This window comes from Peromyscus leucopus, chromosome 6, assembly GCF_004664715.2.
Source record: "Peromyscus leucopus breed LL Stock chromosome 6, UCI_PerLeu_2.1, whole genome shotgun sequence".
Classification (NCBI taxonomy): domain Eukaryota; kingdom Metazoa; phylum Chordata; class Mammalia; order Rodentia; family Cricetidae; genus Peromyscus; species Peromyscus leucopus.
The window spans coordinates 76,301,863-76,590,220 of NC_051068.1; the positions used below are offsets into that span (position 1 = coordinate 76,301,863).

At 46.6% G+C, this 288,358-nt stretch overlaps 2 protein-coding genes across 5 annotated transcripts; one reads left to right on the plus strand and one right to left on the minus strand.

The window, feature by feature from the left end:
- Window positions 1-32,181: 32,181 nt before the first annotated feature.
- Window positions 32,182-98,968, plus strand: Casq2 (calsequestrin 2). The gene is made up of 11 exons (XM_028877305.1): window positions 32,182-32,643; window positions 56,258-56,342; window positions 59,020-59,120; window positions 63,184-63,295; window positions 69,056-69,129; window positions 75,638-75,768; window positions 77,067-77,112; window positions 84,146-84,200; window positions 94,464-94,564; window positions 96,475-96,549; window positions 97,628-98,968. Exons 1-11 carry the CDS (start codon window positions 32,368-32,370, stop codon window positions 97,862-97,864), a joined length of 1,293 nt encoding a protein of 430 aa, XP_028733138.1. The 5' UTR covers window positions 32,182-32,367; the 3' UTR covers window positions 97,865-98,968.
- A 9,513-nt stretch (window positions 98,969-108,481) lies between these two features.
- Window positions 108,482-157,476, minus strand: Vangl1 (VANGL planar cell polarity protein 1). Of its 4 annotated transcripts, none has more exons than XM_028877307.2 (9): window positions 157,301-157,437; window positions 148,961-149,152; window positions 141,440-141,578; window positions 135,827-136,434; window positions 118,212-118,345; window positions 117,085-117,123; window positions 116,659-116,791; window positions 115,152-115,386; window positions 108,482-111,458 (listed from the first exon to the last, which is right to left on the minus strand). In XM_028877307.2, exons 2-9 carry the CDS (start codon window positions 149,029-149,031, stop codon window positions 111,198-111,200), a joined length of 1,620 nt encoding a protein of 539 aa, XP_028733140.1. In that variant the 5' UTR covers window positions 149,032-149,152; window positions 157,301-157,437; the 3' UTR covers window positions 108,482-111,197. The 4 variants fall into 4 exon arrangements, with proteins under 4 accessions (XP_028733140.1, XP_037062839.1, XP_028733141.1 ...); XM_037206944.1 differs by lacking the exon at window positions 157,301-157,437 and adding an exon at window positions 156,493-156,712; XM_028877308.2 differs by lacking the exon at window positions 157,301-157,437 and adding an exon at window positions 156,471-156,712.
- Between the last annotated feature and the right edge of the window lie 130,882 nt (window positions 157,477-288,358).

Here is a 288,358-nt window from a genome sequence, read left to right on the forward strand (position 1 = left end):
TTTGTGGATGGTTTTATAAACATGCCCCCGCCCTCCACAAAACCACCCCACCCATGTATCTACCCAACACCCGACACAGGCAATCGCTATTCAAATAAAATACATCAGTCTGTAACACATACCTTACTTAAATATATTCTTTTTAGACATTCTTTCATCATGTATAATATCTTAAGAGTACAAACAATAGGTTTGTGGAGAAAGATAAAGTTATTCTGTGAACTATTTCGTTCTTATACTTTATGTAATAGAGTTAAAATCTCAAGGATGAAGAGCTAGAGTAATTCAAGCTCTTTGTTTCACTGTGATACAGAAATTGTGATTTAAGTTCTCTGTGTGAGTGCTCTTGCTTGTTATAATATTCCTGATCAAGAAAAAAAATCACAGAAGATTAAAAATATAGTCTAAATGTGGAAATCTCTCCCTTTACTATCCTTCTGGAAGCCTGAGAATCCCAGGAAATTTGGAAGGAGAGAGTGTGGTTTCACAGAAGGCAGTGAGGTACCCCTCCTGGTGGATTGACTCAGGGGCAGGCAGGCTCCCTTCTCTTAGAGAGCTGTCGGTCCTCTTGATTTTCAGTCTGTCTGTCCTCACCGCTGGGATGAGGGCCCTGGGGGAAAAGCTGCCTCTCAGGGGTTGACGGGCATGAGCTTCCAATGTCAAGTGCCTGAACTCCTCAGGAAGGCACAGAAAAAGAGCCCACCCACCCCAGGAAAGGTGCGGTTATGCTTCTAGCACCTTCCAGCATCAGGGCACAGGCTTAGAAATGAGGTGTTTCCCAGGGTTTCAGAACAATGAAAGATCCAGGCCCCCAACATACACACTGGCCTCTTTCATTTTTAGTTTTAATATTGTATTTATTATTACTATTGTTATTGTTATTTTGTGTAGTGTGTGTGTGTGTGTGTGTAGAAATCTAAGCACAGCTTTTTTTTTTTTTTTTTTTTTTTTGGTTTTTTTGAGACAGGGTTTCTCTGTGTAGCTTTGCGCCTTTCCTGGGACTCACTTGGTAGACCAGGCTGGCCTCAAACTCACAGAGATCCGCCTGGCTCTGCCTCCCGAGTGTTGGGATTAAAGGCGTGCGCCACCAACGCCCGGCTCTAAGCACAGCTTTTAGGAGCTGCATCTTTCCTTCCACTAAGGGTCCCAGGGATTGAGCTCAGGCTTGTACAGCAGGTGTGTTTTTACCTGCTGAGCCATATCTCTGGCCTTGCCTGGCCTCTTTATGGTCGGGGTCCCCAAAGAGGGTTGGGATATTTGTCTCAAAGGACAAAGCTTTCCCAGAGGATAACCAGCCCTTTGGCGTTGCAGCAAACATCTCTTGGAGTTTGTTGTTCTATCCAGGTCAGCTTGCTTTACTCACGTCATAAAGCCCCAGTTTGAGTTTGTTATCAAAAGGAGACCGAGGACAATTTTCATCCTTGGTGAGCAATTGTTAAACCACGAACTCGACATTCCAAGTGACCTGTTAGAAACGAAACGGTCCACCACGTCCCGGATGACCTCAAGTGGGGTTGATGCTCAATGTGAGCCGCTCAGGCTCTGCCTGGATCGCTTCCTGCTGACTGGGAAAGGATTCGGACTTTTGCTGGGGAAGCTGTGAGTAGCTCACGACATTTTCATTTCCAGCAGCAGTTCAGATTAGCCAGCTGAGAGCAGACTATAAATTGGACAAACAACGGCAAGGAAGAAAGGCCAGTGATAAGAGGCAGCTCATCTCAAGGGGAGGCGCCTGGCCGGGTGCAGCAGGGGCAGAGTCAGACTTAGTCCTGTTTAATATTTTTATTACTTATCTGAAGGGGAAAAGGAAGCCACATAAAAATAACTCTGCAGATGGCTGCTCACCACACAGGATTTGTGGACCCCAGGAAGGGCAGAAAGAGGATTACAAGATTCGGCAGCTAGGTAGTGGGGGTTAGAAAGACCTGAAAGCCCAGGAATGGAGGCCCCCAGGGTGGTGCCTTCAGCGTGGTAGGGTATAGCATCGCTCTTCACAGAGATTTGATAGTGACCTGGTCAGGGTCTTTACCACAGGCCAGCTTTGGGGTCTGCTTGCTGGGAGACATGTGTTGTCTTAGGTGTTTGGACAAGCCAGGTAAAGATCTCATTGTACCCACGGTTGGGAGACTGTCTGTGTTGGTTGGGTTTTGTCAACTTGACTGGACCCGGGAAGAAGGAATCTTAATTTAGAAAATGCCTCCATGAGATTGGCCTGTAGGCAAATCTGTGGAGGCATTTTCTTGATTTGGTGGCTGTGGGAGGGCACAGTCCATTGTGGGATGTGCCACCATCGGTAGGTGGCCCTGGATGGTGTAAGAAAGCAGGCTGAGCCGGGCGGTGGTGGCGCACGCCTTTAATCCCAACACTCGGGAGGCAGAGCCAGGCGGATCTCTGTGAGTTCGAGGCAGCCTGGCTACCAAGTGAGTCCAGAAAGGCGCAAAGCTACACAAGAAAACCCTGTCTCGAAAAACCAAAAAAAAAAAAAGAAAGCAGGCTGAGCAAGCCATGGTGAGCAAGCCAGTGAGCAGCACCCTCCATGGCCTCTGCTTCACTTCCTGCCTCCAGGTTCCTGTCCTTTGAGTTCCTTTCCTGACTCCCCTCAGGGATGGAGCGTGACCTGAGAGTTTTAAGCTGAAATCAACCCTTCCCCCTCCATGTTGCTTTTGGCTGGGGGCTTTGCCACAGTAGCAGAAGCCCTAACTAAGACACTGTCGTTAGACGACCGAATGTCGTGCAAAAAGACCCAAAGGGAGGGGCCTAAAAAGATGGCTCAGCAGTTAAGAGCACTCCTTGCTTTTGTGGAGGACCCTACAGCGCCCATGTGGTGGTTCACAACCATCTGTAACTTTAGTTCCAGAGCATCTGATGCCCTCTTCGGACCTCCTTGTGTACCAGACATGAATGTGGTACACATACACTCATGCAGGCAAAACACTCACACACAAAAAAAAATTAATTAAAAAATTTTTTTAAAGAAAGGGAATTAAAGTTATAGTCTCTGAGTTCATGGAGGTGTTTTGTGAATGGTGGTCGGGATATTAGTGAATGTTAGGGTTCAGTGGGCCCCCCTGGGGGAATTCCATGCTCTTATGTCCCCAAACAAGGAATTGGATAAGGACACATGGACATTAGTAGGAGCAGAGGCTGCTTATTAATAATAGACGGTACCCTTTTTTCCAAGGAGGAAGACGTGGGCCAGGACAGAGAAACAGTTTAGTAGCTCAGACACAGTGCTGTCCTAACTGTGGGCACTTTGTGTCACACGGTGAAGGCTTCCAGGTAGGCCATTTGTCAAGTACGGGACTTGTCCTCTATCTGCAGTTCTACACACAATATCATGCATCACACATCTCATGAGCATCTGAAATCTTCACCCATGGGAATGTGCTTTGCTTATGAGTCACAGGTCACCTTCAGACACTGGAGTGCCTCTGCCCTTCACCAGTCAGTTCTGCTTAGCCCTGGCAAAGAGATGGAGAGGAAGAGGAAGGTGGAGGGGAAGGTGATGGAGGGGAGGGAGGTGGAGGGGTGGAGGGGAGGGGTGGAGGAAGGTTCCAGCCTTTCTCTTCGCCAATTGGTTCTCCTGTGTCAATTATGCAGCCATGTGTAAAGCCTTGTGAACCTCACTTCTGAACCTTTAGCCCTAGTCTCCTGCCTCCGCTGAAAGCACAAGGAAGACTGGGGACAGCCTTGACTCTGGGCCACAGGGACCTGCCAAAGGCCATCTGTAGACGAGCACAGGTAGCCCTTTGTCTCCAGAGCCCACCACTCAGTGTGGCTTGGTTTGCTCAAAGCCTCTCCTCAGGAATTGTGACTTGCCAGCCTGGCCTTTCCAGGACTCCAGTGCCCCAGTGTCCCATATATGACTGGTGCTACCCTGTCCTGACAGTGTTTCTTCTGTGTCTGTTCACCGAAGAGAGGGTTTCAGCAACACATTAGACGTCCCTGTGCTCATTGCCCTGTGGGTCCCCACTCTGTAATTCAGGAAGGATCCTGTCTCCCAAGTAACAGACAGTTCTTTACATGGGGTCGATCCGCTTCAAAGTAGACTGCTCACCGAAGGCCCGGGCATTCACTGTAGGCATTCTCGTTAGTTACCGTACAAGAATGATACAAATAACGCCTGCCACCTAGAGTTGCTTTAGGGGTTAGATGAAGGGGCACAGGCAAGTGGCCACACCAGCACAGTGGGCGACAGCGCAGCAGTGCCTGCCACCAGAGTTCCCGTACTCTCTTAGGGACCCCTACTTAAGTAAAGCCAGATCATTGACTTTGCCAGAGAAAGGAATTTTGAGAGGGCCGGCATGAAGCGGAGCTGGACTTTATTAAAGGACATTTTTAACATAGCTCTTAAACACAGGGGTTAGAAGTGTTGGGGAGGAGAGTAAGGTGAGAGCTGGCCGTAGGCTTCTCAAAGGACAGTCCTGCTTATGTGTCCCAGTGGTGACCGTATGTAGGATTCTGGTAGCTTTGGGGGGGCTTCACTGTTCAGTGGGCTTCTAAAGGACCCTCTCCTCCTCTACTGAGATTGTAGGGTGGCTCCAAAGGTGTCTCAGATGGCATTACAACCAGGTAAGATAAAACCACCAACCACTAGGGGCTTGGACATGTCCTGGTACTGTAAATCAGGTTTCTGGTGAGTTTTAGAGAATTAAGGTGTGTTGTAGTTCTTGATTCTTAGCTAGACGGAGACTTCAAGCAGATGGTGGGGTCCCCATGCCTTTCTACTCGAATTATAAGTCGTTCCCCAGTGTCCCAACACACAGCAAGAGCTTAGGGGATGTCTGCCCAGCTTTCCCTTCAATAATGGTTCAAGGTCACACCCTATCTCATTTTCTGATAAAGGGTTTTAGAAAGCAATCTCCTTTGGCTTAATCATAATGTGACTTAGGTTTCAGGAAAAATATTTGTCATATAGAAAGAAGTGATATTTCCCACAGAGGCTCCATGACCCGCTTCACCTTCACACCAGTGTTGGTGCTTGAAACTCCAGTTACCTCACCATGGACTCCCTTTCCGTACCATTCTTGGCCCTCTGATCTCAATCCGGCCTGCTCTTCCACTCCACACCCCCCCAGACCTTCCCAGGGAGCCTTCCAGGCACCTATGATCTCCTGCCTTTCTCCCAGCCTCCAGAACAGGGTGACTGTTCTTCCCACCTCAGAGCTCTGGTTTTTACCTCTCTTTGGGTTATCCCGTTATGAACAATGAGAAGCTTTCCCAAAACTAGTCTCCCTGAGACCTCACTGTGAGCATGCCTGTTTCTCTGTCCCTGTCTCTATGATGAGAGCTTCTGGTACAGTATTGTTTTTTTGTAGGTTTTTTTTTTTTTTTTTTTTTTTTTTTTTTTTTTTTTTAGACAGGGTTTCTCTGTGTAGTTTTGGTGCCTGTCCTGGATCTCGCTCTGTAGCCCAGGCTGGCCTCGAACTCACAGAGATCTGCCTGGCTCTGCCTCCTGAGTGTTGGGTTTAAAGGTGTGTGCCACCGCCGCCCAGCTCTGATGGGGTATTGTTATCAGAGTTTGTTTGAAGACTTTTTTTTTAATGTGTATACATGTATGCCTATGTGTGAGTGTGCACATGAGCATGTGTGATACCCTCAGAGGCAGAGGAGTGTCAGATGCCCTGGAGCTAGAGTTACAGGCAGTGAGCTGCCCAACATGGGTGCCTGCTGGGAATCAAACTCAAAAGCATTAAGAGTTCCTGCCGGGCGGTGGTGGCACATGCCTTTAATCCCAGCACTCAGGGGGGCAGAGGCAGGCGGATCTCTGTGAGTTCGAGGCCAGCCTGGGCTACAGAGTGAGATCCAGGAAAAGACACAAAGCTACACAGAGAAACCCTATCTCCAAAAAAAAAAAAAAAAAAAAAAAAAAGTTCTTAACTACTGAGTCATCTCTCCAACACCTTTCGAGTTGTTGGTTTTTCTTGTTGTTGTTTGTTTGCTTTTAGACAACGTTTCCTGTTTCCCAGGTTGGCTTCAAATTCACTATTTAGCTCAGATGACCTTGAACTTCTGACCTTCCTGCTTCTCCCGTCTGAATGCTATGGTTACAGGCATCCTCCACTATGCCCAGGTTGTGACCGAAAATTTTAAGCCAAGAGCTTGGGTTCCAGCAATCCCAACAGGCTACACTTGCCTGCCTATCCCAAGCATGCCAATGAAAGAGAAGGTAACAGTAAAAATTAGAGGGGGGTTGTTCAGTATGGCCACATTGGAAAGATAAAGAAACAAGAAGATTCGGTGTGCCCAAGTCTGCCTTCAGGGCTCCTGACAGGGGTTTAGCTTTAAATAGAGGACGAGAGCGATGCATAACTAAGCAGCCCTGATAAAGGTGACTTTCGTCACTCAGCTCTAGTCTCGCAAGGTGGTCTGAAGTTATTCGACAGCTAAGCTATTAATTACTGAGGCAGCAGGCTTGCCTTCATGGATACTCAGCCTCATTTGGTGGAGTGGGGTGTGGGGTGGGGTCCTGAGACCGTTCACTCTTCCTGGAGTTCAAGGTGACTCAAGGGGAAAGGTGAAGGAGCTTGGGGATTCAGCTCCGTGGTACAGAGTTAGCCTACGAGCACAAGGTCTCAGGTCTGAAAGTAACCAAGAAAGCTGGAGGCCAACAGGAAAGGCTCAAGACAGCAGTTTATCTCTGGGACTTCAGCCTAAGTGCAGGCACGAAACGAAGGCAGAGATGCCAGGCTTCGGTCCCACTTTTAGGTGCCTTGTGGGTCCGAAGGGAGTCAGTGTTTTTTGTTTTGTTTTGTTTTGTTGCAAAAACAGCAACCCCAAGTGTCTGTTTCAAGACGTCTGGCTCACCCCAATCTAAAGTTCCTCTCACGGAAGCCCCTCAGAAGTGTTGGCCTAGAGCTCTAGCTGGATTATTAAACTCCTGAACCGAGGAGGACGCAGCCTGAGAAAGACAAGGATCCCCTTAGGGATGGGTAGATGGATCTGCAGGCACGATGCCGTCTGTGCACTCCGCCCCCTGTTGGAGACAGAAGGAGTTGCAAGCGGCTTTGACTAACCCGGGCATCTGGAGCTGGGGGCCGAGGTGAATTGAATGGCAGCTAGCCTAGCCAGGAAAGGTGCTGGAAGGAGGCTCGGAGTTCGCACTGGACGTCGCCTCTGCCTCCTGCGCAGCAGTACACATGCGTCCTGGGACAGGCACACAGACTGTGTAATCAGGCTCAGCTGGTAATCAGGGAACTGCCAAACAGACGGGAGACTAAATTATCTCCCTGTCCCAGACAAAGTGGCCTTGCAGATGAGGGTTAAAACCAGACATGGTAGAAAACAACAAAGGAAGTAGAGTGGCAGCTGCTACGGAACACCTGGCCAGTGGCCGGGACCCAACTGTCCGCATTCACCCACAGGGTCCCTGAGGCCGGGGTGGGTTAACAAGGAATGGGGGGCTTCAGACCAATGGCATTTGATGCCAAAAGTGCTGTTACAGGAGGAATAATCTAGACACACAATTGCAACAGAAGAGAGCAGAATCAATTTCTTGCAAATGACCAGCTGCATAAATGTGCATGACAATGTGCCTTCGTTTCCTGTTATTCACTGAGGGAGATGTGCTCCCACTTTCAGTATATGGATGGTAATTTTTTTTCTCCCCTTTCCTAGGATAAGAACCCATTTCTGTTCCTGTGTTTGTAACTCTGGGGCCTCCAGAATGGACTTTGCCGTTGTGGCTGGAAGCTTCTGGGTTCACAAGCTGTGTGAAAAAGAACACTTGGAAGAAGAAAGAAAATTTAGGACATCTAGAGATTATGTAGAAGAGGGATAGCTCTGGTGCTCGGAGGGAGACGCACCGGTCTGTTCTGTTGGTGACCATTAAGGGTTCTGTGTTAGGTGCAGTGCTGGACACCGGGCACATAGAGTCGAGCCAAAGGGACCTGAGTGTGTTGTCCTCATGAAGCTTCCAGTCCTGGGGGGCGAATGAACATTGAACGGATGCTCAACAAGACAACGTAAAACTGTACCCTTGAGTGCTATAGAAGGGATGAGAGTGTCTCTGGCCGTGAACTTGATCCAGCCAGAGAAGGTGAGTGAAAGGCAGCCACTGCGCTGAGTGAGAAGAGAAGTGAACTAGCCAATCCTGCAAAGAGAAAGCATAAGTGTCCCAGCAGCTGGAACTCCAGCTGCATGGCAGCTGCAGGTGGCCGGGGCTTGTTCTTCACTGTGTGTGTTAGTGTGGTTCAGCCCTAGGTACACTATCTACCCTAGTTTATCACACTGGAGCTTGAGGCAACTGAATATAGGATTTAAAAAACAAAATGGTTTCTGAACACACAGTGACCAAAATCAGACCCAGCAGCAAGCACTTAGTGAAGCTGAGGTATGTCTGGCTGCACTTGTCCTTGTTGCACTGCATGTTGCGATGTGTTGCATTGCTGCAGCCTTGGTTCTGGACACTCGGCACTGTGCATGCCATCAAGCCTCGTGAGGCCAGCTCAGTCTGGAACACCTCGGCAGTGCGGATTCCAGGCGGCTGCATGCTACCGACTGCGATCTTGTTGCTATCATGGACAAAGTTTTCTGCCGCTCACAAGACAACGTGGTTTAATTATGGAATCAGAGTTTGAGTATTTGTTTACCATGGTTCCTCAGCTTGCAAGTATCAAATGAGGTTGTCTTTGGATTGTATTGTGTTAGAGTGTTTAATTGAAGAAAACTGTTTCAGCTGCTGACTTGAGTTTCATTAAAAAATAAAACCATTGAGTTTTGGCTTTGGATTCAGACAGAATTTCCAACAACTTTGGAAATGACCCTAAATATACTTCTGCCTTTTGTACTATGCATTTGTGCAAAGCACCAGCCACATCACTGAAGATTATAAAACCACAGCACAGGTCAGCTCTGACAAGTGTTTAAGATGCTCTGCTCCTGCAGTGTCCAATATTCATCTACGATTTAATTCTTCACAAAAGGCGTATCTCATCAGTATGCAAATATGCATTTGTGACAAAATTATATGTGTGTAGATTGTTTAAAACATATTTCTTTATGATTTATTATCAGTAAACGCTTGATTTGTATTTCTATTTTATACACCTGTGTCTGGAGCCATGAGAACATGGCTCAGGCAAAGGGGATTGAAAGTGGAAAAGCTTAAGGAGCTGGATCCCACGATACTATAGTGTCTACAGCAAGGAGCTGGATCCCATGCTACTGAAGTGTCTACAGCAAGCTGGATCCCACAATACTATATAGTGTCTACAGCAAGGAGCTGGATCCCACAATACTAATAGTGTCTACAGCAAGGAGCTGGATCCCATGATACTATAGTGTCTACAGAAAGGAGGTGGTGGAACTACAGGGTACCTCCCCAGCCTGCAGCAAGGCTAGTGAGAGTGGATACTAGATGCTGGGTGTTTATATAATTGTGAATATTATATAATTATGATAGCAGTTGCTGACAGACACAGTTGGCACAGCACACAGCACAAGTCCTGTCCTTGCTGCACAGGTGCTGGTCCAGGCCACCCCTATCTGGTTCTTACTGGCCAGACAGCTCAGAGAAACCCTCTGCTGAAGGAGACGTTTGCTGCCCTTCTCCGGAATAAAAACCCCGGACTCCTCTCCATAAGTAGCAGCAGGATAGTATGGTATACTCAGGGCTTTTAAGCTTTTCCCACTTGTGGTCCATTTTGCCAACATTTACCGATAATAGATTATAAAGACATTAATTTTAAACAATTGGTTGCTGTACATGCAATTTTACCGTTTATTAAAAACAAGCAAATTTGCATAGTGATGAGATGGGTGTGCTTATTTTTGCAGAAAGAATTGTATCTTGCTCAACATACTGGAGGACTTTGCAGGGGGTGGGTCAGCTGCTGGTGATGCTGGCTCAGACGGGCTCAGGTCTTTCCCATGTGCCATGCTGCGGGGTAGTGTTAGCTGAGGCTAGCTCTTCTCAGGACAGGTCACTGGACACAAAGCCAAGCCTGACAAATAGAAACTTCCATTCACATTACGTCCACTAGCATTCTGTGGGGCAAATAAAGTCACCGATGGGGCAGGAGTGTGTATATTCCACTCTCGGGGGAAGCAGCAGGGGCGAGTATTTGCTGTGTGATAGTCCAAATGATCACACTGTCCGAACCCAATCAGGAACAGGTATCCGAACTACCCACTGTTTCCTCCCTGTTCCTTTGGCATTCAACTCTTCCTGGAAATGTCAAGTCACCTCAGCTGTGCTATGGAGAATGAAGGGAAACAATTTTGTCCCCTGTGAGCCTGAGCATCAAGTGGAAATGAATGTGCCCAAATCCCAAGTGGGAGATGAAACTCAGGGGATCATTTTCTAAGAATTCCTGTTCAAGAGCCCTCGTCCTCTGGGCTTTTCCTTCCAACACTCCTCGCAGCTGGCTCTGGGAATGAGTACAGGGTTCAATGTCAGAGGAAAATAGTTTCCTTGAAGTGTGCACGATGTGTGAGATGACAGTGTGTGTCAATATAATGTGTAATCTGCCAGGATAATTCTGGGTGCCCAACAGCAGCTGTGTGGGCATCACCAAAGCAGAGAGCATGCGACTTCCCTGCACACTCCTTACCAGTCCTCAGGGACATGTCTGCCAAAGCCAGCAGCTCTAAAACTCAACTTGCAAAATCCTAAGGAACCATTGGCCCCGATGACCTCCCAGGTCCCTCTTGCTGTGAGGAGCAGCTACCACCTCACCCGAAACCATGCTGCCCCCACTAGAAGGAAGATTGAGCTGTCCTTCCCCAGACAGGACACCTACTGCGGAAGGCTTGGGTCCAGGCCCCTCTGCTTTCTCTTTCACACTCGAATCCAGGTTTACAGGGGAGGGGAGGCAATATTTAAATATATCTTAAATTCCTAAACATTGAGTTGTGATCCTAAATCTTTGGTGGCATGGGACAAGAAAAAAAATGAGCTTGCTTAAGAAGGTAGAAGGAAGGAGGGAGGGAGAGAGGGAAGGAGGCAGGGAGGGAGGGAGGCAGGGAGAGAGGGAGGGAGGGAGGGAGGGAATGTAAAAACTCACTGGCTCACATATTCAATCCCAGAAAGGAAGGACAGAGGTTGCTGATCTAAAGATGGTTGGAACAAAACTCCATATTTCTGTCTTCCTCTCTGTTTCTATTGAATGTGGGTCCTGTGAAGTTCCCTGAGGTGGCTAGTGTCTGCTCTGAAGAATCAGAAAATAGGAGTTTCCTCTAACCTACCACATCTAGTTAAACCTCAAAACGTTACAGAGTGAGAAAACCTTCTTTTACTCTATAAACCATCTTAGCAACATTGTTAACAGCCATCAACCTTTCTTTCATATCGTTCGTTCATTCATTCATTCATTCATTCATTCATTCATTTTGCAGTTCTGAGCGTCAAACCCAAGGCTTCATTCATGCTAGGCAAGCAACCTGGCCCTGAATTCTGTCTCCAGCGGTCAACTGTTGGAATATTTGTGTGACTCATCTTCTCAGCCCTCCAGTCTGTTACATTCTTGGAAGTTTCTGGGTGAATGTGACTATAAATTCTGTCTTCATTAATGTAACTTTATAGGGTCTTGAGATTAAGGAGGATAACTTCTTAAGCAAAGAAAGAACTTGTCTTTCTTTGAAACTTTTTAACTCTTCTTAGCCCTTTATGTTTCCATATAAAATTTTAAATCAACATGACAGTTTGTATCAAAATGACTCCTGAAACTTCCGTTCTCATTAAATTGAATCTACAGCTCAATAGTTACTTATTCATTTATTTATCTTGTGTGTGTGTGGTGGGGTGGGGGGTGTGGGGGTGTGGATGAATGGGATCCAGTGGAGGTCAGAGGACAACTTGTAGAAGTCAGTTCTCTCCTTCTACCATATGGATCCTGGGGATTGAACTCAGGCCTTCAGGCTCAGCATTGTCAAGTGTTGTTACCTGCTGAATCATCGTGCTGACCCCTAGAGATCAACTGGGAAAGAATTTAAATCTTAATATTAGTTTCCAGTGCATGACCATAGTGCGGTTCTTCCTTGGTTTAGCTAGTCTTGCACTGCAGTACTTTGTTGCTTTTAGTAAATGGTACACATAGTAACAATATTAGTGTTTCTGGCCAATAGCTTCAAAGGCCATGATCCCCCTAGGAAGGGTCAAATGACCCTTAGAAAACACAGAAATTTACATTTCAGTGCATAACAGTATCAAAGTTACAGTTATAAAGTAGCAATGAAAATAATTGTATGGTTGGGGGCCACCACAGCATGAGGAACTGTATTAAAGTGTCACAGCATTAGGAAAGTTGAGAACCACTGATACAGACAATCATGTCATCTACAAATGGGGACCATTTTATTGTACCTTTTAAATCCACATATGTTGAATTTACTTTTCTTGCCATATTACACTGGATAGACCTCCAGTATGATGTTCAGTAAAAGTAGCAAATGCAGCTGATCCCCTTACACTGACTGCCTAAGAGATGTGCCATAAGAGGCAGCAGCTTCTCACCTCTCACCTCTGCCACCTGTTCCATAGTCACAGAGCAGCAACCTGTGTGGGTGCATCCGGGAACTTACTGCCTGGAACACGGCACCTAGCCTGGTGGCAAGATACCAAGTGCCAAGACCATTGGGGGAAAAGATGACTCCTTCACCTTTTTCAGTGAGACAGGCACTGGCAATATGTGCCCAGGGCAGGGTTCATAGAGGTGGAGCCCACAGTCATTGGTGAAGTTCACACTGGTACCTACTGCCAGCTCTTCCAACCCAAACATCTCATCACAGGCAAGAAAGATGCTGCCAGTAACTACCTGCTGGCCACTACATCACTGGCGTGCATAGCTTCTAGCTAGATTTGTTCCTTTACACATTTATAAGTGGGCTCTGGGACTGGCGGGACTTGGTGGCGGGAGCTGGACAGAAATTCTCCAGCAACAACCTTCTCTGGCTTTCTTCACTATTTCCTATTATTACCTCTTTCCAGAGGTTTATTGTTGGCCTTACTGTAGTTGTCTTTTTCTTTTTTTACTCTTTGAGGGCCCAACACCCAGCTCCCAACTAAATACTTGGAGACTTATTTTTACCTATGAATGCTCGGCCTTAGCTTGGCTTATTTCTAGCCAGCTTTTCTAACTTAAATTATCCTGTTTCTCTTTAGCTACATTTTGCCTCTGGGCTTTTTACCTTTCTTTATTCTATATATCTTTCTTTCCTTCTTACTCTGTGGCTGGCTCTGTGGCTGGGTGGCTGGCCCCTGGCATCCTCCTCTCCTTCTCCTTTTCTTCCTCCTCCTCTTCTCTCTCCTCGAGCCTAGATTTCTCCTCCTACTTATTCTCTCTGCACGGCAGCCCCACCTATCCCTCTCTAGCCTAGCCATTGGTTGTTCAGCTCTTTATTAGATGAATCAGGTGTTTCAGACAGGCAAAGTAGCACAGCTTTACAGAGTTAAACAAATGCAACATGAAAGAATGCAACACATCTTTGCATCATTACACAAATGTTCCACAGCATAAACAAATGTAACACATCTTAAGCTGATATTCCACAGCACCTTACCTACTTCCTCTTCCCCCTTTTCCTGGGGAGGTTTGTTAAACTGCATGGATCTGTGGACTCATGGTTTCAGTCACACTTGGAAATTGTTTAGCCAGTTAGTTCTTAAACATTGTGTCTAACCCTCCTTTTCTCTGCTCCTCAAAGACTCCAATTACATGTGTTCCAGGTAGCTTGACTGTGTCTCACCGAGTAACAGAGTTTGGTCTGTCCGTCTGTCCTTCTTTCCTATCTTGTCTTCCTTTCTTCCTTTCTTAATTCCCTCCTTTCTTCTGCCTTCCTCTCTTCTCCTTCCATTTTCCTTCTTTCCCCTTTCCCACCCTTTCCTTCCTTTCTCCGTACCTCCCCCTTTCTCTTTTATCTTAGACCTGCTTTTTGCTGTTCATTCTTGTGCCTCGTTGTCCCCCACCAATGTCCAATCTGCTTTCTATTTCCAGTTATTTTACTCGTCCTGTCTAGAAGTTCCATTTAGTTTTGCTAGTGAGGACCTGTTACTTGTTACTTCAACACTCAATACGACCTAGTCCAGTAGCACCTCCATCGGCCTCCCTTCTTAGTTAAGACAATCCATAGTGCATACAGACGTTGCCATGCTTAACAAGGTCAGTGCACTTCTTGGAAAGAACTCAGCAAAGGCCGGGCCTTTGCAATGTGTACCTGGGTCACCTAGCCCGTGAGTTGTGTCATTTTAGGAAAATCGCTGAACTTCTGAGTTTCAGGATTCTCATCCAGAAACTGGTGGGTGGAAGTAAGATTAGCTCCTGGATCCGCAAACAGGTGGAGTAGGCATGTGCAACTCAAGGCCCCTTCTCCAAGCTCTCCTTTCTCAGCACTTTGGAAGCTGGCTTTCCCGTGAGTCAGAGGGAAGATTAGCAGTCCCTTTGCCCTCAGAAGGAGGGGCTGGGAAGTGTTTCTGGATATGGTGAACCCGGCCACACATCGTAAGCTCACAGTGGCTATTCTTAGAGCCTTGCTGAGATCATGAAGTGGGGGATGTTAAGAGGCCATAGGTGTCAGAGGCCATGGCCTATGTCCGGAACACCAGAAAGCCTTGCCTCTCGCCTCACTTGCTTATGTGTGCACATGTCCACTTGGAAACCAGATCACAGAACAGACTCAAAAAAGCCTGAGCACTTTGGCTCCATCAGCCTGCCTGTCTACTGAGGATAATAATCAGGGAATTTTGAGACAGGGTTAGGAATCTGCTACCACAGGAAAGCAGAAATCAAGGACCACACTAGAGTATAACCAAGGAAAGACCAAAGAAGTAAGCGTAGCCTGGATACTTCTCTGGGAACAGCTAAGGATAACGTTGTTCCCAGTCTATACTTAGCCCACAGCCTGTCAGACAAGGAGGCGGAGTTCTAAAGAGCAACTGGCTAACCACTGGGAGAGAGATGCAGGCTCGTTTCAAGAGTGAAGTGGGCTACCTCTCCAGGCTCTGTGAGTGGGAATGAGGTTCCTGCTACTTGAGTATTTACCAAGGCTCTGGGTAGTGTCCACAGAGAGTGAACCTCAAGCCGCAGATTGCGAGCTCTGTTTTAGTCTTGCCTAGAACTTCTCCAGTGACATTTTGGGACTGGATTATTCCTTCCCGTGCTTTGTAAAACATCCCTACATTGACCCAGGCCAGTAGCACTTCTGCCGACTCTCCTGTGGAGTCAAGACAATCAACAGTGTTTACAGACGTTGCCGAAGGTATCCAGGGGAAGAGAAGGGCAAAACTGTTCCTGAGTGAGAGGTGCTGATGGAGCCTCTTGGCTTTAACTCCAGAAGTGGTAGCATTTGTAGTAATTCCCAGGACTGGAGCTTGGTGTGAAATGCAGAGAGATCTACAGTAAAAATTACACCGGTTTATTTACGTCTGTAAAGCCACAAGGCATTATTTATCTGTTTTTCCCCTCAAGCACTTAGCAGAGGCGTACTGTGGTTCATTACACATGCTCGAGACAGAGTCCCAGCTGCTCAGATCCCAGCTCCATTCTTTATTATGCATGACGTTGGACAAAGGAATCCTGTCTCTGCAACTCAGGTTCTTTGTCCATAATGTAGATGATGGCAGTAGCCATCTCACTGTGCACCTGTCAGGTATCACGGTCAGCCAGGGAAGTGGAGGGCACAGCACCACCCTAGATGGATATGTGATGAGTTCTACAAATTGCCAGTTCCAGCATGTTTCAGCTGAAGGGAGAAGTGATAGCGTTCTAAGTGGCCATGTTAGTAGCACTAAAGTTTCTTCTTCTGTTTATTTTTTTTTAATAAGTACCCTGTATAATAACTGAAATGTCCTGCCACTTAAAATAAAACTGCTGAGAGCTTTCAGTCTCCCAGGAGCCCATGTGGGCCTTAGGGGATCAGCTGGGCCAGCTCCTGACTCAGGCATTCAGACTGTCACTCAGCGGCCACTGTGGTTTTGACAACTGCAGAACTTTCAGTTATCATTATTCTTAGCCATCTCCGGGTTGTCTAATCTGTGCCTGTAACACACCATCGTAAAAGACAAGAACTGCAGAGAATGTCGAGGCTGAAATACGAGTTAAGAAAAAGCATACGAGAATGTTAATTCTGGGCAAGGAAAGGTGATCTCTAGAGCCCCGCTAGTTTGACTTATTGGACTCAAATCCCAATATACATATCTGGATGTCTCCAAAATATCTCATCAGAATTGGGAAATACTGTTGTCATTATAATAGAGCTGGCTTCTTGTGGAGAAGACCATTCATATCTGTATTTGGTTATTTATCCAGAGTGTTTACAAATAGCATACCCCCTACCGAGACCAGCATGGAGATTGCTTCCTGTGATGGTAATTTTGATGGATGAACTTGATGAGCTTTAGAATCAGCCAGAAGACACACCTGTAGGTGTGTCTATGAAGGACTTTTCAGGGAAGTTTGGTGAGGGGGGAAGATCCACCCTGAATTTGGGTGTAACTATCATATGAGTTAGGATCCCAGACTGAATAAAGAGGTGAACGTGAATGGAACACCAGCATCCTTCTCTCTCCGCTTCCTGACTGAAGAGGAAATGTCATCAGCTGCCTCAAGCTCCTGCCATCCATCATGTGTGGCCACATGTGTGTCCAGCCACAATGTGCCCTCAAACTGTGAGCCTGAAATACACCTTCCTCCTCACCCCCAGCTGCTTCTCGTTAAGCATGTGGATATAGATATAGCAACGAGGAAAGTAACTAATATACTGCCCCATATTCCTCTCACTTTTGGCAATGATGAGGGTCATCATTGGGTGTCCCTCTCTTCCTTGGTAAAGCAAGGTTTTGGAGGGATTCACAACAGCAGTATCTGAATGACTCAGGATGAACATGCTGCCTGGGCTGGAGCTTTTAGAGGCATACGAGTAAGATTTAGTTTACAAGATTGGAGAAAATGTTGCTGTGGTCTCCAGGAAGAAAATGGCCGCAGCCTAGACGATGGAATTGAAGGCAAAGCCCTGAAGTTGTGCACTTACTATTCAACAACCAGACACAGCCAATAGTCGACAGTATGATGAAGGTTTAAGACAAGAGAAAGTAGATCAGAGAGATGAAAATGGAAAAAAAAAATCTGGTGTCGTTGTTGAGATGAATCATAGTGTACGCCCCCATCGGCTTGGATATTTGAGCACTGGTCCCCAGCTGGTGGTGCTGTGTGGGGAGACCTAGGAGGAGCCCTGCTGTAGGAAGTACAGCACTGTCAGCGAGCTTTACGTGGTTATAGTCTTGTTCCTCTTTCTGTTCATTCTATCTGCTTCAGGCTCACGACTGTGGTGGAAATGTGAGCCCTCGGCTTCCTGTTCTTGCCGTTATGCCTGCAGCTTGTTGCCATGCCTCCCTGCCACGGAGGACTCTCATCCCTCAAGAACACAAGCCAAATAAGCCCTTCCTTCTGCAAGTTGCCTTGGTCGTGGTGTCTTATCACAGCAACAGAAAAGGACGTAAGACACCACAAGCCACCGCCCCCTTCTCCAGTTATCCAAAGCTATGTTACACTAGGGTTTTGCTACCTGAATCTTAACACAATCTCATTTAAATGTCTCTAGTTTTTCTAATTGCTTAGACATAAACAAAAAAAAAAAACAAAGAAACAAAAACAAACAAACGCAACATAAAATAACAACCACAACAAAAAAAATCTAAACTACTTGAAATAAGTGCATCCAGCCTTAATGATAGTATGCTGGACTCTTAATCCTCAGTGCTGTGGGACTAGGGGAGGGGGTTGGAGGAATCAATTGAGTCTTGAAAGTATAGCCTTCATGAGCGAGATTGTTGCCTTATAAAAAGGGGCTGCAGGGAGGTCCCTCAGCCTTTCTAACATGCGTTTGCAGTAAGAAGGCATCTTCCATGAAACATGAGATAGGACCGCACCAGCCACTAAGTCTGTGGGCACCTTGTTCTAAGAACTCTAAGTCTTTTACAACCATGAAAAATAAATTTCTATGACTGAATCCCTATATTCTAACACTTCTGCTTTTAGCCCAAATAGAGCAACAGGGACAAATATGTCTTCCCATCTGAAAGACATTCCCCCAAAAGAAACAAACAAAATAAAACACCGCTACAACAGTGATTTAAAGCTCTGTCCATCCAGGGTGGGGGCAATGACTCAGAGGATAAGGGTACTTGCTGCCAACCCAGAGGGCGTAAGTCCCCAGGACCCACATGGTGGAAGGACAGAACCCACTCCAATAAGTTGGCTTCTGATCTCCACATTTTCCTGAAGAGAGCTCTGGAGAGTGGATGACAGAGGTAGAGCCCGTAAGTGGAGATGAAGCGGAGGGTCCAAGAAGACGAGGAGGCTGCAGTTCACAAGTACACAGAGCATCCAAAAGATGCTACCATGGCTGGAGAGACAGCTCAGCAGTTCAGATCACTTGCTGCTCTTGCAGAAGACCCGGGTTCAGTTCCCAGCATTCATATGGCTCACAACCATCTGTAACTCCAGTTCCAGGGACCTAAGGCCTTCTTCTGTCTCTTGCCGGGCACCAGGCATGCACATGGTGGCACAGACATACATGTAGGCAAAACTCTCACACAAATAAAAGTAAGTCTAAAAAGGTAAATTAAGGAAGAAGATTGCCACTCGAGACATCCTTGAAGATAAGCTGAGGAGCACCCTCAAACACTGAGCCAAGAGTGGGGCCCCATGTGCTTATTTTAAAGGAAACTATTTGAAATGAGGAAGGATGACCTAAAGGGCTAGACGGGAGGGGTCATCAAGCAGAGCTCACACAGAGCCAGTGGGGGGGGGCGGGGTTAGACTTTCAGAGATGAAAACCATAATGCCCAAGGTAAGAAATGCACTCACTGGCAATAACAGATTCATTGAAGGGAAAAGATTAGCGAACAACTCTGAGACATAGAAGGAACACAGCAACACAGCAAAACCCGTCAGCTCCAGCATTTGCCGGCTTACCCAGGAAAAAATGTTTTTCAGAGACAAAGGCAAATTTAAAAAGCTTTAAAAAATCGTCATGGACAGCAGAGAGGACTCAGTGGTTAAGAATACGTACTGCTCCTGCAGTGGGCTAGAGTCCTGTTCCCAGCACCCACGTGCAGGTGGCTCACAGACACCACCTCTAACTCTAGCTCTCAGGGATCTGATGCCTCTGGAATTCCCAGGCACCTGCACTGCCATGCACACAGCCCACCACCTAGTTAAACTAACAAGAACAGTAACTAAAAAGCAAAAGGACTGTCACCAATAGGGTCATACCACAGCAAGTTTTCCTGGGAGGGGATGTTGATGTCAATGGCTACTGAAAATATTACAGAGTGGTCTTCTCCAGAAGCAAATGTGTAAAACTATAGTGAATGGAATAAAAAAAATAGAGATGTGGAGAAACCCAAGGGCTATCTACCTTCTGTCTACAAATCAATCAGTTTGGTAACTAAACAAATCAACAAAGTCAAGAAAAACCATTTGAATCATCTCAGTAGATACAGAAAAGTTACCGGACAAAATTCAATACCTATTCCTGATTAAATACTCTAGCCAACTGGGAAAAGAACGAACTCAAGCCAATAAAGAGCATCTTTTATTAAAACAACATCTGTAGCTACTATGACACTTAACAGAATCGACTGGACTTCTAAGGTGAGGACAAGGCTAGGCTGCCTACGTTCTCTCATCCGAGTCTCCTCAGCATTGACCTGGGGGCTCCAGTCCATGCAGTAAGTAAGTAAAATAAAACAAAGGGTACCATAAATCTCCCGGGAAGAGACAAGAGGCTCCCTGTATACAAGTGTTATGACTATTTATGGAGTCAATCTAGTGGAGTCCATAGAGAATTTCTAGAACAAGTGAGTTTTGCAAGTTTGGAGAATATAAAAGTGATAAACACCCATTGTATTTATCTATACTCTCAACAAAAAGATGGAAACTGGATTTTTACAGATGCATCACTTTAATAGGATTAAAAAGTATGAAATATGTCTGGATACATGTAGCAAAAGAGGCAAGCCTGTAGAGTAGAGACTACAGAACACTGGACTTAAAGAAGACGTCCGTGGAGAGTCGCACCTCTTTTTCATCCTTCTGAAGACTCATTGTGCACAGGTTATTTTTCCTCAAATGTCTTACTAATTCAGCACAATACCAAACAAAAATCTTAGCAGAAATTGACTTATATATCACCTGACTCCATGAAACAAACAAGGTGTGTAGGAGAAGGGCCTGGACATACAAGCTTGGGAGAGCTGGTCCCACACACACCCTGTAAAAGCCCCGAGACTCTGGACAGCCACGTGCTTTTCCCTGCTTACTTCTTTCCCCATCTTAATAAACTCTCTCTGTTTCTATTTCCTTTTGTAAAAATGACCATGAATGATTTTTTTTAAATAACCACTGTTTGGTATTAACTGATCCAGTTGTTTATCTAGTATCCAAAGATCTTCTAATATATATTTTTAAAGACTTGGTTATTTTACATGTATGGGTGTTTTGCCTGCATGTATGTCTGTGTACCACATGTGTGCTTTCTTCTGGAGGCCAGAAGAGAGTGCTGGGGCCCCTGGAACTGTTGTTAGCCACCATGTTGATGCTGAGAACCCAACCCAGCTCCTCTGGAAGAACAACACTCTTAACCACTGAGCACCTAGCCATCCCTGCTAGTTTGTTTGTTTGTTTGTTTGTTTGTTTGTTTTTGACATAGTTTCTCTGTGTATGTGTAGCCCTGGCTATCCCAAGACTCACTATGTAGACCAGGCTGGCCTCAAATGAAGAGATCTGCTTGCCTCTGCCTCCTGAGCACTGGGATTAAAGGCATGTGCCACATCCAGCCTCCTATTTCTAGTTCTTAAAACAAAGAAATAAAATATATACTTTTTAAAAAAGTTCATAAGTTAATTTAGAAGTTCACATGGAAATAAAAAGAAAACAAAACAAAACAGCTGCAAAAAAATAAAAACAGAAAACAAAACCTTAAAACAAATCAGAAAAGAAAGAAGTTGAGGGCAAGTGTGCGTGCCTTGAAGACTTTGAGAGCTACAGAACTTGAGACTGGGTTATTAACATTTAAAGAGCTCTATTGATCCAGGGAACAGATAGAGAGCCGGGCTTGCACATAAAAACTGACTTTTGACAAAGGAGCAAAGCAATGCAGTGGGGATAAACTGTCATGCCCAGAGACGGCACCGAAACCGATGGACTAGCATCCCCAAGCAAATAATGATGTGACTATTTCCTCGTTCCACAGCCACCTAATAGGAATCACAGATCTGGTGGAATGCTCTTAGTAGTGCTATGTAAGAAAAATAAAACAAAACAAATTTCTACCATGGGGGACAGATAAATAAACTGATTATGTTGACATTATGCAATTTTAGTTAGCAATGAAAATGATGAATGATTATCGTAGGCAACTGCCTGACTGAATCTCAAAATAAACACAGTGGGAAAAAAATGCCAACCAGAAAATAAAAAAGACCCAAGTGTGACCTCCTTTATAGAAAATTGTACCGACTGTAAACTAACCTATAGTCATAGCAACAAAAAGACAAGGAGAAGGACGTGGGGGAGGGGCAGCATAGAGAAGACTCACCAGTCTGTGGGTGGACACACAGAGTCACCGTCTTGACTATGATGATGGCTTTGTGGATGCACACAGGTCAAAATGCCTCAAATTCCATACTTCATTACACGTATTTATTTATGTGTGTGTGTTGATGGGTGTGGGTACATGGTGCCACAGCACAAATGTGGAGGTCAGAGGTTAACTTGTGGAAGTCAGTTCTCTCCTTGCACCTTGTAGGTTCCAGGGATTGAACTCAGGTCGTCAGGCTTGCTGGCGGCTGCCTCTATTGGCTCAGCCCTCTTGCCTGCCTGGCAAATTTTATACTTTAGGTATTCACAATTTACTGTGGTGTCATAGTTACGTTTCGATTGCTGTGAGGAGACATCGTGAGCAGGGCAACTGATAAAAAGAGGAATTAAATTGGGGGCTTGTTTACAGGTTCAGAGGGTGAGTCCATGACCGTCACGGTGGGAGAATGGCAGCCGGCGAGCAGACATGGCTTGAGCAGTAGCTGAGAGCTCACATGGGATCTACACGCACCAGGCAGGAGACTGAGGCTGGGATGGCCATGGGCTTTTGAAACCTGAACCCCAGTGACTCTCCTCCTCCAACAAGGACCCCCACCCCACCCCACCCTGCAATCCTTCCTAAAAGAGTTCCACCAACAGGGCCAAATTCAAATACATGAGCCTATGGGGGCCGTTCTCATTCAAGTACCACATATAGGATATAATTTTAAAGAGGAAAAAAAATCTCAGCTTTATATCTGATGTGTGTGTGTGGTGTTTGTGTGTGTGTGTGTGTGTGTGCGTGTTTGCTTAAGCCAATGTGCTATCTACACATTTGTTGACAGAGTCACTTCCTCTTGCATAATTATTTTAATAAATATAAACAGAATTAATCATTGGTAAACCAGCAAATTGAAATTTACCTCTAATCTGTTTGCAGTGATTATGAATGATATGAACATAAACACAACAGGACTGGTGAGAACTCAGTGGGAAAGGCTCTTGCTGCCAAGCCTGATGACCTGGGTTCATTCCAGGACCCTCTTGGTAGAGGGAGGACACCTGACTCCCACAAGTTTTCCTCTGACACATGCACCCATTCACACACACACACGTATAGAATAATATACGTATAGAATAATATATAGAATAAAAAAAAGACTAAAACATAATAGAGTTTGGAATAATGAATCCAGCTAAAACAATTTGAGACTCTTTTCTTTTTAAACATGTTATGCAAGAATAGCAACCTTGTCAGTTGTGGTGGTACACACCTTTAATCGCAGCACTCAGGAGGCCGAGGCTGGACGATCTCTGTGAGTTCCGGGCTAGGACAGCTGGGACTGTATAGAGAGACCTAGTTTTAAAAAACAAAAGTAGGGGTGGAGGGTGAGGGTGGAGTAACCTTTCTCTTACGTTACTGGGGGGGGGAAAGTTGAGAGACTGTGTGTTACTGTACATAAGGAAAATCGAGAGGTCAAGGTGATGCAGTGGTGTAGCTGTCCATCTCCTTTAGAAAGCTTGAGAAGAGGGACGTGTCTAGCCCAGAAAAACATCCATCTTACCTCCGTAGGAATGAGGACCGTCGAATGTACAAGAGCCTGTCCAACTGGCCTCTTGTGCCTGGTGTGGACAGTGGGGCTGGATAAAGACGCCCTTATTCTTACAAACAGCTGAGACTTAGACGTGCAGCTCTTCCTCACTGGAGGAGCTGGGCTTTACTGTCCTGCCCTCTGCACACGTTCCCCATGACTGTAACAACACATCACCACAGACATAGTGACTAAGACAACGCACATACATTGTCTTACAGTTACGGTTATTACAACTCCAAAATGGCTCCCTAGGGTGCCGTTCTTCCTGGAGGCTTTGGAAGAGCCTTCCTATTTTCTCTGCCTCTTAGAGAGGCCTGAGTCCTGGGTTACCACATCGTTCCAACTCTGCTCCTGTCCTCATACCTCCTCTGCACTGGCCCATCAGGGCTCTTTTCATAAAAGTCTTAACTTTACATCAGGCTGGGTCTTATCTCCCTACCTCAGGATTATCTCAAGAGTATCTGCAAAGTCTCTTTGGCCCTTATCAGAAACCATGGGGGTCCAACCTCTTGATAGTTTCCTCCCAGGGTCCGGGAAGAATCTACAACCAGCTGATAATTAATTTTTGATGAAAAAAATAAATTTATTTATGTACACGAAACTCCTTAGTCCATACACTTTCTTATTCTGAGTCAGTTCTTTCTCTACACAGCTTCTATTCTGCTCTTATGCCTGGCTCCTTTCTTGCCAGATTTCTCTCTACATTTATCTGCTGCCCTCTAAGTACTATCTTTTTTTTTTTTTTTTTTTTGTTTTTCAAGACAGGGTTTCTCTTGTACTTTCGCTTTCTGAACTCACTTGTAGCCAGGCTGCTCGAACTCACAGAGATCCGCCTGTCTCTGCCTCCCGAGTGCTGGGATTAAAGGCGTGCGCCACCACCGCCCGGCTCTAAGTACTATCTTAATTCTCTCATCTTAGTTCTGTCCCATCTAGGATCTCATCCATCTAGTTCTTTCCCATATCAGCTCTCTCCCATCTCCTTCTTTCTCATCTTGTTCTTCCCCATCTGGCTCTTCCTCATCTTCCATCTTCTTCCTCTAGCCCTTCAATCTAGTTCTTACCCATCTAGTTCTTCCATTCTCTTTTCTCTTCTCCATCTCATCCTCAAGTTCTCACCCTCAAAACCTGCAAGTATCCTTATACCTCTCCTTATCCTCTTTGTTCTCCCTAAGTCTCTGAGGTATTTAGCTATAAACCCAAGCAATAGCAATCCTCTGCCTCTAGCCAGATCACCAGGCTTGAATTCCTTCAGGGTCATAAAGGCAGACAAAAGTTTTCCTCAGGGAGTGACCATCAGGTTTTTTTTTTGTTTTGTTTTGTTTTTTTTTTTTTACAACCCAAAAAGGGAGTGGTAAAGGAGGAGGTTAACTGAGAGCTGATGATGATTAGTATATCAAAAAAGGAATTTATGTGCTCAATCTATATTCCTAGAAGCAGTTAGGTAAGAAGTTAGGAGTCTATAATGTTAGTAAAGCTGTAAGAAAGGAGGGTCTCAGCTAAAATTGCACAAGAAATAAAGCTATCTGCCTGACAGGCGTCATTTCCATAAGGGTGTTCATTAGTTCAGGAGATCATTTGGCCTTGGATGCATGATAGGTATTTTTATATAAATAGATAAATACACTGTTAGGAGTTCTTGGAAGCACACAAGAAAATCATTGTAGGAACCAGCTAATATATATATACAAAAGCTAAAATATCACCAAGACTTCTTAAGCCATGGCTTGACCTTCAGGAAAGTCCTTGACTTTTCCAAGTAGTAGCTTTTGTGATAATAGCTGGATTCCATTACATTTTCCTGTGGCTTGCAGCAGGCTCTGAGAGGGAACAGTCCAGGGGTCTGAGTACTGGAGTCGTGGTCTCATGGGAGGGAGCCTCACCCAGCCGCCTCCATCTGGACACTTCAGTATTACCTGTGTGATATCTTTTTTTTCCCTCTGCTATCCCTAAGAAGTAACTTGCCTCTGACACCAGGACAAACTAACTCTAATCTTTCCACTTGTTCTTGTTGACCTCTTCTTATAAACTAACTTCCTCCCTCCCTCCCTCTTTTCCTTGTTTGCTTTGGCTCTTGTTTCTCCTATTAAAACACCCGTTTCCCCCTATTCTCTCCCGCCTTGTAAATTCTATGTAGTTTGAACTTCTCCCTCTCTAGGAGATGGGGCAGGTCGCCCTCCTGCAGAACAACTTGAAGTCGTACAAGCCAGATGGAGTCTGCTCCTCACAGCTGTGTGACAACAAGCTGATTGATTACCTGACCTTGTTCAACCTCAGTTTCTTCCCCTGTGAAATGGAAGACTTGACACTCAGTTCAATGCATTTGAAATAAAACAGTACAGCCGTGTAACGAGTCCAGTGGCGGCCCCACAGCAAGCACAGGAAGCATCAGCTTCTGCACTGGCTAGTTTTATGTCAACTTGACACAAGCTAGAGTCACCTGAGAGGAAGGAACCTCAGTTGGGAAAATGCCTCCATAAGATCAGCTGTAGGCAAACATTTAGGGCATTTTCTTAATTAGTGATTGATAGGGGAGGGCCCAGCCCATGGTGGGTAGTGTTATTCCTGGGCTGTTGGTCCTGTGTTCTATAAGAAGGAAGGCAGAGTAAGCCAGTAAGCAACACCCCTCCATGGCCTCTGCATCAGCTCCTGCCTCCAAGTTCCTGCCCTGTTTGAGTTCCTGCCTTGCCTGCCATCGTTGATAACTTGTACTAAGCAAGAGTAAATGAAATAAATAAGCCCTGTCCTCCCAAACTGCCTTTGGTCATGGTGTTTCATCCCAGCAATAATTCTAAGTATGATAGCCTCTTCCTCCTCCCCACACTCTCAACGACCAGAGAGTTTATTTGTGTGAAAAGGCAGTCTCTCCCATGGAGCAGTCTCCATGTGGGCGGCCAGCTACAGCTCTGTAGCAATTCTTGGCTCTTGTAAGCGATGCAGGACCGCAAAGAAAACTGATGGTTACATGTGCTTGGAGACAGGCATGGGAATTCCCAGCTGGGTTCAAATCCCAGCTCTGCCAGTACTAGACAGGTAGCCGTAAATAGTGTACTTAACCTCTCTGTTCCTCAGTTTGTCTATCTGTTAAATGGGAGGAGTAAAGTTATCAGCTTCATAGAGTTGCTAAAAGGAATACATCTGCAGTACTTTTGAAAAGGCCTGGCACAAAGTAACTCCACGATGCTATTTAATATATCATGACTGAGCTCCGCTCTGGGCCCAGGCTAGTTATGAGAATGTTGGTAACAGATGTTTCCCTGATCCAATAACCTTCAGGCCCATCTAAGAAGATAGGAACTCCAGTGGGAGGGGTGTTTCCAAGGAGAAGTGCCATGTGTCAGGAAGTGAATGGCAGCTCCAGTCTAGACTGACACCCTCCCCAAGGAAGTGACATTTGTCAGAAGCTGGAATCAGATCACGCTGGTGGAGCCTTGGGGCTTGCTGTCAGACTAATGCTGCTCTCTCTGAACTTGATTCTGTTCGGAAGTTTCCGGTCGAAAGGCTCCTAAGGGGCGCCTGACATTCACAGCTCTGGGGAAAGGAAGGCCTCGGGCAGCTACCAACCCTGAACCTGAAAATCATACATCGCAGGGATCTGGACACCTAGGGCAGTAGCGAGCTGCTCCAACTCTGCCGCCACAGAAGGCCCCGAAGGCAAACACGAAGAAAGATGCCATGATTGGCTTTGTCCACTGGGTGGAGTATTTTAGTCAAAGAAGAGCGTTGTGGAGGCCGTGGGACTTCACTGTGGAGCGAGGCAAGCTTGGGCTTGTCCTGGGTCCTGCCCCTCAACACCCTCCTCCACGGGAATGCAGGCGGCACCTCCTCAAGCCCAGCCTAGCCCAGCCTAGCCCAGCCCAGGAGAGGCCCGAGGCCTGTTCTACTCTAAGGAACCCTCAGAACCAAGATGAAAACTTTAGAACCAGAAGAAGGCCAAGGGAGAGCTAGGTCTAACTCTTCATTTTCACAGTTTGGAAATCCAAGAGCCAAGGAGGGGAAGGAGAGCTGACTTATGCCTTCGCATATTGGTGTGACTTTTAAATGTAGATGGCAACATATGTGTTTGAAAGGAAAAAACAGTCTGAAGAAGAAAAGTAATGTTGACTTGCAACAGGGAAGAGAGGCCGGTGAAGCCCTCTGGCCTTGAGCTGGAGAGAGTTTGCAGGTGGAGAGTGAGGCTGGCCCCTGCGTTCTTCTTACCAGCCTTCAGCCTCATCCCTCTGCTTCAGCTTTCTGCTCTGAAAGTGTCTATTCACGTTATAACTGTTCTTGAAGGAATGAAGAAAGTCCAGAGAGACACTGATGTTCCTTCCTTCCTTTGGCTAGCAGACTACTGAGACAATTGTCCCCAAGCAATTGGAATTTCATGTCAATCTCATGCTGGGGGGCGGAGAGGAAAAGGTTAAAGTCCTGATGTTACCTGAGGGGTAGCTTGTCTCCCAAGAAGATTTCACACCGTTCTGACAGTTCATCAGACCACTTTTCAGGAGAGACTGCAGACAGACAATGGTGGATCCATGGTGAACTGGACCACACTTTGACCAGGACTGCTTAATTATACACAGCTCTTGACCTCCCTTTAAACCTACACCTCAGGTCAGAACCCCAGTGATGCACGGGGGAGTTCCCAGACCCACTTACTTGCTTCTCTTCTGGTGTGGCCACACTGAATAAAGCTCCTTTCTCTGCTTTTCACTATTGTCTCTTTAATTGGCCTATTGAGGACAAGGGGCCAGCCATAGGCCTCGGGAGCTGCAGGCACAGGCTCTTGGCCCTCACTCTGATGACAAAAGGTACTTTCTTGTTTTGAGAAAGGGTGTCTCTCTAGTCCTCCTTGGCCTAGAACTCCTTATGTAGACCAAGATGGTCTCGAAACTGCAGCAATCCTCCTGCCTCTGCCTCTCCCAATTGCTTTCTTCCAACAACCGGCCTGTTGTCATGATCTCTTTCTTCTTCTGCCTTTCTCAACTGTTCTTCAGAGCATATTTCCCTACGTGACATATTGTATGATGCAAGTGCACATGCATGCTCCCCCCTTCTCTCCTCTCTCTCTCTCTCTCTCTCTCTCTCTCTCTCTCTCTCTCTCTCCCACTTCTCTCCTAAGATGTAAATTCGTGAATCCAGGTTTACAGTATGTCTATCCTCTGTACCCCCAAAAAAGTGGCACATAGGAGATGCTCTGGAAAAATCTGTTTAATTGACCAGTGAAGAAAATACCCTGGCTTCGAGTCCCAGCTCACCTGTGAATCAGATTACTGTGAAGATCCACCTGAATCACGTTCTTGAAATCATCTGCCACCTTTCAAGGAAGAACAAGTGGAAAGGGGTGAGGCTGGGGGCTCCTCCTAAATGTGCCCATTCATAGAGACAACAAGTAGAAATTGTTAGAAAGCTAAGGGCTGTAGAATATTTCTTTACACGGTGTGAATATGTGTCACTGTGGTTGGGTTAATAAAGAAGCTGACTGGCCAACAGCTGGACAGGTAAAGGTTAGGTGGGACTTGGAGACAAAAAGAGAGCATGAAGAAAGGGAGACATGGAGAGGAGATGAACTTGCTGTCCTGAGAAAAGGTACCAAGTCATGTGGCAGAGCATAGATAAAAATATGGGTTAATTTTTTTTTTGGTTTACCTTTAATCAGCACTCGAGCAGAGACGATCTTGATGAGAGCCTGGTAAAGTGATAGAAAGCGCAAAGCTACAAGAAATGTCTGAAAAACTAAAAAAAAAAAAAAAAAAAAAAAAAAAAAAGAATTAGCTAGTAACAAGCCTGAGCTATTGGGCGGATATTTATAATTAATAATAAGTCTCTGTGGGTTATTTGGGAACTTGCTGGTGGGACAGAAAAGTCTACCTACAAAGGACTTGTATCACAATGTAACAATGAACATTTATCTGTATTTGTTTGTTTGTTTACTCCCTCTTGTTCAAAAGCAAATGCAGGAAAACTGAAAAGTGCCCATTAATTGCATGTAAAACCCCACAGGCTACAGCAGACACACACAGACCTGGAAGTGTGCTCCACGCTGGTTTGATCAGGACTGAAACAGCTGGTTTGGGAACACAGCTTGATGTAGACGCGGATGCAGCATTCATGTTTATAAAATCCATAAGCCTGGTGAGGAATAGAGCAAGAAGAGACTCCAGGAAAACCAAAGTGGGAGAGAGAAGGCAGCTTCAGTGGGCTGTCGTCCAGGAAAACGTGCTTCTCTGTAAAGGGTGGCCATGAGTTCGCCTTCCCCTCTTCTACCCTCTAGTAGATACACATGCACCCTCAGCACCATGGGTGTGTCAGAGACTGTGTCCTTGGGTAGGCCTGCAGACCCCACACAGAGTTGTCTCCCACCCCCACCCCGTTGACAGGAACTTCTCACTGGAGCCAGCCATCAGGAGCCAGACTTGAAGTCTAAAGTCAGTTTACAAAACCAAACAATTCTCGCTCGACCCTTTTACTTCTGTCAGCTGTAAGTCTGGAGTGGGCTTGGCAGAAATGAGAACATTCTAGAGAGACTGTGGCTCCCAGTCTGTGAAACAGTGGGTCCCGAAGAAATGGAGTTCCCCCAGGAATTGGAAGCTAGGAGGAGGGAAGGACAACAGCCGGAGAGGCAACTTGTCTCCCACAAAGTTTTCACACAGTTCTAACAACTTGTTAGACCACCTTACAGGAGGAGGCTGGAGCCAGACAATGATGTGCCAGTGATGGGTGGGACCACACCAGAAGGGCTTCACACACACACACACACACACACACACACACACACACACACCCTGCAACATTACTTTTCTTGTTCAGATTGTCTCATCTTTTAAACACGTACATTCTCACCTACATTTAAAGATCACACCTTCATGGCAAAGGGTACCCTGGGACCGCACAGGTGGTGTACCTTTGGCCCCCCATTGAAGGTTCAGTCTCACTTCAGAACCCTAAAGATGGACTGGAAGGGGTCGCCGCACCTCATTGTCCCTTTTCCCGCGCGTACACGGTGAATAAATACATCTGTTTTCTGCTCTATTAATCTGACTGTCTTAATTGTTGTATTGAGAACGGATGCTGGGTCTGACTTGGGGTGCAAGTTTGATAACAAGTCAATACAAAATGCAAAGACTCTGACCTTAAAGGTTGCAAAGCAGGAGGGGTAGAAGAAAGGAAGAAGAAAAGCAAGAGGGAGCAGTTACTTACGAGAAAAGTAGAGCGGCTTCTAAATAAAGGTAACCCAGCGAGATTTAGACAACTGGGAACAGTTTGCAAAGCTGACCTCAAAAAGACAAGACACCCCCACCCCACCCCTACATTTTCTAAAGAAGGAGGAAACATGCAGGCCTAGCAAGGACTATTGCTGAGGACTCTCCCTTTAGACAGCGCAGAGACAGCACCCATAGGAAGGACTGCGCCCCTGGGAAAGGCTGCGCCCCTGGGAAGGGCTGCGCCCCTGGGAAGGGCTGTGCCCTGGGAAAGGCGGCGCCCCTGGGAAGGGCGGCGCCCCTGGGAAGGGTTATCAGTGCTGGGCTCCCCCAGGCCGGCTCTCCTGGACATGAAAGTGAGGAGTCATCATCGGAGCAGAGGGCCTCACCACAGCCAGGCAGCGCTGGGATTAGCTTTTTCTTCCAGCGGCTGGGAAAGGTGCCGGTGACTGGCTTTCTAGCACGAAGAAGATAAACATTGGCCAGACTCCTCAGCGCCACTAACCCCTCTGAAGAGCATAACAGAACCATTATCTGTCTGGCCAGAAAAAAGTACCAGAGTCACCTGAAGGCTACGGGCAGGGGAGGGAGCTGCTGCCTGGGAAGCCACACAGCCCAGAGCCCTGACTTCAGTAGCGTGGAGCCTTTAGAACTCAGAACCCAGACCCATCCACGGTGCAGCGTTCAACCCCAGGCAGCCCAAGCGCAGCAATCGGGCCTCCAGTGACTGGTGAGCTCATGGTGAGGTTGGACCGGACCAGCTTCACCCACGATATTAGAAATGGAGAAATTATTGTAACAACCCACGTTCCTCACACTCCAGTGAGAAGGAGTCACATACAGTGGCCACTGTTTTCCGGGACTTGCTTTGTGCCAGGCTCTTCCATGTTACGTTCTAAACACTAAGGTTGCAGGCTTCCCCGTTTTAAATAATGGGGCTCGGACAAACAGGGAGGATGCGCAATGCTCCAGAATCCACCAGCCACTAAGAAGGCAGAGGGGAGATTGCGACTCTTGTCTGTCCCAGCTTGGATAAATTCCATGTCAGTCTGTTGCTAATGAAGAAAGGGGCAAAAGGATGCCTTAAGAGTTGATGAAGGTGGGGATGGGGACGGATGCGGGGTGGAGGGTCAGTGGGGGAGGGGAGAGGGGAAGGGAGAGAAAATTGACAGGACGTCGGCAGAAACCCCAAGAAAACTTAAAAATGACTTTAACATGTCCACAAGTTCTCCAGCCTCTGGCCACCCCTCACCATGGGACCTGGAGAGGAAAAAGAGCCGGGACTGCTATGGTCCTTTGTGTCCTGGGTTAGTGGGAAAGCATGTCTATGTCCCTGGTAGGCAAGGACATGTGGACATGGTGTTGCCAGGACAGGGCTTTTAAGAGGACCTAGAAAGGCACGTGGAGAGTGTGCTGCCCGCAGGGGAACAGTGCAACCAGGAAAAGCGGCTGCATGGGAAAGCGGCTGCATGGGAAAGCGGCTGCATGGGGAAGCGGCTGCATGGTTGCCCTGGGACTGAGCAGTGCAGTGTCTCAAAGCGGCATTTTTGATGTCCTAACCTCTCCATGTTCTTATTGGTACCATCATCCCCTCTTGCTTTCTGGTCTCCCCCCCCCCCCACTCCCGCCCCTCTCATGAGTTTCTTTCTCTTCTTTGACCTTTGGCCCCTCCTTATTTCACTGGCACACGGGAGCTTCGTTCTCCTCCTGCCTGCCGCCCTCCACCACGGACACACTGTAACACTGTGTGGACAAATCCCTCAGCAGTGTCATATCTGACTTTTTTTTTTTTTATTATTATTCATTGCATGATTTATTTTTAGCCTGAAACAACTGCATCCTAAAAATGGAGTTCTTAATGAGACAGAGGCTGGGAGAGCTATGCAAGGTATCTAGGGCTTGGCCTCCCAGCCTTCTGCCTGGCTCTTGCTCTGTGCGCATGTGTGGGTTAAGCCTCCACAGTTTGTCCTGCGCCCAAGACTACACAGCTGCGGGACCCAGGGAGGCGAGGTCAGCCTCTTTGCTCCCTGCCCGGTTCAGCAAAGCCTCCAAGAGCCTCCCGCCTTGTCTCCCATGATCTCTATTCGAGGGAGCGAGAAACAAGACTTTTCCCAAATGAAGAGGACTCACCTGCTCCTGGTGGGGGTTTATCTGCTGTCCTTCAGCAGGGCAGAAGAGGGGCTGAACTTCCCCACGTACGATGGGAAGGACCGAGTGGTCAGCCTTTCCGAGAAGAGCTTCAAGCAGATGTTGAAGAGATATGAAGTGTTGTGTCTCTATTACCACGAACCGGTGTCTTCAGACAAGGTCGCTCAGAAACAGTTCCAACTGAAGGAGATAGTGCTGGAGGTGAGTGGGGGGGGGGCAGCCACCTGTTGGAGTGAGCATGAGCGCCTGCCCGTGTGGTATTTAACTGGCATGTGGGAACAAGGGCATGGAGAAGACATCCAGAGGTCTCCTGTGGTGTAGTCTCACATAAATGAATTTGTTTGGTTTGGTTTTGCTTTTTACTGCAGAAGTGGACAAACTCTTAAGGCGGGAGGGAGTGAAGGGGTCGCATATTGACCCTTCTTCATCCGGGGAGTTGTGTGATCGGTGCTCAGGACAAATAGCAGAGGCTGGCCCACACAGGTGTGCAGAATCAGAGCAGAGCAGGAGGATAGGAGGCCCCGGAGGCCAAGTTCCAGGCAATGATCTAAAGTTCTTCCTTCTCATGGCCTGATTCATTGGGGTTCCCATCCCACCTGTCCATTTTCAGAACGTTCCAGCTATTGTCAACCATGGGCTTAAAGGAAATGGAGGGGTTCATTGTGAGTTCATTCAGTGCTAATTCCCCACGCTTTTCTCCATACTCTCCCCTAGATCCTGGAGAAGCCAGGGTCTTTTGACCTTGCCCAGAGAGGGGGTGACTGTCGTTTCCCACTCCTCTTCCCAGATAACTTTAGAGTTGTGGTTGTGTGCTCTTCTGGGCTGCATATTCATTGACAGGCAGTTTTTTCTTTTCTCAGAAAGTTCTTGATGGGAGTTTGGGGCCCGCAGTGAAGTCATTTCTTATTTTATCTGTATTACATGACCTGTTGGTCACCTGGCACGGGGCAGTGGCATTTCTAATCCTTTGCAAGTGCCACAGAAAGACTCTCTGCATCTCCTCCTGGACAGCTACAGGGCACTGATCCTTCAAGAATACCCATGGTGCCAAGAGTCCTTTTTAGTTCCCATGGCCAGCTCTGCACACAGCTACAGGAAGGGCTGCTTGAGAATTAACCAGGCAGTACTTCCAGGACACTCAGGCTAATCAAATCATACGATAAACAAATTCACCACATAAAAACCAGGGAGATTTAACGTCTCGAGAAAAACATGACTATAATAAAATCCAGCAAAGCCTCCTGAATATATCAAAATAACATTAAAAGATGGATAAAGCATTTCAGAATTGAAAGTGCCTCCTAATCAGCTGAGAGTGCTGGTGTTTAAAAATATCTCCTCAGCCATTATGTTCTTCCCAGGCACCATCCACCCTGGAGTGACGGTGGTGGTTTTGTCCCTTCCGTGGGCAGCAGGTGGAGGGGAAGCAGGGGTCCTGAAGCTATAGAAATGAGAAAAGCCACAGGCTGGAAAAAGAGCAGGGCCACAGCATACCTGCTGCTCAGCCAGTCAAGTGGACACATGATCATCTCCATTGCCAAATGCCGTGCTCAGTTACTAAGAGATTGTCTTATGAGATACATCACTGAAATCATAAAGATTCTATTCGGTAAGCTCATCACTGACTAGGTCAAACCAGACTCAAAAGAACCCCTACGTGGCCAGGGCGTAGTGACAACCATTTTATATACCTGTTGTATTAAATAGCACATTTGAACACACTCCTGGAAGAGTGTCCCTTGCGTATACTTGATTTTGGGGCCCCAAGCAAAATTATAGGAAGAAACTGCCTTGGGGTCCCATGCTTCCAGACACCTTTCCTGTGAGGGTGCTGAGCTAGCAGAGATTGGTAAAGGGAAGTTGAGCGCAGGGTCTAGCCTGATGTTTCTCAGAGAAAATTAAAGGAAAGGGAATATAGGAATGGTTGCCAGGAACTCTTGGTGTAAGTCCCAGCTTTGCCCCTCCTGGCCACGTGAGCCAGGCCGATAACTATCTCTTGCAGCTTCAGTTTCTTATCCATACAAATGTGAAGATAAATAAAACCCTGCAGGTTCCGGGGGAGTCAGTAAGGACAATGGCTTACGGAACACTTGCTGGGGAGAGACTGTTGAAAGCACTTTGTACATGTTAGCTGACTTAATCCTCAGTCACTTAGTCCTCGGTGTGAAGTCAGTGTGGGTACTCTCTCCAGTCTACAGACGGGAGATGGAGACCCCGAGAGGCCAAGTTGCCTAATGGCACTTCACTCATTGGAGTGAGGCAGTCTGAGCTCCTACAGCCTTTCCGTGGCATTTCTCCTGGCATCAGATGGGCGTGAGGGCTGCTGCTGGCTGCCCTGTGCAGGATCTTTTCAGGTACCTTCCTTAAACAGAGCCACTCAGTCCCAGGCCAGGCCTGGGGGTCCCAGCTGAGTGACACCAAGGCTGAGAAGTGCTGAGCCCAGGAGGCAGGTCTCAGGAGTAGCAAGAGGCCTGAACCCTCTGGGGAGGGGTGAGGGAAAGGTGGGGGAGGGGTGCACTTCTGTTGAGACACCTGTCAGATTTTCAAAATACAGGACGAAAATAAGGCCCCAGAAATCCCATGGGTGCCAGGAGGAGTAGATGTGAGCCCCCTAAGTTTTCTTAGTCCAACCCACTAGTTTGTTCTTGCTTTTCTCCTATACTTGTCAAACTTAACTTAGAAAGAGGTCCTTCCAGCCCCAGGGCTGTGACTATTTGGTGCAGATGGGACAGTATGGGCTCAGCCATGACACACAGCAATGAGGAGCCCAGATTCCCACCCATCTAGTGGTTTAGGGAAGAAGCTTCCCATGTGTCTTGTTGTAACCCTGGGTGATCTAGATCCCACAGACGCTCATAGCAGCAAAGCACACATTTTACAGGCAGTACTACTCCTTGGAGGACACGAAATTGGTTTCCATTTTCAGACTGTTGTCATAGTTTTAAAAGCCAATCCCAACTTATCAAACTGATCTCACCTTCCCATTCCCAGGTGGAAACAGCTGAGGGATTCAAGGACTGAAGGACAGGAGTGAGGAGTTCATAGTTTACCACACAAGGGCCATCTCATTCGGTTAAAAATCCACACGCACAGTGGGCACACATGTGTATTTTATTTGTTGTTCTTAGGGAAGCCACAAAGGGCCAAGCAAAAGCCCCACTCAGGGCGTTATCTGAAGAGGGCCCTGGAGTACAAGACATGGTGGATACAGAGAAAATGAGACACTCAGGTGGCCCATAGATTACTCAAAAGGTATAATGGGTCACTGTGACAACAGAGGAGCAAGTAGTCACCTGCCTCCATCTCTGAAGATACATTTCAAGGTCCCCAGTGGAAGCCTGAAACCATGGACACAGGTCCTGAGTCCGACTATTATAATGCGTGTGTTGAGACAGGCCCAGGCTCTCCGTACCCTCGGCCATTCACTGGCCTTGCCTCCTGAGTGCTGGGGTCATAGATACATGCCATCTCCATAGTATGTGTTTCCCCATAGGTATCAGCTTGCCTATGGTAAAGTTTAACTTGGAAGTTAGGCACACTGAACAATTACTACAATAAAAATAAAATATTACACTTACAACAGTGCTGTAAGTGTTACAATACCATCTGGTTCTGTCCGTGTCCTCTTTCCCTTTCCTTGGTTGTTAGGAACTTGCAGCTTCTCTCTGGCATGCCCTGATCGCCAACATCATCACTCTTGCACTTCCAGGCCTCTGGCATGGAAAAGGAGTTACCTGAACTTGAGCACTGTATAGACCAGCGATTACACCCACTTTGCCGAGAGGGCTTTGAAGTAACTAACGGGCAGGCAGTGTATATAACACAGAAACACTAAATAAAAGAAAGATTCTTGCCCCATGGGCAGGATGGAGCGGCATAATATTTCATCTTAGTACTCAGAATGGTATACCGTTTTTAGACTGTCAATTATTTATTTCTGGTATTTGCTGTGCAAGGTTTTCTGGGCATGCCCAGAAAGAGAAAAAAAAAAAGCCCCACTGCCTTTGTGTGGGTACATGGAAACTATGACAGGGCAGAACTGGCCCATGAAGTGACTAGGAATTTCCTAGGTGAAACAATGGGGGCGGGGGGGGGGGCCTGGCGGGCAGAGAGAGGAAGAGTCCGAGGGCTCTTAAATATCTTCTGTCAGCTTTTCCCTAAAGTTTGTCCATGGGGCCTGACTGCTTCAGAATAAGGTTTTTATTCCTCCTTGGTGAAGTGCCTCTGGAGAAGACAGTTCTTCAAAGTCATTACTGACATGCACCCCGCCCCCCTCCCCATAACAGAGTCTGAACTTGGTGGAGAGAATGAGGTTTTGATAGGAGGAGGGACAATGTGGTCACTAAGGGGTTAATAGGAAAAGAATGAGTAAAATGGCGCCAGGGGCAGGAAGCTTACGTTTGGCCTTCCTGTCTGAGTCTGACTCCTCAGGCCTCAGGTCAGTGTACACATGGTGCACAGTGCTCCACGGGTATCCCATAACCTCATTCATGCTTGTTGGGTCAGAACCTTGGCCCTGAAAGCCGTAACAGCCCAGGCTCAACTACCTAGTCTCATTAGTCCAATTAAAGAGACAAGCAATAATGAAAAATGGAAAAGGGAGATTTTTTTTTTCATTTTGTCCACGTTGGGAAGAGGAACAAAGTGATTCAATGACCCCAAAGTCCATCTGTGGGGTCCTGACATGAGGTTTAGGTTTACATAGGAGGCAAGAGGTAGGAGGTGTCCGTAGCTGAGCAGTCCCGGGTCAGGGTACAGTCCCACCCGCCATCACCGACTGAGACCCAGCCAGGCCTGCCTGCAGTTGCCAGAACTGTGTGAAGTCTCTTCCTGGGACAGAAGCTCCTCCTCGGTCTGGCACCAGATTCAGGGTTTCCCCCTTTCCAGCCTGAGGCCCCTGGGAAAATTCCAGTCTCTCGGGGCCTATTGCTTCAGTTGTCTGACAGTCAAGGGGAAGAGCAGCAGGTTCTCTTCGGAGCATCTTCTCTCCATGAGGATGCTTCCAGGTCCTTCATCAAGTAGATGGTAAGCTCACTTCCTGGCTGGGTCCCCTCATTAACCATGTAGCACGAGCTTCTTTAGAAATTCAAAATATATATATAATAAGTGGATGAAGGATGCCATAAAAACCATCACAGCCAAGTGAGCCTGGTTAGTATTCTCACATTTTCAGTATTTTTCCTACACCTCAACATGCATTTTCAGTCAGGGTTACAGCATTTACAGTTTCCTGTCTTATTCTACGTCACTAAATAGTTTCATGTTTGTAAACATAATGTCAACATCAGCACAGTATTTCATTATACAGCTATACACATTTCAAAAAATCATTTTCCTATTTTTTAGAGCCTGGCACAATTTTTAAAGTGTTTTTAAAAATTAGTCTGTTTACATTTTCAAAGTTTTAATGAACATTTTTTTTTGGTTTCTTTTTTGTTGTTGTTGTTTGTTTGTTTTGGATTTTTGGGACAGGCTTTCTCTCTGTAGCCCTGGCTATCCTGGGACAAGCTCTGTAGACCAGACTGGTCTTGAACTCATAAAGATCCATTTGACTCAGACTCTTAAGTGCCGGGATCAAAGGCATGTGCCACCACCCAGCTGGTTCATTTATTTATTCATTTATTTATTTAGAGACAGAATCTCACTTTATAGCTCTAGCTGTCCTGAAACTCACTATGTAGACCAGGCTGGCCCCAAACTAACAGAGATATGTCTGTCTCTACCTTCTGAGTGCTGGCATTAAAGGCGTGTGCCACCACACCCAGTTTGAAAATTCATAACTGCATTGATCTTTTAAATAAAATTATTTGCCATCCACATATTTTTTTTCTTCCATAATGATTCATCTACGCCCTTCCCCCATTTTTCTGTTGTGGTGTCAGCATAAATTGAGAGAATTGCAGCTCTCTGTGCTGTGTCCTGTGGGGTAGGGGTGGAAGGTGGAGAGCATCAATAGACCAACCCACAGTTCAGTTGTTAAATGGTGGGATGTCTCAAGGATTTCACAGGCAAATGGATGTTTTAGAATGTGAAGATGAGCATTGCGGGTCCCTGGATAGACATATCCATTCATTTGGCCAATATTTATTGCTCTTAGCAGACACAGTTATCTCAGTGTGACAAAATGTATGTAGGGGTGCGTAGGCGGGTGATGAAAGACCAGTGTTTTCCTCATCGTGAGCAGTCAGGACAGTTCCATTTGTTTTGGGTGAACTGGGTCCCTTGGACTGGAAAGCAATCTAAGGTTTTGGCACAAAGACCTCATCATTAAGTAGTGGAGCATTGGGTTGACCAGTTGCTTGGTGGATTGCCTAGCAGGCTGTCTCTGGGGTCTAAGGTTTGGGCTGCTCTTCAGTGTCCTCTGAGAACACATATGTTTGCTGCTTAAGAAGTCACTTTTTGAGTCTGTGTGTTTGCTACCACACTGTATGTGCATGGCGTCTCTCATGACAGTAAATGGACATTTAATGGTGTACTACCTGTAATCTTTGGAAATAGCCTATTTCAGAGTAAGGAAAACTATAGTAATGGCTGATTTCCCAAGACTGCAACACAGGCTATTGTCTACTGTTGTTTTTATATGGCAATTCTAGCACAATTTCTCATGAGACCCTGTGGAAAAAGGGGAGGCTAGTTCCATGATCCGTGGGGGAAAATCAGAATGTTTATTATACAGTGTGGATCTCAGGGTTCTGCAGCTTTTTTTCTTTTTATTTATTACTCTCTCATATAGTACATCCAGAGCACAGTTCCCCCCCCTCCACTCTGCCCAGTTCCCACCACTACCTCCCCTCTCCCTGAGACCCACAGCTCCTCCATTTCCCTTCAGAAAAGAGCAAGCCTCCCAGGGATATCAACTGAACATGGCATAACCAGATGCAATAAGACTAGGCACAAATCCTCATATCAAGGCTGAATGAGGCAATCCAGCAGGAGGAAAAGGGTCCCAAGAGCAGGCAAAGGAGTCAGAGATGTCCTCACTCTCACTGTTAGGAGTCCCACAAAAACTCCAAGCTAAAGAACCATAACATACATGTAGAAGACCTAGCGGGCTTCTGCAGCTCTTAGGTGAGTCTCCCCGGCCATTTCTCTCAGTCTTCAGTTCCTGTCACAGTTGAGCTCCCCCATAGGTATGAATCTCAGTCCCCATCTGTATGCCAGTGCAAAATCTTTAGCTTGGTATCGCTGTAACTTCCCCAGGCACTGCAACGCACCTAGCATCGTTGATGGGTCTCAGATGTTGTGGTGGTTTGAGTGAAAATGCCCCCTGACACCATCCCCCCAACCCTGCTTATGCCTCATATATTTGAATGTTTGGTTTCCAGTTAGTGGAACTGTTTGGGAAGGATTTGGAAGTGTGGCCTTTTTGGAGGAGATGTGTCACTGGGCGTGGGCTTTGAGGTTTCAAAAGTCTACGTCTTTCCAGTTGTCTCTTTCTCTGCTTCGTGGTTGTTGTTGCAGTATATAAGCTCTCAGCTATTGCTCCAGCACCATGCCTGCCTGCTGCCATGCTTCCCAGCATGATGGTCATGGACTTTAATCATCTGGAGCCATGAGCCTCAAATTAAATGCTATTTTGTCACAACAATAGAAAAGTAACCAAGACACATGTATGTGCTCTAAAAACATGATCATCTTTATATGCCCATCTTTGCATGCAAAGAAGGAAGCTTGGGAAAAGCAGACAATTGGAAGCCAGAATGCTTGAACTCTCTGAACTCATTACTTGACCTGGAGCAAGCCACAAAGATTCACCTTCTCATACCACATCTGTAAGATCAATCATTTAGCTTTGAACTCACTGAACCAAAAGAACTAGGTGAAAGCAAATGAGTTATAATCCTGTGTACTATATAATTCTGTGTATTAAGAAGTCGGTGTCTATTTTGTTCTGTCAGTTGGAGGGGCGGGGGATTCACCTCTGTGGAATACAGCTGTTCTCGTTCAAAGTGGAGTCCTTCAGCTGTCTCTGGAATTATCCAGCGCCTTCTTAGCCTATTTCAGCCGTTCTCAGCGAACACCTAAGGAACTTAAAAAATACAAATGCCCACATTTCTGCTTTAGTGGGGATCAGTAAAGGAGGATGTCTAGACACTAAAAGTTTTTACATGTGTTTATTCACTTGTGTGTGCACACACCATGGTCAGAAGACAAGTTCTGGGAGTCAGCTCCCTCCTCGGTGGCCAATGCCTTCACCTGTTGGGCCGGCTTGGCAGCTTCCGGAATTTACTTTTTTGTATTACATTTTTCTCACTCTGACAAAGTACCTTCTTTGTTTCAAACATTGTTTGCAAATTTAAAGGTTTATTATCTTTACTCGTGTGTGTGTGTGTGTGTGTGTGTGTGTGTGTGTGTGTGTGTGTGTGTCTGAAGAAACCAAAAGACAGTTTCTGTTCTCTAAGAACTGGAGTTACAGTTGGTTTTGAGCCACACAACATGGGTGCTGGGAACTGAACCTTTTTTCTCTGGAAGAGTAGCAAGTGCCCTTAAATGCTCAGCTACCTCCCGATTCCCTAGCATTTATATACTTATTTATTAATTTTCTTATTTACTAGTAAGGCAGGGGTTGCATGTGACAGTGAACACATAGAGGTCATAGGACAACTTGTAGGAGATAGTTCTCTAGTTCCGTCTTCTCCTCCTGGCCACCCCCCACTGGGATGGGACTCAGGTTCTCAGGCTCAGTAGCAGGTGCTTTAGTCCTGTGCTATCTCCCCAGGCAAACACCACAATTTTGACCATGGTCATCCTTATACATCCAACTGCAAGTGAGGTAGAGAGTTCTCTGGGTGATGCTAATATGAAGCCAAGTTTGAGGACCACCCAAGCCTTGATACTAAACACATTGACGGAATGGCATAGCATTGCCCAAGAGTATGTTGGAAATGGAGGCTTTCAGGGCCCATCCTAGAATCAGAGTATGTGTTTAAATGGGATCCACAGGTGATTTGTAGGCATGCTGAGGTTTGCAAAGCACTGGGTGGGTCTGCTGGTTTGAAGACATTATCCATATGGCCAACCATCATCTTGCATCCGTTTGACCTTTGCTTCCTGGACTCCTTTGAGTGATGTTGGCCTGCTGGTATACCTCTGATTTTGTAGGTTAAGCTGGGTCTTGTGGTACAGTGATTCAAGACTGCTGTGAGACTCAACCAGGCCTCCCAGGTAGCTCCCATTGACCCCTACCTCATGGTTGGAAAGGTTTTCCCAAAAGAGAATAAAATGGGCATCTAAGGAGTCTCCCCTCTTTGAGAAGTTTTCCATTGAATTTCCTAGATTTCTGAGACCAAATCAGAGGGTTACCTTCAAAGTAGACTTAGGGAGGACTCAGGAGTCAGCTGAGAAGAGAAGACACACATCTGTTTGGCTATTGTGCCTTATTATTCTTTTCCCAAGAGAGATGCACCATCTGAGGACACTATATTGATGCAGGGTATGAAGATGCCATGATAACTAATGGGAATCATGGAAAAGTAGCTCATAGCAGATTGAAGAATGTTCTGTACTGTGAACCACATTGTTCTTTCATCTATGCATTAAATAGTCATCTTACTTGCAGAAGCAGATGACATGGCCTCTGATGTTTGTGATGTTCCTCTTTTGTAAATGATAAAAAGCAATTTCCTTCAGATCTATGTTTAAGTGTTACTGTCTTAGTCAATGTTCGGTTGCTATGAAGAGACACCATGACCATAGCAACTGTTATAAAGAGAAAGTATTTAATTGAGGCTTGCTTACAGTTTCAGAGGTTTAGTCTATTATCATCATGGTAGGGAGCATGGCGGCATGCAAACAGATATGGTGATGGAGAAGGAGCTGACAGTTTTATATCCGGATCTTCAGGCAGCAGGAGAAGAGAACCACTGGGTCTGGCTTGAGTATTTGAAACCCCAAAGCCCACTCCCAGCAACACACTTCCTCCAACAAGGCCACACCTCCTGATCCCTCTCAAGGAGTGCCACTCCCCGATGACCAAGCACTCAGATATGTGAGTCTCAGGGGGCCATTCTTCTTCAAACCACCACAGTCACCTTACCAAAGACGTCACCTCCCTGACCATGTATATAACCATACTCTCTAAGACCCTTCCTCTTCCTCTACCCTTCTTATTTTTTCCATAGCCCTTGGGTGACATCTTGCACATTGTGTGATACTTTCTCTCTATAGAAAGAGAAATCTACAAAGTTCAGGACTTTGTCCTCGTCACAGGTCCCAGCATCTGGATCAGGGTCTGACAGCTGGGTATTCTGCAATACTTTTTGAACAAATATTGAAAGAAAGGAGGGGAAGGGAAATAGTAGACATTACTGAATGTGTTTTAGACAGGCCCACTGCAGAGGCCTTGAATATGCTAGTTTATATAATTCTGATATTCCCACATTGCAGAGAAGTAAGTTAGAGAGTTAAGGAAAAACTGCCCAAATCACAAAGCTCTGAAATACAGCACGAAGCAGGATTTGAGCCCTTACCTATTTGGTTCAGATGGCATGTTCCTTCATCTGAACATCTGGATGGGACAGTTTCGCGTTTGTAAGCAGTACTGAGTTATGAAAGTGTGTGTCTTGATACTCTGGATTTTCACCCACACTTCGCAATGCTAAACTGTACAAGTGGACTCTGTGTGGCTCCTAAGCGGTTACTGTGTTTATATGGGCAGCAGATTAACACCTTGCGAGACCTTAATGAATAAATGATGATGGATGAATGGATGGCTAGGTGGAAGGAGAGAGAAATGGGAAAGGAAAGGACTTGTACACCCATTGTCTACATCGGAAATACTTTTTTTTCTTGATTTCTTTTTAAAATGATGTAATTTGTTTGGTGAGTGGAGGGCATGTATGCCATTTGAGCACAGGCCAGAGAGCAACTTTTTGAGGACGGTTTTTACTTCTACCATGTGTATCATGGGGATCAAACTCAGGTCATGAATCAGGTTCAGTGGCAAGAATCTTTACAACCTGAGCTGTCTCTCGAGCTCTTTTTTATATATACTGATAGAAAGGAGGTGGGATTTGTAAGGTCCAGGGATCTGTGTGTTCTCCTTTGCTTCCCCCCACTGACATACGGGTAAAACATGCTTTGATTTGTTTGTTTTCCCAAACCGTGGGACTCTCAGTCCAGCACGGATCCGTGCACAGACAGAAAGCCCCAAGCTTTTTAAGGCTGAGCCTGCATCCCGAGCCTGTTTAGCACTGGCAAAGGTCCCAGCAGATGCTCTTCCAAACCCCAAGGCAGAAGGAAGCAGTTGGAGTCAGGTAAATCTACAGATGGGATGATGTGGGGACACTGGGCAGAGAATAGCAACACACGCAGGATTCAGGGATTTTCTCCAACTGTCCCCCGCCCAAAGACAGCCCTCTTCAGTCTCACACCTGCTCCATTCTGAAAAAAGCCAGATGAGGTCAGGCTTATTTTGGTTTGGCTTTGAGAAAGAGCTCTCACACAGAATCTGTGCTGTTCCAGGAGAAGCATCTCCCCACCCCCAAACTGCACCCCCAGCTCCTGTGAAGCCCAGCTCGGGTAAGTGTAGAAGGGGCCTTTGCTGGGCACTTCATGCAGTGCAGGTGATCTTGGATGAGTGAGGAAACAAGAAATGCTACCAGGGAATATGGATTCAGTTGACTGTAGTCAGGCCTTCCCTGTACAGAATGAATGAAAAGGAGAAGATTTTCCAGATAGAGGGCTGGCTCAATGGCTCAGTGAGTAAGAGCGTTTATCACATAAGCCTAATAATCCAAGTTTGACCCCTGGTACCCTCTGACCTCCACGCCCATGCTGTGACACATGAACCACACGGCACATGTGCCCACACACACGCATCGTGCACATACAACAAAGAAAATAGTCCTCCCCTGTACATCAGAACCACAGTTCGTTTTGAAGCTTCTCCATTTAGGAACACCATCTTGTATTATTGGGGTAGGCATCCTCCCACAACTACACATTTTTAAATGGGGCCCTGAGCTGCCATGAAAGCCAGCACCATGGAACTATGGTAAGGACTCTTACACTACAAAGCAGTAAAAGAAAAAAGACATGGGATCTGCTGGAGACATTGAGAGGCTTTCCTTTTCTTTTTTTGTTTTTTTTTTTTGTTAATTTCTTTCTTTATTAAGAAATTTTTAAATTCATTTTACATACTAATCACAGATCCCTCTCTTCCCTCCTCCTGCCCCTCCAGCCTCCCCCCCAACCCACCCTCCACTCCCTCCTACAAGAAGGTTAGGCCTCCCATGGGGAGTCAGCAGAGCCTGGTACATCGGCAGCCCTGCGCTCCTGCAGCCTGAGCTTTGCTGGTTGGTGTGGGGCATGCCACGTGAGCCCCAGCCTCAGTGCGCCCCTAATATGACTTGTTCTCCCGAGAAAGCCAGCTCAGCCCAAAGTGTAGGCATTTGAAGATGCCTCAGAAGGTTCTGTGGAGTCTAATCTATATACAGCGGGCCAGAATTATCCACACGAGCTGTTGCTGTTTGGACAGCCTCTCAGGAAGGGATCCAGCATGCCATCTTGCAATGCAATGGGCTGGCAAGACATCGGAGTATCCAAGGTGCCTGGTTCCAGGAGCTCCCTCCTGCTGCTGGGTACCCAAGCCAGGCACCCTCTCCTCCCCATCATCTGCTGTGTGCTGGGCTGTCCCTCACCTGCCTGCCTCACCCCTTCCCCACAGCCAACCTCACTCAGGATATCAAGCTGTTAACTGACCACACACCCCCAGTTTACCTGTGCAGCAAATGAGTTTGCGTCCGTGTGCTAGCAGTGTGGCTGCGGGCAGGATGGGGTTCTCCAAGGCTGAGTGCTTGTGTTGTAAAATATCCCAATGGACATACCATGTACTTTCTTTCCAGGCCATCTTATAATGGTAAAACAGACACAAGGCACAGGGAAGGTGACCCACACATATTTGATGCACAGTTAAAGACTGCTTTTGAACTCACCCATATGTGACATCCCATAAAACCTCCCACTCTCCACACAAGCTAGTTTTCCACGGCATCTGCTATCATTAGGAGATGCTATCAAAAATATTCCTAGTCAGAATTTATTGTTGTTTGGGGGAACCGGGTCTCACTATGTCACCCAGATTGACCTTGAGCTTATGATCAGAATCCATCTGTCCCAGCCTCCTGAGTTACAGGATCCAGTCAGGCTTGAGTATTTCATAAAGTTCAGTCAAGCAGGAACAGACTTCTGCTTTTCAATGTGTACCATAGGGCAGAGAAGTCCAAGTCCTTCATTCACACCTGGGAGGTCTCTCCATGGGCAGGGCACCCGCTCCCCACCTTTCTAATGAAGGATGATACCAACCAAGAGAAAGTGAATTTAGAAAGGAGCCTTCTCTTTCTGCCCCCCCCCAAAAGGTCTGGGCACTGTGTGTGGGGTCCTTCTCAGTGTGTGTGTGGGGTGTAGGGGTGCTGTAGGGGGCCCTCCTGCCAGACTGCATCTCCACAAGCCCTTGAGAACAGAAGTCTGCTAAGAACATTAGGAGAGGGCACAGCCTAGTCCCATGTTATTAAATAACTAATTAATCAACTTATTTATTTATATGGTGCTGACAATTGAACCAGAGCCCTGCTCACACTAAGCAAATGTTTTATTAACTTAGGATTGATTTTTTTGTTAGCTGTGTGTGTGTGTCTATGTGTCTGTGTGTGTGTGTATGTATGTGTATATGAGTGTGTGTGTGTGTATGAATGTGTGTGTGTGTGCATGTGTGTTACTGAGAATTAAATCCATTTGTTTTTTATTCCATGAAATGCTCTTGTTGGTGTGAAATGGACAAACAAAAGCCCTGACCTCCAGGGACAGCCTCCCTCATTCTGTCATATTGGATATCACCCAAAGCTTGCGTGATGAGAGACTGTGCTCACATGTTAGAAGCTATGTGGAGCAGAGGTCTCACTGTATGTGGGCCCAGGGCTTGCTGCATGGGATCTGATCAGAAATGTCCACTCTGAGGTTCCATTCCAGACCTGCTGCGTGAGAAGCTCTGGGTGGGCTTCCTGGGCTGTGTTAGCATCAATTTTCCCTGCAAGAGAGGCTGATGTGTGCTTGTGGTCAGAGCAAGGTTTAGCGTAGGGTTTGCCCTGCGCTGGCTTTTACAGGGACAAGCCTTCACTGAGTGCTTGCCTACGGGTTGTGCCAGCAACAACTGGCTCTCGCTTCTTTTTTGAATAGAAACTGACGCTCAAGGAAGCGCTCTCCCTTGCTCAGCTCACAGTGGGTCATCCGCAGAGCCAGGGCGTGGGCTCAGGTCCCTCTGGTTCCCTCTGCAGACGTAGGCTGCAGTGGAGCAGAGCTTAGGTTCTGGAGCAGTGTCAGGCTTGGGCTCACAGTGGGGTTGCTTAAAAACTGTGTGGTTGTGGACAAGGGGGTCAGCCTCTTTGTTCCTCCATTTCCTCATCTGCAAAGCTCTTCCTTGGGAGACCTTCATAGAGACTCCCAAAGATAATTCACATGAGAGAGTTAGTGCTGTAGTTGGCCTAGTGAATACCCACTCTGTACTATCATTTTTAACATTTTCATTTAAGTAAGTGTGTGTATGTGTGTGTGCACACGGCGTGTGTGTTCATGCCATGGCATGTACGGCAGTCAGAAGGACACCTCTATCGAGTCAGTTGTCCCCTTCCACTATGTGGGTACTGGTGACCAAATTCAGGCGACAAGTGTATTTGCCACTGAAGCCAGCACACCAGTCCCTTGATTGGTGTTTTACTGCAGCTGTTACATAGACTTTCAGCCTGGAGGGGTGCAGTGAACACACAGCATCAGCCTTTGGAACCCTGCCTTGGCACGGAGTGGGGTGATAGTCCCCAAAGTGCCAATAAAACCAATCAGTAGCCTCTCTCCCTCCCCCTCCGCACTTTCAAGGGTTACCCAATAGCAGTCCCCAAAGGCTTAGTAAATGCTGAATCCTCGTAAATAGCTGTCCTCTTCCCCAGCCAGCCTCCTGGGTGGATATAATGGGTGCCAACTGCCAGGCTATACATAGCCCAGGCCTTGCTTGAGAGTGGCCCAAAGTGACAGGAGATACCAGAGATAAACGTGGGCTCTCGGGTTTCAGGGACACGGTTTTGAATAGTTTGACCTGTTGCCAGATGGTTTCAGGGAGGGACGTGGAGAGCAGCCCTCTCTGGCTCCTGGCTTGCTTGGAAAGAACAGCAGTACAGCCAGAGTACTTTAGTGGCGGGCCTGAGGGACATTGTCTTAGAGCAGAGATCTGCAGCGTTCTCCTCAGGCTCCTTGTGTGCGATGTTTGCGGGTTCTTGAGTGTGCAGAAAAGCACAGCCACCTCCCTTCAAGTGTCCGTACTCCTCACATCTCTCCCATCTTGCCTCCAACCAGGAAGGAAATCCCAGTCTATCCCCCACAAAGTGTCTTCACCTCTCCCGCTGTGTTAGAGCTGATAAATTCTATACAGGGACTTACTTGGGAGGCACACACAGACCCATCGGATGCCCTGTCCTCTGAGGCCCAGGAAAACAGTGGGGGGGCAGGGAGGACGGGACTTGACCCTCTCACAGCCTTCTGCACTGACTTCCTTTCATGGACAAACTTCTGGAACAAGCAAGCCACACCTGCTCCAGCCTGTCCTTGCCACCCACTCGACTGTCCAGTTCCCTGCCTTGGCTTCTGTCCCGGCTTTTCTTTACAAGGTCATCCATGACTTACCGGTCCAGAAAGGAGGCCTGACGGGGGTCCTGCCCCCCCCCGGCTCCCTGTGACACCAGGCCTTAGTGACTTGGGCGTCAGGGCACCACAGTGATCCTGTCATGCCCTGCAGCTTCTGAGCACCCTCTCCTTCCACAGGCTAGGTACTTCTTCAGACACCTATCTTCACGCACCTTCTGCATGCGCCTCTAACATGGCCAGTCTGGCCTGGGGCTTTCTCATGCACCAGCTCCCCCCCCCCCCAATGCCTCAACCTCTCACCTCCTCAGCTCCTGTGAGCAGCTTGAGCACTTTCTGTGATCATGAATTCACTGCAGTTCTATCCGTTCTGAGAAGCTGACGGCAGTTCTGGAGCATCCTCCGATGTGACCATCTGTCCTTTGTTCTGTTTTCTGAATCACCTTGTGGCCCCTCTCTTTTGTTCGCTCTCAAAGGCCAAGCAAGAGCAGCTGGGTCGCACTGGGTCCCAACTACACTGTCCACCATATAAGGCTGTTGCTTCTTCATGGCCCCAACCTTTGTCTGAGACCAGAGCCACCCCCCAATCAGACCACACACCTGCCTGTCACTTGGATGTCTTTCTTTCTGGTATTCCTTTCTCTGTCTGGTCTGGGTCCTTGGATCTACCCTCCCTGAGCTCAGATCAATCTCTTTGCTCTACTCAACTCCAAATCATAACTTCCAACCACAGTGTCCAAAACTTTATTATTTTTCTTACATCTTAAACACAGGACTCTTTAAGCTCGCCCAAATATAATTTACTCCACTAAGCTAGCTTGTTCTGGTCCAACCCTTGACATGTCCACCTTCAAACCTCCGCTGACACTGTTTCTTCCCCATGGATGCACTCATTCCTTCTGCCTGTCCCGGTCCATTGTCTCACTGGCCTCTGCCCTCAAAAGTAATCTCCCTTGTAATTGGTTCATTTACTTGAGACACTAATTTGAGGTCAGTCCAGCTACTCTCCTGGGTGCTAGAGATAGCATGGGGAGAAAGGCAGACACAGACATGGGCCTGTTGGCTTTAACACCAACAGAAGAGAGGCAATAATCACAATAACCAATCACATACAAACCAAGGGAAAGTTGCCGAGGAAAATCTCAGGGTCCTTGAGCAAGCATTGAATTGGGGTCAGGGCTTACCTTCTGGGGCACTAATGTATCCAGGTACAATACAAAGATGGCGGAGTTGATGAAGAATGGTGAAGGGGGTGGGTCTTCTAGACAGAGTGAAGGTCTTCTAGATGCAGACTCTAGTTAAGCTGAAGATGCAGGCCACATCATCCAGGGCTGGGTGGCTGTGAAGGGATGTTTAGACACACCCAAAGTGCATGGAAACCAAACCCATAGCACTCAACATGGCCTGCCAGGCTCTGTACGGTTTGCCCTCCCCTGCCCTTGCCCACAAGCGCTCTCGTAGGAGACTCCACAGCCTTTGAATTTGCCCTGCTGTTTTGGCTGCCTCCTTCATCAGCTCATCCTTAGCTAATGATTGCTACTTCTCTTTCCTTTCTGATAATCTAGGCCTTGGCATTTGGGGATCAGTACCTGATCCAGAACCCTATCAGTTCCATACTATTAAGGAGGAAATCTACCATTTATAAAGCACCTACTGTATGTGAAGATGCATGCCAAGCACTTCGTATTCATTATTTCTGTTATTCTTCCAAAGAGTCCTGTGCAGGCTGGTGACAAAGTCAGCAATCCAGGAATTGACACTAGTCCCATGCTCTTCATCACTGGGGTCTGGCAAGCCTAGGTCACTCACTCATTTAAAGATGACATGCACATGGACCTGATCACTCCAGCAGCAATGGTGGTATAATATCTATGTAATACCAGAAAGAGAAAGACGTATCAGAAACACATTGTCAGCTATTGAATTATTGTATTATTTTTTCATCATGTTATCTTTGATACTATTTATATGGAACTTCGCTAGAAGTTCTTTGGGATAAAAAGAATCAGCGATGGTCAAACCAAATCCCAGCATTTCTGAGAGAGTGAGCAATGTTTCCTGTAGCTAGAGCTTTCTTTCCTGCCTTGCCACAGTCAGACAAATCTCTCTCACCCGCCAGTCCCACGCCGCTCAACCCACCAATAAACAAGAATTATATTGCATACAAACTGTATGGCGTGCAGGCTTCTTGCTAACTGTTCTTATAGTCAATTAACCCATTTCTATAAATCTATACCTTGCCACGTGGCTGGTTGCTTACCGGCGTCTTCACATGCTGCTTGTCATGGCAGCAGCTGGCAGTGTCTCTCTGCCTCAGCCTTCTGCTTCCGAGAATTCTCCTCTCTCCTTGTCCCACCTACTTCCTGCCTGGCCACTGGCCAATCAGTGTTTTATTTATTGACCAATCAGAGCAATTTGACATACAGACCATCCCACAGCAGTTTCCATTCCAGGAGCCGCGTGTAACCAGCTAACAGATGGGGCTGGTTTCTAGGATGGACTCTCAGGTAAGACTGTGAAATAACCCATCAATCGGCCACCTTGCTCAAGCCAGTTGGGAATGACTGCAAGCTAGCAGGACAAAATGGCAGTCACGTATGAAGAGTATTCTGGGTTTTTTTGTTTTGGTTTCTTGGACATTTAAGAAATGTGGAGGCAATCTTTTTTTCTCACATAAGACTCACAGTATTTGGTGATAATTGCTTCTTGCCTCTCTGGCTCACAAGCTCCTTGAACTTGTGATGTACTTGGACCGATCCATGCGTACACCCACTGTCTCCAAGGAACTTCACAGAACACAGAAGGCGCTCAAAACGGCCGTACTGAGGAAAGAGTCACAACACGGGAGAGATGTCAACCCCACTGGCAATCACAGGATAGGTGCCTGCGCTCACTCCAGGGGCTGGGCCACTGGCTCTCTAGAAAGGAGATTGGAGTGAAAGACGAGCCTGGGCCTGCTCTGGGTATCCAAGGTCTGCTAAGGTTTGGGACCCGCAGGAGAGAGGGCAAGCGAGGTGGGGTGTAGGGTGTAGTGGGATGATGGAGGAAAGCAAGCCACACACAAGAGGCAGCAGTGACCTGCTTGCCTACTCCAGCCTCCCCAGAGACTACTGGTCCTCAGGGACCCAGTCACATCAAGAGTTAGCCCAGAGGTCCCGGGTCTTCACCATGGCCACCCTCCACATTCAGCCCTACAGGACTCATAGGTGCCCGATAGCCCAGGCTGCTGTTGGTTTAAGCCTGTGAAGGCTGCATGCCAGAGCTGCTGATGGTGATGATGAAGCCCAGAGGGGCAGGCTCTGGGCTGAGAGAGTGTGGAAGTGGACAGTGATTCAGGAGCTGCAGGAATTTGGAGTCAGGCTGTTGAGGGGGAAGAGGAACAGGAGGAGGAAGAAGAAGGCACATCTCAGGGGATGGGTTTTCTGGCCCATCTGTGACCATCTGCTTTGTCTCTCCATCTGTGGCATAGGACATCAATAGGTACTTACCACTCAAGGGTAGTCAAAAGTCCCAGGTAGATTCAAGACGGGGAAGGTTATGCTTCTCGTGCCCAAGAGAGGAACACGTTTGTGCTTACCTAAAATACATAAATACATAAATAATAAACGTGATGGTGTATGCTGGGGAGAAGTCTGAATCAAACACTCTTGTTTAATACTTCAAGTTAATTTTTCAGTCTTTCCTGATATTTGTGGCAGATGTGGGAATGAGGTCTGTGCATTGTCATGGTGCACACGGCATGGCCTGCCTGTGGAGGCCAGAGGACAACCTTGTGGAGTGAGTTCTCTTCTTTCACCTTTACGTGGGTTCCAGGGACAGAATGCAAGATGTGAGACTTTGGTGACAAGTGCCTTCAGTGGTCAATGAACTAATTTGACGGCCTCCCTTTTTATTATTATTATTATTAATACTCACCTCCTACACTAAATGGAGAGAGTTCAAAAACGCCAGTGTGAGCTCACATTTGGGACCTTGCTGTGTAGCCTTCAGAAGCAGCAACAGCCGTTAGTAGCTTTGCTCTCCAGAGAGTGACTGACTTGAGAGCTGAGGCAGCAGAGCCACAGGGCAGGGCTGCGCTGTGTACGAGAATGTGGATTCCTGAGCCCCACCCAGCTTTATTTTTTGTTTTCTGTAGAGGAAGACCAAGAAGCCCCATTTTAACAGAGCCCCCGGTCAGTCTTGTGCGTACTGGAGTTTAAGAACTGCTGTCAGAGGCTCACGGGGGAGAAGACTCAGGAATTTACTGTACTACAAAGCTGGGTGTGGTGACTTTGAATGATTGACAGGGGAACATTCACTTAAGATTTTGACTTCTGTAAATAGGACAGGGTGGCTTGCAATGAAAAAAAATTGTTAGGGAAAGAAAACACAACATGGTCTGATGAATTGTATGCAGTAGCCTACACCCAAGCGATTTTGAAGAAAGACTGGCATGGGGGAACCTCAGGAAAGCTCATGGTGAGTCACAGCCTTGTGCTGGTGGTGGCGATGATGCATTCCCAGGCTTCCCAGTCCCAGACAAAATCCAAGAAAAGAAAAAAGCTCTGTTTGCCTGCTCCTGGGGTCCTTCCCCCACTGCACACACCGGGGCATCCCTCAGATCGACATTCTGTTAAGAATCCTTAGTCTTAGAGGAAAGAGACTGGTTTGGAGCCAGAGAAAAAGAGAAAGGCTAAGAACAGACAAGAAGGAAGCGTGGCTGAGCCAGGAACAACCTAGAAAATCTAACTGGAAAGGGAGTAGACAGAAGAAGACAGCTGGATACACCCAGGACAGACATAGGATGAGGGTGGGAGGACAAAAGAAGTAGCCATAGGACAGAGTTGAGACTTAGGGTGCTAACCACAGAGCCAAATAGTCCTTGAGATACTGGAGGAAACAAGAAATCCCCAAAGGATTGTAGAATACACGGATCAACCTGTAAAATAGTAGCAGAATTGAAGGGACAGACAGGAAAAATAGACACATCCAGAGGACTGAGATACAACAACAAAATAAACAAAAACCCTAGGTTAGAAAGCAAAGCACTGTCTTCAGTACAGGACTAGAGTTCTCAGGGGCAGAACAAGGAGACAGAAGGAACGGAAAAGTCAGACAAAGGGGGTGGGGACACCATTTATGCAGGTGGCATGATTATCTATACTGGAAATTCCCATGAATTCCAAAGAAAGACAAAGTTCTTAGAAATAATAAATGAGTTCAAGGTGACAAGCTACAAGAAAAACATTTTTAAAAGTATATATTCTGTACTAGCAAGAATACAGATGCAAAATTGAAATACGCCACTCTAGTTCAAAACAATTCAAACATTTAGTTGTAAATGTAACAAAACTTGCCTGCTAACCTGAGTGTTGCAGTACTGAGTGTCAGTAGTCCCAGCACTTGGGAGGTGGAGGCAGGAGGATCAGATGTTCAAGGCCAGCCTGGGCTACACGACACCCTGCTTCAACAAACAAACAAACAAACAAACAAACAAACAAAAGGTTTACGTGCTCAGAGCTGCAAGGCTGATGGAAAAATCATGAAATAAATGGAGAGGTACAGCATCTTCCCACATTGACAGACCTAACATTCTGACTATATCACTCTCCCCACCTTGATAGAAGAGCTAATATCAATTAACTCTCTCTCCCTTCCCCCCCACACTACTACAACACACATACACACACATATATATTACACTATAATAATAGTATAATTGTCCAACCCTGATAGGAGTCTTTTTTGTATATAAAAAAGATTATTCTGAAGCGTGTGTACAAGAGAAAAATACCTAGTTAAAATAACTCACAAAGAGTGAATAGAAACCCGACACTTGCCTGTTTTGGGGACTCACCTCATAGAGGCTACAGCCCAGGCTGTGGGTACAGACAGAGGGACAGACACATAGATCAGTGGGACAGAATGCAAACAGCAGAGCTAGATCCCCGCAGATGCGTCAACTGAGTCTTGATAAAGGTGTGGGTAAAGTTCAGGGGACAGAAAGCCATCTACAAATGGCACTGGGGCCAGCTGGCCCCAAAGGAAAAATGGATGTCACTGTATCACAGCTTCCACGGAATGTCATCAAAATACTCTGTGTCTCGTAAAACAAAAAGTAAATCTGTAAAACTTTTAGAGAACAGATGGAAATCTTCAGAATTTAGCCCTTGGATTTAACATTAAAATCCTATTTATAATCAGGCCTAGTAGCACACGCCTTTAATCCTAGCACTCAGAGGCAGAGGCAGGTGGATCTCTGTGAGTTCAAAGATAGCCTGATCCATATGTTGAGTTCGACCAGAGCTACATAATGAGACCCTGTCTGAAAAACAACAACAAAATCTCGTTTATAAATAAAAAAAAATTGATGAATTAGACTTCATTGCAATTATTGTGTTGGATGTGTTGTGCATGTTTTCATTGTGCATCATTGCACGTGCATGCTGGGTGAACTTCTCCCCACTTTATTTTTTGAGACAAGGGGTCTCTTGCTGAACCTGGGGTCCCCTGACTCACAGACTAGCTGGCCAGGACAACTATGGATCCACCTGTATTTATCCCCAAAGCTGGGGTTGCAGGTGCACATTACTATGCTCAACTTTTATGTGGATACTGGGGACCCAAAAAGCAAGCAAGAAAAAGCTAATGTTCACCATAAAAATGGGAAAACACCTGAAGAGACATTTCACAGAAGAAAACATGTAAACATGGACTGATGTTCAAATAAACAAAGCACAAGTTAGAACCATAAGGAAACCCTGCTACATACCTATAAGAATGACTAAAATTTAAAATCGTGGTAACACCAAATGCTGCCAAGGCTGTAGAGGAACTCATACATTTTTCATGAGGATGTAAAGCAGTTCAGTCCTTCTGGAAAACAGTTTGGTGGTTCCACTGAAAACTAAACCCGAAACTCCCATATGACTCAGAAATGACTGTCCTAGTCATTTTCCCCCAGAGATTAAGGCTAATGTTTAACTAAAAATCCCACCCAGGAATTCTAGTCACAATAGTCAACAGCTGGAAACAACTCATATACCCTTCAGCAGGTGAATGATTAAGCAAACTGTGGTCTATCCACAAGACGGCATTCTACTAACAGTGAAAAAGAAAGCACCTGGTGATCCATGCAGCAACCTGACAGACTCTCTGGGTAACTACGCAAACAAAGTAAAAGAGTTCTCTCAAAAACTTACCTGCTGCATGGTTCCATGTTTAGATGATGACAAATGGGGGAATTCCTGGTTTCCAGGAGCTGAAGTGGGGGTTGGGCAGCATACGGTGGCTAAGATAATAAAGAACCACGGAGGGCCCTTTGTGGTGATGGACATGTTCCGTATCTTAACTATTGTTGGCACTATCCAGTTCATGACTTGTGCCTCAGTTTCCCAAAGACTTTGCTTTTGTAGGAAACCAGGAACATGTTTAAGAGATCTCACTTTTGTATTTCTTAACCACTGCATAGGAATATATGTGTTTTTAAAGTAGTATTAGCATTTAAGGTGTAGCACAATGGTTCTGTGTGTCCAGCATTTGTAAGGCCCCAGGATCAATCCCCAGACGTTTCATATTTCATGATCTCCTCATTTCTGTCAAGCCCCTTTTTGGTGAGATGGGGCTCTGCCATGTGAGAGTTTCAGGAAGCTTAGCCGGATGCCAGCCTTACACATGGCTTCATCTCCTATGCTGCTGTCTGCTAGAGTGGTTTTTAGCCATCTCTCCATCCTAGGCACTGATGCGCCTCCTGAACTTTCAGGCCAATGGTACCTCCACCCTCAGATACTTCCTATAGTTCTTCCTCACTATGGACAGTAGGAAGCCTCCAGATGCCAATGGGCACCTGCGTCACACCAGCCCGGGGCAGGAGGCCTCCAGGCCTCAAGACTCCTTTACTCACAGGTGTGTCCCTCACAGGTTATTTGATGACTACAGAAGACCTCAAGGCCTAATGCCAGGTGCCCACTGGGTGTTTTGGATTCTCTGCGTCCCAATTTTGTCTCCTCAAGGGCAGAGAGAGGCTTGTGGTCTTGGATGTGTTTTTCCAGGTCTTTCCTCTTAGCCTATTCCTCAGATTCTCAGCATTCTAGTGACCCCTCAGAGGTCAGAGTGGCAGGATGTACGAAGGGTGCTGCCCTGGCACTTGGGATGGCTTCTCCCATCGCTCATCCTTTAACTCACTTCCTGTACCTATCTGTCTCTTCAGCTTGTGGCCCAGGTCCTCGAACATAAAAACATAGGCTTTGTGATGGTGGATTCCAAGAAAGAAGCCAAGCTTGCCAAGAGACTGGGTAAGTTTAACATTTGAAATCTGTGAGGAAAAAACAAATGTGTCTTGTTAAAAAAAAAAAAAAAAAAAAGAGAGAGGCAATTATATTTATCTTGCATGGTAACTGGATTATTTTCAAATACATATAATGATAATGCATATACCATTCTGGGTCAGAAAAAAGCTTGATAAAAGCAAATCTAGACCTCAATCTAATGGTTTGGCAGGAATTATTTTGTTTATCCTTGTACCAGTATCAGGCAGAGAGGAACTGATGCAAGGCACTGGAGCCTTGATTGACAGCTCTCACATCTAGAAGCCCAGCTTCTGCATCTTCGTGCCTCAGTGGCTTCTCTGGGCCTCTCTGGGAACATTCCAGCAGCAGCCAGCACATGATGCATTTACAGCAGGGGCTCCAGAAGTCCCAAAGTTAAGACTGAACCCCAGCTGGAAAATTTTCAGCCTGGCTGGATTTCGGGGAGGCATGGCTAAGTGACAATTCGATGGAAGCTGTAATCTCTCCTGTCAATATGTCATGATCAAGTGCCCTTTAAGATTCCTCCCCCGTAATCCCAAGGAGAAAGGGCACACAGAACCCCTCCGGTTTCCAAATGCCACCCCCAACACTGTCCATTTAGCTTTTTCTGCATGACCAGTGAAGAATGGCTATTAAAAATAGCAGGAGGTTATGAAACAGGACCTTTGAAGAAAGGTTAATTGCGTTTGGAGTAGAAAGCACAGAAGAAGAGAAAAGGCTTAGTGGTGGTTCAATAGACATCTTCAGGTACATGCAGGTGCATTGTCTCAGGTACTGCAGGTGCATTGTCCCAGTACATGCAGGTGCATTATCCCAGGTACATGCAGGTGCATTATCCCAGGTACATGCAGGTGCATTTTCCCAGGTACCTGCAGGTGCATTATCCCAGGTACATGCAGGTGCATTATTCCAGGTACCTGCAGGTGCATTATCCCAGGTACATGCAGGTGCATTGTCCCAGGTACCTGCAGGTGCATTATCCCAGGTACATGCAGGTGCATTATCCTAGCAAAAATTACAAAAAAAAAAACTCTTTCCTATTTTATTTCTTAGAAGACCAGACATTTTTAAAGATAAGATTTATTTTATAGAAGTCTACTTAAGTTAGACACAAGGAAGAACTCATGCCTACAGCATGATGACTTATTGAGAATGACTGTATTAAGAATACTTTTTCTGTCCTGAGAATAGAAGTAAAATACATTCAACTCTTCCTAGAGTCAAAAACATTGAATGAATTCTGCCTCTTTTTCCAGCAACTAATTGATTACTAGCCTTGCCCCCAACCTGCCACTGTTTTAATGAGTAGGTGGTATTTGGGAGACCTTTAAAAAATGCTAGTGTTCTAGAAATGTTCAAATCTAGGCAGCACAGGCTGAAGGAGAATTCACAAGAACAGACTGGTCAGGGGCAGGGTGAGGCTTGGTATACCTAAATGTGTTTTTCTCTAAGGTCACCAGGAGGGAGGAAAACAGCTGTACTCTAGATGTTGGATGTTTGGGGTTTTCGGGATATGGTGTTCTGCGGACCTGCCCCTTTATCCTCAGCCTCCTCTCCTGATTGCCTCGCTTCAGCCATGACTACAGCAGTGTGTGAAGTCCTACCTGGTCCCACTCAAGACAAAGTCTCAAGCAAGATGCTGACTGATGCTTCCTAGGGCACATTTTAAGATCAGATGTCACCAGAGTCAAGAATACTCTATCTGTCCAATGCTGGGGTGTGTCAGGAGCTTTTCAGATGGGGTGACCTCCTGCTCCTGAGGGTCCTTTGGGATTCATTAGGGGAAAGCATTTCCTGGACAATAGAGTTGAAAACAACTAATCTGAAAAATTAAAGATGTTGTGGAGCCACAATAATGTCAATCTTAGCTATTTAATATTCTGGGGAAAAGGATACTGTGTCCCAGCAAGGATTTGTTCAAGTGCACCGCACTGTCTCAAGGGTACTGGGGCAAAGGTGAAGCTGCTCTCTGCCCTCCCAGCATCAACCAGGGGCCTGAGTGAAGAGGCCTGTGACTCAGAGCTGTCTGTACACACATCCAGGCTCTGCGCAAGAGGCTGAGCTCTGGAGAAGACCATGCCCCTATTGTTAGAGACGATCCTATCAGAGTGAGCACCTACAGGCAGTGAGAGCTGGAGGGACACCCAGACTGTCACAGAGACCTTAGGTGAGATTGGGCCCTAAGCCAGAACCCGAAGGAGTAACCAAGATGGAGTCAGAGATGGAGGTCGTTCTAGGTTTAGACAAAAGGAAAAGAGAAGCAACGCCCTGCTCTGTGCGTCATGCTGGCACACCCTTTCACAACATCGTACAGCGTAGACATAACAAGAGCGGCATGAGGATGAGGAACCCGGGTCTGGCCAAGGTGGGTGGAGTGGTAGGGCTGGCATTAGGTGACTGAGAGACTTGGAGCCAGGCTAAGGTGACAGGTAGCCGTGGCTGTTACAGGCTCTGATGAGGAGAACGGCAGAGTTGAGCAGCATTCGTGGGAACTAAAGCAGTGGCAGAGCGGAGAGGGGATTTCAAATGCAAGGCCGACCCTGCCAAGCTGACCTGTCTGTGTTAATGTTAGTTCCACTGATCCTGGCCCCACTGCCACTCAGGACCTCGAAGGCTTTTCTGCACCTGAATGACCTCGGCCTTGGGCCTCTGTTCCTTCCAGGTTTCAATGAAGAAGGAAGCCTGTATGTTCTGAAGGGCGACCGCACCATAGAATTTGATGGGGAGTTTGCAGCGGACGTCTTGGTGGAATTTCTCCTGGATGTAAGTATTCAGGAGGTGGCCTTGTGTGCAGCTGTCCCATAGTGGGCAGGCTACACTCTGACGCAGGAACGAAGAAGTTGGAGATGCTGGCATGGCATAAGGCACTACTCAGGCTTCAGAAACCAGCAAGGGGTACCTGCATTATAGCGGAATCTACTTTTACCGGGAAGCAGGCCCTTAAGTCACTGCAGAAATTGTTGTAAGTGACCTAACCATGGTGTATGTGTATGTGTGCGTGTAACAGAAGTGAACTGGTAGTCTCTTACCAGTTACACACTCATACCCACTGGCATTTATTGACATTGGCACAGTGACACACACACACACAGAGAGAGAGAGAGAGAGAGAGAGAGAGAGAGAGAGAGAGAGAGAGAGAGAGAGAGAGAGAGAGCGCCAGGGAAAGAGGGGGTGAACCTGTCACCTGAGATGGAAGTGGGGACCCACAGGCTGTCTCCCCGAGTCTTCTGAGCGTGTAAAGGAGGGACAGCGGATTGTGAGGGGCTCAGAAGGTAAAGGCACCTCCTGCCATGCCTGGCGACCTGTATTCAGTTCCCCAGCCCCACAGGGTGAAAAGAGAACTAACTCTCACAAGTTGTCTTCTAACATCCCCCTAGACACACACACACACACACACACACACACACACACACACACACACAATGGTGTGTACACACTCTCCCGCACACAAAATAAGTAAATGTAAAAAACAAGTTGTTGGTTGTTTTTTTTTTTAAGACAGAGCTTTCCCTCAAACACACACACACACACACACACACACACACACAAAACACACTACACCACCAATACCAACAAAACCAGCCACATTGACTTTCAGCCATGGAGGTATCACACCCTCAAATCCATAAGTTCCAACAGAGGGGAAACGCTACAGAATATTTTGGCTGTGTATAAAATCACACTGCTGCTCATCGCTGTGAGGCTAAAGGACTTGGAACCTACGCTCTGCACAGATAAAGAACCTAATTCTGCTGTGAGTGGTGATTTACCTGTAACCCTGGCAGTGGGGAGGCTGAGCCACGAGGACTGTGCATGAAAGGCCAGCCTGGACTCTGTGGGGGCAGCCTGGGCTCTGTGGGACAGCTCCGTCCTTAGAACAAACAGCAACAATAGCACAAAGAGCTCACAGCTGGCCATCTACACTAGCAGTTTTCCTGCAGACACCCTGCAGTCTGTTGCTTTCTCTATATTTGCAAAAGCCAGAGAAGGGCAGAAGAGGCTGCCAAATACAGTAGTGTCCACAGTCTCTGCTCAGCTCTCTCATTAATGTAGGAGTCCTGGGGAATTTCAGGAAAAGCAACATTGTAAGTCTGGGCCAGCATGGCACTGCTCCACACTCACCAGCTAAAAGGAAGCTTCTGGAAGGAAGACTACACGCTTTAAAGGATGAACAGTGTGATTGGCCCACAAAAGCAACAAACCAGAATTAGGGCAGTGTTTAGACTTCACCAAATGGGCTTTATCTCTGTAAACCACAGATAATTCTGTTCTCAGAATGTGGTCTGTCTTGGTTATGGTTATTATTGCTGTGACAAAACAATGACCAAAAGCAGCCTGGGGAGGAAAGGGTTTATATGGCTTCCATATCCCGAACCACAGTCCATTGAGGGAGGCCAAGGCAGGAACCAGGCAGGACAGGAACCTGGAGGCAGGAGCTGATGCAGAGGCCATGGAGGGGTGCTGCTTACTGGCTTGTTCCTCGTGGCTTGCTCAGCCTGCTTTCTTATAGCACTCAGGTCATAGCCTGTGTGGTACTACCCTCCCACATCAATCATGAATTAAGAAAATGCTCTATAGGCTGTTCTTACGGAGGCATTTTCTCGGCTGAGGTTCCCTCCTCTCAGATGATTACAGCTTGGTCAAGCTGACATAGAGCTAGCCAGTCCATGGTCTTGGTCTTCAAGGTGGGTGCTCTGATGCTAATGATGAGATGGGCGGTATCAGCACTCCATTTATCACACATCCTTATTCAGATCCAGGAAGAGAAGGAAACCTGCCCCATCATTTTCTTAAAAGTAAAGAATCACTTTCTCAAAACCTTTAGCAAACTTGCACCCACAGAGCCAGAACCGGACCACTTCCCCATGGCTGACTCAAGTGTCAGGAGATGTTATAGAATAAACACAACTCAACTGCGGAAAAGGAAAAAAGAAGCCCTGTTTCTAAGACAATAGGGATGAAATTAGAGCACACCACACTCATGAGCTTGGGCACAGAAAAGCGTATACTCCACACTGTGTCTGTTTTTGATCACCGTGGCAAGCCCCAAGAGAAACAACTCAAAAAAAGAGGGTTTGCTTTGGCTCTTGATTTTGGAGGTTTCAGCCCAGAGTCTGCTGAATTCTTTGTGTGGGGCCTGAGACAAAGCAGAAATCCTGTGGGCAGGAGCAAGGGGCTGAGGCTGCTTACCTCCTGCCGGCCAGAAAGCAGAGAGAAAGAGGAAGGCTCTGAGGACCAGATTCAGCCTACAAAGGCACATCCTCCGTGACCTACTTTCTCCCCTGCTAATTCTCATCAGGACCAATAGCACCATCAGATTTTAATGCCGTCAGTGGATTCATCCATCTGTGGAGGCAGAGGCTTACTTATCTAAGCACATCTCAGTGAGTGAAACCTCAGGGTGTGGGCCAAGCCTTCAACACTTGAGCCTTGGGAGAGACCCTTCGTATTCAAATCACAGTGAATGTTTTTGCTTACATGTATAATTTAAGATAATTGAATGTTTTTTTACACAGAGGAATGTCTTTACACAGAGGAAGAAAGTCTGTATAAGCCCGGTTACAAGTCAGGAATGGGGTTGAACATGAGGAGACTGTGATCTGAGGGGTACAGTGTCAGCAGGCAGGAAGAATAAGTGGGGTTTCTTTCCTTTGAGACAGTGCACAGTATGGTCAGCATAGCAAATATAAACATACATTTCAGAATTGCTAAGAGGGTACACAAATGTTCTCATCACACAAAGGTAAGTATTTGAGGTAATGGGTGTTAGCTAAGTGTTTCACAATTTATTCATACATTCTAGCACTTTATGTTGCAGGAATACAAACTGTTGGGGCTGGGAGATGGCTCAGAGGGGACAAATGCTTGCTGTGCAAGAACAACCATTCTGAAGGCCTGGCTTTGAGACCCCAGCACCCATGTACAAAGCCTGGCATGTCTTCCTGTGTCTGCAAACCCAGCAGAAGGAGACAGGCAGGCCTGAGAGATGGCCGGCCGGCCAGCCTAGCCAGAAAGGCAAGCTCCCAGTTCAATGAGATAGCCTGTCTCTACGCAAGAGAAAGCCACAGGAAGACATTGGTATCTTGCTCTGATCTTCTCTACATTTGAGCATGCAGGTCTCACACATTCACATGTGCATACTACAGTCTCTATATCTCTCTGATTCTTTCTCTATGTACACACACATTCCCCTCTGTGTGTGTGTGTGTGTGTGTGTGTGTAGTTATAATTGTCAATTTATAACTTAAGATACAATTTTAAAATAATAACTGACAAGAGGAATAGAATGGTCCCCAGGACAACCATCCCCAAGTTAAGACCAAGTCTTCCTGGGGGACTTCTGCCATGCGCAATGGGGCAGGATGGGATGTGAACTGGAGACTTTAGCCTTTGTGTCCACATACAGAATCACACACAGAATCACACATACACATACAATAACATACACAATCACACACAGAATCACACATACACATACAATAACATACACAATCACACACAGAATCACACATACACATACAATGACATACACAATCACACAGAGAATCACACATACACATACAATGACATACATAATCTCTCTCTCTCTCTCTCTCACACACACACACACACACACACACACACACACACACACACACACACTTTCAAGGCTAGAGAACATGGCCTTGCATCTCACTGACTGTTTTGCACAATTTCTGCACATGTGTCTCTTCTCTCTAAAGTGGTCTACCTTCCACTGGGGAGAGATGATCTCTCTTATTTGAATATCTTTATGTCTGTGTGGGTGTCTGTGACCACATCTGTGCCTCTGTGTGTGTGATTTCAGCTCATTGAAGACCCTGTGGAGATCGTGAATAACAAGCTGGAAGTCCAGGCCTTTGAACGCATCGAGGACCAGATCAAGCTCCTTGGCTTTTTCAAGAATGAGGACTCTGAATGTGAGTTTCCTATCATCACAGGCCTGAAGACTAGCCCCTTACAAGGTGTTCAAGGCTATCCCAACAGAAGGTGTGGCTTTAACATCTCTTCTGCTGGGGGCAGTAGAAGCTGAATTTCTTCTAGTTGCCTGTGCAAAGGGACACGTGCAGGAATTGTGCAAAATCGGCAGTGAGATGGAAAGAATATTAAGGACAGGCCATGTTCTCTAGCCTTGAAGGTGTGTGTGTGTGTGTGTGTGTGTGTGTGTGTGTGTGTGTGTGTGTGTGTGTATGTGACTGTATGTGAGATTGTGCATGTGAATGTATTATTGTGTGTGTTACTATGTGTAGATTTTCCTGCCTGCACAGTCAGACAATCCTGTCCCCCAGTCCACAGCCTCGACCAAGTACACAGGCTTTATTGTTAACTGTATGCGTGAGCTTCTTATACTGTTCTTATGCTTAAATTAATCCATTTATAATCTATATTGCAATGCTCTGTTACTATTTTCATTTTGTCATGGCGGCTGCACGACTTTTTGCTTCTTTTCTCATTTCTCTCTGTTAGTCCGCCTATACTTCCTGCCTAGCCACTGGCCAATCAGTGTTTTATTTATTGACCAATCAGAGCAATTTGACATACAGACCATCCCACAGCAACTATGTGTGTGTTAATGTATGTGTTATTACATGTGTGTGTTATTGTGTGTGTAAGAGTGCATGTGTTATTATGTGTGTGTTCTACAGAATAAACAAATGCCTTCTTCCTTCACTCTCCCATCAGGTTCTTCTCTGTAAAATGGGACACACAGTGGCCATCCCCCTGATGTGGTTCCTGTGGTCACTAGCTGGAGAGCTTCCCTGTCAGCTGGAGAGGAATAATTGAATTTTGGGTGGAGATGGGCTGCAGTAGTTGCTAGAAAATATGGAAAATGGCTGGCCCAGCCCACACCTGGCCATCAGTCTGTCCTGTGATGCCACCACACCCTTGGGCAGCCTCCTGTGAAGGCTTTGTGGCCAGGTTGTAGGTGAGCAAAGGGACCTTTCCCAGCATCACAGCAGTGGGGTGTACAGACAAAAGGGTGGAGAGTGGGCGGCCAGAGGAGCAGGGAGAAGAGAACAGGAAGGGTAAGGTCTTGAGTAGCTAAAAAATGGAACAAGACGGAAGCCAGATCTGGACCACAGCACACGCGTATGGACAGAAGCCACGCTTTTTCTTTCAGCCATCCCTCTCAGTCTGTCCCTGCCCTCTGTTCCCTCCTCTTCACTAACCACGGTGTGACGGAGCAGGAGGGGCCAAGGCCAAGATCAGCACAGAAAGTGCTTTCCAGGACCTTCCTTCCTCCCTCCCCACCGCACTGACAAAAACCAGAATGGTGCCATTTTATCCCCATCTGTGATCACCAGGGCCTGGGCCTAGGAGTGCCAGTGACAGGCACATGAGGTTGTTCTGTCCAGGTGGATATCTGCATTTTAACGGTGGTGAAGGGGTGGGACACAAAGGTCTGATTAACTATCTTCTGTCTCTCGTGGGTACAGAAGCCAGGATGTAAATTCCAGGAGCCTAAGTTTAACATTCATACCCTGACTAGCGGGCTATGCTTGCAAGGCCACGGGAGTCTTGTCAGGGGACGGCAAATGTAATCATGAGCGTAGGCATAAAATGAGAGCAAGCTGCAAGGGATTGGGGCTTCCTGACTTTATTTATTTGTTTGTTTATTACTTTTCTTATATAATGGTAGCAATAAGACCTGAGATGGGGACGAGATCATAGAGTACATTTTCTGATTTTGAAAGAGAAGCTGAGTCACTTCCAAGAATGCAACTTTGTGACTTTAGGTATCAGGCTTAAAATAGCAGCAAACGATTCTCACGACGGCTGGAAGCGCCAGGCTCTTCAATTCCCTGAAAGACACCATTGATAAGAGACTTGTTCGCACTTTGATGGTGGCGAAGGAATGGACCACACTTACTGCCTTTTCCGTCACTGCTAAAATTCTTTTCTCATCACTGGATGCGATTTAGCCAGTTTGGTCCTCGCTCTTCATGGACCCAAGCATCCCTGCATCCAGATAACTCACTCTTCTTTTTCGTCACAGTTATAATCTTCTTATTTCTTGTGACCTTTACTGGGATTGAAACCCAACTGTATCTTTCCATAGCATGTTATGTTTGGAAAAATAGCAATGATGCTTTTACTTAGGAATACATGCATAGATGTTGCCCAACTTGTTTTCTAATTATTATTAAACTCTAAATACTAGTTGATGGTGGTAGCTTATGTCTATAAGGCCAGCGCTCGGGATGTAGAGGCTGGAGGATCACAAGTTGAAGGCTAGCCTGTGCTACAGGAAACCCTGCAATTTGAAGTTAAATTTAGTAAGATGCTTAGCTAAGTTCACCATTTTTTGTGAAGTCAACAAATAACATCCCAAATTCTTCAACGTTTATAATTGACGGTTTTAATTTACTTCTCAGTTGATACACTGCTTTCTGCTAGTGTGAACCATTGGAGAGGTGATTTCTAACCAAAGGTTAAAGGAGACAGGATTATGTGAGCAGGTTTAGATGTTATCAAGGTCACCTTTATGGCATCCTCTTGTTTTTTTTTTTAAGATTTATTTACTTATTGTATATACAGTGTTCTGCCTGCATGTATGTCTGCAGGCCAGAAGAGGCACCAGATCTCATTACAGATGGTTGTGAGCCACCATGTGGTTGCTGGGAACTGAATCAGCACCTCTGGGAGAGCAGCCAGTGCTTTTAACGGCTGAGCCGTCTCTCTAGCCCTATGACATCCTTCTATGAGAAATTCAGAATCACGAGCGAACCTTCATGACAGCCTTTCTGTGGATGTTGCAGCTCAGGACTTTCAGGGAAAACACATGACAGGAAGTCCTTTGTGAGCTGTGGTCATTGCAGCCACATACTAGCACACCGACTGGGCAGTGTTCCCCAACTCTACTGTTCCAGGGTTATCCCTTGAATGCTCCACTCACAACAGCATGCTTTGGGTCTTTGTAAGGCAGATGCTGGCCTTTCGGACATTTCTCTTCAGGGATTCCAAGGTGTGCCGTTAATCGGTCACTAAAATCTGAGGCACTAAAATGGATGTAGACTCCTGATAGACAGAGAAAGGGGATGACGAAACTCTAAGATGAGTCTTTACTGGTGTGTGTGTGGGGGGGGGGGGGCTGGATGCTTGGATTTCACAAAACCAGACAGACAAATGACAGATCCAGGCATCCTAAATGAAGGTCCCGTGAATTTTGAGTCACCCATCTGGGAGTCCCTTGCTCCATCTTTAATCATTTGGTTTGCTTGCTTTGAGAAAGGATCTCACCATGTGACTCTGGCTGGCCTGGAACTTGCTCTGTAGCCCAGGCTAGCTTCAAACCATGCCCATCTCTCCAGTTGTCATCTTGACAATGACATGGATCAGACTTCTCAGAAAAGCAGAGGCTTCTCACTTGGATTAGATCATCTTTGGGCTAGGAGCTCACAGCTCTCGGAGGTGGCAAGAGATTGGACAGGGATGTTGGGGGATGGGCAGGACTTGTGAGGGGCAGCTGCCGCTCTGGTGTTGCTCTCTTTATGGCTCTTCCTCCGCCTAGTCCTTCTCTCTGCTCTTTCAAATGCTTCCATCTGCCTTCTCTACCTCAACCCTGTCCTCCATCCAAAGCACCCAGCCACCCCAGTGACGTCTTTCTGACTGCCATGACTTCAAGGACGTCTGTGTCAGTGTACAGCGTCAGTAGGTACCAGATCAGCATTCCTGTACCCTTCAAACCTGGCTCAAATGTGTGCTGGTGTTATCTCTTTTAGAACAACTAACATGGATTGTGGTTCTGCAGGTGTGTGCCTGTGTGTGTGCACATGTGTGTGCGTGAGTGCACGTGTGCATGTGTGTATGGGTGTGAGGAAGAGTGTGTTCATGTAGGTGTGAGTACAGCAAAGAACAGACTTTATTATTAGTTTTAATTTTTTTTTTTTTTTTTTTTTGGTTTTTCGAGACAAGGTTTCTTGTGTAGCTTTGGTGCCTTTCCTGGAACTCACTTGGTAGCCCAGGCTGGCCTCGAACTCACAGAGATCCGCCTGCCTCTGCCTCCCGAGTGCTGGGATTAAAGGCGTGCGCCACCACCGCCTGGCTAATTTTTTTTTTTTTTTTTTTTTTTTTTTAAGAAGCAGAGTCTCTCACTGGCCTGGGATTTGCCAACCACCTCAGGGATCCACTTGTCTCTGCCTCCTCAGCACTGAGATGACATGCATCTGTTGCCTGCCTGGTTTTATTATGTGGGTTCTGGGCACTGAACCCCAGACTGGAATCCTTGAGTTTGTCAGGCAGCTCCTTAACTGAGATGTTTCCCTAGTCTAGTGGCTCCTAAAAGCCAGTGCCCTTCTCAAGCCAAGAGTCGCTTGACATTAGTGTGTTTGTCTATCTTACCTGGGCATTGTTGAGCCAACATTATTGTAAAATCATCTATGACCAAATCTTATACAAGGCTGCCTAATTCCAGAGCATGAAATCCAACAAAATAGAAAAGCGCCAATCTTCTGAAGAGTAAATCCTAGGCTCGGGATTACAGGGTTATAAAACTTACTTATAACAAGTGCCACCATTGCCATCCCTGACTGAAGGCCTGACTCCAGATACCCCATGCATTCCTGCCCAGGTGTGGTAAAGGCAGTGTTCTCACATGGGTGTGGCTCCTTCCTTCTGTGACAAATTTGGATAGACGTTTGAACTAGAATCAAGTATAGGCTTGGTTTAAAATAATTTAGAGGGTCAGGGTTTAAAGGTCTTTAACCTCTTTTTAGTCTTTGAAATTTTCATACATACACACAATGTATTTGATCATATTCACCACTCACTGCCCCCCTGCATTCCTCCCAGGGCCCCCTTATTATATCTCATGTTATCAAACTGCCTTCTAAATATTTATATTCAACCAAGTGTGTTGGCACAGGCTTTTAATCCCAGCAACTGGGAGGCAGAGGGAAGTGGATCTCTGTGAGTTCGAGGCCAGCCTGGTCTACAGAGTGAGTTACAGGACAGCCAGGGCTTCATAGTGAGACCCTGTCTCAAAACACAAAACAATAAATAAAAACCTACATTTCTAGCCATATATTTATGCAGCACCCAGGACTGGTCAGAAGCTTGTCACTGCAGTGGGTAAATGCAAATAGTGAGGGACGGTGGGCGTTCAGTGTAGGAGGGCATCTCTACCAACCCCGGTCCCCCAAGGTCAGGGAACGTGGTGGAAAGAGGGGCAGAAAGCATGTAAGAGCTGGAGGAGGAAGAGGAGGGATGTGAAACTGCTTCTGAGAATGTAAGGTGCACCTGGGAGCCCTCTTTTGGAGAAGCTTGAAGCACTTCCCAGGGTCCTGTCTTTCTGTTAGCTGTAAACACTGTGTGGCAAGTCTCCTGTCTACTGTGAGCTCATTTATGTAGAAACTGCCTCCTCAGTGGATACAGTTAGAACTCCATGCATTTGGGTGAAAGGAGGTGTCTGTTTTTTCTTTTATTGGGGGTTTTTCCGTGTATTTTTTTAATTTGGGCTTTTTCCGTATTTTTTTCTTCCTCTTCCTCAGTTTCCCGTATTTCTTGCTTTTTGTTCACAAACCTGTGGGGGAAGAAGGCTTTTCTTGAGCGACTGGATGCCAGTCAATTTCAACATCAATGATCATTTTACATGGTATTCAATACTTACCTAACAGTTCTCTCCAAGTGTGCAGTTGGCCTCTTGCAAATGTTTCTTTCTCTCGGGTCTTTCGTCCTAGATTACAAAGCCTTCCAAGAGGCAGCGGAACACTTCCAGCCTTACATCAAGTTCTTTGCCACCTTTGACAAGGGGGTAAGTACCTGAGAAAACCTGATTTAAACACGTTCAGCGGCATTGACAATTAAGGTCTGAACTCTCCACCATCCTTCTTTGCCTCTTTGTCCAGAAGTGTTAGAAGAGTCTGGAAAACCACTTCTGAGGACATGGTCTCTGTATCCAAACCTGTAATCCAAAAAGAAGGGCTAACTAATGACTCCAGTGTTGTCTAAATTCAAAGGAAGTTTGCCCTCACTGATTGAGGCTCACAATTGGGACAACTTTTGAGCAAAATGGGCAAGATGGTGATAATGACCAATGCTTAAGTGCTTATGATGTGCAGGGATGGGTATTCCCATCTTCTCAAAGGCCAGTATTCTCACTGTACAGAGGGAATAACCAAGACAGGGAGCAAGAGATGGATTCGATCACAGTCAGTGATGGGTAAACCTGGATGGAGTCTGAGCCTCGGCTGATGTCCAAGATGCTGTTCTGGACAGTTGTACTCAGAGAAGGAAGCCATGGCTGGAGTCTCACCATTGCGAGCATGCGGTAGATGCTAGCTAGCTGTAAGAACTGCTGTTAATAAAAAGCCATCTGGACTCAGGAGAAGGGGATGTCACAGCTATATGTTGGGCAAGGATGAATGCAGAAGTCCAAGTTGAATCTATCACTGGCCTCTGGTGTTGCTGAGCCAGAGGTGACTAAGAAATTGTAGATTAAGAGCTCTGATGCTGGGCATGTAGCTCGGTTAATATAGCACTTGTCTAACACTCAGCAAGCCCTAGGTTTGATGTCCAACACCGAATCCATAAGCAAGATATTCAAGGTCATCCTCAGCTACCCAGGGAGTTCAAAGTCAACCTGGTTACATGAGACCCCATTGGAAAGAAAAGAACTAATCTAATAGAATCAGCTCAGGTGCTCATGAACAGAGGAGTCGTTAAAGGAAATGTGGGGCTGGAGAGATGGCCCAGCAGTTAAGAGCAGCGGCTGCTCTTCCAAAGGACCCAGGTTTGAGTTCCTGCATCCATAAAGTGGGTCACAATTGTCTGTAACTCTGTTCCGGGGATTCTGATGTCCTCACTGGCCTCTCTGGGAACCAGGCACACAAGTAGTGTACAAAACATTCATACACATAAAATAAAAATAAAATCGATAAAATGATATACACACGTAATGATTTTTTTAGCCACAAAGAGTGAAGTTAGGTTGTTTGCAGGGAAATGTAGGCAGTGGAGATCATCTTATGGAGTGAACTCAGTCAGTCTAGGAACATGGTTATCGCATTTTCTCTCATGCACAGGTTCTATATTTTATATAGATATACAAGACCCTGAAATATACATGGCATGAAATTAAAGGTAAAACTTTCTTAGGAAAAGGATAAAGAGAGGCAAGGGCAGTGAAGTGTGGAGAGATTATACAGTTGCACAGAAATGGCCTGATGTAACCCAGTGTAAATTTTTTTTTTAATTAAATAGGGTTCTTGTGAAGGGAAGAAAGGAGAGAACCCTGGGCAGATGGGCTTGGCTGATCACCAAAGCCCTCGTTTTCTGAGTGACAGTCTATTCTGAGTTCAGGGCAGAGTTTGTTCTAAGAAGTGCCTCCCAGTCCACCCCGAGTGTGATTCTGTGCCTGTTCCTATGAAGAAAGGGAGGCCAGTGAACCCCCAAAGCTGCTTTACTACCAACTAAGACAGAGTCCCAAGTGCCGCCGCTCGCGTGGCCTTGTGAGGTTCGCACTCTTAAAAAAGAAAAGGCCAGTCTCTGCACCTCCCTATGGAACACAGAATGGGGACCAGGAGGTGGTGGGATCCAGAAGGCGCGGCTGCAGTCTCAACAGTGTCCAGCAGGGGGCGAAAGAGCTGAAGAGCAGGAAAAGTAATAAAACCCGGGAGGGGGAAGACAGTCCTGTTTGCAAAAGGGCATCTGACCATGACAACAGAGAGAAACCCTCAAACAATTGGAGACTGCAAATCTGAGCTTAAACAAAACAACAAAACAGACTTGAAGCTACTGAGGACATTACAAAGGCCAGGAAGAAGTGGCTGTTAGCACACAGGGTCAGTTTGGGGCCAGTTTTTCACACATTGAAAAAACATTCAACACAGTGGTCTTTCTTTCCCCCACCCCCCCCAAGGATTCATGCATTAATTTAGCAAGAATTTACTGAGTGACTTCTGGGCTTCCAGGACTCAACAGCATCGAGCAAGACATGTGATTAGCCTTGTAGAATTCAGAGTTCAGGGTGAGAGGTGAAAGACCCGAAAGTTAGTAAAAACCCAGTAATACATCAGCGGGGGGATTGTAAACAGGGTGAGAGGATATGGCTGCCGCTGTCGATGTGAAGATCAGTAGTTCTCAACCGCAGGCAATAGATCTCGTTTCCTCTAACGAGCTTTTAAAAGTCTTTGTGTTGGCCAACGGGAAGCTCAGCAGTAAAGGTGCTTGCTGTCCAGCCTGATGACCTGGGTTCAATCCCGGGACCCACATGGTGGAAGGAAGGACTAACTCCCATAAGTTGTCCTCTGACCTCCATATACACCTGCTGTGGGATGTTCTGTATGTCCTGTGGGAGCCCGTTCTCGGGTTCCTCGTGGCTTTACCCAGCAGGTCCACATAGAGGATGGTTAGGACCACAGGCCTGAGTGCAGGTGTCTGAGACGGTCAGCACTTGGCTGTGCTGTAGGATGGTCTGTATGTCAAGTTGCTCTGATTGGTCAATAAATAAAACACTGATTGGCCCATGGCATGGCAGGAAGTATAGGCGGGACTAACAGAGAGGAGAAATAAAAGAACAGGAAGGCAGGAGGAGTCATTGCCAGCTGCCACTCTGACAAGCAGCATGAAAAGATGCTGGTAAGCCACAAGCCACGTGGCAGGGTATAGATTTGTGGAAATGGATTAATTTAAGCTATAAGAACAGTTAGCAAGAAGCCTGCCATGGCCATACAGTTTGAAGCAATATAAGTCTCTGTGTTTACTTGGTTGGGTCTGAGCGGCTATGGGACTGGAGGGTGACAAAGATTTGTCCTGACTGTGGGCAAGGGAGGAAAATTCTAGCTACATACACCCACTTGGCACATGCATGTGTATGTACACACATAGATATATATGATATATATATATATACATATATATATGTATATATATAGTAAAGAAATGAAAAGAACCTTAATCTATGGAATTATTCCAAGAAATTTGTTTTTTTAGGGTTGTGACAGGACACAGGAATCTGAATTAGTTTTTGAAATATTTATTTTAACTATGCGTATGTGTGTTTGTGTGGCATGTGTGTATATCAGAGAGAGAGCAAGAAACACAGGGAGACACAGAGAGAGACAGAGAGAGAGTGCAGGAGCCCACAGACGACAGAGGCATCAGATCCCCGTGGAGCTGGAGTTACAGGTGTCTGGGAGCCTCCTAACGCGGATGCTGGGAACAGATCCGGTCCTCTGCGGAAGCACTGTATACTCATAACTGTTGAGCCATCTTTCTAGCTCCAGGAATCTGAAGCTTAAAACAGAAACGAACTCTTCCCAGGGAACTTTACAGGACTCATAGGTTTGAGACCCACACGGATCCCTGTGGTGTAGCTCAGGCTATCCTAAAGCTCAAGCCCTGTGAGGAAGTGGTGGGAGAGACAGGCTGGAGTCCACCTTTGCACCTGGTGTCAGCTCTATGGTCCCACACCACTCTGGCCTGCTCTCTCCTTCTGCCGGGGACCAGTGAAATGAAGCCTTAGTCTGTTCTGAGTCACACTGGGGCCTGAAGGAGCTGGTGGAGAAGAGAGAAGGCCCAAGTTCCTGCTCAGCTGATTCTTCACCGCTGACCACGGCACCAGCCTGTTGAACTGCAGCAAAGGCATGAGTCAAAATCCCCAGGCATGCAAATGCCAGGGAAGCGTTCCCTGTCCTTTGTAGTTTGCTTGAAAGTGCCAAAACATATTCCAACTAAAGGAAAAAAGGAAAGTCGTGGGCAATTTCATTTTTATGGAACTCTGATATCGGAGAGCACATTGCATCATTCTGTAATTGTGGCACCCGGGAGCCAGGTTTTGCTAGAGTCTTGCCCTAGACACAGAAGGCCCTGCTAAATCCTTACAAACTGAACTAATAAACTCATTGGCCAGTCAACCCTCCTTCAGTCCTTGCTACCCAAGATGCAATTATGCAAGGCTGGAAGAAAGAGAAGTACAGGAGAACCGAGGAGGTAGTGAGGGAGGAAAGGGCCAAGAGACTGTAGGAAATCTTAGGTTCTTCCAGACCAAACCATAAGACCTCCTCAACAATCCAATGTTACAGTCATAGACTTAACATTGCAGACCCAAGCAGTGGCATCCGGGGACCAGAGACCCTGTGCACAGGCACATGTACACACACAGGCATGTGCATGCTGCTGGACATGTGCTTCTGACCAGCTCTCACCTTCAGGAGGTCATAACTACTTCCGCTGATGTAGTTTGAATTAATGAGAACTAATGACAGAAAGACAAAACAGCTCGTTAGCATGGAGGCTGCCAATGTAGTGTCTACAGAATAGCTACAGGTTCCTTTCTTTACACGGTCAAGGAGAAGGGAATCCTCAGAAGGAACGGAGGTTGGAACACAGGAAACTAGACAGAGTGCTTTCTTTAGCCTCTGGGTGTCGATCATGGCCCTGCGCTTCTGTCCTGACAAATTGCTCACCCAAATTGTTCGTACATAAGACAGAGCAGAGTGCCGGCTCTGTCCACGTTCAAAGCCAGCACTGCATAACGCCACCACCCTAAGGCCCTTTGCAGCTGTGGCCAGCATGTAGGAAGCAGGCTTTGTGCTCGATAGTACTACGGTTTTGTTCATATTAATCACTTCTCATCCCCCGGAAGGAAGCCTGGTTCTTAGAACCTAGAGTGCGTGAGTGAGTGAGTGCGTGAGTGAGTGAGTGAGCGACTGAACCCAGAGAGCAGGGTCTGCCATTTACAAGCTTGTTGGACCATAGGCAGGCTTGCAAAGGACTGTGTCAATACAGGCCCTGGTCTGTTTGTCCTCCACCTCCACAGACCCCTGCCTCATCACTGCTCATTCACATATTCACTTTGCACCTGCCCGAGAGGAGGCTGTCAAGTGGAAAGAAGACTCCACCTCTCTCTCTCTCTCTCTCTCTCTCTCTCTCTCTCTCCTGGGAATTAAACCTCACGGGTGCTAGATGAAGTTCCACAGCACTGCACTTCATCAGCCGCCTTTTTAACTTTTTACCTTGAGCCAAGATCTTTGTAAGTGAGACTAGCCTTGAACTCACCCGAGTTTACTCTGAAGGTGAATTTGTTATTCTCCTGCCTCAGCCTCCCCAGTGCTGGGGTCATGGGCTTACACCAAGGCCCAGCCTGACTGTAGCTCTTTCTGTGGCCTCTTGGCTTCCACCCTGCATAGGATGTTGGAATTAAAGCTTGTCTTTTGAATCTAGTGACCTGGAATTAGTAGCAAGTGATGATGCTTGTGGACGTAAGTGTTTCCACAGAATAGGCCTCCTTGTGTAAGGGTTTATGTAACACCCGCCCTTCCCCCCATTAGTCCCAATCCCTGGGTTACTGGGTCATTGTGTTGGGGTTACTACCACAAGGTGCCAGCTCCTAGGCAATGCTGTGCCGTTTCAAGGGAGCCACTGTTCTGTCCTGTGCTTTCTTGGACCACAGCTCTGCGCTAGACAATGGCATTTGGCTTCCAATGGAGCCTTTCACATTCCAGGCCTCTCAAAGCATGTCACAAGGACAGGCCCTGAGCTCAGCAACTCTGCAGGCAAACACAGCAACCATTCTGCCCTGACAACACACTGGCATGTGGCCCCCTCAACAAGAGAGAACAATCTGTCAGGCTAGGGGCGCTTTCTTCGAGCTCAGTTATAGGGTGAACCACTCATCCTGGCTCCCTAGGAGCAATCGACACTTTAGCGCTGGAAGTCCTTTGCCCAGGAAGCCTGTCCTTCCTAGGCAAAGCAGGATGACTAGTTGTCTTCGAGATGGACAGTTCTCAGGACCCGCCAAAACACCTAGCAAGCCTGGTACAGAGACAGAGCCCCAGTGTGCTTCAGCTTAACTAGCATTCGAGTTTATGAGCAGATCAAGGACAGGTGAATGGATTGGCTTTTGATTCCGGAAACCTGTGTACTCTAATGGTTTCCACCAGTTGCCCTTTCCATCCAAATTAGTTCAGTTAAAGCCACCCTGTGAGCGTGTTCTCTCACCATCTGCTCGCTCCTCCAGCCCTGGCAAACACAGCCGAGGGAAGATAACCATGCACTTACATTCTCCACTTGTTATTCCAACTGCTCATCATGCTTATTCTCTAGATGAGTCTTTTTTTCTACTGAACCTGCTTTGATCGCAGATCAAGTCCAGCCCAGACTAGAAGCGATAGAGTCCCTGCTACTTCAACCTTTAAGTTGAAATTGCCTATCAGCTCTCACGTTGTTACCAGGGAGCGCAAGCACCCCCTCTGGGGGAGGCAGCCCACTGCAACTCCAGGCTCGTGTTCAAATGAATGGCTGATTTCTGCCTCTTACAGGTGGCAAAGAAGTTGTCCTTGAAGATGAACGAAGTTGGCTTCTATGAGCCGTTTATGGATGAGCCCAATGTCATCCCTAACAAACCGTACACAGAAGAGGAGCTTGTGGAGTTTGTGAAGGAGCATCAAAGGTACCTGAGATGACGTGTAGGGGATGGGGAGGAGTCTGGGTGATGGGCAAGAGCCTCTCCGTGTTGACAGTCCAGAGTCACCCAGAGCAACAACCTAGAATACGACATCCGGCAGAACAGAACTGGCCAGGTGGTGCTGTCAGTCATTGACAATCTCAAGGCTGTCACCACTTCTGAATCAGGCTCTACATTTGCAGTAGGGTTAGACCACCACCTTCTAGTTGGTACCCCCCCCCATCCACCCCAAGCCAGAGTAAGATATCAATGAAATTATACTTAAAATGACAACTTCCTGTATGGGGAGCAACATTCCTGGTGCTTTATGGGAAGAATGTCGGCTACTCTCCACCCTTATGGAGTTGTTATTCTCCCAATGTCTCCCGGACAGCACGGTAAGACTGAATAATAAAATAATATAACCTGGGACAATTCTGCACATTCCACAGACAACTTCCGGGATAGGGATATTTGCTAGGACTCAGAGTATCTCCAGCAGGGATCCACAGAATTTTTCACTGCAGAACCACATAGTAAATATTTACGCAGTTCTGGGGTCAAATGGCCTTTGTTGCAGCTGTTCAGCTCTGGGCTTGGAGCATGTAAACAGCCCACGCTCGTGTGTAAACAAATGGGTGTGGCAGTGTCCCAGGCAGGGTCTAGTTACACAAACAAGAGGCTTTGGCCTGGTCTGGCCCACCAGCTGGAGTCTTCTGCCTCTTCCCGGGAGGGAGGAGCCACCTGGGAACAATGGGTCACGGTAGTGGACCCCCTGTTTAACCCTTTCCTCCCTCCCTGACATGGACAAATGTGTTCAGTGAGCCTGAAGCTCCATGACCCCTGCGCCTAGACAGTCTGTCCCTGCAGAAAGACAACGCAAGGCGGGGCCAACACGACGTTTACTGTTGTGGGTTTTGATGGATGACCCTAATGATGAAAACTGGCATTCTGCTTGGAATAATTGTTGTCTGCCCCATTTCCTTGTTCAGGACTGTCTCTGGGCTCTCAGGAGTGGTCCCTATCTGTGAGGAGGGGACACCGGGAAGGTGCTGTCTCTGTTCCCTCTGACCCATCCATGTACTTGGGGTGCCTTGCATCTAACGGCTCGGTGACTAGGCTGAGTGGTTTGGGCCTAGTTCTCTCCTGACACAGGAAGTGGAAAAGTCTGCTTCCTTGGGGCAGAGATGGATTCCGGGCTCCTTGGGCTCCTCAGATGAGTCAGTGTTTCATTTGCATAGAGCTGAGACTCAGTTTCTGCTGTGGCAATCCCTACTCAAGGAAGCTCCCCCTTTTTTTTTCAGACCCACGCTACGTCGCTTGCGCCCAGAGGACATGTTTGAAACATGGGTAAGGAAATGGCAAAGCCTTGTGGTGTGTGTCCCTCAAGAAAGACACCCTCTGAATATCAAGTCTTATTGTCCAGGGTGGACAGCTAGAGAATAAAGTATTGGGAACACGGATGGCTTCATGCTCATATAAAGCCCAGGTGTCCATGGATCCAGTATGATCCTCTTGGGTACTATTCTCTAGGGGATATTGCACAAATTCATTTCCCTTAGTGGTTGGCTCCCATTCATGTGCCACCAGCATGTGCCACCAGTCTACAAAGTCGTAGAGACCTGGATTCAAGCCCAGTATCTGCCACTGAGTATTCTTGTGTCTGTATCTTGTCATGTTGTCATGGGGACTTTTTGTGAGGACAAGTGAGATGGAGTGTTCAGGACATGGCAGGCGCTTGGGTAATAAATATCTCAAAATAATAAATATCTTGGTTAATAAATATCTTGTCTCTAAAGATACTAGAGACAAAACTAAAGACAACTAGAGACACCAGAAGATGAGATGTCAGCTCCGCCTCTAGGTCTGTGTCGTAGACTATCAGGTGGCTCAAATAGTATCATCGACAGGCTTTGGAGGTGCATCCCACTCCCACCTCAGATCTACTTGGGGTCTATGGACAAAAACCAAGCAGAGTCTGTGGGATGCTTTCTAGGCCATTGCTCATATTTCACTAAGAACTGCCAGCTCTCTGACGTAGGACAAATACCATTTTATCCCATTTTACATAGAGAAAAACTATGATCATCCTAGGTTAATTATTCAAGGACACATAACTAATAAGCATTAGTTCTTGAGATGCAAGGCTTTCTGGACCCATATCTCATGTTTTCTCCAGTATCCCTCCATAAAGTGGCCATGTCCCCACAGGCTACCACTGTGGTGTTGGGCATTAAAATGGAAACATTTAGTTACTTAAAATTTAAACTCTTAGTTGGGCATCATGGTTGAACAGGGAGTAACTTGACACTCCCAGCATTGGACTTGCTACGGTTTCTGAAGGCAAACATTCAATGAACTAACCTTTAAAGGGCTTGTTACTGAACATAAAGGAATAGCTAATGTCTGTAACGTTGTCCAGACTTCTGACATTCCGACATGATGGCATCTAGAAAGATTAGCCTCCAGAACCACATGATCAAATTAAAAAAGAAAATCAAAAGTAAAACAAACCAAAAAATCAGAACACCCCCCCCCCCAAATAAATCTCATAATATTTCAAGTAAGTTTATGGTTTTCGTCTCGGGCCTCATTCATAGCATACGTGTTCCCGCGTGGCCTGTGGGCTGCAAGTTGGACAAACAAGCATTCCCTTTAAATACTGCTTTTATTTTAAAATAATTTCAGATTTATAAAATAATGTAAAAAATCTATTTCATCACCCAGAGTCCTCAAATGTTGATATTTTACTTAGTTTTTTTCTCTCTTCTCACATATATAAATATGTTCATATGCAAATATATATGTACATATGTTTCTGTACTATTTGAGAATTCTGTAGCTGATACAAAAATCCCGAAATATTTCAAGTGCTTGTCTCTCATAGCCAAAATGATTAAAATCCAGAAATCATTGAAGGCAAGCCTAGTCTACAAAATGAGTTCCAGGACAGCCAGAATGGCTACACAGAGAAATCCTGTCTCGAAAAACAAAACAATCCAGAAGTCAATATTCATCTAACTGTATCTAACTGTATAGACCTTACTCAAATCGACCAGGAGTCCCATTAGTATCCTTTATTGCAAGAGAAAGCCTCTTTGACAGTGGCCCGGGATCTAATACAGATTCTGACACTTGAACTTGGCTATTCTATTTTTCCATTGCCCTTGAACTTACAACAGGTTCCCAGTCTTTCTTCAGAACATGAAATACCATTTTAAAGTGAGAACACTTACTGCCTTTTCTCATCGCTGGTGTCTTCAGTCCTCCTGTTCTTTATCCCTGAGGCTCTGGGAAGGGAGGGAACGCAACTGCAGAAATATTCCCACTCCAGGATTCTCTTCTCTGACACCATATCACACCCAAGACCGGGATCCCCACGGCTGTGTCCCCTCCCTGCCCCTGAGCCTAGGAGCTCCTGAAATCCTCCCCTTCCAGCACAGGCAGAGGTGAGAAGAATGTGTTTGCCTGGCCCTGCTGGGACTAACTCTCAGCTTTCTTTGTATTCAATAAGTTTAATCAAAATAGAGAAGAAGAGAGCTAGAATGGTTTCATTCCTTCCCAACACTGCAGTCTGGACCGGTCACATGATTTGGGCAACCCTCCTCCAAGTGCCCAAATAGGGAAGAAGGTAGCACAGGTCATTCTAGGGCCATCTTGGCATTTTTGAAAAGGAAAAGCAGACACCAGTTGGTCAGAAGGGTCTTCTCCCCCAGCACCTGTGCCCAAGCTAGGGGGCACTGCTCCAAAGAGCAGCATCTCCGTGGGGCACTTGTCCACAGGAAGTTATGCTATAGACAGGGCAGGAAGAGACCAGTTCATGGACTTAGAAGTCTTCACCTCCAGCCACTCTTGCTGACATTGCAAGACAGTTGCACAAGACAGGAAAGCGAGCTGGGCTAAAGCACAGTTTGCCTTGAGCTCTCTGCGGCTGTGCAGGTTTTTAAGACAGCAGCCCACACGAAGCCGTGCCACGCCTTACCATGGAAGACGATGGTGGCTAGTGGTGTTTGCTGTGTGGAAATCCGAGGGGAACCCACTGTTCTAGTGTTCAGAGAACTTGGGGGTGAGGGAGCCTATCCAGACTTAGCGCTGGCTTGTCACTCTTGTCACTCTTGTCACTCTGCTCAGGTTCTCCTACTGCCTGTCAACAGCCAGGGTCCTTGGCAACCGCCACAGGGGATGAGGGCCAGCGATTTATCTAAAAACAGTATTTTATATTTTATGATTTAGTGTGTGTGTGTGTGTGTGTGTGTGTGTGTGTGTGTGTGTGTGTGTGTGTTGGACGCGTGCCATGGTACCTGTGTGTGAGGACGAAGAGGTTTAATAACAACTTGTAGGAGCTGGTTTTTGCGTCTTCTACCATGAGGTCCCAAGGACTGAACTCAAGTCAACTGTTTTGTGGAAAGTGAGTGCCGTTTTCTGCTGAGCCACCTCACCTGCCCCAGCAATTTCTCCTGAAGGCCTCTTTTCTCTATTGCGATGCAGAATGCCCTCTAAGATAGGACTCAAGAGCCTTCAATTAGCCCCACGGTGAGGCCCGTTGCCTTGGGGAGCTATATGTTTTGTTTTCTTTACATCTGTTCACTTAGTCTGAGAAAGGCCAATAGAGGAGAAGGAGGCAGGAAACAAAACAAAACAAAACACGGACAGTGGTAACATAGCTGTAATTGATAGCGCCAGTTTCTTCTTGACAGTGCTGTTTTCTATCCTTTTCACGGAGTAGGAGACTCTTTCTTGGGTTGGTGGATGGAGCGTTACATAGTTACATTGTGTGACAAAGAGCGTTACTAAAGTGAAGCTGCCTTGCCAGCTTTAGATGCCGAGAGTCGAACAGGAGAAATAGTCTCAAAGCTTAGCACCTCAGGGCAGATGGCAGGTGTGGGGTGGGGGTGGGGGGTGGGGGCGTGGGGCGTGGGGGGTGAGGAGTGGGGGGTATGGGTGGTGGCTTAGCTAGTTAAGGCAGTTGCAGCACAGGCCTGGAAACCTGCCTTCAACCCCCAGAACCCACATAAAACTGATTCCACAGAGTTGTTCTCTGGCCTCCACGTGCATGCTGGGACATGCTTCCTTCCCCACATCATGCTCACACAATAATAATGATAAGAACAATAACAACAATAATAATTCATAAATTAGCTAATAATAATAACAATAATAGTAGTTTTAACAACCACAACCCAAAGCCAGGACATTCGTTGTAAGGCAGGAACAGAGAAAAAGCTGAGGAGTCTCCAGGAGCGTGTTGACTAGTGGGGTCCACATCCCCTGCTCGTTGGGGTCTGGTGCATGGCCACTGTATTACAGGCCCCTTTTAGCCTCTTTAAGCATGTTCCTAGCATGCAGCAGTGACGGACTTCTTCATAGACATTGCTCTGCCATTCGCCATCGGTACTGTGGTCTATATGCGCATCTCAGACTCAAATTCATGTTTTGGAAACCTGATGTTAAATGTGGGGCCTTTGGAAGGTGATAAGTCACCATGACAGAGCCGTCATAGTTGGGGTTGCCCTTATGAAAGTAGCCTCAAGTTGGGCATGGTGAATCATGCATGTACTCCCAGAAGGAGGCTAGTTAAGTTTGAGGCCAGCCTGGGCTACATAGTGAGTTCAGGGTCTGCTCGGGCTACATAGGAGTTGCTATCAGAGGTGAGTTGTGAGGGAGGCTGGAGGGGCCGGAGGAAGGAAGAGGGGGATCTGTGATTGGTATGTAAAATGAAAAAAAAAAATCTTAATAAAAAGAAAAAGGAGTTGCTATCTTAAAAAAAAAAAAAAAGAAGAAGAAGAAGAAGAGGACCAAAGACCAAAGAATAAGAAAGCCTCATTCGACACTGAAGTCCTTGCTGAGGGCACCATTGGACTTCCCACCCCCGGAACAGTCAGAAACGAGTCTCCCTGATTCCTGTTGTAGATAAGCTACCCAGTTTATGACCCTTTGACCCTTTGTCATGGCAGACAGTGGGGACTAACACAGAGGGTCTTTGGGCTAGCCAGAACCAATCAGTCCCACTGAGGTCACTGCTATCTGTGGCTTTAGATAAGTCATTGTGATTTTTTTTTTTTTTTTTTTTTTTTTTTTTTTTCGAGACAGGGTTTCTCTGTGTAGCTTTGCGCCTTTCCTGGAACTCTGTAGCCCAGGGTGGCCTCGAACTCACAGAGATCTGCCTGGCTCTGCCTCCTGAGGGCTGGGATTAAAGGTGTGTGCCACCACTGCCCGGCTGTCATTGTGATTCTTTAAGAACTGAATGGGGCGGGGGGGGGGGGGGGGTGCTGGAGAGATGGCTCAGTGGTTAAGAGCACCGACTGCTCTTCCAGAGGTCCTGAGTTCAATTCCCAGCCACCACATGGTGGCTCACAACCATCTGTAATGAGATCTGGTGCCCTCTTCTGGCCTGCAGGGACACATCTGTCCCTGCAGGCAGAATACTGTATACATAATAAATAAATAAATCTTAACGTTCTTTAAAAAAAGAAAAAAGAAGAAGAACTGAATAGGAATATGATGTGCATTTGACTCACGGGTTTGCACGTGGATTCCTCTCCACCAGTTTATTGAGGAAGACTCCCAGCATCCAGCACAGCCTGCCCACATCTCCCCACATCTCCACAGGTGTTTGATACAGGCTCATGCCCCTGAATGCCTGAGATGTTTGGAAAGAGCCCCTCTGTCCCTCTGACAGTGCTCACCCAGGGCCCGTCTCAGTTCAAGGCAGTGACAGGGCTGCTTGGAACAGCCTGTCAGAAAATGAATATGGATTCTTAATTCTAAAACCAATTTCCAAGTGCACTCCGGAAGGGGAGGCAGAAATGAAGCCTGCTTCACGGAGTTATGGGCGCTCAGTTCCAGCTGATGGCAGGCGACAGAGACATGGGGCCACCTAATGAGACCTGACCAGGGTAGTCTGTCTGGCAATAATAGCAAATGTACAACAGTGAACTCCAGACTCCCCTTCTGGTCACTGTCGGGTGTTCCTAATAACCTGGTGCACACACATATATATCTGTAACATTCAATTCCCCGGAGAATCTGGCCAACGCAGAGCCCGCTCTCTTGTTTTTAATAATAATATTTTCTATTTAATCTATCTTTGAATTTTTGGAGGTTTTGTTCATCCCAAACTCAAAGGGGGGAAATTAGCATTTAGATGGGATTGCGGCAGCATTAAAAGCAATCGAAATGGAAACGGGGATGGGGGCTGGGGTCCCCCACCCCACCCCCGTAGGATGACTCTGATAGGACACAAGGGTTCCCAGTGAGTCTCCCTTTTGTGTCAGCTGTCATCAGTATGCACCGGGCTTTATTTCTCCGTCTCATAGCAGGGAGTCTCCAGAAGGTCTCATTTCTTAAGCAGGAGGCTGCTCCACACCTCACTCTTCCTTCTCCGGTAAATAATCAACACAAAGGCAGTACAGGCAGGTGGACTTCCTGTCCCAGATGGGCAACTATGAAATGCTCTTTGCTCTCTGGCATGTTCCCTGGTTTACTTTCCCTGCTCTGGCACACCGCCCCCCCCCCCCCCCCCCCAACATCCTAAAACTACCACAGTACCAAATTCCAAACTCTCCTTGGAGCCTCTCACACTCACAGAAACGCTCCTGTTGGGGGCTGGGAAGGTGGCTCAGGGGTTAAGAGCATTTGCTGTTCTTGCAGAAGACCTGAGTTTGGTTCCCAGCACCTTCATCCGGCCACTTACAGCCACCTGTGCCTCTAATTCCAGGGGATCTAACACCCTCTTCTGGCCTCCTTGGACACCATACACTCCTGTGGTGGCGTTCCTGAATTGCTCCATGGGCTCTGCTTCTCCGGCCAGAGACTCTGGTTGACCTTCCTTTCTTGTGTGAGCACCAGAGACCCAAATCCTAGTTGAGCTGAGGGTTCTTTCCTGCTCTAGTCAGGGGATCGGGATCTGCCAGCCATGCTCTGGAGTCTCTGTCATCTGGTCCATCCCTGATGATATCTCCTGGTGGGGAACTTCAAAACTGTCACATTCACAGAACTGTCCTGAAACTTAAATTCGCTAGAGCTGTTTCCAGAGTTTTGTCGCCTTGGATAAGCCAGACTTACACTCTTCCCAATTTTCCCCTTGCTGCTGCTCTCCGGATGCACCAGACCACAGGAGTGAGAACTATTTATTGCTATCTCTTGTGTCTGTTGTACTGTCTTAGAAACCATTGGTCCGAGTCCCTTATCAAAGTTCCATGTGCGCTGCCAGCCACCCATCAGCATCTGCTTCCTTCACCTGTGCCTGTCCTGCTCCTTTGGGCCTCAGTGTCCGTATCCATCCCCTGTCCCCCTTTCCATGCCAACCTCCATCTCGTTGTCCCTGACACTCATCTGTATTTCTCTCCTCTTGAGATGAACCTTTGATTCTTTGCTCTTTCAGGAAGACGACTTGAACGGGATCCACATCGTGGCCTTTGCAGAGAAGAGTGACCCAGGTAGGATACCCCTCCCCCACCCCATTCCTCCCCTCACCAATCTGCTTAGCCATTGGCAGGAACTGGCTTCTCACCTGCCTGAGCCCTCACAGTTCCAGTTCAATTGCAAGAAATCGACCCCCTCTAGTGGTCACCTGATAGGTATGAGTGTGTCTTCAGCGGTAAACTCAGCCATGGGAATAGTAGAACTTCCAAGAAAGCCACAGAGCTGGGCATGTAATCCCAGTGTTGGGGAGGGCATAGGAGCATCAGTAGTTCAAGGCCACTTTGGGCAACTTGTGACCATTGTGCTCAGCTACACAAACTGGGAATGAGCACACAAGGAAAGTACTAAAACATCCTAGACTTATGGGGTGTGTGTGTGTGTGTGTTTATGATCAAACCTATATAAATCAATCTGACCTTAACATAATGATAAACTTATTCCTCTGATAAACATGTTCCTCTGTAAAACACCATCTGTGCATAGGAATGCTCTAGAGATATCTGCCGAAAAGTGACGACAGGGAAGAGCATGCAGGGAGCAAATGACTCTCTGCCAGTGGAAGGGTAACTTAGCTGTTCTTGCACTGTGGACAACTCCCCCTGGTTCCCATCTTATCAACACCGATGGAAAGAGAAGGGACAGAACAATAAATGTTGCAAGAGGCAAAATGACAGTTCCCCAAGACAGTGATCCACAAGACAGAGCTTCCTGAGAGAAGGTGAAAGTGCAGATGAGGGAAGGGGGGTGGGGCACGGCAGCGCTGGAACAATCCAGAATGCAGCCAGGGAAGTCAAGGCACATCATTTGGGATGCCTGGCCACCAGGCTTTGGCCATGAAGAGTTGGGGCAGAGGTTCCTGAACTTGACAGGCGTGCAGCTACGAGAGCAAAGGCCTTTTGGGGCTGGTTCAAACAAAACCTTCAGACCCTGTGATTTTATGGGGCTCTGCTCGGAGGCAAGTCATGGTGGACCATCAGGTTTGAGGACCACCACTTCAGGAAATGGGGAGTTATATGATGGTCACCAGGATCCTCAGCCACTGCCCGAGGGCAAGGTCTAGAGAAGCGCTGCCGTGGAGATTAGGACTGGCAAGTGCTGGCTTACCATGCAGAAAGCCCTGGGCTCCATCCTCAGCTCTGCAAAAAAACTGAGCGTGGTGGTGCAGGCCTGCATCTCCGTAGAAGTAGGAGGGTCAGAAGTTCAAGGCCATCCTCAGCTATGCATCAAATCCAAGACTAGCCCGGACTGCACCAAACCCTGTCTCAAATCAATCAAACAACCAAACGACCTCAAACCCCAAACCACTCAGTCAAGCAACATCAACAAAAGAGATCTTAGCTTGAGACTAAGAAACAGCGGCTCCGAGTTCAGCCCAGTTCCAAGAGACCACAGGGGCACTGGGAGAAAAGGACTAATGCCTCATCCATCAGTGTGGGCCTGATTCCTTACAGTGGCTGGACAGGGCAGACGTCCAGCAAATGTGTGTGGAGCAAGTGGTTCCTAAAGTCGAGACAGCCCACACTGTAACAGTTAGTCTTTATAGCTAACATTGGAGTGGGGATTTTTATACTCACAAAGCTGTGCAGATCCCAGCACCATCTCACTCCAGACCTTTACCAACACCACCCATGGATGGCCACTCCCGTTACTGACCCTCTCCATGGATGACAACCACCAATTGCTTACTATTTGTCTATCTGTTCTGGATATTTTATATAATGTGTAGCCTTTTGTATCTGGCATCTTTTCTTTAGTATAATGCTACACATACACACATATATACTAACTATATAGTAGCTATCTGTCTTGACTATTTTTTTTTAAAGATTGAGTAATATTCTATTGCATCTAAACCAAATTGCCCGGGAGCTAGTCTTTTAAATATCCATTGCTGGGCTGGATTTCCCATCATAGACTTGCAGAGCTGAAATCCTCCTCAAGGATTCCTGGGATCTAGACTTGCTTTTTTTTTTTTTTTTTTTTTTTTTTTTTAATGTGGTGTCAGCTGCCTTTTACAGACCCTGGCTACCCTCAGCCCCCAGGTTTACAGGCTATAATCAGACAGAATCGGATCCTTGGTGTTGTGTGATCAGAGCTGCTGCTGGCAGCCGCCTGCTGGCAAGACTCCAGGGGGCTTCCTTCCCGCCCCACTGCCCGCTTCCAGGGTTGCAGGGAGGCCTGTCTGGCTGTCTGGAACAATAGAACAAAGAGGTCTCCCTGAACTGCAGAAACCTGTTTGACAGAGATTGCTGCTGTAATGAATCAAGCTTCTGAAACGACTTCCACCTCCTCCCTGGACAAATACCCCCGGGCCCTGAAGCTCAGTCTTGTCTCCAAATCCCAAGCTGGGGCTTGTCCCTGCGGAGGAGCGGGGTAATGCTGGGAGGGGAGGTCAGGAACATGGTCTTTCAGCGACCCGGGGTGCCCTCGCACTCAGGGCTCTTACTGAACGAAGGGGGTTCTGATGAAAGTCCCTCGCCTTGACTTTGTGGTCAGTCAACACTTACCTGCTGGGCAGTGATGTGCAACCTGCCCCCTCCCCCCACCCCCGAGGCTGGGTTGCGGTCCTGGAGGGTGCATTCCTGCCTGCCGACAGTTATTCAGATTCCTTTGGCCTTACTAATAGGTCATCTGAAAGTTGACTGCCTAAGCAGACTGCACCCACTTTCTGAAAGAGGAAGGTGATGGTTCCCGGATAACAGACGCTTCTTAGAGCTCTTCTGCGTTGAGCTGTGAGGAGATAGCCACATTAATCTTGAGGCCACTCGGATCTGTGTGTGCTGATTACTATTTATTGTTCTGGTGTTGGATGAGGACAGTGAGTCTTAAAGGCTAATTGGATGGCACTGAGCAGGGTCTCGAAGTCAAGGTCGGCGCTGCTGCCAGCGCACATGCCGTCCAAATGCATCAGGAGTGTAAGGAAGCTGGCGACGATGACCGTTACTGTCACGACAATCCAGCAAGGAAGGTTTAATTTTTATTCTCATTTCACGCCAAGGCTGGGGAGCAGGGGGATGAAGTGAGGGCTGTCTGGCTTCCCAGCCCACACCCCTTAACCACAAGGCAGGCAGGCTTCTATGCCTCTCGGACAGCATCTGACAGCCAGGGGATCATCCAGAGAGCCTCCTTCCTTCTGTGTGGCCCTTCCCCACCCCTCTGCCGCCAACATTTGGACCGCAAGAGGTCAGTGGCAGACGGTTCAGTGGTGTGCACGAAATCACAGGGCTAGAGGTATGGCAGAAAAGTGAGTTTATCTTTGCTGAGGGCACTTCTCAAGAGCGACCCAGCGGGTGGCCAGCTGCAAGATTGTTCAGTGTTTCTGTATGGTGGCCGGGAAGGGGCCAGGGCTGGTAGATCAAAAGAGCATGCCAAGGAAGTGAGACCTAAGCTGAGCCACTTGTCAGCCCGAGTTTCCCATAAATAACAAGTCATCCTCCTGTGGCCCACTGACGTTCGTTCCTGATGCAGACGGTGAACCTAGCAGCACTGGTCTATTCAGTGACCTGGCCCCCAAGAACTCTCCTTACAGCCAGAGTTTGTGTTCCCCCTCGCAGAAGGCCGAGAACAGGAGGGTCTCTCTGGCAGAAATCCATGTCCGTTCTCGCGTCCTAGAGCACGACCTGTGGGTTTCCCTTGCTGCGAGCTTCTGAGCCCGGCTGGGAAGGACATTAGGACATCCCCAGGCCCTCCCTACATGGCAGCTGCTTGTTGCATGGCCCCCTCCTCTGCCTACACCTTCTCTTCGGCTGCCATGCTCAAGAGCAGAGCTGGGACACAGGTTCGAGAATGGAAGATTTCCCCTTGCTGCTCCCAGATGTGTCTGCGCTGGGCTGATGTCTTCTTTACAGTGTTTGATGAGAGGTTTGCTGAGGGGCGCTTCTACCTGAGTGTGTGCTGGATGGAAACCCTCTCAGGGCATTGGGAATATTCACACAAACAAGCTAGAAACACAAGCATGGCTGCTGTCTGCAAGCCCTGAACAGATTTGGCAGCAGGTCCTCGAAGGGTGCTTCCAGCCTGCTGCCCCTGGGTTTTTCCTGCCCTGGGGTTCTTGCAAAAATGAATTAGAGACCAATTATCTCAAATAGGAGCACTGAGTGCTTCTTGGAGCTTTATAATTTACATTTGATATCTCAACCTCACTATTTGATGGTTGCTGGGTGCTGAATGTTACTTATATGCCCGGCAAATACCAGCTCTGTAGATAGGGACAGTCAGTCCATATTCTCCAGGATAGAGAGGAGGGAGCGTAAGCACAGTGAAGTTAAGCATCACCCCCGGCTCTCGTGAATAGTAAGAGGTAGAACTGGGACTAAACCCAGTACTCCATCCCGCTCACTCTGTCCATGGGTCTCTGAACTGGGAAAATGCATCATTTGATTTTTTTCGCACCAATTCTGGGATCCGAAGAGCAAGAGGAAGCAGAGCAGAGAAGGAACGCTGGCTAAGGAATGGCAGGGGGCCTGCTTCAAAGCCACGGGGCCCCGTGACCCCGTCTTTTATTCTGAGTGGCTGTCTCGGGGCAGTAGATATCCTTCGAAAAGGGGAGCTCCCAGCCTTGTGGCTTCTTCCTTGTCTCCCCACAAGGACCAAGTCTAGAGAATTCTGCTTTTGGAGAATTCCACACAACAGAGGACCAATGGGGCTTTCTGAGTGAGGGCCCCAGGGCCTCACCTGCTTTATTGGCCTCTGTGCCTCACCTTGGCTCTGGGTCTGAAGCATGTGGGACTCAAAAGCACACCCAAGGGAAAGAGCAGATCCTTCAAGACAACCTCCCAGCTGGGTGACACTGACCTCCAGCCTGCCTAGCTGACCACCTGCCACTGTGGGACCACAGCTTTCCTAAGCCCAGGTAGAGACCCTTCAGTCACAGCTGTCATAGTGTGGAGTCAGGAAGGGCGTCCTTCAGTCTCACAGACTGACCATTGTTGCAGGTTGTTTTTGCTCTTTTGGGGGGCCCGCCACCCAGCTCCCAAATAAATCTTATTATTACTTATGAATGCCCGGCCTTAGCTTGGCTTGTTTCTAGCCAGCTTTTCTTAACTTAAAGTATCCCATCTATCTTTTGCCTCTGGGGCTTTTCCTTTTCTATTCCTGTATACCTTTCTTTCTTACTCCATTGCTGATTATGTAGTTGGGTGGCTAGCCCCTGGGTCCTCCTTCTCTGGCTTCTAGATCTCTCCTCTCCCAGATTTCTTCTTCTATTAATTCTTTCTGCCTGTTAGCCCCACCTAACTCTCTCTCCTGCCTTGCCATTGGCCATTCAGCTCTTTATTAATCCATCAGGAGTTTTAGACAGGCGCAGTATCACAGCTTCACAGAGTTAAACAAATGCAGCATAAACAGGATATTCTACAACAGAGCATAGCCAGCAACCAGGAGGAGGTTGGAAGGAATGGGCAGCCTGGGCAGCATGATAGACCTGTTTGCTCCTGGGCCGTGGCTTGCTCTGAGACACAATCACATCTGCAAATGAGGCCTTTCCCTAGATGGCTGTGAGTGACCTAGATCTGGTCCCCCAGGGCCTGGTGCAGGCCATTCCCACCAGCCTCTGCCAGGGAAGCAGGAGGGATAATGGCCTGTTTCTCTTCATGCAAGGATGTGATTCCCAGAGGCCACATACTTGCCGTGAGAGACTTTGCCCCATATCCATGCCTCAGTCCTTAGGTCCTGAACTTCCAGACCTGCAGTCCAAGGACTGGGAAGGGACTGAAGTTCTCACAGCCGCCTTCTTTATTTAGGCCATCCTGGAGACTCCAGGTCTACTTAAAGCATCATTAGGTTGACCCTACAGGCAGGTCAGGGCTCAGGAGCATGCTCAGAAGCAGGGCAGGGGCCTGTGCTCCACTTACTCTGTCAGAAAGGCAAAGGCAGGCCCCCCACAATCCCCAGGGTCGAGGCCACACTGCATCTCCTCCCTCACCTAGCCTGTGCCTCCTTGAGGACAAAGTTTCACAGCGGGCTTGGGAGACTCAGGTGTGGAGGAGGGAGGGCGGAGAGGAAATGGCTGCAGATGTGCAGACTGAGGACCTAAGTTCGACTCCCGACTCTGCTACTTACTCATAGATGACAGGGGCCAGCCACCTCCTTCAAGATCTCCGGAAAGAGCAAGGTAATAAAATCTTCCATGCAGACTAGACAGGAAGATGAAATGCAGACATCCTCAGTACCCAGTGAGTGCTCCTCAGAGGAAGGCTGAGGTGGCCGGGGGCAGACTCTGTGTATGAGGAGCGACACCCTGAGTCCATCAAGGAAGAGGCTAGTGTAGAAAAGGAGATTTGTGGCTCTTAGGATCAACAGCTCCGGGATCAGGCTTTAGGAGGGGCGGAGGGACCTAGCCCGGAAACACAAGGGAGAGAGAGAGAGGGGATTCAGGCTGGGGCTCTTCACCAGCTTGGTTACTGGGAACGTTGAGTCTCCTCTGGCCTTGGGAACCTGCTTGGATGCTCCTCTGGTAGCCTAGCCCTCCAAAGGCTGTGTGAAACAACCTCAAGCCTCAAAGTCTTTAGCTAGCCTTCTCCTCTCTACCTTATTCCAGAGTATGGGTTTTTTCCTCTGAAAAGTAGCCTGTCACACTCTAAGGCCTCTGAGCTACGTCACTGATACAGGAAACATTTGATCCTTCCTGCCTCGGCTGACTTCAGCTGCGTCCCAACCATGTGACCACCATGCAAGACAAAAGTGAAACAAACCCTATTGCTCCTGCCTCCTGGTCAGAGAGGGAGACCCACAGGGACTGTGGTCATTGTTCAGGTCACCCACTGTTTTCTTTTTAATTTTATGTGTGCGGGTGTTTTGCCTCATACATGTCTGCGTGCTGTGTACCTGGTGAGCTAGAGGCCAGAAGAGGGCATCGGATTCCCTGGAACTGGAGTCACAGACAGTTGCAAGCTGCCCCATGGGTGCTGGGAATTGAACCTGGGTCCTCTGGAAGAGCAACCAGTGCTCTTAACCCCTGAGCTAAATGTCTAGCCCCAGATGTTGAGAGGAGCCATTGAAATAGGCCTGCTCCAGGCTGAGGACTGAAGAAGGTAGAGGCCAGCAAGCCGAGTCATTTGTGTCCAAGCAGGCTAACGCTTTCCAAGCAGTTAAACCTAGTTTGCACACAGTCCCTGGGGCAGGGTCCTCATAGCCCAGCAGCTGCTGTCACAGAACGAGCAGCCGGGGTCACATGTTCCTGCTGTTCCACCCCCTCCTGGCGGTCTATTTTGTGAGGTAGGTTTTTGTGAGCATCTATGACAGGTGACCCCACTCACATATGAATGGCCGGGCTTAATGGAGGTCTTCAGCTCCCTTACTTTCAGACATAAGACTCCCAGATTACTGAGGGGAATGACTGATTGAACCTTCCTGTTCTGGCACTAAGTATTTCAGAGACATTCATTTCATGTACAGCCATCCTGGGAAATAGATATTGCTGGGACCGGTGAGATGCTCAGTGGCTAGAGGCACTCGCTGTTAAGCCTAATGACCCAAGTTCAATCCTTGGGACCCACCTTATGGAAGCAGAGAACTGGCTACAGCAAGTTAGCCTCTAGCCTCCACACACAAGGTGTGGCATGCACGTGACACCCACCTACACAGGCCACACTTACGAACAGGCACAAAAGACAGATAAGTAAATGAAAGAGCAATTTTAAAAAGAAGTGGCTACTATTGCCGCCGCCGCGGCCGCCGACCCATTTTACTCACCAGGAAAGACGGTGTTGGATAGTGCCTTGAGTGACAGTCTAAGTGATTGGGACTAAGGTCACTTGGACCCAACAGTCATGTGTGTGTCACACACAAGTGAATGGAAACCCCCAGCCACAGATAAGAGCCTATATAGAGTTTCTTAGCGCTGACATTCCAAGGTCGCCCTTGGAGCTTGATACAGCTTTTGTGCCTTTAATGTCAATTTTATTCATTTTGTTCTGGGAATAAATAGTTTTTGTGAGTTTTCCTTGCTCTCCCTGTACATGAAGAATATTTTCTTACACACACACACCACACACACACACACACACACAACACACACAACACACAAAAAAAAAAAAAAAAAAAAACATTCTTTTTTTTTTTTGGTTTTGAGACAGGGTTTCTCTGTGAGCCTTTGCGCCTTCCTGGAACTCACTTGGTAGCCCAGGCTGGCCTCGAACTCACAGAGATCCGCCTCTCTGCCTCCCGAGTGCTGGGATTAAAGCTGCGCCACCACCGCCCGGCTAAACCTTCCACATTCTTAAACATGGAAATTAGGCTGTACCTATGAAATTTTTTGTTTAACACAGGTTTGAATGCATTTTTTTTCTTGAGAAGCCAAATTTAATCATTCCACCTTTTTCTTTCTATCTCTGAACCTGCTCTAAGATCCAGGAGTGTTCGCGTGCTCTCGTATGTACTGTTCCTTTTATAAAATCTCAGCACCCCGTGAGCTTTTCCATCAGAACATGGCAGCACTTGCAGGCTGGGCCCCTGCGACCTTGGCATGGGGATTCTCTGCTCTCCCTTCAGGGGATCCAGTCCCATTTACTCAAGTCTACTTGAACATGATCTGAGTGGCTGAGCCTCACTCTCTTCGTGAATTTCAGGCCTGTTCAGGTCCCTTTCACATCTTCCAGAGAACTGGCCATGTCCCTCCATTATTGTCCTTTTCTTCTCCAAGATATGCAGTCATAACTGCCACTGTCTGGGAGGAATTCTCTCTTCTGGTCTATGCATTTGGGTCCACAAATCCACACACACCTCTCCACAAATTTCCATAGTTTCCTCTCCTGAGACAGGACCCCTTGCCCAGGAGAGGAGCCACAATGTATCTAAACAGCGGCCAGGACATTTGCCGCTGGAGGAGGGAGGCTTGCTTTTCCCAGTTATGTATGCCTACGTGCAGCAGATACTGAACACACTACTCCCTTCTCCGGCCTCCAAACAGCAAACACGTGGACTCTAAAGCACAGCCCCTGTGTTTGTACAGAGGGCATGGCTCTCGGGCCCCCCACTCAGCTATCAGAGGCATGGAACTCTATTGTTTAGAACTAAACTTGACGTTTCTATTTTGAGCAGTATACTACCGAATGGTGGAAGCTGGTCTGACCACTGGGCCTCTAGCCCCACCCAGTTACCATGGCACCCACACACAGCTGGGTGGGATCACCATCATCTGTGCACCCTGGCACCTGTTGAGAAGTCTGTTGTTCTGTTGGCCCCGTGGTCCTTGTTCCAAGCAGGTCAGCACTGGCCCTCTCCTCCCACCTGCAAGTCATCATCAGATTCGCCACCATGATCGTATCTCTGCTCAGGTTCTGAGATGCGTTGGCTGTTGGGGGCTCACGCAGGACTTTCCTGCGTTAAGTGCTAGGGAGCTTGCTAAGAGCTTCCCTGGTGGTTTTTTTTTTTTTTTCTTTCATTTTCCTTAATTTAATTGCTTAACAAAATACGAGCTCCCTTCTGGATTCCCTGAACTTCCAGAGACTCTTCATGTGGACTTAGGTGCACATCCGACTTTTGTTCCTCACGTGTATACAAACACACACACACACTCACAGAATGTTTTTTTGTCAGGGACCTGCCAGGATCAGACCATTTGTCTGCTCTAGTCGGGCGTGGGGGTGTGTTCAGGGTTTACAGTATCACTTACTGGATGTTCTTTCAAAAATTTTGCTTATGGAAAAAAAAAAAAATCTGTATGCTGCAGGGCTTAGGCTCCAAGTGTGGAAGGCTTGTCCCTGCTTTTCCTATGATTCATCTCTCCTCTCCGGGGCAGAGAGGATTGCTGACAGAGTACAGGGAGTGCTGGCTGTACCAGAGCCTGTGCGGGAGGGAGTAAGGGGGACTGGGAAATGGGCTGTGGAGCAGAGCGATGCCGACCAGTTTGATGGTGTTGGGAATTCCAGGTTGTGCTTGTTCTACAGAGCAGACATTGTAGGGAATCCAGGGACGGCGCATGCTTGGAACACACAGGATCATCAGGGACAGGCAGAGAGCTTCCTCTGCTCTGGGACTGACCGTCACCAAGGCCACTCAGTTTTCATCTCCTAATGAAGAAATGAAGGTGAACCTTCGTTTAGAAAGGGGGCCACTTCCCTGTGACCTTTCAATTTCTTTCTTAAAATTGCCCTTGCTTTCTCTGTATAAGCCCCTTTGTGTCTGCGGCTCTTCATCTGACTCATTATAGGCTCACTCTGTAATTGAGGGTATGTACCAGATGGCCAAGAAAGCCTGGTGGAAAAACCATGCTCTTGCACTCCACATGAGGAGCGGTGTATGTGCTGGGTGACTCAACTTTCTTGAACCCTATCCAGATGGCTATGAGTTCCTGGAGATCCTGAAGCAGGTTGCCCGGGACAACACTGACAACCCTGACTTGAGCATCTTGTGGATTGACCCAGATGACTTTCCACTGGTGAGTGGCCCAGGCCAAGGTCTCATCCCTGGTGGTCTTCAAGTTTAGCACAAAGTCTTCAAGCAGGAGGGACAGACTGAAATAGTTGAAGGTGCTTGAAGAAACCCAGAGGCCACTGTATATGGAGTAGGTGCATATGCTTTTTACACAGCATTGAACTTGGCTTCATGTAGTCGTTGCAGTGACCAGACTTACCAGTGTTCTCACTTCTGAGACACCAAGAGGTGACTACTCTTGGAGAGGCCTACCCAGGGGAGATGGGAACATTCCTTCTTTAAGTAACAATATGGCCCCTTTGTGTCACCATCTACCTCTCCCTGAGCCTCCAGAGGCAACCTAAATTATTAGAGAATGGAAGCCAGAAGTGAAGACTTGATCTTTGCAGGGTGAAGAACTTGATGAAGCAAAGGAATGGCCTGTCTGAGGGTAGAGACTGTGCCTGGCTTGTTTGTCACGAGCTCCTTAAGACTCGGCATTGGGTCCAGCACACATGGAAGGCACAAGAACTTTACCACGCCAGTGCTAGTCTCTGTCAATGAAGAATAGCAAGAAAGCTTTGATAATTCTTAGTTTTGAGCAAATTACACAGAATGCATGTCACACATGAGCCCAGTAACAATAATAATGGAGGAAGTTACATCCTTTACTATAACGAACATTCTCTATTGGCCAAGTCCCATGCTGCACCAAGAGTCAGGATCCCTAACACCGCATGAGGTGGAACCTGGGTCTCTTCAAGAGCCTTGAAGACTAACACATAGGTACTGAGTTATGTGATTTGTTTGAAGATGCGCTCATAGCCCATTCCCTCAACAACCCTAAAACTAGGTACTGTTATAACCCCTATCCCACTGAGAAAGGGCAGCACTTGGCTGTTAAACCTAGTAGTTGTGAAAGCCCCACTGAGATCCATAGTGAAGTCAAAGCTTGGTCTATTGACTGCTTCTGGTAAGGCTAACTGCTGGTAACTATAGAATGTTGGTTATTCTCTGGCTATGAGTTGCATCGGTTATGACTGGTAAAAATGACTAGACAGAGAAAGCTGACATCAAATCCTATACACATGGAGATTGGGTGAACCAAAGGCAGAGACTTTCATGAGATTTGAGGCCAATGGCATAATTCTAGGTAAGCATAAGAAAGCCATGGCCATTTAAGCACACAAGGTTGCTTTGTTGATTTGCTTTCAATGGGTGTATTTCCAGTTTCCCTGTACTGTTTCATTATGCAGACTTTTAAATGGCCTGCCATTCTTTTGGCCAGTTCTGCATTTACCTTGGTTCTTGCAGAGCAAAGGCATTTCTAATTTCCAGATCCACGAACACCCAAGTCCATGTCTGTCCATGCATTTACTAGAGAGAGACCTCTGTTCCTGAACATCGACATTTCCTTAGCTTCATGGACTCCACTGGTTCCATTAGTCTGCCCCAGCCAGAGATTTGTTCAGACGGAGCCCTCGCTGGGCTGAAGAAACCTGGCTTGTGTTTGCATTTTAGGCCAAGTTACAGCATATCAATGTTTTCCCAGCCATCTCATGTGACAGAGAGGCACAAGATAAGGCTTTTAAGAATGGAACACTTAAAGGGAGGCAGAAAGAAATGGCTCTTTCACTACCCACAAACTATCAATGAGTTATAGTTTGGGGATTGCCCTCAGCCATCTTTGTGATAGTCTCCCTGAGAGCTGTGGAAGCATTTATGTTCATGTTGTCACAGCTAGTGCTGTGGCATCTCTTATTGAATGCTTCAAGTGCTTTAGGGCTGGAGCCAGCCTTGGATTTCCTGTGCCCACAGCTGCTTTAAAGGCATTCAGCCAATCACAGCCCGGTTACTATGGTAGGCTGGCAGGTGAATCCGGGCCACAGGGAGAGCCTCTACCCATTGTCTAAGCTGGTCTCTTTGTTGCTGCAGCTTGTTGCTTACTGGGAGAAGACTTTCAAGATTGACCTGTTCAAGCCACAGATTGGCGTGGTGAATGTAACAGACGTGAGTATCCCTATCAGGGCCTGCGTATGCCCATCAGGGCCTGAGTATCCCATCAGGGCCTGAGTATCCCCATCAGGGCCTGAGTATCCCCATCAGGGCCTGAGTATCCCCATCAGGGCCTGAGTATCCCCATCAGGGCCTGAGTATCCCCATCAGGCGAGCCTCACTGAGTATCCCATCAGGGCCTGAGTATCCCCATCAGGGCCTGAGTATTCCCATCAGGGCCTGAGTATCCCCATCAGGGCCTGGCCAGGCAGTCTCAGCCACCCTGTTGGCTGCCATGAAGCCCTAACTATGAGATCACTCAGGAGTCTACAGCACCAAGTGGAACTCTTGGGTCTTTCCCAAACTCTAGGAGCTTGATTGTATTCACTTCCCAAGTGAAATAACAAGGCCTTCGTATACAGGCAACTCATGCCTAGAGCTACCATTGCCTAAGAGAGATGGAGAGGTTGATGTCCAGAAGCCCATGCTGGCAGCCACCCACACAGTCAGAAGACCCTGATGACAGAAGGGAAGCCCCATGGCAGAAGTTTAAGCACAGACAAACTCAGGGTGGGAAGGGCTATTGAGATGAACTGATCAAGTGGGAAGACATATAGACTCAGTCCAGACATCTGATACAAAACAATACAGAAATAGGGCAGATTCAACAAGGGGAACAGTGAGGAGAAGAAGCCATATAGAGGGCCCACTGCAGCCCAGTGCAGGCAGGGGCTATTGGGAATGGGGCCCGTTAACAACGTCTCTTTGCCACCCTGTGGTAAGTGTTCTATCAGTCTCTTCATTTCTTGACTTTTGAAATTTGAATGAAGAGTAATTCATTCATTAATTTTTGTGTGTGCACATATGTATTCTCTTGAGTAGTAGAATAGACATTCATCTTGCTGTTATTGAAACAGAATACTTCATAAGACTGTTCTGCATTTGTTCATCATTTGGCATTTCCATTTGTCTATCTGTACATATCCCTGATGGGTGTGAGAGACTTGGAGGCCCACTCCAGTTACTTGAAAACCCCCGGCCTGTCTCAACCTCCACCCCTTCACTCATTGGGTCATTCTGTCCGTCACTACAGGCAGACAGCGTCTGGATGGAGATCCCAGACGATGACGACCTGCCCACAGCCGAGGAGCTGGAAGACTGGATCGAGGATGTGCTTTCTGGAAAGATCAACACTGAAGATGATGACGATGAAGAAGAAGACGATGATGGTGATGGAGACAATGACGACGACGACGATGACGATGATAATTCTGATGACGAGGATAATGATGACAGTGATGATGAGGACGATGACGACGATGACGAATAGCTCCAGACCTGGGTGAATCTGATGAGAACGACATCACAACTACCCCCTACCATACAGATGACCCAAGGGGGCAGCAAGCAGTGGTGCCCACACCTGGTCAGCTCTTTTCCTTTCTCCAGCATCTTTTTCTAGTCGGTTCTTGGCAGGAGTGGTACATTTCAGTGAATGCCTTCCCAAACCCAGCAGTCCCACTCAGCAGGGACAGGAGGGGGGTGATTCCCATACTGACTTCTTTTAAGCATCCCTGAGGAACAAACAGCTCTTGTTCTTTGCTAGACCATCAAGGGTCATGGAATTCTGGGAGTCTGGGGATAGTATCTCCTGACACCTCTACTCAAGTTTACTTACTGTCTTTGATTCTGATAGTGACAGAAATGACAGCTTGCTATTAGTTCACAAGCAGGGAGTGGACTTCTAATCAAGAGCCCAGGAAGGTCACATGATTATTCAATTCAGTCCCCAAACCTAGAATCTCAGTGAATTCAGACACAAGCCTTTGGATAACTATTAGGAATGCTTGAACTGTAGGGGCATCACAATCATTTTTAGAACATTAGGATGCTGTGTGGGGGTCAATTAACTCTGTGAATGTCTCAACAGTTCAAAAGCCTCATATATTCACCAGCAGTGAGAGAAGGGAGAGGCTGAAGGATGAAAGGTTTTTCATTTTTCTGATGGAGACAGTTTAGGTCTCTGAAGGGGTTTGCTGGCCGCCTTGTGTGATCTGGGAACTGAATGCCCCTTCTCTGTCCCTGCTAGCGAGCTGTCCCATTCTGAGTTAAAATTGCTTTATCCAATGGTCGATTAACTCCCCATTCATCAGCACTCCCACAGTTGACCAGGGCAGCGATAATTAGAGTTCATGATGCCCTGAGGCACTGAGAAAAAAAATCCCCAAGTGCCTTTTGAATTGTCTGAAAGCAATATTGTGCTTGGTAGTTTTAGTTGCTAAGTAAGTGTTCTAATTTATTTTTGAAATCTGTTAACATGGAGAACACTCTGTGTGGTTTTGTTTTTGAAACTGGGGCAGTCCTTTTACGGAACAGTAATAAACTGACTGGACATTAAACTCATGTTTTGAAAAGGTCGAGACTATCTTGATAATCCCACCCTGGTCTTTCTGAGTTTGTTTGTTTTTGCCTGGCTCCGGTTCTACCTCTCTGCTCCTGGCTGCCCTTCCACGATTAGCATTTCAGTGTCTCTCAGCTCTGGCCGGGTTTCCAGGCACTATCACCCACGTCATCAACTGCCACCTGTGTTAATGGCCTCCACTAAGGGCCTCTAACCTCGATCTTTGGGCTTTGACCTTGGTCTCTGATCCACTCGCATTCAAACTCAACACAGCAAGGCCTGAGCCCCATCCCCTTCCCCTCTACACTTGTCCTTTTTTATGAAGTCCCAGCTTCGATGAGTGCTTTTACGATCGATGTCATTGTCTAGGTGACTGAAAGTGCCTTGTTCACGTTTGCTTCCACCACACGGGGCACCCACCTGTGGTCACAGCATGTATCCAAATGATAACGCATCGCATAGCCACCCTCCCCCTAAATACAGTCTTTAGGAGACAAGACACAGCCTTATCTCTGTAGTCCAATCACTTGCTGCTTTGCCTATCACAACACAGATGGTATTTCTTGAGTCAACATGTGAATAACTGGTCAGCCAAAGCAGCTGTTGTTGCCTACCATGTTGGGTAGTAGAGCTTACAGGGTGTTTTACGTGCCCTGCCCTGTGTTAGGTAGCTTCTGTTGCCGTAACAAAACACTTGAGAGAAACAACTTCAAAGAAGGGATTTCACTCATTTCAGCTCACAGCATCAGAGGTTTTAGTTTAAGATCTGCTGTCTCCATTGCCTGGGGCCAGAGTTAAGGAGGAATGTCATGGTGGCAGCATTGTAGAGCAGAGGAAACTGCTTGCCTGGCTGCACCAGGAACCCCGGAGAAAGAGGAAGGGGCCAGGACTCCAAACTATCCTTTAGCGCCCTCCCTCCAGGGACCTACTTTCCCACCTCCTAACAGTCCATGGGGCTATGAACTCAACGGACCAGGATGGGTTAGTACTCTCATGATCCAGTTACCTTTCAAAGCCCCACCTCTGAATATAGCTGCATCGAGGACCGAACTTTCAATCTTTGAAGATATTCACATGAATATCATAACAGACTGCCACAGTCTGGGTGGCTTAAGCAACAAAAGTCTGCATTCCCACAGTTTAGTCCAATGTCAAGTTGCCAACTGTGTTGCATCCTGCTGAGGGCCCTTTTCCTGGCTTCTTGTCTTGTTTGCACATGGCAGATAGATATAGAAGATAGATAGATAGATAGATAGATAGATAGATAGATAGATAGATAGATAGAAAGACAGACAGACAGACAGACAGACAGTAAAGAGTTCTGATTTTCTTCTAGAAGGATGCCTGTCCTATCAAACTAAGGTCTGGCCATTGTGATTTTATTTGACTTTGATTGTCATCTGAAAGGGCTTTGTCTTCAAATGCAGTTATACCAGGAGCCAACACTTCAATATGATTTTGGGGGTGCCCAATTCAGTCTAGAATGCAGGGCCTCAATATAATTTTCTCCCCCCACAAAACTAAGCAGGTTGTGCTGTGTTCTATCCACCCAAGACCAGTCATACCTCAAGCAAACTCTTGGGGAGGTGATTGTCCCAAGAAACCTCTGATGCTAAACTTTCAAGTAGACAAGGAATGGGGGTCCATTGGAAAAACAGTCTGTTTCTCAGCCCAGGAAGGTGTGGTGTTCTCAGAGACCTAGAAACCTGTGTGCAGCTGAAACTGTGCTCTGGTGTTCCTGTGTTAGGATCCCTGGGAGTCCAGCTGTTTCTGCCCAGACAGGGCTGTTCAGTGAGTAGTCTGAACCCTCTGAGCAGACATTTACTGAGTGTTTTGTCCCATGGCTAGAGCACAATGCTATGTGCTTTCCATATGCTATCACAGCCCATCCTTACAGCAGATTAGAAGATGTGTCTAGTTATTTTCCTTAATACAGTAGGACATAGAAGGCTCCAGCAACTTCTCAGAACTACACACACTCTTTGAAGGGACATAGATACAACTCTATTTTTTAACTTAAAAGGATTTACATTAAGGATCAAAACACTGCATTCTTTTTCCCTCAGAGCATGTCTGAAGACAGACTCAAATGAATTTCTAATAACTGCTTTTATTGCTCGAACCCATTTATCTTCCCGTTCTGGGTTCATAATAAACTCAAATGATACTAGAAATGTGGCCTAATTAAAAACACAAGATCTGCTATTCCATTAAAAAGAAAGAGCATGATTCAGTGTGTAATCAGGAACAAAGAATCCCTTTCAGTGTATGTTCATTAAACACCATCCCAGAACTTGAAAAGAGCTCGTCATTTCTAGAAAAGATTGTGACCTCTCCGACATTCATGTTCATCACCCTGGGAGGAGTCACTATTGTATGTGTGCAGACTACATTTCATTTCACTTTCATTGGCATGTGTTCCTCACCTATAGGTCTGATAACAAGCTGGGGGAAGACTGGTTTACTTATTTCTACTCTGTCCAAGTTTGGGTAGGCAAGTAATAAAGCTTGTGACAACTTTATAAGCATGATACAAATCAACTTTAATGGCTATTATCCCTATTAAGAATAGACAAAATAAACCTAGTGATTATTCAAAGTGAATCTTAACCCAAAAGCTTTTGGCAGCATGGTATCTGTGGCTTGCATTGGCTTAGCACAGACATCAGCCACAGAAACAGGACCATTGACTCTCCTTGGCTCAGTGTGGACGTTTGTGGTGCAGGATGATCTTTTTCCTCAGGAGAGTGAAGCCCTTCAGGAACACAGCCTTCCTTTGTGAGGGACAGAGCAGCAGCCTGGGAATGAGCATGGAAGTGTCATGCCATCTGGGAATGGAATGACCACAGCCACCTAGCAGACCTAAATATTTGCAAGGTAGATTAAGAAGAGTCTTTAGAATCAATGTGGTATTTTAATAATCTGAATTCCTTAGTGATAACTTCAAATCTGAGTGATGACTCTGAGACCCTCACTGACCCCTAACACTCCTAAATAATCACGTGGGATTAGTCTGTGGTTAGTGGTTTGGTGTTGAGTGAACTTCTCACTCTCGTTCATTCACTCACTCATTAAAAAGTTATAGACTTTTTTGATAGTCTATAGATCAACCGACTCTTAAACTTTGTTGCATGTAGATCAGGGACCGCAAGAATGAGCAGGTAAATGGGGCAGCTGAGCTGAGAAGCAACAGAAGACACATGTTCGAAGTACCCAGCTTCAGTTCTGAAAAATGCATCTTCATATTTCTTGAAATATTATGAAGTCTGAGACCACAGAAACACATTTGGACATGGACCCAGGCAGCAGAGCCAAAAGTCAACAATCATTTCGGGTTATCTATGGCAATACAGCCTGTGTGACTAGAGGACGCTCACATGACATACTGGCACTAATGGTGAATGACATCCTGCCTGTGCACGCTCCCGCCAGCAGGTCCTGCCTCTTGCTCTGGGCTTTACCTGCTGCTGTCCTGATGTCTTTATTCCACGTCTTTAATATGATAGTCTATCATCTGAGACCCTCAAAACTCCTCCACATTCTACAGCTACACAGAAAAGAGCCGCTCGCTCCTGTCTACATGTGGCTTTAATTTTTTTCCCCCCAGCAGGGTTTGCTCGTGAACTTATGAACTGTGAACATCTGGGCTGGTGGCCCAAGGAAACAGCTTATCATTAATCTATACGATAAGTATCTTCAAATCAATTGCTTTCTCTGATCCCTGTCCATGCAACTGGCAGGAATGTGTGCTCTATCAGCATTCCATGCAAGTGAAGGGTAGCTGAGTGTGGAGGCAGCAAGCATCAACATCTCTTCATCAGATAATCTAGTTCCCCCATCTAAAGCAGGCCAATAATTTAAAACCAATTACCAAGGTAAAATGAATTACCAAACACAATTGACTGTGCACCTCTCACCCCTATCCAGGGTGTGACAGCATTTCCCACTTTCCTTGCCTCAAATGTTTTTTACTTGATTTGCTCAAAAGTTGGCTTCCTCTCCCAGTTTTAGAGTCACCCCAGGATTTCACCTTTTGCTATGTGTTCATTTAGAGTTTTCCTCCCCATAAAATGACCAGTGATTGACTGTTCATTTTCATCATGGTGATCATTGCCCTTCATCGACCTTCATCCTCTCTCATAATCCACTTGATTTTCATAGAAACTCGATACTGTCAGAAAATCAAATCAAGATTAAAAAAAAAAAAAAATGTTCCTTGCAAAGAAAGCCAAGCTTAAAACTGAAATCGTCACATCAGAAAAGGAGATGGTACGCAACTTGGGATCTCAGTTTATCTTCCAAGTTCATAGCTTATGTAGTGTGTAAAATGTTTTATCGTTAATTAGGAAGGGATGATGGTATCTGTGGAGGATCCAAAGGAAAACCACACAACGTTAGCTATTAGGTAGTGTGTCTGTGATAGACACCAGCCCTGTCACCAACATCGTGATGAGAGGGCATTTCACAGAACGAACCTTACAGAAACAAAGGGACTTGTACACATGGCTACGTGTCACATCGTTCACTCATTCACATACTCAGAAACGTCCAGTTAGAGCACATGACCCATTCCATGCGGCAGCATACATTTAGGCATTGGCATTGTCTTAGTCAGGGTTTCGGTTGCTGTGAAGAGACACCATGGCCACGGCAACTCTTATGAAGGAAAAACATTCCACTGGGGCACTTACAGTTTCAGAGGTTTAGTCCATTATTATCATGGTGTGACATGGTGGCGTGCAGTTAGACATGGTGCTTGAGAAGTAGCCAAGTATCCTACGTCTTACAGACAACAGGAAGTGGATGGACTGAGATTCTGGGTGATATCTTGAGCATATATGAGACCTCAACAACCCCTCCATAGTGACACTTCCTCCAACAAGACCATATCTACTCCAACAAGGCCACACCCCCTAATAACGCCACTCCCTTTGAGTGTCTTTTCCTTTCAAACCACCACAGTCATATATACATGGCATCTGGTGACTCTAAGTACACAGACTAGGCAGAAACTGCCCTTGATTACAAAGCACAACACTAACTATCCAAAAAGAATATGGTCCATGAGCATATATCTTGTTTACTCTACCAGAGAAGGATAGATGTTGGGTTCAAAATTCAGAGATGAAAATCCCTGCTAACAAAAGCCTCTCTCCTAAGTCCTGACCCAGACATCTCTGGTCCTCACCAGAGTTCAGTTTCCTTCCCCTGGCAGGACAGTGTCTGTCATTGTTACATCCTTACTGGTTTCCTGCTCTCTGTGAAATAGTTGTTCCCGTTGGTGGCCACTTAGAAATGAACTTCGGCCGGGCGGTGGTGGCACACGCCTTTAATCCCAGCACTCGGGAGGCAGAGCCAGGCGGATCGCTGTGAGTTCGAGGCCAGCCTGGGCTACCAAGTGAGCTCCAGGAAAGGCGCAAAACTACGCAGAGAAACCCTGTCTCGAAAAACCAAAAAAAGAAAAGAAAAAAGAAAGAAATGAACTTCGGTGAAGCAGGTCATAATTGGGGGGTTTCAGAGGAGCTGACAATTTAAACCCTGGAGTAACCATCATAGAAATAAGAGATTATTAACATTAGATGTTCTTATGCCCACATTTTAAGGAACAGTGATCAATACAAAAGGACTTTTCTTTTATGTCTATAACTGAGGGGCAATAGCACTTGAAAGCAATGGTCATGCTCCCTTCCTGGTTTTCCGGCATCATGCTTCCGGCTACATTGTTTATAATCCAGGCTGAACTGAACTTGTCACCCACCGTGGGTCAGGTGTCTCAATGCCAAAACCAATTCCCTGGACAAAGGTTTGAATTTTGATGTTTTCTTAGGCTGCTGGTGGGGGGGGGGTGTTGGAAAACTCCTACATCAATGGTTCTCAACCTCTGGGGTGCGACCTTTGGGACTTGTCAAATGACCCTCTTACAGGGGTCACCTAAGACCATGGGAAAACACAGATATTTACATTACAATTCCTAACAGCAGCAAAATTACCATTATGAAGTAGCAACAAAAATAATTGTATGGTTGGGGGGTTCACCACAACATGAGGAACTGTATTAAAGGGTCGCAGCCTCAGGAAGGTTGAGGACCACTGTCCCACACAATGAGCAAATTCACAGTGAATGCACCTGGCCATGCCTAAACGCTCAGAGAAGCAGAAACACAGACAAAGCCAGACACGCTGCAAGCTCAGATGCGGTGATCCAAATGCCATTTCAGGGCCAAAAGAATCAGAGACTCAAGATAAAAGCCTGGGAGTTTGTTACATTTGTCCCTGGGAGTTAATACAAAAGTGTCTTTATTTCATCTAGACCAGAACAAGTCAGTGGACTTTCTGAGAAAGCCACCTTGCCCACCCTGCCTCAGGCTCCGGGAATCTCTATGGTGTTGAGAAAGTTGGTTCCACAATAATCATCAGAGAGGTGCATTCCATAGGTGAAGCCAATTGGGTGACTTAGGTAGAGAGGGGCAGGATGGGAGGACTGGGTGTCCTAAGCTCTCATTTCATCCTGTAGTTTTGCACTCCCTCTTCACCCTTGGGAATTCATCTTAACTCCCAACACAGTGACCACGTGAGCACCATTCCTCCATCTCCTCCCATCTTCCTCCGAAACAGCACAACCAACCCGTAACTGACACACAGCGGGAGAGAGGGAAGACAGGTCTTCTTTCCTCTTTGACCACTGGGTTCTATTTTATGTTTACTCTGCCCACAGTTCAAAGGGTATGTAAATATGGGGCAATAGGGAGAAACTGAGAATATGGAGTCAAGGGGCCAGATCAAGAGCCCCAGATCCTACCCTCCTGGCTGGCTACAGCCAATTCCTCGTCCCATCTCAGCAGGGCTAACTTGACCCTCCCACCTGAAAAAGCCAGCTCAGGCCCCTGTGCCCAAGGCCCCGGGTAAGCCTCTTGCTCTGGTCCAGCAAGGAGAGGCAGAGGTTGGACGCAAATGGCCCTGGCTGGGGAGCAGCCCTGCCGCTGAAGCCCAGCAGGTGAGGGCTCACTCTCCCGGAAAGGAGGGCTCGCTCTCCTGGAAAGGAGGGCCCTTCAGTTCTTCCCATTATGTGGGCCAGCCCAGTGGGCCAACCTGGTGGAGAAGCTTCCCACGGGACCAAACGGTAACAACCCAAAGTGAAAGAAATGACCTTTCTCCCGAGGAATTCTCTGCCTCAGGTTCCCACTCAAGATGGTTGTCTCCAGGTCCCTCCTCCACACCCAGAAATGCCAAACCACTTAGCTCATGCTTCGGGGTAGAGTGGGCAGAGGGCCCGGCCCTAAGGGCTTGTCTGAAATCCCATCTTCCAGGCAGGAGTCCCCTGCAAATGAAGGGAGCCCTAATTCAGACACTGTGGGGAGGGCAAGCTGTGCAGAGTGAGTCTGACTGACAATAACTGGAGAGTGTCAGCAACCCCCTCCCCCTCCTTCTATGACAAAATAGTGTTTTGTCAAAATGGGGGCTCATTCGTTTTCATTTGAATGATGCCACAAAGAAACCCATCGCTTTATACACTAATAAAAAAAATTAATCAAAAAAACATGGTCCCGGTCTAATTTTCTGAGCTTCTGATTAAAGCTCAATAAGGTGCTTCCAGTGGGGTCGAGCTGGGGTCGGCTCATGATTCTGCTGAGGTCCAGTCAAGAACCACACTCCAGGCTTAAAAACAGGGCACGTTTTATTTATAATGGGATATGACAAGGTTACATAGTAGTAAATTCACAGTAGTGATTTATTTTTTTGTGATGTAACAAGATCCATAAAGAGCAAACACTACCCAGAAATACTTTGTGTCGTTTTATAATCATAGGGTCTCGGCTGCAGGACTCTGCAAATGATCATCTAGACATTCCTGTCAATTTCCATAACTAATCATTGGTTGTTTCTTTTAAAAGTTACGTTAATAGATGCACAGGAGGCTTCCAGGGTAGTGAGCTTAAGCAGTAACCCCGCCCTAGAGCTCGCCCTTTCTTTGGGTTTCTTGCTGTTTGCAGGTCTCAGAGGTCCTAGTGCAAGACAAACTTTAATGGGCATGCCTGCAGGGTAACAACAGGCTCCCACAGACATCCCCTCAGTGAGAGGCCGCTGTAAGGGAGAAAGGAGAACACAGACAAGGAACCAGCTTAGAGTGACCTTCCAAAGGCTGGGAATCTGAGGAACTCTCAAGAACAGAGATGTAGACTCTCACAGGCTCAGCCATACACACATGTACAATTGAGACACAGGCCGATCTGTCACTGGTCACATGAATGTTCTGAGTGCCAACAGGCAAACATGTCTACCTGGCAACGCACACTCAGAGAAGTACAGGCAGGAACCAGCCCTCCCCTCCCCTGACTCACCCACATGTAGGAAGTCTTTCAAAGCAAGGCCAGGGTTGGGAAGAGTAAGCCAGGGACTTCACTTCCTTGTTTCACTGGGTCAATGACTGGCAGTGAGGAGAAGCGGGTAGTCAATTTCTGAGTCCATTATGTTGATAGGAGCTTCCAGATAGAGCTCTGTACTGGCTAGTTTTATGTCAACTTGACACAAGCTCGAGTTATCAGAGACAAGGGAACCTCAATTGAAAAAATGTCTCTATAAGACCTGTCTGCAGACAAGCCTGTAGGGCATGTTCTTAAATAGTGATCTACTTAAATAGTGGACGAGGTCCCAGTCCACTGTGGGTGGTGCCATCCCTGGACTGGTGGTCCTGGGTTCTATAAGAAAGCGGGCTGAGCAAGCCGTGGTGACCAAGCCAGTGAGCAGCACTCCTCCATGGCCTCTGCATCAGCTCCTGCCTCAAGGTTCCTGTCCTGTTTAAGTTCCTTTCCTGGCTTCATTTGATGATGAAATGTGCTGTGGAAGAGTAAGTCAAATAAGCCCTTTCCTCCCCAAGTTGCTTTGGTCATGGTGTCTCATCACAGGAAGAGTGACCCTAAGACAAGCAGTTACATTTAATACATGCCCTCAAGAAAATGGCATAGAAAGGAGAGCTGGCCACCACCACCAACGATTCAGGGGGCAGCAAGAGAGCATCCCAAGCCTTTCTTAGACTCGCCAGCATGGCCAGGCTCCCCATTCACTAGAAAGGAGTCCCACACTCCTAACAAGGAAGTGTGATGAGACAAACCCAGGCCACTGACTTCACACTCTGTTGTCAAGAATCTGTCTTCTTGCAGATCTCGAAAGGGAGAGTCAGAGGAAGAAACAGAGATAATAATTGTTGGGGGGAAATGATGGTTATGCATTTTCTCTGGGGCTTACTTTATGAACCTTAGCCAAGAGATTTTTGACTCTGTGGATAATCTAAGGATGGATGAGCCTTATGACTTTAAAATCTATTCTTTTTTTGTTTGTTTGTTTTTTCGAGACAGGGTTTCTCTGTGTAGCTTTGCGCCTTTCCTGGAACTCACTTGGTAGCCCAGGCTGGCCTCGAACTCACAAAGATCCGCCTGCCTCTGCCTCCCGAGTGCTGGGATTAAAGGCGTGCGCCACCCCGCCCGGCTTGACTTTAAAATCTATTCTATCTCCCATGGTGCAGACTTTTTTGAACAGTCAATTCATGCACTATTTAAGACTGCTTTTTCTTTTTTCTTTTTTTTTTTTAAGCACACACTTTTGAACAAAAGTTGTCTACCTTTGTAGACAAATGAAAATCACTAAGGGAAAGTCAGCAATAACAGATCTACACTCTTGCATTGGGTTCTTTCACATTTAATGTTAGAATTTTAATAACTTAGGTTGAAAGTTATAGGGGGAAAATCTATAAACATTTAAGGTAATGGAATCCTGTGTACTCTAATAGGCTCATGCATCCTTCCAGCCTTAGGGCACAGTTTACATCCTTTAAAAACAATATGCTATGGGGGTGCAAGAAACGAAGTAAGAATTTACTTCTTCAATTGTGTGAGGCAGCTTTCTGCAACTTTACATTTCGTTTTCAAAGTATCGCCCACATGGTTCCCACTGCACCAGACTCAAGCTGTTAAGACGCTGGAAGCAGGAGCTTAATTTGCTTTTGCTTTTGCTTTTCTTTCAGGAAGGAATCGATGCAAACTTCATGTTTTGGGGAAAAAAAAATCGATATTCAATTTACAACCAGGAAGTCTGAAATTCTACTATGCAAAGAGTCATAGAGGGAGAGGGGGGCAGGAGAGAAAATAAATTAATTCCTTAATTTAAACCTTTCTTACCCTGCTGGGAATGCACACACTAACACATGACTCCAACTTAACCCCTTTGAGACCCATAATTTAAGACAGCATTGGAAGCACAGTATTTTAAAGCCCTGACGAGCAGTGTTACATTTAACTCCATATTATTTACATTTATGGCACTTGCAACCGCACGGTATTCGTGGCCAAGGAGCTACTCTGTGACGCTACCCTCCACAGACGGCCAGTCTCTCACAGACTACCCACCCCTTACCTTATCTCCTAAAATATTCCTGAGAAAGACATCATGAGGAACTTCCAGTCAGAACGGGACCTAGAGGGGAAAACTAAGACCAAAGCACCCTGGCTCCACGATGCGTGTCTCAAACAGAGCCATGCTATTAACACGGGACATCTTGACCCCGTGCCACGCCCATGCGATCCCCCTTCCTTCCCCAACACGTCTTTCTGAGCTAAAAGTTGTTGAGTGAAGAAGAATGTTCGCTTTTCCAAGTACAGATACATTACAAATATCCCAAGCCAATTTTGAAGTTTTTAAATGACAGATAAAATAGTGTGATTCAGGAAGGATATACATGCACAGATGTGGAGCATGGTGACAGTGTTCTCCTTTCCTGAAACAAGATCCCTGAGGCCGGGGAAGGAAAGAGCGAATACTCGGGGAATCATTGTCTCAGATCTAGGAAGGCGAACAGAGACCAAAATAGTCCACTTCAAGGATCCGGGACATGGCTCCTTGGGCACTTCCCTGCACAGGGCTCTGCCAGGAGGCACCTCATGTTTACAGATAGGACAACAAGGGGTTAGTCCTCTGAAACCAGCTGACAGAAGGGGCCTGCTGGACTACAATACCAACCCCCACCGTCCCTTTCCCCGACACCCCCTCTCCTTTCCTCCTCCTGACCAGTAACTAAGGGCAATTAATACAAGGGCAGAGTAACCTTTCCCATGCGGTATGTTGCACAGTGATGGTCGTCCCAAACCACAGGGACGGGACGGCAGTAGTTGCCAGCATGGTGGGTATTGCTTGATCTTCTGTGGTGGGGCGGCTTGGCACATGAGCTCTGTGAGTACTTGTCTCCCTGGGAAATTGGATGGATCCAAGGGGCACCTGCCACCTGGGAGTCACAGTGTTGGTCTCTCCTGGTTTGGGAGAAGCAGGGCTAAGGAGGACTGGGCGGACGGGGCTCCTGCTGCAGCCTAAAAGGGTTCTGCAGCTCAATGGCTCCCCAGGGCCATACCTTGCTTCTGAAAAAAGACTCTGTGCAAAGAGCTTTGTAGGCATACTGGGAAGCCAAGTCCCTGTCAGCTCTGGAGGGCCGAGCTAGCCTCCCTGGGGCTGCCCACCAGGTGGGGCTGTGGTCTGAGTGCTCAAAGTGGGCTACAGTGGAGTCCAGGTGGGCAATGCCAGGGCTAGGGAAGGGCTACCTGCCCCAGGCCAACATAGGGATGGGCCGGAAACAGGGCAGGCAGTTCCCTCACTCTGAAAAAAATGAAAAGCCAATCACTTAGCGGCTGCAACCAGGCAGCGCCCATTTTCTGTTGGGCTTTCTCTGTGGAATCTAAGGCAACAAAGGGCAGATGCAGGTGGGTGGGCATTTCCTGGCCTGCCCACCACTCCCCAGGATGGTATGGTGATATGAAAAAAATCACACATACAAACACACGTGTGGATGTGTAGTGTCTGGTTTCCTGAAGCAGAATCAAGTGAGTCCCCTAGAACCTAGGAGGGGGTCGACCAGAAGTACATAGGAACGTGGTACTGGGCGACAGGCAGGGACCAGTAAGGCAAGGCTCCCAAGGACACAGCAGCTACACTTTGGTTTACAGCTGTCACAGAAACTCCAGGGAACAGCTTCTTCAGAAGTCCCATCTATTAATGTCAGATGCCACCAGGCGCTTGTTGGGGTAGACATCTCCTGCTTCCTTCCTAATAAAGTGCAGATGGTCGAAGGATACTGGTCTATCATCTGCCAGTTTCAGTCAGCATCGAAGAATAAAAAAACAAACAAACAAACAAAAAAAAACTTTATAAAAGGTCTTCCCCCGGACATATATATCTCTCTATATATTCTTTTGTTTTTCATAAAGCCACAAATATAGAACTTTCAAACCGATGTCTCGGACTGTAAGCGAAGAACGAACTTGTGAGACTTGGGGTCTATGAACTCCTCCGAGAGTACGATGAACGGGATTTTCTTCACATTCACGACGAGGCTGAAGTCCAAGCATTTCAGGACGAAAACAATTCCGTCCCGCAACCCATTCGTCACGGCTTCGTCACTAATAAGTCTCCACTGTGTTGAGAGCCAACGCTCCTTGTCATACTGCAAGGTGGGGCCCGCACTGAGGTATCGTTCGAGGAAAGCCTGAAAGCCAAAGACAAGCATTAGGGAAGCTACAAGGGCTGCTGAGCTATGAGGCCAGGGGCCATCCTCTTTATCCCTAGGAAATGTTACCCATTACACCCGGCCGGAGACCAGAGTTCCGCTTCCCATGCCAAAGCCCCACGAGAGCCTCTCTGGGGAAGGAAGATTTCTTGGACTTCCTCACTGGCTTTTAGTTTTTGTTTGTTTGTTTTTGTTTTGGCAATTTGCAACCACAGGGTGAGTCCGGAGAAGTGGAGGAGCGACATGCAGTTGTCAGAAGGCATTGCGAATGTACCACGCTGCCCGGGGACACAGGTACCACCGCACACACCCTCCCACCTCCACCACTAAGCCAAGGGTCCTCGAGGGCAGGCCAAGTACCTGGTGCAGAGGAACAGCCAGTGACTCCAAGGCAGGCGGACAAGAACAACCACACAAACAAAACTGCATGCTGTGACTCTGCTCAGTCACTGACCCTTCCTCTGCGAGGATATAACACTACTTCACTCCCGGGTCTACCACGAGGTGGGAAGAGTCAGTTCCCCAAAGTCTCTCCCAGTCCCTGCTGGAGTTCAGCTGGCGCCCTGTGACCAATGGTGATTTTATGCAGAACTGATGTCCGTGTGGCCAGTTCTAGGGAGGGGCAGACCAATGTCCCCTCCCCTCTCCTGAGCTGTTGCTCCAGGGACACCAAGCTCTCTGATGCCACTACATCCTCTCCTGTGCTATCCCTCCTTGCCCTTCACACCCCAAACTCTCCTCTTGACCCTCTCAAATGGATTGGCACACCCTTCTGTCAAAGCTCCTGACATCACTGGGATGATCTCACGTCATATTTCACTCTCTGAACTATGACTGACTCGCTGTCTCCCGGCTTCATGCTCATAGAGGATAAGAACTACATGACCAATGTTTTCTTCTTTCTAAAGTGTGGCTTTCTAGTTTATCTGGCACAGAATTAAATACACAAGTCAGTTTAGTTGAGAGAAAGAATAAGCCAATAATATAAATGGGAAAACACTGGCATGTATCCATCTGGTCCTAGGCCGAGGTCAAGACGTTTTTCAGTTTTCAAGCAATCCTCTTTCGTAACTCCTCTACTCTGCTGTGCTCTGCAAGCAGCTGTAGCCATGGTGATAGGTACACAAGAAGGTGTGGCCGCGTTCCAGTGAAATCGGAGTCAGAGAAACAGCCAACCTCTGGCTTTGACTCATGAAACTTAATTCAAATGTGCATCAACAGACAGGCAGTTAAGCAAATCTGTGTATCTGGTGGAATCAGACGCAGCTATTCACAGAGAGAGAGAGAGGGAGCTGTGTGAGTCAGGTCAGTGTGGATGGAAGGGAAGAGCCAAGAAGCCTGGAGTGGAGCAAGCGGGTTTCCAAAATACAGACATGTCTAGTATCATCAAAGCATTTCCACCTTAAAACTAGCAACCAGACACAGCACAGAGAATATACGCCAGCCCGTATCAGTAAGAAGCGTAGGGGGTGGGGGCAGACAGTGCTTTTTGTCCTCAAATTTTTCTTTTAATTTTAGTTTTGGGGTTTCTAATTACTTCATTTGTTTATTTTTGTGTGTGGCTGTGTGTGTACATGCTCATGCACATGCATGCCACAGCATGTGTGTGATTGGAAAATAACTTTCAGGGTCAGTTCTCGCCTTCCGGCATGTAGGTTCAGGGGCTTGAACTCAGGCTTGGTGACCTTCATCCACAGCACCATCTCACCAGCTCTTACTGTTTTTGTCGTTGTTTGTTTCTGTGAAGGGTTCTGCTAGGTAGCCCAGGTTGGACTAGCACTCACTACATAGCCCAGGGTAGCTATAAATTCAGGATCCTTTTGCTTCTGCCTCCCAGGCACTGTGATTACAATCATAAGATACCATGGCTGGCTGAAAATATAATCTTCTACATTAGACTTTCCTTTTTTTCACAATAAACATTCAAGAAGGCATAAGTTTTAAAATGAAACGGGAAGAAACCAGACAACTTTAGGAAACCCTGAAGAAAGGAAAACAGCTGGGCCCTTTCCCTCGCCAGAGGCCGTTACTCTGCACACAGGCCATCATTTTCTATCTGCAACCTGTGTTCATGCTCTGTTGTATTTGGAGTTTTGTAACTAAATATTCAAACAAGTTCCCCCCCCCCACACACATTCCAACAGATGATATACCATACAGCATGTTAGACACATTTGTGAATGATTTCCAGGTTGGAGTTAGGATATTCTGGGTGGGAGGCAACCTACCTTCAGTGTATAGTTGTGCATATAGATAGTAACGAAAAAGCTAATTCCAGGATCCCCCCACTCCCATACTAAAATCTGACGTTCAAGTCCCTCATATAAAATGGCACAGCATTTGTTAAGTAACCTCTAGACATCTATATACTTTAGAATTCATCATCTCTAGGTGCCTTACAATATCTACTTCAGTGTGATGCTAATCAGCTGCTACACTGTTGTTTTGGGGACAGTGACAGGAAAGCTATGTACATACTCAATGTGTCAGGAAAGTGTGTGCTCAGTGTGACAGGAAAGTGTGTGTATGTGCTCAGTGTATCAGGAAAGCATGTGTACGTGCTCAGTGTGTTAAGAAAGCATGTGTATATACTCAGTGTGTTAAGAAAGCGCGTGTTTGTGCTCAGTGTGTTAGGAAACATGTGTATGTGCTCAGTGTGTTACGAAAGCCTGTGTTTGTGCTCAGTGTGTTACGAAAGCATGTGTTTGTGCTCAGTGTGTTAGGAAAGCCTGTGTTTGTGCTCAGTGTATCAGGAAAGCGTGTGTACATGCTCAGTGTGACAGGGAAGTGTGACTATGTGCTCAGTGTATTAGGAAAGTGTGTGTACTTGCCCAGTGTGTTAGGAAAGTGTGTATATGTGCCCAGTGGAACAGGAAAGTGTGTGTATGTGCTCAGTGTGTCAGGAAAGCGTGTGTACATGCTGAGTGCAGGAGAGCACGTCTCCATCCATGGCTAAAATGGGTCTGTTGAGTTCTAGGGCCCACCCTACCACTGCCCTGCCCTGGTACAAGGTGAAATCCTTTTCCTCTGTTATAGAACTTGGAGGCTTTTAAAATGTACATTTAAAAAACAACTGTACTGGTCTGGGGAGCTGGCTCGGTGGATAAAGAGCTGGCTGTACACGGATGAGGATCTATGTTCAGATCCTCGGCACCTCCACAAAAGGCCGTACATGGCAGTGCAGGCTTGTACCCCTGTGCTGGGGAGGCAGAGAGAGGAGGGTCCCAAGGGCTCGCTGACCAGCCAGTCCAGCAGGATCATTGAGTTCTACGTTCAGGGCGAGACCCTGTGTCAAAAATGAGGTGGAGGGGTTGGAGCGATGGTTCAGCAATAAAAGAGAGCTTGTGGCTCTTCCAGAGGACCCAAGTTTGGTTCCCAGCACCATCAGGACCATCCCAGGACTATCCCAGGACCATCCCAGGACCATCCCATCCCAGGACCATCCCAGGACCATCCCAGTCACCTGTAACTCTAGTTTCAGGGGAGGGGCCTAACATCGTCTTCTGGCCTTTTCTGACGCATCCAAACACACACAAGAGAGGCTCACACCGTAACACACAAGTACAAATGAACAAACAAACAAAGTACTGTGGTGAGCCACAGAGGAGACACAGATGTCAGGGGACCAGCCACACTCAGGGCCCTGCCTGCCCACCAACCCCGGCAGCGCACCTTGGGGGTCATGCTGTTGGTGATGCAGAAGGCCAAGTGTTGCAGGATGCTCTCCATGCTGTGGTAGTGCTGCTGGCGCGTGGTCCGCAGGTACTTCTGGAGCGCCCTGGCCATGGAGGGGAAGATGGCCTGAGCTGCCTCCCTGGGGTCCATCACCTCTCCAGGAGATTTCTGCTGCTCCTCGGCCTGGAGACGCTGGATGTGGATGAAGGCTTCTTCCACTGCCACTACCAATCTGGAAGGAGATTTTGCACAGTCATCAAGGCAGTGCCCACCGCAGGGTTGAGGGACCCAGAGGGCCTCGGGTCTGCTGCAGCACCCCGGGCCTACCACCAATTCCCCAAGGTTCTGTCACGCTGCTTATCCCTAGCTGTCCTCTGGAGGATGGGAAGAGCCCGGGAGGAAGAAAAGTAACAGGAGAAATAAGATTGGGCTGGGGTGGTGGTGGTCTCTAGGGCTTCTCAATTCTGCCAGTAATGAGCTCAGAAAACTCACTTTAACCTGAGGACTTCTGCTCAAACTCCATCTGGGAGGAGGAAGTGAGTGTACAGAGCTGCCCATAAAGAACCAGAGCTCCGGGGGAGCTTTTGTTGGGCAGAGAGCTTGCCCAGGACCACAAAGAGCTGGGACACATCCCCGGCACCACATGTGGCGGCACAGTCCTGCCACCAAGCGCTCAGGAGGTGGAGGCAGGGTAAGAGTCAGACTGACAGGACGGCTCAGGGTAAAGGCCCTTGCTGTCAAGTTCGACAGCCTGGATCTGACTCCTGGAACTCAGGTGATGAAAGGGAAGAACCAGTCCCTAAAGTTGTCCTGATCTCCACATGTGCACCGTGGCACACATGTACGATACATAGACACACACGTATACACATACACACACACACACAAATGGATAAATGTTTAAAAAAAAAGTTAAAAAGAAAATAATACACTTAACAGCACTCCACAATGATAACCAATTTAAAAAAAAAAAAAGAAAAAAAAAAAAAGTTCAATGTCATCCTCAGTTACAGAGAGTTCAAAGCCTGCCTATAAAAATAGCAAAGAAACCAGAGCTTTGGCCCCCTCGATCCATCCCCCCCCCCCCCCCAGCAGCTCAGGAAAAGGAAGAACGGGGCAGCAGGCATTAAGGGAAGCCACCTTTGTCACCTTCAGTTAACACGGGGAAACAGTGTGGGTGGAGTCGGCTCCCTCCCTCCGGGGGCAGCCGTAGAAAAAGCCCCCCGGAATCTGCTCTAAATGCAAATGCCCAGTCCCAACCCCAGACCCACAGACCAGTGCAGTAAGCTATGCGAGTGGGCCCAGAACCTGTGACGGGCGTTAGAGGTGGGTCTGGTGGTGATCACACACACCAGGTCTGAGAAACACGAGAGGACAGTGCACTGTACACAGTCACACCGGTCAGGTTTGCAAACAGAAAATTAATTCTGGAGGTTAAAAAAAAAAAAATAATGTGAAAATGAAATACTCGAGCAGAGAGGCCAGGCACGGGAGGGTCACACACCTCGCTCTCCGCTTCTTCACCCGCCGCTCATGTTCAGCTTCTTCATAATACAACTCATTGTGGCTGGAATCCCTGCGCCTCGCAGCCGCCGCGATCATGGCTCGGGACTGACCGGTCGCGTTGTTACTGGGCCCTGGGATAAGAGGAGAATGGTAAAATAGCTGTAACACCGAAGGCCAGGAAACGGGACAGGAAAGCAGTCCCCGGGTCTGTCGGCACTCTCCCGCCCACCCGCCATGGAGCACACACGGATCCTAAAAGTAACGTCCCCTGGGCACCATACGCCATAGTCACAGCAGCCAAGAAATCTAACCCCGGTCTGGTGGGGAGATGGGAAGAGAATTCTGAAGGGGCTGCCGAAGGCTCCCCGCTGAAAATGCTGGCCAAGAACAACACCCGCCAGAGTGTGCCGAGGATGTCACTTACCATCTGCTACACAAAGTTTCAGTTTGGCCATAAGGGCAGCTGGGACATCACATGCAGCAAACAATGAGAGAGAGTGAGCAGGATGGGAGGAGAAGGACAGACAGAGAAAAAAGAAAGTCAAAGGACACGTACAGTGACCACACACAGGAGAACAAGCTAAGCCGGGCTGCGGCCATCACGGTCACCACCCCAGACACCAGCGACCACAAAACGCCCGAAGAGACTCACAAGTCCCGTGTCACCCTGAGCATTACCCCACTCAGCTTTTTGGAAAGACAGAGCGGGACCTCAGACTTTCTTCTGGGTGACCTGCTGCTGTGGACTTGGTTTCACTAAGTTTTCCCATGGGGTGACGCTTACACCTTATATCTCCAAATTAAAAAAAAAAAAAAAAATGAGAAGGATGCCCTCACCAAAGCTGATAGATGCCTATGTAAATCAGCTGACTTGTTGACACTATGATTCTCTTCTGGAGCCTGCAAAAGCCTGGTCTTATCCCAAGTGCCCAGCAAGAAACGACACGGAGTCTTGTTTCTCACACTTAAGCACTTGACACCCTGAATGAGACCGAGCTCTGACTCCTCTAGCCTGGCTCCAGCTTCTTGTCACCATTCAACTGCTCCTAGCCAGGACGGAGAAGGCCGGGAGGAGCTCCTGGTCACCCGAACTACTGACATGTCTAGGCCTAATGCCTTTGGAGGGACAGTCTGAGTATCGGGGTAAGTTGTTCAGACTTTGAACTGAAGAGGCTAGCTGCAGGGTAAGGCTCTGAGCTCTGATCTCTTGGCTTTCTTCTTTGCATTGGTTCTGTGTTTCTTATTTAATAAGACGGTTGGTTACATCTACACTGAACAGCACTCTTTTCCTAAGGGCAGGAAACGCAGCTCCAGTTACCAATATTAAATCCCCCAATGGATGAACTTGTCATATATGTAGACTGTGAACTGACATTCCCCTGGAAAACATGTTTGCCCACATGTAAAATAAAAACAGAAATTGTTCTGGAGTGAGAAAGGTCCACACGGCAAGCACGAAGTACAGGTGGAGGCAAATGGACCGTGGAGTTTAGGCGACAGAGCCACCTAACTGTGCCCTTCACACCCCACACAACGGTTTGAAGCACCTACCGTCTACATTGTAGACTTTCAGGCCAGCCATGTGCTTGGCTGCTCGGAATTTGGATGCCGTGAGGAGGTTTGGGTTATAGATGGTGAAGTCCTTGTAGTAGTTTTCCAGCACCACCAACGCTGCTCGCTGGATGCTGTGGAGTGAGGACAAAATTAACGCAGGGTTTTCACGGCATGCAACAGGTCTGCAGTGAGAAGTCTGCTGTGTCAGGTCAGTAACTGCAGGTCAGGGTAACCTCCCACGGAAGTCTGCTGGCTCCCACACTCCTCACATGCCCCACTGCTAAGTGGCTTCTCTCTCTCTCCTGGGCTCTGTCATCCCCCATCCTCCAGCCATCCAGTGGCCGGAAGAGAAGAAAGTTACAACCTGTAACCGAGATTGAGGGTTAGTGCGCATAGAACTTGCCCTGTTTGTCCTTAGTTTACAAAGAAAGAAAGAAAACCGAGGAGCCCCTCACCCACCCAAAGGCAGGAGGTTTGAAGATGGCCATAGGACTCATGAACGATAGGTCAGTTTCTGAGGCCCTCGATAACACTTGGTTTCACACACCATGCTGCCCCAGGTCTTTGTAGCTTGTCTCCCAGATTCCAGTGATGGCCTCCCTGTGAGGCAGAGTTGGCTTGAAATGAGGCTTCAGCTGTGATTATCCGGTCTTAAGACCCGTGGAGCCTCTCCCCTGGCTGTCTGGGACACTCAGCAGATGACAGCAGCAAATGACAGCTCCAAGCTACCATCTTGGAACCAAGCGATAACACCCACACCCGGGACTGTGGGTGCATGCTGGGAGCTGTTTCAGAGAGATCAACCAGCACTGACGCAGGGATGATAAAGGATAAAGGCCTTCACCCACCCCATCTCACTTGACCCTCGTGATCACTGCAGGCAAGAAAGCAAAGGTATAGAAACCCATGATCCACACAACGGCACGGCGTGCACACAGTACGGCGAGGACCCGGTGCAGATTGACCACCTAGCTGCTGCCTCTTCACCCTGGGCTTTGTGTCCTGACACCTTGCAGCCTTTGAAGCCATTCACCAATCCCAGTGTGCTAAATACCACGGCTCTGTTTTATCTTGCCCTCCGGAGTCTCCTTCCCAACACTCTAAGATGACGGGCTTATCAGGATTATTTACAATAGCCTGAACGCCAGCCTTGGATTCCTGGCTGGCTACGTGGCATCCCAGCGCTCTCTCAGTGGTTCAGAGACCTTCACTTCATACTGATGCTGCAGCCCTTAACCAGCCAGCTGAAGCTCTTGTACTACCCGCACCCCCTCCCCTCTCTGGAGCTCTGTTTTAAGAACTGAACACAGGGCCGGGGATGAGGCTCAGTTGGCACAGAGTGCTTTCTTCTGGACTACACAGGGCCCAACAGGCACGAGGGCAGTGTGGGATGCAAGAGTAACTCCCCCACGAGGTGGCCCTCGATTGGAAGGGCTTCATTGCAGATCTTTGCTGTGCTAAGCTCTGCTCAGTGTGGCTTCGATCTCTGCCTCTGCTGTGACTTTTTCCAGGGAGGGCAAATGTTCCTTCACCGCCACTGTACCCAAAGGTGTATTCACCCCACCACACACATGCTTCCTTGACCATTGCTACTGCTCTTCTGGTTCTGTCCACACACTAATTTTCCAGAACCTTTGGGCCGAAGGTAAGACGAAGCCCCCAAGCATGAAAAGAAGCCTCAGTTATATATAGATACACTGGTTCAAATTAGTTCATCCCATGCTTCTATACCAGCAGAAGAATTGCTCTAGGTTCCTGGATTCTGACAGAAAACCCTTCCCTCTTCAAAAGGTAAGCGCTGGCGAGGAAGGATTGAGAGATGGCTTAGCCGTTAAGCACTGGCTCTCTTGTAGAGGCCCCGGGTTCAGTCTTCAGCACCCATACGGCAGCTCAGACCACCGTAACTGCCACTCCAGGAGATTCAGTACACTCTTCTGGCCTCTGTGGGTTCCTGCATGCATTCGGGGCACATAAACTCTGCAGGTACGTTATAAATACGTGTGTGTATATAAGTAAGTAAGTGAATCTTTTTTAAAAAGTTAAGAATTTAAAGGCAATTTCAGAAGTTACCCCCAGGCCCATCTTCATAGTAAACTTGCCTGTGGTGGCTGCTGGGTTTGGATTTTCATCCTGGCCACAAGGAGGGGCCCAGAGAATCCCATGGGCTCACGCGCTGAGAAAACAGTACTGTTGCTCAATGCCTTCACCTCACGAGTGCCATCTTTATAAGTGGCTTCTGCAAGTGATGGGTGATCCTCATAGGTAACCCACAGGCAGGCACGCATCAAAGGTGCAGAGACACGTGAGTGGGAGGACCCATGCTCTTTTTTAAAAATTTATTTATTTGTTTGTTTATTTATTTATTTATTTATTTATTTATTTATTTATTTTTGGTTTTTTTGAGTCAGGGTTTCTCTGTGTAGCTTTTGGAGCCTGCTCTGGATCTCGCTCTGTAGCCTAGGCTGGCCTCGAACTCACAGAGATCCACCTGGCTCTGCCTCTCGAGTGCTGGGATGAAAGGTGTGCGCCACCACTGCCCGGCTTCTGTCCTTGCCTTGCTCTATCAGAGCTCCTACCTTGGCACCTTCTAGCATAGCCTAGGATAGGCTGAAGCAAGGCCCCTGGCTGCCAACACTGGGGCCAATCCCTAAGCATCCTCTAAGAACTTCCCAGGGATAGGGCTGGGGTTGTGGGACAGAGGCCCGGTGCTTCTCACAGGGCCTCAGTCTTCCCAAGGCCAGAGGAACTCATCTCCTAAGAACCACAGAGGAGAAGAGCAAGCATCTGCTCCTTCTCCAGCCCTGTCGTCTCACAGAGGCACCAGGCTGACTCAGAGCCAGGCAAGGTCCTGGCCAGCTGCCCAGACTGACCAGCCAGTGCAGGAGCTGACATAGTCTCATGCCAAGTTTATAAATGCCTCCAAGAGCTGCGCACACTCTCGCCTACAGAGAGCCATTTGTCTGGCGCTCGATACATCTCACAATACGAGGGAATGAGAATTTCCACAGAACTAAGAGAACACACAACCAGTGTCCCCAACTCTAAAACCCAACGTTGCCATGCTTCATCTTTTCACAGAGTAAACCATGTGCTACCTACCTTGAATAGGATGGGACTAATAACCCAGAATACCTCGCTATGCCATAGTACATGGGCTCCAAAATACTGGCTGGTATGAGGTGCATCACTGAAAGGTGAACGAAATGAACTGGGCAGGTTGGTGTAGTTAGAAATTCCCGTGAGAGACCCTGAGGTCCAGTTATATTGGGTGCTGGCTAAGGCTGGCTTCAGTGAGAGCTGTCTTTCAAAGCTTCACGGCTAGTGGGCAAATTCTAAATTCTGACTTTCTGAGAGTTCACTTTAACTGACATTTAGGCCAGGAAAAATATTGGAGATTGGGGATTTTGCCTTCTGCCTTTCCACTTTGATTTGTTTGGTTGGTTTAGGCTTGGTAAGATTTAATAAGATAATATAATTTAAAGGGCCTGGTCTAAGGCACATGCTCATAAATGATACTGCCATGGCCATGAGTTTCTATGACCATGTGTGTGCTGGGGAAGCTGATCTGGCCCCTGTGTGCACCCGTACCAATCTCTCCTACCCAGAGGGACCGCCTTCAGAAGTGAGCCAAGGTGGGTCCCTCCAAATAGCTTTCCCTGGGGAGAGGAACCAATCCCTAAGCATCCTCTAAGAACTTCCCAGGGATAGGGCTGGGGTTGTGGGACAGAGACCCTGTGCTTCTCACAGGGCCTCAGTCTTCCCAAGGCCAGAGGAGCTCATCTCCTAAGAACATAAGGTTCTTAGATGTGCATAAGGTCCCAGCCTTCTTTGACAACTGTCTGCCTCTGGACAATCCAATCTACTTATCGGGAGGCAGCCATGACTCATAGGTAGAGAAAGCATTGGCCTCCGAAGCAGAAAGTCGAGATGCCAGACCTGATCTCGCCATTCTGTTACTTTCTAGAATCTGTTTCCTCTTGGCCTGTGATGGAGAGATAAAACTAACTACCTGTTAGGGAATATCATTTTAATATCATATTTAAAAGTAATATGTTACTTTTGTTTATGTTGCATTTGTTTAACTCTGTGAAACTGTGTTACTTTGCCTGTCTAAAACACCTGATGGTCTAATAAAGAGCTGAACGGCCAATAGCAAGGAAGGAGTAAGAATAGGTGGGGCTGGCAGGCAGAGAGACTATATATGGAGAAATCTGGGATGAAAAAAAAATAGGAGGAGCCAGAGAAAGAGGAGGACTCCAGGGGCCAGCCACCCAGCTACCCAGCAAGCCATGGAGTAAGAAACAAAGAAAAGTATACAAGAATAGAGAAAGATAAAAGGCCAGAGGCAAAAGGTAAACGAGATACTTTAAGTTAAGAAAAGCTGGCAAGAAACAATCCAAGCTAAGGCAGGATGTTTATAATTAAGAATAAGCCTCCACGTGTGATTTTAGGAGTTAGGTGGTAGGCCCTCAAAAGAGCCAAATAAATAAATAAATAAATAAATAAATAAATAAATAACCAACCAAACCAAACCAAAAAAACAACTACCTTATGAAGTTGCCGAGATTAACTGAAATAATGCCATATTTTTTTAAATCATAAAGCAATATACAAAATAGCATCATATTATTGATAATGGTTATGAGCATTTTATAATAGGGAATGGGGTTGGTTGGTTCATGCCATTCCTGGGCATAAAAGCATGGTTCAACATCCATTTATACCAAATAACTTGTTATGCTTTGTGTCTTAAATGATCCCCATCAAATGTATTAAAGGCTCAGTTGCCAGCTTGAGGCACTGTGGGAACAAAACCCTAGGAGATGGAAAATCACAGAAGAAAGTTAGGTCACTCAGGGGCGTGTTCTTGAAAGGGCCACTGGGATCTCTGATCGGGCCTGTCTCTTTTTGCTTCCCGGCTGCCGTGAGTTGAGCAGCTTTGCTGGGCTATATCTCCCACCGCAATGCTCTGCCTTGCTGCAAGTTCAAAATGCTGGGGCCAGGTGAGTATAGACAAAACACAAACCAAAAACAAAGCCTGAAATTGTGAGCCCAAACAAATCAATCCTCCTTAAAAAATGATCAGCCCAAGTATTTTGCTTTGGCAATAAAAACTGACCAACATACTCCCAGAATTCTAGAACCGGAAGTCACTGCTATGTTCTGCCAGAGATTCAAGAATCACAGAAATCAGAAATTGTCTAGTCCAATCTGCCAATCTATGTAACAATTCCTTTGATAACACTCCAGGCAACTCTGAAAAGAAGATCATTCTCCCACCATGCTAAAATAACCTTAACTTCTGCCATTGTCCTTATTGCTTTCGCTGGGGACATGTCCCTCTTACTTATGAAGACATCTCATACTTGGAGGAAACAACTGTGGCCATAAACCATCTCTCTCTTTTTTTTTTTTTTTTTTTTTTTTTGAGACAGGGTTTCTCTGCGTAGCTTTGAGCCTTTCCTGGAGCTCACTTGGTAGCCCAGGCTGGCCTTAAACTCACAGAGATCCGCCTGGCTCTGCCTCCCGAGTGCTGGGATTAAAGGCGTGTGCCACCACCGCCTGGATAAACCATCTCTTTTTAACGCCCCCTAGGTGGCAGAGAGAGAGGGACTGAAGTCTAGATAAATCATGCCGCGCGCGCGCGCGCACACACACACACACACACACACACACACACACACACACACATACCCCTCCACACACATTCCTTTGTTTACTATTCATTTGCTCTCTCCTAGCTTGACTGTGCCTTCTGCAATTCAAACCAGCACACATGATTAAATTCACAAATGAAAACTGGTCTTTAGGAGGTATCCAGGCTAAAGTCCTTACATTAGCAACTCCTCTCAGGCCCAGGGGAGAGAGCAGGAAGCAGGTAAGGCCCTCTTAAGTTTCAGTCGTTTCCAATATGAACCAGATCCATCTAGCTCAATGAAACAGCTTTCTCCATGAGTAGAAAATGCGAACGTCTTTCTTACACACAACTGCCCCACATCAGTGCCAGGCCATTGTTCCGATTACCTGGGTCTGTGCTGACAGATGAAGCACCAAACAGTTTTCTCATCATAGTAAAATCTGGAAAGACTTCCGGTTACGGTATGTACTCATCCTTCGAGCCAACGATGCTGATGTCCAGAAAAGGATGAGTACCCAGCTGCCTCATCTCCACCACAGCAATCGCAACCCCAACACCTGTGATCTTCCAGACACTAAGCTACAAGCCAGACTTTTTAAAAATTTTTTATTGATTCTTTGTGAATTTCACATCATGCACCCCAATCTTGCTCATATCCCAGTCCTTCCATATCTGCTTCCACTCTTATAACCTCTCCCCTAAAAGAAAATAAAAAATAAAAATGGAAGAAAACAAACAAAAATCTTGCTGTGGAAGCTGGGGTGTGTCACACGGTTTGTCCTTCTGTCCAGACGGCTTTACTTGCAAATATTCATTGCAAAGAGTCATTGGTCTGGTTCAAGACCTCTGACTTCTGCTATACCATCAATACTGGACCCTCACCGAGAGAGACTCCTCTTGGATATCCTGCTGTTGCTCTGTGTCATGGAAACCCTGCAGCTCTGGTTCTGCAGGACCATTCCCTTCAGGTGGCTCTAGCATGTGGTAGACATTGGCATGGGCCAACTCAGAGCCCTGGATCTGGGCCTGAGCAGTAGCTGAGTTAGTCAGCCTGCCAACTCTCTAGCACAGTCCAGGAGAGGGGCAGTGCCAGCTCTCCCATGCCCACATCACTGCTGGCACCACTGTGCAGTGGCTGGTGAGGGGTGGGGTCAGCCCAGCCCAGCACTTGGTCATCAACATGTCCTCAGACTGAAGCCCAGACCACAGACATCTGCATGGCCTTCGGTGGTAACATGGGCCACAGACCCAGATACGGCCCTCGGTGGCAGCACAGGCCTCACATGAAGTTCCTCACCTCTCTTCACAGAGCACAAATGGTTCTGTCATCTCTTTGTCTCCCATCTCTCTACTACACACTTGTTCACTGTAGTGGCACCTGCCCTGGGCCAATGTGTCGGAAGCCTGGGCCTGTGTCCTCTGATAAGCCAGACTTTTAAAAGGACTTTCATTCCTCCAATAGGTGGTGACAACCATCCAAACCATGAGTATGCTTAAAAGATTCAGATGGGTGGAAATAAACACACAGCGAAGAGGAAGGGGGTGGGTTTTTAGCTGAGGTCCACACAACAGGCAATGCTAAGTGCCTGAGGTAAGTCTTAACGGGTCAATGTTGGTCCTACTCTGAGGACACTGGACTCTGAAAATTCCAAGCAGAATCATCTGCAGTGGGAGGAATGGGGTCAGTGTTCATCCCTGGATGGCTCTGAGAAACCTAGTGTGGGTTCCTCAGACTGTCCCCTGACATCTGCATCTCTCTGGAACCTCGGAGTGTGACCTGATTTGGAAACGGCATCTTTGCAGATGTCATGGTCACTCATACTGGTGTACTGGCAAGAACTAGGGAGGCAGAAGTGGGGGTGATGCACCTCAAGCCAGGGAGAGCCAGGTCCGCCGGAAGCAGGAAGAACAGAGGGGTCTCCTTTAAGTCTCCGGGAGTAAGGCGCCGCCGAGCCGAGAGGGAGACCACAGACGGCTGAGACACCGAGAAGGAGAGCTGCAGCACTTTCATATTGAAGCTCCAGGAAGCTAGCAAGAAGATGAATTAGGAAAGAAGGGAAGCTGGTCAAGGGTACGGTGGGCGTGAGCTCGCTGGTAGCGGAAGCTCTTCACAAGTGCAATGGGCAGCGAGACACCAGGACAGACAAGAGAGCACCCGACACCAAGAACGCCAACAGAAACGCTGCCTGCCCATCCCAGCCATACCTTTAAGGAACGGCTGCTCCAGTGGGGTACATTTTAGGGCTCCGACTCAGATCTTCTTACATAATGCTAAGAAACGAGATCTCAAATTCAATTCTGCTGTCTGTCAAACGCTCCCAGCCAGGGTAAGACCACTGTGCTGGTTAATGTTGACAGCAAGTTTGAAAGGATCTACAAATCACTTTGGAGACAAGGCTGTGAGAAGTGATCTAGAGTAGGCTAAATGTGGTGGGAAAACTCACACAGAACGGAGAAAGGAGCTGAGAAGACATCCGTCTCTCCCTGCGGATGCAGTGTGACCAGGCACCTCAAGCTCCTGCTGCTGGGACACCCACAGCTATGGGCTGTACTCTCAGCCGCAACAAAGCCTTTCTTCCTTAGGGTGCCTTCGCTAGGTATGTGACAGCAACAACCAGACAAGTAAGGAAGACAACCATCGCCGCCCCTCCCCCACTCAGCCAACTCACAGTTCTCCCCAGCAAAGTATACACGAGAGTGTACAAAGTATACTGACTCACTCTGCACGCTTGTCCTCCACTATTCCAGACCTCTAGCAAGACACAGCTGGGACGATTCACAGCAGGATCTGTGTGAGTCCCAGAGAAGCAGATATAATTAGCCCCCGGGTGCCGCCGCCTCAGGCAGGCACAAAGAGTGCTTACATTTCCAGACCCTCTGCCTTTTAATTAAGACGCTCGTAGTTGTGAAGCCAGCGTAAGTCCCACACAGATAACAGGCAGCACACACTTTGGAATCAAGAGAACAGAAAGGGCAAAAACTGGAACTGGCTTATGTTTACGAATCAAGAGGACCGGTTGAACTTTCTAGGACAAAGCATCTTGTGTTGCATTTCTAGGACACAGGCTGCCTGGGATCCTGAACCACCAGGCACACTAGCTATCTTAATGGGGGGTGGGGTGGGGTGGGGGAGCAGATGAGTGGTTCTGGCTGGCTGGTGAAGCTGCAGAAGTCCTAGCCATCACTACATGGATTCACAGGTGATCCAAGCCCCTTAGCTCAAGCAGGTGCAAGCTTTGAACCAATAATCACAAGCTGCCAAGCGTTGCTGGCCTCCACACCAAACAATATCAGACCAGGACAAGACTCTCAGCATATCCTTCTCCTTAGGGAAGAGCAATCAGATGGGAAGCCTGGGGTGCTGATTGATGCCAGACCTCCAAGACAGAACCACTAGGATTGAGTCACCACGGGATGGTCTTCGAAGTGCGGGGTAGGGGACACCCTGAGCACTTCCCCATGCTTTTACTGTCCTCATTTTAGTTTATAATGAAAGTGAAGCCCTGAAAGATACCCGCTCTCGTACTGCAAGTGCAGCCACACACAGAGCATGTGCGCACCGGGAAGGATACGTGAGAGGGACCTGCTTATTCCGGTCTCAGGAAAGAAACCAAGCTGCCATGGGTGTGCACGCTCCCTGGGCATTATGCATGATCCTGTGCAGGGCTCTGAGTGTGGTAATGGCACTAACTGACATTTTCCCGATGAGTCATAGCCAGAGCCAGGGATTCTGAAGCCCTCTCATTCTGGGTACCCAGGAGACCCATTCCTATAGATGAAAGCCATGGCCCTGCCACTAGCTCCCCAGAGGGCTGTAGCTCTGCCTCAGGCTTTAGCACAGAACCCCACGGCAATGTCACCTCCCTGTATTGGCAGTCCAGTCTGGGCCAGGGTCCCTATCTGGGAACTGGCTTCTCTTAGTTTCACACATTACTGTGGTGAATCATACAGAGATAAACACCAGAGACCCAAAGAGATCAGAGACCAGTGCCTGCCTAGCATGTCTGAAAGCATCTATCTAGATAGAGATGGAGAAGGCCTGCAGACACAGCCGAGAGGCTCTGCCGGCCTTCTCTTCCCTGGCTCACCTTCCTCAACATCAGCACCCTAGTTAGGAAGACTGTGGAGCACAGGTGATGAGTCTGGGGCCCAACGGTTAACGGCTACGCAATGGAGCCTCTGGCTGCAAGACAGGGCCAAACCATACCTGGAACAGGGCTGAGTGCCTCCCAGCGAGTCAGAGGACTAAGGTGCCAGTCACCACTTTCCTGCTTGTCAGGGCCCCAACAAGCACACTCACACCTGTATTTATGGGTGAGAGCTGGAGTGTGGGACCAGCCCACATGAGCCTCTGAAGGAAGGGCTTGCAGGCATCCTATTCAGGAGGCACAGCCATTTCTCTTTAGGACATCTACCTTCACCAACATGGTCCCCCGGGAGGGCTGCCTACACTAACACTTCCCTGAGGAAGGTTCTTAACACCAGCATGGCCCCCAAGTAGGCTGTCTACACTAGCCTGGGTTCCAAAAAGGCGGTTCAGTCCAGCATGGATCTTAGGAAACTACCAGTTGGCCTCCATACAAACATGGTCCCCAAGAAGGCCTTCGACACCAGCAGGGCTCCTAGGAAGGCATGCAGAAGCACAGCCCTTAGGAAGGCATTCTCAGCTGCCACAGTCCCCCCAAAAGGGCATGGAAACCAGCTTGCCTTCCATGGGCACTGTGCCCTGCGAGAGGTGAGTCCTCTTGCCTCAGCATGAGGCTGTGGGCAGACGCCACGCACAGCAAGCCATCCAGCTGTGGTGGCCGTCAGAGAGCAGCTGTATAAACACAGTGCTCCAGTGTCCAGAAACTCACACTCCCTCCCATTACAGCCACTTTTAAGAGGCACCACAGAACCAAACCACAAACGGCAGCTCTGAGCCGGCCTGGAAACTCTCCTATGGCCCAGCCCGAAAAACCCCTTGCCCCTCTCGTCATAAGCCTGCATTCATTTGTATCCGTTGCGTTTTAAGGGAGTGGGCACAGGAACTGGTGAAATATCGTTATTGGAAAGTAGTTACGAGTAAAAACTCCCATTTCTAAAAATAACAGTTTATATATGAAACCACGCTAGTAATAACACAAGCCAAAAACTCCAGTAAGCATTTAAAAACACTCCTGGTGCCATGGCCCATGGCTCTGGGCCCTCAGCAGCCTCCCAAGACCATTGGTGCAGGTCCCCAGTGTGGGAGGGGAGGCCTGGGCCAGTCCCACAGCTGAGCCTGATCTGTAGCCTGAGGGGCAGCTTGGATACTACTGGATTCAGAGTCAGGGACTTAAGACTTTCTAGGATGCCTGATTCTCCCTTTCTCGATTTAACTAGAAAAGCATGGAGTAAGCAGGGAAAGCAAAATCTCCTACTCGAGCCTGGAAGAGCGTGGATGAGCTGACCAGAAGACAAGACCAGCCCTGTTTCATTAGGGACAAAATGTGCTTGGTGACCCCACAGATTCCTCAGTTTTAGAGTCAAAAATTGCTAGTACTGATAATATTCCCATCTCAGCTTTGGCTATGACAATATGTACAAGCCCAGGTAAATTTCACAGTATAAATAGTTTTCTCACAGTTCTGAGAGCTGGAAGCCAAGATCAAGATTTCAGTCAGTTCGGTTCCTGTGAGAACTCCTATCCTGGCTTTCACTTGATCTTAGCCAAAAGGCCGAGAATCGATCTATCCTGGTTTCCAGATGGCTGCCTTCACCATCACACATGTGTGTGTGTGCACATGGAAACAGAATAGGACTTTCTGGTGTCCCTATATACAAGGGTTCTGATCCTATCCAACCAGATTTGGAGCCTATGACTCCAAATAAGCCCAGTGATTTCCTTAGAGCCTGTCTCCAAATTCCACCATATTAGGGGTAAGGACTGCACCGTGTATGTGGAGGAAAGGACATCAAACCACCTTTTCAACAAAGCCATCCAACAGCGGTACACAGTCACACATTCCTATGGTTTAAAAAGCAATTCCAGAGTCATTTCTTATAAAGCATAGAAGGTTCTCGGGTTAGATACCAGCTCTGTGAAGAAGAGGTTCATGTTCAATGGTAATTTATAAGATACTCATAGTCTTACTGAATTAAGCATTGAAAAAACAGTTAAAACCCACAGGGTGCTGTAAGTCTTGTGGACCTTAGTAGGTTCCTTTTTTCTCTTCCTGATGGTGATTATCAGCAAGGGATTAATATTCCTGGACCACCCAAGAGCAGCACTTTGTCCCCATTTGTAACATAGTTCTAGTCCTTTAGGACACAGAAATTAAATATCAGAACTCTATGATACAGAAATTAATCATCAGAACTATATACGAAACAAAGTTCAGCAGGCTGGGAATGAGGAGCCTGGGGTGGTAGGTGTTGACAGGATCCAGGAGATCTTAGGAGATAATTCTGTAAGAGATTATGTAGATTGTTAGCCTGTGAGCAAGGCTATGAGAGATTAAGTAGATTGGGTTAATGGAAGCAGGAAGATTCACTGTAACTGTGGGTGGCACCATCGCATGGGCTGGGGTCCTGGGCAGGATAAAAAGGAGAAAGTGAGCTGAGCACCAGCATCCACTGCCCTCTGCCTCCTCACTGCGGATGCCATGAGCACTCACCTCAAGCACCTGTGGCCATGGCTTCCCCACCATGACTGACATGCTCAAACTGAGCCAACCAGACACTCCAAATCTGGGCTTGGTTTAAGCAAGGAAGAACACGGCAGGCAGTCAGCTCTAGCTCTCAGCTCTCCAGCGCCTGAGAACTTCTACTTCGGGATCTTTTGAAGCGGTGAGCTGCCACTGACATCTTGATACTGATGCAGGAGTGATGGGGGATGGAGAGTATCTCAGGACATGCAGAGAGGGAGCAGAGCAGAGCCACGCTGGCTGATGTGTGTGCATGATTACACAGGGACCCAGGCAAGACCTACAGAAGACCCACCCAGCTGAGCCCAACCCATGCTGCAGAGCTGTGAGAAATAAAACGAGGGTGGTTTGAGGCTAGATATTACACAGCTCTAGGGCAAAGACATCTTTGCGGCAGCTAAAGTAGATAGAGAAGGTTAAAAAAAAAAGAATCCAACCAGAGCCTCAAACCCCCTGCTACAGCCCCAAGACCCAGCCTTTGTCAACCGGTGAATTGAAAGACCGGTGGAGCTAAGGGACCAGAGAGAAGAAGCCAGACTGACACCCGCACCCTGTCCACTCCGCTCTAAAGGAAGAGCCGGATGAACATAACACGCACAGCATCAGTTAGCACCCACCAGGCGCTAAGCCCACGAAGTGTGCTTACAAGTCACTCACGTGCTCTTACAGCGGGAATGGGAACACGAACATAGAACCTCCGTTCAGGGCCAGAACAGTGAGTGGTTAGGATCATCCTGAAACCACACCATGGGGCTCAAGTCCTCTCTCTCACAATGACAAATGCCTCCATGACTCTGTTTCCTCATCTACCAGTGAAGAAGATGGTGCCTACCCCACGAGATCGTCCTAAAGACTGAGTTTTGCGTTCAGAGCTGAGAAGGTGCCTCACACCTGCTGGGAGCCAGCTAGGCAGCTGCTCACTGTCAACTACATCAGTGGCTGCTCCATATTTACTGAGTTTTGCTTTAAAGATTCCAAAACACAGAAAATATTGATGCTATTAAATGTCATTTTAAAACTTGCTTTTCATAGTCTTCTGTGTGTCTCCCCTCATACAGTCAGCTTAACAACAAAATTACATTTCTAATAAAGTTAAAGAAAATTTAGCAAATCGCTGTGAGAACTGGGCCAATAAAGTGACAAGTGGTGTGTGTGTGGACTGCCACCACCCCCCCAACACACCAACCTCAGGTACTATAGAGAACATAGGTGGGTAGTGAACGGCAAGGTGCTGCCCACTGGCGACCTCGAACAGGTCCCTTAACCTGTCTTCAGTGGGAAAAGATGTATGCCACCGCCCCACCTGCTCTGACCTCCAGAGGTGAGGCAAATTAAGTCCAAACATGAAAAGGCCTTATAACTCCTAACTAAGGCATTAGTTAAAGGTTAGGTCACATCTTACATCCATTTATGGAATTTCACATCCTACAACAATAATCCCTTCCATTTCTGAAGGTTTTCAAATAAACCCCAAACGATTCCTGCCCACAAGGGAAGCCACAGCAAGGGCCTTTTAGCAGTGCTAACAGAGGCCCGCTTTCTTTAAGAGCCTGAGGAGTAGGCATTCTTTTGAACACTCTCAAAAATAGCTCAGTCCATTCAGGAAAACCACCTTTGAACACGGGAAGAAAGAATTCCCCACCGCTCTGGACCGAAGCACAGTAGGTCGCTCTGTGGCAAAGGCTTTGTACAAAGGGACAGCGGAAGAGCCTGGGGTTCCGGCTGGGTCTGGTGAAGACCTGCTATTCTGATGTCTGGGGGCTTACTTTGTCCATCCTGTTCCCCCCTCCGCTCCTGTCTTAAAAACTCACAAAAGGGCTTAGAAGTTCTATTTCTGGCCCAGTGATTCTTCCAGCCACTGCTGGGTTTGGACCAGATTTAGCCTGCGGATCAGCAGGTGATGCGGCCAGCACAGTGCCAGGGGGCAGTGCCAAGCCTTCCTCAGCTCTCTGCCCGGGTGTCACAGGACACCTAGCCCTGCCCAAGGACTCTATCTGTAAGGAGAGACAGGACACCTTTCCTGCCACCTCAGAATGCAGAACCACCACGTAGAGGACAAAAGGGGCCTGATAAAAGGGGGGGAAGAGTGAGGAGGCCAAGGGAAGAAATTCCACTCAAATGCCCCTCCCCGCAGCCACCTGCAGCTTTTCCGGAGAACTGAGGTGACTGTTTTTAGCAGCAAGCCAGGAGCCACCTAGCAGTCTGCCTTCCCCCACTCAGTTCTACCCCGACCCACACAGCTAAGTAGTGAGATACCAACGCTGCTGCTGTCAGTTTTTTGTTTTTTTTTCCTTTCTGGGGGCTGCTGGGTTGGCCCCTCCCATTAGCACCCAGGTCTCACGGGCAGGTGAAGTCAACCTGTCTCAGAGGAGGGTGGGAGCCCAGGAGGCGCCATTTGTCCCATCAGCCTGGACTGACCTGAGGTGAGGAAGACATCGTCCTTGCTTGTGCTGGTGGGAATTACAGGACTCAGGATGAAGGCTGAGACACAAAGCGGCATCCGGCCTCACTCATGGCCTGTGGCTGCCACAGTCCCAAATGCTGCTGCTCACCTGCTCCAGGACCACAGGTTTCGCCGCACAGTGTTAACGTCACCAACACTTGCCTGGGAGCCAGACTGTTTCCCGGTAGGCTTCACAGCTGCCACTGTCTGAAACGCCCTATCCTCCCATGCCAGGGTCCCCCATCTTCAGGCCTGGCACAGCAACTGCCCACTTCAAAGCCATATGCCAGTCTCTTTCCAAGTGCCTGGGAGCCCCAAGCAACTCTGGGCTTGGGCTCTGTAAGGCATCATTATGGGAGTCCCTCTCCAGTATAAAGAGTAGGAAGAAAGTTCTCTAAAGTCCCAACACCCCAGTGACTGACTTGCTTCCAGAGCTTTACTTGCATCTATGGAGGATTTGAAATACCAATGTATGCTGCACAGCGTAATCATCCAAACAGAAACTCCCCTGAAAATCAGTCCTGGTGGCCGCAGCCTTGAACACTAGACCAGCCAGTCCTCAGGCAGTATGAGCTGAGCCAGAGACATGGATGTGAATGCATGACAGCATGACACCAGTTGGGCAATGGGATCTGAATCCAAATTGGGCCTGGGCCACCTCTCTGGATAGCCAAAATGATGACAAAGCCAGTTCTTCTGGTAGCCACTAAGGTGTCCTGTCCAGTCCTGACTGCTTTGCCATGGGATACACATCAGCATTTGCTGCTCAGGACAGTGAAACTTTAAAGCCAGACATCCAAGGTGGGTGATTCAGTTATTTTTCTATTGCCGTGAAGAGACACTGTGACCAAGGCAATTTATAAAAGAAAGCATTTAATTTGGGGGCTCATGGTTCCAGAGGGTTAGAGTCCATGACCATCACGGTAGGGAGCATTCAGCTGAGAGCTTATATTTCCCTCAGCCAGAGGCAGAGAGAAGAGAGAGATAACTGGAAATGTGATGGGCTTTGAAACCTCAAGGCCCACCCTCAGTGACCTACTTCTCCAACAAGGCCACACCTCCTAATCCTTCCCAAACAGTTTCACCAACTGGGGACCGAGCATTTAAATATGAGTCTTTATGGGGCACATTCTCATTCAAACCACCATAGTGGATCACTCACCCGGGGACCATATGATTGCCAACTGTGTGCCAAGCCACAGCTGGATGCCAGAAGGAGTAAGACACAGCTTGTATTCTCAGGGATCTCAAAATGTATGGAAGGAAACAGATGGAAGAATAAGCTACTACATAGAAGGAGGGATGTCATAGTTGGATCATTAATTCAGCCCAGCCCCATGACATTGGAAAGAATCCAAATAAGGCTGGGCATGATATGTTGTGTAAATTAATTACACCCTCTCTCCCCAGCTCTCTGTCCATACACTGGGATTAATAACATCACACAAGGTTTTGCAATGATAACCAGCATAGAGTGCTTACCTTCATTTATTTACAAAACACAAAAATGATTCTCACCCTTTGAGTTAACCATACAATAATGTACTAATGTAAATGGGTTTTAACCTTTTCCAAACACGTAACCCTTACACATTTGTAGCCTTCAACCTTTTTTTTTTTTTTTTTTTTTTTTTGAGACAGGGTTCCCTTGTGTAGCCCAGGCTGTCCTGGAACTCTCTCTGTAGACCAGGCTGGCCTTGAACTCACAGAGATCTGCCTGCCTCTGCCTCCTGAGTGCCAAGATTAAAGGCATGAGCTACTAACCCCACCCAGAGCCTGATGCTTTATAGTCATTAGGGTAACTACGTAACTGATGGACCAAATCAGATTATCCCTGAGAGTGGAAACAAAAGGGAAGAGCTACTAATCCCACTGAGGTACCCAGGTAAGCCAGATGCACCATTTCTTAAAAAATGGTATTATAGTTTTGAATGCTGAGTTCAGGGGTGTGAGGCATATTTGTTGTACAAAGTGGTGTATTTCATAAGATGTTTTTGATCAAATACACCATGTACATTGACCATACTCACTCCCTGTGACACCCACAGACCTCTCCTCTTCCTCCTTCTTCCTTCCTAAAACTCCGTTTCTCTTTTCTAAGTAGATTGCCTTCTGTTTTCATGTGTGTGTATGTGTGTGTGTTTATACGTCATATATATATATGTACATCTATAAAACCTACATTCTACATGAGAGAAAATGTGATTGTTGTAGGTCTAGTTTACTTTGCTTAACACAATCACCTCCAATTCTGTCCATTTTCCTGCCAATGATATAATTTCCTTCTTTATAACTAAATAACTCTACTGCGCGCGCGCGCGCGCACACACACACACACACACACACACACACACACACCACATTCTTTTATCCATTCATCTGCCAATGGACAGCTACGATGATTCCAAAACTTGGCTATAGCAAGTACCTGAATGTATCATTTTGGACAAAATGAAATTATAGTCACCTTATCCATCATCCATCAGCCAAGTTCACAGTCAAGGTAGGTGGCTGCCACTATGCCTGTCTTTTCTGTGCTACTTTGGGAACTGCCAGAGAGCTATCGAATGAGTCCGACAAAGCCCTGAACACAGCCAAAAGCCCCATTGTGAAGGCATGGAAAACCCCCGACCTCATACTGCTCCTACTAGAGCGCGCGCGCGCGCGCGCGAGAGAGAGAGAGAGAGAGAGAGAGAGAGAGAGAGAGAGAGAGAGAGAGAGAGAGAGAGAGAGAGAGAGAGAATCAGGTCCCAGTCACAGCATCTGCATCGAGGACCACACCTCAGTCCTGCTGGCTGAGGACCAGCCATCTCCTGGAGTTATAGGTCATCCTGTCCGCTTGCTCAGTGCGCATGCCCCTTACCTCAGGTGTCCCAAGCTGTAGAACCGGGACTCTCCATCGGTGGAGCGGACCACCTGCAGTGTGAACATAGGTTGTAGCTGCCGCAGCTCCAGCAGGACGATGGCAAGGTAGTGGATGAAAAGCAGCGCGTCCACAAGGGAGACCGCATATTGCACAATGTCCTTGTAATTTTGGTCCCTGGAGTCCAAAATGCGGACCCCATAAAAAAGCCAGTAAGAAACCACGAAGAGAAAGATAAGGACCAACAGCAGGGCGCGGAACACAAACACCCGCGGCACGTCCGCTCTTTGCTTGCGGAAGAAGAGCGCCCAGGTTCCAATGAGCAGAATGAGCAGTTTGAATGAGACGGAAATGAGGAGTCCCTCACAGATGGTGCCACAGGGTTTCAGCTCCTCCCTCCACAGGAGCTGCGGCAGCAGGATGAAGGCAATGGGGGTGAGGAACACGAGAAGTCCAAGGAATGCGGCCACCGTAAGGCCCAGGTAGCGCTTGCAGTCCAGCCCCACACTGTCCTCCATGTCCTTGCTGATCCTGGCAATGTCTTCTTGGGATATACTGTGCTCCGAGGTGCCTGTGATGGCTGTGGTGGTCTCTCCCCAGTTGTCATCCTGATAACAGAGAAGACAGTGATAGGCATTCGTAAAAGCCACAACAAAACAAAACAGGAAAGAACGACACTTCAGATACCCAACATTCTCGAACAACAGAAACAGAATCAGCTTTTAATACAGGAGCGTTTTTTAAACGTCAGCGGTTTTCACTGAAATTTTCAAAATATAGTCTATATTTGTCCTTTGAACACAGAAAACACAATCTAACCTTTGAATTTGTTTGGGCAATTCGTCACTATGATACGTTGTCATCCCTCATTTTGAAAGGTTCTGAGAAGCCCAGGGGCCTGGCCTTTCTGCTGAGACTTAACTAGCAGCTGTGAGACTAAGCTGCCGTGAATCTGCCACAGGAGAGCACCCTCCCATTGCTAAGTTCTAGGCTTACAAAGCCCAATTCTAGACCCTCCAGAGCTCTGCAGAGCAGAGGGCATAGGAAAGGCATGCACATCCCATGAGGTCAAACTCACCCACAGCAGAGTCGCACATTATCTAAATGTCTGGATGGCATTTATAGGATTTACTTACTTCAGTAAGGAGCAGCCTTAAGAACTCTTTGACATTATTTCTCACTGACTAAGAAAATTCAAAACTCATCTATGGCCCGATCAGCTCAAAAATTCTTTGAAAAACATGTTTTCATGACAAACTGAACAGCAAGGGCGTAGGAATACCAGGATTGTTCTATCTTTAACTCCACTGCTTTCTTCTTTTAAGCTTCTCGGTGGCTGCTAGTGGGAGCACTCGAGAGTCTGTCCAACACTTTGGCTGTCACTGGTAACTAGGACTCCATCTCCGGGCACAACAGAACCAGGAGGCTCCAGGAACCACGTGAGCGCCACACATGATTTAACCAGGAAAACAAGAGTCACATACAGAGGCAAAGTGGCGGAATGAGGACATCAGCTTATGACGGATGGAGTTTGGGTACATGGACCAAACAGTAGCATAGATCACTCAGAACCAGACAAACCACATTCTCACTCATACACAGATCCTAGCAGCGAACCTTTGGATGTGAATGTTTAATGTGGAGTACCCATACAATCTGGGAAATTAGAGAGGGACCACTGGAGGGGAGGAAGTAGAATGGTCTTAAAGGAGGGAGGGCTGTAGGACACAGGTGATAGGAAGGGGGAAGGGGAAGTGAAAAGGAGGTTTAAGGTGGGGGAGGAATAACTACTATTATAAACTTCACACATATGTCTACTCATATAAAAGAGTTTACTTGTAATCATCCTACACAGGCCTAAAGCTCCTTCCTGAAGCCACAGGTTAGCAAATAAAAAGCCCAGTGTTGGGTGTGCCCACAAGAACTTGATGGTAAGACCTTACTGCTGAAGATATTACATCCTTTGGTCACAGGAAATGGACCAATTTCCTGGTGGAAACATCAAGTAGGCACTAACAAGGAATCTTCTTCCCTGATGGTTAGTTTTCATAGTCCAGAAAAATGCCATGCAGACTGCTGGGGAGTTGGGAGTGGGGAGTCATCAATAGTCATCAATAGTCTCACTCAGCTGGGACCTCTCTGAGCTATAACAATGACCAGTGTAGGAAGAGAAGCCCATGGCTGCAACAGTGGCGTGTATGTTATGAGGGTAACCAACTGCTTCCTGATTGGATTTAAAGCCTGATCCACAGGAGGAAATGGACACCTCTGGCCTAGAACTCATGGTTGGGGATTTCACAGATCTCAAGGGTGCACCACAACCATTACTCTGCTACACGGACATAACACCAAGCTGCCTTCTGAATTCACATCTCTCTACCTATAGGTTAGTGTAGCTCTCAGACCTTATCAGAAAGGTTTCTTGGTGTAGTGGATGGCAACTAACACAGAAATCCAGAACTAGGTAGAGTAAAAAACGAGAAAGCGACTCGGCCACAAGTGGGACATCTGTATAATGCCCCTTCTGAATGAGGCTCAGGAACCATTGCAGAAGAGGGGAAGAAAAGACTTTAAGAGCCAGAAATCGGGGCGGGGGGGGGGGGACGGAGGACGATGACACACAAGAAAAACAGTACCCTTGGAACGTGACAGGACCCTGGACTTACGAACTCACAGACTTGTGGTCACCTATACAAAACTAAGCCAGTCAACATTCCAGCACAGAGCAGGGAGAGGGCTCATGGGTCCCAACTCCAGACTGAGGAGCCAGGGACAGTTAATGGATTCTGGAGGAGATAGTCAGTTTTGTTTTCTTTAAAGGTTTGGCCCATGGTTGGCAATCCTCCAATGGGGCGACTCACACCAATACATATACTGGACTAGGTAAGTTCTTAAAAAAAGAGGATGTAGAGTTGGGAGGGGTTAAGAAGTTGAGAGCAGATCTGGGAGAAGTTATTAGGAGAAGTGAATATGATCAAAATATATTATATGTATATACGACATTCTCAACAAATTAATAAAAACACTGTATTTAATTTTTAGAGAACTAGGCTAAGAAATAATGTTTTGTCATTAAAAAAATCATAATTTATGAATGCATTAGCAATATTGGGGGTGAGTAATAAAGATTTCAATCTAGGAACACATAGGCCATCAACTTGGGAAGTCAGAGGTATCATGGATCATGAAGAGGAATGCCCAAGGACATTCTCTAGAAGAAGCCAGGTCCCTTAGGCACTGCTGGTGGAGGTTTAAGATGGTTCATCACTGCCAGAAGACTGGCCTGACACTTTACAGTAATTTAGATATACATTAACTATACTATCCAGCAATTTGACTCCTAGGTTTTACCAAAAGTTAATGGAAATATGTCCACAAAAGGGTTATAAAAATATTCATAAGAGCTTAATCATCATAGTTAGAATGTGTGTCCTCCAAATGTCCACCCTCCAGGAGAACAGATAACAAACTGTGGTCCATTCAATGGAATACTAGTCAGCAAAAATAATAAAGAGTGAACTGTTGAAACACATAGACCATGGATAAATATCAAAATCATCATGCTGAGTGGGGAAAAACTCATATGATTCCAATTATATTCAACTCTCCAACAGGCAAAACCAATCCACTGAGATGGAAATCAAAATAGCAGTTGCCCTGGAGAGGCAGGGTTGGGGGTAGGGATCAACAAGGAAGAGCCAGGAGAATTTTCTGTGCTGAAGGGTGTGGGTTCATCTGTTGAAACTATCAAAGTATACCCTTGAGAACTATTTGATTTCTGAGTGTGAGAAAACAGACCACAAAGACACATAACTTGCTACAATATAAGATGAGTTCACAGGCTGTCGAAAACAGTTGGCTTTGCAGGCATGTCTGGGATTCTGCACATGTGATTGATAACCCTGCTGAGGTAACATTTCTGATGTCATGTGGACATTTCGTCGTGTAACACCACTGCTCTGACTCAGCTGTGCATCCAACTTCCTGCCAGTGAGCTGCTAACTAAATCCCCATGCACATCTGTGTACATCTCCGTCTAAAAAAAGTATACCCACAAGGGCTCCTCTCAAATTTGAGGTCTTCGGGGAGCAAAGAATGCATCTGAACTTCACCAATCTAATTCTGGATTGTTCGGTGAAGAAGCTGAGGCCAATAAAAGTGGCTGTTCCCAACGTTAACACGCTGCTGAAACACACACAACTTCCCAAAGTCCTTCCCGTCATACCATCTTGCTGTGAGCACCAACAGCTCCCCAGAGAGCTCGGGGTGCAAAGAAGGAAACACCTTCACAGTGGGTAACTAGCACCTCCGAATCCACTTCTAGGGGGAGCTGACCTGGGAAGCTTTTCAGGATGATCCAGTGCTAAGACTGACCCCATCCATCCATCATCCATCCATCTATCCATCCATCTGTTATCCTTCCATCCACCCAACCATCCATCCACCCATCCATAATATATACATACACACAAACACCTGTCCTCCTAGAACCAAAGCAAGAGGCACAGCAGTGTTAAAGGGTTTGCTCACCACTGAACAAACCCCACACTCAGTGAGGAAGCCTAGTTATGAGCCCCAGTGGCATCTGTATCCAATCTGCAAGGATTGTAGTTTCAGTGTTCCTATCTGATTATGTCTGTGGGTCTCCACAGGTGTGCACGGGCATATGCTTATCTCTAGTCCTGTATCTTTACGGCCATGCATTCACACATTGCGTTGTTCATGTGAGGCAAGGCTGGGCATGCAACATTTCAGACGTGGGGGGTGTGCAAACATACTTCTGAGTATGCTCAGATGTTTATTTAAATCAACCAGGCTGCCAGACAGTAGGGACGCATAGAAGATCCCACATACTTTCTAAAGTAATGAAGTATTGCTATTTTAAAACCGATTGACTTCATATGAAGTCCTAATACTAATATTTCTGAAACACGCAAGGCCTAGTCACCCTGAATTCCTGCAGTCCTGAGTGGCAGCGGTCTGGAACAGAGAAGTTGCCATCTCTTGACAGAGGAAACCCATTCTCCAGTCTGTCCCCGCTCAGCCCAGAGCCTTGACATTAAGGTACCCCAAAGACCACGGCTACTAACCCCAAAGTTTGCTGGACATATTTCTGACCCTGATCTTTGACTCTAGTTATCTCGTTCATTCAGATTTCCAGGCTTGCCATCTGGATGCCAAGGCCTTGATTTCTTTCATATTCCTCATTTCTGGCTGTCCCCTCTCGTCAATGTCAAGCATTCCCCGGGTCTTTTTGAAAAGGGAGTTTCCTGCCCTCTCCCGCCCCATTCCATCTTGCAATGAGTCTCCAGGGACTCTTGCCTGGAACTTTTCCCTCTTCTGACCTGTCATCAGCCAAGGTGGCTTCTTTCCAACATCATTCAAAGGAGGCCAACCAATCACACTTCAGAAGGACCCCAAGCTACCCAATGCTAGGACACGTTGCCCTTAGACCAGCGAGAAAACCAGCGAAGTAGATAAACTCATTAAGATGCTGGACAAATAAAGATTAAAAACCCCAGAGAACTTACTGCAACAGGACTTAGGAAAACGTTGGCGGAGAGGAGGCGGGGCTGAGTGGCAGCCCGCCCACAGAGGCGCCTTTGATCCTACCTGAACTTCCTCTGCGCCTGTGGGAGCGGAGTCATTTGCCAGCAGGGGCTCTCCAGTGGGAGCCTGGATAGTGACAGACTTTTCTGACCCTCTGCCATCTTTACTCCGTGGAGATTTGTGCCTTTCTCGTGTTCTTTCCCTGGGGGGAAATCCAATAATCAGACATCAAACTTACGCCAGGTTAATGACTCTCCTGCTCACCAAAACATAAATTTTATTTCGAGTTTCGGAAAACACTATGCCGATGCCTATACCCTGCCCTCACCCGTACACATGGCATCCATACCTACCCATGCCCACAAGCCTGCAAGGAGTGAGATTATCTTGGACTCCCTACTTAGTATTTTCTTTCTGCCAGTTTAACACCCAAAACAAAGCCTGCCACTCCTCCACCAACAATGATCACATTTTTTTTTTCAGAGCCTAATTTTAGAAATATTATGGCTGGGGCACATTTCCCTGCAATAATTATTCAGTTGATTTGGTTACTATTTCCCTAAACTAATTAGGAATGCTTTTTACTGGAAGAACACAGCATCTTATCTAAACTTTGATCTGGCCAAAAAAAAAAAAAAAAAAAATCTGGGACACGATGTCACCCTATACTTTGGGACAAGGGGAGGAGAAGAAAGGAGATCCTAAAGCAGGATAGAGAATCATTTACTTTTCATTCTTACCAATTCAACATGAAAAGCCATTCCTGTAGGTTTAGCTGAGCTCAAAGAGACCCACAGAAACAAAGAAGGTGAGACAAATGACCCCGAGGGTGTGTGTGTGTCTTCAGGCCACCTAAGAAAAGCAGGCTTTCCACACTCACGCCAGAGGAACTTGGTGGGTGGTCCCCTAGCCACAGGGGAAGGACACCCTGCTGCTGAGTCTTAAAACTACAAAAGGACTCAGCCAGAGTGGCCAAGCCCTACAGGTCACAAGCTGGTCACTAAGCAGTAAAGGAAAGTGGCTCCGAAGTAGCCCTGCAGAGGCCAACATCCCTGAGTTCCCTTAGCCCCCTGTCCCCATGCGCCATTTGACAACTGTCTTTCCCATAACCGGCTGTCCTCATGCCCAGGGTTTCCCGCTTGGTACGCAGAGCCAGACAGTCAGCTCTCCATGTACACATTATGTGTGTGACCTTGCACAGGGTACTTGACCTCGGTTTCCCTCTGTGGGAAACGGGATGGAGATGCCACACAGACAAGGGAAAGTGTATGTGCCCAGGAGAGGGGTGTGGAGTGAGCACCCAGTATACAGTAGCGGTTATTAGCCAATGGCAAAGAATGGTATCTGGACGTTGTGAAGGAGAGAGTATGTTAACCTGGAGAAAGGGGTGTAAAAGCCACAAGCAGGCTGCCAACCCCTCTTCCCACTGCACATCTATCTCCTGTTAACCTACAACTTAGCAACAACAACAAAACCCTAAAATGAAAACAACTGAATGGCAGCTCTCTTCTTGCCAGACTCCTATCTTGGGAACCCCTCCCTTGGCTAAGCTGTGGATAATTCTCCCAAGGAACAAAGGGTTTCCCATGGTAGCCAGTTTTCCGAGGACAATAGCTCCATTCTTAGCCTGTGAAGGAGAAATAGATGTGCTCTGGTCAGTTGGGGAGGTTTGAGCCGGGCAACCACGCCAGCAGAGAATCTAGCTGTTCACCCAGAGCTACAGCCAAGGGTGCCAATCTCCCCTTCCCCGGCTCATTCACATGGCCCTTGGCTGAGTGCTTGACTGGATTAGCTCCATTCCATTCTAACAAATGGCTCTGAGGCCAGTACTACTGCCCCATCTCACAGATGAGAAAACAGAGGCGGCTCAGGGAGTTTAAATGCCTTCCAGATGTTGTGGTAAGGAGCAGAACAAGGACTGGAGCCAAATCTGTTGCCACTATTTCTATTCAAAGTGACTGTGTCTTACTGATTTTGAGGAACAATTAGATTTTTAATTAGCATATATAATTATATAAAACAATGGGATTTACTATGACGCTTTCCATACATGAAGACTATGTACTTAGATCACGTTGACCCCCTTTTACCTTCTTTCCTCCTCCCCACTGGTCCCCTTTCTCTTCCTAAATATCCCAAATCTGGAGAATTTATAGAGTGAATATTCCTGGCACTCATGTTCACACCCCGACGCAGCCACACTGCTGGAGTTATGAGGGAGGCCTTCGAAGCTAATATTGGTAGTCACCACTGTCAACATCAATAGCCTTAGTTGGGTGCTCTGAGTTGTCCACTATCAGCACTCCAAAAGGCATTCTCTGTGAGCAACATGGAGCAGTGTGGGAGAGTCCTGCTCTCCCAGCGTGGTCAGTCTTTGGAATGGATTTCCAGCTAGGTCTAGAACTGCTGTCCCACCAGGTCCCTCCTGCAGCCCGCTGGATGGCCCCGGAATGATCCCGTCCCCTTCCCCCTCCCCACTGCCCTTCCACTTGTCACTCTTTTGTTGGCCATCAGCCGAGTCACATGCTTATCTAACCTGGCTCTCTATTGAAAGGCCTCCCAGGTCAAATCCTGTGACAGCAGAGATTCTTCTAGAACCGAATCCTTTCACTTCCTGCTAGCTCCTGGTTCCCGACCACCACCAGGGCTGAAAGCAGAAGGAAACCAGCCAGGACTAAAAGAGACCACACTCCTCTCCCTGGACCACCCAGCTGGCCTCATAAAAGCCCCAAGAGCACTGACATGGGAACAACCAGTGTCGGCCACTCTCTCACGACTCCCCGGATAACACCGAAGGGAAGCAGGTAAGAACTTGTTATGGAGTAGCCCAGGGAGCATGCCATCCCCCAGCACCTGCCCCTCTACACCAGTGACTCTTGTTTCTCAGACCCCCTCAGACAAGCCACCATGGGTGCAGAGACTGGGTGGCCCTGCCCTCAGCGAATTTGTTGGAAGAGAGACAACAGGAATCTACATCTTTCTCACCAGCACCCCAGGCCATCAGGATGTGGGTGATGCAAGGATTATTCGTGAAGACTTTTCCCACCCCAGGTTTCTGGGGAGGCTGTGGAAATTCCTACTTAGAAGTCTGCGTATGCGTGAAAAGCCTTGTGAATGGTAGGGGAACCAAAACCGTGGGTGCTCGGCTGTGCAGCACTGTAACCCACAGTACATCTTTATTAAAATAGTGGGGCTGGAGAGACCGCTCAGCAGTTAAGAGCACTTACTGCTCTCCCAGGGGATCTGAGTTCTGTTCCCAGCACCCACACCGAGAGGCTGGCAAAGACCTAATAACTCCAGCTCCTTGGGTTCCGTGAGCACCTGAAGACACACACACACAGACACAGACTCATAAGTAAGAAGAAATCTTTTATCTTTAGTATTGCATGGATGGAGGACAGCACAGAGTCCTGACTGAAGGTGACCCAGAATAGGGAGGCTCCAATCATCGCTTCACCAAGCGATCTGCTCCTTGCATTGGTCTCACCTTAGCAGGGAGTGGGACACACCACATGGTAGTTACAGAAATCACTGCTGCTAGTTAATGCTCTGGGCAGGTCTCCCAGCCAAGCCAGGACTTGAGAATGATGTCCAAGAAACACACTGTCAATCACCCAGCCGGCGCTTTCTAGCTTGCAGAACTACAAACCTCTAGGAGGTCATTTCACTGCAGAATATGCCCAAACACTCATCCCTGTAGCTGTAACAGGGGAAGGGAGATGTAGCTCAGTCGGGAGGGTACTTGCCCGGCATTCCTAAAACTCTGGGTTCAATCCCCAGCACCACATAAACCAGACATAATGGCACACACCTGTGACCCTTGGTGACAGTGACATACAGAATTTGAGGCCAGCCTGGGACACCAAACTGATGCTGTAACTTTAAGGAACATCTATCTGTGACTGCCCATTGTCCTGGAAAAGAGTTCTCCCATGATGAAGTTGTGTCAAAGAGTATTAAGAGGTAGGGGGTGGGGGAGATGGACAATTTACTAAACCAATAAATGGAGCATTAAGACACACTCAAGCTTTAACTGCCTAAGTGGTCAGGATCACCTGAGGGCTCTTGCTGGGCAGCCTCGTCACACACAGGAATCTCTCTGTATCTCTAAATCTGTCTTCCAGATCGCTTGGCCCACAGGAGTCAAGATAAGTCTGTCAGTGCAAAGATAAGTGTATCTGCGCATTGTGGGTACACATGCACGAGAGGGTGTGGAGAGCAAGCGGCGGCATGCAAGAGGCAACCATGTGTGCAGGTAAATGCATCATCATGTAGGCAATTTGCTAGCTGAGCCCTGGGGAAGCTCTGCAATGCGCTCAGTCTAGCCAGAATGCCTGAGATTCCCACACTGTCCCTACTTACAGTCAGTACTTCCTGGGAAGGCTATTTCCTCCTGTTCTGCTGCGTGTCCGTTTCTAAATGGGGAAAGCCATCCAGTGGTTACCCCTCCCTTTCCTCCTGCACCACCCACTCACTACCTGTCCCCTGCCTAGGGACTGCCAGGCCCGCTGGCTGGCTGGCGGGGTGTAGAACAGCCCTTTAGTACAATGCATCTTTAACACATTAGTCACATTTTCCTTTCAAAGGTGGCATTCTCTTCCAAAGGACCGACAAGCCCGGTCCTACTCGCCTGGCGATATCTGGTAACCAGGTTCCTTTTCTGTGTGTCAGTTTCACGGCCCGGAAAACAGTGCCCCCAACCCCCACTGTTCTAGAACTGTTGTAAGCATGGGAGAAGGTGGCCACGATGGACCTTGCAGGTACTCTCAAAATGATGCTCAACGCTCCCAGCAGCTGCTGGCATCAGGAACCCCACAGGTCTGGACTGCTCTTTCAACAAGCTAACTGGGCACTCCCTGGAGAGCTCAGGCATCAGTGATCTCTTTGTCAGAAAATGGGCTTGGACAGTGGCCAATTCTCCAAGACCATCGGTGTCACCAAGCACTTCATTATTCCTTTCTGAGCTGGAGCTGTGCTAAAATTACAGAAAGACCAGGTCTCTTTCTTTTCCTAACTCCTCCATTTAAACCCCCCCACACACCATCGAGCAGGGAAACCTTCTTCCCAGGGCACTCCTGGGACACGAGATGCCCGTGGCAGCCGGCTCTCATGCCTGTGGAGGGCTCCATCACTGTTGGGCATTTCTTCTCACCCTCGCTGAGCATTCCACAGCACCTACCGTGGGTGAATTACAAACTGTGCCTCATAGCTCCTAGGACCTCTGTGGTCCTCCCTCACACAATTCAATGCAACAGGAGGGACGGGGCTTCCCAGATCCACTAAGTGTACTTACAGCCCTACAGCTCAAATCCCCCGCTCGCTCACTCGGCTCCACCTGGAATGGGCACTCAGCAATATGCCCTGATCAGCTCTGGGAAGCGGAGCGCCACTCAGCCCTCCCAGTAGGCGGTCCACGATGTTCCTTGATCCACTGATTAAAAGCCTCAGCTCCAACTCACATTTGCCAAGTACTTTCCACAAGGGATCCAGAGAGAACTAAGCGTTCTGCATGTCATCTTAATTGAAAGTTATGGTCTCTCACAGTTCCCATAACAGCACTAGAGAATCCATTGCCGGGACCCCAGGAGGCCCCGGGAAGCAGGAGCAAGCGGCCATGGGCCTTGAAGAGTGCACATCTTCGTGGGTGTGCAGACAAAAGAAGCCAGGGCTGGCTCCATTCAGAATTTCTCAAGCCATCCTCTCCTGCTCACGCCCAAGCTCCAAAGAAAACCCCAAATTCCTACTCAAATGATACGGATGAGGAAGTCTGACACTCCCAATAACCCAGCTCCTTTTTCCAGTTAGGTTCAAAAACCAGATATTTGAAAACAGCTGTTTCTGGTATTTTATAACAAATCTGTTAAGTTCACCCACTGATCGAAATCTGTGATTATTTTTAAAAACCAGTGGGGGAGGATTCTGACTTTCTCAGGATCTGGGCTGTAGAATGTCACCCCTAAAGCATCCACATCGAGTGCCTTCTGTCCTCACTGGAAAGGAGAGCTGGGCTCCAGCACTGGGGGCTACATAAACATCGCAGGAATGTTTAGAAAATAAAGCAATTTTAAAAAAAAAAAACGAACCACCCAGAAGCCTACTTCCTTAAAAATAATGTAGTCTCATAAGCATTATCTTGGAAAAGCTTTCCTTTATACTTTCATTCTATTCTCTTCTATTCATTTTAATTTTTTAAAGACAGGGTTTTACCGTGCAGTCCTGCCTGCCTGGAATTTGCTACTTGTTCTGTAGACCAGGCTGGCCTCCAACTCACACAGATCTGCTTGCCTCTGCCGGCTAAGTGATGGGATTAAAGGCCCCTGCTCCCTTATCTGGCCTCCATTCACGTTGTGAAAAATCACAAAATACAAATTTGTACAGAAAAATAAAATTTGGGCGCACAATTCCCCACCCACCAGTCACCACTGCCACGAGGCCCTCTGTTGAAGATGCCACTCCTGGCGGCCTGGTAGGCTTCTTTGCAGGGGTGGCCATCCACACAGGATCCACAAAAACACATCCTAATCTGAACTCTCACTCTGGGCACGGTTACTTCTATGGTGATCGGCTCAGCGACAGAAGCAGACACCAGGACAGTAAGTAACCAGTCCACACAGCTCACAGCTGTGGCCAGATGGGCCTCTGAGCTAGGGTCACATGTCACCTCTGAGCATGGGTGCTGAAATACCAAGACTTAGATAGCATTAACACAGCTACTCATGAGAGGCCTCCTTCTATGGGCTGAGCTAGTCATTTTCGGTGACCGTTTCACTCAGCTCTCATTTGCTCCAGGAGGAGGGGATCCCTATATCCATTTCACAGAGGAGGAGACGCCTCACCTGGTGCATTCTTACCCTGCACAGTACAATACCACCCATTTCATCACTCATCTGTCTGTCCATCCATTCATCCATTTACCCCTCCCACTCAGCAAGCATTCTTGAATTCTGAATTCCAATGCAGGCCTGTTCCGGTCAGCAAGGAGGGAGAGTTTGGCCCCACCACTCAGGATAGTGTTCTCCACCCTGAGCTTGCTCACTTGGAAGACCAGTCAAAGAGAAATCAGTCATCAGGCCAATCACACCTCCGTGGGTGTGTGGTTGTGGGTGGGTGTGGGTGTGTGCGCACAGGCACTTGCTGGTGCCCCCCCATGCCCGAGATAGCCTCAGGGCAGATACTTAATGGCCCTCCGGTGAGTTGGCAGCTCTGGATGAAGCAACAAATTAACACCTGCTTTTTAACTTTCATTTCCAGAATTGGTAAAGCTCTGCGAGAACTCTACATCTATGAGAAGTACTTACAAATGCGAAACATTTCCACGGCCGGGAAAACTTTAATTTAAAACCAATTGTGAGAAATTAAGGTCATCAACTCTAATGGCGGCTATAAAATGTAAATTGGAGTGTAGTGACTCCCAGAGCTTGTCAACCGCTCTCACAGCTTGGCTTCTCACGCACCGGTGGGCTGAACCCTCAGCATCCTCAGCCCTGCGGGCAGGCTGCAAAAAGCCTGGTTCTCCCACAGAAAGCCCTACCAACCTGCACGCGCCCCCACAGAGAAGGGTGGACTGACCCGGTGCTTACATACCCTTGCCTGTGAGATTTTTTTGAATGGCTTGAGTAGTAGGAATATCCAGAATATGTGGATTCGGTATCCATAGCAATGGCGAGCTTCCTCTGATGACGGACGGAGCAGGCACTAGTCTCCTCCCACGCGGGGGTCTCACTTACTTGCTCCTAATTCCTTGTGGGACCGGAGATGCTACTCTTCAACAGGACTCTGGGAAGGGAGAAAAAAGAGAGATTAATCCTTGAAGTCAATCTTAAAAGGGCCGAAAGATAAACTAACAAGAGCCAACTCTCCTCTGAGGTCCCTGCTACGGAATATGAAGCTTCGCAGGAGTCTGAACAGGCAAGAGGGGTGGCGAGCAGGCTGGACCCCATCACAACAGGAGGACAAAAGTTTGGGAAACCTGGGCATTGAGACATTTATTTCTCGTGGTTTGGGCTATAGGAACCGCTTCGCACACGAACCCCCAGACAAATGTCTGCCCCTCCCCCAACTGTCGGCTATAAAAACAACGCCCAGGGAAATCACTTACTCAGCACTTTGGCCATCATCTCCGAAAGTCAATTAAAGTTTTTTTCTTAGTCTCTTTGAGAATCCAAACTCCGAGAAATTTATCTTAGATAATTAAAAATCAACAACCACCACGATTGCCTTGCTACCTACGATAATAAAAAGCTAGAGGCAGGGTAAACACCGCCCCAAGCCAAGGAATAGCTGGGGGTGGGGTGAGGTATGATTCAGTCAGTCAAAGAAAACAGCATGTATCTGTATAAATGACAATTATGAAGAATGGAGGTTTTAAGAAGCAGGAAACAGGATTGCAGGTAGCCAACGAATCTACACAACTGTTACAGTGATGTAAAATAACTTATGGGGGGCAGGGACTGCTACAAGGGGACATCAGAAAAGGTGATTTATTAGTTGCAAGGTCCTAGGTCCTTTTCCACTTCCCTCAAATATTGCTCTGCAATAAAAATAAATTGGAAACACTTCCAAGCACATTCCTGAGCCTGCACATGCTCAGCCGACTTCTAGAAAGTCAGATCTTAAAGTTCTGCCTCTTCCTGCACCCCTCTCCCAGGTCTGGTCTAGGCCCATCAGGGTTTCCCACCCCGGTGCGGTCCTGGAGGCTAACACCCCAAACACAGCCAGTGAGATAAGTGCAAAGGCCATACTGCCCCAAAGCCTGAGGAGGCTCAGGCTCCCAGACCCCAGCAACAGTTAAGACTGGGAGAAAATTCACACTGGGAGCTTTTACTGGGCCTGGAAGTCACATCCCCACACAGTTACATCGGCCCAGAGCCTAGAAATGGCATTCCATTACTTCTCAAGAGACCCTGTGCCTAGGGGTTACCTGCCTTGTCTTGGGTGTCTCAACTTATGACTTCACTAGGACTTTATCTCAGAATACTAATTCCTAAAGGAAAAAAAAAGTTTATCTCCCCATGGCCCAATGTGATCAAAAGCTAAAAAAAAACAATAAAAATGTCCCCTGAACCAAGGAATAGGTAGGGAACATAGGTCCCGCCACCCCCAAATTAGCACTGTAGGAAATGATAATTATGGAGTCAAATCCAAAGGCCACACCTTGCCCTCCCTCTCCATGCCTTGCTCACTGTACTGATCCATCCGTTTCAAGGCCATATTAATAAGTAGCCAGAGACCCCGCTCAGAAGTGGATGACAGAGAACTCACTGCTTCCCCTGGCCCTGCTGGTGGCTGCTTTCCAATTGGAGGCCACGCGCTCATTCCTCCACCAATACTTGGTTCTCTTTCCCATACCAGGTTATTACTTAACAGCCGTCTGCCACCAAGAGCCAAAGCCTAGTCACGGGGAAGCATGGAGCCCAGCCCATGCTTCCCCACCTGCGAGCAGGCCCTTCCTGGCCTTCTTGAATCTCAGTCTGCTCACTTGTCAATCAGGGATCAAGGAACCAGCCACCATCTCCCAGAGAGAAGCTATAAACAGACACAGGCTTGACTTGCTTCGGAGCTGCGGGACCTCAGTGAAATGATGAAACTTCTTTGAAGTCCCATCTATAAAATGTGAGCATCAGGAGCACTTTGATGACTATGAGCTGACAGTGGTGGCAGCGCCCAGCATGGGCACCAGATGCCCTGGGTAAGTAAAAGTGGGTGGCCCCGAGTGCTCCCGTTGGTGGTTTCTAAACTCCATGAGCTCCTTGTCTTTCGCTCACCAAGAGAAAAGCTCAGAGAGCTGTCAGGCGACTAGCCAGCACCTCCCGCTAGGCTATCCCACCCAAGGCTTACCCGCTGTGGGCAGAATGGGGCTGCCCCTCAGGCTGCCTGCTCACTCACCAGGCAGTTTAACCTTGGAGCTGTGGGTTTCCTACCCAGTAAAAGGAGGCCAAGCAGCCTGCTTGGGAGGAAAGGGGTGATTGTAAAGAGTAGACATGAAACCAATCAGGCATCTCTCAAAACATTAGCTTGGCTCCCAGGCTGAACTGGCCCGTCTTTTCGCTCACCCTACTGTCTCCCAAGGTTTTCACCAGCCATTCAAATCAGCTTTCAGCACGCTGGAGTCTCCCCTTCCTTTCTGCTCTGGGCTACGTTCCTTCCTCACTGGCCTTCTGGCTGGCAGACAAGCAACCTCAGGAGGCAGAGCCAGGATGCAGAGCCTAGCATGACCAGTCCTCTTCTCTTGATAGCCCTGGCCCGGCTCTATTGACCTGCAGAGCCTAAGGCCTGGCGCCTTTGTCAGAAAACTGACCATTCTTCTCTGCATTCATAATTAACCCCCCTCATCCCGATACCTGCTTCTTCTGCCTTCCAGCCTGTGACTCCTGGCTCCCCATTCCACTCTAATTCTGATTTCTCACCAACTATCGGGGAGCATCTTAGAGGGAGGGACCCCAACCCCGCACCCCACAACTGATTGTGTTTCTGTGCTGCCTTGCGGTTAGACCTCAGGGCAGGTGCTTCTGCTCTGTCCCACAGCCAAGTCCCCAGTAAAATGACATCATTAATAGTCCCTTCCCAAGGTTATTATGAGGAGTAAACAAGGTATCACCTCTAGTGCAGAGAACCCAAGTTTCATCCCCTCCCCCCTCTGCTGAAGGGCATCGTTCTTTGTCCTTATTAAAATGTGGACCATCCATTAGGGCAACTCCGGGCATGTCCCTCAGAGGAGATCACAGCTCCCAAGAGCCCTCCAGGAAAAGCCTATTCCTAACTCTACCAACTACCCCTTGCCCAGGTTCCCCCAATGAGGGGAATCTTGTATGAGATCTGCACCCCCACACACACACACTGCCACTAAATCCTTTACCCCTCTCCCTCCATCTAAAAAAGTCTAAGTTGGCCAGAAACTGCCTTGAGCTTTGAGTCAAATCCAAAGGTCGCGTCCTTGCCCCTCCTCCAGACCCATCTTACCTCATTGATTTCCCTTCCTATTTCATGGTAGCCACCAGCCCCTGCTCAGCAACGCTGGAGCGATGACTTCAACCGAGGCACACCCCCTGCCCTTGTGAAGTGTTGCTGGTGTCTAGCTCCTAGCTTGATGGCACACCTTCCTCCATCCCCCATCACGTCTTCCCTTAACACTCAAAGCACACCCCGTTACTCTTCTCCATCTCTGGGGATAAACTCCTCAGAGTCAGGAGCAAGGGTCCTTCCCCTCCCCCAAGTATTCTGAACACTTCCTGAAAAATAAAGCCAAATGGTCCCTTCCCACTGACTCAGCTCCTGTCCCTGGCTGTGCTCTTATGTCCTTCCACCATCCTCTGCTAGTGATGCTACCTCCCATCCCAGCCAGTCCATGCTGTTTTCAACAGGCTCTGCCTTTCATCCATGCATCCCACCACCACCAAGCTCTGCTTGTCCTCAGGTCCTTCCCATGCTCTCCCAGCTCCCGGCAGCAGAGAGCTAACCTAGAGAACATCTCCAGGTTTCCTCACTTGACCCAGCCCACACACAGCCTGGCCCTCCTCAGGCTCTGCCTTCACCATGGTTACCAACTCTTGCCTCATCTAAGATGTAGTGAGCAGTCAGGAAGTAAACTAATAAAAGGCAGAGTGAACTCCTTCCAGAAAAGGGCTTGACCTCAGGTAGGGGCTCCCACTTGAGGTAATAAAGACACACATCCTGATGCTTATCTCTGTCAGGATGTACATACAAGGAATTAGCAAAACACCCAACAAGGCCAGAAGGGACACCATTATCAGCAAAGACAATAAAGTAAGGAAAAGAAATCATTTTCCCTGGGTAGCAAGCTAATGAGTGGTTGCTATGGCCAGACTGGATCGAGGCAGGTAGGGATGTACATGGGAAATCCTCGAACCTGCAACTGTCTATCATACCGCCGCTGACAGGACCTGTATTGTGTTTGGTCCAGGCAGGGTAGCAGCCAAGCTGACCTCACCCCCTCTGCTTCAAGTCCTCCCATGGTGTTCCCTGAACTTTAAAACACAGAATCCTTCATTTGATCAACAGTCTTGCCAGCTGTTCCAATTCCTCGGGGGTCCGGTTCTTTCCAGCCTCAGGACCTTAGCAGAGCCCAGTTTATCTGATGGGGCTCATTGTTTTCAAATGCAACATTTTGCTAATTCCTCTCAGCTTAAACACGCTTTGCAGAGGCCCTGTTGACCCTCCAGTCCACACCTGGCCAGCCCAGCACCTGCCCTCTCCCTCCAGCCCCTCCAAGTCACGCATTCACTTGTGTGACTACTGAATGTCAGGTTCCTGAGAGGCTCCTACAGTGCCGGGACCACGTTCCTTCCCATCTCCCAGCTGCTGGCACACAAGAGGCACCTAATACATATTTGCTGACTGGATGAATAAAAATGTCCTGAGATGTGTCTCTCTTGGGACATGGAGATACACCTTCACCACAGAAGAAAGCTTGCAGAGAGTAGATAAAATGGAGATTTGGGACTATCCAGAAGGTAGCCACCCTGCTGTGCACAGGGCAGCTTACTCAGCACCAGAAATAGAGTCCAGATGTGCTCAGGACGACCAGCATAATTGTTTGAGCTACTATCCAAGAGATCCTGCTCAGGCTGGCTGGAGCACACCAAACACAGGCCTGGGGACATTGCGGAGACAGCATCTTACAGTGTGCAAGGAGCTTCCTACCACCCTGGACTAAATAGCCGGGCGGTGGTGGCGCACGCCTTTAATCCCAGCACTCGCGAGGCAGAGCCAGGCGGATCTCTGTGAGTTCGAGGCCAGCCTGGACTACCAAGTGAGTTCCAGCAAAGCTAAACAGAGAAACCCTGTCTCGAAAACCAAAAAACCAAAAAAAAACAAAAACAAACAAACAAAAAAGGTGAAAGTCAGTGACCTCAAGGAGAATCTTCCCCTACAGTCACATTGACATCTATAAAACACACGACTCCTACTTGAAAGAAAGACGGTGCTCAGGGTAAAAAAAAAAAAATCATATAAGGGAAATAACAGGTTACGATAATGGCAGTGGTAAATGTAAGCTAACCTTTATGAAAAGGAAGTTATAAAAACATCAGCAGCCCTACCCGGAGCCATTAATGAAAGGGGCTCTGCCTGGGAAGGTAGGCAGCCACGGCACATCGGGTCCAGAGAACAGCACATGTGGGTGGTTCCCTTGGAGGGTCTCGGGTTCAGAAGGACGGTGCAGAGGGAGGTGACAAAGCCTGTAAGACACGTTGCTGAACTTGCACCTGGCCATCCCAAAACCTTATCTAAGTCTGCGACGCGAGGCTCTGCAGGGCTCAGGCACCTGCGACAAATCCGTGACGCTCTTCTAGCAACAGAACTCTTCAAAGTGTATGGCTATGGGCCACTGTCCACCAGGAAAAAAAAAAATGCCAGCCTCATTTTACCTGGCTTGGCAGATCCCAGGCTAACTGCTCTTGGTTGAGTCAGTAATTACCTCTGAAACATCCCTGGCAGCCGGACAGAGATTGCTGAAGAGCTGTGAATAGTTACTGTATCTATGATGGATATTTCTTTTCAAGCAAACCCTTTCCCCCTAGTAGATTGTGAAGCTTCAGAAACAGATCTGATGCATACTGTATATTCCATGGTGCCAGGTCCAGTGCTCTACGTGGGGTTGGGGTCCGGGTGGGAAGGGGTTGGAAACCGTGCAGCAAAGATGTGGGCAGCTTTTCTTCTGACTGCAGAAGGACCTAGACAGCTATCAGAAACAGAGTCCTGCCATAGCCACTGAATCTCGTCCTCCTTATGGAAAGCCTCGGAGCAATCACGCCTGTGTAGAGTGGGGACTCTGGGCACAGTCAGCTCACTCCACAGAAATGACGGCACTTACAGCCTGACACCAAGTGCTTACGGTGTGTTAAGACTGAAGTCACTTGTACGAAATACCTCAATCCTCAGAACAAGTCTTTAAGGGGGACAATATAGAACGTTATGGTGCAGTTCAGCAAACAAGGTCTCTCTCACATACACAAGCAAGTGCCCCCAGTAGGGGCTTGAACTTCAGGAGACTGATTTCAGAGAGCCAAGGAAAATTGAAAGCTATGTAGCAATTACCAGAATTGTTTGTTTACTTGGAGAAGGCAACAATAGTGAATTGTTCCAAACCACATATAACCTCTCAAAGAATCCCGCAGTTCAACTCCTATTTGTAGGCTCAGTGGGGAGGGGGGGGAACGGGACATGGGACTAAGGAGAAAGGAAATTCATCTCAAGCAGCCTCCATCGCAGGTGAGACCTCCGATTTTTAACCAGTGTGACCAGGACCCATCCAACCCAAACTACAGCAGGCGCCAAGCAGGGTGTGTCTTAGGTAATACATCAGAGGGATAAACAAAAGAGTATTTGCCACACTCAACACATTAACTCTTCAACAGAGGCTGTCACGGAATTGTTGCTGGGTAAGGAAACTTCAATTTCCTGTATGGTTTTTGTCCTGTTGCTCAATAAATAAGGCAATAAAAAGGAGACTTGGCAAGCAGTCTCAAAAATAGGACACTCTCACAATCCTAACATTTTACTTAGAAATTAAGTTGCCACCAAGTCACACAGTCAGCACCAAAACCCTGAAAATTTCACACTGGGTGTTTTGGCTAATCATACTGGGAGTCACCAACCTTTGGAAATGCTAAATGCTCCTGGATATTTCTTTGAAATGTAGAATAAAACAGTTTCCTCCCACACATCAAAGCCCCAACTATATCACACTGATTTAATTCAATTCTAAAAACTCTAATTAGTGGTTACATAAAATGGCTAATTATGCCTCCCTGGGTTCAGACAGTTTCTGCCATCTCACTTACAGAGCCTAGGAGCTGTGTAATCAACACACCCACTGGAAGGAGAAGGCTAATTAGCATTGTTGATTGGTGACGCAATTTATAATATTTTTCAGCAAACCCTGTAAAAATGTATAAACATGTCAGTGAAAATACCACTCTTCACAGTTTGCTAGCTTTTGGAATTAGCCTATAAGAATGCATGCATCCTGACCATAGTCCCTCTCAAAGGGGTTTTAACAAAACGCACGCGCAACCACACAGTCAACAAGATAAATAGACCTGACACCTCCCCGTGAGCTTCAGAAGGAGCTCACCTTCCCGGTGTGGGCGTCATACCCGGTTTGGAGAGGTGAAAACTGAGATTGCCCAGCTCCAAGTCTCCCCTGCTCATCACGGAGCCGTCAAACTGCGGCTCCGCCCCACTCCTGCTTCCACGACCGACGCTTTTAAATTTTTATAAAGCTTGACACTTCTCTGGGCGCGTTGCTTGGGGGGCAGTTCAATGGCTGCGGCATGAAATGAGGTCCTGCCGGTGCTGCCCGGGCGCGGCGAGGTTGCCCCGGACAGGGACTCCTCCTCCGGCTGGGACTGGCTGCACGCCTCTGCTCCGCCCCGGCGCTTTTGAAAGTAAACTCCTACCTGCCTGTTGCGCTCCGCGATGCGCAGCGGGCCGCGCCCCCCAGGCCTCCAGGGCTGCGGTTTTATAAGCGAAAAAGCCAGCTCGGTCCCGGTGCCCGAAGACTCGCCAGGTGACCCCGCGCCCTGGCGTGGACCCCAATCGCGTCCTGCCCTGTGTGGCGCATCTTGCCGCCCGCTGCCTCGGACACGCCGTCATTCCCCGGCCGCCGCCCCGGCACGCGCACCCAGGGGCGCACCCCAAAGGCCAGCTAAGGCAAAGGGGCGTCCGAGATAGCGCAGGCATCCCTAGGACTCGGGGTAGTGGGATGGGACAGAGAGAGCCGGGGCAGGGATGGAAGGACCCGGGTGCCGGGAAGCACGACCCTAAAGGGCTCGGGAGCTCCCGGCCCGAGGCCCCGAACCCCGATCGGAGTGCAGGGGAGCAAGGACAAGTCCAGTTGGGCCTGACCTCCCGCCCAGCTCAGTCCCCGGCCGCCGCGGCACGCCCGCATCTCCTGGGACTCACCCCGGCGCCGGCCCGCCGTGCTCCACGCCCGCGCTCTCGGCTGCAGCGCCCCAGCTCCGCGGCCTGCGCTGGGCTGCAGTGGAGGCACAGCCCCGCCGCGGTCGCCGCTCTCTGCTGCTTTCCGCTTCCTGTCCCGGCGCCGCCCCGCAGCCCCAGCCCAGCCCTGCTAGCCCAGCGCGGCGGCCAGCCAAGAGCTGCAAGCGCTGCGGGCCCCCGCGGCCGGCCCGGCCCACCTGCAGCGGAGGGCGGGGCGGGTCTCCCACCAGGTCTCTCTCTCTCTCTCTCTCTCTCTCTCTCTCTCTCTCTCTCTCTCTCTCTCTCTCTCTCTCTCTCTCTCTCTCTCTCTCTCTCTCTCTCTCTCTCTCTCTCTCTCACACACACACACACACACACACACTTACAATAGTGCATAAAAGTCAAGCCCTCTCATTGTTTGCCATCATCAAAGCTTCAACCCACATATTCACGTGGCTCAAGAACCAATTTCTACCCCTCCCCCCAACTCATACATATTTCAGCTCACATAACACACTTAAACGCCAATGTAGCCCAAGAGATGACCCAACCAATAACCACAAACGCCTACACCCCTACAGCAGCTTCTCCCTGCCCTCTCCTACCAGAGCAGGCATGTCCCTGCTCTCCTGGTCTACTGGAAACCGCCAGAAGAACGCATCTCTAAAGGCAGGGAGCCAAAAGTTCCAAGCTGATTAAGACCACTTCCCTCGCTGAGTCTCGTTTCCCTGTCTGGACAGTGGTAAGGAAGCTAATGTTGACCTTGAAGGGTTGTAGTGAGAATTCGAGAAAGTGCTGAGCAGTTGGCAACTGTTTTTTATGAGTATTTGCACCCTTCTTTCTTAGTTTTAATAGAATCCGTGCCCAGAATGACAGATCTGCTGCCATGACAAAATGCTCGCATGAGGGCATGAACAGCAGGAAGTGCTGAATTTGCAGTTTGTTTTCAGGAATGCTGGGAGTGATTTGGCTTGGCAAACTCAGGCTCTTTCTGAAGTAGCCTTCTTCCGGAACCTGTAGCCTCCAGAAGCCCTCACCCCTCACTGTCCACGTTTTCCTATCCCTCTATACCCTGTGTTCTCCACTACTTCCTTCCAAGTACCCAGATGTTCAAGGTTGCTGACTGATTTTCCCTGCTTCTCGCCACCAGACTCCACTGGCCCCAACCATCTGCACACCTACCTGAACCTCAGCCTCCAAATGACTCCAGAGAGCAGATCTCGACCCCAGCAACCTCATTCCAGGTAAAGCTGGCTGGCTGTCCAACATGATTAGCTGCTAAGGAAGGTAGAGAACTCTGAAAATTGAGTCTCATTCATCTTAACATTTAGAACCTTCCAAATGAAAGCAGGCCAAGACATCCCCGTTCATACCTGAGGTTCCCGAGGAGCTCTGTGTAATATGAAGAGTCACAGTGAATTTTCATGGAATGTGATTCCAGCTCACTTTAGGTGGTTAGGTTGAATAACCTTATAATAAGATGCTTTTTGTGTGTTGGAGGAAGGGCACAAAGAGAAGAATAGTCCAAAATAAATGATTGTAAGTAATTCATTCACCTTTGAAGTACCATTTGTTTTCACTCAACAACCTCGAGTTTCGGAGTTGAAAATTTCAGTTGAAGATGCTCAGACACGGACGGGGTGGCAGTTCACAGGACCGCCTTGCACTGGAGCAAGCCGCCTGTGGCACTGGCCTTTCATCTGAAGGTGACTCCTCCAGCTTTCCCCTTATCAATAATGAAGGTGACACTGTGGGCCCCATCTGCTACCCTTTTGTTTTGCTAATCCGTGTATTCCAAACTGAACAGGGGAGAGAGACACTGACACTGTGTATGGGTTGTTCTCAGAACTTCAGCCTGACTACATTCCACACATGCGACACCTGCATTTCCCTCTTCTTCCCTCCTTATTTTCACCTGCACAAGGCTTGTAATGCTGCTACCTGCCGTGACCTGTCTACCAAGACCCAGCTGTGGTGTGAAAAACCTTTTCCTGAGGAGATGCAACATACACGGCTACTCAGCCCAGATAGGGAACCTTGGCAGACCAGAGTATGCATACCACCGAGTCCAACTTGGTGAACCTGTGAGTTTTATTGGTGGGTTACTTACAGGGGTATGGATGGGGGTTACTTACAGCAGCAGAAACGATTTGAAGACAGCTGCATCACCAAAGCCCACCCCGGCATGAGGGGCAGGTCACAAAGCTTGGAACTTGTACCCCAGTGCAGTCTGCAGGCGGCTCTACAGGCTGGAGAGTGTCCTTTGCAGGTGCCTCAGTTGGTCTAAACCTCTCCCAGGCAGCTCAGCTGGTTTCTGCTTCTTCCAGGCAGTCAGTCTGGTCTCAGATTCTTCTTTGCAGCTTGCCTGCCTCCCTTCCTCTGAGAAGGACTCTCAGCTTTTACTGCTTACTCTGACAGGGGAGGGACCTAGTGAATCTGGTCAATTTCAGGGACTTCCTGAAACTATTTTGAATTGTGTACTCCTGCTTAAGGAGCTTTCTTAAAGGACAGAATGTTTTAATTCTAGAGGAACTTACATAACACCAACTCAAATCCACGGCTACAGAAAGCCTTCTCTCGTTCTCCTCACCAGAATGTTGTCTCTTTTCTGCTACCACTTCCAAAGCACTCCGGGCTTTTTTATTTGTTGTTTTTTTTGGAGACAGGGTCAGCCCAGGCTGCCCTTAAACTCCTCACCTTGCTTTCTTCACCTCCTGAGTGCTGGGATTACAAGTATGTGTGCCACCACATCCGGCCCGTCCCCACCCTGTCGTAGACCTTCCCACATAGTGTGTGCTTAATTTTACTATTATTTTTGAAATTCATTTTAAATTATAGGCATATGTATGTGTGTGACAGCTGGGGTGAGGGGTTCCCCCTGTGAATGCAGGTGCCAGAGGGATTCAGAAGAGAGTGTTAGATTCCTTGGGGCTGGAGTTACAGGTGGTGGTGAGCCACCCTACATGGGTGCTGGGAAACTAACTCTGGTCCCCTGCGAGAGCAGTGTGTATGTGCTCTTAACCAGGGAGTCATCTCTCCAGCCCCATCCCTGCTTTCTAATAAAATAGCAGAGGCGTGTGTGACTATCATGACTTCTTACTCTTGAGAGGTTAATAGGGTAAGCAAGGAGCAATTGATTGAGAAGTCGTGACATCCACACCGGGAGTTAGTTAACAGCGGCAGATAACAATGACAGCATGTTAAATGTGCTGAAGGAGTGATGCGTTTATAGAAGTCATCTGTCCCACCTCCAGAACGCTGAAGCTAATAAGCAAAACAAAACAAAAACAGGAATTACCTGAAAAACATCCCTGATAGAAAAACTCACGAGCATCCCTGTTTGTGTGTGTTCTGTGTATCAAAGCCTGGTCCTTTGCAGGAACAAATGCTGTTAACCTCTGGGCCATCTCTCTGGTCCCACACCTCCCACTTTAAAAGAGGACAGACTTACAAATAGCAGACTCTCTTACCCACGTTTAGAGACCTCAAGGAGACCCTGGGAGTGCGAAAGGGCTCATTGTGAGGACTGTGGAGGCCCAAAGTTCACCTTATTAGGCATTTCTCCTGGCCCAAGACTACACCGCGGAACTATAGCTAGCACACACAGAGAAGACAGGGGAGCTGCACAGGAAATAATAGATTAACATCCAAAATATTTCACTTGGTAGAAGGAGCTGATCATTTAAAGGGCCAACATATATAAAAGTTCATGTAAGATCTAAATATGCTTAACGTCTTTTTATTGTTGATCATGCTGGTGATGAGCCTGGGCGGCCTGAGAAGGTCTCAAGGGAGGGTCAGTTTGTCCTCACCTTGAGGAAGGAGAGGAGGAGAATAGTCACAGGTGGAGGGTGATGGCTGGGAGAAGGAAAACCTCTCTCAAGTGCCGAGTCAACGGGCCAGCAGTGTGTCTGTCTGACTGTGGGCCTGGGTGTGGAGGGAGCACCACCTGGGATACAGTCGAGGCGGGAAGGAGATGGGGCGAAGTTAAGGAAGTATGCGGAGATGTAGGGAATTCAAAGACCAGTTCTAGGATCAGAAAGTAGGGAGCATGGGATGCAACACTAGTGTTTGAGCATTCAAAAGCAAGCTAGCTATAGGATGAAGCATGCATTAATGCAGGAATAAATACAAGCTTCTGAATTACAATGGCTCTACTTAGGAGTTTTCAATCTGGGGAGATGGCTCAGCCAGAAAAGTGCTTGCAATGAGAGCAACGAGGACCTGAGTTCAGATCCCTGATGCCCACATAGAGAAACAGCAACCTATGTCTGTAATCTTAGTGTTGGGGAGGCAGAGACGGGAGGATCCCTGGAGATCTGGACAGCGAATCTTCCCCAGCAGATGAACTCCAGGTTCAGTGGGAGACCTTGTCTCAAAAACTAAAGCTGAAAGCCATGGAGGAAGGTACCAGACATCTACCACTGGTTTCCACACACACATGTGCACAGATGTGTGCTCACATGTGCATACATCCATAATACATATATGGAATACACACACACACACACACACACACACACACACACACACACACAACTTTACAGTGCTACAAAAGCAATACCTGTCCAAAAGAAATATGACTGAATTCTGAGTATTGGCCATTACTCTGACTAGCAATACGCAGCCACAAGGAGCCGCTGGTGCAGGTCAACCATGGGATCAGGGGGTAAAAACACAAATGTGGCATATTGCTTTCTCAAAGTCTGTGTCCAATAAATTACGTGAGATTGTCAACACTGAATTATTAAACAGGCCTTATAGTTAATGCTTTGTTTTCCCCAAGAACAAAGGGATATAGATTCAGATTTAAGGTGAGCCAGGCCAAGCCATGGTGTTTCGTAGGCTAGGTATGTTAAATGCTTTTAGGATATTTTCAACTTAATCGGTTGATTGGGACCATAACTTCATGGTAACTGGAGAAACGTCCACACTTAGTGTGCATTACTAGTGATGTAAGTCTAGGTAGTATCACATCAATTGGTGATTTAATAATTTATCCAACAAATATTTATTAAGCATTAACCATGATCCAGTCACTGTTTTAGGCTCTAAGGACACGTTAAGACAGACAAAGGCTTATGTACGCACAGAGTTTATATTCTAGTGGGGAAAGAGGACAGACAAGCAACACAAACATGTTCTCTTAAGCAACATAAGTGTGCAGGACACCCACCCTGGAGGAGCTCAGGCACAGCCTGGGAAGGTTCCTGCAAACCAGGACAATGGAATACAACAGTACTATGACTGGGGCTGGGGGCAGGATGTGAACGCTGTGGAACCCCAGAGATTGAGGGCCTAGCTCAACCTGCAGAGGCAGCATGACTTCATCTGGCTGAGAACCCAGTTCTAGAAGGGTAAGTGTGTGGGACATAACAAGGAAGGGAGCACTGTGCAAAGGCAGAGATGTATGACCTGGCATGTCCAGGAAAGTGCCTCTCGCAACCATGTGCAGTGCAAGCGGCTGGCCAGCAGGGGCAGTGGGGCTCCCTAAGGACGTATTGCAGAACCTTAGGCCTCCATGGTGAGGTCCTGACATACTGGCGGTGGGATAGGACAAGAAACGGAGAGGCTGAATGTTGAAGCAGGATGGCTCTCTGCAGGTGCCAGTCTGCAGTCTGGGCTGGGGAACAAAGCGACTCTGAGGAATCCGAGATTCATGAGAGAGGATAGACACGGGCCTGGAAGAGACGCAGAGACCAGAGCTCAGGGGATACTACGTGGTGGGCCTAGAGGTTCTGGTCTTAGGTGGTTGGTAAAGGGGAAACATTGCAGAGCCGGATGCAGATGACCAGCAGACCTTGACTGAGTATGGAGAGGGACTTGGTGGGAGGGACATGTGGAGCAGAGAGAATGACTTGTAAGAAAGTAGGGAGCCCACGGTGACAAATGGACCTGAGGAATGGAGCCACCACAGGCAGGTTAGGAATGGAGAACCAGAAAATATGAGAAATTTAAGAAGAAAAGATAAGTTCAGATCCAGGCATGCAAAGTGCACAGGTCCCTGTGGAATGCACAGGTGTCAGGAGTGACAGTTCACATTTACTGAGCATTTACTACATGTCTGATGTTGTGCTAAGTGTGTTACAGGATCCATTTAGTCCTCATCCTAACCGTGACACTGGTGTTGCTGTCCACATTTGTGCTGGCTAGTGTCATATCACCTTGACACAAGCTAGAGTCATTCTGGAAGAGGGAACCTCAGTTGAAAAAAATACCCCCACCAGATTAGCCTGTGGAGAAGCCTGCAATGCATTGTTTTAAACTGATAATTGATGTTGGAGGGCCCATCCCACTGTGGGCCATGCCATCTATGGGCTGGTGGTCCTGAGTGCTATAAGAATGCAGTTCGAGAAAGCCATGAGGAGCAAGCCAGTAAGCAATATTCCTCCACGGCCTCTTCCTACAGGTTCCTGCCTTGCGTTCCTGCCCTTAGTTCCTTTGATGATGGACTGTGATATGGGAGTGGAATCGAAATAAACCCAAGTTGCCTATGATCATGGTCTTTATCACCCTATGATAACAGTTTGGTTGGAACCACCAGCTCGCTACTGCACTGTCTGAGAAGCCCCATCTCTCTCTCTCTCTCTCTCTCTCTCTCTCTCTCTCTCTCTCTCCCTCTCTCCTCTCTCTCCAAACTCCACCCTCAGAGAATCTCCAGCAAAGAAAAGGCACAAAAAAGCCCAGTTCTGTATTCTTGGTGGCTGCGGCAGCTCTTCCCCTGAGGTTGCCAGCAGCCCAAGTCCCCACCTAAAGCAGTCAGGGTTTTGTTTTTTTGTTTTGTTTTGTTTTGCCATAGTTGAGCACAAACCCAGCTTGTGGTGGACACGTCATCAACTCTTGCCCACAGACTATATAAGCTCCCTGCTTTAGTTCGAGTGCGTGACTTCTCCAGCCTTGATCTCTGGGACTGGAAAACTCACCCTGGAGTTGCTTTGCTCAAATAAACCTGTTCTTTTACTTTTTCAATTCAGCTTGATCTGGCTTACTGCTTCAGTGGAGAAACTTATTATCAGGCTACAGAAAACCTATTATAACATTCTACAGAGAAAAGATACAGAAAGGCCAGATAACTTGCCCAAGATGACTCAGCTGCTAACAGCTAGGTCAGGCTTGGCTAACCACAGATTCATTCTCTCTCTCTCTCTCTCTCTCTCTCTCTCTCTCTCTCTCTCTCTCTTCTCTCTCTCTCTCTCTCTGTCTCTCTCTCTGTCTCTGTCTCTCTCTCTCTCTCTCTCTCTCTCTCTCTCTCTCTCTCTCTCTCTGTGTGTGTGTGTGTGTGTGTGTGTGTGTGTGTGTGCCCTCAGAGGACAGAAGAGGGGGTCATCTCTGGAAGCTGCAGTTATAGGCTGTTATGATCTGCCTAGTGTGGGTGCTGGGAACCAAGCTCCGGTCTTCTGCAGTAGTAGCGAGATACCTTAACCACTGAGCTGTTGCTCCAACCCTCAGATTCTTTGCTTTTAAACCATAGAACCATGGGTTTAAAAGTCATGAAGAGAGGTGGGGGAGATGGCTCAGCAATGAAGGACACTTGATATTCTTGAAGAGGACCAGAGTTCAATTCCCAGCACCCACACAGTGGCTCACAACCATCCGTAACTCCAGTTTCCCACCCTCTTCTAACATCCGCATGCACCAGGAAGGCACATGGTATGTAAGCAAAACACTCATACACATAAAATTAATAAATCTAAAAAATGTAAAAGCATAATCTCGTGATAATGAATATAGTTTGGGGACAGTCCCTGTAACTTTCCGTGCAGTAAAGAGATGAGTGAAGAAACGCCGAGTAGCGGGGAGGTGAGTGGAGAATCACTGGCCACGTGAAGCAGCGATAACCAGGCGTGCACAGAGGTAAGCGGCTGTCACTGTTGCCTTGTTCCACCATGGGAAGCTCTGAAACCTTTACAGAGGCCAGGGAAAAGTAAATTCAGAGAGGCTAAGGTTTAGGAAAGAAGGATGGTTCCAGGTGACCGAGGTCGTGTGGTGAAGAGCATCGGCCTGGACCCGCACAGGTGCAGACCCAGGAGAGATGACCAGGGTCAGGTGACAGCAGAGAGGTGGAGCAGGAGGCAGATGCTCTGAACATGCTGATAGAACCCGGGAAGCTGAGAGATGGAGGAGGCATGTCCGATTGTTTCCCTTTGAGAATCCGGTGGCCACTGGGATGGGAATCGCAGAGAAATGGACCCCTCCCCCTAGCGTTGGCAAGCAATGTGAATTAAATAGACCTCGAGGCCCTTCTGGGAACCCCTGAACATATGGTCTCTTTCATGTCTAAGGATTTCTGTCTTCCGGGCCAGGGGTTGAACCAGGGGCAAGCGCTCTACCACTGAGCTGCATCCCTGCCCTGTGGCTTTAGTCACTTCTCTCGTTGCTATGGCAAAATGTGTGATGAAAACAACTTCGGGCAGAAAAAGAGTGTCTTGGTTCACAGACTGAGGGTGCAGTCATGGAAGTCACAGTGGCAGGAGTCTGAGGCTGCTGACCACATTTCAGCCATAGCCAGGAAGCAGAGAGAGGTGAACACTCATGTCCTTTGTCCTTTGTATCAGCCTAGGACTCCACCCCATCAATGGTGCCACCCCATTAGGGGTGGATCTTCCCTCTCCAGGGAAACCTTTCTGGAATCACTCTTATAGACACCTCCAGAGGTGTGTTTCCACGGTTATTCTAAATCTCATCAAGTGGACAGTGTGTGGTCTGTGAACAAGTGTGTACTTCATGTGAAGTCACTGGGTCCATGGGTCCCTAAACAGTCATGGTCTGTGGACCAAATATACTACCTCCCCGGAAAGGCCAGCCCTTTGGGGGCCTCGATGATTCTCTGCAAGTCCAGGCAGGTAGACCAGAGGCTCTCAGACCCAGAGAGGGAACATGATGCCAGGTGCGTAAATCCGTGATCCCAGAAGCAGGATCCTTCCAGGTCTACAAACCCTGAGCTTATTTGTTCTTTTTTTTTTTTTTTTTTTTGGTTTTTGAGACAGGGTTTCTCTGTGTAGCTTTGCACCTTTCCTGGAACTTGCTTTGTAGACCAGGCTGGCCTCGAACACACAGAGATCCGCCTGGCTCTGCCTCCCGAGTGCTGGGATTAAAGGCGTGCGCCACCACCGGCCGGCAAGCTTGTTTGTTCTTAGTGAGAAGAATATAATCAAGCCCATCGCAGAGGGCCCAATAAAGACAGCAGCCTGTGGACATGGCATTGGGGATGCTAGGTGTTCCCAAAATGATTTCAATTGCCTCGGCAGTATAGAAGGCTATGCTCATGGGCCTATCATGAGCAGAGCTGAGCTAGGCTCATGATACTTTGTGGGATGCTGAACTTTCTTCTTTTATGCTGATTTTTAATCTGTGATAGCATCAGTGGCCCATTAACTATTTATGAGAAAAAAAAACTTGAATAACACACCACATATGGCATTAAGCTAATTATTTGGATTAACACCAGGTGGCATTGTTTTCCAAGGGTGAGGCCAGCTTCTGGAACTATTAGCCCAGCTCAGACTCCTGCGGTGTAAGAGCTTCAGGCACGGAAGAAAGGCCTTGACTTCCTGGCCCCCAGCAGACCCAGTCCCTCCCCTGAGCCTGAGTCACAGATGGTGTGCAGGAGAGCTGCAGGTGAGGTAGGCCAATCTGGACACAGTGGGACAACACAAACATCTGAGCAGTCAGAGTTGGTATTGATCCCCTCCCCCACCCCCTCTCTCAAGCTATCTTTATTTTATGTGTATGGGTGTTTGGGCACCACATGCATGCCTGTTGACCACGGATGCCAGAGGAGGGCCTCGGAACCCCTGGAACTGGAGTTATGGAGCATTGCAAGCTGCCGTGTGGATGCTGGGACCAAACCCAGGTCGTCTGTGAGAGCAGCAAGACCTCTTAACAGCGGAGCCATCTCTCCAGGCCCTAGGCACACCTCTGTAATTTCGGATGTCTTGACATCTCTGGCCCTCTGCCTCCTTTATCAGGCTCCTGTGGAGTTCGTTCACTCTGGATCTCTGTGGTCTCCCCTGAGCACCCCAGGGCCTGGTGCCAGACAAGGAGAGATAGCCCTTATCCTGGAATCTGCTGAAATGATTCAGACTAGCCCATCCTGTCCCGTACCATCAAATCCTCCTCCCACAGGAACCACAACAGAGCCTCTTGCCACATTTCCCAGGACAAAAACTATCACTAAAAAACAGGAACCAAGAAATCAGTGAGACAGCCGCCGACAATGGCCTCTGAGAGACAGGAAACAAACAGGCGATCCTACCATTTCCCCAGCTTTCTGCCCAGAGTGCTCAGGTTGTGTGTGATACGGGAAGGGGGTAGACCTCTGGTGCTCTCCCTCCACTGAGGAGGTGGGGCCAGGACTCAAGGACAAGGAGCCAGCATTAAAGAGTGGAACATCCGTTGAGAGCACTGAAGAGGAGAGTCCCCAGGGTTCCCTCAGGTGTTCCACCCAACCCAATGTGTTCAGTTTAAGAGGAAAATATCCTCCTAATGGCTGAGAGGGAGCAATACCAAAAACTCACACAGGGAAATAAGTAGCTATGAATTGATAGGCTGGAAAAACCTCAGCATCCATGGGGCATTGGTAGGGTAATCAGAAAAGTCTTGCCTTTATGGTAGGACCAAAAAAAAAAAAAAAAAAAAAAAAACAAAAAAAAAACCAAAAAGCTCTGGATTAAATGCTTCTCTGCTTATACCAGAACAGGCTTCAAAGACTCGAAAGTGTCACACTGTTCCCATTTTTATCATAGAACAAAGTTCCGGAATATGTATGGAACGTTGTACAAATTCCCAGCTCCAACAAAGCAAATGTACAACGGATGGAATCCTGTGAGAACTAACCCGACCTATAAAGAAGCCGAAGAACAGCTAAGGAGACGGGAAATGCACCCATGGAAACCTGCTGGACTGTCACAGATGCTGAGATTGATAGAACACATTGAAGTGCTCATTCAGGTAGATTCGCATACAATCCCAATGCTATAGGATAGACCAGGCCTGGCGAGTAAAGCCGTGGGAAGCGTACAGATGCAGAAGTTGAGCTTCTGGAGATGAAACAGAGGATGCTCTGTTTACTTCTTGTTTTTTAGCTTTTCCTCTTCGTGTTTCATTTGATCATTTCTGTTGCTTGGTCCTTAGTCTACAAACCTTCTGCAGTGTTCTGTCTTCTGCTGATCCCATGTAGCGAGCATTTCTAAAATGTTTATTTTTTAAAAAATGTGTATATCAGCCTGTGTCTCTGTGAGCCTATGCCATATTTTCACAAGTACCTTCAGAAGCCAGAAGAGAACATCTGATCGCCTGGAGCTGGAGTTACAGGAGGTTGTGAGCCACTGGATGTTCCCCAAATCAAACTCCTGTCTTCTGTAAGAGCACCAAACCCTGCTGAGCTACCGCTCCAGCCATGGAAAAAATACTATGGTTTGAACACGAAATGCCTCCCAAGTGTTGAGCGCTCCCTAGCTGGTAGCACCGTTGTGAGAGGTGCTGGGCCTGGCTGGAGGAAGTTGGTTTGGAGATTGTGTCATTCCTGAGTCCGAGTCCCTGCCTTGTTCTCTTCGTCCTTCTTCCCCACCTCTTCCTCTGCTTGCTCCGATCACCATGATGCTCTGTAGCATCTGTAGCATTACAGGTCCAGAATCAACAGAGCCAAGCGCTGTGACTAAAATCTCTGAAATTCTGAGCAAAATCAAGCCATTCTTCCCGTCCGGTGTGTTTGTGTCACGGTTTTATGGCTACTTCTGTAACTTACAGATCTATACCATGTGTCCTTCTCTATCCAGGAAAAATATCTTGCCATATTTAGAGTGAGGGACTGGGGATGTGACTCAGTTGGTAGATGCTTGCCTAGCATGCGGGAAGCCCTAGGGTTAATCTCAAGCACCGTGTTGAGCTGGGTATGATAGTGCATACCTGTACGCTCGTGACCCAGAAAAGGGGAGCAGGGGGTCAGAGATCAAGGTCATCCTTGGCTATGTAGCTATGCAGTGAGTTTGAGGCCAGCCTGGGTTACTTGAGACTCTGTCTCAAAACAAACATACAAACAAACAAAACTAAGGTGTAACAAAAAAAAACTTCAGACCTGTAAAATCTGAAAGAATTCATTTACAAAAGCTCATTTCAAAGTCTGAGAAATTAAGTTCATTAACCTTTTCTCATGTAACATCTAATCTGTTCCCAATCCTATAGAGTCATTTGCTCATTTTAGACACTTTCAACCTTGGATTTTATTTGGATCTCTTCTGCATTACCCATGTTTCTCCATAAAGTTTTGGAAATGTGGGTCGTAGTTAAAATACACATTTTTATGGTGGTATTTTATTTGTATTGAAATGTGATTTTAATTGTATGTTAATAAATAAAGTTGCCTGGGGGTCAGAGCTATTAGAGCCATAGAAAGAGCGTGGCGCACGCCTTTAATCCCATAGATATCTGTGTGTTCAGGGATACAGCCAGCATTGGAGACATATGCCTTTAAGACCTGGAGGGCTGTACATTCAGACAGTGATGAGGCAGTCATGTGTTTGGGTTTACAACCAATGAGAAGGCAGAACAGAAAGACTATTTAAAGACATACACACAGGAAGTAGGTCTCTTTCAGAGAGTTAGGAGCACCACAGGAGTAAGGGTAAGATTTTAGCTCTGAGCTCTGACCTCTTGGCTTTCTCTTTTACATTGGTTCTGTGTTTCTTATTTAATAAGATGGTTGGTTACATCTACACGTTTTAATGTTCTTGTCAGCTTGATTTAACATCCATCCCAATTCTATGTCATTTTCAAATGATTAACCTATTCTTTCCACTTGGATTCTCTTTTCCTGCTTTTTGACTTGCTTGGTGATTTTTCTGTTTTGTTTTGTTTTTTTGAGACAGGATTTCTCTGTGTAGTTTTGGTGCCTGTCCTGGAGCTAGCTCTGTAGACTAGGCTGGCCTCAAACTCACAGAGATCTGCCTGTCTCTGCCTCTTGAATGCTGGGATTAAAGGAGTGCACCACCACTGCCTGGTTTGGTGATTTTTTTTTTTATTGAACGTTAAACTTTGAGAAATTTATCTTGTGTGTTGGATATATTTTGTATTTCTATAAATATTGTTCAGCATGGTTGCAGAAATGATTCAGTGGTTAAGAACAATTATTGAGGGCTGGAGAGATGGCTCAGAGGTTAAGCGCACTGGCTGCTCTTCCAGAGGTCCTGAGTTCAATTCCCAGCAATCACATGGTGACTCACAGGCATCTGTAGTTGGATCTAATGCCCTCTTCTAGTGTGCAGGCATACATGTAGATAGAGCACTCATATACATAAAACAAATAAATGAATCTTTTAAAAAAGAGAAAACAAAACAGTTGTTGCCCTTCCAGGTTACCAGGTTCGGCTCCTAACACCCACATGGTGGCTCACAACCTTCCATAACTCTAGTTCTAGGAGATCTGATGCCCTTCTGACCTCTGAGGGCATCAGTCATGCACAAGAATACACACACACATGTGGGCAAAACACCCATGCACATAAAATAAAATAAATAAATCTAAAAAAAAAAAAAAAACAACTCAGTTCAAAATGCTCTGACACTGCTAAGGTACTTGGAAACAATCTGATGGCTTAGGGCTCGTTTTTCAGGTCTGTGCATTAGTTACTTTTGTGTTATAGAGACACAGTATCAGACAGAAACAACTTAAGGGAGAAGAGGTTGTTTGGCTCCCGGTTTCAAAAGCTACAGTTCATGCTTCCTTGGTCCTATGCACTTGGGCAAAGCATCCTGGCAGTGGGAGGTGAGGCAGAGCATCGCTGTTCACATCCTAGCAGACCGGAAGCGGCAAGCATGGCAGGCCGGAGGGTTCTGCTACAACTTTCTGAGGTCCATTCCAAGTGACCTACTTCTGGCAGGAAGATCCCACCTCCTAAAAGTTCCACAGCCTCTCAAAACAGCCACTGGCTGGGGAACAAGCATTCAAAACATGAGCCTCTGGGGATGTTTCAGATTCAAGCCCTGTAATGAGTGGGAGGAGAGCAGAGCCACGGTTTCCACCTACGCATGGCTTGGGAGATTTTTCTGTCCTAGTACCTGGTTCTTAGCGCCATCTCCACAGCAGCCTCTCACGCTTTCCCAAGCTTACTCTCCTGAGGCAGTGAGCCTTGGGCAATCCTAAATCTTACCATATTTTCTTCCTGTCTCTCAGAGAACACTGTCCTCTGTTGCCTACTATTCAATATCATGAAAGACATCATCTTGCGTATTTTGTATAATTGTTGGCTCAGGGAGCAGGATAAATCTGCTCATTGTTAATTCATCTTGGTTAAAGCCGAAGTGCTAGCCAATTTATATTTAATTTAATTATTTTAAAATTAATTATGTTATTATAAATTGTATTTAATTTCCTACATGGTTGGCTTCATGTCTTCCACATTGCTGTTACTTTGTACTGGATTTTTCCTTTTTCCTGCCTCCATTTGTATTATTTATTTGTGACTAATTTTATTTGTAATTATTCTTTAATTATTCATCTTAATTTTCTTCAGTGGCTTCCCCTAGGTTGACAATCTACATATCCATCTTACGTATGTATTGTACCAGTCATACATGGTATAGAAGTTTACAATAACATGTACATTATCTTTTTCTTCCTTCTGACATCTCATCTTAATGTTTTTTTTTACAGATTATGAAGTTTATATACATTCTGTTTGTCATTAGCTAGTCAGTTATCTCACAGTGTAATCCAGGATGAGCAGAGTGGTTCGTTTCAGATTGCCTCATTGTCTATTGTGTATATGTCCTTCCTTGGCTCTATTCAGATCCCAATTTGGTATCACTCTTTTTTGTCCAAAGAATTCAAATTTTAATATTTCTTATAAAACAGTTCTGCCTCAAATTAATTTGCCCTGATTTTATTTAACTGAAACACTGACTGCTTTGCCTCCATTTCTTAGATGTACCTTTTCTGAGTATAGAAATTCGACAGATGCTCTTTCTCACCCCCAATTACCATTCTGTTTCTTCCAGCTCTGCTGTGTCTGGTAAGATTGTTGAATTACTGACCTTTGTCTATACATGTTTCTGTCTCTCTTGCTGGCTTCAAAGATACCTTCTTTTATTTCGGTATTAGCAATTTTGGCAATCATGTATCTTGTCTTTTTTTTTTTTTTAAGTGTTTGTACTCTTTGGGTTCTCAGTAACTCTTAGATCCATAGCTCCATGTCTTTCTTCATTTAAAAAAGATTTCACAAAGATGTCTTCAAATATTTATTCCATTTTTGACCTTTCTCTCTTGTCCTTGTAGTTACATGTACCTTAGACCATTCGATATTGTCCCATAGCTTTGAATATTTTGATCTTACACTAATTTCTCTTTGTATGTTAGTTCGACTCCTGTCTATTGACTTAAATTCACTGTGGTTGATATTTTTCTCAGCTGTGTTTTCTCTACTCAGAGCCCTACTGGAGAAAATGTTCATAGTTGGTACCAAGGTTTTAATATTTAGCAGCGACTCATCCTTTCCATCTCCCCCATTACTTTCTGCATTCATATTTTACCTTCAGGCTTTAACAAAGTTATGTAGTTACATTAACATTTCTCTCTGATAGTCCAGATGTCTGGACAATATCTGATCATGATTTCTAACTAACATGCCACTATTTACAGCAGGTTGTTTCCCCTTACAAAATATTTTTTGCTCATTTTTTTAAAATCAAATACCGTATGGAAGAATATCAGAGAGAGGGATAAACAGCATTTATACTTCATAAAGCACCTTAGGTCAGCGTGGATGTTTGTTACCAGAGTATGAGTGTGGAGAGACAGAGCACCCACATAATAAGGTACTCACAGACAAATACCAAAAATCAACAGAAGCCTCAGATCCATGGCAAGCCAGCCTTCCCAGGCTCAGAAAACCTATTCAGGGCAGATGGAATCTCAGCTACTTGCACCCTGCTTTGTATCACAGCTGAGGAGCAACCCTCCCCCCCCCAGGAGTCCAGGGTGGCCAGCATTCCACTGTGTTTTATGGTCTGGAATGTGAGTCAGAGCTCCATCGATGTGGAGCATCCTGTCCTGGAGGGGCGAGGACAAAGCCAGCTTCCTCCAGACAGCTTTTCTTCATCTCAGAAAGTCTTACTCGAGACACATCTTAACCTGAGGATTGAAGGGACCTGGGGAGTCACTGAGTTAGCTAGGCATCCGGGGGCTTGGAAATGCACACTTGGAAATGGAATCATTTATTTTCCTGTCAGATCAGTAGCTATGACGGGGGAGGTGGGGACAGAGGTTGTCTAGTCAGGAGCTAGTCTGGTTTGGGCTTCATGTTCTAGTAGTGGGCTACCACTGAGGTACCATTCAGTTTTTCTTGGGGTTTCTGCTCCCCACTCAATCGTCTGCTTTTTCTCAGTCCTTACACCACAAGGCGTTTCTCTCCCTCACAGTCCTGTCAGCAGAGGTTTGCTGCTCAGTGCTAGGGCGGCAGTAGGGCAGGGAATGATCTCTATTGTCCTGGAGCGGCCTCCATCTTACAGAAGGCTCAGGTGGGGAGAGGCTTTAGAAGCCTTCTTGTCTTTCTCATGGTGGTAGCTCAACCTCACTCAACTGAGGGTGCCTGGCGCTACCCTCAAATTAGTGGCCTTTTCCCGGCCACAGTCTCTTCTCTGTTTCGGGGTGAGATTCTGGAGCCCAAGGGAAGAAAGTTTTACTTCCATCCTTCCCCAGGGTGGTGGCCCCGAGAAAGCACTTTCTACCTTCTAGAAACAAGAGGGGGCTTTCTTCCTCTTCTTCTGCAAGGAGCTCAGACCTAGGCACTTCACTGTGTCTTCTAGAGTGGCTTACAGCTTTGTTCCATGGCAGGAAGGGACTCATGGGCATCAGCAGACTTTGTGCCCATCAGCCATCAACATTCATCACCTTCTCCTCTCCTGTGCCAGATACTGGACGAAGGTGGAATGTTCCCTACAGACTCCCGTGTCTGAACTCTTGGTCCACACCTGGGGCACTGTTTTTGGAGACTGTGGAACTTTTAGGATATGATCACTGGCTGGCTAACTTAGAGTTGGGGGGGGGAGGGGCTTGATAGTCGGGCACAACATCCAGCCTGAGCCAAAGATGTGACCAGCTTCCTCAAATCCCCGCCCCAGCCACTTCACACTGAAGAGTTATTAATGCACTAGCATGTTCCTCCTTGGCTTGTTTGGTGGCCTTGTCTTTCTCTCATGCTCTGTGGGAAGAGAGGCTGTGTGTGTGTCCAGCCCGGCCTCTGAGGTCCTGTCCCTCTTTGGAATTCGGTTTATTTGGAAGCTTTGTGGTCTCAGCTTTTCTCGGAGGCTCCATAAAATTGTATCTGGCTTTTCCTCACTGTTAGAATGGGAACAACATTCTTCCTCACCCTGGCCGGCTGGATTCTCTTTGATGGAATTTCCCATTTCACGTGTGAGGAACTAAGTTCTCAGGGGTTTGCTCCTGTGCAGATGGGTGGTAAAATCGGGGCTCCCCGTCATCAGGACCCCTGCCAGGTGGTGCTGGGATCGGGGAGGGAAAAGACAGAAATGATTGTACAGGGGTCAGGGTCAGTCTCGAGTACTTGAGTACTCACCTCTCTCAGGGCACTGGTGCTGCCATCAACCACCACTCACAAAGCCTTCCCGGGTGCTTTCCCGAACACCCCAGATCAGGACTTTACCACAGGCCGAGGGAGGAAGACGGTGGGGAAAACCTGGGGCAGCTTCGCACTGCATCAGAACTGAGGCCGACACCTCGCCGTCGGCTGCTCAGCGTCCACTGTCTGCCCTGGCATGGCCAGTGTCTCTGACCCCATTCCACATGCACCACCCACAGGGCACAAGCCTGAGCTACCAGGGATTTCTCCACCACACGGCGCCCTTCTGCAACCATCTTTGAGACATTTCTTCCGAACACTTGCTCTCCACATGACTGCCCTCTCATTCGGCTCTGCCCGCCTGAAGCTGAGCCTGGGGAGAAATGTGTGTGTGTGCCTCCAAAAATTAGCCACTGTGTGCACTATGGGTGTGAAATGAAGGATGGGCTGTGGCATGGATTGGGTGCCCAGCAAAGGTAGGGGATAACTTTGAGGGTGCTCACAGGGGAAGAGAGGCAGACACAGTGTGATTGAGGTAATATGAGGGTGTTAGATCAGCCCCACATGTATCACTACAATGCTCGGGTAAAGCCCAAATGTCTACCAGGGAGAGGAATTAGCCAGCAGGGCACTGGTGCCAGAACACACTGGGACACCACATCACATAGCATTTGCTCAGGCATCCTCTCTTCGTCATCACAGCTGCCCTATGACCCAGGGCACATAAGACCAGGCACTGAGCAGTACCATGGGAAGGTGAGGCATCTTCGTGGTGTGGTTTGAGGGTTTGGTTTGGGGGAGGTCTCATGCTAGAGTGTGTGAAATTTCTATTGTTAAGGATTCAATATTACTATATTCTGTGCGCTATATCATTTTAAAATGCAAATTTTTTGAGGCCGGGTCTCATGTAGCCCAGGCTGGCCCTGAGATCCCTATATAGCTAGGCAAGACCATAAACTTATGATTATAGGCATGTGCCACTATGCTTGATTTATACAGTGTTGGGGTAGAACCCAAGGCTTCATGCATGCCAAGCAAGCATATTACCAACTTAGCTAAATCCTCAGTCCCTAAAATGAAAATCTCTCCAAGAAGAGTAAAATATTTGATTTCCTTAATAATAACAGTGTGGGATTTGCATCTGTTAAGAAGTAAACTCCTGGCTCCATCCATTATCAGGAAAGAGCACAATAGAGCTTTTGGCTTTATTTTTTAGCCCTCCTGGACATTTGTTTCTTCATCGGGAAAAGTAAAAACATGATACTTAGCCACCAGGTCTGTTGAGAGCACGAAGCCAAATAATAAAGACAGAATACTTCCTACAATGGCTACCGCAAAAATCACCAATTCATCTATCTAGTCACCAAATATTGACTGAGAGACTATAAAGTGTTACTTTGCTGGAGGTTCATCAAAAATCTCACTATCATAGACTTCATATGCTAGCTCAAGAAATAAATAAATACACACTGGAAGTGAAGTGTTTTGGAGAACAGTGACGCAAAAGGAGAGGAGAGAGTATCACGGAGATGTGCGAGAGAAGGCCTCTCTTAGGAGGTGATGTTTGAGCTGGGGTCTGAGGTAAGCAAGGGAGCAAGCATCAGCGGTCTTAGAGGGAGCCGGTAGAAGAGAGAAGAAGAAAAAGGTAAGTTCTTGAGTTGGTGGCATGCTGGGAAAGCTGAAGAGCAGGAGCGGGAGGCAGAGTGGGAAATGAGGAGTGGAAGGAGATGAAGAGATGGAGCTGAGGGTCAGGAGCAGCTCTGTAGACAGTATGGCTTTTAGGCAAGGTGAGGGAGGCAGCTCTGGCCTTGAGGTGGGAGACCCAGATGTGTGTAAGTGGTACTACCTGTGACCCGGCTGCCACAGGAAGTAGAAAGTGCAGAGAGGGGCAGGTGTAACTCCAGGGAGCTCATCAGGATGTGTTTGTAATAAAAGGAAATGATGGCTGTGAGGTGAGAAGAGATCAGATCCAGCCTGGAAAGGAGCTGACCGATGCTTGATGTGGTGAATGAAGGATGAGCAAGGAGGCAGACTGGCTGTTTACCGGAAGGACTGAGAGGAACAAGTTTGGAGAATAGTGAGTGCCAGCAACAGTGAGCCCAAGAGAAAGGCCAAGCAGACAGATAAACATGGGGGTTATTACATGCAGGCAGAAGTGGGGGCTGGAACTAGAAATGGGCCTGAGAAATAGAGAAGAAGCTGTACAACCATTCATCTTTTCCTCCCACTTAGGATACTTGTAGTGAGGTACACAGAAGGCTCTGGAAAAGAGAAGTGGGACTGTGAATAGGCCCCACCCCTTCCTGGTGATGCCTATGCTTTATGCTTAATATTCCACGGAGAGTTACGTAAGACAATGTGGAGTAACATGCTCTAGTTGCCCAACTAAATAAGGGGTCATGAAGATGAAGACGTTCTAAAGAAGAGGTAGCACATCCAACTAGTATTAGCCAGCTGTCCTCCTGGGGAAGCAGAAAGAAGGTCCTGAGAGTTAGAACTCTCAAAGGCGGCTGCAGCAGATACAGAGTGGTAGGTGAGGAAGAAAGCCGAAGTGGGTGGGGCATGCTCTTCAGAGTAGGAGGGACAATGGCTTCCCAGCACTTTCTGGGCTGTTCCCATAGCCCACGTCCCAGGCTGTTTCTGCAGGGGATTGGCCAGTAACTGCCGAGCCTATTTGCTTTTCAGCTCAAATCCCGAAGATCCAACCTGAAGGGTTTCTTAGGGCAACTGTATTCCTGCATGGAAGTCCATCACACACCAGCGGGGTAGTTCAGCACAGGCTTCTGCCCCACTGAAGGGAGTCTTTCTTGGGTCAGGAACTCGAGCAGTCTGTGACGGAGAGCCCATGATGACTACTTTCATGTGTCAGCTTGACAGTGGGATGTCTAGATAGCTGGTAAGAGGTTGTTTCTGGACTTGTCTTTGAGGGAATTTCCAGGAGAGATCGGCATTTGCATCAGCAGATTGAGCAAAGATCGCTATCACTAACGTGGGTGCCGTTATCTAACTGAGGGATCCAGTAAAGTAAAAAGGATGAATGGCAAGACTCTCTTCTTTGGGACATTTATCTCCTCCCTTGACATCAGGTTTCTTGATTCTTGGAGCTTTGGATTCTAAGACACACCCCCAATCCGTTCCCAAGCCTACCCTCCCTCCCTCCCCAGCCGCCTGTCCTAGTCCCCAGACACTGGCGTTCAGAACCACACCAGCTCCTCTGCTTCTCTAGCTTGCAGATGACACGTTGTGCAGCTTTGCTGCCTTCAGAGTTCCTGGGTCCAGTCCAGAGCACAATCCACCTCCTCATGCACGTCTATGTAATCCCGTCGGCTCTGTTTGTCCAGAGAACCCTGAGACATTCAATGGTCTAATGAGGTAGAGACTTCAAGCAGCCAAAAAGAAACTAAACGCTGCCGTTGGCATTTAAAACTGCCCGAGGGGTACACTTAGGTTCAAATTGTAATTAAATAAAAACAAAACAAATTAAATTAAATAAGAAAATAAGTCAAGTCACTGGCACAGTAAAATGGGTAAGAATTTTACACATTCAGGACTTCCTGGAAGTTATGAAGATATAGAAGTAATGTCTACAATAGAGTCCCCTCTCTAAGCTACTCACAACAGAACAGATGCCACCTCTGTGGGTCCAAGGAAAGGCTTAGATATAAGAATCATCGAATGCATGTTTCTCAGGCACTGTTTTACACAATAACTATCTTTTTTTGTTGTGTTGTTTTGTTTTTCAGGACAGGGTTTCTCTGTGTAATAGCCCTCACTGTCCTGGAACTCACTCTGTAGACCAGGCTGGCCTCGAACTCACAGAGATCCACCTGCCCCCCCTCCCCCCGTGCTGGGATTAAAGGCATGTGCCACCACCACCTGGCCACAATAACTATCTTTTGACCAAGTAGATTGCAGGGTGTGGGAGGTGGCTCTGTAGGTAAGTGGTGTTGCACCAGCGTGAGATCTGAGTTTGATGCCCAGCACTCACTCACGTTAAAACAAAAAAAAAGAAGAAGAAGAAAAAGGAAAAAGGAAAGCTAGCACAGTGCATGCTTGTCATCTCAATAATCCCAGAACTAGCAGGCAGAGATGTGAAGACCCCTGGGGCTTGCTGGCCACCCAGCTGAGCTGAACCAGTGATGTTCAGGCTCAGTGAGAGACTCTCTAAGAAAGCAAAGTGGAGAGCAGTTGGAGAAGATGCCTAACACTGATATTCAGCTTCTACATTCAGGCACATACATGTGTACATCCCTCCCATGAGCATACACATGTATGTGTACACACAAAAACAAACGAACAAATGATAACAAAAAAGCCTGTATAGAATTCTATCTATATCTGTACTTAGAGATTCACTGTATCTCAGATGTGGCCTGGGATTCTGCCTTGCAGCAAGTACTTCAGGTGACTTTGAATGATCATGGACCACAACTGATGAGATGCTGGGATGGGAGAGGAAGTCTCAGGCAAGGAGGCTGAGGGTTAGGATGGAGTTTCAGGGTTAGGGGAGTAGTTTGACAGACAGACTGAATCCCAGATCTACAGGCAGCTCAGTAAAGTAGACATAGGATCAATTGCTAACTAAACCTGTGACAGGCTTCCTGTGGCGACCAAGTATGGGCCCATGTACACAAGCCCCTCCCCCACTCCAAATGGCAAGCAGAACATGGAAGAACTAAGAAGTGGAGCCAACAGTATGGGGGCCCCCACCTAGGGAAAGTACATAGCTTGCTGCTAAGCTGCATGGTATAGCAACATAATTTGTGAGGTGTGTGTATTTGTGTGTGTGTGTACATGTGTGTAAGTGTTTTAACCATGGCTACCTAATTAGAAACACTGTTTCCTGAAGATTTATGAATTTATCTGTGGCACCCTTTGAGTATAAAACTATTGTTTCACAGCCATAAGATAAATGATATGAAGGCAGCCTCGTTTGTGTGTATGAACACCCCACACAGAACCATCACCTCTGTCTATGTCGTCAGAGAACTTTAGAAAAAGTGAATAATGGAACAGACAAGTGTGTGTCACATAGAGAGGATAAAGACACAGCTTTGGCCAACCGTGAGAATTGTGCATGTCCAGCCTGTGCCTTGGATAGCCTCATTCTGCCGACACAGAAATTTCCTCTCTTGATTGGGAGAGTAATGCATCACTCTGGACAGGTATCCAAATGAGTGTGGAATCCATGTCAAGAGGATGCACAATTCTTTCCTTTGGGCTGTGTTATGTGGCTCTGTTACAAGTCTTGAAAACATTAAAGCACCACTGCTGTCTGGCACAGGCTCTGTTTGCTTTCCAATTTTCATGATGTTTGAAATGAGTAAGAGACTTCGCTTTCCCATACTTACAGGACTGGTCTATTAATTTACAAAAGTACGTAATTGCTGGGGATAATTTGACTTGTTAATCTGACACAACAGGAGACTCTGACATGTTACATTTGTGATTGTAGCTTCATATGTCTCAAGAAAAGTAGCGAACTAAAAAGCAAGTAGATAAACATTGAAAAGGATTTCATCTGTTAAACTTGAGTTGGCTGAACACTGGCCAAAAAACCCAATAGAATGATTTCTTAATTTTTTTCAGGGACTGGAAAGGTGGCTCAGTAGTTAAGATCATGCTTTGTTCCTGCAGAGGACCCAAGTTTGTTTCCAGCACCCACACTGGGCAGCTTACAACTGCCTGTAACTATAGCTCCAGGAGATCCAGCTCCCTCTTCTGGCCTCACAGGCACCTGCACTCACTTGCACAGACTCATACCATTCCAACATCATACACATTAGGTTTTTTTTTTTAAATCCAAACTCTTTACAATTGCTTCCAATTGCTAGATTTATAAGTAGAATAAGATAATTTGTAGTTTGAACTTAAAGACTTAAGGAAGAGTACTTTTTAAAAGTTAATATAGGGGCTGGAGAGATGGCTCAGAGGTTAAGAGCACTGACTGCTCTTCCAGAGGTCCTGAGTTCAATTCCCAGCAACCACATGGTGGCTCACAACCATCTGTAATGAGATCTGGTGCCCTCTTCTGGCCTGTAGTCATACATGCTGTATAATAAATAAATAGATAGATAGATAAATAGATAGATAGATAGATAGATAGATAGATAGATAAATCTTTTTTAAAAAAGTTAATATATGTATATTAGATTTTTTATTTTTATTTGTTTGTTTGTTTATTTATTTATTTATTTATTTATTTATTTATTTATTTATTTATTTTTGGTTTTTCGAGACAGGGTTTCTCTGTGTAGCTTTGTGCCGTTCCTGGGGCTCACTTGGTAGCCCAGGCTGGCCTCGAACTCACAGAGATCTGCCTGGCTCTGCCTCCCGAGTGCTGGGATTAAAGGCGTGCCTGGCTTAGATTTTTTAATAAATGAATTGCAATATACATTTCCCATGTGCAAAGCATCCTTTCCTCTTAAAGAATTGCTCTAGATAGTTGCCATTATTACTCATATTAATTTCTGCCAATACTGAATCAAAAGAGACATGCCAATATTGCCTATTGCATTTACAGGATTTCAGTGAGCTTAGACGTTTAAAAAAATTTGAATTGGGCATTTCTGATTGTCTTGAGTTTCTTTTGTTCAAGTTTCAAAGCTGAAATCAGTAGATGGAAAATTTGAACGCATTCTAAAGAGAGTCAGCACCCTTCTTGGGCTTGTAAAGAGGAAGCAGGGCTCAGGGAGGAAGGAGGATGTCTGAGGAAGGGAGCCAACAGAGTAGAAATGCCCATGCTCCTCTCCCCACGTGGGTGACCCCTTTCTATCAAGTCAGATACAAAGACTGCTAGGAGGACACATTTCGAAAGTGGCAGAAGTTCTTTACATGCACCTTAAGGAAACTGACGTTTGTTGTCTGGCTAGTTGATGAGAAAGAGAGAGGGGAGGTGCTATCTGCCTCCCCCCCCCCCCCCCCCGGGGATGCTCCAAGGGCTCTGTAGAATGAGGCTACACTTGCTGCAACTGCAGAGCCACAGACAAAGGAAGTTGCGGTTTTGTTAGGGGTGATTGTTCCTCATTACTGTGCAGAGCTGTGATTGCTGAAGTGGATGGGAGTGAGAAAGACAAAGGGCCAGCCTCTCCCTTGGGCACTGACCAGGTGTGAAAGCACTGTTAAAATCACTATCCATGTTAATAATAAGTTATTGTCAGTTCCTACTGTAAGCATTTCTTCTGATGCTCATTTCCCTGTAAGTAAGCAAAGCCTTTGAGGCATGGTGCAACTCAACATTGACTGCGGTTGGACTCTCCCTGATGCCTTGGCTGCCTTGAGCAGAAGGATCAAATCAAACACCTAGGGAGACTACTGCCCTTGTACTAGCAATTTTGAACACTCCATATACAGCTGGAGGAAGCTGCACAAGGACCCACAGCTCTTTGCTGTGGCTCCTTAAGGTACACTCTAGGCAGGACTAGTTCCAAACAGTTTGTCCTGGGTGTCTTGCCATCGCAAGTCTTGGTGAACTCTAGATGACCTGGAGTGACTCCTGTCCTGGTCACAGTCAGAACCCTTCCCCTGACAGCTTAGCAAAGGGACTGTTGAGAGCCCCTGCAAGAGGTGATGCTGTGATTGGTGTAAAGACACACCTTCATTTGCATAAGAGTACAGTAATTGGTACAAACTCAAACCTTTGTTTGTAAAATGCTGTGATTGGTGCAAAGGCAGCTCCTCCAGATGTATCAGCTGGCTGTTCACCTCACTCAGTGAGCAGCTGGCAGATACTTCCTGTGCCGCGGCCACTAATGTTGCAACATCAGTGAAAGGATGAACAGCGCTGGTGGGTCGGTGGGCGCGCGGCAGAAAAGTTACGACTACCAGAGTTAGAAAGAGCTTTATTAGAAAGAAACCAGGCCTGGAGAGACAGAAAGATGGCGGGAGCAGGTCCATGTGGTGCGGTGTTTCTCTGTGTAGCTTTGCGCCTGTCCTGGAACTCACTCTGTAGCCCAGGCTGGCCTCGAACTCACAGATATCCTCCTGGCTCTGCTTCCCGAGTGCTGGGATTAAAGGCCCGTGTGTGGCTTTTTAAGGCAGAGATTGTGTGACCACGAAGCGGTAGGCAGTCGCCCGTGCCCCTCTGCTGATGTAAGACGTGAGGCCCAGAAGAGTGAGAGCAGGATCCTAATAATCAGGCCCTTTAAACAGCTTTTCTTGCGTGGCATTTTCTTGCCGGCGTTTAGTAGGGAGGTGCATTTGAACTGGTAATATGGAAAGAAGCAGGGCAAGCCGCAAAGGGAGCCTTTGGGTTGAAACAGTGTAACCGGGACCCTCAAACAACCTACTGAAAGAATTAAAATGGCCTCAGAAAACTCCAGGTGCAGAGGAAGGGCTAAGGGGTAGGCGTCAGAGGAGGAGCTTGTCTCTCAGAAAGAGCTTTTCTCAGAGACAACTCAACATGGACATTCAGCATAGCTCTGCCTCGTAATTATCATAGAAGCGTAGCATGGCCGCAGGAAGGGGGAGAATTTGAGATCTTTTCTCTCCCCAGTTCTGGTCAAACTAAATAAATTATTTTCCCTTTGTCAATTTCTATTTACTGACTTTCACATTTTTAAAAGCAATTTGTTTTTATTTATGTGACTGTGGGAGTGTATGCCACATGTATGCAGGCCCAAGAAGGCCAGAAGAGGGCATCAGACCCCTCTGGCGTGGGAGTTAGAAGTAGGCGTGAGCTGCTGGCTACAGGTGCTGAGAACTAACCTTTGGCCAGGTAGCAAGTGCTTTTAACCACTGAGCCATCTCCGTAGACCTGCTTCCTAAGTTCTTTTAAAATATGTAGCAACTAAGGCAGCCGGGCTATGGTTCAAAGTGCCTGGGTGAATGGCCATTTGGGCATCTGACCAGGAAGTTCACGTTTTGTTGGGCAGAGCACTCACTCTGTCGATTTTCTGTATAGCCTGGTTTAAGGATTTGTGTGTTTTTTTATTTTGGTTTAATTTTAATTTCCTTGCCTGAGGTACAAAAGCCACTTAGACTCACTCTGATTACTTCGTCACCGTTGGCTCCTTGTCTCCATTGTCAGAGACTTGGGACATCCATCCAGGTGCTGCCACTGTTGTGCTGAAGGAAGGTTCGACGGGCCAAGGTACTGTGGAAGCGAGTCTGCTTGCATTTGAATATGAACACGTCTGTTTTTGAGATCTCTATTACAGCGTGTGCAGGCATCAGGGATATTGCGTCTAGGCTGTCATGGTGACCAACGGGTCTCTTATGATCTAAGAGTACATGCTAAGTTAACGTAACATTCCACGTGTCCTTCGTGTATTGTCTGAAGGTCTGCATCTGTGATGGTTGGTGCTGGCAGTTTGAATGAGAATAGCTTCCAAAGGCTCACAGATTTGAATTCTTGGCTACCAGGCAGTGGTACTATTTGAAAGGACTAGGAAGTGTGACCTTGTTGGAGGAAGTGTGTCATGGCGGGGGGTGGGGCTTTGAGGTTTCAAAAGCCCATGCTGAGCCCAGAGTCTCTCTCTGTCTGCTGCCTGTGGATCTGGATGTGGAACTCTCAGCTACTTCTCCAGCACCATGTCTGCCAGTGTGCTGCCACGCTCCCCACCATGATAGTAACAAACTAACCCTTTGAAAGTGTAAGCAAGCCCAAATGACATGCTTTCCTTTATAAGAGTCGCTGTGGTCATGGTGTCTCTCCACAGCAATAGAACACTTAATAAGATTGTCCCATTAGAGATTTCTATATATCAGGAACCCCCGGATTATACAAACAGACCAATGCTTCCTCTATCCACTGCAGGAAACTCTAGATGGCTAGAGTATTAATAGAGACGTCTGAGTGGTCCATTAGATGCTGCAGTCTCAGAGAGAATCATCAGAAGAACACAGCCCATTGAGGGCTGGAAGGCACACCCACAGCTTAGCCAGGAGGTGCACATAGCAGTTGGACCCCACTCCTGGAGCTCCCTCTCATCCTTGGCGTCAAGATTTCTGGGACACAAGTGGATAATTGGCCCACTGGTAATAAGAGATTTGTATTTTTTGGTGGCACATTTTCCTGATCTCAAATGTTCTTCAGCACCAACCCTTCATTCAGCCACCCAAATGGGTCTCAAACATAAAACAGCACAGGACAAAGATTACCCAGCTTCTAGCGTTCCTGAAAACAAAGCTAGTGTGCCTGCAGTGGCTTCATTTTAGTTAAGTTTTTTTTTTTTTTAATGCTGCATGCTAAATTGCCCTTATTGGCATGCCTAATTTAAAATGGGTGTGTGTGTGAATTTTCAGGATGAATTCTGGATTGGGGGCTGCTGCCTATCTTTTGATTGGCTCTCTCTGGAGAAACTGGTTGCTCAGGGCCTTTCGTCCAATCAGGCCTCACTGAAATATAACTATTAAAATGTTCCAGAAGAGACGGCAACCCAGCTTACATGGAGGGCTAGAAAGACAGCAGATGGTCTCCGTTTGTTTCACTCCATCACAAACATAATTTGGATTTAACTATCTGTTTGTAGACTCAATAAATCTGCATGGTCTTACTTTATAAACGTAGGCACTCAAATTCTCAAAATCTATTAAAATGGTATGTTTTTGTGCCTGTTCACTATGTTTCATAAAACATTGAAATGTTTCTAATATGTCATCAAGAGATAGCTTATCTTCTAAAGCAAGTGTTTTTGAGAGACAATAAGTATCTACAAAAACAACTTTGCTAAAGATACAGTTTGCTTACATGAAACAATGTTTATTGAGTCATATGATAAAAGTTTGTTATGTTACAAAATTTTGTATAGGCTGCATGGATCCTAAGGAATTTCACTAAAAAAGATTCTAAAGAAATTATACTTTGCATTCATTATTTTCCCAAGTAGGCAAGGATAATCGAAAACAGGAGGATATAAAAATGCTTTATGAAAATGTATTATTTTAAGTGATTTGGGAAGCTAATATATAAAAAACCAAACATAATTGCTTTGTGACATTCTCTTAATATATGGATGTTACCAGACATTATTTTGCTGAGATATGGAAATATCTCAAAACACAATTATAGAAATAAAATTAAATAGCTCTAAATGATGTGCATTAAAAATCCTTTCATTACATTTTTGCCAGAGGCCTTTTTCAGGAGCACTCATCTGTACAATTGTTAAAGGTGAGGTTTTATTAAGGCAGAAGTTCCTACAAATTCATGGATGTATACAGTGGTTGAAGACCTTCATGGTCCCTGGAGAAATGGCTCAGTGGTTAAGAACACTTGCTGCTCTTCCAGAGGACCTGAGTTCAATTCCCAGCACCAAATCAGGCAGCTCTCAACTATTCATAACTCTAGCTCCAAAGGCTCTTATGCCCTTTTCTGGCCTCCATGGTAGTGCGCGCACACATGCATGTAAACTAAAACAACTCTTAAGAAAGATCTTTGAGGTAAATCTCTGTATCATAACGAGATCACACAAGACGACAATCCCTCCAAACAGTAAGAGGAATCAGGAAAGCTTTATATTATGTAATATGAACATAGACATAAGCATGTCTAGACAAAAGTATCAGATAGAAGTATCATATTACTAGACTTTAGCAAGAAGAGAGAAAACTAACATACTGTATTTAAACGGTGATTAAGTTGTTAAAATGTGATTTCATGAAATATTCAAACTGCTTTTTGTTAGGCACACTTAAAATGTAAACTTAAGAATTAATGATTATAATAAATCAAAGAACTGGCCCTGTAAATAGAGGTACTTTTGAACATTTTTCTGGGCTTTTCTCCATATGAAATCTACAGATATTTTGTCAATATTGAGATGGGTTATTCTCACTAGTGGAATGATAAAATTGGTACTCAATATCAATTTATTACTAATACCTAATATCATGCATTTTGTTATAAATAATGTTATGATATTAAATATTTTAATATCTAATTTGGTATGGATACATATTATAAAATTAATAAGAGAAAGTAAGTATTGGTCATGAAGCCAGCATTTTCCATGGACAACTGGACTCAATTTCTTGAGACTTAATTTTACTTATTATTACTCTCTGTGTGTGCGTGACATGTGCGTAGTGGTTATTGTTTCTGAAGACACACACAGAAGTCAGAGAATGGCTTTGTAGAATCAGTTTCTCCTTTCACTTATTTTTAAAGATTAATTAATTAATTTATTATTTATGTGCATGTGTGTGAGCCTGCATGAGTAAATATACATCACATGCATAGAGATGCTCAGAGGCCAGAAGGCAGCCTCAAATCCTTTGGAACTGGGTACAGGCTGTTGTAAACTGCCATGTGGCTGCTGGGAACCAAACCCGGTCCTCTGTAAGATCAGTAAGCACTTGTAGATGTTAACCATCTCTCCAGTCCCTCTTCTCATCTTTATGTGGGTTCTAGGATTGAACCCTGGTTACCAGGCTTGTATTATGGAATGGAAAATGCTTTTATCCTCTGAGTCATCTCACTGATATTCAATTGTTACATGTTTATAATATGTGTGTAGCAGAATGTTCCTGTTTATATATATATACATATATACATATATATGCATATATATATACACACACACATATATATATATATATATAGAGAGAGAGAGAGAGCTTGGGTTTCATGACTGCTTTATAGCTTTGATTAAAAAGGTAATCCCATGTATGATTTGTTATGGTCATTAGTCATTGATACTATTTTTTTTTAAGACAGGGTTTCTCTATGTAGCCCTGGCTGTTCTAGAACTCACTCTGTAGACCAGACTGACTCAAACTCAGAGGTTTGCCTGCCTCTATCTCCCAAGTACTGGAATTAAAGGCATGTGCTACCAAGCCCAGCTATTGATACCATTCTCAATGTTAGAAGTGTAATAACTTTTAAAAATTCTAAATTTTGGTGCAAAAGTTAAAACTCCATTAAACTATGATATTGGTTTCTTTATATGTCCATGATCTAGGATGTAAGTCTTCTAGAGTGTAAAGCTTAAAAATGCTTTTGAAGGTGTCAAGCAAACTAAAATTGTTAATAATGGTATTTTTGACATACATATATTCTGATCATACCATGATCATCATTTGTGCCCAAGAACTTTGCATTCCAAGCCCTGCCTCTCTCACAGCTGAAGTAAGGTTAAACATTGATAACTTAGAGTAATGGTCCTCAACCTTCCTAAGGCTGTGACCCTTTAATACAGTTCCTCATGCTGTGGTGACCTCCAAACATAATTTTTTTTTTTTTCGAGACAGGGTTTCTCTGTGTAGCTTTGCGCCTTTCCTGGAACTCACTTGTAGCCAGCTGCTCGAGCTCATAGAGATCCGGCTGGCTCTGCCTCCTGAGTGCTGGGATTAAAGGCGTGCGCCACCGGCTGGCCATAAAATTATTTTTGTTGCTACTTTATAACTGTAATTTTGCTACTGTTATGAATTGTAATGTATAAATATCTGTTTTTTCTGGTGGTCTTAGGTGACCCTGTGAAAGGGTTGTTGGACTTCTCCCAAAGGGGTCATGACCCACAGGTTGAGAACTGCTGAGCTATGGCGTCCTACAGTGCCATATGCAATGGGAATAGCTGAATTGTTTGTCAGTTGTTAAAATTCTGCCAAATTTTGACTAGGGCTTCTCTAAGCATTTTCTTCCCACTTTTGATCCTTGCCTAAAGCATTTTCAGTCTAAGTCAATGAAGATGGCTCTCACAAATGCTCATTTTCTAAGCAAATTCGTTTTTCTTTAAATATTGGCTCTTGTTTGTTGTATTCTGTTTCCCTTGTGACTTTGTAACTCAGTCTGTTGGCATTTTGCAGCCACATGACTTCTAACAAAACAAGTATGATAATACCTTCGAGTCAGTGTAGCTAGAGTTTTCCTGCCTGGCCCACAATCAGGACAAATCTCTGTCACCCGCCAGTCCCACAGCTGCTCAGACCCAACCAAGTAAACACAGAGACTTATATTGCTTACAAACTGTATGGCCGTGGCAGGCTTCTTGCTAACTGTTCTTATAGCTTAAATTAATCCATTTCTATAAATATATACCTTGCCATGTGGCTTGTGGCTTACCAGTGCCTTCACATGCGGCTTGTCATGGTGGCGGCTGGCAGTTTCTCTGACTCAGCCTTCCACTTTCCAGAATTCTTCTCCTCCTTGTCCTGCCTATCCTTCCTCCTGCCTGGCCACTGGCCAATCAGTGTTTTATTTATTGACCAATCAGAGCAACAGATTTGACATACAGACCATCCCACAGCAAGTCAGTAAACCACCATCCACAGGGAGATGGAACTCAGTTTACAAATGAGTCCAGCAGTGTTTTACTTTGCATTTCCTTGATGGCCAGGGATATTGAACACTTAGAAAATGTTATTGGCCATTTGTGTTTATTTTTTGGAAATGTCTATTTAGTTTATCGGCCCATTTGTTGATTAGCAGTTTTGTTTCCTTGGTATTTAGTCTCTGCAGTTCTTGGTAAATTCTGGATGTTAGGCCCTTGTCCAAAGCGTAGCTGATAAAGATGTTCTCCCATCCCATGAGATGTCTGTTAATTCTGATGACTGTTTTCTTTACTATTCAGAAACTTTATTTTCATGTAGTCTCATCTGTAGATACTTAGGGTTATTCTGAGGTGCCACCTCACCCCAGTAAAAATGGTTAACATTAATAAATGTGATTACAAATGTTGGAGATGATGTAGGCAGAGAGGGACCCTCATTCACCATTGATGTTGTTGTTAGCTAATACAGCCATATGGAAATCAGTTTGTAGAGTTCTAAAAAAATTAAAACCAGAACTACCGTGTGACCCAGTTATTTCATCCCTAGGCATATATATATATATATATATATTCAGAGAACTCCATACCCTAACACAGAGATATTTGCACCCCATGTTTATTGCTGCTTTATAGCAAAGAATTGGAATCAACCTAATTGTTCAACAACAGATGAACAGGCAATCAAAGCTATAAAGAGAAATGCAATAAAAAATCTACATGAAAATAGATGGACTTAGATGTATAATATTAAACAAGGTCATATCATCTCAGAAAGAAAAAACAGCATGAAGCATCTTCTCCCTCATATGCGGAATTTAGTCAATAATGTATCTATATATGTACGCAAAGGTACTTGTGGTACAGCATAAGATGTTGAACAGAAACAAGAAAGGCTGATTGTTACGGGATGAGGAAGAACTGAATTCAGGCAATGAACACGAGTTGTGAGGGAGGATATAAAGCTAACCACTTTTCTGGTTCTAATTCTGCCATGGATTTTCTGGTGGGTGGTAAATAAGTGCATAAAAGTATTGTCAACAATGAGAGTATAAAAATCTAACATGAAGTTCCACGTCTTCCATTATGTATGGTTGCTCTAACTGTAGACAAGTTCATGTGCTATACAGCCTTTGGGTGAATTTCTATGTGTGATGGTTTTGTTATTTGCAATGTTATTTTCATAATGATGTTCAAAACAAAAATAGAAAGAGAAGGATCTCTGCAAGCGAGGTGCAGAGAAACCATTGACCTAGACTGCTCTGTGGGTAGAAAAACAGTTTATTGGGGGCAAACTGCCAGGCTGCCTCATGACAGTGGAGATCAGCAGCTGGGCGGGACGCAAGCAGATTTTATATAGATCAGCAGCGTGGGGGGCCGTGAGCTGCTGCAGGCTGGTTAATCAGGAACCAGAGGCACTTGCCTGTGGTAGTTGACTGTTGGGGGCAGAGAAGCAGTGGCTTTCTTGACAAACAGAAAGCCCATGTCACGAGGCTTCTGAGGACACTCAGTTTAGGCTTCTGTTTGTTTACCAGTTAAGTAAGAGTCCTGCCTGGGGCTGGGCCTGGGCCCCCATTTAGGACACTGTCAGCAGCACCGCCATGTTGTTACCCTCTGTGACCTGACAATCTCTAAGTAAATTCAGACTGAGAACCCTTCTTTCCAAGCCGCTCAGTTGCTTCAATTTGGCCAAGAAAAGGAGCCTGTGGTGTCTCTGGGAGGGCCTGCCGCAGGTGTGGGATCAGACCAGCTGGGGAAAAGCCTCCTATTAGTGGCAAGGAGGATGAGACCAAGCTACGCAACAGTTCATAGTGTTGTCAGCAGAGTAAGTTAAAGGGGAAATTCTCATCATCAAGATGGCACCACTCGTGTTCGCCCTACGATGGTTGCTACAGCAGAGCGTCACAGAGAAAGACTCCTGCACAGCCGCCTGACACCAGCCACACTCCTTTTCACTTCCGGGTCTGCTAGAATTTTGCTGCTGTTCATCGTTTCAGGCACAGCAGACCTCAGGGGGTGCTAATACCATCTGAGCTCCATGTCACGGTATCTCAGACCCCTCAAGATGGAGGAGCAAACAAAGAAAGCAAGGAGACTGAAGGAGAGTCACTGGCCCTAAACATTGGACCCCAAAGAATGAGCACTTCCCCAGAAATCCTGCGTCGGAGAAGGGAAGGCTGAAGCCCTGGAGTCAGAGGGAGCTAACCCCCCAGAAGAGACTCCGCAGTTCTGACTGACGGCTCGTCTCACAGGTGGGTCAACACACGCACATTTGTTTCCTGGCCTGTGTGCTTAAGTTCTTTTCTTGAAAATTTTAATATTGCTGCAGGAAAGATGGAGAGAATTTGAAAACCTTTGTCCTGTTTTCTGTTTCTGTTTTTCAACTTGACTCAAGCTAGAGCTGTCTGAGAAGAAGACATTACAACTGAGAAAATGGAAAATGTCCTACAAGACTGGCCTGTAGGCAAGCCTGTGGACCATTTTCTTAGTTAGTGATTGATAAGGAGAGTCCAGCCCATTTGTTTGATGGTACTATCAAGGCCAAATGGTCTTAGGGTGTGTAAGAAAGGTAGCTGAGCAAGCCACGGAGAACAAGTCAGTAAGCAGTGTTCCTCCATGGTCTCAGCTTCAGTTCCTGCCGTGAGGTTCCTGCCACATGTTCCTGCCCCAGCTTCCTTGGATGATGGACTGCAAGCTGTAAGATAAAATAAACCCTTTCCTCCTCAAGTTGCTTTTGGTTATAATGTTTATCATAACATAGAAACCCTAGGACCTCCCCCACCCCAACTTCTGGTCAAACTGTAAATCTGCCCCACCCATATCTGTTTTCTATTTTCCTTTGAAACCCAGGGAACTAAGGTGAAACGAGAGCCAAAAGGGTGTATCTGTGACTATATACCAATTTACTAATGGGTACTATGGGAAAACAGACTCACGGGTACAGGATAAGGTAGATCTAGTTGCAGAGTCCTTCCATTGTGCCCAGGAAAGATGAAGATCGACACACGCTGCTCCACGCTGCCTGACTCGGTCTCCACCACCCAAGAGTGGCCCCCTCTCTCTCCTCTTTGAAGTGGTCACATAGGCAGACAAGAAGCCACGCCCTAAGGCTTGTACCCCAAAGCTATTGGTGGAATGAATTCCCATAACACCTCCCTTTTTTGTCTAAATAAGAGGGTTCTAAACCTAATACAAAAGTATATACAATAAGAACAATGACCAAGTATTGCCCAGGAGAAAAGTTAATAATATAAACAATAATGGAACTACAACCAACAAGAACATCAAGTAAGAAACACATACTAAATGTCCAGGCCATAAGGAAATGGCAAATTAGAGATGATTGCAATAGCTGTCCTATCCTGAAGAATCTAAATCTAGTACCTGATGTGCTCTTAGCTAAATCACGAGAGGATTGTCACTGTAGCTATCTAGTCTGCGGAGTGGCCCACACACCAAACTGTGGAAACGGTGCAACATCTGGATGCTTTGCTGGCTGCAGGGGAGAGCAACCTCAGGAATCAGGCAACCCTGACAAGTGGCAGAGGTGGAGCCCCAGCAAGGTGTCCCGTAGCCTTGACAAATAACAGGGACAGAGCTGAGGGGTCCGCAGGCGGAGCTGGGAGCACAGGGATGTGGTCAGAGGGCTTTACTGGCAGCTGCAGAGAAGGCAGAGCTGTGGGAGCAGCAGAGGCAGCCACAGCAGCAGAAGGAAGTGTGGCAGCTGTTTTCCTAGTGATGTCATCCGTGGACGTGGCCATAGCCGTGGACGTGGCCATAGCCGTGGATGTGGCCATAGCCATGAATGTGCAATGCAGCTGTAGCTCAGACCTGCGCTTAGCTGATTGCCCCAGTGGGAAAGCTGAGTTCCTGAGGAGAGGTAAAGCTGGACATTAAAAATGACTGATACCACCAACTTCCCTTCCCACCATCCAGATTCATGCCTAACGCTGAGTCCCACAGTTAGAGCATCATGTGTAGTCATATTTAACAGATAAACTAGTGGACAGCTGCCTCTGGTACCAAGGCTGTCTCTTCTGCTCCTAGCCCTCCTTCTCTGTCTGCTACTCACTTTAGACTTCCCGTCTACCTACCTGGCGCTTCAGTGGGGCCCAGAAGCTCAGGGCATTGCACATGCCTAGTTCTGCATATCTGTTTGACATGTCTCTTCCATGGAGTTTCTGCAGTTCCGCCATGTGGTATACCCATATGAGTCCCCTTGGCCATTCTGGGGTGTAGGCAAACCAGAAGTCTAGGGAGCAGGTGCCCATGTGGATATCCCTGACTGCTCCAGGAAACAGATGGAATGCTGAGTGAAAGGTGTTAGCATGGGTACAGCTCCTGTGAGAAGCAGAACTGGGTAGGGAAAGCCTTAAGGCAATGCAGAGTAGACACCTGTGAATGAAACTGGGGCTGGACAGGGGGATCCCCAAACTATGAGGCAGCTCTTCCAAGTCTCAGCTGGCAGAGAGCACTGAAACAAAATTGGCCCATACTAGGTCAGAATGGCAAAGCCCCAGCACAGTGTGGTGGCACATACCTTTAATTTAATACTTGGAGTTCGAGGGCAGTCTAGTCCCCAGAGCTAGTTCCAGGAAGTTAGGGCTACACAGAGAAACCCTATCTTGGGGGTAGGAGTGGAGGGCAAAGTCAAAGCGCCAGGACCCTGACACACTCCCTCAAAGGGAGCTCTCTCAAGCACGCTTCAGAGGTAGCATGTGAACCAGTGGGGATTACATCCTTTCTGCATCTACCTTGAAGCATACAGCTCTGCGTGTTCCATGCTTCCACAGAGGGTTCTCAGAGAGACGGAACTCTTGCTGCCTGCAGCAACAATCCGCTGTCTAATGCACTTGTGGTTTGATGTTTCCTTCTTTCCCTCATCTCTAAAGAAGTCTACTGGTAAGAAAGAACTCATCTTCTCCGGAGCAGCTGTGTACTGGGGTTCTTAATTCAACAGCGCCCTCTGCTGTTGATACAATGAAATTCAGTTTCTTTAATGAAGGGTGCCGTGTGTGTGTGTGTGTGTGTGTGTGTGTGTGTGTGTGTGTGTGTGTGTGTGTGTGTGTGTGTGTGTGTGTGTAGTAGCATCTTAGCTGGCATGCTCCGGATTTTATGACTGTGTTTCCAAGGACAGATAATCCCAAGGTTTTATGTTTTGTTTTATTAACAAACCTCTAAGGTTTGTTGCCCTTTTCCCAAGCACCCCCTTTCTCCTCTTATACTCTTTAAGGCTTACACACTTTCTAAGGCTCTTTATTTTCTTCAGATACTGACTTAATTATCACGATCTCTCCATTCAGGGTAGAGGGCTCTTATTCTGACACTGTAAATCTGACAAGATTATTTATCATATCCATCTATTTATTTTAACACGGGGTCTTATGTAGCCCAGGCTGGCCTTGAACTTGCTATGAAGCCAAGGATGACCTTGAACTCCTAATCCTCCTCCCTCCATCTCCCAAGTGCTGGGATTTCAAATGTTCACATCCACAGCTGACTGGTGGAGGTTGTTTATTCTCTGTTACTATAAGGTCTAGCCTCAGCTCTCTTGCACAAAACTCTTGCTTCATTCCTGACTTCTCCGCTGAAGAAAAGGTTAGTCATGTGACTCTGCTCCTTGGACAAATTTACTCCTCATATGTATGCAAATTGCTTTCCCATGCTGGTGTGGCAGAACAGTAATTCTGCTGTGTATATTGTCCTGTGTAGTTTCAGGAGTAAATCCGGAGAGACCTATCTTTGGAGGACTACCCCGACTCCCTGCAGGAGTCAGAAGTCTTGACCCAATGTTACTCTTTTTCTTGAGTCAGTATTAAAGTCATCGCTAAGAACTGTCATTTTTATTAAGGCTCCAAATATGCCCAAATAAAATTTACCTCAAATATTTTATTACTAGCTTTAAAATCTTTACTATAGATTTTCTGGCTCTCTTCATTACTAGTATGGTATTTGTGCCATTTTTCTCTGTTATATTACAGATTTTCTAATGTATTTATATTTCCAGTGAACCATTGTTTGGGTTTACTGGTTTATATCTTTGCCTTTCATTTCATTTCTATTTCTTTGAACTTCCTATGTTCTTTCCTCTCTATATTTTTTAGTTCTATTAATCCTCCAGTCTTCTTTAATATAAAGCACAAGGTCTCAGATGCATTCCTCAGGATTTTGTAGGTAAGTTTCTTTTTTAATCATATTTTATAAAATGTCTTAACCCGGTTCAGAAAGCAGTGCCTAGCTGGTCACAGCTCTATGATCCTAGCACTGAGGAGGCTGAGGCAGGAGGACGGCATGAGTTCCAGACCAGCCTGGACAACAGAGACCTTCCCACCTCCAAGAAAAAAGAAAACAGGAGTCTGAAGCAATAATGATAGTAATACTTCAGGGCAGTATAAACCCAAGCCAGAGAAAGCATCAGGGAAAGAACTGAGGCGAGAACCTGCATCCAGCACTGATTCTTCTGGCGTCTGTGTTCACTCGGTGGGCAAGGAGGGCCCTCCCCTCGGAGTTATCTCCAGGGGAGAGAAAGGAGAGGGAATTCTTTTCTCAGCTGCCTTTCACAGCCCACTTCCCATGAGCCAACATGCAGACCACAGGAAGCTCATTCGCCGATGTCTCCAGGATGGACCCTATGGCCCTTCAGCATCTGCTCAAGCAGCTGAATCCAGACCCCACAGGGAGGTGTTTCACCAACGCCCAGAGCACGGAGGGACCCGTGTGGGGACCACAGACCAAGAGGTGTTCAAGACTGTGGGGGCACATGGGTTTGTTTCTCAGACACTCACAAGATGTCTACTTTAGAGTGTAGGTGTTTCGTCCCACGAGTTATTAAGTATGTTGCTAAATTTCCATGTACAGATTTTAAGGCCATCCTCTTTTTAAAATTAACTTTATGTGTGCCTGGAGAAAACGTGTCTTCTCTCACTGTTAGATGCAGAGTTTCCTGTGTGCACATTAGATAACTATGTCGTCCAAATCTTACAGATTTCCCTTCAGACGCTCTTGCTAATTACTGAGGTGATAAAATGGACTCCACTGTGAAAGTGATGAATTTTTCTCTGCTGGTCAATTTGCTTTACATAGAAAGGATTTGCTAGGGCCTTGTAAGCCTAGAAATACTGGTTTTCCAGACAGAAGAAATCTTTTATCTCCACGTGGAGTCTCTTTAGCTCAAATAACTCTATTAGTCTCAGGGTGTATGTTGATGATTTTAACATATAGTTACATATTTCCTGTTGGGGTATTTTAAAATTTGTTATTATTATTATTATTATTATTATTATTATTATTATTATTATTATATGTGGGGGATATGATGTGTGTAGGGGGGTTGATGTGTGTGTAGGTTTGATTGTGTGGGGGGTTATGATGTGTGTGTGGAGGGTATGATGTGTGTGGGGGTATGATGTGTGTGGGGGGTTTGATGTGTGTGTAGGGGGTATAATGTGTGTGTGTATGTGTGTATGATGTGTGTGAGGATATGATGTATGTGTAGGCATGATGTGTGTGTAGGTGTGATGTATGTGTGGGTATGATGTGTGTGTGTGGGTATGAGGTGTGTGTGGGTATGGTGTGTGTGTGTGTGGCTATGATGTATGTGGGGGTATGATGCATGGAGGTATGATGTGTGTGTGGGTATGATGTGTGTGGGGTTATGATGTATGTATGGGTATGATGTGTGGGGGGGTATGATGTGTGTGTGTGGGCATGATGTGTGTATGAGTATGATGTGTGTGTGGGGTATGATGTGTGCGGGGGTATGATGTGTATGTGTGTGGGTATGACGTGTGTGTGGGTATGATGTGTGTATGGGTATGATGTGTGTGTATGGGTATGATGTGTGTGTATGGGTATGATGTGTGGGGGTATGATGTGTATGTGGGGTATGATGTGTGTGTGGGTATGATGTGTATGTGGGGTATGATGTGTGTGTGGGTATGATGTGTGTGGGTATGATGTATGTGGGTATCAGGTCCTCTGAAATTGCGAGTTATGCAGTGTGGGTGCTGGGAACTGAACCTGTGTCCTCTAGGAGAATTGTACAAGTTCTTACTATTATGCCAAAATCTTTCCAGCTCCCATGAATTCCTTTTAATGATGGTCTCTTGTGGTTAATTCTCTAATTTTTTAACTGAAGATGAATTATTCTGCCCTTGTATTTGAAAGTTATTTTTATCTAATTCATTTTACTGTACTCTGCCATCCATTGTTGCCTTTGAGAAAGCACCCAGAATAAGAGCTAAGCAACTGCAACTCTCCATTGCCTTGGTTCAAAGCACACCTCTACTTCCAGCCCGGTGCTCTTCAGGAGGATACACAAGGCCTGTTTAATTGCTAATTGTAAAAAGACAAAAGGGAACCCATCTTAGATATATTTTTTTTTTTTGGTGTTCTTATGTGGATTTACTTTTACATTGTATTTATTTAAGATGCAGAGCACATTACTCAGCATGTTTAAAGGCAGGCATTGTGCACATACTAGTTCAAAATAATCATAGATGGTATTATTAAATATCTTTACACATCAGGAAGCCAAGGCCCAGAGAAGTTAAATGACCTCCTCAAGCTCACACAGCAAGGGATGATAGAACTCTGTTTTCAACCAGGTCACTCTGGACCTGGAGTTTCCTTTAGAACTCTAAGAAGGTTCTAGTAGATTAGCATCTTGGGTAATTTGTGTCTGTCAAGACATTGATTCATTTATCTGCACTTTGTTAGCTTAGAGTCTCTCATAGCATTCTTTGCTCTCTTTCAAAGCCCCTGGGTGGTCTAAAGAGGCTCCCCTTCATTCTGGACATTGACAGTTGATGTTGTCTTGTCTTTACTTGCTTGCTTCAGGCTTAATAATTTATTAAATAATTTTAACTGAGAGTGAGATTACTGATTTAAAACCTTTCTGGTATAAACAGAATACTGCTTTCATTGAAGTTTTTATTGGCATATATTGATTATACACAACAATGGGTCTCGTTATGACATTTCCATACATGTATACAATGTATTGTGATTATATTCACCCTCAGTTACCCTCTCTTGTCTCCCTCCTAGTCCTACTGATCTCCTTTCTTGTTCCAACTCATTTTCCTTCGACTCTCATGACTTTATGTGTGTCTGTGCACGAGTGTGTGCGATATATGTGTGAGTGAGTGTATGCATGTGTGTGTGTGCATGTCTATGCATGTCTTTATGTTTGTTTGTATGTGTATCTGCATTTATGGTGTATGTGTGTATGTCTGTGTCTGTACATGTCTATATGTTTGTGTGTGAATGTGTGTACAATGCGCTTGTGAGTGTGTATGTCTGTCTCTGTGCATGTTTGTGTGTGTTGTGTGTGTGCATCTGTTTGTGTGTGTATATGTGCATATGATGTGTGTGTGTGTGTGTGTGTGTGTGTGTGTGTGTGTGGTGCAGTACATATTATATTTGGTTTTAATGTCAATTTCCCACAAATTAGAATCACCTGTGTTAGGACCCCCAGCTGAAGAATTGTTCTCATTGCTTTAATCCATGTAGGAAGATCCATCTGGAATGTGGGCACCACCTTCTGGTAATAGTCCAGGCAAAAGGGCCTGGCTGCAGGAAGGTTGATTGTTCACTTGCCCTTGGATCTCTCGGCCTTCCCCGAGCTGATTTACCCCATCTCTCGCCTTCCGAGCCCCCCCCCCCCCCCCCCCCCCCCCCCCCCCCCCCCCTTCCCGAGCTGATTTACCCCATCTCTCGGCCTTCCCCGAGCTGATTTACCTCGTTCCTGTGGCTGCTGACTCCTTCACTCATATCAGAACCAGGACTTCCACGCTGCCACCATGCACTAAGGATCAGTGGCTCTCCAGAACCCTCCAAGTTTTAGGCACCAGATTGGGACTTGTAAGACACCCCAGAGTCAAGGACTGAGTAACTCCTGGGTTCTCAGCCTCTTGGGGGCAAGATAACTGTTGTCACTATTTTAATGTAAAGTGATTTAATAAATTCTCTCTATATAGAGAAGTAAGGCAACTTACATAAAGAAATATAATAGATTGTATGTATGTATGTATGTATGTATGTATGTATGTATGTATGTATGTATATTCCTCCTGTTGGTTCTGTTCCTCTAGAGAACTCTGAGTAATACCCTTCAAGTAAAAACTTTGCCAGCCTCTGCTCCAGGTCATGGGAATGATGGGAGTTCAAAAGTGATTACATCTTAAAGAGTGAGTCAAGAAATACATCACTTTGACTAACGTGTAAAAAACAGATTTAAGAAAGTAAGAGAGAGCGGCAGCAGGGCCAGTTAGCAGAGCTGTCGAGTTGCCTGTGGAAGAACGGCAGGGCCTGAATTCAAGCAGGACAGGAAGGAGGCGACAGAACAGCCCAGAATCTTCATCAGCATCTTTGGATCAGCCAAGGAGGGTTACCAACTTCCTATTTGGTGACTGGAATGTGGTATTGTGTTCCCCCAAATATTGTGTACCTTAATAAACTTATCTGGGGTCAGAGAACAGAAAAGCCACTAGTTAGGCAGTGATAGCACACACCTTTAATCCTAGCATTCCAGAGGCAGAAATCCATCTGGGATCTCTGTGAATTCAAGGCCACATTGGAAACAGCCAGGCATGGTGACCCACGCCTTTAATCCCAGAAAGTGAGCCTTTAATCCTAGGGAGTGATGGTATAAAGCAGAAAGGTATATAAGGCGTGAGGATGAGAAACTAGAAGCATTTAGCTGGTTAAGCATTTGGTTAAGCTTTCAGGCTTCTAGCAGCACAGTTCAGCTGAGATTCATTCTGGATGAGGACTCAGAGGCTTCCAACCTGAGGAAACAGGACCAGCTGAGGAATTGGCAAGATGAGATAGCTGTGGCTTGTTCTGTCTCTCTGATCTACCAGCATTGACCCCAATACCTGGCTCAGGTTTGATTTTATTAGTAAGAACCCTTAAGATTCATGTTACACTGGAATACAGTGATACCTACATGAGCTGGAGGAAAGAGGAAGGTGGTATATTGTTCATACCTCTCAGCACTGTGACTGATATCTGAGGAAGTTAACCCGAGGAGGAATTCAGTTTCCAGAAGCCTCGGTCCATAGTTGGCTTGCTGGTCTCACAGGCCTGTGGTGAGGCAGCACACCACAATGGAGGGGCATGGTGGAATCAAGCTTCTCTTCTCATGGTAGCCGGGAAGTAGAGAAGAGGAGGGGAGGGGCATGGTGATACACGCCTTTAATTCCAAGAAGTGAGCCTTTAATCCCAGGGAGTGATGGTAGAAAGTAGAAAGGTATATAAGGCGTGAGGACCAGAAACTAGCAGCATTTGGCTGGTTAAGCTTTCAGGCTTTTGAGTAGCAGTTCAGCTGAGATTCATTCTGGATGAGGACTCAGAGGCTTCCAGTCTGAGGAAACAGGACCAGCTGAGGAACTGGCGAGGTGAGGTAGCTATGGCTTGTTCTGCTTCTCTGATCTTCCAGCATTCACCCCAATACCTGGCTCCAGGTTTGATTTTATTAATAAGACTCGTTAAGATTCATGCTACATCAGTCATCAATCTGAGTTCCCAAATCTACTTCAGTCAGAGTTTCCCCAGAAACAGGACCAGCATGAATTCCTTCATCTGTTTACTCTAAGGGGTTGATTCATGCAGTTACAGAGATCTACACACTCCAACATCTGCAGGGTGAGCCAGAGACTCAGGACAGTCCACAATGTAGTTCTGGTCCCAAAGTAGCAGGCTGGAGGCCTAGGACAAGTCAATGTTTCAGCAAGAGTCTGAGGGCAGAAAAAGAAAAAAGAACAAACAAACAAATAAACAAACAAAAACCCTGATTCCCTCTCAGAGGCAGGCAGGTGGGAGGCAGAGGGAAGACCCTATGCTCAGGGCTGTACCATGTGCCCATGCTTCTGGAGCAGCTGACTGGATAGTACTGTGAACTGGCTTTTACAGTCCAGCCGGCTGGCAGTACTTTGCCAGACACAGGTCTGAAGACTGTATTTGCTTTGAATCAGAATAGTACATGGTGCTGTTTTCTCATAACTGGAATTCATGGGTTCAGGAACTGGGGGTGTAAATGGGGGTGGTGCCTCTCACCATCACCTCTAGTGATACGCTAGTGAGATTTTGTTTTTCTCCTTACTCCTGTGAACTTGTACTCAGCTGACTTGGAGATGTTGGGTGCAGCGTCTGCTAGGAGTCACAACAGGGATCCCACTGAACTAGGCTTCAAGACCGGCTTCGAAGGAGGGCCCAGTCACTGACCTCGCTAACTCCTGTTCGTTTCTGAGTCCATCTTGTGTCCTTCTGAGTTCTTGTGAGTCCTTCTCCACTACAGTTACCTCGGATCCCGGGAACAGCAGGCTAGATGGATAAACTTATTAAGAGAAAAAGTGTAAACTACTCCCTAGTCGGCAGAGATCTTGGTATCACTTAGCCATGCAAGGTAGATCCTGAGATAATGATCAGCTAAACTAAGGCAGACTCTGAGACCAGGACTACGGTCATGGACTCCTCCAATCTGTGCCTTTGCTTCTAACACGGAGGTTGATGACTCAGGAACCAGGACTATGCTGCGGACTCCTCTAACCCATCATGCCTTTGTCTCTAATCCTGAGGGGGACGTGAGCACACTGACAGTGGTCTTAGTCCGTTAGACCTCTTCTTCCTGGTGTGCTCACACAGAACGAAGTTCCTTTCCCGACTCACCACCACTTGTCTCTTCAGTTGATGTTCTGGGAGGTATTCCTGACCCTGTCTGTTGGGAGCCCCAGCAGCTGGAACCTTCAGGAACACCTTCACTTGGCCACTTCTGGATCTTCATGCTTCTGAGCCACCAGGTCAAGGAAGGAGATGCTTGGTGTAGCAGGCTTTCTTTTAGACCCCCAACCGGCTCCCAAATAAGGTCAAGGAGACTTAGCATTAGTTATGAGTGCTCGGCCTTATCTTATGTCCTTGTCCCACTAGCTCTTACAACTTAAATTAACCGGCTTCTCTTCATCTCCGTTTTGCCTCAGGGCTTTTAACCTTCCATTCATTCTGTATGTCCCACTCCATGTCTGGCTGCCTGGCCCCGGGCATCTCTCTCACTTTCTCACCCTCCACCTTCTCTCCCTCCCTCCAAGCAAAGATTCCTCCTCCTACTCATTCTCTCTGCCCGCCAGCCCTGCCTATCCCTCTACTGCCTAACTATTGGCCATTCAGCTTTTTATTAGACCAATCAGGTGCCTTAGGCAAGCAAAGCAACGCATCTTTACATAGTTAAACAAATGTAGCATAAACAAATGTAACACATCTTTGCATAGTAACATTCCACAACATAAACAAATGTAACACATCTTTGCATAGTAACATTCCACAACATAAACAAATGTAACACACTTTTGCACAGTTAAAGTAATATTCCACAACAGCTTAGTGTGATTTGCCTGGCTACTGATCTTTCCAGGGGGACATTAGACTACTCCAGAGGTAAGGAAGAGTATCTGTGAGTACAGAAGGCTCTTACACTACCTCTTAGGATTACTGCACCCTGTGAATAAGAGCAATGGGAAACCACAAGGACCCAATGCAGACAAGATTGTTAACAACCAAGACCCCTCAGAAATGAAAGTTTGTGTCACCTTACCAGGTAAAGAACCATGACCAGCTGAGTAAGTTTCTTATTGGCAATGATGGAGACAGAGTTCATAGTAGAATAGGAGTCCTGTACTTGAAATAAGAAATGTTTCCCCTACCCCAGGCTCTTGTATTTGAATACTCGGTCCCCAGTTGATGGCACCATTTGGGAAGGGTTTGGAACCTTTAGGGGTGGAGACTTGCTGGAGTAGTGAACTTTGTCCCTGTGGTGGGCTTTGAAGGTTATAGCCCACCTCTATTGCTTGTTTCTGCTTCCTGTGTATGGATGGAAACATGATCTTTCTGCTTCCTGCTCCTGTGGCTCTGCCTTCCTAGACATCCTGGACTCCATCCCTCCGGAACTGTAAGCCAAAATTAATCCTTCTCTAAATTGCCTGGGTCATGGTATTTTATCTCAGCAACAGGAGGTAAACTAATATGAGGGTACTGACAGAGAGAGAGAGAGAGAGAGAGAGAAAGATTGAATGTGTATGTATTTATGGATTATTTGTGATTTCCTCCATTTCTCTCCTCCCCATATAATATTTTGATAATATAATTATGGTGTATTTATAATATAGTACTGTGCCTTGCATATGAATGTCCTCCAGAAGCCTCTTGTATTGAAAGGCTGGTCCCAGCTGGTGGTATTGTTTTGGGAGGTTCTAGAAGTTTCAGAAGGTGGCAACCGGTGGAGAAAGTTAGGTCACTGTCGTGTGGCTGTGTATTGTCACTGGCTGCTGCCTGGCACAGTCTGCTCCTTGGCTGGTGTGAACTGCGTGGCTCTCATCCCCTGACTCCCATCATCAAGTGCACAATGGATGATGGAGTGGAAAGAAAACCAACCTATCTTCTCTTAGGTTGTCCTCTTAGGTATTTTGGCCACACAGAGACAAGAATAACCAATACAGGTCGCATATTGAAACACTTTAACTTTTATATCATAATATTAAAAAGTTGTCAAATTAGGAGCATACATCACTCAAAAGTCTTGGCCTCCTTTCCTTGGCAAGAGTCCAGTGCATTGTTTCCAGTTGCACACAGGGGTGTTGTGTTCCTGTTCATGACCATTTTTATTGCTTTCATTTAAAAGCTAAAGATGTTTTAAGAAAGTGTGTATGGCCGGGCGGTGGTGGCGCACGCCTTTAATCCCAGCACTCGGGAGGCAGAGCCAGGCAGATCTCTGTGAGTTCGAGGTCAGCCTGGTCTACAGAGTGAGATTCAGGACAGGCACCAAAACTACACAGAGAAACCCTTTCTTGAAAAACCAAAAAAGAAAAAAAGAGTGTATGTGTGCGCACATGGCAGGTCAACATAGGTAGACTAGTGAGGATTAATTTTATGTGTTAACTTGGCCATGGGATACTAAGATATTTGGTGAAACATTATTATTATATTTGTGGAAGTATTTTTAATTGAGATTAACATTCAGGTCAATTGGCTGCATAAACTTAACCTGGGTGGGTCTCACTTGATCAGCTAACGTACGAGGAGAAGAAAACACAGACTCGGCTGTGAAGAAGAGAGAGTGCCTTCCACCCAGGTATCTGAGCCGGAGCAGGGAACTTTCCAGGCCTTCAGACTCTGACTGAAACATCACTTCTTAGGTTTTGAGCCTCTCTGTTTTTGGACTAGAACCCGAGTTCTTTCTCCCTAATCTCCAGCAGATTTGGGGATTTATAGTTGTACGAGCCAACGCCTCAGATCAAACCTATTCCTATACCTGTGACATTGTGTTGGTCCAGTTTGGAGAACCCTGGGTAGCACAAGACTTATGTCGACATTAGAGGTGAGATATTGAGATTAAGAATTCGAAAGTGGCCATGTTATTCTAGAAACGGTCAGCATGTGTCTCAAAAAACAGTCTACATAGTTATTCAGCGGGAACATTTAGGAGAAACAATCCTTCGCTAGTGGTCTTCATCCTATGCTCCAGAGAGCTGTCTCATGAACTCCTTTTCTTTTTTTCTTTTTTCTTTTTTTTTTTACTCTGAGATGTTTTCTAGAAAAACACATTGGAGCTGTGTGTAGCTCAGTGGAACAGCACTTGATGAGCGTGCACAAGGCCCTGGGTTCAACCTCAGAGCTTGGATGTTTGAGGAACCACATCCTTAGATTCCACACCAGGCAAACGAACTTAAAATGTCGAACTGACATCAAGCTCATTTCCAGCAAGCATCTCAGGGAATCTTCACACGCAGCAACGTCAGAGACAGGACTCTGTGACAGCCACCTGGCCAAGCAGTGGCATATGCTTCACACTAGATGGCGCCACAAGCACAGTCTAGAATTAGATGCTGATTAGCTTCCTCAACCCTAGCCCTTCTCTTCCTCTCTTATAAGGAAAAGAGAAAGATGGCTCTACATTTAGTCACGCGGCTCTCAGTCTGCTCACGAAAGGCCTGCCTGGAAGAGGCTAAAGTTACTGGCATCAGACAGTGAGGAATCTTCTCTTCTGAGCGATCACCTGGAACCACACTTTGGTCCACCAGCAGGCAGTTCTGGCGAGGAGTCATGGAGCATTGAAGAAGATCCAGTCAGAGGCAGGGCAGTGGAGAGCCAGAAGGGGCGCTCCCTTCCCAAACCACCATCCCTCCTGGTCAGTGTCCACGTTCCCCCATCAGGCTCCTTCGCTTCTGGCAGAAGTGGGAACCACACACCTCGGTACCCTCCCTCTGCCTTCACCCTCGAACACAGTGCTTCCCACTGAAGGCTTTGCTGCAGCTTTGACCTTCACCCTACCCCAATCTCCGTCCCCTCCCCTTGGGTGTGTGTTTCCAGCTGTTAGAGTTTTAAATTAGAGGTTTTTGCTTCATGTGCATGAATGCTCCTCTTGCATGTATGTGTACCCACCACGTGGGTTCAGTGCCCCTAGAAGCCAGGAGAAGGGGTCAGAACCTCGGGAACTAGAGTTACAGACCGTCAGGAGCTGCCATGTGGGTTCTGGGGACAGAGATCAACGTGACAAGTGCTTGTACCTGCTACAGCCCCTCTCTGGCCCCAGCTGTTAGGCATTATGGCACTGCTATTCAAGTCTCACCCCCTCAGCCCAGCACTGACACCTCTCACCTCTGGCTTTTAATGTCAGAACTGCCGACATTATTCCTGGAAGAAGAGCGTTCTAGAATTCCTCAGGCCAGAGAATTGATAGAGAGGACCTGGGGTGCAGAAGAGACCAGGTGCCATGTTTTGGGGGAAGGATGGCGGGGGTAGCCTGAGCAGCGGGCATGATCCCCATGGAAGAAAAGGATCACCTAAGCAAGTTGACTGTGGAGTTGCATAGGTACTGAGTCATGTGATGTTAATAAGGGGACGAGACAACTACTGTCTGTCTTGTGTAGCCTGAGTTTTTCTGCTTGCCCACAGTCAGGCAATCTCTTCCCCGCCGTCCCACCCTCAGCCCCCATCCAGAGCTTATATTGCTTACATGTACGGCGTGGAGCTTCTTGTTAATTTTTATTCTTTAAGCATTTCTACAAATTATACTCGCACGTGCTTGCTTATCGCGTCTTCATCTGCTTCTGCTCTGCACCATCTTCTGCTTCTTTTTTTTTTCTCTCTGTTAGTCCGCTATCCTTCTCTCCACGATAGTTTTTTTATTGACCTATCAGGCAACTTGACATACAGACCATCCCCCGCACAGCCAAGCAGACCATCTCAACCCCACCACCCATGCCTAATCACCCAACGACCCCCCACAAAAACCCAAGGCCCACAGACATACAATCATCCACGCAGTCTGGTCCCCTTTCTAGTGTCATGACAGAATGATGGAGGCTGGGTGCTTGATTCAGAAAAGAGGCTGCTAGGATCTTAGTGCCAGTCCCTCTGGTTCTGGCGAGTGTCTTCTGGTTCCAGTGCTTCAAAAGCATCATGGCCAAAGTATATGAGAGAAGGATTGATCACACAGTGATGGGGGGAGAGGGAGAGAGAGAGAGCTGTGACCTTGCTTTATAACAATCCGTTCCGATGAGACTGGATCCACTTCCTCACTCCAGCTTTAATGCCCCAGGATAGTACCTCATGACCTAGTTACCCGCCATTAGGCTCTACCTCAGAGAGATTCTTCCACCTCTCACTATTACCACATGGGGACCAAGCCTCTACACACGGACATTTAGAGGACACTCGCAAACCACGTGCACATTACAGCAGAATCTCCAAGACAAAGGTGAAGGGGGGGGGGCGTGATTGTGTGTATCGGGAGAGCCACCGCTGTAAGAGAGAACCAGGCCTACATGGAAGCGGGGCAGTCAGCCCTTCTCCCACGTCTGCCTCTCACTTCTACTTCTGACCACATCATCCCAGTATCTTCCTGAGGCCTCTGGAAAACCAGAGAGCAGTGGACACCTCTGATGAACATCCAGTGAGAACTGGGCAGAAAAGCAAACAAATCAGGGCAAGAATGTTGGACGCATTAGAGGAAGGTGACCTGAATGTGACCAACACCTGACAAGAAGCAGCTTTAAGGAGGCAGTGTTGTGGACTATTCCTTTACACGGGGTGAAGATGTGTCACTGTGATTGGTTGTTGTAGAATATTATTTTAAGGTGTGTTACTTTTGTTTATGTTGCATTTGTTTAACTCTGTGAAGCTGTGTTACTGTGCCTGTCTAAAATACCTGATGGCCTAATAAAGAACTGAACAGCCAATAGCAAGCAGGAGAAAGGACAGGCGGGGCTGGCAGGCAGAGAGTATATAGGAGAAATCTGGGAAGAGAAAAAAGGAACAAACCAGAAAAGGAGGAGACCCAGGGGCCAGCCACCCAGCTACACAATCAACAATGGAGTAACAAAGAAAGGTACACAGGAATAGAGGAAGGGAAAAGCCCAGAGGCAAAAGACAGACAGGATAATTTAAAGTTAAGGGAAGCTGGCAAGAAACAAGCCAAGCTAAGGCCGAGCATTCATAATTAAGAATAAACCTCCATGTGTGATTTATTTGGGAGCTGGGTGGTGGGCCCCCCAAAAGAACAAAAACAAACAGCAGCAAGGAATCTTGAGAAGGGCTGGTCAGAGGTCCTCAGTCGGGAAGCAGAGAGCCCTGAATGCTGGTACCCAGGTAGCTTTCTCCTTTCCCGCTCTGAATGAGCGACGGTGTCATGCATTTATGGGGAGGTTAATCCTCTTTGGAAAAGCCCTCACACACACACACCTATGGAGTGCCTCATCAATGCCCCAGGCATTTCTTAGTCCCTCACACCAGAAGAACGAGAGAATGACCAGCATAAGAAGCTGGGACTATGAGCAACACACTTCAACGTTCAGCACCTCACAGTATTCGTCACTGTTGTGAGGGCCACATGCTCCACCAGGATTTGTCCCCACCACAGACACTTGATCAGGTGCCTCTAATGCCTAACATGGGACAGTGGGGATTACAACAAGTATCTTCTGTGTTTGTACAGACTCCTCCGAGTGTGGCAGCACGTATTGGGTTCAAATTGTTACATTTGGTTATTTATTGGATTCAAATTGTTACATTTGGTTATTTTTGACCCGCGGGTCTTTGAGTGAAGAGGTGTTCAATTCCCGTTATCTCCCTCCTCTTCTCCGAGTGTTCTCTCTAAGAAGACAGTTGGGGAGACAGAGACCAGACCTTGCCTTCAAGTCTCACTATCTAGAGGCCTGACTTCTACTCTTTCCAGAGACAAGGAGCTTCCAGACCACGCCATTGTCTTCTTCTGCTCTGTCCATCCTTCTTGTCCTCAGTGTCCCACTGCTGCCCACCCTGTTCCCGGGACCCAGAAAGCATCTCACCTAGGGCAGATGGGGCACAGCAGCCCTCCTGAGGCACAGGAGCCTACCTGCAGGAGAGGTTCTTGTAGTTTTGGGGTCAAAGAAAAAAAATTGACCTATGAACATCAGTCAGGAGTGAGGTGGCTCCAAGGTTGCCAGCGGCTGGTGAAGAAATGTCTGTGTTCTGGTCTCCCCACTCCCAGATTAGGTCACCAGAGGTTTCACCTTATGCAGACAGCAGCAGCATGGCATCCACAGCTACTACACTTCTGTTTCTCACACGCACGCACACACACACACACACACATACACACACACACACACACACACACACATGCTGCTCCACTTGCATAGAATGTCTGTGGGAACCTTGGCAGAGAGCAAGGGATGTGGGCTCAGCCTCCCTTGCCCAGAGAGCCTGAAGCATGAGTGTTGTACAGCCTCCATAAGTCAAGTATTCAGAGACACTCTTGCAATTGTTGTAGACATTAAGGGGAACATTTGCAATTTGCCCTTTTAATGATCCCAGTACATATGTGTGCATTCTCTAAAATGAAGCTGAGCCATCCAGAAACAGCAGATTGGAGTTTTTCTGGTTGTGAAAGGCCTGGTGTCCATCAAGTCACACCCTACCTAAGATGAAGTCACAACTGGTAGACAGGAGACTTCCAGCCTGCAGCCCATCTGGCCCCACCCTTCCTCTCTAAGAGATAGCCTTGACTTAGAAGAAGCCCACATAGTAATTCTAGACTGGGGAGACCTGGGGCTCCCCAGCCCTCCCTCTGCTTCCTCTTGGTGGGTGGGCTATCTCTCCTCTCACACGAGGGGCCAAGGCTACTGTCCACACAAGGCAAGAGGCAGCTCTCAGTGAGGCCTCTCCAGCTTCAGCAGCCAAAACATACACGTAGAATTTGCAGGGGACATTACAGAGAGCTTCTCCAGGATTGAACTCTGAAGCTGGGTGCAGTCACCTGGGGCATCCAGAGTCTCCGAGTCCCAGAAATACACACCCAGCTCAGGAAAGATTGCAAATCCCAGGCCCTGGCCTCCAGAGGCAAAAGCCTTGCAAGTAGAAGCAGACACTGAGGATTAAAAATGTGTTAAGGGTAAGCAATTAGATCAGCCCTCTTCTTGATCTGCTAAATGGAACAGAGGGAAAATCCCAAGGGAGGAAGCAGGGATAATAATACAATAGCCACTTTCACTCTGTGCCAGTAACTGGGCTCCGTGTTTCATATGCATTAAATCCTAACAGCCCTGTAGAATTTGGATATTGGATATCGTTTTTCTCACCCAGAGAGGAAGAAAAATTAAGAAATTTGCTTGCTCACCAGATATGAGGGGTAGGGATTCCACACCAGATCGACCTCACAAGCTCTTTTTGTTGGCGATGTCTTCTGCACTATTTTAATTTTGGTTTTGATTAATATGTGTTATTGTACATAGTAATGAGGATTTACATTCCCACTTCTGGAGTGGAGTTGTCACTGATGGTGTAGATCTAGACTGGGTGTTTATAAGTTTGGGCCTCTCATCCAGAGACTTGAAAATAAGGGCTCATGCAGGTGTGTAGAAGCAAAGTAACTTTATTAGGAGTGAAGCAATAGTCACCATGGGCCAGGTGGATGAGAGTAGGCAGGGGTCCCAATAATGTTTGGGGATCCCTTCTATGGGGTTCAGGAGAGGGGATAGGTGATTACTAAGGAATACAGTAAGAGTGATTCTCTTTTTGATTGATAGATTAGGTCATATATTAATGTTTCTTACTGTGCATAGTTCTTCCCACAGTGCATCTGATTTTGATCATATACCTACTCTATTAAGCATGGGTCTAAGATGGTAAATAGGGGACTCTCCCTAAAAGTTTACTGGAGGACATAGTTTGACTTACTGTGTTTAAACCCCAAACCAGTTCAGGTGAGATCGATCCTCCTAGTCTTCCTACCTAGATACATTGGGAATGCACTTGAATAGGAACTGTCTAACTTTGATTTACTAGGGGTGAGGAGACTTACGCTTTGTTCAGAACTGGGATACATGCAGCCTGATGCTGATGAGAGTAGAGAGGGTTGTGAGGCTGCTAAGCACACTGTTTGAAGACGGGTGTGTGTGTGATCCTCAAATTTGTTAAGGATCTTAGCTTTCTGGAAGAGCAGCTACTTTTTCCTTTCTCTCTCTTTCTTTCTTTCTTTCTTTCTTTCTTTCTTTCTTTCTTTCTTTCTTTCTTTCTTCCTTCTTTCTTCCTTCCTTCCTTCCTTCCTTCCTTCCTTCCTTTCTTAGAATGGTTTCTTTTGGCTTACAGTTCCAAGGGATCACAGTCCATCAAGGGAATGTAGTAGGAAAGACAGACAGCAGACAGGAACTGAGGCTGGCTGGCCACATTGTATTTGCTCTTAGGAAGCAGAGAGTGGGTAGGAAGTGGGGCTGGGTTACAGCTAGGGAGCCTCAAAGCCTGCCCCCAGTGACCCACTTCCTTCAGTGAGGCGCTACTCAAACTCCTCAAACAGTGGCAGCAGCTGAGCACTGTTCAATCATGTGAACCCATGGGGACATTTCATATTCCAACACGATACTGGGTTACAGAAGGAGCAAGCATTTGAAGAATTCTTTAAGCAGATAGCTGAGCAAGTGCCAACATTCTGAGGCAAGCCTAGATTTACTTGTTTGCTGAACAGGATGGCGAAGGCAGAGAGACAGAAAGCACAGAGGTGAATGGGATAGAGTTCATGGAGGTCTTGATCTAAAGCAGGCCAGGCACACATGCAAATAAACATGGTGATGTGTGGACAGAACATACCTTTGCATTTCTCTGGAGATCCTACTTAGCAAATTCAAACGTTCAATTTCCGGGGCAATTCGAAAAACCATGGCTTAGCCAGGAGTGACAATTCTGAGTGAATGTCTTCAATGGCATTCTTTAAATTGTAGTCTTTCTTTTCTCCCATGAAGCCATGTTTAATGAAAGACAATTACAATTTAATTCATATGAGCAAAAACCAACTGTAAGGTGTGTATCTCTTCATGGCATGTGGGTGCATGGATGTCTGGTCCCCGGAACCCTGGTAAAGGCAGAACTGACTCCGTAAACTGACTGTCTTCTGACCTCCACACATGTGCCATGGATCTGTGCTCATGTAGACACACACACACACACACACACACACACACACACACACACACACACACACTGAAAATTTAAAAACACTGTCAAGAAGAAGACTGGAGAAACAGGAAGCTAACAGAGTGACATTTCAATTAATTCTACTTGGATGTCACTTCCTGGAGCCAAGGAAAATCTTCTCTGTCCTTAAGTGTGCACTTCTCTTACTTGGTTCCAACAAGGGAATCCATTCAATTGTCAGATAACTTTCAATTACTGAAAGATAATCCTTCGGGAAAGGTAAAAAGATAATTCAGACAAAGTAGACAGCTTAAAGAGTTTACTTTCCTCTTAATGCCAGGAGAATTCAAAGAACAGGGATGTATATAAGACATGTTTAGTCCAACATTCCCAGTGGAATGCTGCTTAATTTTACATAGTGAGTCAGTATCCACATAGTGACAGTCAGTTATAACTTTACCAAACGCAGTCTGCATTTCCATGGACAGGGATCAGATCAACTGCTTAATTCCTTCAGCACACAGAACTGTAAGTGATTTCACAGACAAAGATAAAAGGTAGAGGCAGAGTGTCTGGGACAGGACCCCACCTAAAACACCGCTCTCCTTCCACAGCCTTCTGTGATGTCCCTGGCAGAGCACTGTGTGGGCATAGGCTTCTTCTATGTTCCTTTTCTCATGTTATTCGGTAAGAATCCTTTCTGAACCTGACACTCCAGGTTCAGCCTTGGATGGTGTGTTAGTCAGAGTTCTCCAGAGGAACAGAACTTACAGAATGAATCTCTCTCTAGAAAAGGGATTTATTAGGATGGCTTACAGGCTATGGTCCAGCTGGACCAACAATGACTGCCTGTGAACTGAAGGTCCGAGAATCCAGTATTTGTTCAGTGAGTGAGGCTGGATGTCTCAGCTGGTCTTTGGTATACACTGGAATCCTGACGTAGGCTCTAATGCCAGTGAAGGAAGGGACTTGCTAGAGGAGCAAGAACAACAGGCAAAGAGCAAAAGACCTTTCCATGTCCTTAGATAGGCTTCCAGCAGAAGGCACAACCAAGGTTAGAGTTTTTGATGGGTTTTCCCAGCTCAAAAGATCCAATTAAAGGTGTGTATTTCCACCTCAAGACCCGAGATTAAAAGTATGTCTTCTACCTTAAAGATCTGGGTTAGAAGTAGACCTTCTTACTTCAGATTAAGCAAAATTCCCTCACAGATGTGCCCTTCCACTTTTAGGTTTTAGTTGATTCCAGACGTAATCAAGCTGACAAGCAAGAACAGCCACCACAGGTGGGTAGGTAGTCATTGGTTTCAATTCTAACTGGCAACAAGGGAGGCAGATTATCACTGACAACTACATTGCTGAAGGGAAATTAGGAAACTCCATGAGAATTTCCAATTTGGGGACCAGGTGAGCTGTGGCAGGTGGGAATTAGAGACCTTTATTCCAGGTAGAAAACCAGAGTCTGGTACACTGAGGATCAGAACTGTCTAAGGAGGAGAACACTATACACTACACTACACTACACTACACACACACACACACAACACACACACACACACACACAGAGAGAGAGAGAGAGAGAGAGAGAGAGAGAGAGAGAGAGAGAGAGAGAGATGTGTGCAATGTAGGGTAAAGCTCTAAAATCTAAAAGCCCATGCCCAGTGATGTTCTTCTTCTGCAAGGCTTCACCTTCCAAAGGATCCATAACCTCTCCAAACAGCTCCACCAACTAGGAACTGAGTGTTTAAATAATCATGGGAGACATTTCTCATCCAAACCACCACAATAAATAAGAAACCATTTTTTCAACAATAAAAGTCATGATAGAGTTAGATAAAGCATAGAAAATCATTCTGTTAAGATGTGAAACTTTTTATCTCTAGAGAGATTACAGAGGTGGTGACTAACAACTTTTTACATTCAATACGAAGGCATTTGATTTTTATTTTGAAATTTTTGTTAACTTCTTTATTTTGTGTATGTATGTGGTGGGAGGGTGAGTTCATGCCATGGTGTATATGTGTGAAGGTCAGTGGGCTGGCGTCTGTTCCCTCCCTTCCCTACGTGGGGCCTGAGGACAGAACTCAGGTTGTCTGGCTTTGAAGTGAATGTCCTTACCCACTGAGCCTTCTCGCCGGCCCAATGAAGGCATGTTTAAACCAGGGAGCAAACCCATCAAAAGTGACCAGAAGTTTAGCAGAGTGCATAATTTCTGTTTGTACCCAGATGGTTTGCATCCATCTAAGAAGCTGGGCATAACAGTATGCACCTTTAACACCATACCTGAGGTGGCAGAGGCAGGAGGATTCTTGCCACCCAGCCAGTCCAGTGAATTGGTGAGCTGCAGGTTCAGTCAGAGATCTTGTCTCAAAAATATGATTGAGGAAAACATATGCCATCAACTTTGGTCTTCACATGCACGAGCATGTGTACACATAAATACCAACAAACAATTCTTTTTCCTTTCCAGTACTGTTCTTGTATCACCTCGATTGGCGGTGTTATTACTTTTTTGTTTCCTTGGAAACAGGGTCTAACTATGTGGTAACACAGGTCTAGAACTCTCTACATAGCTCAGGACTCACAATCCTCCTGCTTCTGTATCCCAAGTACTGACATTTTAGGTATATGCCATCTATAGCCGGTTTATTGTTGACAAGTAATTCACTTCTACTTTACAGAGAGGAGTGAGAGAGAGAGACAATTAACCTCTTCAAATATGGGGTGTTTTAGTAGAGCAGCAAAGATCTTGCCTGTACAAAACACAGCCTCCTATAGCCACCTGTTAAGTAGTTACTCCCTCCAAGTTAAACCATTCCCTCCTGGAATGAGGAGGAAGGCTCCTCAGAGTCAGGAAGCCAGTGAAACTTATAAGGCTCAGAAAATGCTGTAAAGTTACAGGATTCACAAAGCCGCTGTACCTCTACTGTCTGTGCGTGAGTCAAGGAGCCCAGGCAAGCAGCAGCAGCAGCAGCATCCATGCTGTGGTGGATGTCTGTGATCCAGATGCCTGCGACTCACCTGAGCTCCTGGAAGGAACCTCAACAGATCCATGGGTTCATCGAGCTCAGCCACAGTGCGACTGTTTCTTTGGTTTGCTGTTGGAACCGTATCTGAAGTACAGAGAGGTTCATGTTGTGTGACCTACGAAGAGTCACATAAGACCATCTAATCATGTATCTATTAAATACATATCAAAGTCTCACTATGTAGTCCAAGCTGGCCTCACACTTGTGGTCCCCCTGCTTTACCCTCCAGAGTGTTGGGATTTCAAGTGTGCATCACCAGACCCAGCCTTCTTAAGGTGACAGAAATGAACCCAAAGATAAGGCCTCTCGGTAGTACATAAAAATAAGAAGTAAATAAATCATTATTATCCTTAGAAATCTGTGTTTATATCCAGTATTTCTTTTATTGGCTCACTTTAATATTGGTTTCAGGTTTTAATGACTTAGGGTCTTTAAAAATATATTTAAGTTGAACCCCACAAGCCACACTTTTGGATGATATAAAAAGTTTGTTGATCAGGAAAAGCAAAGTTCTGTTTCCACCTGGAGCTGCTCTGGGAGCTGAGGAAAGAATGTCATTGAAATAACATGGTCTGTGACATTCGAGTAGTTGACGTGTGATCCTAATTAGTCTTATCAATAAAACCTGGAGTCAGATATCAGGGTGAAAGCCTTAAGACCAGAAAAACAGAGCAGCAGCCATTAGAGACTTCTTAACTCTAGGAATCCTCAAACCAAACGGAGGGCCGAGGTCCTCTCTCCGCCCTGCCTTATTACTTCCTGTCTCCACCTCCCAAGTGTTGGGATTAAAGCTGTGTGCCATCACTGCCTGGATTCTATGGTTAACTAGTGGCTAACTCCACCCTCTGATCTCCAGGCAAACTTTGTCAGAACACAGAATGTCACACAACCTAGCTTGTGCTGCCATTTGCCTATACCCCTCTGGAGAAGCCCATGGGGCATTTTAGGGGATGGTCTCCAAACCTACTAAAATATATTTTTTTTTCAAAACTGAAAATTCATTACTCTCATAGAAAATTTTAATTTATAAGGAAGGTTCCTTCCTTAAATGAGGAAGGAACCTCAGTAAAGTCCATTGGATCAGAATTTGGTGCCTAATGATTTATAGCCACGATAGGACAGCAGTTATTGACGTTGTTACAGAGAGAAATCATTTGTATTGCTGTGGAAGAAAACATTCTGACTACTATCAGTTTCCTGAAACTTAGCTTCTGACCCCAGAGAGTCATAAAGTAGACTCATGAATCAAAGCAGTCACAGGCTCACAGCCCACAGTCATGTTGTCCCACAGTCCCACAAAACAAGGCCAGCATCCTCTGGAAGGTAGTCCTAGCAATTTGCTTTATTTTACATCTTCAACAGAGGTTTTTAACCTGCGGAGAGAATAGTTTTGATGGAGAGAGAGAAGGTGAGGGGGTGAGGATATGGTACAGTCACTTTATGAGTTTAAAATGGTTATGTGTCTTTGTGTCGTTGGAAACAGTCCAGGGAAGACAGACTTGGAGGTGGGAAGTCCAGTTAGCAAGTCTGTGCAATGGTCCTAGGAAGAATAACTAGGTCATTAGATTGTCTGGAGGGGGACGAAGCATGGTATTTCAGGGGTCAAACCAAGGTATTGGTAAGAAAGGTGAAAATAAATTAAAACTCACCTACTCTTGGCAAGATATTCTATTCAGAAACCCAGACAGAGTCCATAAATATTGTCTAATATTTCTAGCTTGTAGCCATTGTCAGAGTCTGGGACTAGAGATGGGGTGGTAGGTTCTAGAAAGAGCTCAGTTTTCGGGATGCTGTATGAGAGGTCTAGAAGCCTTTAACGATGATGGACATCTAGAAGGCGAAAACAAGATTGGGGGACAGGAGGACAGTGAGAGCAAGCTGAAGGGGTGGTGTTACCTTCTACATCAGGACAGAACAGGGTGAAGTCATTCCGGGAAAAGAGGAAGGGGCCCCGGAGGAAGCGGAAAACTGAGTTCTTGGGAGACCAACAGGGCAGTTCCTTCCACTACCGCTATAACACAGCCAACTGCAAACGATCTGCTCCAGGGAGAAAAACACATGCACATGAAGTTAGCTAAAACAGGTGGATTCTTCACAAAAAGGCAAGATTAAACAGAGCCTAGGATTCATGATCAGAGGGTCCACCCAGGCTCTGCAAAGCTGCTCTGGGTAGGCGGAGTCTCATTTGCATCCCATGGGACCTCACCCTCGAATTGCTGAGCCCAAACGTTGAGAAACAATCCATTCAAGGAGAAAAGAGCTCACAAGCTGGGTGACTCCAGACAATTCCTCCCTATCTCAGAATATTCCAGTCCTTGTGTGTTTAGAAACTACCCTGGCAGCTACAGGCAAGGACAGAGAGAGCTGGGAAGCCAGGGAGATAGCATGCTCAGCAGAGTGCTTGCCTTCCAAGTATGGACACCTGAGTACAAAAAGCTAGTGTGGTGGTACACGCTTGTAATCCAGCGATGGGAAGGTAGAGACAGGAGGGTCTCTGGGGCTGACCGGTCAGCCAGTCTAGCCTACTTGGTGGGTTTTAGCGAGAGACTTTGTCTCAGAAACATGGTGAACTGATGCTGAGAAATAATACCTAAGGGCTTCCTCTGACCTTCAAACACTTATGCACACACACGTGCTCATGTACACATATGTGCCTATAGATATGAATGCATACATATCAGAGAGGGGGAGGAATAGGGGGCATTTGGAGTATTAGCCTACTACCAATGTCATTTTTTTTTTTTTTTTTTTAGACTTTGGAGAGGCTCTTCGGTGATATATTTCTCTGACCTGACCCAGCGGTGTTTCATGCTTTAGCTCCAGAAGCTAGCATGGCTTTGAGGGAAATGTCGACCTGAGACAGAAAACTGAGGACACCACAGGGCAACATTTGGAAGGATGACACGAGTAAGTCCCTCTGCCTTGGCATCAGTGAAGTGCCCCGGGGCAGATGTGCAGTAGGATGCTGTCTGCTGGTGCCCACAAGCCCTGATTGCCTTCTAACCACCTGGGTAGCGGAGGCACTTGGAGGGAGACTCCTGTGGAGAGGAACAGGATCTCCTACACAGCTAGCTGATTGGCTGCTGATAGTATTGGTTTACTAACATCCACAAGGACGGAAAATATCTGTCTCCTTATGAATCTTTAATTTCTATTTCGTTTCATCTCTGTGCTAGAATGACCATTAGAATCTCTTGGTCAACACGTGTGCTTGCCCATTGCTATAGTTTGGATAAGTTTTCTCCAAAGGCCTGTGTATCAGAGACTCAGTGCCAGCCTGTGGCACCAATGTTGTCTGAATCTTAAATGGTCTTGTTAGTAGAAAACCTGGAGCCAGATATCAGGGTGAAAGCTGAAAGATCAGAGAAGCAGAACAGGCCACAGCCACCACCTACCACCTCACCAACTCCACAAATCCTCAGATGGAAATCCTCTGAGTCCTCACCCAAAAGGGTCTCAGCTGAACTGCCATAGTTCCTGTTTCCTCACACCTTATATACATTCCTCTGCCCAGCCATGTCACCTCCTGGGCTTAAAGGCACGTGTGCTTCCCAGTACTGGGATTAAGGGTGTGTGCTATCACTGCCTGGCTCTGTTTCCAGTGTGGCCTTGAACTCACAGAGATCCAGATGGACCTCTGCCTCCCAAGTGATAGGATTAAGGGTGTGTGCCACCACTGTCTGGCCTCTATGTCTAATCTAGTGGCTGGCTCTACCCTTCGATCCACAGGCAAGTTTATTAGGGTGCACAGTATATCACTACACACCACTGGAAAGTGGTAGAAGTTTTAAGGAGTGTGGCCCAGTGGAAGGAAGTTAGGTAGTCAGGGCATGTGCTTGAAGGAGATCCCAGGACTCTGGCTTTCTGGCTGCTGGGGGATGAGCTACACCCTCACACATACTCCCAGTATGATGTCCTGCCTCCTCAGAGGCCCCAAAGGGACAGGTCCTGGTCCCAAACCTCCAAAGCTACAAACAAAAAACTTGATTGTGGTATATATATATTTTTTCTCAGTGACGAGAGCTCATTAACACACTCATTGTCTTCCTGCCTTTTCTCTGGTTACTGGCTGGCACCTTTCTTACTTAGAGTCATCATTTGGAACTTTAGAAAATTAACTTCGAATTTTATTAATCAGAAGTTAGCAAATTTTATGCTACATTAGTTTATAGTCTTGTTTTATAATTAAAACTAGCTTGGAGAAATAGGGTTTTTCTTAAATGTTTTACTTATTTTGTGTGTGTGTGTGTGTGTGTGTGTGTGTGTGTGTGTGTGTGTATACAGGCATGTGTACTGTGGAACATACAGAGGTCACAGGACAGGTTGAGGGAGTCTGTCCTGTCCTTCTACCGTGGGTCTCAGGGATCGAACTTGGGTAATAAGGCTTGGTGGCAAGCCCCTTCCCCTGTTGAGGCATCTCAGCTTTACACTTGCCTCCTGAGAGGAAATGCTGCACTTCCCATTGACCTGGGACTTCATCTCTGCACTGTGTCACTTAACGCTCATAGGAGCCAGAGGTGGGTGAGGTGGCCTTGGCTGTGGGCGAGGGCATCCAGCGTGGCACAGTCTGTCCAGGCCAAGAAGAACACACTGCAGCTTCTTCCTTTAGCAAAAGAACAGGAGTGAGCAAGCTTTCCCAAACACTTCTATCTAATATCCATGACTCTCACAGAAAGCAGAGCAATAATTACAGTGACACTTTCAGAATCTGTTAATATCATTCCAAATGCAAGAAACCCCCAATACTTGAAGCTTTTGGCAGGTAGTGCACTTTTTTTTAAGCAGAGGTTCCTATTGCTTTCAGCTAGAAGAGTCTCAATCTAGACAAAGCAGATGAACTCAAGAGAAGATCTGAAGCTTTGCTTTTAAGAAACAGTTTGTGTATGTGTGTGTTTGTGTATGAGTGTGTACACTGTGTGTGCCCAGGTGCATGTGTGTTTGTGTGTGTGTGTGTGTGTGTGTGTGTGTGCAGGTGCTCTGTGTGTGTGCATATACCATGTGTGTGAAGGTACTTGTGTGTGTGTGTGTATGTGTGCAGGTGCTCTGTGTGTGTGCATATACCATGTGTGTGCAGGTGCTTTTGTGTGTGTGTGTGTGTGTGTGTGTGTGTGTGTGTGTGTTTGTACCGTGTGTGTGTAGGTGCCCATACAGACAAAAAGGCATCAGATTCCCTAAAGCTGGAGTTATAGGCAGTTGTGAACCCTCAGGCATGGGTGCTAGGAACTGAACTCAGGTCCTCTGAAAGAGTAGTAAATGCTCTTAACTGCTGAGCCGCCTCTCCAGCCCCCAGGAGCTAAAGCGTTAATGTACAGCTAATAACTGAGAAAATATTAGGACCATAAACTGCTGTGTGTTGATTTTGTAATCCTTTTCAATTTTATGTGTGTGTGTGTGTGTGTGTGTGTGTGTGTGTGTGTGTGTGTGTGTAGTGCAGGTACATGGGTGCTTCAATGTGCACATAGAGGTCAGAGGGTAGCTCTCAAGAGTCAGTTCTCTCCTGCTACCCTGTGGCATCCAGGAATACAGCTCAGGTCACCAGGCACACCCACAAGTGCCTCTCCCCTGAGCCAGCTCATCTTATTGGCCTTATGATCTAGTGATCTAGTTAAGAGTCTATCAGTGAATCAGGGTGCTGCAGATGCTCACACCAGTGAGCTGCTAGCACTCATATCTCCTGGCTAGTGTCTTGTCACCGACTTTGGGCAGCGGCTTGTAGCTTGCTGTGGCCACAGGAACATCAGTAAACTCTATACCAGCCGTTTGGTGAGACGTGGCTACGGAGCTTTGCCTTAGTTCAGCTGTGATCACAGGAGGAAGATGCCCTCTTTCTTACAAACAAAGTCTGTGTGGGGAAGTCTGTAGGCCAAGTTATTGGTGCAGCCTCCAGTAGACTGTAGCCACATCAGTGATCCAATGCCAATGCAGAAGAATCGCCCAGCCGGGCCACAGAATCATGAAAGGAACGAACCATGTTAGGTCATTAAGTTTGGGGGCAGTTTGTTATGTAGCAAAGATAATAAGTTGTATTGCACAAGTGGAAATATAGAAATATGTACATAAGTGAAGCACCATTTATTCATTCATTGATAAATGTTTTTTCAAGAGCTGGCGAATGTATATTATCTAGCCTTCTCTCAGAGATGCCCCTGCCAAAGAGTGCAAAAACCCTTTATAATAACTCTGTGGCGCCTAGAAAGTCTAGAATCAGGAAGGAAATCTCAAATTAGTATATTATTCTACCAAGAATGATTTCAAAGTTAGGGAAAACTAGACTCACCCTTCACCCCTCAGTCCAGGCCTGTAATACAAGCCGACTGGTGCATTTCAACAGGAAATAACCCTGCTGTGTTTTGTGGTTTCAGAGCTAATAACTTTCCTTTTTCTAGACTTCATGGCAGCTTTCTATGCAGTGAAGTCAATTTTCTGTCCAGTGGGTTCTGCCCAAATGGTCTGTCTTTATCAGATAATGATGTGTTCGTATATCGCATTCCAGGTTACAAAGTGCTCTTTGTTTTGCAAAACTCTCTTGTGCATTATCTCATTCAGCCTTGTCACAATGCAGAAAGGTTATTTGTCCCAGATCTGCTGTACAGACATGCCTGTGGAGGGCTGGTGTCACCTGTCACCACCGCTGGACAGATGATTTAAACACAGACATTACAAGTGGTCCAGCCTTTCATAACCCTGTACTGAAGATGATGTGCTTGTGATCTTCAGTGTCAAGAAGATGAAGAATGGAGTCTTCCCAAGATGGTTCAAAAGTCGATTTCCCATTATCTGTGGTATTAAGCAGTTTTTAATCAGGATTTTATGTCAATTTCTATTTCGTTCTGCGGAAGTTTTAATTAAGGCAGAACTTCAACACCTCGCTTTCTTCACAACAGTCACCAAAGCTTTGCATTTTTCTTTCTGAAGCTCTCACTCCCTCAGGCACATTTTAGCAAAAAGATGCGATTCCAAGCTTTCCAGATGTTGCCTCTCAGATGTGCCTCAGCACGAATCCAGGAGCCATCTGGCTACAGCAACAGCTGGACTGCTTCCAAACGTAGATGCTTGTGCAGGTAAGGGGTGTGAGGAGAGGAATGTGGACTCCTCCGGACTTTGTCAACTAAGTTTGTGATACTGTTTGACCAGCTGTTGAAATGAGCTCTCAGCAACGAAGGCAGCTTTTAGAATTTCCCAGCCAGTTTTCCTGTCTGGATGCCCGATGGTTATCCTCCAGGGGCAGGTACCGCAAGCTTGGCACCCAGTGTGGTAAGGTTGAGGGGGAAACCCTAGGAGGTGATGCTTTTCAGGCTGTGGTTAGCACGTACCTGTAATCCCAGCAGGCTGTGAACATGGCTAGTTCTCCACCCCATCCCCCAGCAGTCAAAGAGCATTTCTCCAGTCCTTCCCTGGCTCTGAAGCCCTTCATGACCAAATTCACCTGTAGCTAGAGTTTTCCTGCCTTGCCCACAGTCAGGACAAATCTTTGTCACCCGCCAGTCCCACAGCCGCTCAGACCCAACCAAGTAAACACAGAGACTTATATTACATACAAACTGTATGGCCGTGGCAGGCTTCTTGCTAACTGTTCTTATAGCGTAAATTAATCCATTTTCATAAATCTATACCTTGCCACGTGGCTGGTGGCCTACCGGCATCTTCACATGCTGCTGGTCATGGCAGTGGCTGGCAGTGTCTCTCTGCCTCAGCCTTCTGCTTCCCAGAATTCTCCTCTCTCCTTGTCCCACCTACTTCCTGCCTGACCACTGGCCAATCAGTGTTTTATTTATTGACCAATCAGAGCAACAGATTTGACATACAGACCATCCCACAGCATTCACCCCAACACACACACACACACACACACACACACACACACACACAGAGCACACTCTTTCTTCCTTCCTTCTAGTAGATTCTGTCAGCCTCACTTTTCACTTCTCACGGTGGGACTTTCCCCCCTCATTCCTCTGCTCCTTCCTCTCTTTACAGTATGGACATTTCAGCATAATAATGACTCAGTGTAGGGAGAGGTGATCATTTAGCCAGAAGAGAAGAGCTGACTCAGCAGACTTGCAGAAACTGCTCTTTAAGGACAGCGCTCTTGTGAGGGAGACTCTGGACTTGGCAGCAGGCTAAGAGGAAGCAGCAGGAGGTGAAGGCAAGACGGGAGCTGTGGAGAAGTGAGACAGAAAGGAGGCTGTGGAAGGGGAAAGAGACCTCCCAGAAACCTTTGGGAGGTGCAGTTAGCTTTAACCCAAGGGGGAGAGCAGAGGGGTGTTTGTCCTGACTTCTCCACTCTAGTATCTTCATGGTCAACAGTACACTGTGTCCTTTCTGGAAATGGACCCTGTATGTGTTTTCCATCACAGTGGGGTGTATCTTCAAGATGCTCCCACCTTCCAGTTGTATGGAAAGGCTCCTTGTTTCTTGTCCTCAGCCCAGGCTCCCCTTCTGTCTTTACTCTGTGCTTGTCTTGGCCTGGACCCCTTACACACTCCTACTCACCAGCCAGTCTGAGCCAGTCTTTAGGAGTCTGCTCAAATTCCAGCTCATTGGTCTCCTGAAGCCCGGATCATAGTTAGAACTGAAAAGTAGAGAATAAAAGAAGCATGGATGTATGTGATGTACATGTGTGTGTGTGTGTGTGTGTGTGTGTGTGTGTGTGTGTGTGTTGTGTATGCTGGGGCTGTGTGGAGAAGTGTTCTCTTCTAGATTTTCAAAGACTTAAGAGTTAGGATAACTAAGTGCATTTTGGACTGAATCCCTACTACTCCCAAAGCTATAAGATTTTGAGATTTAGAGATAGTTGGTGTGGCAGTTTGAAAGAAAATGGCCCCCCAAAGGGAGTGGCACTATTAGGAGGTGTGGCCTTGTTGAAGTAGGTGTGGTCTTGTTGGAGGAAGTGTGTCACTGTGGGAGCAGGCTTTGAGATCTCTTTCCTCAAGCTTCACTCAGTGTGACAGTCAGTCACTTCCTGCTGCCTTCTGTCAAGTAAGATTAGGTAGCACATGTCTGTCTGTACACTGCCATGCTCCCCACCATGATGATAATGGACTGAACCTCTGAAACTGTAAGATGCCACCTCAACTAAATGTTTTCTTTGTAAGAGTTGCTGTGGTCATGGTGTCTCTTCAAAGCAATAAAAAAAAAAAAAGCCTAAGTAAGACTGTTGGTGTGGTGGTTTGACTAAAAATGGTCCCCATAGACTCAACTATTTGAATGCTCAGTCACCAGGGAGTGGCACTATTTGAAAGGATTATAAAGATTAGAAAGTCCCTTGTTGGAGGAAGTGTGTCACTGGCGGTGGGCTTTGAAGTTTCAAAAGCTCATGCTAGGCCCAACTTCTCTCTCTCTACTTGTGGATCAGGATGAAGCTCTCAGCTACTTCTCCAGCCCCATGTCTGCCTGCCTGCCGCCATGCTCTCTGCCATGATGATAATGGACTAAACCTCTGAAACAGTAGGCAATTCAGTGCTTGCTTTTATAAAAGCTGCCTTGGCCACAGTATCTCTTCACAGCAATTGAACAGTGACTAAGACAGTCAGGAAAATATTAACAGGAATTATATAACGGGTGGTATTAAGGAACTGTTGTTTAGTTTTTACAGTGATGTTAAAGTTAAATGAAAAGATAGCATCTTTTGTAGATGACTAATAAAGAATCATTATGATTATAATAACTTAGAAAATATGTATATTTGTATACACACTTATAATGCTGTGGGATGGTCTGTATGTGCTCTGATTGGTCAATAAATAAAACACTGATTGGCCAGTGGCCAGGCAGGAAGTATAGGTGGGACTAACAGAGAGGAGAATTGAGAGAACAGGAAGGCGGAGGGAGACATTGCCAGCCGCCGCCATGACAAGCAGCATGTGAAGATGCCAGTAAGCCAGGAGCCATGCAGCAAGGTATAGATTTATAGAAATGGATTAATTTAAGATATAAGAATAGTTAGCAAGAAGCCTGTCATGGCCATACAGTTTGTAAGCAATATAAGTCTCTGTGTTTACTTGGTTGGGTCTGAGCGGCTGTGAGACTGGCAGGTGACAGAGATTTGTCCTGACTGTGGGCCAGGCAGGAAAACTCTAGCTATACTTATAATGTGGCAAAATGATATCATTTAGAACTAGATGGTGGATTGTTCATTTTTCCAGGTTTTAAATGATTCTGTAAAGGTAAAATCTTTCATAATACAATTACTTTTTAAATATTTATTTTATTTTTAATTGTGTGTATTTATGTATGCAGATGCCCTCAGAGGCCAGGAGAGGGCATCAGATCTCCTGGATCTGGAGTTGCAGGTAGTTGTACACCAACCAACAGGGTTCTGGGAACTGAACTGAAGTAACTGGAAGAGCAGCCAGTGTTCTTGACCTCTGAGCCATCTCTTCAGCTGCATAAGAAACATCCTTAAATAAAAGAATAGAATTTATTGTTTGTAACTACTTTAGAGGTCAAACATGATCCTTTCACAGGGGTCTGTCTCCTAAGACCATTGGAAAACACAGACATTCACATTATAGTTCATACCAGAGGCAAAATTGCAGTTATGAAGTAGCAACGAAAATAGTTTCATGGTTGGAGGTCACCACAGCATGAGGAGCTGATTAAAGGGTGGCAGCATTAGGAAGGCTGAGAACCACAGCTCTAGAGCATCACCAGACTTCCTGGTCAAGGCCAAGATTCCAGGACCAGGACAGACTGCAGCGCTTCCTTTGCCAGAGACTAGTTTTCAGCTACACACAGGGCCCCTTTGCCTGAGGCAAATGCTTTCTTCACCTTCAACGAGGACGGGGAATGAGAGGACCTTTCTTCAGTCTCTCACTTCAGCAATCCATTCAACATTTGATAAAACCCTACTCCATTCCAGATGCATTCAGACACAACAATTTACTTAATTCTCACGATCATTGGGTGTGACAATTTTTGTTCTTGCTAGTCCCATTTCATGGGCAAGGGAAAATAAGCCTCCAAATTTAGTAGGACCCCTCCCCCCTTTTCCTTTGAGATCACAGAACTAGCCCATGGCAGCAGATGAGAATTTGATCTCAGTTGTGCTGATGTCCCACGTGAGGTCTTTCTAGACCAGTGCTTCTCACCCTCCCTAATGCTGTGACCCTCTAATACATATTGTGGTGACCCCCAACCATGACATTGTTTTCATGGCTACTTCATAACTGTGATTTTACTGCTATGAGGTGTAATGTAAACATCTGTTTTCCAGTGGTCTTAGGCAACCCATGTGAAAAGGTCATTCAACTGCTAAAGGGTCTCGACCCACAGGTTGAGAACCATTGTTGTAGGTTTTTTTTTTTTTTTTTCTAGTGCTTTTGCCCAGCAATAGGGCTCAAAGCCCTCAGGTCAAAGCCATAAGCTCAAGGAGCGAGCATGAAGTAATGAGGCCCCTGTCTGGGCCTGTTGGAGTACATTTAGGGTATGCTATTTTGTGAAAATAGTCCGTGTCGTGTCCCCGCCAGATCTAACTGGAGGAGCATGTTGTTCCCTGGCTCCTTCACAGCATCCCGGAGCTTACGGGTCTGTTAACTGCCTGTGCATGTGTTTGAAGACCCCGTATCTAACCACTGAGCTAGCGTGCACCCCACTGGGACTTCTCCAATTGCACCGAGGGAGCGCTGACAGTGATTTGCAGAAGGAGTCAGGAAATCCATCCGCAGCCAGGAGTCAGGTTCTCCTGGCAGAGGGGTTTCTGAATCAGAGCAGAAGCAGACACCCCACCACATCAAGGGGGAATGGGCTCTCAGGCAGACGCCGAGCTGCTGCATTCGGGACTGCCTGCTGATTAGCCGACCGCAGGGTGGAACAGGCCGGGCTCCTCAGCCAGGCCAGAGGACAGTGAGGCTGGAAGGTGAACGAAGCCGGCGGGGAGCACAAAGTGTAAGGTCCGCGAACATCTGGGGATGCTTAATCGGAGGAAATGCGGACCTCCCACACAGTAGCACTTTTATGAGCTCTGATTATACACCAGAGAACACGGAAAAATAACAGAAACTAATGCCCTGGTAATGCATAGCCTTCTGATGGTGAATCATGCTGCCTTCCCTTTCATGGAGCATGATGCTAAGCACATGGAAGGGATGAGAAGGGAGCTGAGCAGGTGTCCATGTATTGTCAGCTCCCGGGAGACCCCGAGTCATAGAGGATGAAAGTTTGGGGACACTGGAGAAATGGGACTCCAAACCAGTGCAGGAAGTGAAGACTAGGGTAGGAGGTAAGGGTTGAGGGAGGAAGGGAGCAAGTCGCACTTATTCCTCCATCCCTCCATTCATTCGGTGTTAAAAACTAGTGCTCTGGACTGAGCTGCATCTGGACTCCAACCAGACTTCGCCACCTGGGAGCCCTATGAATACGAATAGTTGTTTGGTATCTTTAGGTTTCTGTTTCTTCATGTAATGAAAGAGATCTGTGCCATAGAAATGTGTGTGTGTGTGTGTGTGTGTGTGTGTGTGTGTGTGTGTGTGTGTGTAAGTCAGAAGTTATACCTTCAGGTGTTTTCCTCTATTTTCCCCCATCCATTTGAAGACAGGGTCTCTCACTGAGCCTAGAGTTTGGCATTTTGATTGGACTAGCTGCCAGCAAGCCCTGGGAATGCACCTGTCTCTGCCTCACCCCTTGTAACCCCCAGGATCCAGGGTTCCAGACATATGCCATCAGCCTTGGCTCTTACACGGGTGTGGGGATCTGAACTCAGGTCTTCAGCCTTGAGCAGCAAACACTTTACTCAGTCATTCCCCAGGCCCTCCAGAAACATTTTGAGGAATAAAGTGCCCAGTCCAGCAATACAACAGTTCACTGCGCCTGACACACACTGATTGCTCAACACCTCCTATTGTTAAGTCTTAGATTAGATATGTAGAGTCCCGGGCTGCCTGCTGAGGGCCCAGGGGTGGTGGGTTTGGAGACATAATTTTACTCTGCACTTGTGAAATGAGATACTTACCCAACTTCTCCCCTTTCGCTCCCTTTCTTCCCAGTTTCCCACAGACAGGACATGGAACACGTGCAAAAGAGAAGGGAAGGCCGAAGGACAGAGGGGAGATTAGGAAGCAGGAACTGTGGACTGGAGAGTTCTTTGTACCCAGTTCACAATAGACACTTGACAGTGGGATCAATGGTTACTGCCAAGGGTCAAACACTCAAGAAGATGGGAACCTTATTTTTACTTTTCTGGTGTTTTGATTAAAATAGAGTCACTCATTTGGAATTCCAGGGCTGTGAGCTGGTGGTCCAAGGACCAGGTCTGACCCAGCAACATGTTTTATTTGGCCTGAACAGTACGTTAAAAATTGGAAAATTCAGCCCACGGTTCTGGCTTCTTTTGAAAACAGAAGATCTGGCGGTCCTGGGCTGCCGTTCCTCAAGGCAGCAGGCAGAGGGAGCCTGGCAGAGGCTGGGGTTTTAGGAGACTTCCCCACTGATGCCCTCAGGCACCCCATCCTTACCCCAGTACATCACAGTCCCTTCTCACATGCCCAAAGAGCTGTGATTACAGTGATGGCCTCATCCTGGGAGGGGACTACAGGGGAGGCCAGTGGGGACAGAAGGGCCATCGCTGCTCCTGATCCATCCTCTTGATTATGTCTGGGGAGACTGACTGACACCTCACTTTCTGTTCAGATACAATGGCCTCGTGTCAGTGCCACCAAGATGAGCCTTCCTTCATGGGACCTGCCCTTCCAGAACCAAGAAAGTGACTGAGCGGTACAGGGCAGCTTCCCTCTGGTTAGGGAACCACAGGACGGAGCCTGAGTGAGAATTCTTCACATGCTTCTGATGTGATAGGGAAGTTGCTACTCATGGCTTCTATGATTCAGAGCCCAGGATGTTTCCATGTGGGAGCTTGGACACCACAAAGCACCATGGCTCCATGCTTACCTTGTCTTTATTGTTTTTGACCACAGGTACAACCTTATTTTTTTTCTCTCTTTTTAAAGATTTATTTTATGTTTTAAGTGTGTGTGTGTGTGTGTGTGTGTGTGTGTGTGTGTGTGTGTGTGTATGCAAGTGTCCACAGAGGCCAGAAGAGGCTCTTGGAGCTGGAGTCACCGACAGTTGTAGGTCATCTGACATAAGTTCTGGGAACCAAATTTGGGTCCTTGGCAACAGTAGTGTGCACTCTTAAGTGCTGAGCTGGCTCTCTGGTCCCTACTTTCTTGTTTCACAGTGAGCTCCCACAAGGACACCTGATAAAACTGCATCCTTCTCTGGCTGCACATCATGGATCCCCAAAGGACTGATTGAAAACCAGTGGCCTAGGCCACCATCTCTTTCTGTCACATAGGAGGGGAAAGAAGCCCAGAGAGGGAAAGAGTCCTGTCTGGGCTCATGCTGGACTAGGGTAGGCACTGACTTTACTCCGAGTCCGGTGCCAGCTTGAGAGTGGCACTGGAGTCTGGACCTCTGAGTGTGACCCAGCTGGGCAGATGTGACTGTCACTCTGCAGGGTTCTAGCTAGACTTGTGTGCTGAGCAACAGCACTCTGGGGACCATGGCTCTGAGTTTCAGGTTTCCTAATGTACTACCACAATTGAATTCTGCTCTCTGGAGTCTCCATACTCCAAGACGGCCACCAGTAGCCTCTTCAGCCATGTTTTGTTCAGCCACCTCCCACTTTTTACCAGGCTTGTCAGCATGGCCAACAGAACGTGGCAGATGTGAAGGGTGTCGCACTGTCTTCTCTGTCTCCCAGGTCACTCACTGTGGTAGAGACTTCATTGTCAACATCTCTGTGGCCAGCTGACAGGGGGAGCAGCCGAAGCCCATGCTCTAGACAGGGGAGGGGACAGAAGCATGGCCAACAGCACCAGGTATATTCTCAGCATTGCAGCATTCGAGGCTAGCTCAACTGAAACTATCTGAGGGACCCTGAGCCAGAGTAAACCATAACAGCCTGACTTAGCTGCTCTCAGATGCCTGCTCTTCAGGAGTGGTGGGACTGCTTGTTTTAAGTTGCTGAGTCTTGGGGTGATTTGTTACACAGTGATAGGTAACCGATACACTTTCACAGCAGCAGAGACCTGAACAGCTCACCTTCACCAGCACTGGAGGGTAGACACTGAAGTCAGTTTAGTACTAAACTGGGTGCCTTAATCACAGAACGTCTGTTAGTTATACTTCTGGAGGCTGGGAGGTCCAAGATCAAGGCACTGGCAGAGTTTGTGTCTAGTGAGGACTTTTTCCTGTTTCAAAGATGGCAGCCCTTAGGCTGGCTTCTCATAAGGCAGCGAGGTAGCAACTTCTATTGGGACTCCTAGGGATGCTAATCCCATTCATGAAAGCTTAACCCTTGCTACAGTTTGTATATGGTTCATCCCCAGAATTCCTGTTGAGTATTGCTTGTCAATGTAGTGGCATTGGGAGGTTGGGTCTAAGTGAAGGATGTCTTTGATAAGGACCGGATTATTTTTTGTAGACATGGGTTACTTCTCATGAGAGCAGGTTGTCATAATGCTGGTAATCTTGTTTGTCCTCCCCCCCCCCTTTTTGGCAATCGCTTCCTCCTGTGCTTTTCTACCTGTGTGAGGGAGGACTGGAGTCTCATCAGAAGCTGGACATGCTTCGAGACTTCCGGGTCTGTGAGAAAAGGTAAAGTTCTTCCTTTATACAATGTCTCAGATGTTCTGTCACACCCCTCACAACCCCATCTACAACTAGCTACCACCCAAATGGCCCTGACACTATCACACTGTAAGGTTGAGGTCAATGAGTTTATGGGGGGCACACAAGCATTAGGTCCATGACAAGCATCTTTCAGAAAAATTCAAAGTCCTGCCAAAGCATCATAAATGTTTTACTTCTTATAACTAAAATGTAAGAAATTTAAAAAAAAGAATTTATGTGTTATTTACCACACACACACACATTGCTGAAGTTTTTTTTCTTTCTTAAAAGAAACTCTATATGAAACCAGAGATAGTATTTTTAAATTGAGATGTAACTCACACAGCAGGAAATCCACCATTCTGAAGTGTTTCATTTAGTGGTTTTTAGTGTACTTACTATGTTGCACAATCTTTACCACTAACTCTAGAATATTTTTATCCTTCCAAGGAGAAGCTCCATACTTTCCCCTCTCTCTTCTCATTCTCTGCCAACCATTAATCTGCTTTCTGTCTCGACAGATGTGTTTATTCTGGACATTTCAGCTCGGGGTAATAATACAGTATGTGGTCTTTCGTGTCTGGCTTCTTTCACTCAGCGTGTTTACAGGGTCCTCTATGACTCAACATGCATCAGAACTGCACTGCTTTTTTCTGCTGAGTCACAGTTTGGTGTGTGGTTCTTCTACAGTTTGCTTTTCCATTCATCCACTGGTGGGCATTGGTAGTGTCTCCACCGTGGGGCTGTTGTGAATGGTGCTGTATGCATTTGTGTGCATATCTTTACATGCACATGTGGTTCCATTCTCTTAGATACATACTTAGGAGTGGAACAGTGGCCTCATGCCATAAATCTAGGTTCAACTTCTTGAGGAACTGCTAAATCGTTTTCTACAGTGGCACACCATTTTGCACGCACGATGGATGTTTCAGTCTATTAAATATTCTAGCAACTGAACCAAAATAAAACATCAAAATGTGTAGAAAATTGAGACTTGAAAATTTTCCTTATTTTATTCAAGTCTCTGCTTCTTACTTATTCTTGTCCATGATTATATTTGCCGCTATAAGCTCTGGTCTAATGGGTTGTTGAGCCCACTAGCTGGACTCTGACACTCATTCTTCCCTTTCAGAAATGAACCCTGACTCTAAGCTGGGCACTTCCCTGCCAAAACAAAAATGACATTTTCCCACCCCCACTGAGCTTTTGTTGCCATTGGCTACGTTGTGGTAGATGAGGTAGGAATAGACATCTAGAAGACGACTTTCAAAAAATTCTCTCAAAGGAAGGAAACCTGCGCCCTTTCTTCTCCCCCAGCTCCTGCTGGCTGGAATGCAGACGCAATGGTTGAGCTCAGGCTGCAATGTTGGACTGGATGGTAGACTACACAATAAGGAAGGCAGAGCGAGAAAATGGAAACTGTGTGGAAATCCTTAACACGACACAACCCTAAACTAATTACAGATTGGCTGGCTGGAGTACATTTGTATCTCATTTTAGTCTCTGGTAATTAGGACTTCATTAAGATCATATCAGTTGAGCTTAACTTTGAACGACTGAAAGAGTAGTGGTCGAAGCTCAAACCACCATTGTGTTTATCCTGGACTTGTAGCATCACTGACTGTGTGGTCACACACCTATACCTTGTTTCTCTTTAACCTGCCCTCCACATGGGACTCAATGCAATCTTTTCAACCCGATTCTGCCTCCCTGTTGTCCCATTTACCTTCTCAGAAAGACCAAGGTTCTCAAAGGCCCCACAGGATTGCTGAGCGCAGCCTCTTCTGCTGGCCTCTGTCCTCTTCAGACTCACTGAGGTTTGGTTCCTTTAGTTGGTCCCACTGAATCTATGAGAAGCTTTGTACATATTTCAGCTGGAGGAAATGCTCTCCCGTAGTCCATACCCTCTTTGCTCTTGGTCATACCTAAGCTCTAATTGAACCCGTCTCTGATTTTCCTCATTTGTATCTGTTTTTCCACCACATGTGGCCTAGATTCTGCTCTCTATTATACAGGGGCCAGCATGTGGCAGAGGTTCATGTTGGGATGCCTCTGAGTGCTAAGTGAAGAAATGCTGGTATGGTGTTGTCTAAATCTGTTTCCTGTTACTATGGCAAAATACCTGAGCATTCCCCTTGGCACCCCCAAAGCCAAGGCACTGGGAAGATATTGGTTGTACTATTAAGGCAACTCCACGTAGTTAAGAGGGAGGTTTATTTTGTGGGGTAGCTTACAAGTAAAGGGATAGGTTACAGGGTCTGGGAAAGGTGTAGCGCAGTCCGGCAGTATTCTCTGGAAAACTCTGCTCGGTCTACCTCCAGCGTCCAGGATCCAGGAACCAAGAGAGCTGGCACATCTGGATCTCGGGTCTTAAGGGCTCCTGTCTTGGCCCCGCCTTGTAGGCGTGACAGTTACCAAAGCCTCAATGGGGGTTGGAACTTCCAGATCAAAGCTGGAATGGCTACCCACCACAGGAAGATATGAAGACCTTGGTGAGAGCATTGTGCCTGTCAGTTCATGATAGAAGCAGGTTATGGCGGGCAAGGGAAAAGGAGGTTGAACTCTGGAGATAGCCAACCTATATCCCTAAGAAAGGTGTTAATGCACTCCTGAAGGCTCTGGCCACATGACCCAAATACCTCCTCCCAGACCCTGGCTTTCCACTCTGCCTCACTCACAGTTCAAGTTCAACATGAGTTCAGGAGGGAACAAGGTATAGGCAAGCCACAGCACATGAATGTCCTCAATATCCACCCTCACCACCCTCTGTTTTCAGCTACCTGTTGGAAAAGTGGGTGATCGAGGAGTAAATGGTTATATATATTCTCCTTGAATATCCACTTACTCATCCATAAAATAGGAAGACACAGGCACCACCTTCAATGACAGCAGTGTGTTGGGTTAAAATGTGAAGATGGTTTATACCTAACAAGTGCTCAAAACCCAGAAGCCAGGACTAGTTACTGCTTACCAGCCAAAATTAACATTCTCCTATTTGCACTCTTCTGGGGCAGTCAGGCCAGAGCACCAGGCCACGGTGTGGACAGCCAGCGAGTGGCATCTACTGATAGGGGCCTCAGGCCTAGGGCCAGGCAGAAGACAGCAAGGCTCAAGAGGTCTTGGACTTTCTGGGGCTGTTTCCCGTTTCTTCTGCTTCTCCTCTCCCGATCCCACCACTGAAGTTTGGAGTTAATGACTTGTTCGGCGTTTGCAGTCTCAGGGACAACAGCCATCCCACGAAGACAAACCACACCTTGACTCCAATGCAAATGTGGACTTGGGAGTTGGTGCTGAAATGACTCAGACTTTTGGGTCTGATAGGGAGGGATGAGTATGTTTGCTATGACTTAGATGTGGTCCACTTCCTCCAAAACTCATATGGAAAGGTAGTTACTGAGGTGACAGTATGGAGCGCTGGTGAGCCTGGAAGAGGAATCTTATCATGAGGACTTCGCCCTCCTGAAGGGACGCCCCGCTGCTCTTGCAGGAGGTAGTCTGCATGGATGGCAAGAACAGGTGGATGAGAGGGAGCTCAATGTCCTCTGGTTCCTCCGGCTCTGCCACTGCAGACCCTCCCACTCTTCCGTCACAGTCTGAGGCAGCAGGAGGCTGAGCGGAAGCGGAACTTCACCAGCACCTTGCTTTTAGACTTCCCAGCCCCCAGAGCTGTGGACTAAACAAGCTTTTATTCTTTATAAATTATTCAGTCTCAGGTAATCTGGGGTTGTCACAGAAAACTGATTATAACACCGGTCTTCTATACATTGCCTGCTCCGTCAGAGTTTTATTAACCTCTCGTGAACCTACACATACCTGGGAAGAGGAGATCTCAACTGAGGACTTGTCTCCATTGGATGGGCCTGTAGGCATGTCTGTGCGGCATTTTCTTAACTAATGACTGACATGAGAGGGTCCAGCCCACCATGGGTGGTATAGTTCCCAGGCAGCTAGCTAAGAAAGTAGATGAGCAAGCCAATAAGCGTTGTATCTCCATGGGGTCTGCTTCAGTTCCTGCCTCCAGGTTCCAGGTTTCTGCCTTGAGTTCCTACCCTAACTTCTTTGAGTGGTTGACTGTGATATGGAAGCGTAAGCCAAATAAAACCTGTCCTCCCCAAGTCGTGTTTGGTTAAAAGTTTTATCAAGGCCATAGAAAACAAACATAAGACACATTGCTTGCTCCCTAAATGACATAGATTGATTTCCCTCTCTCCCTCCCTCCAAACACTTACAAAATATTACCACGGTTTCCCAAAAGAAAACTAGAAAATGAAACCAACCTGACATCTGGGCCAGCCTTCTTCCATGCTTGTGGGTAGCTAATAACTCTGCAAAGTGGTCTTCATCTAACTCCTTGATTTGGGGTGGAGCTTAAATTGGCACTTATTTTGAATTGAGAGACAGGAATCTTTCTAGAAGTGCTCCGAGAATCCTGAGGATGTGGACCATCGGTCCATGTAGACTCTTGGCAGGACATCACTTTGTGTGGTTCACAACCATCTTTAGATTCCAACAAAATTCAAATAATCACAGTACAAAAACAAAGAATATAGGAGGCTTGCTTGCTGCCCAGATAAAAATCTTACTCAGCTTTCTGATGACATGTGTTGAAATCTTCATCCTCTCATCAGGTTTGCAATTGCTCCAGCACAACATGGGGCCGGGTTCGGTCCCTCTGGAGACTTAGATAAACACTCCAGTTCCTTGGGTGAACAATTCGCCAAATCGCAAATTGCTTTGCTTCCTACTAGATGGTTTCCAGCCGCCTGCATGTTCTGCCTCCCACCTCCTGGCCTGCAGCTGGAGTGTCCACTCTGAGCCTCACCCTTGGCCGCTCTCCCAAGAAGACGAAAGCTGACAATGGAATTTGAATGAAAAATCACTAGAGATGAGCCAGGCGTGTTAGCTCATGCTGGTAATCATGGCACGTGGAGAACACGGTGAGTTTGAGGCCAGTCTGCATTTATATGGGAGACGCTGTCTCAAAAAAAAAAAAATCATTAAAAATGGAAAATAAGACTAGAAGGTACATAATAAGAGCCCGCTAAGTACTTCAAAAGTTGAATGGGTGAGGGAATAAAAGACTGAATCAATTTTCACTCCACAAACTAGCCATTTTACTAATAGTTTAGAAACCGATAGGGAGGGTTTTCAAAGAGTTGGCAGGTTCAGGGTCCAGATCCTGATCTCTGGGACTTTGACTTCTGCTAACAAACTCTTCAGGGAGTTTCTTAGGTTAATGAAGATTGGACAGAAGTTTCACTGCAGGTACCTGTGCCTGAGGAATTCTGAACAAAAGCCCACCAGTCAAGGAGCTTTGCCACCAACATTAATGCCAAGTGGCTCCTTTAGGGCTCAGTGGCTTGGAGGAAAGATTAACAAATTCTCACTTTGGTTTGTGGGCTGCACTAAAATAAGAACAGCCTGGAAGAGTTAAAGGACTCAGAAAAGCAAGGGCCTGAAACATGCTGCTTCTGTTCTCTGATGAAAGAGAACCAGTGACCATCATTACTCAGAGGAAGGTGCATCAGTACAGGGCTGGCTTAGCAGGAGTGTCCCTCAACGCGCCTGAGAGCTTCATTTTCATGCAGACTGTAAGCAGCAGGGGGTAGAGGTGCAGATGGGAAGTGGGAAGGGGAAGGTCGGGTAGCCCAAGAGTCATCGGATCTCAGAAACAAGACACCAAACAGAAAAAACAGAAGTGCGTTCCTTGACAATTATTTCCCCTTTGAAAACACCACGTGTGAGCTATAGACCACATGTGGAGGCCCACACAATATTGAGTGGAGTTGGGAAGGTTGGAGCGTGGTTCCATAAGGAATATTCCATGTCTGCCGAAATAACATTAATGTTACTCAGTGAAACTGCATCGGGAAGGGTTGGGATGTACTCAGTCAGGAGAGTGCTTGCCTTGGACAGTACAGAACACTGGTGGGAAGTAGAGGCAATGGTGTGTGTGTGTGTGTGTGTGTGTGTGTGCGCGCGCCAGCCAGAAGTTCAAGGTGATCCCTAGCTGTGTAGAGAATTGGAAACAAGCCTGGGTTGCATGATTTGGGGATGTCTCAGAACAACAACAAAACAAATCAAAAACCAAACCAAAGAAACGAAAAACTGCCTGAGGTTCCAACAATTTGCCTATATGACTCTGATGAACCAGACTGCCTTCATCTTAGGTAAAGACAAACTAGATCCATTCCTGTTTATGACTGACTCTGTTTCTCGAGGATTGCACTATGCCCACCCTGTAACCTTAACTACACATGGTTTGGTACTGCGTGGAAATGGCAACCATGTCTTTGCTTCAAAAAGTTATTATAACCACCTTGCAACCCTACCTTTGTTTCAAAGGTTGTTGTGACTACCTTGTAATCACCTTGCAACTGTGGCTTCCTCCTCCTGGATGACTGCACCCTGACCCAGCTCACCTACAAAGTCCTCCCACTAGCTAACCACCCCCCCGGGGGGGGCACTGCACATCATAAAGCACAACAGTTCCAGGCTGTTTGTGTAGTGGGTGCTGGCCCAGCACAGTGAGCACAGTCCACTGGCTCCCAGCATTTCTATTAGCGTGTCTCTGCGTCTGTCCTTTATTCTTTCCATGCCCCAGTCAGGTTTTCAGGGCCAAGCTGGGCAGGACTCAGTGGACACCAGTGTGAAGATAAACAAGCATTTTGATATGCAAAGCATAAGGCCTAAAGGCCAGTGAGGGTGGAATAGGCTAATTGCGGTGCTTATAAAGTGGGCTCTATTTATTTGTCAGATGGCTTTTTCCGATAGACCCAAGAGAACTATGCTTTATCTCCACATGACCTTTCTGTACTTTATCTCCTACATGACTGACAGATAAGAGCCACTCATTAAGTGTTTTTGAGTGAATCAATAAAATAATGATAAAAAGAAGTAGGGTGGAGTGAGGTTGAGTCCAGCCAGAGTGAGACTAGCCTGCATAATGATCTAATTGCCTTGAAATCCATCAGAGGCTTTATGGATGCCTGCCAAGAAGCAATAGCTCTCAGAGCTAAGAGTTCACAAGCAGCAAGACTCCTACACCTGCAGGTCCTTAAACACAATGCGGTAGCACTTGATTTTGCACGTGGAATCCACAGAAGGGTGTTTGGTAGCTCTCTGCTTTTCATTTACTTTGCTCCATGAAAAAACAAGTTGGTATGCTTTTAAGAATAAATTAAAGAATCCAAACTATTAGTTGCTCCTTCATGGTGATTCTAATATATATATTAGAATGCCAAAGAGAAAACCCTAAGCTTCACCATGAAGGTATGGTGAGGCAGGCCTTTAATCCTAGAGCTGAGGCAGAGGCAGAGGCAGAGGCAGAGGCAGAGGCAGAGGCAGAGGCAGGGGCAGAGGCAGGGGCAGAGGCAGAGGCAGAGGCAGAGGCAGAGGCAGAGGCAGAGGCAGAGGCAGAGGCAGAGGCAGAGGCAGAGGCAGAGGCAGAGGCAGAGGCAGAGGCAGAGGCAGAGGCAGACTGAGCTCCACCAGTGCCAGGCTACTCTGGTCTACACAATGAATTACACATTAGTGAATGCTGCATAGTGAGACCTCATTTTAAAAAGTCCCTGCTTGCCTTCCACATATTCTTTCTTCCCAGAATCATACGTGGCAGCTGCTGGCCTCACTGACAGGTTCAGAAGCTGGTGTTTAATCTGAGCCAAGGTGATTCCATCACCCCATTTCCATGTCCACAGAGATAAGCATAGGCAAGTCAGAGATAAGACACGAGTGCACCTCCCTGGGACTGTCTTGAGGGCCTCAGACCTCTGGGTACACAGATGTGACCTGGCCGGATAGCCACATCACCCACGGGGTAGGGGAGATAGATACCAAATGTAAAGATGCCGAGCCAGGAAACGGCTTAGTGAGCGTGCATGTGTCCCTTCCTGTGGGCGTGTGGAACCTGTCTCCTAGCCCAGCTCGAATGGGATTTGTTATCTGCAACGAGAATAATCCCAGTTCATCCATGTTGATGCTGAGATTCAGCACTTCCAGGTAAGGTCATTGCTATTCTGGTCTAAAAGATGGTTTTATCACATTCACATGAGTTATCATTGTCTTCACGCAATCACCAGCATCCAGCTGCCGAGGCAAGTGGCTTCCTATGCAATTAAACTGCTTTTGATACCAAACACAAGCAGCTTGTTTTCTAAATGCAGGTTTATTTGTTTGTTTGCCGTGAAAGATGCAGCTTTATTACTCATTCGCAGCAGTCTTTTATTTTGATGGTTTAAAAATTCACTTGGAAGCTTTCAGATGTCTCTGTCTGCTTTAACATACTTCTAGACTGTGTCAATCAAATCACAGTCCTTTAAAGAAAATATTTTGTCCACCCCCCACCTCTGCATCTGGTTCTGTCTCGTATCAGCCAAAAGGACAAAGACAAAGTCAAAGTGGTAAAATAAATGATACCCAGGTGAAGGACATGAAGCTTTTTAGAAAACTTTGCAAAGTTGATCTGTACAGTCAACCTCTGAAGCTGTCAGAAAAGCTATTTCTGTCCCAATCTGGATAATGAAAACATTCTTTTCATCACAAGGATGGTGGTTTTCAGCTTTTCTCCTGAACATAATTCAGGAGACCATGCTGTCTTCGTTTGATTTTCTATTGTGTGGTAAAACACCACACCGTGACCAAAAGCAACCCAAGAAAGAAAAAGGTTTATTTTTATCTTGTCTGTTCAGTCCATCACCCAAGAAGTCAGGCAAAAGTTCAAGGCAGGAACCGGGGTCATGGGGTGGGGTTGGGGGGTGGGGGGTCAGTGGGGGGATTGAAGCTGAGACCACAGAGACGCAGCAGTAAACATGCTGCTTCCTGCTTGCTTCCGGGCTCTCATTCACCTACCTTTTTGTACAGCCCGGGCCCACCTGCCTAGGAAATGGCACCACCCACAGTAGGCTGGGCCTTCCTACATCAACCAGCCACCAAGACAATGCTCCACAGATGTGCCCACAGGCCCATATGATGGAGACAGTTCTTCAATTGAGGTTCCCTCTTCCCAAACCTCTTTTAGGTTTGTGTCAAGTTGACAGCTGAAGTTAACTATGATACATGTCCTAGTATCATACTCACAAAACCAATCAAGATCTAGTGTCTGGGAAGCTGAAGATCTGATGTCTATGGCATTTTGAAGAGCATGTGATTTGGGGCTTAGAACACTTAGAAAACCAAGAATATGCTGCTTTGAGCTTCAAATTTAGAGCACAGTGAGACCTCAAAATATGCTACCTGAAATATGTTTCTTTGGCATATTTCCACAGGGCATTGTAGACCTCTACATACACAGCCAACACTGAAGGAATCTTGTTTTGTTAAAGAAGTTTCCATCTATACAGGAAAGTTGCTTAGTGACTGTTGGAGCCTACCTCGGATTCCTAGTGGCTTTACCCAGCAGGACTGCATAAGAGGATGATTGGACCATGGGCCTGAGCATCAGGTATTTGGAAGGGTCTACACTTGGTTGTAGCAAGGGGAGGTCTTTTTGCATTGCCCCTTGGCATTGTTATAAAAAGCCCTTTTGAATAAAGTTCTGGGCTGGTGAGTTTTTACCCAGGCCCTCCCGAGGCTATCCTGTACTTCTGTCTTTCCTCTCATCATCTAGGTCTCTCTTCCTACCTAAATATTTCCCACTTCTCCCTGCTCAAGAGTACCCTGGTTATAAAAGTGGGGGCTGGTCCCTCACAAGTGACAGGGCCATGTAGAGACCAGTGGCAGATACCAGTGGCTCCCTTCCCACCTGGGATCTTGCTTTCTGTCCAGGAAAGACCTTGTCACCGGAAGAAGAGAGGAGACCGACACCTGTTCAGACAGGGATGACCACAGGTGGCTGTTGCCCAGGAAACTTCACTGCTTCACAAGACAACCTTTATTTCTTGCTCTGCACCCCTGCTGCGCCTCCACCGCTTGCCCAGTCCCTCTCCCTATACATCCAGACCCATCCCTTCCTTCAGCTCTGTAGAGGGTTCCCACATCTTACCCTTCCTTGAGTCTCTTATCTTGCATAAAGGTGGGAACTTCTAGAAGATATTCTGTTTTCTAGAATCCTCTCCTAAATATCTTCAAGCAGGGAGAGATTACACTTGACACCACTTGTAAAATCCAGACAAACTCTCTGGCTATGTCCATTCTCTGGCCTCATTCATCGCCCCTAAAATAATTCACTCATTCTTTAAAGTGGTCTGTACCCCCCACTAGCCCTCTCCCTTACCAAGAGGACAGCGTAAAGGAGTTTAGTAGAGCTTTGAAAAGCTTCCACATCTTTCTTGGCGGTTTGGTACTTGTTTTCCTGTGATGGCTTCATGTACAAGCTGAGTTTATATTTCTTTGTGTTTTGTGTTGGGTTTGTTTCCTCATTAGTTTCTAGAGATTGAACACATGCTAGGAAAACTCTCTACCACTGAGCTGGGATCCTGACCTTTCTACTTTTTGTATGAGTCATGGATGGTCTCACTAAGTTGCCCCTGCTGACCTTGAAATCATTCTGTAGCCCAGACTAGGTTTGAACATTTTTTTTCCCAGCAAGGAAGAAGTTTCCTGGTCACTTTGAGGTCTATTTCTCTGTGTCCTGCCCCCAATGTGTGTGGTTTGTTTAACAATAGAATCTTACCCTGTGGTTATGGTAGGTAACTGTGTTGGTTGGTTTTGTTGACTTGACACAAACCAAGAGTTATCAAGGATGAGAAACATCAAGTGATAAAATGCCCCCATCAGATAACTCATTGGCCTCATTGGATTAGGTGTGGCCTTGTTGGAGGAAGCATGTCACTGTGGGGCTTGGTTCAGTTGTCTCTGTAGGACTCCCCATCATGATCTTAATGTCCCTTGCTCCTAGAATCCCTCTTCCCTCTCTTCAACTGGACTCCTGGGGCTCAGCTGTGTGCTTGGCTATGGATTCTCTCAGTTACTGGATGAAGGCTCTATGATGACAGTTAGGGTATTCACCAATCTGATTACTGGGGTAAGCCAGCTCAGGTCCCCTCTCCACTGTAGCTAGTGGTCTAAGCTGGGGTCATCCTTGTAGATTCCTGGGAACTTCCCTACCACCAGGTTCCTCCCTATCCCCATGATGTTTCCCTCTATCATGGTATTTCTTTCATTGCTCTCTCACTCCATCCCTGTTCCAGCTCGACCATCCCGTTCCCTTATGTTCTCATCCCCCATCCCCTACTCTCTATTGCCCCCCTCAACCCGCAGTTCACTCATGGAGAGCTCATCTATTTTCCCTTCCCAGGGTGATCTGTGTGTCCCTTGTGGAGTCCTCCATGTTAGTGGCAGTAGGATCAGGATTCATCCTTGGTGCATAAGCTGGCCTTTTGGAGCCCATGACCTATGGTAGGACACCTTGCACAGCCTTGATACAGGGGGAGGGGCTTGGACCTGCCTCAACTGAATGTACCAGGCTTTGCTGACTCCCCATGGGAGGCCTTACCTTTTCAGAGGTGGGAATGGGGAGTGGTTGGGGTGGGAAGGCTGGGGGGGGCAGGAAGAGGGAAGAGAGGGGGATCTGTGGTTGATAGGTAAAATGAATAAAACATTTCTTAAAAAAGAAAAAAATAAAAAGAGTTGCTGTGGACATGGCATCTCTTCACAGCAAAAGAAACTCTAACAAAGATACACCCCGCCAGGAAAAATATTGAGTGAGAAAAACTAGAAATATATTTTAGGATATGAACATGAAGGGCTTGCCAAGCGTCAGATGAAAGAGGGTAGCAGTTTACCAGGGGCTTCATGGAGGGGTGCAAGGAGTGTGTCGTGGAGACATGACGTGAACACCCCAACAAAGGTTCACATCTTGGAAGTCCATTGTTGAGCAGTGAGTATAAATCATGGAAGTTCTGACTTGACTACTAGTAATCCTGCTAATTTCTTGATAGAGCCATAACATTATGGGACATTGATGCTTCAACTTGCTGCCTCTACCAGAAAACACCACCACTGAGACACACACACACACACATACACACACACACACACACACACACCCAGGAAACAGGTTGGTAGAGGAATCAGGTTCTTTTTTTATAATTTAAATTTCACTTATTATTCCACACGAGGGTCTGATAAGTATGTGTGTGAGAACATGTGTGCCGCAGATATGTGCGAAGGTCAGAGGGCCACTTTCAGGAGTCCAGTAATTGTTTTTCTTTTTCCACTGTTGGATCTGGATATCAAACATGGACTGTTAGTTGTGTGGCAAGTGGTTTGTCCCACTGAACCTTACTGCCAGCCCGGGGAACCAGTTTTTACTCAGGTCTGGGCTGGGGAAATGGGGTAGACTCTCTTTCCTCAAAGAAAAATTATTCCACATTTTCCAAACAGGAAGCACCTAAAGGGTTATATGGAGCGATGGGTGGAACATTCCTGCTCACTCCACTCTAGGCAGAATCACTGGACCTCAGCATCATTCACATCTTATATTTTCTCACAGTATTTTATTGGTTGCTATTCATATACATCTTAAAGTACTGGGTTTCACAAAGAGAATTTGTTTCCAGCATACCATGTCCTTTCCCCACAGTCTCAATCTTTCAGTCTCTCTGTTTAGAGACTCTGAGGGGAAACACTTCAGATCTAGGCACAGGCAAGGACTTTCTCAAAAGTATTCCAACAGCCCAGCAAACAAGGCCAAGAATTGACACATGGGATTTACATGGAGCTAAAAAGCTGCTGCACGGTAAAGGAAATGACGACGTGTAGAGGCAGTGCACAGGATGGGGAAACATTGGCTAGCTCTACATTTGACAGGATTAATGTCTGCATACTATCTCCATAAAAGTAAAGCATATTAAACACCAAGAAGTCAAACAACCCAACCAACAAATGAGCCAGTGAAACCAACAGACGGTTCTCAAACATGAAATACAGATGATCGGGCAACATCAAATACATTCATAGTCATTAGGGAAATATAAAAAAAAAAACACAGTAGGATCCCATCTTATCTTATTCAGATGGCTATCATTAGGAAAACAGCAACAGATGCTGGTGAGGATGCAGGGGAAAAGGAAATCCTTTGATGCAGATGTAAATTGGTCCAGTCACTATGGAAATCAGTATGGATGTTCTTCAAAAAACCAAAACCGGAACTACCGTATGACCCAGCTGCACCACCTCTAGGTGTATGGCTAGGTCCAGAGCACTGTCAACATACTGAGAGGAACCCACACAGCCATGTTTGCTGCTGCACTACTCACAACTGCCAGTCAGGGACTCAGCCCAGGTATCTGTCAGCAGATGAGTGAGTGCAAAAAGAAAATTAGGTCCTAGGGAGAGGTGCAGTTCAAGAGAGGCAGAGTCCGATTATCCTTTAAGCAGAAAGTTTATTAAAGCTGACAGCATGGAAGGGTCTGAAATAAGGCTTCACGGGACTAAGGAAAACAAGGCTGCTCATCTAAGATCCCTTATGGGGAAGGAGGGCTGGAGAGGGGATGTGACAAGAGAAAGTGGTTCCACAGTTGGCTGACATTACCAAATTAGGCTAAGAGGCACTGTGTTCTTTTCGGTTTAGGTTGGGCAGGTGTTTGAAAGTCCCAAGGACATTTATGGATAGGGGTAGTATGAAAAAGTCCACAGAACGACGGACTTAGTGTAACGACTTGGTGACAGTGGTCAGCCTGCTTCTAGGCCTGGGCAGCCAGGGGACCGGGTGTGTTCCTAAGCCTGCCTGCAAGCCTCTCCATTCAGTGTTGTGCTACCTGGAAGACCTGTTTCCAGGAGGGACAGGTCCTTACTTGTGTGACATGTTTGTGCAAGGGAAAAAGAGGGACAATTTTATAGGAAAAACCTTACAGATGGGAGGGAACCTAAGGGGTTATGGAGTGTCAAGATCATTCTGGCTACTTCTTCCTGAACTGGGGTGTCACTTGATTAAGAACCCCTCTCCACCTTCCCGTCACCCCCAGTTTTATAGCAGATAGTCAGGTGTCACCTTTGGGTTGGAGGTTGGTAGGTGAATTTACCCACCAGGAGGACGTTGTCCACATGAGTCTGTGCGGCATCCTGGACAGTAGCAGGGATAAGTCAGAGTAGCAGGTGGTCTAGAGTGAGACCTTGTAAGAATCACAATAGCTGTAGCGCCATGCATCAAGTCCTCCCATGCCATTATGGATGCTTTTTCTGGAACCAATGGCAAAATAAACTCTTTGTTCCATACTCTGATCCTGGTCATGGTATCTTATCACAGTTACAGAAAGTAATTCTCACAGGGAGGGAGAAGGCAGAGGCCCTTTACCTTTGATGGATTTTGTCTTTCCCTTTGAAATCCTCAAGCTTGAACCCCTGCATTCTGTTAACACACTAATTTTGCAAGTGAAAAATTGATCCTCAAAAGGGAGGAGGAGGTGTCACAAGTGTTTTTATTATACTTTAGAGCGCCATGTACAGAGGATAGGTTGTCACAGCGTAGATGAAGGAAGGACTGTGACTTGGTGGACATCATTAACCGTGAAGGTCGAAGCTTATCAGGGAACGATAGGTCAGTTTCCTCCTGGTAAGACGCCATTATATTTCATAAATGTATTTTCAGTTTTCATCTACTCTGTTACAATAACCCAACGTTATTGGGAAGTAGAACCTGATTGGTGGAGGTAGGACACTAAGGAAGTGACCTGGAAAGGTCTGCCATGTTCCTGTCCCTCCCACTTTCTGAATACCGTGTCAGTGGTCAGCACCTTGTCCATCACATAGTCTTACAGCCCGAAGGCCTCATCACAGGCCCACATAATGGAACCAACTGACTATGGCCTGAAACTGTAGTAGACACTTAAACAGGCTTTTGTGAAGAAGCACCAACTGCTCACATGGGTCTACACAGTAACTGAATACGGGCTAAGAGCCCGACATGGCTGTCCTTGCTTTCCATCTGGCTCCTTGCCTTCCGGTCACTGGCTTCCTGCTGCATGCTAGCATGTTCACTCAAGCAGTGCACATCCAGAAACCAGTGATTCCTAACCTAGCCCATCACCTGTCAAGTTTAAAGGCACAAGGTAAGACCGACTGAGGCATCTAATGGTCAAGGTCTCATAATGTCCTATGGCAAGTCCCCCAGCAGTACCCCAAGCTCTCCAGGCATTGTCACAAACTTGTACTTACCCTGGATTTCAGGATCAGCTACCTCTCTCAGGACAGACCACCACTGGATGAAATCAGTCATCAGTGAGACTGTATCCCAGAGCACAAGATCGTCTCCCAGAATCACTTTGCCCCTGAAAGCATTAATTGTTCCTTTGGACTATCTGGCAGAATCCAAACTCAGACAATGATCAACTGGACCACATTCTGACTAGCCCCGCCTGACTCTGCATACTTCTCATCCCTGGTCCCAATTCTTGCTCGTGTTAAGCCCAGAGCTCAGGCCAGTATCCTAAAGAAGGACTCGGGGTCCCTGGAGCCTTTGTCTGGCCCTTCTCCCAGTGAACATGGACCAGCGCACCCCCTTTTCTGTTTTTCAAAATTGCTTCGCTCTTTAATTGGCGTACAAGGGATGATTGGCCAAGCATAGCCTGGGATTTTGCCCTAAAATTCTGGTTACAAAAACTCTTAAAACCGTGAAATAAATCTCTCTGTCTTTTAAGACATTCTCTCTGGTTTTGTCACAGTGAAGAGAGCTGGCTATCATGCAGAATGTGAAAGTTTAGACTTCCAGAGTGTCTTCCTCAGGACCCAGCCATGCGATGACACCACATGGTGATATCTGGGGTTCAGATTTATAACAGAGGGGAACAATTCCAGCTTCCCCCACCCTCCCAGGTTGTGTTTTTTTTTTTTTAACCAAACTACAATACAAATTTAACAATTGACAAAAGACAGATTAACAGAAGGAAACAATTTAGAAGGGAAATGAGGCAAAAATCTGTGTCAAGTCAGAGTTCAGAGAGAAAAACAAGCAGAAAACCAAATGCCCTGCTAATGAGTGTCTTGGAAAACTTTAAAGATTAAGCAACAGCTAGTGAAATGTGTGAAAAGTAAAACAGTACAAACGTGGACAAGGGTAAACTCAACCCAGAGGTGGATCATTATCTCATGCTGTATAAAGTATACTGGGGATGGAAATGTTCACCTATTCTGGAGCTTTTTGCAGCCAGGTATGGCTTATGGGAGTCAGGGGCCACATGGCTGGGCCAGAGCCTGTTAGGACCGGGGAGCTGGCTTCTGTTTCAAGTACAATAGGCCAGAGGACAGCTCTGTGCCCCCTTCGACCTGAACCAACCGTGCCAAGATGGCTGGGGGTGGGGAGATGCACAGCCACCGAGATCGCACCACAGGATGAGGTTGGATGGTTCTTGTGAAGTAACTGTGGACTATGGAAAGTTAGATGGAACAGTGTCCCCCATCCATGATGCTGTATTCAACATTGCTCTTTGGGTGAAATAACTGATACAAATAATGATATGTTTTCTTACTGGGTAGGGCCTTGCTAATATGCATTTATTACTATCCCCTTAGCTACCCAAGACAAATTGGCACTGACTTGGAATGGATAGTGATTGCAATTCAGAGAAACTGTCCAGCTTTTGTAAAAGGTTTTCATTATATTATGTAAACCACTGAGTATTGCACAGATTTGAAAAATAATCTTGAATAACAGCAAAAACAGAAGCTAAAGCAGTGGCTTTCCACCTGTGGGACATGACCCCTGTGGGGGTCAAATAACCCTTTCACAGGGATTGCCTAAGATGATCACAAAACATAGATATTTACATTACTATTCATAACAGGAGCAAAATCACAGTTATGAAGCAGCAATGAAAATAACTTCATGGTTGGGGGTCACCACAACATGAGGTGGTGTACAGGACCACAGAATTAGGAAGGTTGAAAACCACCACAAAGACTGTTGAATGAAAATTCTAGTACCAGAAGTGGGCTACCTCCCGATGAGTCACTGGCCAGGAAGGTCCTTGAACCACAAGGCCATTGACACTGCTGTTGGCTGCATGATGAAACTAGACGCTAAATCTTTATTGCTGAATATAGCATGTTTTGTCTGGAACACGAAGAAATCAGACTGGGACTGAGAAGAAAGCTCTCCCTCTCTTGGTAGTCTTTTATAGTGACAGAAGACAACATGTGAGGAATGAGAGAAAACTGTCACCAGCAGTCCTGTGTGAACATGAAAACTGTGTGCTGCATTACCAATATATCTGTCAAGATTGGTCTGCTGATGCAATAGTGCTATAAGGGTGAAACCAATTGCCCTTCAACTGGGTGTAAGGCCCACTGCACAGGAAGAACTCATATCTGGTCCTGTAAGCCAGAGCAAAAGCTTGTACCTTGGAAGATGATAGAACACACCAAGGGAAATAACTATTACCATGGTAGGTAGATCTGACATGCTCATCAAATTACCTCCTAAAACATTGTGTTTACACCCATAAATTATTGCTGCTGTAATTTTCAGTCATGGAGGGAAAGTTGTTGTGGGATATTATTTTAAGATGTGTTACATTTATTTATGCTGTGTAATTTTGTTTAATGATGCAAAGACGTGTTGCATTCTTTTATGTTGCATTTGTTTAACCATGTGAAACTGTGTTACCTCGCCTGCCTAAAACACCTGATTGGTCTAATAAAGAGCTGAATGGCCAATAGCAAGGCAGGAGAGAGAAATAAGCGAGGCTGGCATGCAGAAAGAATAAATAGGAGAAGAAATCTGGGAAAAGAATACCAAGGAGTAATAAAAAGGAAGAGAGGAGGACACCAGGGACCAGCCACCCAGCGACAAAGCAAGCCATGGAGTAAGAAGTAAAGAAAGACGTATAGAAAGGTAAAAGACCAGAGGCAAAAGATATATAAAATAGTTTAAGTTAAGAAAAGATGGCTAGAAACAAGCCAAGCTAAGGCTAGCATTCATAAGAAGGAATAAATCTCTGTGTATTTATTTGGGAGCCAGGTGATGGGCCCCCAAAGAGTTAAGAGTGAAAAAGAAAAACTACAGAAGGTTCTTTTCCCCAACAGCCAGTGTGCTGCAGGTGCTGATAACTATTGAAGTTCCGAAGAATAAAGAACTGATGCACTGGCATAGTGGTCCAATGCTCAGCCACAAACAGAAGAAAATCATCAGATATCCATGTCATCCCTGCCGAAGCTCTAGAAACTCCACAGAAGAGGATGTAGGAAGAGGGTAAGAACAAGAAGAGAGGGTGAAATATTGTGTAGTTGTTTCCACCAAATGGAAACATTCCTTTCTTGAGAGAGGAAGGAAGCTTAGGACTCTGGAAGCCAACCAATTCACAAGGCCCAGGAAGTTTCTGAAACATGCAAAATACACAAGGTCCCTCCTTAAAGTTATAAAAACAGTGACTGTTGTTGCAGAGAGAGACTCTTCAGTTGACTAAATGCCTGCAAGTTAGGCAGAGCTCCGAAGTAAAGCCTTGATAAGTCATCACCCACACTGGGGTGAGTTCTTGGGTAGTAAAGCTGCCTTTGAGTCACCAGGGCTCCTGTAAGCAACCCTTACATAGGCTTCTGTAAGTAGCCACAATAAACATCTTAGTTCACTAAGCTGACCTAGGTGGAACCATTTCTTTGGTCTGTTGTAGTGCTCTGTCTGGGGTGGACAGATGTTTGAACATAGCTCTTTAGGGAAATTGAAGCAACAGGGTCACTTATCTTTTCCTAGAGTCAAAGCATCATTTTCAAATGTTAATAGCAGGCCTCTCAGAGGCTGCAGAGATGGCTCAGTGGTTAAGAGCACTTGCTACTCTTCTAAAGGACCAGCACCCCATGTTGGATGTTTCACAATTACCAGTAACTCCAGCTCTAAGGGATCTTGTGACTCCATGGGCAACTGCACACACTTGGCATATACACAAGTGCATACACACACACACACACACACACACACACACACACACACACAAACAAAATCTTAAAAAAGTAAAAGGCAGGCCTTACTTCCATAGAATGTGGATACATCAAAGAGCTTTATATCAGTTAATGAGGAAGGAAGAGAATGTGACACTTCTCCAAAGAATCCAGCATGCACAAAGATATTCACAGCCACAGAAAACAGTAGTACTGAACTAAGCAACAAAACTAATTAGTGGTCTGGTCAATAAAAGTATAACTTTTTAGAAGTATCATTTCTCGAGTGAAATACTGTTTCTTTGTATGAAACAAAAATATTTGCATTTCAGTCCAATAGGAATAATAATTTATAAAACCTAATCAGTAGTAAACAGTGATTCTAACACTTATATATGCCTCCAGAAAATGAGCTCATCCTTGGGTGGACCTTAGAGGTGCCATTCCAAGCTGACACCCACAAGACATGTGGTCATTCTGTTTCCTACTTCCAAGTCGTTGGTCTTTTTCCCCTCCATGCTATAACAAACAAATGGTCTCCAGCACCAACCCACAGAAGTCAATCCCATTCCACTGTTCAGAGGACTCTTAGATTCTTTCTGTCTTCACTCCGATTCTCTGCCTAAGTTGGTTAACTTTGTGTACCTACCTGACCAATGTCAGGCAAACATGAATCTAGGTGCTTCTGGAAAAGTACTTTGCGAATGTGCTTAATCTCTCCAGCCAGTAGACATCAACAAGCTAAACCACTGGAGAGTCTTGAGGTCCTGAGAGCAGAACTGGAATTCCTTGGAGGGAGAAGTAAATCTGCCTTAAGGCACAGCACCAGCTCCAGCTGGAGCGCTGCAGCCTGCTGGCCTTCCCAATAGATTTTAGACTTCCTGGCTCCCGCAGACACATACGCCAATTCCCAGAAATAAATCTCCAAAGACCACCCCCTGTCCCCAACTAGCTCCATTTCTCTCCGGAGAGCCTTGACTAATATACTGTCCTGGTGAATACTCCACCCCTCCCTCCAGCCAGCCCTCTGCTTCTGGTGGTACAGTCCTCATGCTGGGCTCCGTTTCACTTCAGTAACCCAATGTTAGGTGTGTCTAACTTTAAAAGATGCTCTGGCAACAGGGGAGGCTAATCCAGCAGAGCAGGAAAGGGACCCCTAGATATCGTTGTTCAAGACGATGGCTGCTCCCAACACTACTCACCATTTCCTTGATCCTAACTAAACTGCTACCGTATTAGATCCATCTTCTCCTCACCTCTGTGCCTCAGCACTTTTCTTGGATCTCGGACCTTTGATCTTCAATCTCATTTAACTGCCAAAAGGAAACTTCAAAATTTGTGCCACTCAAATGATACAAAGAAAAGGAATTTCATGGGGAGAAGCATTTCGGTCTGTTGTATTTCCTGATATTGCCAAGAATGATGGCAGGCAGTAAGGTACTCAGTAAACATTTGTTAACTGAATAAATGGCGTTCATGACATGAATAAAAGACCTTCTTTTCTCAGTGACTTTGATTCCAAATTATCACCTATTTGCAAAATAGCTAAAGTCATTGAAGTCTTTGTTTTAAAATAAAATGTCCTCTATCTTTTACTGGGGACAGTATTGCATGACAACGTTTTTTGTCTTAATCTTGAGTTACTCAAACACTAGAACAGTCATTGTGGGAAGGTACTTTGTAGATGTGACTAAAGTCCACTATCGGTTGACGTTGTAGAGGAGATGGTTCTACAGATAATCTGGGCATCTGGCTCACTTATTTGAAAGGCTGTAAAGTAGTGTCTTAGGGTTTGGATTACGGAAGAGACACATGACCATGGCAATTCTTAAAAAGGACAACATTTAACCAGGCTGGCTTACAGTTCAGAGGCTTAGTCCATTGTCATCATGGCAGGAGGCATGGTGGCTTGCAGGCAGACATGGTGCTGGAGAGGTAGCTGAGAGGTCTACATCTGGATGGGCAGGCATCAGGAAGAGAGAGCAACACTGAAACCTCAAAGCCTGCCTCCATTGACACACTTCTTCCAACAAGGCCAGACCTCCTAATAGTGCCACTCCCCACAGACCCACGGGGGCCATTTTCATTCAAAGCACCACAGACAGAATGGAGACTTCCCTCAGAAGACATTCCATCTGAGGCTTCCCTCAGAAGAAATTGGCCTGGGCCTGGCCAATACCGGGAACTTGCAGGCTGCTTGCTGATGGCCTGCTTGGCCAAGTGCAGTTTCACTCAGCCAACTTCAATTGCACAGGCTGACTCCTCCTCGTGTTAAATCTCTCCTCCTGTTTTCCCTCCTGATTCTCTTTCCACAGCTGAACACTGACTGACAGAATATCCTGTAGGTTTGGTGGCTGCAGCACTATATGGTAAAGCAGTTTTCTTTTCTCTTTGCATGAGTTACAATGTACAAGATCTATATAGGTGAATCATTGTGAGAATAAGGTCACGTGACTTAGTGAGACCTTCCATAGAATGCTCCCTTTCAGTCTGGTGAGTTAAAGTTAACAGTGTAATTTAGTCCGGCGAGAATGAGAAGAGCTGATTGTGTAAAACCCTGAGTCTGAAGATGGAGAGTCAAGAGCTCTGATGCTGAAGGCAGGAACCAACAGATGTCCTGACTAAAGAAAAGAGGGTGAGATGAGCATGGTAATCCCAGCACTCAGAAGTGGAGGCAGGAGGACTGTAAGTTCAAAGCCAGCCTGAAATAAGGTGTGACTTCCAGCCTAGTCTGTGCTGTACAGCAAGCCCCTGTGGTGGTTTGAATAAGAATGGCCCCCACAGGCTTGTGTGTTTGAATGCTCGATCATCAGGGAAGGGCAGTACTTGAGAAGGATTAGGAAGTGCAGCCTTGTTGGAGTTGATGTTCCTTGTTGGAGGAAGTGTGCCATTGGGAGTGAGCTTTGAAGCTTCAAAGACCAAGCCAGGACCCGTGACTCTCTCTGCCTGCTCCCTGGGGATCCAGAAGTAGAATTATCAGCTACTTCTCCAGCTGCATGCTGCCATGCTGATAATGGACTGAACTCTGAAACTGTAAGCAAGCCCCAATTAAATATTTTCTTTTATAGGATTTCCTATAGTCATAGTGTCTTTTCATAGCAATAGAACACTAAGACAGACCCTGTATCAGAGAGAAGAGAGAAAGAGAGAGAGAGAGAGGAGAGAAAGACAGAGAAAGAGAAAGAACAAAAAAAAAAAAAGAGAGAGAAGAGAGAGAGAGAGAGAGAGAGAGAGAGAGAGAGAGAGAGAGAGAGAGAGAGAGACACTTAGGTCCTTGAAAGACTGAATGATGTCACCCATGTTGCTAAGGGTGATCTTTACTTAACCTGCTGATGCAGATGAGACTCTCTTTGGGAACCACCATCCTAGAAACATTCATAAATGATGTTTTTCCAGATATCTAGGCATCCTGCTTAGCCCTGTCATGCTGACCCATAAAATTAACTGTCACACTTCTTTAAGCATAAAGATCTTGGCATGGCGCCCAATCTTAAAATGGATGTTATACAAATGATAGCTATGAGCACTCTTCTAGGCTCAGAGCAAATCCATCAAATCCAGAATTTACTTGGGTTTCAGTAGCATTTGAAATACATTCTAGTTATTTCTGCCAAACCAAAAATTTTCCCAGACTTAATTGACAGATGATTAACTAAGGGAGAGTCTAGACCACTGCTATTACATGTTTTCAATTTGACACAAGCCCAATTTATAAATAAGTTCCCTACAGATATATTTAATTGAGGAGATCCCAGCAGGGACCTATATGAGGCAGTTATCTGTCATTTATTGCCCAGGCTTTCAAATATCGCTCCATAATTTTTCCCATTCAGCATTTTATTTTCTCAAGGGTAATTTTTTTAGTCATTCTTTCCTGGTCTTCTTTGCTGATAAAGGACAGACACATGTCTTAGATCTCACAGGCCAGATTGACCTGAGCACGGCTGGGTTTGGAATGAGTTCCACAAGGCAGACAAAGAATAGTTGTGTATGTTTATGTGATTTTGTTTTATCTATGTTTTCATTATAGAAAGTGGCAGAGGAAATGTAGGCTTGACATGTGCTGAAAATGTCCCCTTCCACAGTTTTGCAGCCCTGGGAGACCTTCTTGGAAGTCTGGTCTATAACTCAATGCACCAACCTTTCCCACAGTTCCGTGAGTTACCTGATAGTTTATAACACACCCCTTGATATTCGAACTGACAAGGGGAGTTGACCATCAGAAGCTAAGTATTCTGTCATTTAATACAAATGTCTTGGAACATTTGCACTACAGAACCTTATTGGATTAATAATATCTTTTATATTTAAATGTACTTTATTTAAATGTAAATTATGCCCGTGAGTGGAAATGTTCTAAGAGTACAGAGTGAACGGTGTTTTCCTCCCTAACTCTCTAGTCTGACTCTCTAGAGCTGATGCCTTTATAAAAAGATTACTTTGGAATAAAAATAATAATTATGCATATTTATGAAGTGTAAGATGTTTTAAACTGTGTATACTTTATAGAAAGAATCAATCAAGTTTTTAAAAACATGTCACTAATTCATACATTTTGTGATGAGAATGTTAAAAATGTGTTTTGGCAATTTTGACAGAGAAAATAGTTCTGAACAGTTTTCTGGGGGAAAGATTTGATGCGTATATTACAGAAACTCTATTTGAGGGTTCAGTGACTAGCAATAGATGGACAAGAGAAAGGTATTCTATTTTTAAAATAAAAATCACATTTATTAATTTATTCTTCCTCCCTTCCTTCCTTCCTTCCTTTCTCTCTCTCTCTTTGTTCCTTCCTTAGTTCTTTCATTTCTTACTTTCATTTCATTTCTTCCTTCCTTCCTTCCTTCCTTCCTTCCTTCCTTTCTTTCTTTCTTTCTTTCTTTCTTTCTTTCTTTCTTTCTTTCTTTCTTTTTCTTACTTAATGTATATGTGTATTGCCACAGCACAGAAGAACAATGACAGTCAGTTCCTTCAGTCATGTGGGTCCTAGGGATCAACTCAGATCATCAGGTGGCAGCTACCTTTTTCCTCTGAGCCGTTTCTCCAGCCCTGGAAATTAAATCAACGTGCGCATGTGCACAGGGGCCACATAGAGTACTAAACTCAAGGAGGGCCAGGTGGTGGCTGAAACATTCTGTTAACTGGAGAAATGAGGGCCATGGGCAGTTTGAGAAGAGCAGTAAATGGTTTGAGAGAGGTGAATAGAACCAAACACCAGTGACTGAGGCAGAGGTTTTGTGGGATCTGGGTGTGATGTTAGGACCCAGTCCCTCGCTCTGTGATTTGTTTAACCTTCCTTGATGAATGGAGCTTGGGATCAACTGTGTTTCTCTTTGGTGAATGACTGTAGGGGAAATGTGAGCAAAGCCTTGTCTAGTAACTGCTATTCCCAAATGCCTTTCATTGAAAATAATCAGCATACCAAGATGTCACATTTAAGTGTATCATTTTCTAAACCCCAACAGTATATACACCCCTCCTGATTTTTTAAGCTAGAAAAGAACATTAACTATATACTTCTAAACTTGGTTTTATTTACTCAACCTATCTTAGCCATCTCTCTAAATCCATATGCATCAATCAGTGGTTGGGTGGTAATCTAATATGCTATTTTATTTAAAGAGTCCCAAGTGATGGGCATTTATGCCACTAGCTTCCTGATGTTTTAATGCTGTTATCAACACCTTTTGTAAGTTGATACAAGAATGTGTCTGTGTACAAACACACACACACACACACACACACACACACACACACACACACACACACACTCCGCACTCACACACTGGCAACATTTTGCAAATTCATCTGTGAAATAAATCTGCCAAACTGGAATTGCTGCATCACAAGGTGCACAGATTTTATCCATCGGCAGACATCGCCCAACTCTGCCCTGAAAGCGTTACTGTACATGAGCTTAGCCTTGGCCGTTTACCTCACAAGCACTCGGAGAGCTTTCAACGTCCGCAGCTGGGCCTTTGTTTGGTTGTTTTTAGAATTTCGCCCATTAAACATTGCTTTCTGAATTTATCTGCTTACTCAAACAAAAGAAGAGAGGCAACAGGATGAAGATGAGACAGAACAGGATGGGATAGACAGGCTCAGAGCTAAGGAGTGGGAAAGCTGGGGGAGGGGGCTTGGGAGAGAGCTTTAATTGGCATTAACCAGGAAGGAGTCTCTGGGACAAAGGGCAGCCTGCAGGGTGGCTTCTGATCACCAGACATCATGCTCTAGACACAGCGTATGTAATTCACATAGGAGTGACAAGAAAGCAAAGGCATGGCACATGGATGTCATGGTCCAGATGTGGACACTGTGCACTATGTGTTTTCACAACGTTGCCGCAACCCTGAGTTACAGGAGCGCTGCAAACCATGTTACACCGGCCATGTTTTCAGGCCTACTAGCCTGGGGGTGGGACAGCCTTGATCATCAGGATCTGTCAATTGCTTTTCAGGAAAATGAATATGTGATTGCCTTGTCAAGCATTTCTAACTTCCTGGGTTTTGCCTGCAAGTGCTCAGGAGACCCTTTGGTCTACACTACAGAATCATCTCAGAGCATCTTCCAAGCCTTTTCGTGTGTCTTACTAGGGTTTCCCATGCTGTGATAAAAGGGTTTGTTTTAGCTTACAGCTCTAGACTCACACTTCATCACTGAGGGAAGCCAGGGCAGGAACCCAAGGAAGGACCCTGGAGCAGGAACAGAAACAGAGGCCACTTACCAGCTTGCTCCTCACAGCTCGCTCATCCTGCTTCCTTATACCCTTTAGGACCACCTGAGCAGGGGTGACACAGACAACAATGGCCTGAGCCCTCCCATATCAGTGATTAATAAAAAAATATGCCACACAGACTTGACTATAGACCAATATTTTGGAGGTATTTTCTTAATCAATGTGCCTTATTCCCAGATATGTCTAGGTCTGTGTCAACTTGACAAAGGCTAACCAGCCAAGGGGGACTGTGGGAGTGTCATCGCTCTGTGAGCTCCTGAAGAAGCAATTGTGCTGTTGGTAGATTCCTTGCAGAAATGGCCTCCTCATGCAGGGATGAGATCTTTCTTGGCTTCTGAAACTGAGCTCTGTTGCTTTCTCTGGCTCGAGAGTGTCACAGTACGAGTGTCAACATGCTAGCTTGAGGTCCCCTCAAGAGGCCTTGCCTATCTCTTTTTTCCTTTTAAACCCATGCTTCCTCCATGAAAACAAGACAATCCTAAGCGGCTGGAGGATGAGAGATCATAAGTTGTCAGCCCAATTGTTCAAGCCAAGCTGCAGACATGTGGGGGCACTGAGCAGAGTCAACAAAGCTACAGATGACCCACACCCGACGCTGAGTCCTTGTCCACTCAACACGTGATAATGATTGGTTCATGTTGTAAGCCCCTGAGCCTCAGAGTTGTTCATAACCAATGTTATTAGGACAATGAAGGACACAGGGGACTGTGCTCATAGTTTTTGTCACCCTGACACAGACTCGAGTTGCCTGGGAAGAGAGGACAGTCAGGTGGGTCAGTGGATGCAGCTGCAGCTTTAGACTTGCCCTGACTGGGGCCAGTGAGGAATCAAGGAAGGACAGACACACAGACACAAGCACAGGAAAGCTGGGATCGGGCAGGCTGTGCACTCTGATGGAGTGGCACCAATTATGTAGCAACTGGGAACCTTGCTCAGTGTGGGGGGAGGAGCTGGCAGTGCTGGTCGGTGCTCCCTACAGTGAGCAGTCTCCGTAGACATCTGCGAGGAGGAAGCTGCAGTGGCTAGTTTTTGGTCACACTGGCCAGTTGTTCATAAACACTTGTACTTGTACACATTGTCAACATTTGCACTGGGACCAGAGGAAGACTTTACAAATTCTGAGCCTGACTCATGGGGAGAAGGCTTTGATATTCCCGTAGGTCTGAGACATTGGGCTGTGTCAACAATACACATCCACACAGGACTTCGTTGGTTCTTTACACATCCACTCAAGGCTTCTTCCACTTTCCACAATTGTGGGTTTTTTTTTTTTTTCTTAATTTCTGACTGATGGAGGAGGGCCCAGCCCACCCTAGCGGTTCCATTTCCGAGCAGGTCAGCCTGGACTATAAAGCTAAGTAAGCCAGGGAGAGCAAGCCGACAGCTAGCATTCCTCTAAGGCCTCTGCTTTAGTTCTTGCCTCCAGGTTCCGGCCTTGAGTTCCGTCCTGCCTTCCCTCGATGGTACGCTGTAACCTGTAAGGCAAAAATAAACCCGCTTCTTCCCAAGTTGCTTTTGGTCATCGTGTTTTATCACAGCAACAGAGAAGCAAATTATGACAGTTACCAGAATCCCTCGGAGTGTCATGGAGTGACATTGATCTTGTAGCTGGTAGATTTTTCTGACATCTATGCTGAGATGGGGATTAAACTGAACCAGGCTAGAGAGAAGTGAGGGGGTACAGAAAAGAGCGGAGGGAGCTGCACTAGGTACAGGAGAGGCGGAGCTGCACTAGGTACAGGAGAGGCGGAGCCGCACTAGGTACAGGAGATTGCGGAGCCGCACTAGGTACAGGAGACAGCGGAGCCGCACTAGGTACAGGAGATGGCGGAGCCGCACTAGGTACAGGAGACCAGACAGGGAGGAGCCACACTAGGTACAGGAGATTGCGGAGCCGCACTAGGTACGGGGTACGGACAGGAGCGAGCCGCACTAGTACGGCAGAGCCGCACTAGGTACAGGAGAGGCGGAGCTGCACTAGGTACAGGAGAGGCGGAGCTGCACTAGGTAACATCCTTTGGGCTTGGATGTTTAAAAGTGCCACAAAGCTAAGCAGGACGGGTTGATGCTATCCCATGTCAGGAAAGAAGAAAGATGTCAGTCCCCTCCCACACAGCACCACTGGCTCCACGGAAGCAGGAAGATTCCTGGGCTCTTGCTTTGCTTCAGTTTTCTCACCTCAGAGAGTGAGTATTTCCACACGGCGAAGTGACCACTGAGGATAATGGCTGCCATCGAAAGCTGGCAAAATTGAGAGCGTGTCTGTACTGAAGCCAACCTCCTAGGTCAGGGAACTCAGAGAGATTGTGAGACCTCACAAGCGAACGCTGGTGTCTTTGGGGATTGCCCTTGCGTTCTGAGAAGATTTCTGAGCAGTTCATGTTTTTGTCAAATAAAAAAGTTCACACTCTGGAGGTGGAGAGATGGCTCAGGAGTTAAGAGCATATACCGCTTATCACAGAAGACCAATGTTAAGATTTTCAGCACCCAAGCTGTGGCTCATAATTACCTGTAACTCCAGCTCCAGGGGATTTGACATTCTCTTCTGGACTCCTCAGTCAACTGCATTCACTCTGTGCGCGCGCGCGCGCGAGCGCGCGCACACACACACACACACACACACACACACACACACACACACACACAAACATATAATTAAAGGAATAAGTCTTTAAAACACCAAAACAACACAGAGAAACCCTGTTTTGAACTCCCCACCCCAATTTTCCACATTCCAAGCCTCTGTTCTTGCTTGTATTTTCAAGTTTTACTTATGAAACTTATTTATTAGTTTATTCACTAACAACCTCAATTTTCAGCTCTGGTCCAGACATTGGGCATCTACCAGGATCAAACTGCAGGCACCATCTTTCCCTCAATGAAGTTCACAGACGAATAAGCAGAGGACAGAAAATAAGCAAACAGATAACTTATCTGTTATGTTAGACAATGGCAATTTCCATGAAAGTGAATAAAATGAGGCAAATGGAAGAAATACCTTTTAAGGTGTATAAAACTCCACCTATGAACTTAATATGCTCGATTCCTTTTAAATGAATCAAATGTCTGAAAAGCCTTCCGCTAACCTATTATCCAAAGTAATAAATACCATGCTTCATTGGTCTTTGCAGTGTTCAAAAGCCAGAGAAACAATAGAATTTCAGTAATAAGTAATAGGCTGCAAATTTAAATCCATTAACTAACTATGTATTTTGTTGTAGAATCAAAGATTGGCCCCTTAAATTTTATAAGGCTACTTGTACTGAAGCAGTTGAACCAGTGAATACAAATTCATGAATACAAAGCACTGCTCTTGCAGCCCTGGTTGATTCTCTTGAATTCTATACCGATGCCACTTTCCACCGAGGGAGCAATTCTGCTGTTCTACAATATCTTGGTGGTTATTCCTTCATGCAAATTTTGGGGATTTCTGTCTCCGTTTTCAGGGGTCTGTAAAGATCAGAGATCATATTAGTAAGCTGCCTCTAAGGCCTGGTCATCTGCACTTGCTGGGGATGCTAACTTACCTGCAGTTTCCATCCATAACACAGACATGACAGTTTAGGGAAGGAAGTAGCCAACAGCTGCGTCCTCACATTTGGGTCATGAGGCTATTTCTCATCTCAAGTTGAATTAGAATCCCTAAGCAAAGCTACCGAGTTGAATTTTGCCTTCCTTTGACTTAAAATTAAATAAATATACTTTTGTTTTGTTTGACTACATAGAACTTTGAACCTGGCTGGATCCTACATTCTTTCTATTTGCTTTATCAATTGTTTTCATCTGCTTTTCTTGGACAGCACAGTATGTGAGCCAATTATGGCCATCCCTCTTATTCACAGGAAATATGGCCCAGTGTCCCCAGTGAATATCTGAAATCTCACAAGAGTCAAACCTTACATAAACCCTGATTTTTTCTATGCATACTTACCTGTGGAAGTTTATAAATTGAACACAAGAAGAGATTATAACTGTGCCTCCTAACAGAATCATTATACGCTACACTGTAATTAAAGGAACATGAATATGATTTTTCTTCCTCTTCCCAAAAGATCTTGCTGTACAGCACTCATCCTTCCTGTGATGATGTGAGATGACACTTTATGGAAGCACTTTCAGGTTTCACTTTGGCATAGCCAGCTTGCCAGCATCACTACAGCTGTGCTTTGGGGTCACTGTTAAGCTTAAGCTGAGCACAGCACTGCCATACCCCAACAGTGGATCTGATCACCAAGATGGCTGCGTAGTGACTAGTAGGCGGGTAGCATATACAATGTGGATATGCTGAACAAAGGGATGGTTCACATTGCAAGCAGGACAGAAGGAGATAGTGAGGGATTTTTGTCATGCTATACAGAATGGTGCACATTTAGGACTTATGAGCTGTTTATTTCCAAAATTTTCCAGTTTGCAATTTTCAGACTGAGGTTGACCACAGGCAACTGAAACTATAGAAAGTAAAATTATGGCTAAGGTCTGTGGTTCCACTTTTTGCATTCGAGACATGATCCTCAGCAAGGGAAAAATGAGAAGAATATGCACACATGACATTTCTATCTATTCTTCAACTGACACAGGTAATTATCACTCTGTGTGTGTGTGTGTGTGTGTGTGTGTGTGTGTGTGTGTGTGTGTATGTATGTATACTGGCCACTATTGAGATGGTTGGAATTTAATTGTATTTTCTGAGGCTCTTTGATATGAACTAGATGATTTATAAAAATCCAAACAAATTTGAATTTTGTTTTCCATAATCAGAACAAGCATGTGTACCAAATAACATTAGGTTTGGCAAAAGATGAGTAAACTAGTAGTCAATAATTTTCTGTGAAATTTAGAAACACATAGGTTTACAGAAGTGATGTGTTCTGATAATGCTCCAGGAAGTTTATTATTGTGCTGTAGGGCGCATGTTGAGGGTTTTGAAACACTTTATATTACACAAACTTGATCTCATTTCTAGGGCAACTTGTTGGGATTTGAAAGCAAATCTTAGCTCTTGAGAAAAATGAGAGAGACTTAAGGAGGTGTGGAGAGAATGCTGAACTGAATCCAACATCTCTTTGTAAATGTGTTTTAAAAGAAATAATTCAGCTATGTATATAACTCACAGTTTCTAGAATGAGTGGTGGGAAATTGGAAAGGCACATAAATGTAGACTTGGCCAAAATGGCCCTTCATTCTCCTACTTGTTTGTTGTGCTCCCATGTATATTATATGTATAAATTATTTTATGTGGTTGCTTGCATGTATGTATGCGTACCACATGTGTGCATGGTACCCATGGAAGTCAGAGGAGGGTATTGGATACCTGAAGTTGCACACAGTTGTGACCTGCCATGTAGGTGCTGGGAATAGAGGCCGGTCACCTGCAAAGTAACTAGTGCTCTTAACCGCTGAGCCATCTCTCCAGCTCGGCTCTCCCATTTTAAGTAAGAACTCTGTTGCCTCTTTTAGCTTGTGAGCTCTTTGGGTGTAGTCCTTAGTTTGGTCAGAGAACAAGAAAATATTCACACTGGGATTCCCATTAGGAAAAATAGGCTCCAGGGATACAGATATGACCCATCACACTGCCTTCTCACTGACCTCGGAGGAAATCCCCAGGCCCTACTGTCCATAGCACCAGAGAGCCCCCGTCCCAGCCCAGGGACAACGTAACCATGGCAACCCAGAAGTTCTTGGTGCCATCCAAAAGAAGTTAGTAACAGGGAACTTAAGAGGAGGGGCAGAGCTGTTTGGGAATGGATGTTATCTGACTTCCCACATTTTGTCCAAAGCCCTGAGGACCCCAGCGTGAAAAACACTGCACCAGGAAGAGGAGAAAGAGGAAGAGAAGGAATGAGGACTGGGTGGGAAAGGACATGGGATGGGAAAGAAGGGAGCAGACACAAGAGGAGGGCTGGAGACTAGGAAAGGCCAAAAGAGACAGAGGCATTGTGTGTGTTAGCTGGCCTCGAGGGGGACCTCTGCGGTTCCAAGCGTGCTCCGCCCCTAGGTGGCGCTGTGTAGTCAGCAAGTTCAGGAAATAATCATTGCTAGAAGCAAGGAATTGTTCTCTGCTGTCTCTGTGTACTTGGGGCTGGCTGGGTTCCGTTTTCCCACACGACTCCAGATGAACTTCACGTGTCCCCAGGTGGTGGTATTGGTCCCTGTCCCCCTCCTTCCTCCTTGCTCTCACCCCATCGTCGAGATACTTTCCGTGTCATGGACACTCCCAAGAAATCTACGAAATGGGCAGCGTTACCTTTGATCTAGAGATGCAAACAATGAGACTAAGAGACTCAGAGGGAGAAGCTCAAGGTCTCCTAGGCTATAGAAGGTTTAAATTCAGATCTAGAGGACTGCAAAGTCCGAGAGCCTACAGGGTGATTTCATGCTGGACTCCCAAAGGCCACCCCTGCGAATCTGAACCTGGCTGGTGTCATCTTTCCTGTGGGCTCACTTGGGCCTAGCCTGTCGGCCACCTGGCCCTCAGTCAGCAGCCTTTATTGAGAGGAGACCACATTGTGTACAGAGCCCTGCCCAGCTCTTGGAAGTGAAAGTCGCGCGCAGGTGGCTTGTCAGGAGAGAGGTGGATTATTGTGAGTCACCACCGCCCCCAGGAGCCTATGGTGGATTCCTTACTCATTGGTCACTGGGGTAACACAGCTGAGTGTGAGTAACCAGAGAGAGGGGAGGGAAGAGAGGGCAAAGGGAAAGAGCAGGAACCCCCTAAATCATCACTGCTGTCCGCCGTCCTGACAAGGAAAATATTTTATTTTTCCATTTCGATTTATCCTTGTCAAGGCCTGTGGCAGTGACAGGCCAATGGTCCAAGAAATAAATCCGGTTCTTAGATAATTACTAATTAGCAATGACATTGTACAAACTCCAAGTAAAAAAATACTAGTCATTGCTTTTAGGGGGGTAACAACACTCTTTAAAAAGAAAGCATAGCTGTAAGAGTGTATTGCCGCATGCAGTCTACATCGGAGGGTGAAAAGCAGAAAAGGAGGAAACAGAAGCAGAGGATGACAAGAAGGGAAAAGAAAAGAGAAATGAAAATATTCGCCACGGGAGCCCCACCAGGCTTTGCGTCTGGCCTCGTGACCCTCCGGCCTCTGCCCTTGCCTATTTCTTCTTTACATCGCTGTGTCTTCTCTCTCTGCATACGTACTTAGCAATCAACAGGGAAAGAAAACAGGATTCAGAGGTGTTTTGTTTCCCCCCTTGGCTCACTGGAAGCATGCATGGTAATTTTCACTGTGCTGGGGGGAAGAAAAGATTGATCGGTTAATTATCAATTCAGGTTATAACCTGCACCGCACACTTCTTTAAACAGTTTCTAAGTGGTTGAGGGAGTTTTCTGGAGTTGAGTAGACACAGGCAAGAGGGGAGCCGCCTGCGAGGTTGATAGCAGCGATGATAGGCGAATGCCTTTTACAAGTCGTCCATGTGTCTGCCTCGATGTTAAGCACCTGGCCAGTTGCAGAAGCAATAAAGAAAGAATTAAGGAGAAAAGCAAGATCGAGATGACATATTATTATGCTTCCTTACCTTTAAGCTCTCCGAGGCTCATCAAACAAAGGGCACGCTCATCTTGCATGAGGAAAAGAGAGCCGCTTCTGATACATCTGGTGAATTCATCTGTTGTCGGAGAAGGTGCAGCCAAGAGTCCAGAGAAATGACCTTCTCTAGGCCCTTCTGCAAACTGTCTGGGTTTTATCAATGGTCTTGACTTCATAAAATAAAACAGCATGAGAGGCAGTTATCCAAGCGAGGGAGCTTCCAACTGTCAGGATACGGACAGGCAAGAGTCCTTGAGTCAAGCAGCTGCGACCTCAGACATAGGAGGCCCACAGATTCATTTGCTTTGGGTGTTGAAATCAAGCAAGAAAACGGTTACTGTTAAGTGTTAGTGCTATTGCAACCTCAATGAGATTTTATCTATGGAGAGAAAGATTAGGGGAGACCAAATTTATTGTCATTCAGAGGAAGTATTTATAAACTTGGCAAGGCCTCATGTGAGAGTAGGAACAAAGGCTGCCAAAGAGATTCATAAATCGAAACGGATGACCTGAAAGTATTTTCCACCGCATACACAGAGTTCTATACGCACTGCCCCACTCCAGCTCAGTGCTGGGTAGCCCAGTGTGGATGCTGATGCTATTATCTCCTTTGTGGACATGGGACAGGGTGGGGGAGCTTGAATCCATTCAGCTAAAACCAGGACAGGTTAGAAAGGGTGCTCCAAGGGTCAGGCAGCTGTCAGCGTAGATCATCCTTGAGACGTTGTGTGAAGGAGAGAGAAAATAAGGAGGGTTACATTGGGGGAGAAACCGCGAGTGGGCTAGATCTGATTGGAACACAAAAGGAAGAATAACAGCAAGAGATAAAAGGATGTGGTAAGATGATGAAGGAATCTGACCAGCAAGGGATAGGAGCCTGATTTTTGCTAATAAAGCTTTATTGGAAACAATGGTGCTCATTTGTTTACTGTTTGTTAAAATTGTTACCATAAAATGACAAAGTTGCATTCATTGTGACACAGACTATAAAACCCCAAACCTACAATATTTACTATCTAGCTCTCTATAGTAAAATTTGATGAGCTTTGGCTTTAACTATGGTGTTTACACCTCTCTCCGTCACTTCGTGTGCAGCGCTTCTCTCCGGGGCTTATATGAACTCATGGCAAAACCTGATACTTCTCTACCTGGCAACTGTTTGTGTTTATTTTGAATGTGCTCTGAAGTTTGCCAGATTACCCTTGGGAAAGGAAGTCTATAAAGCATGCTATTAAAAGGAAGTTAGGAGCTGTGTTCACATAGAGACAATGTGGAGCATTAACGATGGAGATTGGTGATGGCTGCTCAAGCCTGGGGATACCGAGGATTGCAGGCAAACCACTGTCACAGACAAAACAGGCGCTTGACACATGTTTTCTTCCTCCTAGCCTTCAGAAGGAATCCACCCTGCCATTACCTTGGTCTTGATCTTGGAGTCTGCAAGACTGTGAGGTAATGCCTTCATGTGACTTGAGCAACTTAGTTGCTTGTACTTTGTTACAAGGGACCCCAGAAAAGTAACACACATGTGCTTCCCCGCCCCCCGCTGAGACAGATCTTGGCTGGTACAAAGGATGTATCTCAGTTTGTAGAGTGCCCGCCTTGTATAGCAAAGGCCCCGGGTTCTATTCCCATCACCCTTAAAACAGGGTGGTAGCCAACATGTCTGTACTCTCAACCATTCCAGAGGTAGGAGGAGGGGGTGAACCACCTAGACTACAGATGTTCTGTCTCAAAAATCACTCCCCCCTTAAAAAACCAGCCTAACTGCAGCCAAGATTTCTGCTCACACTGACCACCACCCAAGCGTCTACCATGTCTTCCAGAAGGATAATTGTGATAGATTCTTCAGTCTACACATGCTGGTCCTACAGGGGTCTGTGGATATTTGTTTTTTCTATGAGAGAATTTCAACTAATGGGAAAACTTTTTGGCACCCACCTTTTAGCTCTGGGGTTGCCTTTTTCTAACAATTCTTCTGACCTCCATCAAGGTTATAGAACAATCTTCTTTTTTTTTAAATGTCAACCTGAGGTGTAGATGAACCTTGAGGACATTATCATCTTTCTGAGATGTGGTGACTTGCAGGAGGGCATCATAGGCTCATATATTTGAATATTTGGTCCCCAGATGATGGAACTGTTTGGGAAGGATTAGGAGGTGCAGCCTTGTTGGAGGAACCACTGGTGTCACTGGTGGTGGGCTCTGAGGTTTCAAAAGTCAACTCCATTCCCACTTAGCTCTCTCTGCCTCTTCCTTGTGGATCAGATGTGAGCTCTTAGCTACTACACCAGCACCATGCCTACTTGCCTGCTGCCATGTTCCCTACCATGACAGTCATGGACTCGCCCTCTGAAACTGTAAGCCCCAATAAACTCTTTTTATATGTTGCCTTGGCCATGGTCCTTTGTCACAACAACTGAAAAGTAATTAAGACATGATCCAAACTGAGCTTTAGTACAGAAAGTGCCATATCCTTTTGAGGTACAGCTGCCAACATGAGGGGCCTAGGCCCCCATGGGCCTAGAGTTACATATAGTTAGTGACCTACAAAACCATATGTGCCTTCAACCTGGTAAAGCAGCTCATTGCCACTCTCAGAAATTAAAAAAATCAATTACTAGTTTACATAGGAGTCCATGAAATTGTTCATCATTAATGAGGAGGCCTTTCTACTCAACTGAACCCTCTGTTTCAGAGGAATGAGCAATGATTGTCTCTTCATAAGCGAATTCGTCCCCTAATCATTCCCTTACTTGAGTGGTGAACATTCCAGACATCTGCAGCAGGTACTTGACAAGGACAAGAAAGGAACATGCCCCACTGTCCTGGACCAGAAAACAAAGGATGAACTGCAGAGAAGCCCCAGCGATATTAGAAGAACATGAACGGGAGCATGAAGATGGACACTTAGCACACAATGGAGAAGTGAATGTGTGGAACTGGAAGAGGTCTGAGTGGTGAGCATCAGTATTGTGATGGTAGCACAAGAAGTTTCTAGAAAAAGAGCTCACAGTTTGCCAGTATCACAGCAAATATATTCTGGGTTCATGGCTTCTCTATGGCCTGTGACAAGTGCTATTATTTTTTAAAATATACTGTAGTAAAACATGCATGACACAGTTTAAAATTTGAAAAGTTTCAGTGCATGGTTCTGTGGTAATATAGTAAAATACACATAACACAATTTACTAATTTAAATAACTTGAATGTATGGTTCTGTGGTATTAAATATATTCACATCACAACCCATCTCTGCCATTTGAAGATCCTTTCTCCTTCTTAAGCTCAAACTCTGTACCTATAAAGCAATGACTTCCCATACTCCTCCCCCCTGGGCTCTGGCAATCATTACTCCAATTCTGGTTTCTGTGAGCTCAAGTGTCATAGGTGTCTCCAAAAAGGAAAGTCATGTAATACATGTATTTTTTGTAACTAGTTTATTTCATGCTGGGTAATACTTTCAAGGTTCATTCATGCAGTAACACATGCCAGCATATTCCTTTTTAAGGTGAATGAGACACTCCCCCCACCCCCGCAACCAAAGAGAATTTCATCCCATTTTATTGATCCACTCACCCATCCACGGCACTCGTCTGAGTTGCCTCTCCCTGGTTGGTCAAGTGGTGCTGCTATGAAATGGATGTACAAATAACTGTTCACATCCTCGCTTTCATTCATTTTAGGTATAGCCAGTACTGCAATTTCTGGGTCATAGAATAATTTGAGATGACTTGGGGAAAATATGGGTACAGATTTCTGACTTTTTGAAGATCAGCCATCCTGATTTTCATTTCGTTGGTCTGTTTTAAATCTCTATCAGAATTGCTAGGAGCTCTGATTTCTCTTATATTCTCATAAGCACCTGTTCATTTCTGCTATTTAGGGTTTGATTTTGGTAGTGACCATTCTATTAGGTGTGGGGTGAGCCTCTTTGTGGTGAGGTAGGGACTATTGTTATCTGTATGTCTTTGTCACAAGGGGCAACTTCAGTTTTCAGTTTAGAAACACACCAAGATCATAAGGCCAGTAAGTGATAGCACCAGAACCCAAAGCTCTCCATGCTCTTAAGCGCAATGCCAGGTTGCCTGACAGGGACCCTGGGAAAGCAGAGTGCTAGAGAAGAGGGTATGAGTGGAGATGAGCTTGTGAAAGTATGTGAGACCAAATTACAAGGAGCTTTGTGATTTTATCCCAGAAAAAATTCAGTTCTCATAAATAACTTCGAAGCATAAAATGTATGTGGTAATCATATTAATCCAGGGATAAAGGAAAGGAAATATGAGATGAGTCCATAAAATCTAAAAAAGCTTACTATATTTCTCAGAAATGTAATAAGAATAGCTGTAGGTTAAGGCCCAATGTAAGGAATAACTTAGTTTTCCATTAAAGCACAACCGAAAATAACCAAGAATAATAAGATGCTGGCTTCACATTTTTCCATTTGTATCAAGAAAAGATATTTTGGGGCATCTTATGGAAAATATAACCTCAAGGGTCAAGAGAGCATTTATCAGGCATCTCAGCAGATTGTGAGCCAACCTACCAGGGGGGTCTGTGTGCGTGTCCAAGACAAAGTCTCAGGTCCTGTTCCTGGATGAGTGGCCCTGAGAGACAAATGGTCACACTGTGTGCTAAGACATCTAGGCATTTGCATCATCCAGCACAGACAAAAATGACAGAGAGGGGACCTCTGGAAGGGGTTGAGTAAGTCTTGGAGGAAATAGCCCAGGGAAAGAAGAGGTTATAACCCCACACCCTGAGGACAAGGAGCCTCAGGCAAAGAGGTCACTTCAAAGGACAGCAGGGATGTGTTTTGGTCTGATCTCCAGCCTTCCATCTTCTTGGTCTCTTTTCATTCTGCAGAGACATGATGAGCGCCTAGAGAAATGTCCACAAGGAAGCCATGTTTCATGGCCTGGTAACAAAGGGCAGGTGGGTTGAATAACTGTGTTCAGTATGCTGGGGTTGATCAGTTATGGGTCAGGCTCCTCTAGAGGGGTATAAAGCACAACCAAGCCCTTGTAGCTTTAGCAGTAATTTGTTCAGGCCAATTTTGTTATTGCTTATGTTCACATCTGATCATGGTGGGCTACCTAATCTCAGCTCACTTCTTAGCTGTCCTATAAACAGGTAAGTCAGAGTTACTCCAGGAGTTCATCTTACCTGTGGATCTTTTACAACTTAGTTAAAAGTTTACAAACTTATGTAGCTCATTCTTTAAAAGCATTTAGGTCAGGTTTTACTAATTCACACAAATTGCATGCCCGTGGTGCCTAGCATGAATGCACTAGTGCTAAATAGTATAACTTCATTAAATTCTGCTCACTGCTGATTTTTTGTTTTGTTTTGTTTTTTGTTTTTTAAACACTGCTGCATCCCATGAGGCTGCAGGACAGCAAGACATTTGGAGCTATGAGGGAGAACTTAATGCTGCCCCTTCATCTCTGCTATGAAGACTTAAAGGGCATTCTCACTAGTGGGGGTATTTGCATGCATAAGTGTACTAAAAAACTGACAAGAAAGCTAAGACCAAGCCGGTGTTTATGGGGTTACAAGCCATTCTAAGAAATTTCTGCACTTGGCTTAGAAATTAAGCTACATTAACGTATTATTTGGCATGCTCCTTCATACAGAGGCGTGGGCAAGAGTGCTGTGTTTGCAATGGCCTCAAATGTTGTCACTTATGAAGAAATACAAATAATTTCTTTTTTTTTTCATTCTTTTTTTGGTTTTTTGAGACAGGGTTTCTCTGTGTAGCTTTGCGCCTTTCCTGGGACTCACTTGGTAGCCCAGGCTGGCCTCGAACTCACAGAGATCCGCCTGGCTCTGCCTCCCGAGTGCTGGGATTAAAGGCGTGCGCCACCACCACCCGGCCAAAATACAAATAATTTCTAATCCACTCTGCCTAAAATGTCATGGTTTGGGATCGTTTTAAAGGCTGTTTTAATAGAGGAGTTGACCTATATTGACAAACATCTCTTTTCTCATGAATATATACCTTATTATTTTGAGGGTTTGGCAATAATTAAATCTATATACTGATTTTGGAATTGTTTTATCTGATTAGTAGGAGAGGGAATTAGGATTTGCCTTAATAATTGTAGGCACATAGTATACATGTTTGATATATACTTATGTTTGATATGTATGTATGGCTATGTGCATATAATTGTGCATATGTGTATATATACAAGCACAGTCCAGTAGTAATTGTCAAGAGCCTGTGTGTAGGGAAGCTGAGGCTTATATATCCCTGCCATGCCCTGGGTTGTGAGCATGGAAAGAGGTGGACTCCACTACCTTGTGAGGGGTAGAAAGTGTTGGAAATCTCCGACTAGGGCCCCATTCCAAACCTCACCCAGATGTTCAGCTGTGAAGTCGACCAAACTCTGCCCATTCCAAACCTCACCCTCAGAAAACCCACCAAGCCATGGTCCCTCCCCCGGAGTTCCTAAAGACCATGCCTACAGGGTATTTAACGTCTAGTTCATAGGCCTTCCACATGATTTCTCTCCTGCTTCTTTTCACCAGGAATCACTCGGGAGTTGCTTTGCTCGGATTAAACCTGGTCTTATTAATTCGGCTGGATTTGGTTTATTGCGTCGATGGAGAGACTTAATATCGGGTATGGAAACCTTTCAGAGAGATGGTGCATGGAGAAGCATAGGGGTGGGAAAAGGTGGTGTGGACACAGTTCTTGCCCTCTGGGGAAAGAGTGTGGAGAGAGCTAAATAGAGAACATTACTCGCTATCTTTATCACGAACCAATCACTGGTCTCTAAGGGGAGACCTCAGAAGACATGGTTAAGAAGTGAAAACTCTTTTGTACTGGGGATTGAAGAATTTTGTCTTTCAGATGCTTCCAGACTTTGCTCTGTATGTCTGTCCCCTGGCTTGGATGTGAGTGCTCTACTGCTGTTACAATAATGTTTTCATTGTTGACAGAACTGAGTTCTGTGAGTCTTCCTAACAACGCTCTAACCTGAAATCATAGTAAAATGCCATGAATTTGAAGGCAACAGGTCAGAAGTGAGAGTTCCTTCAGGACTGCAGAACTTGTGGATGGAAGCTGGGAGATGGCCAGCTGCTGGATGAAAATTGCTGCCAGCATTCCATGCCAGCACAGTGGTCAAATCCAGATCTTCACAGATGTAGAAACTTCTGGGTTTCAAAAGAGGGAAAGGGCAATGCAGAGTGCGGGTGATTGGGTCTTAAGAGGAAGCCGATATTTTATTCCTACCCCAGAGGAGGCCATGTCAAGAGGTGGCCACATCTTTCAACTCAGTTTTTCACATCTTTCAACTTCAGTACCAGATCCTGAAAGGGAGAAGCCACACAGGGCTGGGCCCACCCCAGCTTTTGGAACCCAAAAAGGTCTGGTGGAAGCCTGCAAACCTGAGCATCTTTGCTCTGCCAATCATTCTGGTCCCCTGAAATCATGATAGGTTGGTTTCATCATTAATGAATGAATGAATGAGAGTCTAGTGATGTGCCCATATTTTTGACCCCTACTCTCCAGTTACCTTACCATCCCGCTATATGGTTTCACATTGGCACTGTCAGGAGGATTTAATGGCTGATATTAATGGTCTGATATATTAGGGAATTCAAGTGAGTATCCTCTCTCTAATCCACACTGTCTCCTCCACATGTCCATCAGATATAAAGAACCATAGCCCAGAGCCTGAAGAAGAACAAACTTTATCAAAAGAGAGGTGTGGCCTCAGTCCTTGGCTCCTGGAAGATAAACTATACAGGAATGGAATTTCCTCTGTGTTAAAGTCTGCTCACATGCTTGAGTCTGAGTCACTTGACACGAAGCCTCACTAGGATTTATCTCTGTCTTTATCTGCATCTAGGGCTCTGTTGGAGAGGATGTGGGCCGCCAGCAAACACTCCTTTGATTCCAAACACATAGGACCACTGACTGGGAGAGGAAGCGGCCAGCGAGCCATTTGGGGTATAGAAGGGGCTCTGTACATGCACCACTGAGGGGTTAGAGAGGGTTGTCTAGAGAGAAGGGAAGGAGGAGAGGCTTGGCCCCACTACATCATATGTAAGCAATACCCTTGAGATCCCAGTTTCTATAGAGGTCGGGTGCCTCTGCCTCTTCCTAGGCATTGGAAATTAAAATATCTCAGGACCTCCAAAGCATCAAAAGTCAGGAGGCTGAGGATGTAACTATAAGTCTTTGAAATATGGCCAGAGCCTTTAAAGTGTAAGGTCTTTCACATCTTGAACGCGAGCCGGGACAAAGAAAGACCAGAGTACTAGGGCCTGAGGGATGGAAAACGTTCCTAGTGATAAAGGCCAGAGCTGGCCGTGATGTCTCTAGTACTCCAGGGAGGGTCATTGCTGTCTGTTGCAACTACTGAAGTCCTCCATCTCCATAGTCCTGCCACAGGATCACCCAGACAAGGCCCATGAACTTGATGTCTGTGTGACTCGGTTCCTTCATTTACAGCATGAGTGTAGTTGGACAAGTTTGGCTCTAAACATGTCTGATTTGACCTCATACAATCCTAACCATTGTGCCTGAAGGATACCATTCCCTTGGGCTGGAGCTGGCAAGGGCATTCTTCATGCTTGGTGCCCCTGGAAAGGACCAAAAGGTGTTGGACTGTGGGGAGAGGACTGGACAACCCAATAATTCACATATACTGTAGGCCACAGTTCTTGGCTTTTGGGAGTCAGGGAGACCTTAAAACCTCCTGAGAAACCACAGACATCCTTGAAGAAGCCAATGGCATGCTTTATGGGAAAGGTGGAAAATGAGAGTTGTTTTCTTTTCTTTTCTTCTTCTTCTTCTTTTTTTAATCTCTGGGAAGAAAAGAGACTTAGAGAGGATTGCAATGGGCTCATTTGACAAAGCAAGATGGAAAAAGGATGTGTGACTCAGAAGGAAACGGAGGAGCTTTACCTCTGGGAGGTGTTGGGTCACTCACACGTGCAGAAGGCAGTCTAGGCACGGAGGCTGGGTGTGGGAAACAAACTCAGATAGCACCATCTCTCTAATAAAACTGGCAAGAGCCATGGCCGATCTGCGTCCCGGGCATGTCTGATGCGAAGTCACGATGAGCACCTACTGTGCTCCGGGAGATATGCTAGACACCGTGGCTACAACGATGAGTAAAGCAGGCGTTTTCACAGCTTTCTGGGTGGGTGGGGTGGGTTCTCAGGCTCCCGGCTGACTCAGAAATAAATTAAGCATGTAAATGGATCATCGCAGTGTGCAGAATGTGCAAACGCCATGGGAATGCACAGCACGCACCTCTGAAAGGCTTCCGCTCCATAAGTTAATGTTCCTTTCCCTATTTCACCGAGGAGGAAACCAGGGCTCAGAATGGTTAAGTCGCTCAGGCAAGGTTGCCCAGCAACTGAAAGGCCATGCCGGGGTTCAGAGATCTGTCTAATCCCACTAGCTTCTCCCTCAACCACTTGTCTCTTGGGCTGTCGGCATCTGAGGTGGGGAGGGGATGAGACAGCCTTTTAATATGTAGGCCTTCTGGTTCCTGTTACTTGGCTTTTCCTGCCTTGTCTTAGAGTGGGGACCTCTCCGCTTCTCTACATCACCTCTTTCTCCCAGCCTGTCTCTTCCATACCTACAAGGTTCTGACAGGATAATGGACCTTTCTCCAGGTTCTATGTGGTTACAGAAGAAGTTGGGACAAGAACACTTGGACAGTTCTCTAAGTTCCTGGCATAGCCTGTACACTTGACACTTCAGGACTGCAAGGGGCTGACAGCCTTCAGTGAGGGGTGTGAAGGGTGGGGCAGCCTTGCTATGTGTAGGGGAGAGTGAGTTGAGTGCACATATATGAAGGAGATGCTTACCTGTGCTATAGATAGACCTGGACGGCAGCTGTGCATGCATGTAAGAGTGTGCATCTGGTGAGCACATGGCCACCAGGCGTTGTGTTGGTGGCATATGTCTGTGCTTGGGAACAGTGACATGTTTGTGTGTCATGAGGTATGTGACATGAGACAGAAATGGGGAATGCCCTTCCAAAGCCACACGAAGAAGAAAAGGAGTCCTAAGAGGAGAACTATCTACACAGTCCTCCCACAGGGCCTTTGACCATGCTTTGGGGCAAGAAGTGTCCCCCAAGAGAGGGACTGTGACGGGGCACAGTGGTATACAGGAGGCCACCTTGAGAGTGAGACATCCTCCAGTCTCACAGACGGTTACTCTCCCTTATTGCCCTACCCGTGAACTACAGTCCCCGAATGTATTGTTGCTATGATCATTTTGAGCAAATTGTTATCCATGAAATCAACTGACAATAGAAATTAAAGATTTCATTTTTATTCTTTCTCTAATGGTCTTTTTTTTATATTAATGAATTTCTGATGAATGTATTTTATTTATTTTTTAGTTTAATTTTTTTTCATGTATTTTGATCATACTATTTCACCTTCTCCAACTCCTCTCACATCCTCATCTCTTCCCTACCTACCCAACTTCATATTTTCTCTCTCTTCTTCCTCCTCCATTTCTTTCAAAAACCAAAAAATGAAAATCAACACAAATACACAAAAAACAATAAGACAAACCAGGCTTGGTGGCTCAAACCTTTAATTCCAGCACTGAAGAAGCAGAGGCAGATAATCTGGTCTCTGTGAGTTCAAAGTCAGCCTGGTCAACATAACAAATTCCAGAACAACTAGGGCTTCATAGAGAGACCCTATCTCAAAACAAACAAAACGAAACCCATCAAGATAAAAAAAAAAAAAATACCCCAACAAAACAAAAGGCATACACTTACAAAAATGGAGTCTGTTTTGTGTTGGCCAACTATTCCTGGGCATGAGGCCTGCCTTGGTATACCTAACGGGTATACCCATGGGGCCAGTTGACACACCCAATGACACTCCATTGGCGAAATCTCCCTTTCCCAGCTTACATTGTTTGTTTGAGAAATTTATTTGCCTTTGCCTTTGAAAGACCATTTCTCTGAGTACAGAATTCTAGTTTGGTGAGGTCTTTCAGCCCTTTTACACCTTAAACATCCCATCCCATGTTTGCATTAGCCTGCTAACAGTCGCTATTACAAAATACCTGAAGGCCTTTTAAAAAGGAAAATGTCGATTTGACTCAAGATTCAGGTGAGTGGAAAGTCGGAACAGTCTGGGTGCCATGGCTGTGTCATGACATGCTGGAGACACAGGAAAGGAACTGGTTAAATACAAAAGGGAGACGTGTATGTGAGGAAGCAAGGGAGCGGACTGGCCGGGCTCACGTTTTCGTGGCTACCCACGGACAGATTTACTGCAGGAGCCACATGAGCCCCCCACGAAGGCAGTTAGGGCCAGATTATGTCAACTTAGCCCCACTTCTGAAAGCTTGCACCAACTTCCCATTGTATTACCTTCAGGAATCAAGCCTCAACCTGAGTTGTGGGGGCAGCAAATTCAACCCACGGCAACTCTCCTCTCGCTTGAATACTTTCTAAAGAAAACCCCAAACACTCTTGCTTGCAATCCTGTATAGCTAATAGGCCCCCTCTGATTTCTCATATGATTATTCTTTGCCTTTGACTTCCCCGCAGTCTGGTATGATTTGCCCGGGGGTAGACGCCGCATTTGGACTGATTGGTGCTCTCTTAACTTCCTGTGTCTGTGGTTTGGTGGTTGAGAGATCCACAGTCGTTCACATTTTTAAAATTGTTTCACTGATTTAATATTTAGCCATGTCCAGTCTACTGATAAGCTCATCAAAGGTAGTCTTTATTTCAGTTACAGTAATTTTTATTTTTAGCACTTACTTCAGATTCCTTCTTAGAATATCTCTCTGTTTATAGTATTGGTATGTTCTTGTATGCACCTGTATGTTCTTATGTGTTCTTGTATGTACCTATATGTTCTTGCATGTTGCCTGCTTTTCCCTCTGGAGCCGAGCATATTAATCACTATTGTCTTTGCATTTAATTTTTATTTATTATTAGTGTGTATTTCTATACACCCATGAAATGTACATGCATGCCACATGCGTGGAGGTCAGAGGACAATACTGTGAAGTCAGTCTTTCCTTCCACCTTGACATGGTTTGTGGGGGTCAAACTCATGTCATCAAGCTGCCATCACTGGGTAGCTGGCCCCTTATGGTCAATCTTTATTGTCAACTTGAGGGGACTTAAAGAAAGAGCTGAGTACCAGTGTTTGTGTGTCTACTTTCTTACCGTGAACACAGTGTGAGCATTCACCTCACCATGCTCCTGTCACCAAGCCTCTTCATCCTGTAAATGTCACATCTGTACCCTTCATCCATGCAAAATAAACTCTTTCTTCCCCAAGTTACCTTTGTCAGGTTCTGTCACAGCAAAGGAGAAAGTGACGAATATAGACGCCATTTTCAAATTTTCTAGTCTAATTTGAATAGCCTTGCCATACATCTGGGTCTGATCCCCCCATTTCCTCTCTCTCTCTGGTATCTTGTCAAACTATGGCTTATTTATTTTTATTTTTTATTTTTTCCTTGTTGTACCTTCTCCCCCTGGCTCTGCTGACCAAAAATGTTGGATATGATATGATGTATTGGGAAAAAGAAGAGGAGGCCCTTGATTGGTCTCAGTGAACCTGTTCTCCCCAAAGGGCTTCTCACTTCTTCTTTTATTCAAACCCATTCTTTGAGTGAGGTAAGAGGTCTGTATGGCACTATTCCCACCCAAACTGTACATAGCCAGGGTTTTTATATAGAAATTTGTCTATACTGAGTCTCTGGGAATTTGTCAATTAGTTTTGGTCTCCCTAACCCTGTTTTAATTCCCATAAAAGTTTCTACTCTAACAAGCTGTGATTCTGTCTGTCTGTCTGTATGTCTTTCTAACTTGGGGTCAGAGGTTTGCCCCATGACCTCAATTCTCTGGTGAATTTAAGAAAACTTGTTGACTTTCAGTTTATTTAACTTTTTTTGTCTTGTGTGAACAGGAGCCATGATTGTTGGACTGGGAAACAGAAGCTCCTGCTTTTATTTCCAAGCAAGTTTTCTCATGGACGTTATTCAAGATCCTTTCCATTCTGAAGAGGGTAGGAGACTGGGTTGGTAAAAGTAGGATGTTCCTTGATGTTCTTTCCAAGATGGAAAATTCTCTCTGAGGTAAGATGGATCTCTGAAGGTGAGCAGTTCCCCCGCGAATTGATCTCTGAGTGTTCTACACACTGCTGCCATCCTTCACTAGCAGAGACTGTGCGGGGCGAAATGCTACCACCCGCTCCACTGCTATTCCAGACAAACAGGAGACACTCAGCTGCGGCTCTGCCCAGAATCTTCAGAAGCCAACACACACACACACACACACACACACACACGCACGCACGCACGCACGCACACGCACACGCACATGCACACACTGAGTGTACAGACTGATTCCCCTTAGGCCAGACAGGACAAATACCAAGGCTTCTAGGTAAAGCACTGTGTTGCTATCCCTCTTCACAAGACTAAATTCAACTAGATTTGAGTCTATAGATTCCAGTGTTTCCCACGTGGGTATGGCATGGAGGGAGGAAGAAAAATACATCCTGACATCCCTACCCTGGCACAATCAAAGGAAGGGGAATGTGTTAGGGTTTATGTCCACTGGACACAGCCTAGAATCACCTGGGAAGAATTCCAGTGGCAGAGTTGTCTAGATTGGGTTGACCCGTGGGCATGTCTGACGGGCAGCGGGAGTGGGGTGGAGGGGGGGTGAGGATTGTCTTGATTGTTAATTGATATAGGCAGATCTCTCTCCTTGCAGGTGGTACACTCCCTGCACAGGGGTCCTGGACAAACAAGAAAGGAGAAAGCAAGCTAAGGATATCAAATGAAGGATCCCTGTGCTAATTCTCTCCCTGCTCTGAACTGTGGATAGGATGCTCCAAGTTCCTGTCTTGTCTTTTCTGAAACGATGGGCTGTGACCTTGAGTTCTGAGCAACAATCTCTTTCCTCCTCTGTGCTGTTTTTAGTTAGGGTGTTTTAGTATAGCAACAAGCCTTTCATCCCAGTTCACCAGAATTCTCACTGGCCTTCCTCAACGGCACTCTCCCCTGGAAATCAAGTTTCTCTCTATAGAGGAACACACACGAACACAAATACAGTGTTGTCCAAGCAACTCTAGGGAGCACACAGATCTGTGACTTTTTTCATGGACCAGTGTGTCCCACGGAAGCTAGCCAAGTACTTAAGACCCCGATGCAGGGGATTTCACAGTGGGAGGAGAATTCCCATGCTCTTTGATAGGTAGAAGCCCATTCCTGTTCTTTAAATCTTCAGTCACAGCCCTAAAAGAGGACCAGAAGTGGCAGACAGGGGTGGAAGTTGCCTGGGACAGTGCTTCCCGATGAGCTGCCTCTGTCTGCTGCGCCTTTGCCCCAGCCAGTGTTAAAGGTGTACATGGGGACAGGTTGACACCTGCCGCTGTTTCCCGAGTCAAAGGGGCCTAGTGACAACCGAGACTGAATGCTCTTAGTGCAGGTGATGTGGAGGAAGGATTATGGACTTTTTTCATGAATATTAGTTGTTTTTTCAGTTTGTAACATCTGCAATATTATGTTTACATTATTTACAAAATAATGAGTTTATTATGAAATTTCCTATATAAATATCAGTCATCATACTTTGCTGATATTGATCCTCCCCTCCCCCACTGTCACCCCCTCCCCACTGTCACTCCCCTCCCCCCACTGTCACCCCCCCCCCTCACCCCCCCCCCCCCCCCCCCCCCTGCACCCCTCCCCCACTGTCACTCCCCTCCCCACTGTCACCCCTCCCCACTGTCACTCCCTCCCCCACTGTCACTCCCCTCCCCCACTGTCACTCCCCTCCTCCACTGTCACTCCCTCCCCCACTGTCACTCCCCTCCCCCACTGTCACCCCTCCCCCACTGTCACTCCCTCCCCCACTGTCACCCCTCCCCACTGTCACTCCCCTCCCCACTGTCACTCCCTCCCCCACTGTCACTCCCCTCCCCACTGTCACCCCTCCCCCACTGTCACTCCCCTCCCCCACTGTCACCCCTCCCCCACTGTCACTCCCCTCCCCACTGTCACCCCCCCCCACTGTCACTCCCCTCCCCCACTGTCACCCCCCCCCCCCCCCCTCCCCACTGTCACTCCCCTCCCCCACTGTCACCTCCCCCCTCCCCCTACTGTCACTCCCCTCCCCCACTGTCATCCCCTCCCCCACTGTCACTCCCCTCCCCACTGTCACCCCCTCCCCACTCTCACCCCTCCCCACTGTCACTCCCCTCCCCCACTGTCATCTCCCCCTCCCCCACTATCACTCCCCTCCCCCACTGTCACCCCCCCTCCTCCCCCCACTGTCATCCCCTCCCCCACTCTCACTCCCCCTCCCCCACTGTCACTCCCCTCCCCCACTCTCACCCCCCTCCCCACTATCACTCTCCCCTCCCCCACTATCACTCCCCCTCCCCACTGTCACTCCCCCTCCCCCCCACTTCACTCCCTCCCCCACTGTCACTCCCCTCCCCCACTATCACTCCCTCCCCCACTGTCACTTCCCCCTCCCCACTTGTCTTCTTTCTCCTCCCAGACAGTCACCCAGTGGTGTCCAAGTCATATGTACATATATATAGGGTTCTATGCACATACGTATAGTTATTTAAATCCAGATTCTGCATATGACATTAAACATGAAGCATTCCTTTTTCTCCCATTACCCTCTCTTGTCCCTCCAAACCCCCCCTCTGCTTAGGTTTAGCCCCTCCTACAGCCACATTGTCCCTCTTCTGGTTTAATGTTCACGCATGTGCACATATATGTAAAACCTAGATTCTGCATATAAGAAAAAGTGTGATATTTTTCTTTCCAAACCTGTCTCATTTTGCTTAACAGCACGACCTCCAGTTCCCTCCATTTTTTCCCTGAAGATGACATGCACTTCATTCCCCTTAGTGACAGAATAGTATTTCACCATGTATCTCTGCCACCTTTTCTCATCCATATTCATCTGTTGATGGGCCTCTGGGCCGATTCTGCATTGCCAGTTGTGAACAGCGACGCAGTGGGAGTGATGTGTGAGGTCTCTGTGGATTTGCCTTCCTTGGGTGTAGACCCAGGAGTGCTCCGGCTAAGAGGACAGCCCTGCTTTAGTCTGTTGAGAACCCTCCACAGCGATCCCACAGTAGCTGCTCTTGCTCACATGTCTGTCAGCAGCGAGTAAGTGTCCCTTACTGTCACCAGCATTTGCTGTCATTTGTCTCTGAAAGACAATCGTTCTGACTGGAGCCAGATGAAGTCTCAGTGAGTTTTATCTCTCTTCCCTGATGGTAAAGGATGTTGAACAATTTCCGTGTGTTTATTGGTTATCAATATTTGTTCTCTGGGGGAATGTCTCTTCAATTCATTGGCTTGTTTATTGATTGTGTGAGATCCAATGTTTAATATTCTGAGTTCTTTAAAGATTTTAGATATTAACTCTCTTATCAGATAAAGCTGACAAAGAATTTTCTCCCATTCTATAGACTGCCTCTTCCTTTTGCTAATAGTTTTCTGGACAGAAACTCTTAATTTAATGAAATCCTGTTTATCAATTCACATTATTATTTCTTGGGCTATTTGGGGTTTTTCAGGTCTTTGCTAACACCTGTATTTTGAAGTATTTTCCATATACATGTTCACATTTATCCATTCACTCACTTATTTATGTGGGTGCACATGCCACAGCAAGCGTGTGTAGGTTCAGAGACAACCTGAGGGATTCAGTTTTCTCCCTTCACACTGGTGTGCTCCGGATATCAAACGCAGGTCATCAGGGTTGGTGGGAAGTGCCACCATCTAATGAGACCAGACTCTCTCTATTTCTTCTAGCAGCTTTGAGGTTTTACATCTTATGTTAAGGTCTTAGATCTATTTTGAAATTGAGCTTTGAAATTTGAATTTGAATAGTGTAAGAAATAGGAATATAGCTTCATTTTCCAAAGTCTGGTTTCCCCAGAACCTTGTGATGAGAGAGTCTTTTTCTCTAATGTATATCTTTGACATCTTTATCAATTAGTAGGTGGCTGTAGCTGTATGAGTTATTTCTGGGTTCTTTACTCCATTGGTCTACCTGGTTTTTTGTTTGTTTGTTTTGTTTTTCCTGGTATCATACTACAACAGCCTGTTGTTTGAGATTTTACAATACCTCCAGAATTTCTCTTTCTGCTTAGGATTCATGCTATTTCTATTTCTATGAAGAATGGTGCTGAAATGCAGCTGTGTTGAATCTGCTGGTCACTTTTCTACATCTACAGCCATTTTCACAATATTAATTCAACCAATTCACGATCTTGGGACACCTTCTCTGCCTTCTAGTGTCTTTTTTAATGTCTTTCTTTGGTGTTTTGAATGAGAGGTCTTCAGCCTCTGTGGTTAGCTTTATTCATAGGTGTTTTATAGTTTTAGAAGCTACTATGGGTGGGATTGCCTTCCTGATTTATTTCTCAGCAAGTGTTTTGCTGGTTAAATGGAGAGATTGCAGGTTCTTGAATGTTGGTTTATACTCTTTGATCTGATAGCACTTTCACCAAAGTACCAGATATAAAACCAACATAGTACTTTGGTGAAAGTACTATCAGATCAAAGAGTATTTTTGTGGAATCTTTAGGATCCTTTAAACACAGGATCATATCTTCTACAAGCAGAGACCATTTGTTTCTTTCCCCTCCATGTATATCCCTTTTAGTCTTTCTTCTGTCCTGTTTCTCTAGCTAAGACATAGTGAAGAAAAGTAGAGAGAGCAGACACTTGTGCCTCTTTACTGATTTTAGAGGAAATGCTTCCGGAATTTCTTCATGTAACAAAATGTTGTCATGTGAAGCTTTTATTATGTTCAAATAGGCTCCTTCTCTTCTGAGTTTCTTCAGCCATTTTATCACGAAGGGGATGTTGAACTTTGTCAAATGTCTTTCCCTTATCCATGCAGATGATTATGTGAGTCCTACCTTTAAATTTATTCTTGTGCTGGATTACATTAATCATACATGTTGAACCAACTTTGCACCATGAAGGAAAACCAGCTTGGCCACAGTGTACAATCCTGAGTGTGTTCTTTCATTCTGTTTTTCAAGTATTTTACCGAGATTCTTTCTGTCTATGTTCATCTTGGGAGCCAGCCTATGGTTTCCATGAGCACTGTGTTCATATTTGGTTTTCGTATCATCTGTGACTTCAGGCTCACGGGATCCGATGTTCCCATTGGTTTCACTGCACAAGTCTGGTAGTATTCCTTCCCTTTCTGTCCTATGGAACGGTTTGAGAGATGCTGGCACTTACTCTTCTTTCACAGTCTGGTAGACTCAGGCAGTGAGTGACCAGTCCAGCTCTGGACTGCCTTCACTTGGAATTCTTTATTTTTGCTCTCACTTCATGTCACAGATCTACTTGAGTCACTTGTAACCTTGATTTAATTTTGATAGCTTATATGCTTCATGACTTTGCTGTTTACTAGAACGTATTTTCAAAATATCTGTGGTGGTATTGTGTTCCCCAAAATATTGTGCACCCTAATAAACTTATCTGGGGTCAGAGACAGAACAGCCACAATATTAAGCATGAGGATAGGCAGTGGTAGCACACGCCTTTAATCCTAGCATTCCAGAGGCAGAAATCCATCTGTTCAAGGATACAGCCAAGCATGGTGACTCACGCCTTTAATCCCAGGGAGTGATGGTAGAAAGCAGAAAGGTATAAAAAGCGTGAGGGCTAGAAACTAGCAACATTTGGCTGGTTAAGCTTTTAGGTTTTGAGCAGCACAGTTCAGCTGAGAACCATTCAGATATGAGGACACAGAGGCTTCCATTCTGAGGAAACAAGATCAGCTGAGAAGTTGGCCAAATGAGGTTAGCTGTGGCTTGTTCTGTCTCTCTGACCATCCAGCATTTCACTCCAATAACTGGCCCTGGGTTTGATTTTATTAATAAGAACTTTTAAGATTCATGCTACAAATATCCACTAATGACCCTATGGGTTTCATTGTTCATCTACTCCAATAATTCTTCTCTTTAATTTTATTAATTTGGGTCTCTGCTTTCTTTATTTTAGCTAAGGGTTTTTCAACTTAACCTTTTGCTTTATTGTTCTTTTAATATCAGTTCCATTAATTTTGACCCTGAATTTTACTGTTTTATATATATGAATGTTTTCCTATGTGTAGGTCTGAAGAGTCCAGTAAAGGGTATCAGATCCCCTGGGCATCACAGATGATTGTGAACTCCCATATTGGTGCTGGGATTCAAATCTGGGTCTTCTGGAAGAGCAGCCAGTGTGTTTAACTGTTGAGCCATCTCTCTAGCCCCTCTTTCCTCTTTCTTTCCATCTACTAATTTTGGGTTTGGCCTGTTCTTGTCACTCTAAGACCTTGAAGGAAACCTGTAAGTTTTTATTTGACTGTTTTAAAACACCAGCATTCATAGCTACATACTTACCTCTTAGAAATACCTTTGTTATATCCCCAAAAACTCTGCTAAATGATATTTCATTTTCATTGAATTCTAGAAATCTTTAAATTTCTTCCTTGATTTCTTTAATGACCACAGATCACTACATTGCATTGTTCAATCTCTACATGTTTGTAGTTCTTGTAGTTTTTCTTGCAATTTATTTCTAATTTTGTTCCATAGGATCTGATAAGATATAAGAAATAATTTTGACATTTTTCATTTTGCTAAGAAGGATTGCTTCATGGCCTCTAGGCCATGTGATCTCTTTTGGAAACACTTCTATAGACTATTGAGAAGAATGTGTATGCTATAGCTATTGGATGGACTGTCCTATGGTTAGCTGTTAAGACCGTTTGGTCTATGATGCAGTTTAACTCTGAAATTTCTTTGTTGATTATTCTGATTCTTCTCTATTAATGAGAGTGGGGCATTGAAATCAGCAAATACAATTGTGTTTGGACCTTTCTATCCCTCTGTGTCCAGCAATGTCTGTTTTATGTAATTGGGTGGACCACCATTCAGTGCTCATGTATTCCTAATTCTTACATCTTGTGGGTGGACTGTGACTTTTATCACACAGCGATCTTCTTCATGTCCCCTGACTAACCTGGAGTCCACTTGGTTGAACATGTGTATAGCTACACATGTTTGGTGTTGGCTTTCGTTCCCTTCGTGAGTTTTCTTCTAACTTTCCTTTTGTTGTCAGTGTGTGACTGAACTTAGAGGACACAATGTGATAGATCTGTAAGGGGCCTTAGAAATGTCGGCATCAGCTCTATATGGGGAAACTGAGGCCCAGAAAGGTCAAAAGACTGGCAGGTGGCATGTTAGGATGTGGGATCAACCTGTTTTGCCTGATGTCTTGACTAAGCAAATGTTTTATTTTGAAAATAGTTCCTGTTTGCTAGGAGGGCTCTGTTGGTCCCATGGCAGGTGTGTTCCACCTGTTGACATTGTGACATGATGTTGTCATCTGCAAAGTTTATACCGTGTGGTTGGGTTATACAAATAGATAATCAAACACAGACATCTATAATACTTCAAATAAATTTATGATTTTGTATGGGGCCTTGCTCATAGCTATCTCAGGGTACACGTGGCCCTAAAACTTCAATGTCCATTTGGGCTCCAGCTCCAGCTCCAGCTCCAGCAGGATGATTTCTAGCTCAGACCCACTGGTTAGCTGGCTCAGTAGCTGACTATTTCTTGGGGTTTCCACTGCATTTCCCAGATGAGGCACAGGGCACCGGGAAGGCTGTTGTTCTGATCCACTTATGTAGAAGCACGAGGCGGACAGTTCCTTCTTTTTCCTGCCTCAGAAGGACAGCCTTATCATGTAAGGGCTAGCACAGGTAGTTAGTGGGTTAGTGATGCTCCCATTATCACCAACCCAAGTTCTCATAGCCAAGCACTAGCCTCCAAGAAAGGGGAAGAGAAGGATTAGGAAAGGCAACAGGAGAGAGGGAAGAGAGGAAAAGGGAAGGTTGAGGACTTAGGAGCCAACCAACCTTAGTTACTTGTTTGCATCCTAGTACTCGAAACCCAGGCAGGCAACGTCTGTACCCATAAGACATGGCCCAGCTATGGCCACTGCCACTTGAAACAATGGGTGGTGATGAGAGCCAACAAGGGCATCCCAGGGCTCTTGCTCCTGCCCTTCCTAAGCAACTGGACCCAGGCTTTCTGTCAAAGTAGTTTCCGGCAAGGACAGGAAATGGCTCTCCCTGAGCTCTGTCACATTCTGCAATGGGGAGAGCTTGCTGCTCCAAAGACAATGGCCTCTGCTCCTTGTCCCAGTTCCAAACTTCTGGAAAAGACTCTTCAAGAGCTCTCCCTGCTGCAGGATGCCACCCTTCCCCCACTCTCTCCACCCACCCCTTCCCAATTCACAATGGGAACATGGGGTGATGGTGGTGGTGGGGGCTGCTGGTTGGACCATCCCAAGAAGAAAGTAGCAGGCATCCAGAGGGAGGTTAGCAGGCACCAGGAAGTAGGTAGGTGAGCAGGCATCCTGAGCCAAGGGCCATTGGGTGTAAGGGTTTGGTAGTGTGCTGTGGGATGGTCTGTATGTCAAATTGCTCTGATTGGTCAATAAATAAAACACTGATTGGCCAGTGGCTAGGCAGGAAGTATAGGCGTGACTAACAGAGGAAAAAAGAAAGAACAGGAAGGCGGGGGTGGTGGGGTGGTGGTGGGGAGTCACTGCCAGCCACCACCATGACCAGAAGCATGTGAAGATGCCAGTAAGCCACCAGCCATGTGGCAAGGTATAGATTTATGGAAATGGATTAATTTAGGCTATAAGAACAGTTAGCAAGAAGCCTGCCACAGCCATACAGTTTGTAAGCAATATAAGTCTCTGTGTTTGCTTGGTTGGGTCTGAGCGGCTGTGGGACTGGCAGGTGACAAAGATTTGTCCTGACTGTGGGCAAGGCAGGAAAACTCTAGCTACAGTGGTGAATAGATTCCTTGTGCGGAGCCTGGCAGAGCCAAAGAGGGCTGTGTGGGCCGCGGAGTATGATGCAAAGAGAAGAGGTCACAAGATGTCTAGAATAGGGGAGAAGGAGGCAGAGAGAAACCAGGCCACTCTAGGAGAGCTCTTTGCCGGCCACACTCTCCTTTAATCATTCTGTTACCCACAGAGACAGTTGGTTTCTAGGTTTCTTTCCATGTCAAGACCTGGGGTCACCTACTGTCCTGCTCTGCTTCAGAGTCTCCTATTGGTTGACACAGGAAAGTGCCTACTAAAAAGGAATGACTTCCATTCCTCTAAGTCGAGCCTCTGGCCTGTTAAGGAGCCTCTCAACACAAGGGCGCTGTGGTTATTGTTGCTCAGTTCCAGCTCCATCTGGCAGAGCTCCTGAGATGATGGAAATATGTTCCTCCATTGCGCTAGCCAATGCAGAGGCCACTCACCACATGTGGATGGCCAGAATTTGCGTTGTGGCCAGAGTCACGTTTTGTTTATTTATAGTTGGAAAGGACATTGCCTCTGATCTTCCTGCAGTGAGGAAATGAAGCCGTGTAGATAAAGGATTGTTGGTAATCAGTGAGTCTAGCATCCTGCATTCCAGCCTCATGCCCTTGGCTGTGTCTCCATGGGGACATTACAGAGGAACTCAGCTTGGGAATGTAACTCCAGAGAAGCCCTGGGGTCCCACCCAGTCTCAGGGCTACTGGGGCATAGAGAACCAGATTGGGCTACTCAATGCCTTACTCTTCCAGGTCCAAGTGGGCGAGGAGGGCAGGAAGGGCCAGCTTTAGCAGCTGCAGGTGGGCCCACCTTCCTCTCTCACAGGCAGCCTAAGGGTAAGAGCAGAAGGAGAGACTGCAGCCTGAGGAGTTCCAGTCCACAAGATGGGAAACAACAGCTTATGTCGACGTGGCCACTGCCAGAATGTGTGACACTTTGCACCTGCAGCAGATACCAAAGCATGTGCTTTGGAGGAAAGCTGGAGAAAAGCAAGCAGGGTTCTGGGCTTAATAGTTACACATTTCTGTGAAATCCTGGGCCTTAGTTTTTCCACATGTAAAGTGGGTGTATTGACTATGTCTCCGCTGCTCTACATTTTAGGTTTAGGGTGCCTGCAACTGCTTTTGTGAAAGGCTGTGTGGGGGTGGGGCAGAGATCTGCAGATGAGAAGCAGGGCCCGTGGAGTACTGGAGGCTGTGCAAGCCAGGGCTGGCTACCTCTGGATTGCAATGCTCCGTTCTAAGTGGGCTTCTGGGAGGTGAGGGCATCTTTTCAGTCCACAGCATACTGATTCAGCATTAGCCTAGGTCCCTGAGGGGCTCCAGGAGGCACGGGGCTGTCTGTCTATCTGTCTCTCTGCAGGTTTCCCACCCAAGGTTGTGTAAACACGGTCCTGGAGGTCTGCTGACAGTGAAGGGATTGGCATCCTAGCTGCACGCAGGGACCTGTGAGTGGGGTTTGTCAGTGTGTGTCACATTCCTGTCTGCACATGATCACCAGGCTCCACTTTCCTGTGTTCCAAACCCCAGTGAAGCCAGATGCAGCGGGTCTTGAACGTGAAGTCCTTAATCACTTGTCCTCAAAGCAGGGAAGAAATGAAGTAGGGTGCGGGTCAGGGCAGAGCAAGCGACTAACAGGATGCCCGTGCCCAATGTGCTTGAGTGACAGTACAAGGCAGCAGGGGAGAGAGAGACTGTCAGGTTGCTCTAGCTCTAGCCATGGACAGGGAAGGGCCTGCCCAGGCAATAGAAGACCTCAGAGGGCCAGGGTGAGGCCAACACAATTGTTAGGCAGATGAACCCATGTAGAGCTTGCAAGTGAAGCTGATGTCCAGGGTCCAGAGGGTTCAGACTGCGGAGGGACAGTGGTCATCATTACAGCAGGCCTCCAGCAGGAAAGTTACTCCACTGTCCTGCCCGTCACCGTTTCCTCTTCCTTTTGCCTCCATCCAGTAACTGTCTCAGACAACCTTCCTGCTTGGCACAACTCCATTTTGGCCTCACATGGTTTACGCCTCCCTTGAACACTCGCACACACTGCTAGATACCAGGCAAACAAGAGCTCGGCACCGTGTCCACTTCAAGAAGCCGACAGTTTACTTAGCCTCCGACCCCAGACAGGCCAGTGGACTTCTCTGAGCCTACTGGGTATGAAGAGCATACGAACATGAAGCGTGGGACTGCTGTGCCAGTGTGACCAGAGAATGAAGATGGAATGACAAGCACAGTGACTTGCAAACATGGCTGCACATTGGAGTCCCCCGGGGGAGTTTTGAAAACATTGCTGCCAGGGCAACACTCCTAGAGGTTCCGGTTTAGCAGGTGTGGGATGTGGCCTGGGATTCTAAAAGTTCTGCAGGCGGCATGTGCAGCCAGGTTGGAGAACCACTGGCCTAACATGAAATCTGTGTTGTGACTTGTCCCCTTGGAGGGCTCTTGCCCATCTTCCCTCACTGCTACCAAGAGGAATGCCGGACCCCTCACCTGGCCTCACCCCATCCCACCTCACCTATAATATACACTACACACTGCTGAGCATTTAGGTTCTGCCTCCCACATGCAAGCTGATGCAGTAGAGTGAGCATGCCCAGTTCATGATATCTTGGGGAGAGGATGATTAGAGCTCTTTCAAGTATGGAAGGCATATTGGGAGTGCCTGCCCTCACTCCACAGTGCCTGCCCAGCCATGTGCCTGTAAAGGATAAAAAAAATTCCTAAGTGTCCTTGTTTGGTTCCAGGGTAGTTTGAGGCTGGAACCAGGAGACATTATCTGCTTCCAACGTCCTACCCCTCAGATTCGTCATAGTTGTTTTATCCCAAGAGCCTCTCCGCACAGCCTTAAGGAGCTAGTGGACCCCGAGGTGTAGAATACACCAGTGTCTCTCAATACATTGCCGCCTCTGTGCACAGGAAAGTGTCAGAGTCACTTGCACCCTGTGGGTGGCCCCAGATAGCCAGATGGCTGATGGGGCTCTCCCAGGCAGTACCTCTTTCTTGAGTTCTGGGGAGCCACACTGGTGGGTGGCTTAGGCACTGGAGAAGGGATAAGGATAAACTGAGGATGAGTGGAGGAAGAAGAGTGCTACCCATGCCCAGCAGTGGCCCAGGGACTCCTCACTGCCTCTCCCACACACCTCGCTCTCCCTCTGCTCCTTCGATCTGTGTTTCTCTTCCTGGGAAGGGCAGACAGAAAGCCAC

Coding starts and splice junctions, on each gene's coding strand:
- Casq2 (XM_028877305.1), top strand. CDS start 32,368: ATGATCTCTATTCGAGGGAGCGAGAAACAAGACTTTTCCCAAATGAAG. Junction 75,769..77,066: donor TTTGTGAAGGAGCATCAAAG/GTACCTGAGATG, acceptor TTTTTTTTTCAG/ACCCACGCTACGTCGCTTGC. Junction 96,550..97,627: donor GCGTGGTGAATGTAACAGAC/GTGAGTATCCCT, acceptor CCGTCACTACAG/GCAGACAGCGTCTGGATGGA.
- Vangl1 (XM_028877307.2), bottom strand. CDS start 149,031: ATGGATACCGAATCCACATATTCTGGATATTCCTACTACTCAAGCCAT. Junction 118,346..135,826: donor TACAGCTTGGGACACCTGAG/GTAAGGGGCATG, acceptor CTCACTCCACAG/CATCCAGCGAGCAGCGTTGG. Junction 117,124..118,211: donor GAAAGTCTACAATGTAGACG/GTAGGTGCTTCA, acceptor GTGATGTCCCAG/CTGCCCTTATGGCCAAACTG.